The 276,484-nt window shown below is 63.1% G+C and overlaps 6 protein-coding genes across 18 annotated transcripts in view; 2 read left to right on the plus strand and 4 right to left on the minus strand.

The window, feature by feature from the left end:
• DBH (dopamine beta-hydroxylase) overlaps positions 1–6,962 on the plus strand; it is a 19,573-nt gene extending 12,611 nt beyond the window's left edge. The window contains exons 7-12 of one of the 2 annotated variants that reach the window (XM_032307834.1): positions 136–279; positions 668–706; positions 1,315–1,374; positions 4,816–4,943; positions 5,348–5,507; positions 6,389–6,962. In XM_032307834.1, coding sequence (XP_032163725.1) covers positions 136–279; positions 668–706; positions 1,315–1,374; positions 4,816–4,943; positions 5,348–5,507; positions 6,389–6,520 — 663 coding nt within the window. In that variant the 3' untranslated portion in view covers positions 6,521–6,962. The remainder of the gene's footprint in view (positions 1–135; positions 280–667; positions 707–1,314; positions 1,375–4,815; positions 4,944–5,347; positions 5,508–6,388) is intronic. The other variant, XM_032307835.1, reaches the window with a different exon arrangement.
• A 5,280-nt stretch (positions 6,963–12,242) lies between these two features.
• SARDH (sarcosine dehydrogenase) lies at positions 12,243–72,932 on the minus strand. Of its 4 annotated transcripts, none has more exons than XM_032307828.1 (22): positions 72,815–72,932; positions 72,100–72,150; positions 69,690–70,035; positions 68,347–68,525; positions 66,852–67,031; positions 66,207–66,330; positions 65,930–66,030; positions 58,833–58,937; positions 57,623–57,752; positions 54,998–55,084; positions 54,670–54,760; positions 51,491–51,632; positions 48,278–48,361; positions 46,026–46,139; positions 40,140–40,278; positions 38,602–38,715; positions 33,069–33,216; positions 29,206–29,299; positions 17,299–17,461; positions 16,656–16,824; positions 14,917–15,052; positions 12,243–13,573 (listed from the first exon to the last, which is right to left on the minus strand). In XM_032307828.1, the coding sequence occupies exons 3-22, from the start codon at positions 70,006–70,008 to the stop codon at positions 13,448–13,450; spliced, it is 2,745 nt and encodes a 914-aa protein (XP_032163719.1). In that variant the 5' UTR covers positions 70,009–70,035; positions 72,100–72,150; positions 72,815–72,932; the 3' UTR covers positions 12,243–13,447. The 4 variants fall into 4 exon arrangements, with proteins under 4 accessions (XP_032163719.1, XP_032163720.1, XP_032163721.1 ...); XM_032307829.1 differs by lacking the exon at positions 72,815–72,932 and adding an exon at positions 72,542–72,766; XM_032307830.1 differs by lacking the exon at positions 72,815–72,932 and adding an exon at positions 72,335–72,501.
• Positions 72,933–79,377: 6,445 nt separating this feature from the next.
• Positions 79,378–231,386, minus strand: VAV2 (vav guanine nucleotide exchange factor 2). Of its 8 annotated transcripts, none has more exons than XM_032307820.1 (30): positions 230,903–231,386; positions 200,266–200,382; positions 148,557–148,615; positions 137,534–137,602; positions 122,164–122,266; positions 120,508–120,522; positions 119,335–119,433; positions 117,673–117,741; positions 116,562–116,662; positions 110,007–110,106; positions 108,984–109,079; positions 108,311–108,379; positions 106,550–106,636; positions 104,608–104,693; positions 103,832–103,964; positions 102,832–102,846; positions 101,756–101,865; positions 100,743–100,844; positions 100,238–100,326; positions 97,819–97,835; positions 97,002–97,023; positions 95,922–96,049; positions 94,671–94,745; positions 93,507–93,559; positions 92,198–92,314; positions 90,932–91,019; positions 89,826–89,949; positions 88,916–89,002; positions 87,863–88,017; positions 79,378–83,778 (listed from the first exon to the last, which is right to left on the minus strand). In XM_032307820.1, the coding sequence occupies exons 1-30, from the start codon at positions 231,104–231,106 to the stop codon at positions 83,731–83,733; spliced, it is 2,637 nt and encodes an 878-aa protein (XP_032163711.1). In that variant the 5' UTR covers positions 231,107–231,386; the 3' UTR covers positions 79,378–83,730. The 8 variants fall into 8 exon arrangements, with proteins under 8 accessions (XP_032163711.1, XP_032163707.1, XP_032163708.1 ...); XM_032307816.1 differs by lacking the exons at positions 120,508–120,522; positions 230,903–231,386 and adding exons at positions 215,949–216,223; positions 217,814–218,091; XM_032307817.1 differs by lacking the exons at positions 88,916–89,002; positions 230,903–231,386 and adding exons at positions 215,949–216,223; positions 217,814–218,090.
• An 11,684-nt stretch (positions 231,387–243,070) lies between these two features.
• On the plus strand, positions 243,071–245,323 carry BRD3OS (BRD3 opposite strand). Its single transcript, XM_032307881.1, has 2 exons — positions 243,071–243,128; positions 244,024–245,323. Exon 2 carries the CDS (start codon positions 244,594–244,596, stop codon positions 244,846–244,848), a length of 255 nt encoding a protein of 84 aa, XP_032163772.1. The 5' UTR covers positions 243,071–243,128; positions 244,024–244,593; the 3' UTR covers positions 244,849–245,323.
• A 4,376-nt stretch (positions 245,324–249,699) lies between these two features.
• Positions 249,700–267,874, minus strand: BRD3 (bromodomain containing 3). 2 transcript variants are annotated; one of them, XM_032307833.1, is made up of 11 exons: positions 267,576–267,874; positions 266,786–266,923; positions 265,959–266,052; positions 264,958–265,172; positions 262,749–263,120; positions 259,878–260,006; positions 257,585–257,776; positions 256,457–256,686; positions 253,125–253,417; positions 252,118–252,246; positions 249,700–250,508 (listed from the first exon to the last, which is right to left on the minus strand). In XM_032307833.1, exons 1-11 carry the CDS (start codon positions 267,786–267,788, stop codon positions 250,393–250,395), a joined length of 2,121 nt encoding a protein of 706 aa, XP_032163724.1. In that variant the 5' UTR covers positions 267,789–267,874; the 3' UTR covers positions 249,700–250,392. The 2 variants fall into 2 exon arrangements, with proteins under 2 accessions (XP_032163724.1, XP_032163723.1); XM_032307832.1 differs by having other exon boundaries at positions 265,959–266,106.
• On the minus strand, positions 267,786–268,634 carry LOC116570592 (wiskott-Aldrich syndrome protein homolog 1-like). Its single transcript, XM_032307882.1, has 2 exons — positions 268,049–268,634; positions 267,786–267,900 (listed from the first exon to the last, which is right to left on the minus strand). The coding sequence occupies exons 1-2, from the start codon at positions 268,402–268,404 to the stop codon at positions 267,813–267,815; spliced, it is 444 nt and encodes a 147-aa protein (XP_032163773.1). The 5' UTR covers positions 268,405–268,634; the 3' UTR covers positions 267,786–267,812.
• Between the last annotated feature and the right edge of the window lie 7,850 nt (positions 268,635–276,484).

A 276,484-nucleotide genomic window follows, 5' to 3' on the forward strand; every position in this document is an offset into this window, starting at 1 on the left:
TCCAGAGGGACCCTGGCCGTCCAGGGAGAAAGACGTCGTGCCCTGTGGGCTACGGTCGACGCCCGGAGCCCGTGGGAGGGCTGGGGCCAGGGCGCCCTGCGAGCCGGGCCCTAACCCTGCCGCCCCACCCCGCAGGCCCTCCCGCCCTCAGGCATCCGCATCTTTGCCTCTCAGCTCCACACACACCTCACCGGGAGAAAGGTGGTCACCGTGCTGGCCCGGAACGGCCAAGAGACGGAGATCGTGAACCGGGATGACCACTACAGCCCTCACTTCCAGGTAGGGGCTGCTCGGGGTCTGGTGGGGGGGCTGGCAACTTCCCTCTTCCGTGGCCATAGGAACACCCCGGTAGCGGGTTCCCTCTCCTGGGTCAGGCCCCAACACCCCAGAGCACACAGCAGCCAGCCCTTCCCTTCTGGGGATTCGGTCAGGGGAGGGCTCTGACGGTAGGTCCTGGCGTGCGGCTGGCTGCAGATTCGAGGGCACGCGGGCAGCCCGATGGTAAAGTCTGTCCTGGGTAGCTACCTTCCTGCTCTCATCCTTTCGGGCCGGAGGCCGCGCTTAGCCAGTCTTCCTTCCCCCCGAGGGGCTGGGAGCACCGTCCCAGAGAGCCGGGGAGGACAGGGGGCTGGGAGCCGGGTCTGAAGTCTCCCCTTTGCCCACCCAGGAGATACGCATGTTGAAGAAGGTCGTGTCTGTGCGCCCGGTGAGTGCCCAGTCAGGAATGGTGAGGCTGGGAGGGCTGGGAGCGCCCCCCAGAGGAGAGACAGAGGGGTGGGGGCCGGCAGAGGCCTTAGGAAGGTTTTCTAGACCCGCATCCGTGCAGGGCAGGGGCCGGGCTCAGCCCACAGTGAGACTCGCCAGGACATCACAGGGAGGCCCCAGAGGGGCCCAGAGGAGGCAGCACCCAGGGTGACCTGCGTCCCCCTGCCCGACCAGCTGGCCACAGACCCTAAGAGGTGCAAAGAGAGACAAGGGCATGGGGGTGACTGGTGGGGCCCCGGATCGTGCAGAAGAACGCCAGGTCAGGTACGAGGTGGCCCAACTTCACCCACGGGCTGTGAAACAGCCAACCAGTCTGCACTGCTGCGATCAGGAGCGCGGAAGCCAACAGATAGTCAGTCCCTGGGGACACCCACATTTTGACCCGCACATGTGGGGGCCCAGAGAATACCACAGGGTTCCTTAGTAATAGGCTGATGACCACGTCACCTGACATAGGCAATAGCTCGGTCAAACGTGGGACAGGCCCCGTGCACCTATTACCCCCAGGTAGGCAGGTGTTGACGAACCTCTATTGGCTTGGTTCCCCAGGGGGACGTGCTCATCACTTCCTGTACCTACAACACAGGGGACAGGGACGAGGCCACTGTGGTGAGTCACCTGACTTTTCCCTGCTGCTTGCTCACGGAACGCGTGAGGCCTAGGGTGGGGGTGGGGTCCCATTCAGGGCTTTCTGTGATTTCATGAGGACAAGTCTAAGTCCTCTCCTCGAGCACCAGTGGTCGGGGGCAGGGGTGACCTCCCCCACTCACTCAGTAAACCGGTGGTTCTCAGGACGTGGTCCCTGGCCAGTGGCGCAGCTTTTCCCGGGGAACTTGGTGGAAACACAAACTCACAGGCTCCACTCCAGACCTCGAGTCAGAATGGGGGTGGGGACACGTGGCCATCTGGGGTTGAAGGAGCTCCCCAAGGGACCCTGACACCTGGCGGAGTTGGAGAGCTGCTGCTGTAAATGTGTCCGCCCTGTGTGCAGAGGCTGGGACGAGGGACACACGGTCGATCCCTGTCCTCGGGGAGCTCCACCCACTGGGGGAGCGGGGGTGGGCAGGTGACAGGCAGAGTTAGAATAAACACCGCTGGGGCCCCGGCCAGGGGGGAAGGGGAAAGGTGGTCTGGGGGTGCGGGGGGAAGGTGACTGAGTGCCCGGGCAGAGGGAAAGCTGCAGGAAGGCCCCCAGGACCCAGAATGATCCTCAGACCTCCGACACCAAGCCCGCACACTGTGGATGGTGAAAGTGAGCAGTGAGCGGGCTGTGCAAACTCCGGTCTTCACACCATTCCCCACCCCCCCACCCTTGGGGCTCCTGGCAAAGACCAGACCGTGCAGCTGACTCTGCTCGGCAGGGGTGCGAACAGAGTGCATTTGGGCTGTGCTGTGGGTAGCCCAGGAGGAGGGTCCATCCGGGAGACACTGTGTCCCCCAAGGCTAGCTGTGCGGGCAGGTGGCTGCAGGCCGTCAGCCGCCGGCGCGCCCCGGATCGGGAAAGGTCGTGCTGGTGGTGCCGACGCGTGGCCTGCAGACACCGGCCTGGGCTGGCCCGCAGAGTGAGGCCTGCTAACACACGCTTGCCAGTCACCTTGTTCATGCCCGGGACCCCCCAGTTATCCTGTGAAACAGGAGGCTCCCGGTGGAACAGACCTGGGCTACGGTCCCCGGGAATCTGGTTGACCCCATGGTGGCCGCTTTTGGCTTTCATTCAGTGGTTTTTCCAATGGCTTCTCAAGATATAACCCACACACCCAGTAATTCACCCGTTTCGAGTGTGCAGCTCAGTGGCGTTTTCGTCTGTGCGCACGTGTGCCACCATCCACACGGTCACGTTCAGAACAGAACAGGCTGTCTTTCCAAAACAAACCGGGCCCCTTTGCCGCCACCACCCCCCAGCCCCCGGCAAGCACTGCCCCTCCCCTGTCTCTGTGGGTCTGCCCCTCCTGGGCCTTCCGCGGCAGGAGTCCTAGGATCTGTGCTCTCTCGGGATGGGCGTCTTGCCCTCAGCGTCTGTCACCAGGGTTCACCCGGGTTGTCATGAGAACTTCCCACCTTTCCACGGCCGAGTGACGTCCCTGTGTCTGGACGGACCACGGTCGTGGACCCATTCTCCAGGGACGAACATTCCAATTGTTCCACCCCAGGCTTCAAGGTACGAGTCTCTGTGATTTCACAGGTGACAGGAGGCTCAGAGAGGGAAGACGCTTCCCAGAGGTCACACAGCCGGTAACGGGCAGAGCAGGGACTTAATGCAGGGCCGTGTGCCTGCAGGCTCTTGCCACACTGATCCTCCCTCCCTGGGCATAAACTCGGGGAGCAGGACAGCTTTGCAGGGGCACAGCCCTGACCTAAACCCCGTGCCCCTTCTTCTATCTCAAGAGGGGTCCGTCCATAGGACAGGTGTTGAAGCGCAGCGCTTCCTCCACACGCTGGGGCTTAGTCTAACGGCTCACCCCCTCCAAGCTCAGGGACCCTCGAAGCCTTGCCAGGACCCTGTGAGGCAGGTGCCCTTGGGACGCAGTGAGATGGAACCACCAAGGGCCCTCGACTAGCAGGGGGCAGGGCTGGTCCAGGTGCCAAGGGCTCTGAGCTCTCGTGCCAAGGCTCCTGGCAGGATGGTGCGTCCCCCACTCTGTAGGTGAGCCCACTGAGGCCGAGGGCGGGAGCGGGGGACTTGCCTGAGCAGTGAGGGGGACCCTCAGGCACAGACGCCCCCACACTGCTTCTGCGAGGGCCCTGCTCCCTGCTCACCCTCCCCCACAACCACCTCCTCGAGGGAAGCTGGTGGCCCGTCCCAGGATGTTCAGGCCCCATGAGCACCCCGATGTCCCCCAACTGCCCCAGCTGCCACACAGCCTCCTCCAGGGGCCCCTGTGTCATTGGTGGGACCAAGGAGGGGGACGCGGGCTTCCCACAGTGTGACCACCCTCGCACCTGGAGGACGGAGGTTTTGTGATGTGCTTTCCACGCGGAGGTGGGGAGGGAGGGACGGTGCCTTCCCCGGCTCAGGACTCTGTCTTGAGCGCGGAGGTGGGGAGCTGTGGGAGTCTGCAGGGTCGGAGGAGAGAGGTGACCCCCCCACCGGCGGCCGGGCAGTACGGTGTGTGGGGCTCTGGCACCCTAGGAAACCAGAGGATGGTACAGGGACACCAATCCGCAGGGGCCCCGCAGATTTCCCGTCTAGACGGCCAACCTCCAGCAGCGTCTACAAGGACCGGGGCTGCGGCTGGGCTCCTCGCGGTCTTTCTTTCCGCTGCCAGGGAGCGGATGCTGCTCTCCCCTCGGAAGGTGCCGGCAGCGCGACAGGCAGCTGGGAGCCCGGGACGTGGCACTGGGCGGGGCAGGAGGCACTCCGTTGACTTGCCGGGGTCCCGGTGCGGCGTGTTCCTCGCCGCTCGCCATCCGCTCCTCCCGCGGCTTGTATCCCACTCCTGCCGGCACTCGGCTCCAGGAACAGGGACCAGGCCAGGGGCTTGGAGCCCAAGGTGGCGGGGAATCCCCACTCTGCCCCGTCCCGCACGACAAAGCTGAAGGGTTGCCCTGGGAGGCTGCGGTGTGGTCCTCTAGCCACCATCCCCACTCCCGGAGCCCCTCCTCCCCTTAGAGCCGAGTTCTGGAAATGTCTGGCGGACAGTGCTGTGTCCGCGGTGTGAGGGGAGGCCTTCCCTGCCGTCCCTGCCTCCGGGCTCCCACCAGATGCCGAGGGGACCCCTCTTCGGCCAAAGTGGAGAGGCTCTGTCCACTCAGGCCTTGCCCCTTAGCTTCCCCGGGACTCCGTTTCTGTATCCATAAATGGGCACACTCGTTCCCCGCTCTCCTCGCCCTGTGGTCGTTCTCTGGCTCACACGTGTGGCCCCGGAGATGCAGCTGCCGGCTGACTGGTTCAGGGTCTGACTTTCCCGTCGAGGGAGGCGGACCCCCGAGCGGACAGCGTTCTGCTCACTGAGAACCCGCCAAACCCTCGCGCTCACAGCACGGTCCGCGGAGGAGCGCGGGGTGCGCGCCTGAAGCGCGGGTCCTGACGGGCGCCCTCCCCTCCCGCAGGGCGGCTTCGGGATCCTGGAGGAGATGTGCGTCAACTACGTGCACTACTACCCCCGCACGCAGCTGGAGCTCTGCAAGAGCGCGGTGGACGCCGGCTTCCTGCAGAAGTATTTCCACACCGTGAACAGGTGCTGGTCCCCGGGTGGGTCCCCGGGCAGGCGCGGCGGAGGAAGCCCAACACAGGCAGGGCTGGCCCCGGGGGAGGTGAGGAATCCAGGCTAGGGGCTGGGAGCAGGAGGAACAGACAGGTGGCAGCGGCGCCTCCACGTCCCTCCCAGGGGCCGCGGTGATGTCGCTAGTCCATCCCCAGACCCTTTTCCTGCTGGGCTTGGACTTGGCCCGAGAAGCCCCCTTCGGCCCAATTCTGGAGCAGCTGTTCCCAGCCCTTCCGAGGCGAGCTGGGAGAGGAAGCCCTATTAGCCATCACCAGCCCGAGTGGCAGAGCCTGGAGAGCTGGCGGGGTGGGAACGTGACACCCCCGGCCACCCCCACTGCTCGCCCCCAGCCTGGACTGTGTCCCCTGCCCCACCAGGTTCAATGCGGAGGAAGTGTGCACCTGCCCTCAGGCCTCTGTCCCCGAGCAGTTCGCTTCCGTTCCCTGGAACTCCTTCAGTCGAGACATGCTCAAGGCCGTGTACGGCTTCGCCCCCATCTCCGTGCACTGCAACAAGTCCACGGCCGTCCGCTTCCCGGTACGCAAGCCCCGCGGGGGGCTGGCCCCTCTGCACCCCGGGCCCCACCGCGGACCCCAGCGTGGAGTGACAGGCTCTGCTCCAAGGAGGGCTCCTGCAAAACAGCTGGAGAGATCTGGGGGTGGCAGACGGGGCCCCAGACAGACAGACGGCCTGCAGAGGGGAGGACTGATGGCACCGCCAGGCAGGGTGGCTACCGTCCCCTGGGCGACAGCACATCACGGCACTCCGGTCGGTGGTGTGAGTGGGACGCCAGCAACGCCCCCAGAGCCTAAAAATAAAGTGCAGGGGGAGGGGCAGGTGAGAAGCCAAACAGTCTGAAGCTGCAGGCTGGCTTGTCTCCTTATCTGGGACCCACTGGGATTCGGAGGCTCGTTTATTCCCGAACGAGCAAAGCCCCAGAGAGCGGCTGGTGGAGGCCAAGCTGTGCTGAGCAGGGTGGGGAAGGGTCTTTGTGCCTGCGGGTCCGGGAGGCAGATTTCCTGCAGGCATCTGGAAGCCGGATTAACTGCCGAATCGAACATTCCCGGCACCAAGGGCAGGGCTGATGCTGGCTGGTGGCCAGGACGCAGTGTGGACACCCGGTGCGGCAGCCTTGTTGGGGAGGAGGGTCTACAAACAGCCTGCACCCGGGGGCTCCGACTGCGTCACCTGGGGGCGCCTGAAGTAAGGGACGGCCAGGGAGTCAGGGGGCTGGTGGGATAGGGGTTCCGGGTCAGGACCCCCAAGTAGCAACCCAAGAGTGGGAGGGTGAGTTCAGTTTGGGACAAGATGAATTTGAGGACAAGAACCCAAGAGGTCACGGGGGAGAGCGGCTTGGAAGGGCGTGCCCCGGCCTCATCCCTCTAGCCTCAGTTTACCACCTGGTTCTTTCTTTGCAGGGTGAGTGGGATCTGCAGCCTCTGCCCAAGATCACCTCCAAGCTAGAAGAGCCCACCCCTCGGTGTCCAGCCAGCCGGGGTCAGAGCCCCACCAGCCCCACTGTGGTCAGCATTGGTGGGAGCAAAGGCTGAGCGGGGGGCTGCCTCTCACTTCCCCTTCCATGCTGCGGCTGTAGGCTCCCGCCAGCTCTGTGCACCCCCATTCTCTGGAGACCCCTGTTGGAACAGCTCTGCGTGCCCAGGGTGGATGGGCTGGGCTGAGCCCCAGCCTGAGACCATGGGCCATTCTAGCATTTGCCCCACAAGGACCCCCTGCATGACCGAGAGGGTCCCATGAGAGTTCCCTCTTGACCTACCCGGGACTGGGGTGACCATCACCTTCCTCACACCCACCTTGGAGGTCTAGAGCACGGTGTGCCCTCCCAACCCCCACCCGCAAAAACCCTGACTGTTGCACGGGGAGGGGAGCCATGCCTGGCCGTCGGGCGGACCCCCAGCCCGGCCCCCACATCCCCCTGCTGATGGCGGTCTGTGTTGGTGTGCTGTGGGTCCACGTGCTGCTTAAACGTTTCCCTGCAGAGTGGCTCGTGTGTCGCAGTGGGCGTCTTCTCTGTCGCGGGGGCAGGACAGCCACTTAGCTAGTTAGAGGTTTGCCTGGGGAGACTGCTCCCTTGCAGGGTAAATAGATGTTTTCGCCCACCTAAAGGGAAGCGCTAACAACTCTCGCCACCAGCGAAAGATGACTCGGCAAGGACCCAGACAGGGATCCGGGTGCCGGCTCCTTGGGGCAGTGGGATCATCAGTCTGGGCTGCTTTCCTGGCGGCGGAACAAGTGGGTAGACCCGGCTCCGGCCTCGGGCCTGCATGAGAAGTGCTGTGCCTCCGTCTTGCTACGACACCTACCTCCCTGGCCCTCGGCTTCCTCCTCTGTCCCAGGGGACCCGTGCCGGTGGCGTGCGCGAGGCTGTAAAGCTCCCCCGTGGGCCGGTGCTCCGGGCTGGCCGGCACAGGTGGCGCTGCCCCCGTGGGAGAAGGCCGAGTCGGAGCCGCCTTTCCACAGCGGGCGCTGTGCCCCGCGGCCGAGCTGGAGCAGGCCTCCTGCTTCCCGGGGCGCCCTCCACCTCCGCCCCCTCTGAGCTGCCTCCCATTTAAGGCCAAGTTTGGCTCCTTGATGGTTTCTGGAGGGAGTAACGGATGCGACTGTGTTCAGCCAGTTCAGCAAAAATGCCGCCCAGCCTCCGGGGGGGTGAGAGGCTGATGGATGGACCCCCCAGTCCCCTGCTCGGATAACGGCCGCTGAGCTGCTGCCTCTCCCGAGACTCAGTCCATCACAGATGCAGACAAACGGGCCCAGACGCGCTGCACTGCGTCGTGTAAATCACGGCTTCCCGCGCTGTAAGTCACGCGGCGTGATCGCGGTGAAATGCCGCCTGGGCGGAGGCTGGACCGCCGGCCGGCCCTCCATCTTCTTTATAGCTTCGGGTGACAGGTGCAGGAGAGGCCCCTCCCCACAAGCCCAGGCCTTGGGACTGTGGCCCGGAGCACATCCAGCCTCTGGCCTTCATCTGCAGGCCCGGCAGGACCCCTTGCCTCTGACCCGGGTGACTACCAGCCGGGACAAGGGTCCTGGTCGGCCCAGGGCTGTGGGAAAGGGTACCAGGGAGACCTGCGGGCTACGGTGGGCCAGCCGCACCCACTGAGCCCCTCCTGGCCACCATCACTTTGTTCCCAACCCCCCTCCAGCGACTCTCCAGGCTCTTCTGAACAGCTGGTGGGGGAGGGGGAGGGTCGTGCGGCCGTCTTCCCGTCCCTCTCTCGGCTGTGCGGCCCCGGGCAAGTTGCTTTCCCTCTCTGGGCCGGTCTCCCTTGCTGCCCTTTGAGAGGCAGGGGCTGCCAGGGCAGATGGGAGGGACCCGTCAGCAGTGAAGAGCTCTGAGTCCCAGGCTGAGGCGAGCTCACCCAGGGTCAGTGTTGGGAGGGGCTGGAGGTGGGGGCGGGGAGGCCTTCTCAGTCCTCAGGCTCCAACCAGAGAAGGTGGGTCTGCCTGGGCCAGCCCCAGTGTGCTGCCCGGTGGCCATCAGCCTCCTGTGCCCGTTCAAGCCTGATTTTCAGCGGATTCACATGCTGTGAAAGGAAACATTCAGGTTCTCGGGCACACCTGCCACATTCCCAACGCTCCATGGCTACATGTGGCCACGACCGCTCCAGCACCCAGCACAGACCCAGAGCACTGATTTCCTCATCATGGCAGTTCCACTGGGCGGTGCTGCCCTGGGGCTGCGTGGGGGTGGGAGGCGCACGTACCCGAGGGGCTGCCGTGGGCCAGCTCTGCACAGAGCAGCTGGAGCACTGCAGGGGCCAGGATGTTCCACGGGGGCATCTTGGCAGGGCCAGTCTCCACGGCTAAGGACTGTCCTTCACACTATGGAAGGTCTGGCCTCGGGGCCCCGCAGCACGCCCCATCCTGACCACTGGCCTCCGAATGCTGGGCGTGGACAGGCACCCAACACTCTGCTCCCTCCCTGCCGCCGGCTGTCAAAGGATGCCTTGGTCCGTCCCCCCCCCCCCCGCCCCGCCCACCCTTCCCATCTCGCAGATGGAGACACAGAGCCTCAGGGATCCAGGCCGGCTCCCGCCGTTTCCACGGCGGCGGAAGACGAAGCTTCTCTCGTTGCAGAATGGCCCCCTTCGTCCCCTCCCGCCCCAGTAACACGCGCGGGAAACCACGAACGGTCTCCCTGGGACACACAGCGTTCGCCCTGTTTCCCCCACAAACCCACCGGCCTCACGCACACACGCCACACTTCCCTGCACTTTCCGGAGGCTCCGGATGGAAGGCAGCCCGCGGGGTCCCAGGAGTCCCAGGCCCGAAACGCCTGCGTTTGTGGAACATTCCTATCAGGGACGTAGGGAGCCTTCAAGGGAAGATTCTAGACAGAATCCAGGAGGCCCTCGCTCCCTGCTTTGGAACTTCAGAGGGGCTGGGTTGTGCCCCACCCCTTGAGAACCCAGCTTAAGTGGGTCTAGAAGCTGCCCCCAGCGTACATTCTCATGAAAACCAGAGTTCTGGGCCCACAACGGACCCAGGACCGTCACAACGGCCCCCGAGGCGGCCCCACTGTCCTCTCGCCCTTCCGGCCCTGCGTCCCCCTGCGTCCCCCTCCGGTCTGACGCACTCATCCAGGCCCCGCCAGGGAGCAGGCCCTGTGGTGGGCTCTGGGGCTGGGTCCGGGGTGCCCTCGCTCACATTCCCGTAGGGGACACACACAGTCAACAGACACTTCGGAAGCAGACCGTACGCAGACGCAGTGAGCCGAGGGAGTGCGGGAGGGCGGGTGTTGGGGACATCGGGGACAGCCTGTCCAGAAAGGAGAAAGTGACGTAAGTTAAAATCCCAAAGGAGGTGAGAACCTGAGTCCCGTGGGTATCTGGGGAGCAACTTCTGGCCATAGAACAGCCGTGCAAAGGGCCTGAGGTGGGGAGCTGGGAGGAGGCTGGTGTGGCTGAGCTGAGTGGGCAGCGGCGGCAGGAGACGTGGGTGCCAGAGAGGCTGCAATGGGCAGCCAGCGGGCAGGGGAGGCCGGCGCAGTAACCAGGGGTGAGGTGTGGCTGTGGGGCCAGGGGGTGGCCGTGGGGGGGCAGCACGGGGTTGGGCTCCAGACGGACTCAGAGGAGGGTCGCGGGGACATCTTCACTGCCACATGGGGACTCCTCCCTGAGCTCAGCCCAAAGCGCAGAGGCTCACTCTGTCTCCCCACCCCCTATCCTGGGCCCCGGGGTGTCCGCCTCTCTTTGGGGACCTTTGCCCTCTGTTGTCCTGCCCAGCTAGGAGTGAGAGCTTTGTCCTGGGCTTTGCTCTGGCTCCTTCCTCATCTGGTGGGGCCCATCTGGTAGGGCAGCAGCAGAGGGACCCCTGGGTGCTGGCCCGTCGAAGGGGTGGTCACCCCCGGGCCGGTTGTGGTCACCCCCGGGCCGGTTGAAGCCCTGCCCCCTGGCCTGGCCTTCGGAGCCCTGGGTCAGAGAGGGGCTCCTGAGTTTGCTGGCATGAAGAGGGCTAGCACGTTCGCTGGGGAGCCTGGGGCTTCAGGCCTTTAATCTGGGGGGACAGGAGCGCACGGAGAACAAAGCGGAGAGAGAGCAGGAGGAACGGGGAGCAGCGCTGGGGGCCTGCGGGGCTCAGCCCGGGGAACCAGCCACGAGGCAGCGGCGGGCAGCCCTCCTGCCCCAGGGGGTGGAAGCAGCGGGCTGCCGCGCTGGATTGATGGTGCCCGGCGGTGGCGGGTGGCAGCCCCGCTCTGCTGAGCCCGTCATGGGCCCCAGCCTCGGCTCCCTCCTCAGGGCTCACAGGACACCCCAGCATCTCCTACCCGTGGGCCCGGGTGAGGGCTCAGAGGAGTGGGGCCTCACAGGGGGCCCAGGGCTCCCAGTGGTCTGCCGCTGAGATGGCCCAGCCACCCGCCTCTCCCCCAGTGACAGGGGTCGGAACGTGCTGGGGACCTCTGAGCAGAGGCAAAGCAGGGAGTGTGAGGACTCTGCCCCGCCCCCCTTTGCAAACAGGATGGCTGAGGCCCAGTGAGGAAGGACCGTGGCCTGGGGCACACGACAGGTCAGGCCCACCCCAGGACCTTAGCACGTGATGGGCTCACTGTCTACAATCATTTGGGTGTGTTTCCGGTGCCTCTCTTTCCCTAAAGCTTGCATTGTCCCCTCTGTCCACCGAGCCGGAGGGGGGGGGTGCCGTGCCAACTCCCAGCACGTGAGGCGTCCAGAAGCGGAGGGAGCGCTCTCCCTCTCCCCCCTACCGCCTGGGTGTTCTCCTGCCAGGCCCCTGGTCCTCCCTGGGGAGGCAGGCATCATCCCTCCCAGCAGGGTCCCTCCCCACTCAGCCCTGGAAGACCAGAGGGGGCCCGCCGGCCTCTCTGACGCCCAGGCCGGGACTGTGTGTGGGGATCTGGGACCCGAGCCGTCTCTGACAGGCCAGTGCAACCCGCCGGACAGGCAGGAACCAGCAAGACCGTCACGTCGGTGGGGGGCTTTCCACCTGCCCTGCGGAGGGGCACCGCCCACCCGCCCTGGGAGCTCCGGGACTGCTGAGGCCGGCACACAGGTGGAGTCCGAGGGCACGGGAGCCCCCGTCTCCTTGTCTTGACTCCCAGCCAAGCTCAGCCCTGTTTGCCCAGAATTCCTGACAGCTGCTCCTTGTCCGGCAGAACCTTCGAGAACAGGCGGGGCGACAGGTGTCTGGACGGGGAGTAGGAACGGGCCCCGGCGCACTCGGAGGTGCCGGCCGTCTGGCCCGTCCCTGAGCCGCGGAGGCAGTGAGCCTGGGGCCGCAGCCCGGCCTGGACCTTCCTGCCGCCAGCGGGGACGCAGCAGGAGAGCTCGGGGGGCTGCGCCGTGGCCTTGCCCACGTGTGACCAGTGCCCCTCCCGGAGAGATCAGGGTTATTTCTCCCCAGCGGGGAAGCAAACACGCCAGTTGTGAGGGCCCCGGGGCAGGGGTGGGTCAGGACCTGGTCTGGTCCCCGAAACCTCAGCCTTCCCCTGCCACCCCCAGGACGGGCGGTGTTGGGGGGAGACACGGACACCGGCCCAGTCCAGGGCTCTGTGGCCAAAGCAGGGGAAGCAGGCCAGGCCGTCGGAGAAGCTGTCTCCCCTCCTCTCCGTTTCTGGCTCCTCGGGGTCCACTCGGCTTCCCCAGAACCTCTCGGGCAGGAGCTGGGCCCGCCTGGGGGGGCTGGTTTGCCAGATGCTCGTTTGCCTGAAGCGTGTCAAAGCCAGAGGCCCAAGCTCCCCGGCCTGTGGTCTGCGGAGGCAGCCAAAAAGCTTTCCAAAGGCCATCTGAAACCCAGACATCTTCCCACGACTTCAACTTTATTAGCCTGACCGGTTCCAGGGGTGTGAGCCTCCGAGGGCCTGCCAGAGCCTGCCCACCCCCGTCAGCCGGCTTCTCCTGGCGTGCGTCCGCGGGAATCCTGTCCTCCTGTCCCCACGCACCGGTCGCCTTCTGCTCCCCAGGGGGTCAGGCTTGCCTGGGCAGGGCCGCACGGCGCCGCTTTGCTGGGGCTGCCCGGTGGCCATCGAAGTCCTGGGGTGTGATCCGGGAGACAGGGGGACGAGGCAGAGCAGGAGGGACCCGGGACCCAGGGACGGAAGGCAGAGAGGAGGGTCACGCCGGGAGTTCCGAAAGCCCAGAGAAGGACCGGGGGAGTCACTCAAGACCCTGTACGAGGTCCTCCCCCAGGACCACGGGACAAGAAAGTCAAGGACAGGAAGCTCACCGCGGTCATGAGGACCGAGGCCGCGTTCTGTCCGCACGCCCCTCCGTTACAGACCTACCGAACCACGTGCCCTTGGGGCACTCAAGGCGGGAGGCGGCCTTCCACACGGGTGAGGGGGGCACTGGGGGGAGACCCCTCCCACGCCCTGCTCCTGCTGGCCTCGGGCATGAGAGGGCTATGGCCAGAAAGCGTTCCCACGAGAGGAGCAGGTCAAGGCCGGCAGGGCTCGCTTTCCAGACTCCCTCCCGGCCCGCCTCCCCCCACCCCTGCCCACAGGCCCAACTGCACGGACCGAGCACCTGCCTCCCCCGCCGCGCCCACAGCGGGCGGTACTGGTCAGTCCTCACTCTGTCCCTAATTCCACATGCGCCTTGAAACCCCCCGGGGCTGCCCCGCAGGCAGGCTGGGGATGCGGGCGGACATCGGCCTCCCTGCTTCCTCCCCGGGCTTACCGAGCACTAACTCAGCATCTTCCCGGGACCTTGTAGGGGCCACACGGCCCGCGGCCTGAGCCCGAGACTGCGGGCTTGTTTTGGGGGAGGGGAAGGGTGGACTAGGGACCGTCCCTCGGTCAGTGACCACAGGACGGGCCCTCAGGGTCTTCCGTCCCCTCGGCTGGCATCCGATTGCGGGATTGGCCGGCCTGGACTAAGGGCAGGGAGGACCCATGGGCGGGTTCGGGTTTGGGTTCGGGTCCTGGGTCAGGGAGTCGGGCCCCGCGCGGAGGGTCGGCGAGGGACTCGGCCTCCCGCTCGGCAGAGGCTCCGTCCGTGCGGACGTCAGTAGATCCCCTTCACCCTCTTGTTGTCGGGGTCGAAGGGGGACTTGAGGTGAGCCCGGGCGGGGCAGGTCTCCCCCATCCGCTCCACAGCGTACTCCCCACTTTTCACAAAGTCCAGCGAGACCTAATGCAGGAGAGGAGGGGGTGGGGGTCCCTCGTCACCTGCTGGGTGGGGGGCTCACACCCACCTGAGGCAAATGCCTCTCTGTGCCACGGGCTCCCCTCCGGACCGAGGGCCCGTCCTGAGCGGGTAAGGCCCCCAGTGGGACTTGACCACGTGCGGCCCAGCAGAGCCGCGGTCTGGCAACCAGTGTGGTTTCTCCCTCGGGACACAGCACACCTCCTGCCCCAGAGGCCGCGGACCCCCGGGAACCTGGGCAACAGGAGACAGCCCGGTGTGCCGGGGCCCTGGGCACGCTGGCCTCGCTCAGGGGTCCTGTTCTCAGCACAGAGACGACACCCAGGGCCCGGCCACGGACAGGGCATCTGGGCCGCGCTCTGAGACGTAGACGACTCCTCTCTCAGCCGCGCGGGACAGGCAGTCCAGGGCCCAGGACCCCCAGGGGCCCAGGGTGGGAGCCGCTGCGTCCCACCCCCTCCCGAGGCCCCGCTCGTCCCTTGTGCCCCTGCCTGGACCGTCTGCTCGCACCCCGCCTCCTCCTCGCTGACCCTCTAGAGTCTCTGTTGGGGGTGGGGGGGAGCCGCAGCCCAGAGTTCTCCGAGAACGGCCATGGCTCAGGGGGGAAAGCTCAGCCCCAGCTGGATGGGCTTCCCAGCCCCGCAACCAGAGCCTTCCAGCGCCTGCACTTCCCAGCTGTCGCGGGGCTCGCGTGGGGCTCCAGCGACGCAAGCCGGTACGTCCATAAGGCTGTCGTGTCGTGACGGTGAGCGCCTCCCCCTCCTCTCTGGAGCCACACGGCCCAGCCCGTGCGGTGTGACCCTCTAGGGATCCCCTTGGGACCAGCTGGTCTGGCAAGAGCTTCCAGAACCCCCTTGGGCTCTGACCCCTCCTGGCTGTCAGTGGGGCCCTCCTCCACCCCTGCTGCCCCGCTAGCGTGGAGGGAGGCACGGGGTCACGTGGCAAACTGTGCCCATGCTTGCACACGTGTCTGTGCGTGCATACGTGTGCACATGTGTGCACGGATGCACGTGTCCCCCATGCCGAGAGCGCCTCTGGGATGAGGGGAGAGAGGACAGAAGGGGTCCCGGGAGGACGGTCAGGGTCCAGCGTCCACCCCAGGCTGTTGGTGCAGAGGGTACCAGCCCTGGGCCGAGCCTCTGTCTGACCCAGAGAAGCTGGAGCTCCCGAAGTCAGATTCTTTCAGACAGAAAACACAGAAACAGCCCTGACGCTGCCCGGAGACCCCCCAACCCACCCCCTCCCCCAGCTTGATGCAGGGGTACATGCGTCCCAGGGACGTCTGGTGAGGAACCCGGCTTCCCTTGGGGGTGAGGGGCTCGACTCACCGGCCCACCGCTGGGGTCCCGGATGTAGCCGTAAGCGATGGTCTTGTCAATGGCGAACCCAAAGTCAGCCCTCCGGATGTGGCCCACCACTTGGCCATTTCTCCAGATGGCCTCCAGGCCGAACATGGGCACCTTTCTGGAAGAAGCAAGACACAAGGCTGGGGCCCGAGAGTCCCCGGAGGGGGGACCTGTGCGGCCCAGACCCGGCGCCCCCAGCTCTGTGCCCGGGCTCCTGACCACAGGGAAAAGACCGCAGCCGGGCTCTGACGGCCGTGTCTGCAGACGGGCCGTGGTATTCCGGAAAGGCCCCCCTCGCCACTGATTTTCGCTGACTTCTGGGCAATTTAAAACCTTATGCCCCCGAGGCTTGCTGTCCTCTGCCCGGCGCTCTCTTCCCAGTACGACGCATCATCTAGCAAATGTCCTTTCCTTTAGTGCGCGTAAGGAATGAGCGCTGACCACACATTTTTGGGAATTCAGAACAGAAATCACAGAGATGACCCCGCAATCAGAGCCGCACCAGCGCCCGGAAGTCACCGGCCAGACTGGGCGCCTGGTTGGTGCTGTCCACCGAGAGCCGGACGGTGCCCGGGCCCGTGTCGGGGGAGCCAGGTTGGGACCCGATGCTGACATGGCCGTGGGTCCGCGCAGGCAAAGCCCAGTGGCCTCAGAGGCTGGAGGGAAAAGGCTGGGGCCGGCGGGGGTCCTGGCACTTCCCGACTCTCTCATCCAGCCAGTCCGGCAGAGCACGTGCCGTTGGCCGATGAGGAGACAGGCCCAGGGTCCCCGTGTGGCCCGGGGCCCAGAGCACAGGGGCAGCTCCTCACAACTCCTGACCATGTCCTTCGTCAGGACCGGACCTCCCTGGGCGCAGCTCTGGGTGGATTTTATGGCCGAGAACACCCGGGCAGGCCAGCCGGGCTATGGCAGGGGCGGTTCCAGAAGCTCCGAGCTCCGGGCGTCAGGCTGCCGGCACTTTCCAGAGACCAGAGGGTGGAGGGACTCTGCAGACCTCAGCCCCAGCTCCATCCCCTCACTGGAGACCCAGGTGGTGGACAAGCAGCCTGACGAGGGCCCAGGTGACCGGAGCCCGGGGAGAAGCAGCAGGACGATGACAAGCCACAGCTCCGCTCCCCCTCTGCCCCCCACCCCTCCTTGAAGCTCTTGACACATCTTTGGATGGCTCTAGAAGTCTGGGAGAAGCGGCTCCACCTGGGGCCTCCTGTCAGCAGCAAATCAACCAAGCCCGGCCTCCGGAGACCGTTGCTACCCAGATTCCCTTGGCGCCGTGGTGGGGCCAACACCAGCCCGGTGATGTCATGTCAGAGTCACCGAGCCCAAGTGGAATCTGGCGACAGGCGACAGTATGGGCCCAGCTCCCAAGGACAGAGCGGAGTCACCTGCTCAAAGCCACCCCTGGGTGGAGGGGGGCTGTGGGTCCCCACAGCGTGGGCTCTCCCTCCCGGGCCAAGTGACCCTGTCCCCTGGCACCCAAGGTCTCCATCTGGAAGTGGGGAGGGTCGTTTCACCCCAGCCCGCCACCACCTGCCATGTCCCGGGCAGCGGGAGGATGGAACCAGAACATGGCCGGAGGTCACCACGCAGTGACCGGGACTCTGGGACCTCGGCCTGGATCCACACCCACAGCGGTAGCTCTGTGGCCTTTCTCTTTCCAAAGCCCTGTCTGAGGAGGGTGTGTCCCCGCCATGTCCCCTGGGCACGGGACCGCAGATACTCACTCATCCACGGTCAGGCACAGCAGGCGTCGGCGGAGGCCCTCGGCCCGCTGCTTCTCCAGGGCCGCCCGCCCCAGGAAGGGCACGGCCGACTTGAGCTTGCAGGTGAAGGCCAAGCCTGCCTCCAGGGGACTGTCATCAGGGCGCAGGTCTGCGTGCCAGTGCCGGTAGCCTGTACGCGGGAGCCGGGGTCAGTGCCCTGCAGGGGCGGGGGGTGGGCTCCTCTGAAGGCCCCAGGGTTGGGGGGGAGGCATCTTCACCTGCACGAGCTGCCCTGGACGAGCCCTCAGCCTCTGCACCGTCAGCCAAGACGCTGGGGAGGGACGCGGGCAGCAGGTTTCCCAGGGACACCCAGGCACTGATGCCCAACCCAGCTGTGGCCCCGTCCCCACAAGCCCGGGCAAGCGTGTCTCCCGCTCGCCCTCCAAGTACAGGTGTCAGGGACCCCAGCACCATCCCCAGGCCCCGCGTGGGAGACCGCGTTCACGGGCAGCGCAGGAAGGGTGCAGGGGCGGGAGCCGTGGGCTGGGGAAGCAGGCATAAGTGGGAAACAGAGCAGGGCAGGAAAGAAGTGTGGGGGCATCAGTCCCGGGCCTGCAGCATGGCTCTGGGCGGCCCACCGGCACCGCGCGACCCTCGCACACACCTTTCTCAATGCTCAGGGAGTCGATGGCCCGGTACCCGGCGTTGACGAGGCCGTGCTTGGCACCCGCGGTCATCACAGCCTGGTAGACAGGCACGCAGGCTGGCCTGGGCACGTGCAACTCCCAGCCCAGCTCCCCGACGAAGGAGAGCCTCATGGCCCGCACCTGGGGGGACAGGGCACGGCTCAGACGACCCAGCTCAGGGCCCAGCTGCCACATACTGGTAGCCGGTCCTTACTGCCATCACTTCCGTTAGCTGGCCTGGGCAGAGGCTGTCCTGCTCCCGGGCATGGGGTCTCCAAGGACTGGGCTCCAGGCCCCGGCAACCTTTAAGGGGAAGAAGGGTGTCAAAGGAGGAAGCGGACACACAGTTCTCAGGCCTCAGCTCTTCTCAGTGGCTGTGCAAGTGTCCTGGGGAGGCCGTACCGAATGGCCAGAGTGCGCTGTCTCCCAGTTCTGGACTCTCGAAGCCCCACATCCGGGGGTCAGCAAGCTGTGCTCCCTCCGGCAGCTGTGGGAGAGGGTCCTTCCTGCCCCTTCCAGCTTCTGGGGGCTTCAGGGGTTCCTCGGCGTGTGGTCACGGCTCTCCACTCTCTGCGCCACAGGCCTTCTCCTCGTGTCTGCGTCTCCTCGACTTTCATCTCTGATCGGGACACTTGCCACTGGAGTCAGGACCTACCCTGACCCTCGATGATCCCATCTCAAGATTCTGACGTCAGCCCCATGGGCAAAGCCCGCAAGTTCCAACAAAGGCCGCCCTCACAGGGGCTGGGCGGGGCTCGAGACGCAGACATCACCACCATGGCCCGGCCGAGTCCCCCAGACTCCCTCTGGCCTCACTCTCCTCCCCCGTAAAGGGGGTCAGGAGCCAGGCTCTGTCGGTTTTAAGACGCTCCGAGGTGTGCTGGCGAGCCAGTCGCTGGGAGGCGGGTGCTACAGCTCGCGGCTCGCCGAGGCCGTACCCCGAGGTTTCAGAGGCATCAAGAGGGGAAGCAGCCTGGTGCCGAGTCTCCCTGCGAGTGCTCCCCAGTCTAGTCAGCGTCGGCCGGAGGCTGGGCTCTGACCAAAGACCCAGCCTCTGTCCCTGCAACACAGTCTTCGAGGGACCCAGCCAGAAGCACAAGCCAGTGCTCCTCAGCTTGCGGCAACCAGGCCGAGGGCTGGGAAGGAAGGCCCCTGCCCGGGACAGCCCCAGCCGCGCGGTGAGCGGAGTCTGCGGTGCAGACAGGCCTCGAAGGAGACCTGGGGCCGGGGGCACCGAGCAGGAGCGGACGTGTCGGAGGGCAGGACAGAGAGGCCTGCGGGGGCTTGGAAAGACCTTATCGCCAGGCAGACATTGTGAGAGCCGGGCCCCAGGGGTCTGCAAAGGACCACAGCCCCCACCCGCACAGAGATGATCGCGCTCTTCACACGGTGTCCCTGGGCCACGTTCTGCATGCACACTCCATCCCTGGCGCCCGTCTCGGCCCCCCACGGTGGCGGAGACCAAGGTGAACAACATCCGGGGAGGACATGAAAACAGGGCACCGTGCCCGGCTGAGCACACGCAGCTGTGCCGGAGCCGCTGGTCTCCGGGCACGTCCGGCCGGCGCACCTGGACGCCAGGCTTGCACCAGCATGGAGGCCACTGCCAGCTCGGGGCACAAGTCCCTGCCCAATGGCTGGTGCCCAGGGACTCGTCTCCACTCAGTGGGTTCGCTGGCATGTCATCTACACACCCGGCGACAGGTGTCTGCTTCCTGGCCTTCCCAGGAGAGTTCTTGAGCCCAGAGTGTCCCCACCGGTGAGGTCAGCCCCAGGACTGTCCTTGAAACGAAAGGGACATGGGAGCACAGGGAAGCAGAGGTCTCACGGGAGACGGAGGAGCTTATCCCACCACTGCCCTGAGCCCTAAGGCCCGCACAGCTCCGGCCGGATCCTGTCTACACAGGAGGGGGCAGAGGCCACTCTCCCCAACACAGACCCGGCTCCTTATAAATCTGACACTTTAATCATATTGCTGCTGAGGGGCTGGATTCTGAAAGCTTTTGAAACAGTGAACATTTGCTCTGAGTTGCCATTTCCCCAGGCCTCTCAAAAAAACTCAAAATTGACACAGAAAATGTACTGTTGACATTTCCCTGCTTCCCTAGTGCAAGCCGTGGGCCCCTGACAAAGACTGCCTTGTCAACGGGGTTCTAATTTTAGACAGCCCACGGAGGAGCTTGGGGCTCAAAGCCAATCTCATTTTGAAACAGGAGAAATCATTTTTAAAGCTCACCCATTAATGGCCCAGGATTGCAGGTTCATGTCAGACACACATGCTCCCAGTCAAGTGAGAGGGTCAGCACTCGGGCTCAGCTTGAATTCACCGGTGGGGAGGGATAGAGCCATCCGGGGCGCTTCCACACCTCCCAGGAGCCCCATGAGGCTGGGAGCTGGCTGGCCTGGCTCTGCACGGCACCCCTGTGCTTTGGTCCAGCACACAGTAGGTTCTAAAAAAAATACTTCCAGAATGACGGAGGAAAAGAGGGGCAGACAGACCTCTGCTTCTGGCAAAGCGAGGGAAAGAGTCTGGGGAATTCCAGTCTATGTTCACAAAATCACTCATCTCAAGACACCCTGCATATGTCTCCACTAAAGCCAGTGGAGTTGGGAGAGTCCTCTTTTCTTCTGAGCGGGGACGTGTAATAAAGGGGGAAAGCTGAGAATGAGGATATCCAGAACATCGGCTCTGGGTCAGCCGGACCCATGTGGGTCAACCTCTCCCCACCTCCGTGCCCCCATCTGATAGATGGAGGAGGCCGGTGCTTGAGATTATTGAGTTCATGGGAAGCAGGTGCCTGATACGTAGTCATCTGCAAGTAAAGATTGGGTTGGACTGACTTTAAAAGCAAGCCCCAAAGTGAGGCAAACCCCTTTGCAAAACAGAGCGCCTCTCTCTCATAGTAACCACAGACCCTGGCTGGAGTCACAAAATCATGGGCAGTCATGAGGAAGGGCCTTAAAGCAGGTTTTATTTAAATCCTTTTCTCACCCTAAAGATCCCCCAAGATACTGTTGGAATTAATAAACATACTCAGCTATGCTGCCCGATACAAATCAACACACAAAAATCAATGGCATTTTTCTACCTTAACAATGAACAATCCAAAAAGGAAATTTTTTCAAAATTCCATTTATAATAGCATCAAAAAGAATAAAATACTTAAAAATACACCTACCTATGGACGTGAAAGACTGCTATACTGAAGACTACAAAACTTGGCTGAAAGAAATGAAAGCCGATACAAGTAAATGGAAAGGCATCCCATGTTCATGGAATGGAAAACAATATCATTAAGATAGCAGTGCCACCCAAAGTGATGTACAGATTCAATGTATCCCTATCAAAATTCCAGGGGTACTTCTTGCAGAAATAGAAAAATCCATCCTAGCATTCACAGGGGATCTCAAGGGACCTCAAATAGCCAGATTAATCTTGAAGAGGAGTAAGGCTGTGGGCCTCTCAGTCCCTGATTTTGTAACTTACTGCCAAGATCCCATGATCTAAACAGTGTGGTACAGGCATAAAAGCAGACGAATAAACCAGTGGAACAGGAAAGAGAGCCCAGAAGTAAACCTTCGTGTACCTGGCCATGTGATCCTCTGCGAGGCTGCTGCGCCCACTCAACGGGAGAAGAGACAGTCTCTTCAACAAACGGTGTTGGGAAAACTGCATCTCCATATGCAAAAGAATGAAACTGGGCCCTGTCTTGCACCATATACAAATTTTAACTCGAACTGGATTGAAGACCCAGGTGTAAGTCCTAAAACTGTAAAACTCCCAGGAGAAGCCAGGGGGAAGCTTCGTGACATCGTACTTCTTGGATATGACATGAAAGGCACAGGCACAGGCAACAAAAAGCAAAATTAGTCCCATGGGACCACGTCTGTGCATCAAAGGAAACAGCCAACAGTGAAAAGACAACCTTCAGAGTGGGAGAAAATACTTACTTATCATAACCGAAAAGGGGTTAATATCAAGAATACATAAAGAACTCCTACAACTCAACACCAACAAAACAAATGACCTGGCTAAGAAATGAGAAAAGGGCTTGAACTGATGTTTCTCCGAAGATGATATACAGATGACTAATAAGTATAATGAAAGCCTGGTCATCACCACTAATCATTAGAGAAATGCAAACCAAGCCCACAAGGAGATATGCCCATTAGGACGACTACTGTAGAAAACCAAAAACAGGACAAAACGACAACAAACAAAAACAGAAAGTAACCAGTGTTGGCAGGGGCGTGGGTAAATTAGGCCCTGCTGAGGCAAGGAAGGAGATGCCGACACCTGCCACAGCACGGATAACCCTTGTGGACATGATGCTGAGTGAACGAAGCCGGACGCAGAGACAGATCCTAATCCAAATTCCACTTCCATGGAATTAAAAGAGTCAAAGTCACAGAGACAGAAAGGAGACGGCTGGCTCCCAGGAGCTGCGCGGAAGGAGTTTCTGTTCTGCAAGATGAAAAAGTTCCAGAAACCGTTTGCACGACAACGTGAGCACAGTTAACATGACCGGCCTGTATACTTAAAAAAGGTTAAGAGGGTAAAAACAGACGACCCTTTCCTCCATGGGTGGGCACCAAAGCCCAGAGGGACTGGGTGATTTGCACTTTCTTGATGTTTGGGACACCAGGGGCAAGGGAGAGGCCGCAGACGCTGCGGACGCAAGGAGGTGAGGGGCCAGCCTCGTACAGGAGCGGGAGGCACCGTGCTGGCCGCGAGTGGGGGCCTAGGGTTGAGTCCCCAGGGTTGCAGCCCCAGTGACTGACCTCCCTCTGAGTCTCTTCTGCAAGCCCTGCGTGATAACAGTGTGTCCTTCAGAGGCTCCTAGGTGCACTCAACCGAACCGTCCCCATAAAACCCCAGGCAGGGTGCTCACCGTCGGTGAGGCGCTGCTATGGGCCCGGATAAGGACCTGGGGGCTCAGGGGCATCAGCCACTCGCCCCAGGCCCACGGATGTCCTGGGTAATGTTTGCTCATCAGCTCCGGCACTGCGGTTCCTTCTGCAGCACAGACCCCCACGTGGCCGATTTCAGGCCCCTGGCAACCCCACGACCGCTCACGGGTCTTCCTGGAGATTCTACGACAGCTCTCCAGCCCGGACAAGCCCATCACAGCCGCTCCGAGGAAGCCACGACCAGGAAGCGGCCGCGCGAGGGCCCAGCCGGGGCTTCCAGCAGGAGCGCACGTGCGCGAAGCCAGGAGACACGCGCTCCCTGCCCTACACTGACTCACTCTCACTTCACTATTTTTGGGTGCTTGGATTTCAGTAAAATTTCGGGTGCTCGGGTGTTAGTAAGATGTGATTCAGGAGCTCGAGCTCGAGCTTGGGGCCTTGCTGCGCCCCCACCAGCTGTCCGTGGACATGAAGCCAGGCAGAGGCTGGGCCACTGCTGCACCGGGTCAGGTCAGAGGCCACACAGGTGCCCGGGGGCAGGGGAAGCCATGTGGCTCTGGAGAATGCCCTGGGCATGTCACCAGAACGAGCCTGCGGTGTACCTTTCTGGGTAAATATCCCAGGAGAGCTCAAGCACATACACCCACAGACACGGGCCGGCACGTCCAACCTTTCAGATCACATTAGCTCATGGCAGTTTCACAAGTTTCCAGGCGTTTGGTTGTGTAACAGCACCCCCGACACACCAGGCACATTCTCCAACTGAGAACTGAGGATCCGAGGGCCCCGGAGGCAGGAGACAGGCAGGGATCTGCGCCTGGGCTGTCCCTCTGCAGGGATCTGGGGCCCTGAACCCACAGGAACGGGATGGGGGGTAAGGCTGGCGACAGATTCAAGGATCTTTCAAAACCCCCTGGAGGCTCCCAAGACATCCTTGATTCTAATCACTTTGCACGAGCGGGACGGGCAGTTCCTCCCCGGAAGGCCCGCGCGCAGCGGTGGTAGAGAGAGGGAGGTAGTCACGGGAGTAAAGACGGCCGTGATGGTCGTCGTTGCTGGTGGGGCCGGTGGAGGTGGTGGTCGGGGTGGTGGGCGTGCCGGCGGGACTGTGACGGGGTGGGCGTGGGGGTGGGCGGGATGAGTGGAAACTGAGTTCACAGAACAGATACGAGGTGGAAGTTCAAGTAGCATGTGGAGAACATGACCCTCTCCAAGGATCTGAAACGCTCCACAGACTGCCCAACCCTCAGGGGTCCTCTTCCAGGCCCCGGGAGCGCCGAATCAGCCGCAGACCCTCCCGACTGCGGTCCGCAGCGGACGGCACCCCTCCCCAGGCAGCCGCCGCCGGAGCCGCAGGTTCTGAGGCACCAGTTGGAGCTATAGCTCGTGCCGGACAGACGGCAGTCTGCCCCACGCAGCAAGGCAGGGCGTCGGGTCGGAACACCCCGCGTCCCCTGCAGGGCGGCCCTCCACCCCGCAGGGACTTCTGGAATCTCCCAAGCCCAGAGCTGTCCAGTCTCACTCCAGCCACGCTTGGACCTGACACTTCTGCGGTGAGACATCCCTGTCCCCCAGGGGACACCGAGAACGGTGGCTGCGGTGTTGCTCCGCCGCACCCCTGGGACCTGCCCTTGGCCCCCGGGCTTTCCAGAGCCTCAACCATCTCCAAGCTCATACAACGCGACTTCAAGCTAAAACCCAGCTGGCAGAGGCAGGCGCAGGGAAGGCTCTGCGGGGAGACCGGAGCCTCCGACCGGCTGGGAAGCCTGTGCAGCTGGGGGAACGTTCCATCCCGAGCCCAGCCAGCCCTCCGGCACCGCAGCGAGCATGTCCCACCGTCAGGAGAAGACATCCAATTTCTTTCCGACCTGAAGTTAATTTTCAGAAGAAAATCACTTCCCCGCTGCGCCTCGAGACGAGCTCGCCGCCCTGCGTCCGCTGCTTTCCAGACGGGCCCCCTGTCCCGGGCCGAGGCGCCAGGAACACCACGTCTCCCCGGGCCCCCGCACAGGGAGAGCGCATCCCACCGGGAACCTTGCTGGCCTCGAGGCCGACCCGTGGGAGGCAAGGACATCGGGTCAGCGGCTGCCAAGGGAACCAGCTCCCTCCACCCTGTTCTCCTCTAGGAATGCGAGGCTCGTGCAAGCTTGGGGCCCAAGTGTTTTGGGGTGTTACTGCAAGACAAGGACGACGTTCGGTTGGGAATGCCACTCGGCGGGGGTCATCTGTTGGCCGTGAGTGTGGGTCACGGTGGGCAGGGCCCTGCTCACCCCCTCGGCCCGGGTGTGGTCTGGGCCCCAGCCTCCTCATTCGGTGCACTGTGACCCTGCCGGCTACACAGGCCGCATTCCTCTCCTGCATCTGGGTGGCTGGGATCCAGGGACCTTCCATCAACCTTGGCCGGGCCCCCACCTCTGGCCCCGGCGCCTCCGCACACGGAGGGATCCGGCGCCAGAACGTGCTGAAGCCGGTACAACGCATTATTCAGGAGAATACGAAATCCCCCCGGCTTCAGAGAGAGTTCAGCCCGTCTGGACAGACTCATGAGAGCTCAGAAGTGATTTTAGGTATCGTCTAGACTTTGTGCTGCCAGTGGGGGAACCGAGGCCAGGAGAGGCGGTCCCAGAAGGTCGCGGCAGGACGAGAAGCCAGGCCTGCAGGCCCCCAGCTCTGCTGAGCACTGGGGTGACTTTGTTCCTGACCCTTGGGTTCTGGGATGACCACGCTCCACCTCCATGCCTGGCTGGGAGGCCACCACGGGGCCTGGGACAGCCCAGGTCCCACAGCCTGGGGTCCTGCCTGGCGGACTTCCCCGCCCCTCTTACTGGCCAGTGAATGCCTGGCAAAGTCTTTATGTCCTAGGCTTGGCCTATCCTGGACCATCATGGGGTCTGGGCCACTTGGAGGTCAGCAGAACCCGTAATATCAACACTGAGGAAACTAAGCTTTTGCTCCATTCTGCCCACACCTCCTCGGCCCTCAGGAGAAGGCAGTACCAGGGGCAGGACTCTGGCACGTCTGGGCACCAACGTCCCACACCATCTGCTGCGTCCCCGATGCTCCTGCCCCGCGTGGCCCTCGTCTCTAACGTCTGGGCCCACCCTCAGCCCCTTAGGGCAGGACTGGGTCCTCCCGGTGGGCCACACAGGGCGAGCAGCAGTGACCTGACCTCCAGCGAGCAGCAGGGGGGACGAGGAGGTGTGCGACACCGCCAGGCACCGAGGCCGGGATCTGCACGAAGATGGTTTAGCTGGGCACCGTCCCCCGAAGGGCCCCGCGGCATGAGGACAGGGATGCAGGTGTGACCCCACAGGACAGTGAATCCGTGCGCTTGGAGACCAGCTGTTCTACGGAGTGAGGTGGCGTCGCCCGGGCCCAGGATTTTGGTTGGTTGGTCCCTTGCAGGGGTTTCTGGCCGGCCGGGGAGAGGAAGGAGTCTCCGCTGGCTACCCCGGGCATGTATTCCTCCAGTTCTGCCAAGGGGGCCAGGGTGCAGGGGGCTGGGGGACTCCCGTATGAGGGCAGAGCCCCTCCCCACTCAGCACAGGGACACCGGCTGCCCAGGCTTGCCAAGACTCCCTCCTGCGAACGCGGTCCCGGCCGCTGCAGGGCGGGCTGTGCTGCAGGGCCCGCCCTGCCCCCAGCCCGCCCCCGCTAGGCCGTGAGCCCGCCTGTTTGACCCCAGAGCTTCCGGGTCCAGCCTGGGGCCCGGCCCCAGGGGACTCCTAGCCAGCGTGTCCGGAATTAATTCTAGACCCCAAGGTGCAGGTAGGGGACCGGGGTGAGGGGTGGAGAGCGCGTTCGGCGCGGGGAATGCTGTTCAGGCTACAATGCCGGGCTCAGGGCCGAACCTGGATTGGCCCGATGTGAGCCGAGGGCGCTGGTCTCCCGCAGACGGGACCTGGCCTAGGAAGCTCTGTACCTTGGCACCCCTCGTTCCCCAGAAGGCCTGGGACGGCCCCGGGCATGGGGAGGAGGCAGAACATGCCAAAACATGGGCAAGAACACCGCGTGGAGTGACTGGAAGCCACGACCGGGCACCTGGGACGCCTGTTCCCGGGTCTCACTCCGGGTCTGAGCAATCTGCCTTGGGCCGGTCATCAGAGCCGCCAGAGGCCCGGCGCCCACGGGGAGCTCAGCACCGGGCGGGGCCCAGGACAAGGAATGCCCAACCGTGGCCGCGGCTCGAGGTGGGAGAGGGCCACGTGGGTTTTCAAAGTGGTTCTCGGAGGACATGTGAAGGAACCAGAAAACTGCTGCAACTGGGGCAGCTGGTGGGTCAGTCGGTGACGCGTCTGCCGTCGGCTCCGCTCACCAGCCCGGAGTCCCGGAACCGAGTCCCGCATCGGGCGCCCTGCTCCGCGGGGCGTCTGCGTCTCCCTCGCCCTCTGCCCCTCCCCCCGCTCCTGTTCTCTTACGCTTGCTCCAGGGAATAAACAAAATCTTAAAAAAACAAAAAACACAAAACCTCTTACAACCACCGTCGGGATAAAGCGGAGTGTGCAACCCATACGTGGGCGGTCCTGCTGCTGTCTTAGACCTCCTGGATGAGGCCGGGGAAAGAAGTTCCGTGAGGAACACGACGCCGCTAGCCCGGGCTCGGCTGGGGCCTGCAGAGGGACAGGCGCTTCCTTCTGCCTGCTCCCGGCCTACGAACGCTCCCCGTGTCCGCCGCGAAACACCGATGCCCACCCTCTCTCCAGCCGCGGCATCCCGTGCGCCGGCCCTCCCCGTGCGTGGGTCCTGCCCAAGCGCCTGCCGGTGAGCCAGCACGGGGCGGGAGGGGGAGGCTCAGAGAGGTCAAGGGTCGCCCCCAAAGGGCTCGTGCCAAACGTCAGCTCTGCCTCCAGGCCCTCTGCCCTCTTCTCCACCACACGGCACACTGTTGGTTGGAAAACGAACGTTTGTTCACAAAGGAGTAAAATACGTTTGACCAAGCCAGGAAGGCCTGTTCAGAGGAGACAGTGAGGAGAAGCAGCCCTGTGGGTGTCCTGCACCCCGACCGGCCATCCCCGGGCACCCTCCCCTCGGGTCTGGGCCTCCTGTTACCCCGGGTTGGGGTTCGTCCTGCAGCCTGGTCTCGCTTCCCCACGGTCCCAGATCTGACTCAGCCTGGCTCCCGGGCCCGGCTGGCCAAGGTGCAGACAGACAGACAGCCACGGGCTGGGCCTCGGGAGGTGGCCGGGGCTGCCAAGGGCCAGCCCCCGGGGCAGGAGGCAGCTGCAGCCCACTGGCCAGGAACCAGTCCCGGCCCTGGTGCCTCTCTTGGAGCGGCCTGGGCCGGGAAGGGACGTGCTCCTAGGTTCTCTCTCCCACTGCCCCTGAGCCAGGCAGGCCGAGCAGAGTGGACGCCAAGCCTCTCAGCTCCCCATCACGCTTCCGCAAGCCAGAACCCAGGCCCCACGGGGGCTCACGGCACAGCTGCAGTCAGAGCCTGCAGGACGCCAGCCAGGGCCTGGGGTCGCACTGGGCTGCTTTCTCGAAACACCCACCCTCTCTGGTCCTGGCAGGCAGCTCTGCACCAAAGAGGCAGGAAACAAGACGGAGACACCAGCACCCCCCAGCTTCCTGTCCCTGAGCTCACTCCTGAGACAGAAGGCAGGAACAGAGCCTGGTCAGTGCTCCCCAGCTCTGTAGGGCGGCCTCGGCCCCCACCCTCTCCAGCAGCCCCTCGCCAACACCAGTGCACGCCGCTTATTTGCTCACAGGACCCAAGCTGGGCCTGGAACCCCAGCCCCTCTGCGGGCCAGGATCCCACTCCTCACCGACATTCCTTGGTACTGTCCTCACCCGCCCCTGACAAACGCAGAGAAGTGGACGAGGAGAGGCGCCCCCAGCCCGGCTGTCCGCCCGCCCGCCCCCAGTGGGCACGTCCGTTTTACGGACACGTGGCGGCGTGCTTTCCTATCTGACAGCCGAGGGCCGAGGGCCGTCCACCACCCTCTCTGGGCTCGGTCTCCGGCATCGGAGCGGCTGCAGGGCCTCCGTGCGAGCCCCGGCCACGAGCGCCGCCAGCCTGACCGCCACGCGGGGCCATCCCAGACCAGCCCCTCCCCTCCAGCGAGCCTGCCCCCTGGGGACACTCCCTAATGTCTGGACACATTTTTGGTTGTCACAGCCGGGGGTGCTCCTGGCATTGAATCAGGGGAGGCCAGGCAAGGGCCGGACACCGTACAGCGCCCGGGACGGCCTCCAATGTAGAAGATCTTCCCAGAGGCCCACAAGGGTGAGGCTAAGAAACGCGGTCATGGAAACTTCCTGTCGTTGGAGAGACGATGCGGGCCCGCGTGTTCCGTGGGGAGTCAGATCGGAAACCGGCCACTGAACTTCCAACCAGGATGTGGACGCAAGCGACGGCTGACCTCGAGCTGACCCCAGCCTGGCCCCTGGTCTCCGAGGAAGCTTCCAGCCAGAGCCCGGTCCAAGGGAGCCTGACATCACCCACCATTCCAGAGCCTTGGGCCCCAGGACCTGGGCTCTCTGGGGCTGGGGCAGGGGTTGCGCCCCCCGTGCCTGGAGAGCTGCTCCCCACACCACAGTGCGGGGTGGGCAGGGGTAGGAGGACACTGGGGAAGGACAGGCGTCTCCTCGGGGGGAGAGCTCTGTTGTCCCCAGCCCTGTCGTTTCTGACGTGACAGAGAGAGGACACACCACCCTGACCCGAGAGGCCATGCCCTGTGCCTCCGAGGAGGGGCAGCCGTGTAGGTGGCAAGGCAGAGGTTGTGTTTCCTGGCAGGAGCCTGGGAGTGAGCCCACCGGCAGGCGCCAGGCACCGGGCAGAGCCCCGGGGGGGGCGGGGGGCGGGGGTCTGGCTTGGATCCATCACCCCTCTGAGCGCCGAACAGCTTGTGGGCAGGAATGTCTGGTCCCCATCTCACAGCGGGGAGCAGAGGCTTAGACCGGCTCCCACGTCTAAGCCCCAGGCACACGGCCACCGCCCACAGCCCAGGAGAAAGCAGCCAAGTGGTACCTACCAGGTGCCCGGCGGCTCTCACCAGCTTGTGGGTGGAAAACGGAAAAGCCTCGTTGCTCAGGTCTGCATCCAGCACCTCCTGCAGAATGGCCCGGCTGTGAGCAAGAACAAAGTTGGTTGATTCGTCAGTCAACAAACACTTGCTGAGCACTCCTGCGCGTGGGCCCTGGGCCAGGAAGATGCTGGGGATACTGCAGTGACCAGGTCGAGTCCCTGTGCTCGTTAGTAAGGCAGACGAATGACAGACAGGGTCTTCATAAAAGCACACCAAGATGAACACGAGCCAAAGATAGAGTCCGTTCAAAAAGCCAAGAACAGTGACGGGGGAGGTGAGCCCAGCCTGCGCGGGAAGCAGCTCGACACGCGCTCCTGGGGCAGCGACCCCGCCATCGAACGGCCACAGGAACGATGGGCAGGAGGCTGGTTTGTGAGCTCCCTGAGGGCGGAGGTTGCCCTCCTCACCTCCGCCACCTGCCACCACAGAGCCCCGCTCTCACACTTAACAGGGCACCTGAGACCTCGCTGGGCCCGGAGCCCTCAGTACCCAGGGAAACCCTCACTTCCTGGGCACCCTGCCCCCTGCCTCCCCCCGGGCCTTCGTTCACTCCTTGGTGCACCATCCAGGTCTGGACTCAGCTGTCACCTCCTCTAGGAAGCCCTCCCTGACTCCCTGAGTCTAGGTCTGTGAAGCTCGGACACATTTCCCAACAGGGCACCTCCTCCCACAGGGGTTGTAGCTGCCCCCTCCTCCCTGAAACCAGGCGCTCTGTGACAACGGAGCTCCTCTCCCAACGTGCCCGGCGCAGACAGGCACATGGTAAATAGAACTGATTGACAACAGCCCAGTTCTGCACCCTGGGGCGGGCTCCCCATTGGCAGGAGACAGCCCCGCAGGGGGGTAGCGGCGAGTGCTGGGGCTGCAGGGTAGCGCTGCTCGGAGGGCTCCCCACCCCAATGCCACCCCCACGGTGCTGGAGCTGCCCACCCACACCGGCCCGAGGTGCCCAGTGTGCTGCAGGCTGCCTGTGCTTATGTAACACACGCCCCCGGCACCCACGTGGTGCCACCCCCGGAAAGCCCGTCCCCAGGCTTCCAGGAGCACGTCCTCTCTGCAGCCCCAGGGACGGCCGGCGTCTTCCCAGCCTGTGTCCCTGCAGGAGCAGGAGGCTGGAGCTGCCGCCCGGGCTGAGGGCTTGAAGGAGCTCAGCGGCAGCGCTGGGGGCAGCTCGGGGCACCGATCTACGGACGGGGCGGGCACGCAGGTCTGCGGAAGGCAGGCTGGGGCCCAGGAGGCTGTCCCTCCCGCAGGCAGGCAGCGATGGCCAGAGACGCCGGTTCGAGTCCCAACCCCCCTCACTCGCCCTCACCCTCAGCCTGTCCTCCACGGGGACCGTGCGGCCTCCTCCCCGGGCCCTCGGGAGCATCAGTGAGCCACCGGGACAGGGACCATTCGCTTCTGCACGGTCTCCACCAGCCACACGTGGTCACTTGAGTTTAACTGAATCAAAATTAAATATTCAGTCTGGCCACACACGTCAAGGGCTGAGGGGCCACCAACGGCTTAGTGGCTACGGTCCTGGACCACCCAATTATGGAACATTCCAGAGAGTTCTTCCGGACAGCAGGTCACTCAGCACGGCCCGTGGTCGGGGGCTGACAACTCCAAAGGTCTAGCCCCACTGGTGGAGCCAGCAAAGCAGATACTCGTGCGGGAACGAGGCGCTCTTGGAGGAGGAGAAGATGCTCGGAGCAGGGAGCGGAGGAGCTACCGGGGAAGGACGCGGCTGTCACCGGTGTCCGCCTGGAGCTGCTTCTAATGAAGCAGAGGAGGCTGACCCGTCCCCCCGGGGCCCTGTCTTGATCTGGCTGCCCACACCCTCCCTCCCCTGCCTCCCCGCCTCCCCCACACTAAAAATAGCCCACTGCGGGCCGCGGGCTCAGCGGTAAGGGTGTGGAGGTTCCCTGGGGATGGGCCAGGACCCCCAGCCCTGCCCCCCACGGGGCCTCCAGTTTCCTCTCCTCCCTTCCCGGCTCCACATGCTCCGCCCCCGGCCATCCCGCAGCCCCCCTCGAGCCCTCTGGAAGCATCACGCTGCCAAACCCAGCGGTCAGTTCTGGTCCTCATCCCACGTGGACCCACGGGTCCCCTGGACACCGCTCGATGCTCCCTCCTCCGAGTCCCGGCTTCTCCGGCCCTTGCAGCTCCTCACGCAGCTGCTGGCCTCCTCCCCAGCCCGGCAGTGAGACCCTGTTGGAGCCCAGTCCCACCACTGCTCTGCTCAGTGCCCCCACTCAGAGAGAAAGCCACTGGACCTACAGGCTCTCAGCTCCTCTGCTCTCCGAGCGCACCTCCAACCACCGTGCTCCAGCCGGTCCCACTGCTTTTCCCTACATGCATGGGCACACCCCTGCCACAGGGCCTTTGCACCTGCTGTTTCCTCTGCCTAGAACCCCGCCCCTCCAGAGAGCTCCAAAGGCTGATCCCTCATTCCCTCCAGGGCTTTGCCCAAACGTTCCCTTGGCGGATGCTGGTCAAACACCGGACAGAAGCCAATCACCTTTAAAGTACGCGACCGGCTCAGATTCTATACATTTGTTCAGCAAGAAGGTCCTGCCTGTCCGCCAGGCGCCCCTGAGCAAGGCCCACATAAAAACAGCTACAACACAGCTTGGGAGGGGAGGTTGGCCCGCCCAGGACCCAGCCAGGGAGGCGCTGGCTCGGTCAGCCCTAAGGCACCCGGGAAAACGGACCCCGCGGCAGGGTCTGAGCGTGCAGTCCCCAACCCACGCTTCCCCTCGGGGGCCCGCTGTTCCCAGCACTTTAGGGAATACATCCTTCCTTTGACGTGGGCCTCCCCTGCACCTCTCTGTCCGGCGGGGTCCACCGCTCACGAGGCGTCTCTCCCGCACCTATGTGCACCTGGGCCGTGGGGTCAGTGATCGAACACCTGAGCCAGGTGCAGAGGGTCCTGTGACTCCTCAGGAAGGGCCAGTGCTCAGGGTCCGCAGCTGTCTGACAGCCTGGGGGAGCCCATGCCCGGCCGCCCTGAAACTTACTAGCTGCGCCACCCTGGGCAAAGAGCTCTACCTCTCTGTGCCTCTTTCTTCCCCCAAAAGGACGAGAACAATTAGAACCGCCTCCCAGGGCTGTTATCGGTGGCTTCAGGAGGGGTCAGTGCAGGGCTTGGCGAATCACAGGCGCGCTTGGTGGTGGTTAACACGATGGTTCTTTCCCACGGGTCCCCCGCCCCCGAGTCCCTTCCCGGAAGCCCAGCTGGGGGGATCCCTCCGGAGGGCACAGCTGCTCGGGTGCCCCTTTGCCCAGGCCCCCTCTGTGGCTCCACGCACAGCCCGCAGCTGAGGACGTCGCAGGCTCTGACGTCTCGTGGGTGGGCAGGCCGCTCGGCAACACCACGAAGGAATGACCGGGGTGCCCATCGGCGGTCCTCCTCACCGGAAGTGATGGCGCAGGCGTCTGGGCCTGGGGGCAGTAGCCTCCACGCCGTACTATTCCCAGCCCCGGCAGCAGGTGGACCCGGACTGGCTGTGCCCACTCCGAGATGGCATCCGTAACTCCCAGACTCCATCAAAGACCCACAGACACCCCCCAACACCCACACGGGCCCTTCTGCGACCCTGGAACCCCCAGATGCCGAGTCGCCGTATGGTTGAGTCTGACGATCCCATTAAGGGCTTCTCTGAGTTCTAGCACTTGAAGATCTAGCCAGCGTGGCATCTCTGGGCTCACCAGAGCGTCCAGGGAACCAGAATGTCCCGTTCTGGGCCCGCAGTGGTTCTGCCTGCACGACGCAGTCAGAGGGACCGGGGGCTGGGTCCCGGGGCTGGGCGCCCCCTGCTCCTCACCTGGCTGGGCCCTGGATGCTGATCAGACCCAGATCCTCGGAGCCGTCGATGAGCTGGCACCGGAACTTCTGGTCCTGCAGCACCGTGCGGATGTGAGCCCAGTTGTGCTGCGCCACGGCCCCGCCCACTGCCAGGTAGTAGCCGTCCCCTGGAAGAGAAGCACCGGCTCAGGACAGGACGGCAGGACGGGGCGACGCAGCGGGGCCTCTGGCCTGAGGACGTATTTACTCTTTTCTTAGCAGTGAACAGCACAAGGCAGAGCGCAGGGACCCTCTCCGGGGTCCCGGCTTCTCAGCGGGCGGGCGGGGACAGGGATGGGGGGGCCAGGGTGTAGGAGCTCCAAGGGCTGCACATGCCAAGGCAGCCCTCTCCTGGGACAGTCTGCGGCTTTCACCCACTTCTCAAAGGGCTCCCGATCCAGGAAAGGGGACACGCTCCCAACGCCAGCACGCCACAGGGAGGCTGCTCCGTCTGTGTGTCCATCTGTGCCGGGCAGCGTGGGGGGGGGTCCCTTTTCCTCTCTGGCTCTCATTTCTCTCCATACTCCCCTGGCCCCTGGTCTCCAGGTCCCCCCTTGGCCTTGGCAGGACTTGCTGGGGCCAGGCACTGGGCTGGGCTCTATAGGCAATATCCCCTTGATTCCCGGGAGGCCTGGGAGGCTGGGTCCATTAAGCTTCTGCCTCCGGCTCGGGTCATGATCCCAGGACCGTGGGATGGAGCCCCACGCCAGGCTCCCCGCTCAAAGGGGGTCTGCTTCCCCCTTTCGTTCTGCCCCGCTCGTGTTCTTTCTCTCTCTTAAATAAATAAATAAAATATTTTTAAAAAATATGTCCCCTTGATTCCCCCGAGGAGGCTGATGCTCACCACCACCCCAGAGTTTCAGAAAAGGAGACTGAGGTTCATGGAGGTCACATGATAGAAAATCAGACTCTGTCCAGTTCTGAGTCCACGGCCTGGGCCACACTGCCACCAGGGCAGGGGGTGAATGGAGGGCGTCCCGCCTCGGCCCAGCATCCTAGGAGAGCCACTGCCCTGGGGATCTGGGACCTGGGATAGCTGTGTGGCCTTGGGCCCATCACACAGCCTCTCTGAGCCTGTACACTCTCATCCGCAGGGCGGCGGCTCCTGGGGCGAGTGGGCTCCCGCTGGTCCCGCAACATCTCCAGGAAGAACCAGGGGAGGTGGGCCTGGGGGTGGTGGGGTCTCCATCATCTCCGCTTTCTCGGTAGCTCCCCTCGCGACGGCCTCTTTCCTTCCTTCCTCATTAATTCTAACAGGGCCCCTGCCACGGCGCAGTGGTGCCCGGGCAACCCCGGAGCTCCCGGCCGCTTCCACATCTGCACAGTGGGACGGGCCTGGAGCTGGCCTTGCGGACCAGGTGCACACAGCCACCGTGGGAGGGGCCGCAGGGAGAGGCCCAGAGCTGGCAGCCAGGCTGGGTCTGCCCTGGGAGGCATCCCCTTCTCGGGGTCCTGCGTGGCAGCTGCTTCTCTCGGCCCTGGACACTGTTGGCTCTGGGCATCGGCCCTCGCAGGCCCAGCGCCAGCCCCGGACCCAGCGTAACTAGCGGACACCATAGAGATGGCCAGGGGGCTTGGGAGGCCGGAGAATCCCCCCATGTGCTCTACTTTGGCCCTTCCCAGGGACTCCCCCACAGCTGTGAGGCACCCCCCACCATAGGGCCTCACTAGCACTAGCCAAGGAGGGTGCCGCTGGTGGCCACAGGCTGGAGATGAGGGGCGCGGCCTCTTGCCCTCTCCGGGAGCACCTGCCGGCATCCGGTGCTCGCATGCGAGGTTGCTAGGGCTGCACTGGGGGCCACCAACGGGAGCTTGGATCTGGGACCTCCCCCTCCAAGCCCACAGGGGCAGGAGCAGAAACAGGGGCTGCGGTCCCCCCCGCCCCCTCCCGCCCCGTCCAGGTGGGCCCTGGGACACTGCTGACCTTGGAGCTCCAGGTACCACGTGCTCTTCTGCTCCCCTAACCCGCTGCCCTCCAGATCCAACTCAGAGGCCTTCGCCTCCAGGAAGCCCTCCCTGAATACCAGAGCTGCGGTACTTCTTGGCAAAGGGCCGGGCCCCAGGTCACCCGCAGCCCTGCTGTCTCCTTCCTCCCCACGTCCCAAAGCCGCCTCCGAGCCTCTTCTCTCTGCGCCCATGGCTGTGGCTCTGCCCAGCCTGCAGCATCTCTGGCCTGGAGGGCTGCATCTGTCCCCTCCTGGCCCCAGTCCCCGATGCTACACCCCCACCCTCACTCCCACGCCCCTTAGGATGGTCCTAAAGCCTGTCAGAGCCTGCCCGGTGACCCCTTGGTTCTGATACGCTTGGCTCCACTCTTAGGCCAGGGCCTGTCCTCATCCAGGCCCCCTGCTCACTAGGGCCTCACAGGACCTCAGCCACTCATCTTCTCGGGCTCCGCTCCAACATCCCCCCGCTCCAGGAGGCCCATGTACCCCACCCAACCCTGCACCACCGCCCCCTCCCCACGGTGGCCTGCCCGGGGACCAGCGTCTGTCCCCAACCCACAATCTCCCTCCAGCCAGGACAATACCCAAAAGATGCACGCACCCTTGCGACCTTTGGACCACAGGGCTGGGCAGAAAGGGCTGCTCCTCACATCCCTGCCACCTACCCCTCTGGGGACACTTCGCAGGGACACTACCCCACGCCCAGGAGGACCCTGTCTTGGGAAACACACAGGTCTTGGCACCAGACAAAACTGGCCCAGGGGCGGTTTTGTGACTCGCTGGCTCCAATTCTTACTTGTCTGAGCCTGCTTTCTCATCTGCAAGATGGGCTGAGCCGCACGGGCCCCCACAGGACTGTTGAGAGCATCCAAGGATAAAAAAATCTACTGGTTAGGTTTGATCATGGTTCCTCTTTTCTCTTATAACTGATGAGCACAGAGGGAGACAGAAGCCAAAAAGACAAACCAGCCCCAAGGGCCCTCCCCAACCCGTCCCTGGGCTGGGGACTCTTAAAGGACATTGGAATTCTGACAATGTCCTCTGCCCCAGCCCCGACATACCCTGTGACTCTCTGAAGCCACCCGAGGCCCCTCCCAGAAGGATGAGAGTCACTAGGGCCGCCGGTGCCAGAGATGTGCCCGTAGGGGGACCTGGCATTTCCTGGGCACTGTCCCTCACCAAAGACCCGAAGCGCTGGTCCTGAGGCCACAGTCAGCACAGCTCAGGCCCTGCCCTCAAGCGGGCACGGCCAAGAGGGCAGTTGGCCAGCACAGAGTCCGGGGGCGCGGGCCCCAGCCGGGGAGCCAGGGGCTACAGACTTTATTTTCTATTTTTCGGTATTGTTGCCAAGCCTCCTGCGAGCACGTGTTCCGTCTGTGACGGGAAAGATCAGGCGAGCTCACGTTTGGGATTGACAGCCGCTTTGTACACAACCTTGATGGCATGCAAATCACCACATCTCCTTGACTTAACAGTGATCTGATGTAACAGCTATAATTACCCGCCCCCCCCATCTAAAACATGCATATTCATGGCAGGAACGGTACAGTTTTTAAGGCTGAAAATAAAACAAAGTCTGCACGCCACCCGTTTGCTCGTGTTTGGCCGTGTCCCCGGGCCTGTCAGCACGATGCAGAGCCTCCCGGGATGTGACGCAGGTGTCCTCGTGCCTTCCTTGCATGCACACTTCCACCGGCCGCTGAGCGCGGACCCTCCCGCCCGCCCTCCCTGGAGAACCCGGAGGCGCTGGAGTGCAGAAGCATCAGCGCCTTCTCCCTCCCCCGCTCCGGAGCCTGCCGTCCCCCAGCCCTGGCAAGGCAAGAGCTCCTCAAACTCTTGGGCCAGGAATCCCCCAGAATCACCCCAAAAGGCGCATCGTGGGTGCACCCTTAGACGGTGGCTCAGTTTACAACATCCTCTCACTACAGCTCCCCGTTGAGGGAACTAGCGAGGTCCCCGCGCCCCAGATGGTGAAACTGAGGCTTGGAGCAGAGGGACACAGTCAGGCCAGACGTCACCTCCTCCGGGAAGCCTTCCTCATCCTGGCTCCGCTCCTTCCCATAGCCTTCATACTCTTGCTCTTTGCCGTCCCAGTGTTCTAATGGTCCCCTGGCCCGTCGGCCCGTGAGGTGGTCTGTCCATACCATGAGCTCCCAGAGGCTCCAGCTGGCCTCCCTCTTCCCCTGCCTCTGCCCGAGGGTGACGCCTGTGTGAGCACCGGGGGAGGAAGGGGCTGAGCTCATGCACGAAGCACACCCGCTCTCACTGGGCGCACTGCATTCCTGATTTCTGCACCAGCACGGGCAGGAGGGAGGGTCCCCCACGCCCTACCTGCCCCCACCCCCCCGTAAGAGCACTCACCCAGGCTCACAGCCTCCAGCTGGCCAGTGCTACCCGGGGACATGCTCTATCCAGCAGCCACCCCAGAGGCCCGGGAGTCCCACCTGCCCTCAGCACCCCTGTCCCACCCCGAAGGACTCCATGGCTAGCGGCAAACTTGTCCCACCGCCCCTGCTCCCCACCAGAAACACAAACTCCATGCAGGCCAGAACATTCCTGGCTGGGTTCGTGGCTATGCTCTTGGTTCCTGGCTCGCGGTGAGCGCTCGGGAGCTAGCACTGAACTCCCGCACCTGCCCGACGCAAGCTCGCCTGCTCCTCGCTCTGCCTCTCTCTCCCAGTGCCCAGGCCGGAGCGTGCTTGCACACGCTGGGGACCTGACTGAGTCCCACGGAGAATGACCTGCCTTTGTCGGCCACACAGAGCCAGGCCTGGAGCCGAGGGGCTGCCGGCTTCTCTGAATGGGCCGAGCACTTCTAGCCTCCCAACCCTGGCCCTGGATGGCACAGTCACCCACACGGAAACTGCACAGTTGACGCCTTTCTCTGCTGCAAATCCAAATTCACCGAGGTGGCAACAGGGCTCCCGCCTGGAGGAGGGGCGCCCCACTCTCTGCGAACCTCAGCAGTCTCTCTTGTTCCCTGGCAGAGACCATGACGGGACTGGAGATGAGACAGCTCCAGCGGGAAGCAGGGGGTAAGGGCAGGGAAGCAGGTCTGGCTCAGGGCCACAGTCAGGGCTGCAGACAGGGAAGACAGGCACTGAGCTAACTGTCCCTGGGAGCATGCAAGCAAATGTGAAGGGACTGCAGAGGGCCACCCAGTAACAGCTTGAGGACTGAACTGCCTATCTTCCAACGACCTGCCCCAGCCTGAGTCGGGATTCAGCACAGATGAAAGTCGACCCCGCACAGAGGCTAGAGACAGAAAGGTGCTAACATCTCCAGGTGAGCCTTCCCCCCCGGCTCACTCTGTTCCGGCCAGACGCGCTGAGCACCCCCACGGCGTGGCTGCTCTGAAACACGGCGGTCTGGACAGGTTCAAAGACAGAACCACGGAGCCCTAGAGCTCAGCGTCGCTGCTGGAACAAAGCCGACGTTCAGCCCGAACCCAGACCTCTCGTCTCCGGAGCCCCACCCGCTGCACCACCGGGAACTGCAGCCTCCCCGCCCGCCCACCAGCAGCAGCCACGAACCCCAGCACGGCTCCGCCGGCGGGACACCGCTCACCTTCAAACGCAGGGGCCAGGGCGGAGGCCTGGGAGCTGGGGGCCAGGCGGCTGACGGTCAGGTCGCTCTCGGTGCCGCCCCTGTGGTTCAGCATGCAGGTGTACACCGTGGAGCCTGGGGGCGGGAGGAAGACCCAGGGTGGGCGAGCCGCTCAGCCGGGCAGCCTCTCGGCACACCGAGTCCACGTGACCGCGTGACAGGAGGCCCTCAGAAGGCCCCTCCGTGCGGTGACGCCGCCACGACCCAGCGGGCCAGAGAGGGAAGGGCAGGTCCCCCAGTGCTGCCATGCCCTGAGGAGGAAGGGTCCTGAGTGGAGGTTCTTTCTTCTCGAAATGCCTTGAGCCGGGACCTGGACGCCCCCCAGCCCACCCACCAACCATGCTGGAAGGTTCTCGGAGCAGGGGTGCTGTCTCACTCACTCCGGGGTGCCCAGCTGGCTGAGCTGAGGCTCCCACTGTGTTTTGAATAAATGACCAGACGGTCGGATGAATGAGAGGGGTGGGGGGAAAGTGGACGGAGGGCACTGGGCGGGACTTGGGGGCGGACAGCAGGGATCAGTAGGGGCTTTAGAGGCGGTAAGCAGGGGGTGCGTGTGTACGTGGGTAGGTGGCTTGGTTGGCTGGGGAAATGGTGTAATGGGCTGAATTGTGTCTCCCCAAAATGATATGTGGACGTCCCAACCCCGAGTACCCGTGAATGGGACCTTATTTGGAAACAGGGCTTTGCAGATGTAATCGCATTAAGATGGTCTTTAAGGTGGGCCCTGATTCATATGGTGGCGTCTTTATAGGAGGAAGACACAGTGAGATGCCTGTGTGACATCGAGGCAGAGACCGCAGGGACGCACCCACAGCCAAGGAACCCCAAGGACCATCGGCCCCACCAGGAGCTGGAGAGGCTGCTGACGGTCCTACCCATGGTCTCAGAGCAAGCACAGCCTTGCTGCCACCTTGATTGTGACCTTCTAGCCTCTGGATTGTAAGACAATATGGTTTGCTTATTTACAGCCACCAGTTTGGGTATTTCATTATAGCAGCCCCAGGACACTAATACAGAGGGCATGGGTTGAGTTTTTAGGTGGATAGACACGTGGGTGGAGTGTAGGTAACAGGAAAGGAGATGAAGATGCCAAGTATTACAGGAAAACATGGTTCCTTCTTTACTTGACACTCAAATTTTTCTGAGCATCCTGTATTTTCATTTCACTCTGGAAACCCTGTCTGGGGAGAGCACTCCTATGGCGGTGACAGGCTTAGGAGACATTTCCTGAAGGCCTGCTGCCTCGTATCCTTTCTGGAACAAAGTGAAGACGAAGGGGGGAGGGAGGAGGTGCTGGGGGCCTGAGGCCTGGGACTTGGCAATGAGGGCAGAGGGGTCTAGATGCAGGGGTGTGGGGCCAGCCTCAGGGGCAGAGCCATGAGCTAGAGGAGCCCAGAGGGGACAGGTTCAGCCAGCCAGCATAGGTGCCCAGAGCTCTGTCCTTGGAGCTCTTCCTGGCACTGGAGTGGGAAAGGAGCATGGTCCTTTGGAGGTCATACCCGGGGGTCGGTTGACATCAGCAGAGAACAGCCAGTCAGCAGCCTTCCTTGCATCCAAGCCCACCAGGTAGAACTTCCCGAAGTAGGACATGTTGAACACAGCAGCAGCCCCTCTGCAGGCCAGACACTCCTTCTTGATCTGTAAAGTTCCACGGAGGAGGGATGCTGTGAGAGCTCTGAGATGTGCCTCCTCTGGGGGGCATGGGCTCTTCGCAGGGGATTACAGCCCTCTGCTGTGCACCTGCTCTTAGGGCCCCCCCTTGCCCCTCCCAGCTGGAGCACACCATGACCATTCTTCTCAAGCACAGGGAACGCTCTCCAGGGTGGCTCATACGCCATCAAAAAGGCAGTACGTTCAAAAGGATTAAGATCACACACAGCATGTTCTTGGAACACAATGGAATTTCATTAGGAGTCAATAGTAGGGGGAAAATTGGAGAGATCACATATAAGTGACATTAACCCACACACTCCTGAATAACCAAAGGATCGAAGCAAACATTCCCGAGGAGTTGGAAAATACGTTGGGAAGGATGCCAGTGGAAATGCAGCACATAGAACTGGAGCGAATGAAGTCAGGGCCGTGCTCACAGAGACCTCACACCTGCAAATGCCTCCATGGAAAAGCAATCCCCAAATGGATGCCTCGGCTTCCCTCTTGGAGACACTGGAAAAAGAAGAGTGAAGGAAAGATGGACGGAAAGGAAAGAAGCAGGCTGAAGGGAAAACAATAAAGACTAGAATGGAATTAAGTGAAAAAGGGGAATAGGAAAGTTGAGAAAATCAGCAAAAGCAAAGTTGGTTCTTTGGAAGGATCAACAAAATGGACAGACCTTCAGTTAGACTCACAAAGAAAACAAGAGCAAGGACTCAAAGTACTAAATCAGGAATGAAAGAGGGGACATCACTACCCACCCTACAGCAATAAAAAGATTATAAGGGAAGACCACACGGACCTGTCCGAAACATGTGAGACAGGAAATGGACAAATTCCTAGAAAGACACAAGTAATGAACGCCGAAGAAGAAATGGATCTGAACAGATCCGTAACAAAAAGAGATTGGGTTAGTAACTTAAACTCCCTATAAAGATAATCCCTGGCCCAGATGGCTTCCTTGGTGAATTCTATCAAACATTCAAAGAAGAATTAACACCGAATAAAAAATACAAGAGTAGGAAATACTTCTTAATTTGTTCCACGAGGCCAGCATTACCCGAATGCCAAAGCTGGTCACAGATGCCCCTAAGAAAACGAAGCCAATATCCCTCATGAAAACCCTCAAGCAAATACTACTGAACCAACTCCAACAACATGTAAAAAGGAACACATACCACATTGAAGAGGGATTTCTCCCGGGAATGGGATGTCGGTTGGTCGTCCCCAGATGAAATGATGAAAGGGAACACAAAACAGAAACTATATGATCATCCCTATAAATGCTTAAAAAAAGTATTTGGTAGAATCCAACACCTTTCATCATAAAAATAGTCAATAACCCAGGAATAGGAAGGAACTTCCTCAGCCTGATTAAAAGCATGCACAAAAATTCTACAGCCGACATTATACTATATAACAGGAAAGGACTGAAAGTGTCCCTCCTAAGATCGGAAACAAGACAGCTGTTTGCTCCGCTACTTCCACTCAGCATCATACTGGAGTTTCTAGTCAGTACAGCAATGAGGCAAGAAAAAGGAACAGAAGGCTTCGAGCTTGGAAAAGAAGGAGCAAGACGATCTCTTGCAGGTGGCGTGACCCTGCGTACAGAAAATCCTAGGAACCCACAAAACAACTATTAAAACTAACAAAACAGTTCAAAACTAACAAACAAACAAAGAAAACTAACGAAATAGTTCAACAGAGCGGCAGGACACAAGGTCAGTGTACAACAGACAAATACAAACTCTTGCATTGTTCTTCATTTCACTAACAATCAAAAATGAAATTAAGAGAATGATTCCACTTACACCATCAAAAAGGACTCGTAGAGACTCGCAAATAAATTTAACAAAACAAGGGCAAAACTTACACTCGAAAAACTTGACAATATTTTTGAAAGAAACTAAGAAGCCCTAAATGAACTTTACAAAGTGAAGACTGGACTAGGGCTAAGACGGCAATGCCCGCCACTGATCCAGATTCCACAGGATCCCCACTACCGCCGCAGCCGGCTGCTGGGCAGAAACGGACAAACTGATCCGAAAATGCATACGGCAAGGCAAGGGGCCCAGAATACTTAAAACAATCTTGAGAAAGACGGGACTCGTGCTTCACGATTCAAGACTCGTTACAATACCGTCATCCAGCCGGAGGGCATTAACACAGGACACGCATCCCGGTCACTGGGATGGGACCGACGGTCCGGAAACAAGCCCTCACGGTTATGGTCCACTGATTTCCCACAGGGACGCCAGGGCCACGGCCGGGGGAAGCAGGGATCTTCAACACGCAGCGCCGACACAGCTGGACGGCCGCACGCGAGAAAGGAAGTCGGACCCTTCCTCGCAGCATACACAGACCTTAGTCACAGTGGGTCACGGACCTAAGAATCAGAGCTAAACCCATAAACTTCTTAGGAGAGAATATGTGGGTCCATCTTCGTGGCCTTGGAAAGGGCGTTAGGAAATGCCCTTCGGAAGCAGAAGCACAAGCGGAAAAAGGAACATCCCATCTGCTGGACTTGGCCAGAACTGAGACCTTCTGTGTGCTGCCAACGCCACCACCAAGGAAGGGAAGACGACCCACAGCGCGGGAGAGGATTCGTGCCCGGCATAAGTCTGGAGAGAGGCTGTACCTGAATATAACGAGAACTCTTCTGACTCAGTGAAAAGACCAACAACCTCATATAAAATGAGCAAGGTGTCTGCATAGACACCTCTCCAAAGCAGACGGAGGAATGGCCAGTGAGCACATGGGAAGAAGCTCCGCGTCATCAGTCGGTAGGAAATGCGACTCAGAACCCCGATGAGAGACTCTCCACTTCACACCCAGCAGGACGGCTAGGGTCAAAGAGAGTCGTAAGTGGTGGCGAGGCGGTGGAGAAGTCAGAACCCTCCGCCCCGCGGATGGGAACGAAACAGCGTAGCTGCTTTGGAAAACGGTTGGCAGGTCCTCAACACGTTAAGCGGCGAGTTCCCCCATGACTCAGCAATTGCCGGCATCCACCAACCCTGCTAGCGTGTACCCGTGAGAAATGAACACCGAGGTGCATGCGGACACCCGTCCATGCACGATCCGAGCGGCACTGTTCGCAGCAGCCGAAACGTGGACACAGCTCGAGTGTCCAGCCACACACCGTAGCATGTCCGTGGGATGGAAGAGTCCCAGAGCACAGAGCAAAGATGCCCGGATACACCCAAAAACGTGGATGGACCTGGAACATTCCGTGCTGGGTGAGAGAAGCCAGGCACGAAAGACCTTGCCCTAAAATGTCCCAGCGAGGTGAATCTGTAGGGACAGAAGGAGCTTAGTGGCTGCCTGTGGCTGGGCATGTGGTGGGGAGAGGGTGGGGGGCAGGGGTGCTGGCTAGCGGGCCGGGTTTGTTCTTCAGGTAGACAAAAGGGCTCTAACACCTGCTTGTGGGGACGGCTGCTCTGTCCTGCGAGGCCACTAACAAGCACGGGATTGTACGCCTGAAACGGACAGGTTGTACGGTACGGGATTCTATCTCGATAAAGCTGTTTTGTTTTGTTTTTAAAAAAGAGCCTGACTTGGGGCATCTGGGTGGCTCAGTGGGTTGAGCCTCTGCCTTCGGCTCAGGTCATGATCTCAGGGTCCTGGGATCGAGGCCCGCATCGGGCTCTCTGCTCAGCAGGGAGCCTGCTTCCTCCTCTCTCTCTCTGCCTGCCTCTCTGCCTACTTGTGATCTCTGTCTGCCAAATAAATAAAAAAATCTTTAAAAAGAAAAGAAAAGAGAAGAGCCCAATAGCCCTGCTGGCGGTCCGCAGGTGCCCCAGGCAGGTCCTCCTTGTGATCCTCGTGTTTTTCTCCTTGGTCTTCCGTCACCAAGCCCCTGGTTCTTTGCTCTGATCATGTCACCTAGCTGGCAAGCACAGGTGCCAACCTGATTCTGACGGCAGAAGGTAAAACTCTGGCAGCAAAGTTGCCCCCGACCGAGCACTCACTGTGCGTCAGGGACCCGTGACCCTCCCACCCCGCAGTCCACCCACCAACCCGGACGAGGAAACTGCCGCAAGCCTCCTCGCGCTAAGTGCCCTCCGAAGCCCGGGAAGGGGGCGAGGTCGGCGGGGGCCTCCGCAGCTGGAAGGCCGCAGACGTGCCCCGGGCCAGGTCCGTCTAGCGCTGCGCGTCTGGTCCGGCTCCGGGTCCGGGGGTACCGTGTGGGTGGATCGGACTGAGTGGGGAGGACATTACACCGGGGAAACCGGCCAAGGCCCCTTCAGGCTTCCCCGGGAGAGCTGGGTCCGCACCTGGTCTCGGCGCCGCTCCGGAGCCCCCACGCCTCCAGCCTCCGCAGACACCCCTCCCCTCTGGGTCGCTCCCGCGCCCGTCAGGTCAGGCGCTGCGGGAGCCTCGCTGACGCTGCGGGGCTGCAGAGCAAACCCAGACCAGACTCCGGGCTGAGTCTCGTCTCCCCGGGCTGGGGCGGTGCCAGCGCCCAGAACAAGTGTGTGTTTCAAGCTTTGGGACTGTTCAGGCGCATCTGCGGGGGCTGCATGAAGCCACCCAGCCAAGTTGGCATCCCCTCCGGGCTCCCACGTCCCCGAGGGCCAGACGTCCTGCCGGCCCTGGGCGGCGCGGGTGCTGAAGCGCCAGACGGGAGCCCCCCGCGCCCCGAGAGGCAGCACCGGGATTCTGGGAGCTTCCAGAGGCACGTGCCTCCGGCTTCCACTTCCCAGGCCCCTCCCCTGAGCCCTCACCAGGAGAACGAGCTTGGGGGAGGTCACGGGACCACCTGCAGGCTTTGTGAGGTTCAGTGCAAAATGGAATTGCGGACCCTGGTTCCAAAAGTTTGCACAGTTTTGAGATGGTGACGGCAGAGCGTTAATCGGGGGGCAGGGCCCCACTGAGCCGGGCCCCAGGTGACCTCGTAGGCCGCACACCCAGGAAGCTGGCTGGCCGCCTTCCGTCTGGGGCTGCCTCCCGGGCCACCCTGGGCCGGCACCTGCCAGGGGAGCCCTCGGCTCCATGCCCACATCAGGGGGCGGCCAAGGCCGTGCTCCTGCCCTGGAGAGCCACCAGGACAAAAGCTGGGCCCTGTTCTACTGGGCGACCCCTTTACCAAACGGCTGGGCCGCTCGGCAAGGAAGCTGGCATTGTTTTCTGTGGAAAGCACCCACAAAAACATCTCTGCGTGGGGCAGACGGGAGGTGGTCAGGCCCCAAGTCCTTGTCACCCCCCAGAGTTGGAGTCAGGCACTCAGGCCGGGGCAATGAGCGGTCAGGTTCGCCGTCTGACCAGACTCAGCTGCCCACTTCTGCAGCCGGGGGGGACCGTAAGCAGACCCCAGACCCTCTGCTTGTCCCCTGGAGGGGCCCGTCTGGTATCTGCACATCCTGGATCTACTCTGCGAGAGGGAGGGAACCCACCATGCTGGGCCTGGAGGAAGGAGCGAGTCACTCACAGGGTCTCACGCAAGCTTGCCTCAGAACAGCTCTAGGGCAGGGGGGTCTGAGCCTCAGAGAGGGGCAGCCCCTGGCCTGGGGCCACACAGCCAGCCCAGCCCCGCTGCCTGTAGCAATAATACTGTCCTCAGGTCTAACCACGGGCCGGGCCAAGCCTCGGTACAGAGCAGTGGGGCGCGGGGGGGGAGAGAAACATCACCAAATTCTCCTCCACACGGAGCCAGCCAAGCACAGGGTGGACAGGATGGAGCCCCCAGAGCCTCCAGCTGCACCAGGGATGGGGGTGGGGGCCTGGGCACTGACCACATCGTGGTGCGGCGGGAAGTCGAAGGTGTACTCGTCCCCGAGCAGGCGGCCGTAGGCGTGGTCTCTGTGCGCCCGGTTTCCGTAGGCCCCGTAGTAGTCGTACTGCAGAACCTGGGGGACGACACACGCGTCACCGTCTGCTCCTCCTGTGCACGCGCACGGGCACGCGCACGCACACACACATGCTCGGCTTGGCGGGCAGGGAGCTGGCTCCCACAGGGGCGGCGACGGCGCGGACGATCCGCTCCAGCCTCGCCGAGCCGCCTCTGCAGGGCTGTGCTGTGCGTGCGGGGCGGGGGAGGGGCAGGGCTCAGCCGTCCACGATCCCTCCCTCGGATGACGCCCTAATCGCCCTGGTGGGGGTCTGAGAGCCGGTGTCGGGAGAGAGCCGGGGCTGTGCGGGGTGGGGCCCGGGAGGACGGAGAGGAAGTTGGGTGCGGGCAGGGTGGGGAGAGACCAGGGCTGACAAGGAGGCAAGGGCCGGTCAGGGCCGCTGTCAGGGCTTTCAGGGCAAGACTACGGCAGCGGGATAAGGCCCCGGCACCAGCCCACTGAGGGTGACGGAGTTGAGGGTCCAACGCCATTGCTGTGGCCATCAAGACCACACCACCCTCCAAGGGCCTCAGGCTCCCAGGGATGGAGATCCTCTCTACAGATGGGAAATGGAGGCAGAGAGCTTCTAGCTTGACCTAGGTCACAAGCAAGGACCGGACAGGCCTGGCATACACCTGGAGGCAGGTGGGCCCCAGAAGCTGAGTCCTCCGCGGCCACTTGCCGTGGCCTGTCCTGCACCTGTCGGCAGCTCTGAGATGCCCACAGCCAAGAGGCCCCGCCCCACCCCTGCTGCTGCTGAGGGAGACGGTCAGGGTCAGCCGTCACCTGGCAGCGCGGCCAGCCCCGCCCAGCCTCCTTCCCCCAGCAAGAGCCGAGTGTGAGATTCTGACTGCGCTGGGCCACTCGGCCGCCCTGGGGCCCCCCTCAAGCCCTGGCATCTGGGGCGGGGCCTCTGCACAGTCATCTCTCTGCCCAGCAGGTGCAGTTCCCACCAGCCCCTGAGGCCCCAGAACGGGCATTCCAGGTCGCTGTAGCCTGGCCGGGCATCCGGGATCTGGGGGACATCTTGTCACCTCGTGCCCTGGACACCTAGGACGGCTCCCAGGTGAGAAGGCGCAGAGCCCACCCGTCCCCAGAGCAAGTGTCCCGGTCCCTGCTCCGCTGTCTTCTTCTCTCCTAGGGGACGGGGGCTTCCAGGGACAGGCCAGCTGGCATGCGGAGGGCTCTGCTCAAGGCACCCTGTCCTCGTGGCCCCAGCCTCTCAGCCTGCTGGGGACAGGCCTGTCCCCCAGCATCTTAGAGAGCCTGTCTCCTCTGTCCTCAGGTGTCTCAGGGTTTGCCTGTCCCTCCAGTGATTCAGACCTCAAGGGGAGCCCCGTGCTCCTGGGCAGAGGACAAGGGTCTCTACAGGCTGATGGGAGAAGGGGCCAGGACCGAGGAGCCTGAGAACAGTGACCTCTGGGCAGTTGCGAGCTCTGGTGTCTGCCTCGCTTGCCTCCGGATGCCCTGGGAGCGGCCTTGGGCCCTGAGTTACTATGGAGATGGGAGGAGGTTGCGCAGGAAGGGGACTGGGAAACAGAGCAGAGGGAGACGGATCTCGATTTGCACAAATCTGGATCAAATACTGTCCCTCTGGCTGGGCTGGAAGCATCACCACGCCTGCTCCAGCAGACCCCAGCCCCAAGCTTCACGGGTGGGCAGCGTGGCTTCTTTTCTGACGGCCCCGGGGCCCATGGGAGGCACGGTGTGGGGGGGGGGCTGGGGGGAGCCCCCAGGAGGGCACCAGAGGCCAGGAGGCTGTGAAATCCCAACTTACAAACTAGCGCGGAATGCCTAATTTGGGGCTAAGTCCTCCTACTAACATAAAACACCAGTTGCAGTTGCCAAAAATATATGAACAAAATTATGAGAAGACGCGCTAATTTCTCCTACACACGGGCGGGGGCTGCGCTGAGCACGGCCTCCTCACTGTGGCACACCAGCTTTCCCCGGGGCCCCGGGCTTCTCAGAGCCCCAGAAGGCCTGAGTGACAGCCCCGGGGCCATCAGCAGGGGAGGGACTAGGGGCGCAGCTACAGGGGCTCAGCCTTCGTGCACACAAGACCTCCCCACAGACCCCGCCTGGGCTGGCAGCCTCGCAGGTGGGGTGGGGGACAGGCGTGGAGGGGGGCCCCCCGGCCCAGGGGGTCTACTCACCGGAGCTGTGCCTTGGGGAGTAAACCAGCCCGGCCGCTCCCAGCCCTGTCGCTCCTGGAACACACAGCCTCGGGCGAGTAGCTCCTGGGTAGGGGTGGGGAAGAAGCACCCTTCAGGCCAGGCCAGACTACCCCCAGGCCGGGCAGCCAGTGACCCCCAGGGAGCAGAGGGCAAAGAGGTCTGGTGGTGGGACCCAGGACCCCATGCCTGCCCCAGAACCCCGCCCCAGCTCCCCCTGCCCCACTCCAAGAGTCCCAGCCTATTGAGAGACCTTCTGCTAGGGACAGAATTGCACCCCCAAGCTCCTATGTTGAAGCCCTAACTCGCAGTGGGGCTGCATTTGGAGACGGGGCCCATGAGGAGGGGAGGGAGTGAGGTCATGCGGGGGGGCCCTGGTCCCAGGAAGGGAGGGCCCGGCCGTGGTGCCCCTGCCCCGACAGGGCAGATGCAGCAAGACGGCAGCCCTGGGCAGCTAGGAAGACGGGCCGCAGCTGGAGCCGGGCAGCAGCACCGGGCTCTGGGCTCCCAGGCTCCAGAACGGGGAGTAGGGAGGTCTACGGGGTCAGCCACCCCGTCTGCGCTGTGCTGTTCCAACAGTGGGAAGAGGCCAGCAGTCTCCCTCCTAGGTCCCCCCCACCCCAAGAGAAGTGACAGCAGCAGCAGGTGGCAACCACCCAGCAGCGGACGTCGGTGACCGAGCACGGTGACCTCACAGTGACCCTGCAGCGGCGTCCGACACACGCCGCACACCCGCCGCACCGTGGGCGAGCCTCTGGCACGCGGGCCGGGAAAGGAAGGTCACGTGTCGCTCGGCTTCCCTCACATGCAATGCCCACCGCAGAGACAGAAAAACCCGGGGGTGGCTGTTCTAGGCGGGGCCGGGGGCGGGGAGAGTGGGGAAGCCCTGCGTCACGGGCACGCGGTCCCCTTTCCGTGGCGGTGACGGTCGCACAGTGTCGTGAATGTCCTTATCTCCTGAATCGTGTGCTTTAACGCGGTTGAAATGGCCAATTTTATGTGTCCTTCACCGCGAGACAAAAATGTAACAGCCTAAATTGGTTTCCTGGGCCGAGCTCACACGTGCCTGCGCGCAGGGACCGCCCCCGCGGCACGGAGCCGCTCTCAGACAGCAGGACCGTGTCCAAGAATCCGGCTCCGTTCCAATGCTGTCTGCCCCGGGACGGCATCCGAGTCCCGGGGGGGGGCATCCCTCACGGCTGCCCCCCACTCCGGGCTGTCACCTGTGCTCCAGACCGACCGGCCGTGGGTCAGGACCCCAACTTGGGCAGCACGGATTTGCTAAGCAGCTCACACGGCTCCGAGAGCTGTCTCCCCCCCTGGGTCGCCCGTGCACTGCAGGAGGCGAGAGCTCGGGGACAGCCAGATGCAAGCGGGACAAGCGGGACGTCAGGCCAAGTGTAGGGGAGGGTGTGGGGCTTCCGGCTCTGCCCGAATCTGCACGGGCTCCCCAGCCCAGACGCTCTCCGTGCCCCTCCCTTGGGGTGTTTAGGAAGGTGTCATTCCACAGCACGACTGATTGAAGCAGTGGCCGCTGGTGATTGAGTCCACCTGCCTCCCCCCTTCCTCCCCAGAGACCAGGGGTGGGACAGGAAGTTCCTGTCCCCTAATCACGGCGCTTCCAGCTGGGTTCCCTGGCAGGCAGTCTCCTTCCTTAGGTTGGGCCCAAAGCCACTATTAACATAACAAAAGGCATCTTTTTGGCTCTCAACACTTAGGAAATTCCAAGGGTTCGGACCTTCCCGCCAGACATGTTCCTTATTCTAAGTCACAGTGTCACACGGACACAATAAAGTCCTAGAGCGGCAGATTTCTTTGAAAATCAATTTGGGCTGGGGAACCGCCACTCTCACGTTTGGAAGGCGCCTGCGTCCCCCGGCGGCCCCGCCCAACAGGCTACGGCCCGGAGCCCCAGGCTGAGCAGCTCCAGAAGCCGGGGCTGGCAGGGGTCCCGAGGCTCTGGACCGGCCGCCTCTGCCAACTCCCGTGGGCAACCCAGACCCCGAGCAGGGAGGGAAGGGGCCGAGGTCACACTCCCAACCGGTGACACCCCAGAAATGTCCTCTTCGGACATCCAAGGGGGCAACAGCTGAGGACACAAAAGATCCCCTGCAGTGAGTGGGAGGCGTGTGCCTCGGGGGAGCGTCCCCTCCCCAGGAGGGAAACAGGGGGGCTGGGCTCTTCTCATACAACAACGTATGGCCAGGAGGTGTCGTGGGCAGGGCTGGCCCTGTGAGAAGGCGGAAGCGTCGCTGGGCACGCTGGGGGCGGGGGGGGGGGGGCGCTGGCTCCTGCGCGTGCCCTTTGGGCAAAGCTGTACACTCCTGAGCAGTCCTTATGAGACCCCCTGCTTCCACGGCCAGCCAAGCAAGCCCTGTGTTCGCTGGGGAGGCCGTGGAGCCCTCAGGATCCATGCAGGGTGAATAAAGGCCCGGGCAGCCTGGGGAGGGCCGGAGGCTGTGTGGGGTCCGAGACCGTTGCTGGTTCCCTAAGCTGAGCCAAAGGGCAGGGCAGCCTGGGAACCACTGATGTCTTTGGGCCTCTCCCCAGGAGGTGCAGGGGACACTGGGTCCCTCTGGGGTCCAGGCCCTGGAGCCCCAGATGAAGGAGGTTCCTTTACTCAGCTCCGGGAGGGGAGCCTGCCCTTCCTGCCGCCCCTTCCTGCCGCCCCTTCATCCACCCATTCAGCAGACGTCCCCTGAACAGTGGTATGAGTCAGGCTCTGGGCTCAGTGCTCGGGAACCAGAGACACGACGGCACAGCTCCCCAGCCCAGGGCCACAGAGAGGCAGAGCTTGCATAGGCTGGGGGCACAGGGCAGGTGCCTGGCTTGTGGGGGGGCCTGCGAGAGTGCACAGGGCCAAGCCCCAGGAAGGGCATCCGACGATGGGTTTTATCGTACAGGTAGAAGCTGGCCAGGGAGGAAAGGCAGCCGAAACACCCCCCTCCACTCCCCCCAAACCCCGAGCAGAAGCTCGTGTCCGTGGCACGCCCTCCTCCCACAGGGGACCCACTGACGCTGGCCTGCCACTCCGGGCCACCAGCAGCCAGCGAGGGCTCCAAGCACATTCTGCCAGGAAGACCCTGGGAATGACCGAGCCCCCATCGCCTCGGCAGCTGGGGCACAACACGCCCTCCGGTCACCCCAGTCCCCTGGGTGTCCTGCGGGTCACCGTGCTCGTCGGGGGGGCGGTACCTCGTGCAGGGGGTCGGTCCTCATGTTGCGTCCCGCCAGGGGCTCGTCGTGGGGGAAGACCACGGAGTAGTTCTTGGCGTAGGACTCGTGGCTGCGCTCCCGAATCCAGCGGCGGTGGTCGGCGAGCTGCGGATGGAAGCGCCTGGGGCGGAGGGAGAGGCCGTCACTGCGCGGAGCCCGGACGGAAGGGCTGGCCCACGACCCAGGACCCAGGACAAAGCTGGACCCTCACCCTCCACCCGAGTCCTCCCCGAGGCCTGGGCTCAGCAGGGGGTCCGGGCTCTGCTCTCCCGCGGGGCTGGTTGGGGGGGGCTCCTCGTGGCGACCCCCGCCCACCACACCAGCCTCCCTGTAGCCTTCCTGAGGCCACAGCAGCCGGAGCCTCCCAGCGGCGGGTCCATCTGGTCTCCGTGGACAGCCATGGCTGCCCCAGCCGACTGCACAGCCGCCGGCGCCCCTGTGTCCGGGGCCCCAGCCCCACCCCCGCACATACTCGCTCTCAGACCCCCCGCTCAGACCCGCCAGCCCGGCTGTCCCTCCCCCCACTGTCCACCTGCTGGCGTCTCATGCATCCCCCTAGGTCCTTGTCCGTGCTTCGTCCCCAGTGATCCCCGTCCCAGCCGGTCAGGGCTAACTGACGCTTACTCTGCACATAGTTCCAGAGAGCGACATCCTGCCTGGGGCAGGGGTGAAGCTACAGACGGGAGCCTACGACTGTGGATCCGATCACTAGGAATCCCGAGGATGCCCGGAGCTCCCTTCGGGCGCAGGACCAGGGCCGAGTGCCCTCTGCGGGAATGTCTGTGGAACCCCGTCACCCCGCAGCCCCTGGAGGGAGGGGCGGGGGAGGGAGCCACGAGCTGGGCCAAGGGTCTGGGGACGGTTCCTGGAGGAGAAGCGGTGTGCAGGGCGTGGGTCTGGGAATCCACAGCTGCCTTTGGAGGGGTGGAGATGGGGAGGCAGGAGGCTAGGAGGTCCGGCCTCCGCTGATGGCCACTCTCGTCAGACGTCCCCCCATCACTAGGAGCGGACGTGGTTCTCCTGGGATGGGGCTGCTGACCTTCCCAGCAGCTCTGAGGGTGTGAGTCCTGGACGAGAATGGGGACAGGCAGCTGGAGGGTCTGGGGAGAGCTGGATCTCCTTCTTCAGGCCTCGGGGCCATCAGAGGAAGCCGGACCCAGGGCAGGCCTGGGTGATCCCGACTGACAGATGTGACCCCTCCGGCAGGCGTCCCGCCGGCCAGCACCGCCAGCCCCTCCGCTCACATCTGTGCCCGTGTGCACATGGCCGGGACGAGAGTTCAAGTTCAGCCAGAGCACGACCAGGGACCGGCAGGGGAATGACCAGGCCTGCGTCCACACAGACCTGGCCACAGTGTTCGTCCCATGAGCAGGTGGCCGGGGCCTCTGGCCGGGGCCAGGGTCCAGCCACCCTCCTCACTCAGAGAAGGAATGACTCCTCCTCCTCCCACTCACTGGGACCCCAAGGACTTGTGCTAAAAATCACAGCCTACGCTCCAGACCCTGCCCAGGCCAGGCTCCGGGGGGGCACCGTGCCTACGAGACTCAGACGCACTCTGCTGAGGGTTGGGTCACTGCTCCCGTCTCACAGATGGGAAAGCCACCTGCCTGAGCCACGGGGGTGGCTGGACTAGTTCACTGCCCCCGCCTCTACCCACCAGGCCCGAGCTCTTAAGGTTCCCTCCCCGTGCCCTCTGCCTCCTAACCCGTGACCTCCAGGCCCCAGCCTGCGAGCCATAAGCCAGCCCACGAGACGCTCCTGCCAGGGAAGGCAGCCGACGGACGGAGGGAAGCCCAGACCCCCTCCTGCCCAGGCCGGGGCCTTGGCCAACCCAGACCTAAGGCTGCCTGCTGACTCCAGGACTGTGCACCCCCTCCCTGCTGGGCCTCCCTCAGCCCAAGACGGGTGCAGGCAGGCCAGCCTCGTCCTGCAGCTGTGGCCGCCGCGGCACCAGGAAGCTGCCCTCCCCCCAGGCCGGGGGTGAGCCCTGGCGGGTGGGTCCGTTCCAGGGCTGAAGCACTCGCCCGCCAGGGAGGTCAGAGCCTGGCCCAGCTCCGGCTTGCGCCCCGTGTGACCTGCAGACAGACGGCCGCCCCCAGGGGCGCCTCCTCTCGCTGTTTGCAGCAGGAGGGGCCTGGGCCGGCCCATCCCCACGGCCCCTCAAACTATCGTTTCTGGAACATTCCTCTCTTGGGAAAGCGTGGGCGCAGCCCCAGTCAGGCTCTGAGGCAGCCACAGTGCAGACTGCCGTGCCAGGCGCCACGGAGGGGGTGGCAGTCGGGGAATCTCAGTGTCTGTCTGTCTGCCTCTGTGCGGGCCAGATATCCCCCCCCACACACACGCCACAGCAGTGGGCGTTATGTCCTCATCAGGCCTGGAAGGGGCAGGGTTAGCAGAGCAGGGGCATGAGCTGAACCAGGCCCTATGGGCCGCCCGGGTCCCCCCAGGGAGGCTGTCTGCCAGGACCAGTGACGGTGGAGCGGGCTGGACTCCCACAGGCGTCCCTCCAAGCTGCTGCCTGCGGACCCCAGCCCTGTCCGCTGCCCCCACCTGCGGGCCGTGGCTCGGAGTGTCTCCCCCTGCACTGCCCGTCGGCAGAGGGTGGTGCAGACCAGGCTGCCCCAGCTCTGATGCCAGCTCCCCTCCACCTGGGCTCGGGTCCGTCTGGGCTTCCTTGCAGACGAGTTTCAGAGTGATCTACCGACCCAGACACATTCGCGGTTCCCAACACTGGCAGCACACAGCGTCATGACCCGAGGGTCGCGGAGAGCCCATGGCTCGGCCTGGGGTCAGACATTCCTATCACCCGATGGCATCTCGGCTCAGGACTGTCGGCCACCCAGCCTCCTCCTGTGGACCGACAGTAAGCAGCGCAGCCTCGCTTCCTGGGCCGCGTGTAGTCCCACCTGCTCCCCAGGCCTCAGTCTCCCCATCTGCAAAGTGGGATGACTCGATCCTGTTGCTGATCCTGGAGCTATCCGGAGGGTCAAGCAAGACGCTGGCACAAGAAATCCCAGGAACTATCAAGGGCCGTGGATCTGCCAACCCCAGGCCCCTGCTGGCACCTCTTCCAAGAAGCCCTCTGGATTTCAGGGAAGGCTCCTTTCTAAAGAGCCCTTGCCATGTACCCCACTCTACCGAATCCCGGGGCCACTCGCCTGATGTCGTAGCTGTACATGTCCTTCTCCGGGCGCCCATGGACGATCCAGTGGGCCAGCTCCCGCCCACAGCCGCCACCCAGCATCATTCCTGGCAGGGGTGGAGCCAGAGGTCTGCCGAGGCCCCGGAGCCCAGCAGCCGGCATCACCCCTCCCCTAGCCCTGGATCGCACACCTGCGGTGCTGTGCACCTGCTAATAGGACCTCGGCCCTCCCTGCCGGCCTCCTCAGCGGCACCCCCGGCCAGGATCCCCCTCCCCAACTCTGCCTGGTGGAGCTGGGGGAGGGGGGCAGGGGCGGGGCCCAAAGTGGCGGCCCTTGCACTCACCTGCACTGTTGAAACCACAGCCCAGGTAGAATCCCCGGAGTTCGGGTGCCTCCCCCATGAGGGGCTTATGGTCCGGCGTGAAGGACTCTGGAAGGAAGGGGGCATGATGCTGCCTCCGGGCCGTGTGCCTCCGGGCCAGGGTCTCCCGAGGGGGCAGCGGCCGGTGAGGTCTGCTGGTGCCTCTTCATCCAGGCCTCCCCCACCTCACAACTCAGCTCAATGCCGCTTCCTCCAGGGAGCCTCCCTGATGGCTCCTGCCACATTCCCAGGCTCCTCAGCATTTATGGCCAGAAGCACCCAGCTGGGCGGGGACTCCGCCTTGCAGAGTCCAGGTTTGTCTCACGAGGGTCACCACTCCCCTGCTGGTGAGGGGCCTTTCCCCAAGCCCCATCACAGGGCGAGGCTCTCCCTCCCTGTGCCACCTTCCTGCGGTGTCCCTGCTGCTCATCCTTGCCCACTGGACCAGGAGAAACGTGAGGGTGGGGCCGGGCTTCGCTCACCGCCGTGTCTCAAGGCCTGGCACAGGGCCCACCCCACAGCAGGTGCCTGATAAATGTTCGCTGAATGAAGGAACGATCCTAAATTCTTTGAGAGGGACGGGGGCTTCTGCTCCTGCCTGTTGCTGGCGGGTCACCTGGAGAGGCCAGGGCATGATGGCGAGGGGCCCTCGGACATCATCATGAAGAGCCGAGCTTTGCAGCCAGTCCTGGGTTCGAACCCTGCTTTACTCCTTCCTAGCCGTGTGACCTTGGGCCGGTCACTTCCCCTCTCTGAGGCTTAGTGTCGTCATCTGTAAAACTGGGAGCACAGCACTTCCTTCCAGGGCTGTGGGTCAGCCCATCTGCAAATACTTGTAGCCCACGTGTCTGCGCCCCAGGCTCGGCTCTGAACGAGACCAGTCCCAGCCCTCAGGGAGCTGACCAGACAGGGACGGACGCAGGAAATATACAAATAGGCAAAAGAGAATGTTTGGTAAGAAAACAGAGTGAGAGGAGAGGGTGCTGAGGGACTCCTGACTGCCCTTCCTGGCAGGTACCACGGTCACCAGGGGAGAGATGGGAGACCCTGGGAAGCGGGATCTCTCTAGCCCAGTCCCCTGCTAGTGAACCCTGGATGCCGGAGCGCCGCTCAGGGCTGTCCGGCCCCCGGCCCGAGTTCCTAACCTCTGTGCAGCTCTGCTCCCTGCGGGGGAAGCAGGCCTGAGCTGGGGGCGCGGCATCTGAGGCCACCCCCATCTGTGGGACCCGGGGGAAACCTCCAACCAGCCGGAGAGGGGATACCCCAGAGTGGGGAAACCCCAGAGGTCTGAAAGACAGAGTTGGGGTGGCTGAGGGAGGGTAGGGGGGTCAGAGAAGGCAGAGAGCATCAGGACGGGAGCTTCCCTGGGGGCCCGTGCGGCCACCCCTGCGAGCCCTTGGGCAGAGCGGGGATGCTTCCCGCCCGGGACCTTGGGAGGACAGGAAGGTGGGAGCAGCCTCATGGGGCAAGTCAGGGGGACGAGAGCCTCTTGACTGTTTGACAAATGACTCAAGCCTGTACTACATGAGGACGCAGGAAGACGGGACGTTTGGCTGCACAGACGGGGCCCCCACCTTGGCGGTGCCCTCCGGGACCTGGGATGGGAGATCTGCCTGCCCCCAGATTCCCCAGAGTCAAGGGGTTCTGGGACTTCCGAGTTCTGTTCTGGAAGCCAAAGGCCACTGACCGTGCTTGCGCTCCCTGGCAAGAGAGAGGCTGATTTCCGCCGTGACCCTCCCTCCCAGGCAGGAGACCAGACACAAGATGTCCTCACAGCACCTCGCCTTTGTGGGAGCAGTGACTGCCCGGGCTAATTCAGCACGATGCTCCCGGGTGACCCGCACTCCCGGGCTCGTCTTCAGGCCTGTGCTGCTCACTGCCAGCCCCTCGCAAGCCCGGGGAAGCCATGGGGGGGGGGGCGGGTAGGCAGTGATTCTTCGGCCCACGGCCCACGGCCCACGCCCGGTGGGTGCTTCTAACCTGCTCACCGAGGCTGGGCTTCCTGAGAGCTGAACAGATTAGAGCCGTGCGGATGCCAAGGGCATGGAGGGAGAGGACTGGACCCCTGCAGGCCGCGGCCCCGGCATCAGAACCCGCCCCTCTTCCGGCCCGGCCCGCCCCTTGGCTGTGGACAGCCCGCCCGTCCCCAGCCTCCGGCTCTCCCCTCCCCCACAGGGGACACACAGCAGTTTGCTGGCCCAGCCGTGCCCCGCACCTAGCAAGCGGTTCCCCTTCGTGCTCCTGCTGAGTAAGAGCTCCGCCACCCATTTCACAGAGGAGGACACTGAGGCACAGGGAACTGAGTCTCAGACACAAACTTTCCCCTTTGGACAGCACCATATCCTTCAGGGACTCTCTCCCCAGCCCTGACGTGGGCCGAGGCTGGCCCCACCCATTGTCTGCCTTGACTGACGATGAAAGAGCCCCCACGCGTGCCGGGGAGGAAGGGGGGCAGAATAGGGCCTGTTCTGCTGGAGCCACGACGAGGGTGGCGTGTGTCCCGCCTGCACGCGGCGGGGGCAGCCCGGGTCCGGGCCTGACATAGGCCAGACGCACTTCTCAGCCAGAAGGACCCTGGGATGCCCAGCTCCCAGCCTCCGCACTCACCAGGGCCGCAGACCGTGGACTTGACCCCCGTCTTCTCCAGCACAGGGACGCGGTTGACGGCCCCTTCAATGTGCGGGCTGAACACGTCCCAGTCCAGGTCGAAGAGGCCAAAGGCAAACTTGTCTGACACCTGGCGGGGCAGGCAGGGGTGCGGCCCTGTGACAGGGAGCTGAGCCCGGCCAGCCCGCCCCGCGTTAGCGGAGGGACAGGGCTGGGCTGTGCCCCTCAGGCTTCCTCCGCTGACGGCGCAGCAGGGCCTGTCCGCTCCCCTTCCCCGTGTTGGCCTAGGCCCCCCCGTTCTGCACTGGATTGTTGCCGTGGCCTCTCCCCGGCCACTGCTCACCTGGCCTCCCCACTTCCTTCCACCGTCTCCTGAGTCAGACCAGGCCCTCTCTTGCTCTCAAGCCCTCCCTGGATCTCCGTGGCTCTCTGTGCCCGACAAAGCCTCACAAGGCCCTGTCCATGTCCACCTCTGACGCACGGCCACACGGGCCTTCCTTCAGTTCTTCGAGATGGACCAGCCTGACCTGACCTGACCTTCACCCCCACCTGAGGCAGCTCCTCGCCCACCGGTTCTCTCTGCAGGTCTCTGCTCTGCCCTCAGCTCCCCGGGCAGCGGCAGGCGCGGGGGTTGCCCGGCCTGACCACAGTGTGAAGGGCCTCGCCCCGCACCACGCTTACTGGGCTTCTTCCTAACCTGCCGGCTCCGTTCAGCACACAGATCCCCACGGCTTCTAGTTTATTGTGGGTCTCCCCACCTAGACAGAAGCACCCCGGGATAGGGACTTTGATGTTGGTCTCGCCCTGTCCCCGGGAAGTAAGACAGCATCTGACCCGAAGCTGTCATTCAGTCATTCCGTTTCCGCATGAAGCCAGGAGTGAGGGTGGCCCGGGCATGTTCGGGGGAGCCGAGGGGGCCGCCGGGCCTCAGGCAGCCCCCCGAAGCCGCTGGGGGGAGCAGCCAGGGCTTTCAGGCTTCTGTCTTCCAAAGCCATCACTTTACATTTCTGCATGGTTCTTTGCATTTCTATCACTGTCACGAGGCCAGCCCTCTCCCTGCCCCAGCCCCGGGTCTGCCTGTGTGCCAGGTTCAGAGAAAAAGGAGGCAGAGGACCCGCCACGTCTCAGTGGAAGGCTGGCTTTCCTGGAAGAAGGCTTCTCCACGCTGAGACACGGCCCCGAATCACCCCTCAATCCCTCAGTGTCTCACCTCCTCCCAGAAGATGGGGTTGGTCTCATAGCCGCCCACAGACAGCGCGTCCCCTTGGAGGCGGAGGTAGACCGAGGCGTCGTGGTCGCGGACATTGGGCATGTTCTGGAAGGCAGAGCAGAGAGGCCTCGGGGTCAGCCAGGGCTGGGCGGTCCCAGGCCCGCAGTGGCCCATGGCATCTCCTCCTTATTGTAGGCCTCAGGGTAACTGTGGACAAACCGCTCCCCCCACTCAAATCTCTCCTTCCCTAGACCCCAGAAAACAGCAGCAAAGAAGCAAGAAGGAGAAGAAGGAAGGAGAGAAGGACAAGGTCTAAGTCACGAGTCCAGGGACCCGCGGAGGGACGAGAGCGCGCGGAGCTCTCCGGCAACACCGCGCGCCGAGCCGAGTAGGCACCCCTGCGCGGGCCCCGGGAAAATGCCAAGTGGGGCCCGTGCGCACCCTCCAGTCGCCTCCTATCTGCAGAGTCCTGGCTTGTGCCAACCCAGCTCCCTCTGCCGGGCCCGATGGGCAGAGTGCATGGTGTGTGTGGGTGTGAGTGTGTGTGCACATGAGTGTGAGAGCGTGTGCGTGTGTGCGCATGGATATGGGTGTATGTGTGGGAGTGAGAAAGAGTACGTGTGTGAACGGAAAGGCCAGGGTCTCTTCAAAGCAGTGAACCCAGGTCCCCTCCATCCCCACCCAGCACAGCCTGGAGCCTGGCCTGGGGACAGCCCTGAGCTCTGGGGAATGGGGTCCCCACAGGCTCTGGTCTCAGAGGTGTGAGGGATGGGTTCCCGTTCCCCTCTACAGCCGCCCAGGGACTCTATCGTGGAAACACAAAGTGGCCTGTGGAAGGTTCCAGATGCTGACATAGGGGCCCTCACCAAAGAGGACAGCTCAACCTCATCATCCCTTACAAGATGCCCTCCTGTCCTCCGTCTCCAAGCTTCCAGTCGGCCTGCAGAAACTCCCCCCTTAAAACCCACACCAGGAACTTCAGAGCGATGACAAGGTTGGGTCCATCAAACAAGGGGCCATGGAAAAGGAACAGATGAATAAAGAGGTCTCAAAGTGAGAGATGATTATCTAAATGAAAAATGCAACGGAAGGGTCGGATAAGACCATCTTCTAGATATGAGGCCAAAAAAAGACAAAGAAATTGCAATCAGGAAAGAGAAAAATAAGGAAATCACAAAGTCAGCCCTAAAGGTCCAACATCTACCTTATAGGGGTTCCAGAAAGACAAACAGAGGAAATGGATTAGAGGAACATCAGAGAAGCAATCCAGGACAACTTCTCAGATTAAACATCACAGATCTCCATATTAAAGGGCCCACCAAGCCCTGTGCATGGGCAGGCAGCACAGAGGCCATGCTGGGGTAGAAACATCAGAACTCCAGAGGAACAGATGCGTCCTGGAGAGTGGCACAGCATTCCTGGAGGCCAGAGGACCTGGAGCCAAGTCTTCAAAATTCTGACAGATAGCTTTAGATGGAGAATTCTAGGCCCAGTCAATCCATCAATCAAGTGTAAGGAAAGAATAAAGATTATTTCAGACATCGATGAACGCAGAAGTGTTTACCCGCCATCTGCCCCTTCTCAGTAAGCAACCAGAGCACAAGCCATGGATCCAAACAGAAGAGGAGAGAAGGCTCCAGGGTCACAGCTGAGCAGAGGCCACAAGGCAATCCTTCTAGAATGGAGATCAGAATAGCCAGAGGGTTCCTCCAGGGGAAGGGAATGGGACTCACAGACTGTATGTGATTTCCCTGATGTGCGGAGTGGTGCCGAACATATTTTTGAGAAGTAGTTGACAGTTGAAATGTTTAGGAGGACAATGGGACAGTTAGCATATAAATGCACATATCCTCAACAAAACACTAGCAAACTGAATCCAGCAACAGAAAAAAAGGATTATATCCCAGGCCTAATGAGATTTATCCCAGGAATGTAAGGTTGGCTTGACATCTGAAAACAAGTCTTTGTAATACACTGTATCAACTGAGTAGGATGAAAACCCATCATTTCAATAGATGGCGGAGAAAGCATTTCCAACACATCTCATCACAAAAACACCCAACAATCTAGAAATAGAAGGGAACTTCCTGACAAAGGGTATCTAAGAAACACCCACAGCTAAAACACACTTATTTTCAGCTCTTCCTCTAAGATTAGGCCAACAGAAGGATGTCTACTCTCAGCACTTTTACTCGTACTGGAATTTCTAGCCAATACAGCAATGAGGCAAGAAAAAGTATTAAAAGGCATCAAGCTTGGGAAAGAAGGAGTAAAACGATCTCTATTTGCAGGTGACACAATCCTGCATGTAGAAAATCCCAGGAACCCACCGAACAACTATTGCAACTAACAAAACAATTCACCAAAGTGGCAGGACACAAGGTCAATGTACAACAGACAAATAAAAACGATTGTTCTGTTCTTCATTTCATCAACATTGGGCAATCAAAAAATGAAATTAATAACTCCACTCACATCATCGAAAGGAATTTTTTTGAAGATTTTATTTATTTACTTGAGAGAGAGCGTGCACTCACATGAGCACAAGCAGGGGAAAAGGGAGAAATAGAATCCCTGGCGAGCAGAGAGCCTGATGCGGGGCCCGATCCCAGGACCCTGAGATCATGACCTGAGCTGAAGGCAGATGCTTAATGGACTGAGCCACCCAGAAGCACCCATCAAAAAGAATTTTCAAATCCTTACAAATAAATTTAACAAAACAAGTGTAAAACTTATACTCTGAAGACGTGGCAATATTTTTGAAAGAAACTAAGAAGCCCTAAATGAACTTTACAAAGTGAAGACTGGACTAGGGCTAAGACGGCAATGCCCTCCACTGATCCAGATTCCACAGGATCCCCACTACCGCCGCAGCCGGCTGCTGGGCAGAAACGGACAAACTGATCCGAAAATGCATACGGCAAGGCAAGGGGCCCAGAATACTTAAAACAATCTTGAGAAAGACGGGACTCGTGCTTCACGATTCCAGACTCGTTACAATACCGTCATCCAGACGGAGGGCATTAACACAGGACACGCATCCCGGTCACTGGGATGGGACCGACGGTCCGGAAACAAGCCCTCACGGTTATGGTCCACTGATTTCCCACAGGGACGCCAGGGCCACGGCCGGGGGAAGCAGGGATCTTCAACACGCAGCGCCGACACAGCTGGACGGCCGCACGCAAGAAAGGAAGTCGGACCCTTCCTCGCAGCATACACAGACCTTAGTCACAGTGGGTCACGGACCTAAGAATCAGAGCTAAACCCATAAACTTCTTAGGAGAGAATATGTGGGTCCATCTTCGTGGCCTTGGAAAGGGCGTTAGGAAATGCCCTTCGGAAGCAGAAGCACAAGTGGAAAAAGGAACATCCCATCTGCTGGACTTGGCCAGAACTGAGACCTTCTGTGTGCTGCCAACACCACCACCAAGGAAGGGAAGACGACCCACAGTGCGGGAGAGGATTCGTGCCCGGCATAAGTCTGGAGAGAGGCTGTACCTGAATATAACGAGAACTCCTCTGACTCAGTGAAAAGACCAACAACCTCATATAAAATGAGCAAGGTGTCTGCATAGACACCTCTCCAAAGCAGACGGAGGAATGGCCAGTGAGCACATGGGAAGAAGCTCCGCGTCATCAGTCGGTAGGAAATGCGACTCAGAACCCCGATGAGAGACTCTCCACTTCACACCCAGCAGGACGGCTAGGGTCAAAGAGAGTCGTAAGTGGTGGCGAGGCGGTGGAGAAGTCAGAACCCTCCGCCCCGCGGATGGGAATGTGAAACAGTGCACATGCTTTGAAAATGGTCTGACAGTTCCTCAAACAGTTAAACGTAATTACTGTATGATTCAGCGATTCCACTCCAGGATATCTGCCTGAGAAAGAGTGAAACACATCCACACAGAAATGTGAACATGAATGTTCACAGCAGCATTATGCAACGCAGAAACCACTCGAACGTCCAGCAACAGGTAAGTGGAAAAATGAAATGTGATCTACAGTAGAATATCATTTAGCCATTAAAAGGAATGAAATTCTGATAATGTATCCCATGGATGAACTTTGCAAATGTCAGACTGAGTGAAAGAAGTCAGACCCCAAAGGCCATATATGGTCCAATTTCATTGTATTAAATGTCCAGAACTGGAAAATCCGCAGAGACAGGAATCAGATCAGCGATCATCTGAGGCCGGCGGCGGGATGGGAAAAGGGAGTGGCGGCTAACGGGTACGGGTTTGGGGGACGGAGGCAACGCGGACAGAGGTCAGAGCGCAGGCAGACGCGGCGACGGTTACGTGGGAAGCTGAGCAACTGGGAAACAATGAGTAACTCCAGGAAACACAAACGTTGGATGCTATTTCTCAGGCGCTAATAATATTTCCACTGTCAGTATACGGCAAACCCTGACTACCTGATTTAACCAATAAGCAAACCACAATCATTTTAGAAACTGAGCGGAAGCGGGGAAAGAGCACATCCCCTGTAGCTCTCTGGCACCGAAGAACTGCCTCCTCTCCCGGACCACCTACCCTGGAGAGGGGCACATCCGATGTGACTCCTCTGTCCCATCTCTGAGGACACACAGAGACCAAAAGGGATACCTTGGCAGATGCCCCCCCCCAGTGTCCAGCGGTCCAGCGCCTCCGTAGATCTGGAATAAGAAAGTCTGCGCCGCGCGGTCGCTGGAAGGAGCGCGTAGAAGGTCTCGGTAACCGAGCGCTCCGGAAACAGAAACAGGGAGATCACTACCTCTGTTGTCACCACTACTCTAAAAACAAAACAAAACGAAAACTGGAGTTCCGGCGAGCAGGACAGTGGGGACACCTGGTGGCCGGGGAAGCCCACGACTGTCCTTCTAGCTCCTGGGGCCCCCCAGCACACTGAGCTGCCCTGGAGCGCCCAACGCGTCCTGCCCCCTCCACGCAGAAGCCCACCCTGCAGCTGTGACCCGGCCGCACTGGCGTCCCTTCCGCCCGACCGCACTCTGCTCCCTTTCATTGTTTCTCCTCTCCGCCGCTCCTTCCAAACCTTGCTGGCCACTTCCTCTGGGAAGGCTGCCCGATAGCTCCAGCATTCCCTAATCTCATTCTCTGGGGCACCGGCCGGCTGGACCACCCTGTACGCCGGGGTCCTGGCCATCGTCACCCTCACCCCAGCCACCACCCGAGGGCACCTGCTACAGCCAGGAGCCGCACTCAGCCCCTCTCCGACACGGGCTCCTCCCTCAGCCCCGTGCACTCAGTACCCTCATTGTCCATTTTGCAGAAAAGGAAACTGAGGCCCACCGACACTACGACTGGCCTGGCTGGGTCATGGAGGAGCTGGGACGCAGCCCCGAGCCTGAGCCTTCCTGTCACCCAGTGCCCGGGTACAGCAGTGTCTGCAAAAGCAGCCGCAGGCCAGCAGAATGAGGACCAGCCGAGAGCCCGGGACGCTCTGCAACTGTGGGGGACACACACACCAGGCCCGGAGAGGGAGGGCACCAGGTCACAGAGCAGTTGGCGCAGTGCTCGGCTCGGACCCAGCTCTGGGCCAGACCCTCAGAACTGGGGCTTCCTAGGACGCACAGCCCTGTGGCCACCCAAGAAGGATCCCTCCACAGGACACAGCCTGTCCCCAGCCCTCCGGAGCCCACTGTGGCCTGAGGGCGACCCCTGGCGGCCACCTGAGGTCTGTGCTGCAGCCCATTAACTCGCTCATGAACCCGGGAAGCCCTGTGTCAAGGGGGAGGGGCAGGAGCGTGTGGGGAGGCCGGCACCTGCCCCAGCCCCTCAACAGTGTGGTCCCAGTGCCGAGCCAGAAGCCGGGCTCATCCCGGCCAGGACGCTCGTTGCCGGGTCCCACCTCACCCTGTCCCCGTCCACCCCCTCGGCCCCCCTGAACTGCCTTCAGGTCCTGGGCTGCTGGGGTCCACACTCTGCTCCCTGGCCTTGGAGTCTCCGGAGCCCCCCACCAGCCTCCGCAGAGCCCCATCAGCCTGCTTGGGAATTGCTCCTTTACGGGTCTGTACCTGCCCCCCAGCTCAACCCCGACCAGAACTGGGTTCTAGAAGAGGGTCTGGGATGCACAGTCCATGCTGGCTGGTGGGTGGGAGGAAGGAGGGTTACATGGAACGGGGGTTAATGGTTCACAAGTGGGTGCGGGGGAGCGGGGGAGGGAGGGAGGAGGCACTGACAGGGTGGCCGCTGACAAGGTGACCGCTGACAGGGTGACCGCTGACAAGGTGACCGCTGACAAGGTGACCATTGACAAGGTGACCACTGACAAGGTGACCACTGACAGGGTGACCGCTGACAAGGTGACCACTGACAAGGTGACCGCTGACAAGGTGACCACTGACAAGGTGACCGCTGACAAGGTGACCGCTGACAGGGTGGCCGCTGACAAGGTGACCGCTGACAGGGTGACCGCTGACAAGGTGACCGCTGACAGGGTGACCGCTGACAAGGTGACCACTGACAAGGTGACCGCTGACAAGGTGACCATTGACAAGGTGACCACTGACAAGGTGACCACTGACAGGGTGACCGCTGACAAGGTGACCATTGACAAGGTGACCGCTGACAAGGTGACCGCTGACAAGGTGACCATTGACAAGGTGACCACTGACAAGGTGACCACTGACAAGGTGACCGCTGACAAGGTGACAGGAAGCTACCAGCCACACCACAGTGGGACAGTGGCGGGGGGGGGGTGAGAAGGGGAGAAGAGGAGAGAGGGCAGGGGTGCAGAGCGCTCTGTCTCCCTTGGCAGGGCCTCTCCAAGCCCCCAGGGAGGACCTGAGGGTCTTAAAACGGCGCCTCTGACACCGGCCCCCGGGGCGCATCACGGAGCGCGCAAACCCACGCGGGTCCCCTGAAGCAGCACCTGGAGCTCGGAACGTGCCCCCGCCCCAGACGGGCTGCACCACGCAGGACGTGCGGTTGGGCCTCCCTGAGGAGCCGTGCCCCGAATCAGCACCAGGAAGCTCCCTCATTCACCTCTGACCCCACCCCGAACACCCAGTGTGAGGTGCCCGTTCCACAGATGAGGTGACTGAGGCTCGGGGTGGAGCGGGGGCTCACAGGGGTCACGCCGCCTGCAAGCATACCTACCTGGATGCCCTCGATGCGCTCGGTGACCACGTAGGCGTGGTGCATGGCCACCAGCGGGACCTTGACTCCAGCCATGCGGCCCACGGCACCGGCCCACACGCCTGCAGGCGGGACAGGGTCAGGTCAGCTCTGCAGCACCAGGCAGGACTGCCAGCCCAGTGGGCAGGGGGAGCCTTTGCGGGCCTGTCTGTCCCCCCCAGGCCCCCATCCCGAGGCAGGCCAGGCTTCGGAGGCAGCCAGCATGGCCGCCCAGGAGCCAGGAGAGACCCCGGCCCACCTGCGCAGTTGACCACACAGGGCGTCTGGATGGAGCCGTGCTCCGTCTCCACAGCGGCCACGCGGCGCACCCCGAAGTCGTCCGTCCGCACGCGGATGCCACTCACTGGGCAGTTCTCAATCACCTGGCAGCGAGAGGGGCTGCTTCCAGAGCCCAGCAGGGCTCAGTGAGGGTGCCCACCGCCCCCAACGTCACCGGCTCCCCACCACCCAGACGGGACCTGGCCCCCTGCTCCTGCTGGGCCTGCGTCCTGCGACACCACTGAAGTGGGGTGACCCCAGCACCGGAAGCTAACCCCGCGCTCCCCGACTTGGAGGACGCGTCCCCAGACACACGAGGTCTTTCTCATAAAGTGACGTCCAGAAAGCAAGGCTGGCTTCGCTAACGGGCGTTTGCAGTCTAGTCTTCCAGACCGCGGAGCAGTGTGGCTGGGGTCTGCCTATAAAAATGCGTCTTCCTAAAAATTAGTTGGGGGCGGTAAAACTGAAACGTCCAACTTGTCCTCTCTGGTGTGTTCTACGACGATGTGCACGTCTGGATAAACAAGGAAAAGCACCGAAGAGGCCCCCAGAGGACACGCTGGTCTAGCAGAGCCCCGGGTCCTCCAGGCTGGGAGCAGCGGACGTAGGCGGGGGCCGGCAGTACCTGTGCCCCCCGAGCAGCAGCAGCCCTGCTGAGGGCGGTGCAGGTGCCCGCCGGGTCCATGGTTCCGTCCTGCGGCACGTACAGGGTCCCGTACAGGTCGTCCACGTTCATCAGCGGATACAGCGCCTTGGTCTCTGCCGGACTCAGCACGTGTGACTCCACGCCATAGGCCTTGCCCAGCTAGAGGGCCCGAGAGCAAAGGGACTCAGCCCTCAGGGTGCAGAACCCCCGCGGCCACTGTCCTCCCCGCCTGCGCCTCCCAGAGTCAGCTCCAACCTGCGGCCCCCAGCAAGCTGCCGCTGTCCCTTGGGCCATCTCCGCGCTAGGGTGGCGGGAGACTGAGGAGCATGAGGCCAGGCTCCGGGCCGTCCCACGGTCACCCAACTCGGACCCCAATGACTTCAAGTCCCCGGGGGTTGGCGCGAGCTAACCAGATGGCTGCCCCCCCGCAAGAGCTTCGAGCAGGCTCGGGCACACAGGGGCCTCCTCTATAAGCGAACACGAAGCACGCGCACGGGGACCCCTCGGGGACCGCACGGGGACTGCCCGGGCTGTGAACTTGAGGGCCGGGTCCTTCCTCCCCGGTCCGGCGGGGTCAGCAGGACCGGCCACGCCCTCACATCTGACTGGCCCAAGGGCAGCCAATCGCGTGGCCCCAGGCGCCGCGACCAGGACAGGCTCCGCCCAGCTGGAAGCCCGCGGAGCGGGTCAGATTCTCCGCTGAGAACCGAGCCTGAGAAGGGGCGGGGGCTTCTCGGCAGCGGGGGCCTTGGGCTCCAGGGCTGGGGCTGGGGGCCGGGGGCTTCCCTTCGAGGCCTCCGCCCCGGCCGGTCACCGAGCTGAGGGAGGAGGCGGCAGAATGGGGCCGGCTCCTAGGCGCAGAGACCCAGACCTGCCGGGGTGAAGCCCGCGGCCCCCGCCTCCACCTGCGGCCCCGCGGCTGGTTCTGCCCGCTGGGCCCCCAGCACAGATTCGGTCGGCGCCCCAGAAAGGACAGACTGCCGGAGCAGCCTGCCGCACCCACGTCCTGCGATTTGGCGTCCAGCCTGGCCGCTCTGGGTTGGCCAGCAGCACCCCAATCCAATCCAAGGGTCGTCCGCAGCAGGAGCCTCTCTGTCAGTCCCCCGCACAACCGCCCTCCCCAGGCCTGGGAGTGGGGCGGGGGCAGAAGTGTGGGCACTGCCTCCGGGGGGCAGGATTTCACGTGCATCTTGTCTCCCACGAGCAGGGCTCGGTGGTGGTAACAGCTCCAGGTGCTGGGCCCTCCCGGGTCTGGGGCTCACTGGCATCGGCTCCACAATATGGTCCCATTTTAAAGGCAAGAAGGCCGAGGCACAGCCACTTGTCCCAGATGGCCCAGCAACAAGGGCATCTGGCTGTGACGGTAACCCAGATCGGTCAGAGCTCCTTCCCCCAGCCCTGCTGCCGCAGTCCCCCAGGATGGGGAGCAACCATGCCACCAGCAGCCCCCCACCCCCGGTGGGGGCACACTCACCGACATGAGCCTCTTGTACTCATCCAGACGCTGCCGGTTGGATGCTACGAATAGGCCCCCGTTCTGGATCCAGCCCGTGTGCAGCCCCGTCTCCTCCTCCAGGTCACGGCTCACCACGCGCCTCGTGTGGGCCAGAAGCTCCACCTCCACGTCGCTGGGCCGCAGCTGCCACAGCAGGCCTTGCCGGGAAGGGACACCATGAGTCCCCGACAAGGTGATAGGCCTCCGCCTTCTGCCGGGCACGCTGGGGCTCCTGGAGATCAGGTAGAGGGCCTGGGTCTTTCCCTGCAGCCCATGGGGTACTCCGGGAAGCTGATGAGCCAGAAATCCCAGGGTCAAAGCTGATCTGGGAGTGGCCCTTCTGGCCCCTGGGCAGCTCACACAGGGGTAATAGCAGGGTCCCACTTAAGGAGCACTTGCTGTGTGCCAAGTCCAGGGCTGAGCCTGTCACAGGGTGACACGGGAGCCCCAAGGGGCAGGCAGGATGATTTTAGAGTGCAGTTCGATGGCACCCAACAGTCCTGTGCCCAAGACAATAGAGCAGGTAACGACGGGGCCGGGACCCCAAGCAGGACCCATGGAAGCCCACGCACACATCGTCCACCAGCAAAGTGGGGAGTGGGCGGCCAGAGCCAGGGCCGGTGTGACGGTGAGGGGAGAGGCCGGCCAGCCCAGCCGAGATGGGACAGCAGGAGGGCAGAAGCCGCAGTGTGCAGGCCGTGGCATGCCTGAACCTCTCCCCAGCTCCGCATTCAGCGCCCTCACGCCGGTAGCGCAGTATTAGCCAAGGCGGGAGTGCGCCCCCCGCCCCAGCCGAAACTGCAAACTTCACCCGGGCCCAGGGCTCAGGCCGAAGGCTGGCTGCCCCCGCGATCTGCATACAGTAGGTGCTTACTACATGCCCACTGGTTAGTTAGGAGGACGAGGACTATGCATGCTTGCCCATGGAGGGCACTGCTCCTTGCCCCACCCATGCTCTATGCCCCCCTGTGGACGCCCCTCACCCCAGGGGCCCCGTCTGGGGACGGCTTTCTGTTCCTGGCACAGACAGCTGCGGGGGCTCCCGGCTCCCGGCTCAGCTCGGCTCCCCCCCTCCTCACCATGGCTCTTCAGAGGCACGGGGAGCAAAGGGGGTCGCTCCCTCTGTGCCTTCAGATGACCCCGCATCGCTTCTCTGTGTCCCTCCTCCTCCTGCGCAGCTGCGTCCAACAAGCCTCGGGTCGTCACCCCGGAACTGTCCCCTCACCGAGTCCGGTCCCTCCTGGCTCAGACCTGCCCTGCCGTGTGCCAGACCTGCCCTGGCACCACCACCCGCCCCAGCCCCCGCCTGCCCCAGCCCCTACCTGCCGTGTGCCAGGTGGTCCCGGAGGTCAGCCTCTCCCGCTCCAGCAGCACCGCCCCGCTCACACCCAGCTTGGCCAGGTGGTACAGGGTCTGGCAGCCCAGGCTGCCCCCACCGATGACCACCACGTTGGCTGTGCTGGGCAGGGGGCGGCTTGGGCCCTGGGCCACCACCGTGGGGCCCTGGGCCTCTTTCAGGGTCCGCTGGTACGGCACGCTCTTCTCAGTGGTGGGGCCGGCTCGGCTGCTCAGCGCACGCGGCCCCAGGGCCCGGCGAGAGCAGGTGGTGGCCACACACAGGGCTCTGCTCAGCGAGGCCATGGGGACCAGGCTCAGCACCACAGAGAGCTGGGGGAGAGAGTCAGGGCTGGCTGGGGCACCAAGGGGCATAGTGGGGGTTGCACCAGGTGAGACCCGGGGGACCACCCCCATACCCTCCTTCCTCCGCCACCTCGCCGAGGCCCCGATCGCATCTGCACCCCAGCGCGGGTGTACTGAGGGCCCGGAGGCATCATCGGCTCTGGGCGGATGCATGGCGACCATGGTGGGATGCCGGAAGGTCCCTGCCCACCCCTGGAGCTGGGCCCATGGGCGGACCCCAGGCAACCAGAGGCTCCTCACCCCCCTCCCCTGGTCTGGGAATGAACATTCTGGCTCCCCCCAACCCAGCCCCCACTTCCCACCATGGGAGCCACTCCCAGGGATGCAGGCCTGAGGGAGCAATGTGTCGTTGAGGCTGGACAGGGGGTGGGGGGGCTGAAGGACTGAGCCCCATGAGGCCTTTGTAGGAACTATGATCTGGCAGCTGGGGACAGAGACCTGCTTGTCTTCAGGCCCCAAAACAAGCACTGTGTCAGGACCCCTTGCTGGCTAACCCTGCCACCTGCCGGTCTGGAGCGGCCTGCCTCTGCCCCGTCACTCCCTGTCCTCCAGGGGCGGACCCGGACAGTGAATGGGCCTATGACAGGAGGTGCGCACTGGACGGCTGTAGGGGGCACAGGGGAGGCGGAGGGAAGGGACGAGATCCTGCCTGGGGAAGCAGGGTCACCCGCAGGGGAGGCCGGCGAGGAGGGCAGGGCACCTGAGAGCTGAGGACAAGAAGCTCAGGTCTTAGGGGGACCCCGGACCTGGAGAAATGACCGCCAGAGTGGGAGGGGGAGAGGGGCCTGGAGAGGGAGGGAGTCCTGAGAGCCCCTGGGGCTCAGAACACTTCCCCGGGGTGCCTTCCTGAGCGCCTGGCCACATGGGTTTACGTTTAAGGAAGAACCGTGGCACAGCCCTGCGCTGGACAGACAGACAGGCGGGGGCTGGGGGAAGGTGGCAGCCCCCAGGGGGCATTGCCTGGACACAGACCATGGAGGAGGGGAAGCTATGTGCGTGGGTAACCCCTTCCCTGCCCCTCCCCCGCCCACCACCTCCTCCATGTCTCCCAGTGGCCTTCAGGGCTCACCTGGAATGCCCCCTCCTTCAGGCAGCCCCACCAAGCCAGAAAAGTCTCATAATTACAAGACTGTGACAGGAAGCCCACCTCCAAAGGAACAAAGGTGCCAGAGAGATGTCTCCCTGGGGGTGTGTCCTGTCCAACCTGGGGAGGAAAGGACACTCGGAGGGGCCTCCTGGGCCCACTTCTGGGGGCAGCACGACACGTGAGTGGGACTTAGTCATGGACTCACCTGCATCAATAGTAACGACTGATACTAATTAACCTGAGTCGACCTCTGTTTGCAAGAGTGTCCCACAAAAGATGCCCTAATGAGGGGCGCCTGGGTGGCTCAGTGGGTTAAGCCTCTGCCTTTGGCTCAGGTCACGTTCCCAGGGTCCTGGGATCGAGTCCCGCATCGGGCTCTCTGCTCAGCAGGGAGTCTGCTTCCTCTCTTTCTGCCTGCCTCTCTGCCTACTTGTGATCTCTCTCTGTCAAATGAATAAATAAAATCTTAAAAAAAAAATGCCCTAATGAGCATTGCTGTGACACTGTCCCCATTTTACACAGCAGGAGACCAAGGTACAGGAAGGCCCTCCAAGGTGACCGAGGTCCCAAGGCCACTCTGTGGCCCAGCTGGGTATCAAGTCCGGCCCCTTGCACAGCCCAAGTCTGCAGGGGCCTGGTTTGGGGCAGGGGAGGTGGGGGGAGCTGCAGACTCATCGGTGGGGATGCGGGTGAGGGGCCCAGTGCCCAGGCTGGTCAGGGCTGCCCACACCCTACCCAACAGGAACCCCTCCCAGGGGAGTGAGGGCAGAGGAGGGGCAGAGGGCTGCGACATATGAGGCTTCGCGGAGCAGGTGTGGTGGCGACGGAGCATCTCAGTCCCTCCGCCACCTTTGCCCCACGGTCCGACAGTCCACCTGCCCTTCTGCCCGCAGAGGTGCCCTGGGCCCAGGTTGGCGCACCCCTGGGCCTGTCTCTGTCCTTACCTTTTGTTCTGGAAGTTCTCTAATGCTCCAGGAGCCCCCGAGAGTGGTGCCCTGCGTGTGGAAAGTCAGCGTTCCGTGGCTGCGGGCACAGTCAAGGCTGGGCACCTGACCCCGGGAGCCCCCACCCCCCGCACTGCCCCGAGCTCCTGCTCCGCCTCAGGCCCGGCCTCCTTCCTCCCTTCAAACTTGCTGGGGCCGCTGGTCCCGGAAGTGGCCACCTGCCCCCTCCACGCACCCTGGCCAGGCCGGCTGTCCCAGCTGGGGGCCGACTGGGGGTGCCCCCCACGCCAGAAGCAGCTGCTCCAACATCAACCCGCTCTCCGGCCCCTCCACCTCTCCCGCCGGGTCCGCAGCGTGTTCCCTGCGGCACCAGCGGTGAGGGCGCAGGGCAGCCGGGGGCTGGGGGCAGGGGCCTGGGCCGGGGCCTGAGCCACAACTTCACCTGGGCGGTGAAGTCCGAGCCGGAGTCCTCCTCCTCAAGGGCTGCGGGGTGGGGGAGGCTGATGGAGAGAAGAGCGGGCCCAGCCTCCGCCGGGTGCAGGAGGGCAGGAGTGGCGCCAGGCCCCCGCCACGCACACGGGGACCGAGCTCGTGCCCACCCAGCCAGATGGTCACTGCAGCGGGGGGCAGAGAGAAGTCCCGGCCAGCTCCGGGGCTGTCCCAACCCCGCCCGCCGCGGGGGAGGAACCGGGCCGCTCCCCCCGAAGGGGCGTACCTCCGGCCGCCACGGCTGCCCTGGGCCCGCGAGGCCTCCCTGTGTCCCACCCAGGGGCTGCGGGCTGCCCTCCCCGCTTTCCTTCTCCGCGGCGGCCTGGCCGGAACCGCCGGCCCCTGGCCCCGCCCCTTGCCCCGCCCCCTCGCTCACCACCCTCCCCCTCCGCCCCCTGTCACCGCCCCCCGCCCCCGCCGGACGCGCCGCCCACCGCCTCTGGCTTCTCCCTGGCCAGGGCAGCAACCCCGCGGGGCCGCAGAGCCTGGCTGTGGACGGGGTGGTGGGGCGGGTGACCTCACTCCCTTATCTCTAAAACAGGGTTGCAGGTTCGCCGCCGGTGCCCCACGCACCCTGCTTGCCTCTGCCTGTCTGTGACCCCGGTGCCCCGACCTGAGCTGGGTAAGCCACAGGCTTGTGCCAGGCCCCAGCGTATCCAGCGGGCTCCTCGGGAGGGGATGCAGGGCTCCGGCCAGCGCCAGCCCGACCAGCTGCAGCTTGTTCCCTGGCCGCGCAGGGGTGCTCACGGCCCTCGGAGGCAAGCCGGGAAGTGCGGGTGTCTGCCTCCCGCCCTCCAGGGCTGCTGGCCCCCTCCATCGGTCCCAGCCTCTGGTCTGCCCACGGCAGGGCGCCCTGCTCCCCAGGGCAGGAATGCCTGCCTCCATCTGACTGCTGGGGAGCACTGGGTCCAGAGAGGGAGCCAGCTTGCCTCCGGCCACACAGCAAGCCGTGGGGGTCAAGGGCATTCTGTCTACTATGCCCAGAGGAGACACCCAGAGGCAATCCAGGAGCAGGACGACTTACACCTCTGGGTGTGCGAAGAGTCAGGACGGGCGTTGGTATAAAAGTGGGCCTCCTCTTCCCACGGATCAAAGGAAGAATCAGGCTAGCAAAAGAGCAATGTTGGTGTTGGCTACTAAGAGAGGGGAACCGGGAGCAACACATTGTAATTAATACCGATGAGACAAATAGTCGTGTTCTTTTTTTGTGTTCTTTATTTCATTTTCTTAACTGTCCAACTACCTGTCTTGCTGCCAGTTTCTCTGTCCTCTATATTTACTGAGCACCTACTATATGCAAATCACGGCTGGAAGACCCAGAGACAACTAAGGCCCTTGAGGGGCTCCGGGTTCAGGAAGAAGACAGATTCAGGGCGGTGGGAGGGGCAGTTAGCCACGAGGCCGGCTGGCACGGGCCGCTCCCCGGAAGCTGCCCCTCCTTCCAGCATGTTGGGGGAGGTGGCCGGGCTCTGGCCTGGCCAGGTGCTGCTACGATTCTCAGTCCCCGTCATGTGGACAGAGACTGTCACTCACCCCCTGAGGAAGGCTGCCCCAGCAGCGTGAGGCCTCCCTGGCACCGTGCACAGGCTCAGGGCACAGAGAACAGCCTGGTCACTCCACAGAGGGGGGTCCTGGCCAGTAGCGTGGGGCCAGGCTGCGCTCGCTCGATGAGGGGAAGGACAGGTCGGAGAGGGTGACAAAGGAGCATAGCTGCATCCCCGTCAGAGCCCTCGACGGGAGGAGCACGGGCAAGGCACACAGGGGTCCCTACAGCCCCAGGGCAGCGGCCGAGGCAGCCCAGACCTCTCCTGGCCCCGCACGCAAAGAGGAACAGCTGGTGCGGAATGGTGCCAACCCAGGCAAGCGGCAGAGTCGCCCTGGACTTCGGACGGGGGCGGTGGCTGGAAGGGCGGGCGGCTGCGGGTCAGCGCTGTCGGAGATGGGATCGATCAGGTCCCTGCTCGGACCTGGGAGGGGGGATGGGCCACCTCGTCTCCCCTGGGCACTGGAGGGCACAGGCTCCAGCCAGGGACACCGAGGCAGGGTCCTGCTGCCAACCTGCCGTAGCAGCGCTTGGGCAGGTCTCCTGCGGCCGAGCCTTGGTCTCCCCATCTGGGAAACGGACTATACTCCCTCCAGTGTCAGTTTTAGGAAGTTTTGTCATTTACTTATTGTGCATTATCTTCCACTTCCGGCGCACTTTAAAGAAAACCATGGAGCCAAGGGAAGTCCCAGTGGCCTGGAGGGTGAGGGGTTACCTCTGGTCCAGCAGCCCTCCTCCTGTCCCTGGGCCTCCCCGGTGGCAGGCTGTCCCCTGCCCAGGGCCTGCAAGCACCTGGGCCAGGCGCCTCCTTCCCCAGGGCGGCCCTCTCCACAGGCCTCAGCCCCCGCCCCGGCCCCTGCTGCTGGCCAGGCTTCCAGGACAGAGGGAGGCAGCTGAAGGCTGCCCTCGGGCTGGGCAGACATCCAGGCTGGAACAGGGGGGTGGGCTGGGGGAGGAGGGTCCCCTGAGGAGCTCTGTGCGGGGTCCCGCAAAAGAGGGACAGTAAATACCAACAGCACTTGGTTGACGTAGGACCCAGGGGGAGGCAGTGGCCGGCCTTGCCCCCAGGACCTCTGCGAGGTGCCCTGAGTGCCCTATGGGGGGAGGGGAGCAAGCAGAGCATTTTACACGTGTCCGCTCAGAGGAAAGAAATGACTGCCGCCGAACACGGCCAAGCGGGGGCAGACCCAGACAACTCGGGGAGCAGGGAAGTTTCCAGAACGACTCTGACAACTGGAATTACACTTCCAAGATTTTATTTCTCCAGTAAAGACCCTCAAAAACACATCAACTACCCCCATGCTTTCATGAAGACAGATGTTTCATCATCCGGGGCTCAGTGGTGGTCCCTCTCCAGGGGCAGGGGGCCCCTGTCCCCTGCCCACACACTCAGGGCTGTGGCCACCTGGAAGCAGGTGTCCCCAGGAATGGAGGCTCGAGTGTCCCTCCACCCCTGGGACACTCACGGTGGGGGTGGGCAGCCTCCCGCAGGGCCCTGGGCCCCCACTCCACCCTGCGACTGGCTCCACAAGTTATCTGTGCGAGCACCGGCCGGGCCGCTGGAGCTGGTGCTCCCCGCTGCTCAGCTCGTGCCGGGCCCGGCCGGGGGTCAGCACCCGCAGCTTCAGGCACGACTGCCCAGCGGGGAGACAGGACGCAGCCTCAGAGAATCTTCCTGCCGAGGGTGTTGGGAGGCCAGGACGGGGAAACGGTGGCCACGGGCACGAGACCCCCACTACCACCACTCGGACCCCCGACCCCGCCCGCCAAACCCTCCAGGCTCTCACACTGGCCGCTCTGAGGGCAGGAGGCCTCCACACACCACCCCATGATTCAGGCCGTGCTTACCACTTCTTATGAGTTACCCTGGAGATGTCCTCTAAAAATCCAGGTTTGCAAGAAAAACTGGGACACACAGGCCGGTCTGGGCCCACACCTAGCCAGGGGCACTTAGATGGGCCTGTTCTGTCCAGTTGGTCACTGTCCCTCCCCTGCCACTTCGCCCTTTCACACCCCCTGCTGGCCTCCCCGAGTTTTGCTTTTTTCTTTTTCTTTTTTTTTTTTTTTTATTTTGTAAACTTCTTCTTCTTCTTCTTCTTTTTTTTCTTTTTTTTTTTTTAGGATTTATTTATTTGACAGACAGAGATCACAAGTAGGCAGAGAGGCAGCAGAGAGAGAGGAGGAAGCAGGCTCCCCGCTGAGCAGAGAGCCCGATGCGGGACTCGATCCCAGGACCCTGAGACCATGACCTGAGCCAAAGGCAGAGGCTTAACCCACTGAGCCACCCAGGCGCCCCCTGGAGTTTTGCTTTTTCAACCCCTGACCCAAACCTCCTGGCATCGCCCCAGGTAGAGGCAGCTTCCTCTCCCGCTCTGAGGGGAACGGAGCACCCCGTAGCCGGAACCCAACCCAACCGAGGAAATGTGGGTCTTGCAGTGAACAGAGAGCGAGAGGCCTGTGCAGAGATGTCCTGGGCCTGGATCTGAAAGTTCTCTGGGTGCCTAGGTGGGGGAGCCGCTCACGGTGGGTGGGGGGCTTGGTCACCCCGAGGCGGGCAGTCAACCCTCCAGGACACTGAGCCCCTGGTGGTCACATGTGAGTACGACACCCCGGAGACCCGGAGACCCGGAGCTGGGACGCGGCCGCAGGATGGGGTCCTGCCCAGGGAGCGGACACGCACACGGGCAGGCTGGAAGGTGGCCCCCGCCGGGACCGACAGCCTGGGCTCAGTCCGGCTCTCACACTGCTGTCCCGGAACACGCCCTGGCAGGAGCTCCCTTCCTGATGGCTCGTGGCTTCGTCCTGGTTTCCGGGAACAGCGTGGGACGTGTCCATTTCTCCCTAGAATTCTGCCATTTTTTCTCTTATGTACTTTAAGGCGATGCTGTGACGTCTGGTAAGCTCAGGAGTGTCGTAGCTTCGCATTTGATTGTCCCTTTTTGTCATGAAGTACGGACCCTCTTCATCCAGTGGGGGTGCTGCTCCGTGTCTAACCCTCGGCTCTCGAGGTGGGGCGTCGGCTGGGGTCTCTGGTGTAAACATTCCCACCAGGGTCAGTGTCAAGCCGCCGGCCAGGAATCACCGTCTGGAGCGGGAAAGCAGCACACGGGACCGGCTCTCGCGAGCCGGAGTTCCCACAGAAGAACGCTTTCTGCCCCAAAGTGCTTTATGTCTGAAACCGACACTGGTCTCCGCCTTCTCGGACGCCTGCCTGGTGCGTCCTGCCCCACGGCTCTGCTTTCAGCATTTCTGTGACATGATGTCTCAGGGGTGTCCAGGACACCCCTACTTCGGAGTGTGACACGAAGCTGCGACCTTCCCCAACAGGCGGCAACAGCTTCCCCCAGGAGCTGGCGGAGCCGAGTGTGGGACCCACAAACTAGAGGCTCTCACCAGGCCCGGCTGCCTGTCCCGACCCTGGGAGCAGGATCTGTCGCTTCTGTGCTGAGCCTGCCGAGGTCGCTAACCAGGGAGGGAAACAGGTGCACGCACACAGCACGTGGGGTAAGGGTTAGGGTTTACAGGTTGTGTCCGAAGAGACTTCTCCTAAGGAACGAAATATGCCAGACCAAGAAGTCACCAGGGTAGTTGAAGTAGAAACCTCTGTTCTCCCCCAAGTGTGCAGTTTTGCCCCCATACATGGCACAGGTAGAGCTCGCTTATGTGAGTGGGCGGGGAATTACTCAGGGTGCTTTTCAGGTTCCAAATAGGCTCGGATAGAGGAGTCTGGAAGCTCATTGTCCTTTCCCCATGAATCCAGATCATTCATCTGTCCTAAGACACGCCTCAAGGGGGTCTGGCCACCGGTCTTTGCCCCGCAGACCCCTCACGGTCCTGGGTCCTCATCGGCAAGGCTGCCGTTCACCTGCCCGCCTCCCCCACTCTCTCATCCTTCTAGGGTCGTCGGACCCAAGATAAAGACTACACTTCCAGCCTTCGCTGCAGCCAACGGGAGCTGGGGAGTGAGGCTCCCGGGTGTCCTTCAGAAGAGACGGTCACGCGCCTCCTGCCGGCTGGAATGTGGGTTCAGAGCTTAGGGCCGAAGCCCCACCTTGGACCATGAGGTGAACTTGTGAGGCCACACCCAGGGGACCAAAAACCCCCCCAGAAAGACCCCTGACACGGTTAACCAGGGTCACTCCCCAGACTATTAGGTGAGCAAGAAATAACCATCTCTTGTCTGATCACCCACGGCCAGATCGCCTCCCTAACAGACCGAGGCTTGCATCGATCAGTGAGGGGCTGCCGAGCACTGTGGCTGGGGGTCCTACTGGGCCGTCTGATTACAGCTCCCACAGCACAGTGAGAGTCCGGACGTGGAAGGGTTATCCAGAGAGAATCCAGGTGAGCAAAACTCCCACAGAGATGCCATGGGCACACGTCTAGGGCAAGTAAAAGATCAAAACTAAATCGTTAGGGGATATAAACACCAGCAGCCATGACTGGAGAACAGCAGTCCCGAGGTGAACTCACGAATGTCAAACCTTATCACGGGACCTCCCCACCGCCATCCCGCCTCCAACGGTGGGGACGAGTCACGGGCAGACAGCGCCATCGGAACGAGAGCTGCAATTTCAAAACCCTGTAATTTGTGCCCATTTAATACATTGGTAATTTTCTACTTGGAAAAATTACATTTTAAATAGATAATCTGAACATGCTTAACGGAGAGCTAAAACTATTGTTCCAGGAATCAACGCTTTGTTTCGGCCGGAAAGAAGGCAGTCCTGCCTCCAGCCCTCGGCTCCTGTAATCCAAGCGGTCAAGGTCTCCGCCTTCAAGTCAAGCTCAGTTTCAGTAGCATCCTGCAGGTTGTGTTATCAAGTATCTTTATCCTTCTAAATTGAGGGATAAATTGGAAATATTTTATCATTTTCTTTTTGGTTATTAATGATTTAGAAGTAGATTCCTTAATTTGCCAACATACGGACATTTCTTGTGTATCGTTTACTACTGATTCTTCTTCTTCTTTTTTTAAGTAGGCTCATGCCCAGCGTGGAGCCCAACGTGAGGCTTGAGCCTGAGATCAAGAGTCGGACGCTTAGCCGCCCAGGACCCCCTTTGTGACTGATTTCTAACCTCACTCCTCATGGTGAGACTCACTTAGGATTTGAAATCCATTGAGATCTGCTTCCTGGGCCAGTATGAGGTAAACCGTCACGGAGAGGGTGTGTACGCTGCAAGAAGCCAGTGTTCTGTACACACAATCGCTAATTATGTTATTCTACTCTCTATTCTTACCTTTGTTTGTTTGTTTCAATGTCTGTTTGACTTTGTTTTAGTTACAGAGAGGAGAGAAAGTTGTATGAAAACTTCCCATCTGTGATGGTTGGTTCGTCTGGTTCTTTTTGCTCTCCTGTCAATTCTGCTTTATGTATTTTGGGGTTATATTATGAAGAGCATAGTAGTTTAAAACTGTGATGTTTTCTAATCAATGAGAACTCTATCATTAACATAGTCAGCCTTTTAAAACTAGTGACAACTTTTGTTTGTTTTGCTCTAAAATCTATTTGCTATGACATTAAGTTTTAAATTGTCTACATTAGTTATTTTTTTTAATCTTTGAAGCCCAGGGTTAATCATTGTGTTAACTTGTCCTAGGGTATGGTACGCCTGAACATTTTTATTTCTGAAAGTTAACAAACCAATCGAAATCTTTGTCCCTTTCCGTGATTTTTATTTTATCCATGTGTGTTAATTTCCCTTTCATGATGGGGGTGTTCCTCGAGATGCCCAGCTTCGCACAAGAACCCTGTTTTGGCTCCTGGTCTCCAAGGTTCTGGAGCCAATGCCTTGAGTGTTGGAATCCCTGGCGTCAACCCCAGAGGGCCTGAGATCCCAGCAGCCGCTTGGTGTTGGCTCCAAATATCTGCTCTGGCTTCGTGTCTGTCCTTTCCGAGACAGGTCACCTTGTTCCAAGCTCAGCCTCTTCTCCTCTTGTGTTTTGTATGGTGTTCCCACGTTTGTAGTGCAGGATTGGAGAGAAGTGCCTGCCTCACCTCAGGAACTGGGTGGTTCCCGTGTCTTGTCCAGGGAACTTTCCTAAAGCTCCACACGGCAACCTCTGCAGTGGCCCCACTGAGGGAAGTCCACTCTGTCGGAATTAAGGGGCCTGATGCCTTGGTTCCCAGAGAGCCCCACACGCATCAGGCCCTCTGACCAGAAGTGTGCGGCTCTGAGACGCTTTCCCACATTCTGGGGTAACCTCAGGCTCCTCGTCCCTCCTGGCCTCCAACCCCCATCCACACACAGGCCCTTGAGGAGGCCTGGGCTTTCCCGCCCTTCCTGGGTCTGGACCCCACAGCAAGTGCCGTTGAGGTTCTCCCTTAAAGCTCCCCACCCCCCAGCACCCCTCAGTCCACCCACACTTCCCTCCAGGCACCGTGGCTCTCTGCTTCTTGGCCTGGGGCTCTTTCTGACTTGCTCGGCCCTGCTCAGGGCAGCTGGGGACCACTGGCCCAGGGGCTGCTGAGCGAGCATCTGGGCCCATCCATCTCCAGCGTGGGCATGAGAACTCAGCACAGGAGCTGGCTTTCAAGGGAGGTGGTGTTGGGACAACCAGGCCTCTCGGGGCCTTGTGCCTGAGAAATTTGCTCAGAGAGGGGGCTGCTCCAGAAAAGGCAGGCTCCCCCACCTGGTTCTCAGGGACCTTAGAGTGAGCCTGCACTCTGGAGCACTGGGTCCAGGAGAACAGGACTGGGGTGGGACGCAGCACTCGCTGGGTCACCTCAAACACCTGCACTTGCCTCCCTGTTTTGCAACAAAACCTGACACTTGCTGAGCACCAGCTGTGCACCAGGCTCCGGGTCTCAGTTGGTTCTCCAAACCCTGGTGTAGGTCCCAGGGCTGGTCTCCCACCCGATCAGTACTCTCCTGTCCCCTCAGTAACAGTGAGAAGGTGTGGCCACGTGTCCAGCTTAAGTCCTGCAGTCCCCAGCTTCTGCCACAGCCAGGAGTGGCCATATGCCCCAGCTCCAGGTAAGGAGCTAACTGTGCTAACCTCTGCCTCTGCCCACAGCCTTGACGGCAGGAGCTCCAGCAGCCATTTTGGACCATGAGGCCATAGCAAGGATAGCGGTACATGCTGAAGAGGGGAGGAGCCTCCGTTGGGTGGGTGGGGGCACCAAGCCATCCCTGGTCTACCTTATCTGGACAAAAGAGAAGTCAATCTCAGCCCGACTGTTCTGATTTTCTCTGTCATAGGCCACAGACCCAGACTCCAGAGAGAATATTATTTTTTATCTCCAACATATACAGAGAAAGAAACAGGCTCAGGAGCTGAAGGACATGACTGAGCGGCAGGGCTAGGGTTGAATCCCACCCAAATGGGAAGACAGAGGCACTGCCCTAGGCCTGTGTCTGACCCAGGCCAGTGTACCCTGGGCTGACCGCGTGTAGGTGTGGCTGTTTCTGCTGGACACAGAAGGTTCCAGCCATGCCTGCAGAAAAGAAGTTAGGTTTATTTGCAATAAAAACTGTGGTCTGAAAAAACCTAGTGGCAAATGTACAGTTTGTCTTCCATTTGGGTCGTCACCAGCTGTGGGACCCCCGGATCCCTGACCCGCATGCATCAGGCTCCTAAGTGTTCACAGCTCATCTCAGGCCCCAGGTCCAAAGCCCCTCCGGAGGGCCTCCCAGCCCCTGCTGAAACCACCCGCTTCCCAGCCTGCCCCCAGCCCACCAGCCCTGCCTCACACAGTGTAAAGCCCAACCAACCAGATACAGGTCACAAAGCAAACAAAAACCGAACAAAACATTCGCAAAACCCAGGGTTCCGACGTCTGTCTCCTCTGTGTCCTTCGTTGTCGTGATGACTTGTTTCACGATGACCTCAAATACACATCGTTTTCTTGCTATTATAAAATATCTGCCTTATTACTCAGACGTACACGGAGCTTCGGATGAAATAATTACAAACTGTTCTCTTCCCTTAAATACAAACATGTCAAACCAAAAACAAACAACAAGAACAAAACCTCTTCGACAACAGTAAACACGAAAGGGGCTGGCTGGCTCCCCCCACCCCGACCCCAGGCTCATGGCTGGGCCGGCCGAGCCCAGGGCTGTGCGCAAAGTGCTGGGTGCACCTGATGACGGGGCTGGGGCCTGCTCTCTCCGAGCCCGGCTCCGTGCTTCCCTCCCCTTGGCCTTCTGCCCCCGGACGCGATCTGTTCACCTGCCGGCGGCCTTCTCTCTTGCCCTTGCTGCTAACTGTCCCCCCACCGCTCCCACCTCCTCCCCATCCTGGGACATGGGGCCCAGGAGCCGAGCCTGGAGGCCACACGGCTGACTTCTAAGCCCAGGAGTGCAGAGTGGCAACAGCTCCCGCCGCAGCAGGAGCTAGCCCTCCCCACGCCCGGCCCTGCCCGCACAGGGCAGGGCAGCCCACCAAGGGACAGGGGACGCGTGCAGCCAGGTTTCTCCAGCGGCTGTGGCACGGAGCCCGCAGGGAGACAGCGTCCCTAGGTCTCGTGCAACATCCAGCAGAGGTAAAGGATCTGGACAAAACAGCCAGAGCTCAGAGGCCAGGAGGAGTCAGGAGGGGGAGTTCAGGGGAAGGCCTCCCCCAAGAGCCCTTACCATAGGCCCAGTTCGTGGGCTGCCGGAGGAAGACTTGCCAAGGGCTCGAACTAACATCCTGTGCAAAAGCTGGGGAGACCCTCAGGAACCACAATGCAGGCCACCGAAGACCCAGAAGGGCCGCCTGCCGGGGCGCACTGGGGGGCCTCCTCTTGGAGGGGAATGTGAGCAGCAGGGCCCGAGTGGGGGGAAACTCATTTTCTTCTCCCCCGTATCAGGACTTACAAAAGGCGTATCCACCTGGCGGCAGGACAGGACAGACACACTCCTGGGACTCAGGGCAAAGAGCAGTACCGTTGACTGGGAGCAGGGGTGGCGACTTCGTCATTCGCTAAGGCTCCCTCCGGAGGGGGGACCCGCCCTGGGTACTCTCTGCACACCCCGAGTGCAGAGTGCCGGGAGGGGGTCAAGGGGCCCGCACAGTCCCCCTAGCAATGCTCTCTTCTCCTACGCCCGAGCACGGCTGGGGCTGAGCTGGGGCCGGGCAGGGGCTGTAGCAAACGGCTTGGCTCTGGTCCCTTCTGACTCTCTAGGCCCAAAGCTTCCCCCCGGAAGCAGCAGGAAGGAGGCAGGCTGAGCGTCACAGCTGAGCAGGAGGGGCTGGGGGAGGTCCCCTCTGCCGTCCCAGGCCTCCCTGGGCCGGCACCTACTGTTCAAACCTAGGCTGCCGAATGCCGTCGCAACAGGACAGGGGCAAGAAGAGCTCTGGCCTCAGCTGTCATCCAGAGCCCGGCTCAGAATGCCACTGGTGCTCCCTCTCCTTAGCGCTCTGGTGGTGGCAGCCACGGCAGGGCTGGCCCGACTCGCCTCTATGTACAAGTAGCGTACCCAGGACAGGCCCCTGATGGCAGGTGGACAGCAGGCCGGTTCCCATTTAGGATTCTGAACACCCTCCCCATCCCTACGAACTAGGACTGGAAGGCTGGTGGGCATGTCCCCTCTGCGTCACAGGGCTAGAGACAGACTTCAGAGCTGGACTCTCACGAGAAAACCCACGAGTCCAATCCATGCTGTCGCCGTCACTGGACGCCCTCCTCCTCTACGTACGTCGAAGGAAACCAGCCAATCTGAAAAAGATGGCAAGATCACATGAGAGTATGTGTGCGCCCGGGGTGTTGGGAGAGGGCCGGCGGGGGCTCGTGGAAATGGGGGAACCTGCAAAGGGCTGGCGTTCTAAGCCGAGAAGCCTGGTGGAGCTGCGGCCCAGGGGTAGGGGTGACCCCAAATGCACCAGCCCCGAGCAGTTTAAGGTGACCAGAAAAAAATTCAGTCCTCCCTAGAGGAAAGTTACATCATCCCAAGTCTCAGTGGTGTTTTCTACACAAGCTCATCATTCAGTCAGGACGGAGTGACAGGAACTAAGAGAAAACACAGCTGACAGCAACCAGTCCACAGGTCGTTCTGGGATAGGAGTCATCAGTCAGGAAATGTAAGTAACGGTGGCACCCATGTTCCAGAAAGCCCAGGATATAGCATAAAAACATACCAGAGAACTAAAACCAGAAACCACAGAGCAACAGAAATCCTAAAGTGGAAAATAGGACTGAAATTTGGAACCCAGTAGGGTTTAGTGACAGATTAGACAGAGAGGAAGGAAGTATCGGTGAACCGGAAGATGGGCCGGTGGAAAGCAGCTAGACGGGAAATAAGGGAACGGGTGGAAAACACGCCAGAGAAGGTCAACAGCGTCTGGGCGAGATGAAAGGACGTGGCACCCGTGGGAATACAGCCCTGAGGGAGAAACGGGAACACAGAGCAGGTACACGGCTGGGAGAAACGTCCACAACTGACCAAGGACATCAAGCCAGAGTTAAAAACCTCAACAAATGTCAACAAATGTCAGAGTGAATACAGAGAAAACAACACCCCGGCACGTTATAGTAAAACTGATAAATACCAAACCTCTTTTTTTTTTTTTTTTAAATATAACCCCCCACTGGGGAGTAATAGCAAAATTTCCTGCAGAAAAGCAATACTGAGAAGTTGGCTGGCTCTTGGGGCACCTGGGTGGCTCAGTCCATTAAGCATCAAACTCTTAATTTTGCCTTGGGTCATGATCTCAGGGTCGTGGCATCGAGCCCCGAGTCGGGCTCTGTGCTAGGCGTGGAGCCTGCTTGAAAGTCTGTCTGTCTGTCTCTCTCTCTCTCTCTCCCTCCCTGCCCTTAAAAAAAAAGTTGGCTGGCTCTTTACAGAAATGATGGAACCGGGGACAATGGAATGATATTACCAAACTGCTAAAAGAAAATGCTGTTAGCCTCAAATTTATCCCCTAAAGAGTACTATTTGAAAATGAGCTCGACATGATTCCTCACGAAAAGGAAGCAGGTCCCCCTGGAGGGATGACCAACCCCCCAGGGATGACCAAGAGAAGGGAAGGCTGTTCCCTTACAGTCGGATGCCACCTAAAAAGTGTTAAAGAAACAATGGCTGGAAAAATCAACCATATTACGAACAACTAATGAGACAAAATTCACCAATGAATGATAAGAATAAAACTCATAGGTGAAAGTTAGATGCGGAACAGGATATTTAATAGTTTCTAAGTATTAATTACCCTGGAAGTTACTAATTAATTACAGTAACTTCACAGTGGAGGAACTTGGCAGACTATCACCTTAACCAAATGATCAAAATTAATGTCACAATAATAGGACAAACTGACGTCATATGCCTCTGGATAAGACACTACAGTACTGAAAAGGATAGAACATATGTACTGTGTTCCTACTGGAAATACATAATAATCAACCTAATCACAAAGAAATATCAAACCTGGGGCACCTGGGTGGCTCAGTGGGTTAAGCCGCTGCCTTCGGCTCAGGTCATGATCTCAGGGTCTTGGGATCGAGTCCCGCATGGGGCTCTCTGCTCAGCAGGGAGCCTGCTTTCCTTCCTCTCTCTCTGCCTGCCTCTCTGTATACTTGTGATCTCTCTCTGTCAAATAAATAAATAAAGTCTTTAAAAAAAAAAAAGAAATATCAAACCTAAATGGAGGAAAACTCTACAAAAATGACTGGCCTGTACTCTTCAAAAACGTCAAAGTCATGGAAGACCAAAAAAGGCTGAGGATTGTTGTAGAACAAAGAGAGTTGAGGGCCACATTCATTTAGGGTGGACGTGACACAGTTGGGACACTTGCTGACATCTGAATATGGACCGTGGATTAGATAATCATATTCTGTCAAAGGGGAATGTCTTTGATCATAGGACAATGAAGTATTTCGGGGCTGTGGGGAAAGGGTAGGACTTCTGCAATTTACTACTGAACGGTTAGGAGAAACGTAGCAGAGAGGGAGGGAAGACACAAAGATAAAGCAAATGTGCAAACCACTCTTAACTGCTAAATCTGGGCGTGTGGAGCTCTTTGTGCTACAGCAGCTTCTCTTTACGCTTAAAATTGTGTCAACATACGTTACAAACATTTCATAATGAGAACATAAAAAGAAGAAAATGAAATAAAGAGGAGTTCAGCTCCAACAAAAACTAAGAATTTATTAGTAGCAGATTCACACTCAAACAACAACAACAACATACCTAGAAGAGGGAATTTCAGGCAGCAGGAACATGGTTTTGGATGGAAATACAAGAAAGCAGGAAGGAATGGGGGAGCCCTGGGGAAGGTAAATATGTAGTAACTCTAAGCAAACGCTAACTGCTTAAAACAAAAATAATGTCTCACGGGGCTGAGATATACGAAGAATTAAGATACATGACAACAGCTGCACGAAAGTTGGGAGGAACACAAGTACAGTCAAAAGTTGTACAGTCTCTGTGTCACCTGGGAAGTAGTAAATGTACTAATTTAAAATGGCTCTCCGAAGTCAGAGTGCACACTCTAATCCCAAGAGTAACTACCTAAATAATAGGAAAAGAATGTGTGACTCATAGACCCGCCAAGGGGCCAGGAAGTAGAACAGCAAACCAAACCAAACAAAAAACTGACTAATTCATAAGTAGGCAAGAAAAGAGGAGAAAGAAGAAATGGATGTGACAAATAGAAAATAAACAGAAAGATGACGGCTTTAACTCTCAGCAGCTCAGTAATTACATTAAGTATAAACGGGCTACATGCCCATTAAAAGGCAGAGACCGTGAGATCAGACTAGCTCTCAAATTCTGTTTTAAGGTAACATTTTATCTTACATCTACCTTAAACATAAGAATACAAAAAAGCTGGAAGTAACACAAGAGACACTGAGGTCTGCCACACACAGCACTAACTTCCCCCACAAAAGTCGGCTTGTTCTAATAGCATAGTAGCCTTTAAAGCAAGAAGAACTGCCACAGCCAAAAAGAAACACTTCAAAACAGGGTCAAAGCAACAGGACTATCTACACCAGCAGGCTCTAAACCAGCAGTTCTGAGTCACCTGGGAAACTGGAAACCAAGGGCCACTTTGACAGCCAGTGGTTCAGCCCTTCAGGTCAGCTGCCTAAGACTCGGTGGCCTCACACTGCTGAAGGGCTATGGGGTGGAAAACGGATCTGACCCCAGGCCTCCAGAGGGCAGCCAACATGCTAGGAGGAGGCAGACGGGATCCCGTCACCTGGCAACAGAATGGTGGGGGCCAAGGCAGGTGGACCTTCCACAGCCCAGTGTGCCTGCCTGCGGGCAGCGCGGCCCCAGGGAGAGCTGCACATTCCCAACTCTGCCTCATGTGGGGCTCCAGTGCCGAGCTGGGTGAGTGCTGACAGAGCCAGGTCGAAGCCAGGGCATCCAGACAGGGCTCAGCAATAGGGAGCTATGGCGTGTTGCAGGGTCACAGGGTGGACAGGGAACAGAGAGTCCTCAGGAAGAGCAGGGCAGGTGGGAACACGGTGTGCCCCTCCCATCTCCCCAGGGTGCAAGCGAGGCCAGTGAGTTTTCCTGGGCCCCGCTCGCATCCCGCGGTCTCTCGGCGGCACCGGGGGCTTGGTACGCATGAGTGACGTGAGCACTGCGTGTGACGCACTCCCCCTGCCGTGGCCACAGAAGACCCTGGGACGGGACTGAGCACAGATACGGTGTCAGATGGGTCTGGGTCCAGCTCCAACGGGGACAGCCCGGGTCTGCGGCTCAGAGGCTGTGGGCACAGTGCTGGGGCAGGAGCGCGGGGATGCCCGCCTGCCCGAACCCGCCCCGGGCTGAGCCAGGCCACTCTGCCCCACTCACCCGTCCGTTGGCCTCGCCTTTCCACCAGCCCTGGTCTCCGCCGATGCGGCTATAGATCTTCACCACGTCGCCCTCCCGCAGCGAGAGCTCCCGCATGTCCCGGGCAGCGAAGTTGTACCTGGCCACGGCCGTGCCGATGACACGGGGTGTGAACACTGTTGGGGGAGATGAGCAGGGTCACACAGCGGGCGGCCTGGTGCCTGGCCCTCTGCCCACAAAAAGGTTCTGATGGCACAGACTGCTTTCCAGTTCCACCCAGACCGACAGGCAACGGCCTCTCGGAGCCTCCCGTGACGGCACCCGGGGCAGGTGCCGGCCACAGTGGGGGCCGTCGCAGCCCAGTACGATCACGGGATCGGAGCAGAGGCTCGTGTTCTGACCACGACAACTCTCGCAGGGCCTCCCCCTGCACTCCTGCTGCACGGGTGTCACCCGGCCAGCGGTCAGCCGAGTGACCGCTGCCCAGCTCCCAGCCTGAGCTCTGATGGAGCCCCTGAAGCCGGACCCCAGGGTCCCGGGGCCCGACTTCCAGATCCCCAAACCAAACTGGACACCTCGCTAGAGCAGCTCAGTGGGGGACCCAGGAGTCCTGTGAGCAGGGGACGACGTCTCTGACGGAAGGGACGCACACAGCGGCTGGGGAGAGGCTCTGACTCGGGCAGCGGAGGGCCGAGCCGTCGGGGCTGACTGGGACCCCGCCCCCCTGCCTCCAGGGCCCGCCCAGGGAAGCCCGCCCGATCTGCGCCCGCCTTCACCCCGAAGGTGGCCGGCCAGCTACTTGCCACTACCGGAGGCAGAGCTCTCCCAAGTGGGGAGGGACAGCGGCTGCCAAGCTGGGGAGTGGCCGTGGGGGGGCGCGAGCCTGAGAGGGGAGGGCGCGAGGGGGGCGTGCCCAGCCTGACCGTGACCGCCGCCCTGCCCCCGGGGCCAGCCCTTCCCTTCCCTGGCCCTGCCCCTCGGCCCCGCCCCGGGCCGGCTGCGGGCAGCTGCGGGCGGGGGCTGCGGGCCGGCAGGCGGCGGGCCGGCCCCCCGCGCCCCGAGCACCAGCGGTACCTGACCAGAAAGGAGCGGAGGAGCCCTGAGAAGCAAAGCTGAGGCCCTGAGGACTGAGAAAAGAAAAGTTGTAGGAGGCGCAGGAAGCTGCAAAGAGGCGAGAAAGGCCGTGAGAGCCGGTGCGCCCCGGTGCGAGCAGGCGGGGGCGGGGGCGGGGCGGGGCGGGGCGTGAGCAGGCGGGGGCGGGGCGCGGGGCGGGGCAGCCTGACGGCCTGGGAGCAGCCCCTCCCTCCGCCTCTCTGGGCCTGTTCCCTGGAGCATCTGGACCTCCTCCCGGCGGGTGGGCGGCCTCCAGGGTCTCAGAAACGACTCCTCCAAGGAGCCGGCCCAGCGCACACCGGTGCTTGCTGGAGGTCACGGTTCCTCTCCTGCCCTGCTCTGCCCCACCGCTGGGGCGGGGGGCTGGTGCGGCGGACAGTCATGGGCTGGACTTCCGACACTCTGGGCTCGCCCTGCCTCTAGCTCCAGGTGGGTCTGGAGCGAGGTGTGCTCCTGTCCTGGGAGGTGAGCCTGGCCCGCGGACCAGCTCCGGCTCCCTCACGGTGAGGGCCTCGGGGGGCTGGGGTGCACAGGGAGGGACCGAAGGACAGACGGGACCTGCCCCGCTCTCTGCCTGTGTTGACTCTGCGCACGGGTGCCAAGCCCCGGAGCCCGGAGCGGCCGCCAAGAGCCCACACTCCCCACCCGTCCTGTGGACCAACCGGGACACCCCGGCTCAGGAGAGTCCCTGGGATGGGCTGGGGGGCCTGAGCCACTGCTCCCAGGGTGGGGAATGGGCAGGGGCTCCTGGCGTCAGTCCCCCAGAAAGCGTTCCTCAAGCTCAGGGATGTAGTGAAAGCCAGGGCCGTGGGAAAAGGGCGAACCGGTCGCGTCCGGGTGAACGCTGGCGTGCCAGGAGTGCGGGCATTACCTGGGGACCGGCTGGAGGCCCTGGAGACCGCGCGCTCCTTGGACTTATAGGGGTACTTGAGCGTGGTGTCCAGCTGCTTGAAGCTCTCCTTCAGCGAGTGGCACTGATAGTACTCCACCAGCTCCTGCGGGACACATGTGCTCACTGCTGCTGTCACCGCCTCCGGGAAGTCCTCCCAGTCCTCCGGGAAGTCCTGGCTTCCCTCTCCTGCCTCAGTTTCACTTGGTACTCGTCCTCTCTGCCCAGCACCCAGCCAGGGTGGGTGGTCTGTATCTCAAAGACCACCGAGCCGGCGTTTCTTTCCAGCTGCCGCTCAAGGAAAGTCAGGGGTGATGGCCAGGACCAGTACTCAGAGGCTCGGTGCCGCTCTCTGATGGAGAAGCCTGAAACCCCACGCGTCCGACAGCAGGGAAGGGTTCCCAGAAAGAACAGCAGGTGCAGGTGACCGAAGGCCGTGTGGCTACCAGCCCGGGGAGGAGAGGGTTGTGCCAACGGCAAAGTCTATCGCCTTGAAAAGCAGGCCGACAGCTCAGTATGGCCAACGGTTTTGTTCGAAAGCCTGGCAAAAACCATACCTAAGCTACTCTTCAAGGTCAGGAGGACTCACCCTGGAAGGTTCACACTGGGTTTGGGGGGTGGGAGACCATGGAAACGTTTTACTTGGTGCTTTTCTGCGGCCTCAGCGGGCCGCCTAAGGGCTTGGGGGCTCGAGTCGGATCCTCTCGGTCCACGGGGTGCTCGCAGTTTAGAAAACGCACAATAGATCTCGCTTTAAAATCACATTAAGGTGGCCTGTGCCTGCCTTCTGGCTGGAGAAGGGGGCGGTGGGGGCGCAGGCTGGGCCCTCCCCTCACTGTGCACCCCAGGGAAGCCAGGAGTCCTGACGCGGGGACCGTCCCGAGGCCCGAAACTGTCCCAAGGAGCCTCCAGACTCATTTCCCTGGTCTTCCCCAGCGACGCAGAAGCCCCTCGGGCCCTGGTGCTCCGTGAGGGCGGCCTGTTGGGAGCACAGTACAGGAAGCCGCTCCTCCTTGCTCTGGTGTGGAGGGACCCGGGCCCTCCCCTCACCCCGAGGACCAGGCCATGGGAGCCACAGGACCACATACCAAGAGGTTTTCAAACTTCTTCGCTTCCGTGATGTGGACCCAGCTGTCCTTCTCCACCACCTTGATGTGCTTCACCTCGTCGTGGAACCTGGTAAAGGGTCCGGGCCGCCGAGTCACCACCCGGGCCACGCCCCCGCCCGCCAGGGCTGCCCCCGCCACCCTCACCTCCTGGGCTGGCGTCCTCCGTCCAAACGTGACCTTCAGAAAAGCCTCCTCATGCCCCTCCTCCCCTAATAGCACGCTAGCCCTCGCCGCGGCTACCAAAGCCAGACAGACCTCGCCGGGGAAGGAAACACGCCAGCACCCACTGAGACTCTAGACGCGGAAATCCTCAGTAAGCCCCGGCGAACTGACTCTCTGCCCTGTGCACGCCTACATAAACCCAGTATTAAGAAGGAGTCTAGGGGCGCCTGGGTGGCTCAGTGGGTTGAGCCTCTGCCTTCGGCTCAGGTCATGATCTCAGGGTCCTGGGATCAAGCCCCGCATCGGGCTCTCTGCTCAGCAGGGAGCCTGCTCCCCCCACCCTCTCTCTGCCTGTCTCTGTGCCTACTTGTGATCTCTGTCTGTCAAATAAATAAATAAAATCTTAAAAAAAAAATCTACCACAATGATTTAAAAAAAAAAAAAGAAGCATCCAGCGGGCCACTCCGCAAGGCTGGTTTAACAACTGGAAATCCACTAATAGAACCAACAACGGGCAAATATTCCCATGCCGGCTGGCCAGCGGCCCCTCCTGGGAGGGGGTTATGGCTGATCACCCAGTTTCTCCGGGACTTAAAGTCAGCAGGGGCAGGGGGTGCTCACCCCACCCCCAGCTCCTGGACGGCTCTCTGCCCCACAAGGCAGCCCTGCAGGCCAGGCTCCCAGCAGGTGCCGCATGAACTCCTATCAGGTGAGGGACGGCTCTGCCACACTTCGTGGCTGGGTGCCAGCCTGCTGCCCGCACCACGGACTGGCCCCGCAGCCCACACTCCGCTGCCATGTCCCTAAGCTCTCAGGAAATCCCTGCCCCACTCTGGCACTGCACTTGGCTGGGCTCTGCAACCTAGAAAGCCACGGCACCAGGCCCACCGAGGCTTCGGGCAGGGTGGTCACACGTGTCCCGGGCCTGCGACCCTGTGCAGACCCACTGGCACGCTTTCATCTCCAAAGTGTCCTGCTTCAGGCAACGAAGTCCACGGCCACCCCAAGCCCATGGGGGCATGGGCTCGTGGTCCAGAGTGCCCCCAGGGAAGGGGTCTCCCTGCCCCCCGGGCCACCACGTACTTGATGCTGATGGCGAAGCGCTCCGCCTCGGCCGGCCGTTCCCTGATCAGGTAGGTCCCGCTGGCGTGCGACTTGAGCAGGTTGTCCGTCTGCTGCCTCTCCATGTTGCCCGCAAACCTAGCAGGGGGACGAGGCCAGGTGTTAACAGGGCGCCTCCTGGAAGACACCCAGGCCTCTGCGACACGCTGACCTGCACCGGGAGCCATGGGGGGAGGAGGAAGCTGAGCCCCTGAAGGGGGGTGCACACAGTGTGATACCATCCTGGAGAGGAATGAGGTCCCCGACCTCAGCCCGGCCCTGGGGGGTTTTCTACAGAAGCCGATCTGCGAGCGAATCTGGAAAAGCCGGTCCTAACGACACACACGGGTGTGGGGCTCTGACTTCCGCTGCTACATGCAGGAGTCCACGCTCTTCTCCGTTACCGGGTCGGACAGACTGACGGACTGCCGCCTCACTGACGGGCAGCCCAGCCCAGACACAGTCAGGCGAGCGCCACCGCCCCCTCCCAAACAAACCCCTCCACGGGCACCACCGCCGGGCCGACTGGGGACTCGGAGCACAACACGCAGCTGGGCTGGAACCCGCACCGGGAGGCGAACTTGTCTGTCACTCTCTCCCATGCGCGTCACAGGCCAGTCCTGTCCCTCGACCCCAGACAGGAGTGCGGGGCGCACGGCACCAGGGGGATGGAACTGCAGCATGTTGGGCTTGGAGGGGGCGGCCAGGCGCAGGGGTGGAGAAGGCCGGGACCCCGAGGGTGCGGCTGTCACACCCCTGGGCATGGGGTGAGCCCCCAGATGGAAACCCCGAGGCCAGACACCCCCGGGGAAGGGGTTAACCACACCTGAGCTGCCCGTGGCTCCGTGGCCATGCAGAGCACGGAGCACAGGCAGTCATGACCACCTAGGCCGGTCCCTGGTCCAAGACCGTGGGGGACAGGCGGGCGGAGCCGTAAAAACCGGCCCCCCGAGCTGACCTGTTCTGTGACTCGCCCCCAGAACGCCACCCGTCAGGCTCTCGTTAACCAACCGCTCAGGTTCCCATCGAGCTGCCCCACGCAGACGTGCGTGATTTCACGTTTGGCCCCACTTTCCTATATTTTCTATGATGAAGCTCACGTACAAAATAATGGGGGGGCTTCACTCTCCCACGATAACCCAATGACCTGTTTCCACGATGGGGAAAACCTGCCTCCCGAGGGCCCCGGTCATAGGGCCAGCCAAGGCTCAGCCCTCCCCGGACACAAGCATGGGGCAGCTGGGGCCCCCACTCCGACTGCTCGCAGGCTCACGGGACCACCCCCACTCACCAGGGGTAGGCGCTATAGTCGATGTCGCGGGATGGTGGCCGGCTGACGGGCGGCTGCGGGAGACAACGTTCAGGTTAACGTCCCCCGGGGGGGCTGCCCCGAGTGGGGCCGGGGCGGGCACGTCATGACCGAGGACCTGACCCTCGGGCCCGGCACGGGCTGCCGTGGTGTCTGTGCACTTAGCCCCAGAGCCCTGGCGATCCCGGGGGTTTGATGGACTCTGTAGCGACCAAAGGCTAGGGCACGGGTCCCCGCAGAGACGGGAGCATGAACTATGAACTACAGCGACAGTTCTGTGCCACAGACGGGTTCACGGCCCCGGGGGCCGGTGTCCTCTTGTGGGCAGCGGCCTGTCCTCCAGGGGGCGGGCCACACGCTGGCCCAGCAGCCTTGAGACCCCACACCGTGCCCTCATAAGCCAGAGCCCCCAACCCTGGTCTTCCCTCACTGTGCCACAGGCCAGGCAAGGCCTCGTGGACTGCCTGGCCCCTCCCACCCCATGCACCATGTGGGGAAACTGAGGCCCAGGGCAGGGACCACCTGCTCTGTGGTCCAGTCCCCTTGACACGGGCAGACGGGGCCAGAGGCTGGCGGGGCCTAGAGGGTGTCCCAGGGCTCCCGTGGTGTCCCCTACCCCCTCCTGCTCCCTCTGGAGACATCTCCCTCTGGCACTTTTAAATGCCCTTTTTAGAGGGCGGTGGGGTGATTCCGTGATTCGCGACTGACGGCTTGACGCCTTTTGTAACAGGAAGATTCGCTCCACACTACTCAGACGAAAGGCCTTTTTTCCAAACATGCTGAAGCTTAGCTCTGAATCCTAATGTCTGGGGGCGCTCTCCCCTGTAAGTTTCCCCTTTCTGTAAGGCCTGAAGACTGAGTCCCTAAAATTTGAAGAAAGGCAACATTTTTGGTCTTCTGACCATTACAACTGCTGCAGAAACGCCCAATTTTGTGTTTCTAAAACCATCAAAAATGCAGCACCCAACTAGCTGAGCCCTTCAGGCTGACGGCAGCCCCTGCCCCTCGGCCCCCACAGTCCCCAGCTCTGGGGCCAGCTCACGACGGCCACCTGGCAAGGATGTGCTGAACAAGCCCAGATAGCCCCGGGGGACCCCTCGGCCTCCCGGCCACGTGCTGCAGAAGCTTCTGTGGGGAAGTGCTCACCCTTCCGTCCACGGGGCAGGGCTTCACGGATGAGCTAGGGAAGTAGCCCGACTTCCTGGTTTGCACCAGCCGACCCTGGAAGGAGACAGCCGATGGGGGCCAGGCCAGGCCAGCGGGAGCGCGTCGGGCGGGCACAGCCGTGCGGCTCAGCTCACTCTAAGGACGGGGTGAGGGCAGGTCCTAAGACGCGCACGTGCCGGCAGCACCCCCGCTGCGGCCTCAGCTGCCCTCCTGACCGCCGGGCCGGAAGGCTGGGGGCGTCCCCACTTCACAGAGGAGAACACGGAGGCCCAGAGAAGTCGTTGAGAGACGCTCGGAGCCGGGGCTAGAGCCCCACCCCCGCTGCCCTCCAGGCCTCGCAGGGACAGCTTCTCGACCGGGAGGGGTGCGCCCATGGGGGCAGGGTCGGGTAGAGGCCGGGGAGGGTCTGCAGGGGCGGGGCTCGGCCTCTGCTCCCCACACCCCTTCCCACGTCCTCCCGGCAGCTCCGCTTCGGCCTCCCCCGTGCACGCCGGCAAAACCTCTCTGCAAGGCCACCCAGGACCGAAAGCTCTGGGGACGTGTGAGCCGGGTGCCGCCACGGGGGTCAGAGGGGGACACTTAGGACCGCAGACCCTCCTCCCTCCTGCGCCTTCTGAGCACCCAGTCACGCGACGGCGTGCTCGAGTACAACAAACTCATCAGGAAGCGGGTAGTGACAAAGGACTGTCACGAAGCAAGTGACCGAAGTCACAGCCACGGCAACACCAACAAATATTCACTCGAAGCAGGTCTCCGTCCCCCGGGTCGGCCAGGCTGGGCTGAGCGCCCCGAGCTCCCGTGGCACCACGCGGACCCCCGTGGGTCTCGGGGGCCGGGGAGGTGGCGCAGGAGGGCTCTGCCTCTGAGGGCCTGTTCACAGAACAGGGTCGTGGCTCCGAGCTGTCACCAACCCAGACACGACCTGTGTCCATGGCTGTCTCGGCTCCCCCACGTGGCACCTCCTGGGGGGAAGGCGGTGGGTCTCGGTCCCGGGGGCTCCCCCCGCCCCACCCCGGGGCCAGCATGAGGCCTGACCGCCCCGTCGCCGCAGGAGACCCACGGCAGGGGATGCTACGCTCCGCCCCCCGTGAAAGCAGACACCCCGAGGAACACAGGGCTGGGGACCCCCGGACTCCTGCCCGGGAGGGAACGCAGGTCTTGCCAACAGCCCGCCTCCCTCCCCCGCGCGTGGCCTCCTCCCCAGCCCTGCCCTGGGGCCCCGGGACCCACCTCCCACCACTGAGACTCAGGGTCGCCTCTCAGCAGCTCGATCACGTCGCCCGTCTGGAAGGTCAGCACCGGCTTCCCCGGGGGAGCCGGGTTGCCGTGGTAATTCTGCACGGCCACCATCTTGGGACCTGCGGGCACAGGGCGGCATGGGGCCTGCGTTTGGTGACTCAGTCCTGGCGGCAGCCTGCCCGCCACTGACCTCGGCCCCGGAGGGCTCCTGGGTGAGGGACCCTACGTTCTTCCCGTGAGACTCCAGGTCCCCTTGGTAACTGTCGTAAGGAAACCGTGGGACTAACGGATTCAGGGCCTGTTACGGCGGCGGCCACTTACTTCAAGTGGCACCTGCTGTGCTTCCCCAGCCCCCGTCCCAATCTGCAACTGAGTCAGTGTGTGGAGCAAGACACGGGGTGCCCCTGAAGGCAGAGACGGGGGGCCAGAGCGAGCGAGGCCCAGGGGCTGGCTAAGGCCACCCACAGCTGGCTGGGGTGGCTCCGGGGCTGAAATGGGGGTCCTGGCTGGGCACTCCTGGCCCGAGTCCTGCTCTGACCCTGCCGGCCGCGTGTGGGCCCGTCTGCAGGCCGGTCCCGACACGGGCATCCCCCGGCCACAGCGTGGCTCTGTGGCTCTGGTTTTGCTTCCTGACGTTCGGGCCACGGGCCCGGCTTAGGCTGCGGCTCGGTCCGTGATGCCTTCCACCCTCGACAGCCAGAAGCCACGCTCCAGGCACATGGTGCAAAGCAGGGGCACGAGGATGTGGGGAGACGAGCAAAGGGACAGCAGCGGCCTCTCTGCGGCCCACCCTGCTGGGGGGGGGTCTGACTGAAGCCCCTCCCAGAACGACCTGCAGTGGGGGCTCTGACTGAAGTCCCCCCCAGAAGGATCCTGACCCTCCCCATGCTGGGCAGTCATCAGACAGCACGACGGCCCCCGGGGACGTGGCCGCAGAGAGAGCACGCTCCCTGGGAGCCTGGAGCCCAGAAGGCCGGCTGAGGCTGGGAGGTCACAGTGGCCCAGGCCCGAACCCCAGAGTGACCGTGGACCTGGACGGCAGCTGAGAGGGGCCGAGTCCCACAGACTCACCAGGTCCTGCTCCGGAGGCGTCCTGTGAGGGTAAGGACAGACCACAGTGATCAGGGAGGGCTGCCCCGGCATGGACACCCCCTGTCCGCCCCCTGCCCCCACCCCCCGAGAAAGAAAGGTCGCGGCAGGAACAGGGGGAGGAGAGGGACCCATCGCAGACTCCCACGGGCAGCTGTGACACGGCCTCACTCTGGGACAGCCCCTCCCCCATTCTTACCTCCACCCTCCACCCTGGTGCCCCTCTGTTGTCCTGGGACATGTATCCATTACCATGAACTCCCACCTCCTCCAAGAAGGCTGCCCTGACTACGCCAGCCCTGGGAGGTGTCCATGCTCTGAGCCTGGGGCTTGTCCTCTGTCTGGGACATGTCCTGCTGCCTGCACGCGAATGCTAGCTCCTCCCTCCTCCCTGAGGGCATGTTCGTACCACACGCCAGCCTCCGCAAACACCCCGTAAGTGCTGGTTACTTTGACTGAACCCCCAGTGGGGACGTCTGCCCTACGTCAGCCCTCAGAGGGCTCTCGGCCCCATCAGGGTGGGGGCTGGTGGGTGGACGGCTGTCACAGAGCTGGGTACCCACAAGCCCACAAGCGAACAGGTGGGCAGCCGGGCCAAGGGCCTCCTGTGACAGGGGGACCCACTTCTACTGAGGGCCGTGAAGGAAACCGAAGGCCCCAGGTGAGCACCAGAGGCCCGCGTGCCAGCAAGGGCGGCCGCGGGCCTGGAGAGATCAGGAACAATGGAGTGTCTCTGGCTCGGGGACGCAGGGCTGCGCGGGGTCAGAGTGGCGGGAAGGGAGCCATGCGGAGGACTCACCAGGTCTGCAGGGGAACCTGAAAAGGAAGCATGTGAGGCGTCACCAGCAAGGCCCCGAGCTGGGGGGCCCCACCCACAGGCGCCCGGCCGGCGACCAGGAGCGTCTCTCCTTTCTGCCGGCACGTTCGGGGCACGGGCTGTCGGGGCTCCCGGGGAACACAGACGGGCAAACGGGCTTCCTGCCTGGGCCGCCTCCGCTCGGATGGTGGCAGGTGCCAGAAATCCCCAGGGGGAGGTGGGCTCAAAGGCCAGCCTGCCACGCCTGATGAGGGACACCTGCACCAGGTAGGTGACGAGAGGCGTCAGGACACACACCACCCGTCTGCCAGCTCCCGGACACGGATGTCCCCAAGGTTCTTCCTGCCTGCCTTGGGGTGCCCCCGGGGAGGAAGAGGCACCGGCTTGGCCCAGCCATCCAACCAGCGGGGCCGCCGCTGCACCTCCGGACAAAGCAAGGACCCCAATGGCTAACGCGCGTGGCTCATGTGACCATAACACCATGCGACACGGTGGCAGACGGCTTTCGACAGACGGTTTCTGACAGCCCCTACGGCCCCGGGGGCACTGGGTGGAGAGGGGCACGCTACGGAGGGCAGCAGCAAGGTTCCGGGGAGAGGCTGTCTGGGGGGGCAGCACCGTTCTGGGACAGCCCGGCTCTGGCGGCAACGGTTAAAGCCGACTTGCTGTGGGTCACAGGCACGGCCCGGAGCCCGAGCCCAGCTGCGGAACTTTCTAGAACAAAACCAGGTGCCCACCGCGGTCTTTTGATGACGTGGGAGGATGCCCAAGAAAACTTCAGCTTAAAAAAGATACGAAATTGCCCCTAAGTGTAGGCGCGACGAAAAACACGCGAGCGTGAGAACAGACTGGGTGGGGGAGGGGCGCGCCGGAGACCGGCGGTCCCGGCTGGTGGGGGCTGCGTGGACGATCGGCTCCTTCGCTCTTCTCTATGTGTCCCCAACTCTCTGTGGGAAATGAGTGTTTTTAATCCTCAGGAGACGAAAAACCCAAAAGGTTCATTCCGCAACAGAAAACTTGAAATACATCACAACGCCACATTTGGTTATTTTCTTATAAGTCTGGGGGTGCTGTTTATTGTCTCCTTTATTCAATTTCTTCTCTTTTTGTCCCCAAATTTTCGGTAAGTAATTATGTTACCTTTAGGATGACGGGAAAAAAGCCAAAAAGGAACCGTCCCGCCGCCGTGTGAGGGAACGCGGCCACCAGAGGGCAGTATCGGCGGGCAAAGCGGAAAAGCCGCATTCGTGCCCACGGGCTCTGGCCGGGGTTTCCAGCCCAGAGGAGGTCCCTGGCGCAGAGGGGGCTGCGTCAGGCCAGCGGCCGCAGGAGGGGGTCTGCCTGACCTGTCGGACCCCCCTCCCAGGCGGGGCGCCGGGCCAGGGGTCACAGTAAACGAAGAAGGGACAGAATCGTCTCTTCTGCGGGCGGCGTGTGGGGCCGAGCGGGCCGGACTCTCGTCCATCTGCCTGCAGGCAGCTGACCCTGTCTCCGAGGGCAGCTTCCCCGAGCATGGACACAGGGCAATGGACTGTCTCAGGGGCCTGTGGGAGGATCGGGGGTGCCCACGTGAACTGTGGGGGGCAGAGCTGACCCTCGGCAGGTACCCCGGTTCCCAGGCTCACGCCGCAGTGTCCCCAATTGATCCAGCCAGCCCTGCCTGGGGCGGCTTCGAAACCTTCAGAACATCTCGGGCTTTCTGGCTGCCCGTCCAGCTGTTGCAGGCCGCGCGCTCCCCCAGAGGCCTGCCCCCCAGAGGAGCCCGGGCAGCCTGGACGTCAGTCGGGCAGGCTCAGGTCGCCTCCCCTCCCCGAGCCTCAGCTTTCCCCCGACACGCGGGCACGAACAGCACAGGAGCCGTGTAGGTGCCATGTGTGCGTGTGTGCGTGTGTGCGTGCCACGTGGGCACACTGACGTGGCCGTAGCCGTGGCTCAGCAAGGCCAGACCCGTCTGAGTGCAGGAGAACCAGGGGTAAGGAACAGTCATGACTGGCATCGCTCTGTGATCAGAAACCACGCAACTGCCATGCCCGTTCCATGCCCGTCTGGGGTGGAGGCTCTACACGTTTAAAACCGGAACGGGGCCGGGTGCAAGAGGCAGAGAGAAGCACGGGAGCCCCCGGTGAGGAGGGAGCGCTGCGGCACGGAACGCCCACTGGCGGGACCCCCTGGTGTGGGTGAGCTGGGGCAGGTGTCCTCCCCTCTGCGGGCCCTGGTCTTTCTCACCGGGCCCCTGCCCTGTGGGGTGTCGGCGGTGGGACAGGAGAATGCCCAAAGAAGGCCAGGCAGGAGCAAAGCACAGGGGCAGCTGTGAACCGGGGGACCCACAGCTCGGGGTGGGTCACGGGCGCCGTGTCAGCCCGGGGCTCATGTGCGGGGGGCCAGGAGGGGAAATACTCACTGATCTTACAGGGGGGCGTCACTTCCAGACACTCCTTATGTGCCCCGACCCCACACCTGGTGCACAGGTAGCCCTGGTAAAAGGTGCCCCTATGGGGGGGGGGAGACAAGAGCACGACTCTGAGCCAAGGGCGTGGCCCAAAGACCACCAGGCCCACCTCACCATCTGCCCCACGGATCGCCCAACCCTCGAAGCCCTGGTCCCGAGACCCTTGCCCTCCTGGGGGCCCGGTGCCGGCTCCCCTCCGGGACCTCTGCTGGCCTTGCCAGGCTGCTGTGCACAGCAGGACGGGGGCACCGCGGGGACAGCCCCTCCTTTCCCAGCTGGATCCAAACACCCAAGGGCCCGGATGGTCAGACACTGAAGGGACCCTCCCCAGCCCCTCTGGGCCCAGCACAGGGCTGGCCTGGGGGGCGGAGGGGCAGGGCCAGGGGGACACAGAGCAGACACAGCACCGGCTCCCTGAGGGCGGGCAGGTAGGGGCCGGGCCAGAGGGCCGCCTCACCTGAGGAACATTCTACAGGCTTTGCAGTTGGTGGTCTTGTCAAACGTGTACATCTGGAAGCTGTGGTGGTTGGCATTGGCTTTGTCTGGCTTGATGTTGGACCTGACCGGAGGGAAAGAGGCCCGGACGCCCTGAGCGACACGGAGCTGGGGCGGACCTGGGGGCCAGCCAGGCTCAGGAGCAGGCCGGGCTGGACGTCAGGAGGCCAGGCCTCAGGCTGGACCTGCCCCGACAGCCCGGGCAGAACGAGGGTCTGGGTGGGGGCTCCCGGGCGTGCGGCGCGGGCACGTGCTCCTTCGGGGAGGACGGTGAGGGTTTCTGGTAGACGGGTCGCTACTCAGCCACGTGCCCTTAGGGATCTCACCGTGCGCAAGCCTGAGATGTAAAATCTGAACAGGCTTAGCTCAGGGGTGAGCCAGGAGGCTTTAGGGGGCATGCGCGGCTGCCGGGTGTTCCTCCCCTCCGAACACGCCCGCGGCCAGACGGCGCGAGAGCTGGATGCACGGGAGGTGACAAAGACAGGCCAGACGGAGACGCAGAACCCGAGCGTGCTTCTCAGGGAGGGGAGCACTCCTGCCTGGGGGCCCCCGGCCTGCCTGACCCTAGGACCCACTCTGGCCTCAGCGGCCGGTGTGTCTGGGGACCCCAACGATCCCTTCTCTGTTGGATGTACGGGAGCTCCTTCTAGATTTCGTGGGAAGAGCCCTGTGCCTGCACAAAACGGTGGCCGTCCCGCCGCCTGTAAGGCGTGGGGGACGTGGGTCACCCGGCGTCCACCGGTGCCGCAGCCACCCCTGCCCCTCACTTCCTAGCTGGCCGGCCGTGCCAGGCTCCGCCTCGGGGCCGCAGGGGTCCCAGGGGAGGGGCGCCGGCCCGGGCAGATTGAAAAGCAGCGAAGGTGCTACCGAGGTGAGCCCGGGTCTCGGGGTGACACGACCCGTCTCGGTCCCGGGCGTCTGAAACCGGCCCGGCCCGCGGGGGTGCCAGGGCGGCCACGTCGCTCGCGCACTCACATGGCCATCTCGAACTGCTCCATCCACTTCCGCTTCATGTCCTCCGTCTTGCAGAAGAACTGGAAGCCCTGCTTTCCTTGCAGGTGAGTGAGGTAGAAGCCGTAGGACCACTGCGGGAGAAGGGGCAGGCTCGCGGCTGGCCTGCGGGCGCGCGGACGCACGCGCACCTGTGTACCGGGCCCTCGGCCCGCCCTGAAGTGCACACGCGTGTACGGGACACTCGTGCCCGCGCACGCACATGCAGGTGTTTAGTGCGCATACCAGGTACTCTGCCTATGAGTGCACGCGTGTGTGCATGTGTGTGTACCAGGCACTTGTGCACACCCAGGCGTGCACACATGTGTGCCGGGCACTCGTGCCCGCGCCTGCCCATATGTGAGCGTGTGCGTGTACACACGTGTGCACACACCCTCTAACGAGATGTTGCGGATGCCGCTCCCACCCGCTCCAAGCTGTGCCCTCCGCTGAACTCTCTGTGGGCTCAGCAGGCCGGTCTGCGGGTCCCCAGGGAGCCTGTGCTCAGAGCCGCGCCGGCCCTTCCGCCACCTCCCGCCACCTCGGTGCACCCGCTTTCAGCTCCCAACTGGGAGCCTGAGACACTCCCTGCTCTGAAGGGAAACGACCCCGAAACCAGGGCTGGGAGCGCCTGCGCCGGAGCCGGCCGTGGCTCCCTGGACCGCCCGCCAGGCCCGGCCGCCTCCAGAGGCGTTCGAAGGGGCCTGGGAAGAAGAGCCTGGAAAGTCTGAGCCGCTGGTGTTGGAGAAGATGGAGGAGACCAGAAGGAGGGAGGAGACGGGAGGGGGACGGGGGTGGGGGTCGGGGAGGGGAGGGGAGAGGGGAGAAGGGAGGGGAGAAGGCGGAGGGGCCAGACGGCCCTCCTGTCTACCCCCAGCGATGGCAGGAACGCAGGGCCGCGTCCTGATGAGGGCACAGGGCGCAGGACGAGGGAAGGAGAAAGCCGGGACCTGGCCCTGCGCGGGCCCAGCCGGGGTCCCCACGGCCGTTCAGGCCCGGAAAGGAAGGGCTGGCGGGGCCCTGAGCGGGTGAAGGCCGAGGAGGAGGACCCAGGCGCTTACCATTTTCCCGTGAGACTAGGAGGCATGAGGAGAGAGAGGACAAGGGAGACGCGTCATTAAGTCTCAGCCTGGCCCAGCGTCAGGGGCCACAGCCCAGGACCCGCCACCGCCAGGGGCAAAGGCTCCGCCTCCCCGAGGAGAGGGGCCCGGGGCCGAGACCCAGGAGGGACTGTGCCTGTGGCCCCAAGCCTCAGGAGGGGTTCTGGACGTCCGAATGTCTGAACTGTCCATCAGGAGGGTGGGGCTGAGTGGGTCGCCCCCGACAGCCCTTCCAGGTGGAACCTGCATTCTGTGTTGCGAGCTCTGAGGTCCAGAGTTGGGATTTTTAGCACACTGGCTCCTGGCCCCCAGATCTAGCAAGGGATGTGCACAGCAGGTGCTCAAGCCCTGGGGCACAGTGGCCTCTGCCGAAGCAGGACTAAACCAGAGGGGGAGGCAGCCGCACCCAGCATCCCTGGTCCCACCTCCCAGAGTCAGGGCGGCACTCTGCAGCACCTGCGTGTGGCCTCCCCCACCCCAGGCCCTGGCACCGCCCCCAGCAGTCACAGCCCCGCCCCCACCCCAAGAGCCACTGCCCGCCCATTCCTAGCAGCCATGGCCCCGCCCCCAACAGCCTTGGACACCCCCCCCCACCAGGCTGGACATGGAGCGGACACCCCACAGTCAGCCCCAAGCCCCCACCCAAAGAAGGCTGCTTCCGGCAGGGGCCAATGTGGGCTGCGTCAGACGGCCCCAGTGTAAACTCTGGCTCTCCGGAGCCACCCTGCAGCCCCTCCCCCATCCCATGACGCCCACCCCAGGCCGGAGTCAAAGACACAGCACAGAGCCGGGTGCTGTCGACAGAAGGCACAGTGACGAGAGGGTGACAGAAGGAAGGCGGCCCCTTCACTGCGCAGAGCCCCCAAGTCGGGGTCAGTGCTGACCTCCACTCCGGCTGACCCTGCTCTCGCAGCCGCCCCGCGACAGCTCCCTCGGCCCCAGCAGGCGCCCCAGGGCCCACCTTCTTGACGTCCTTGTTGTTCATGGGGTCATCGGTCATCTTGTGGAAGAGCAGCTCGATGACCTCCTTCAGCTCGTAGCTGTAGCCTCTCCTCTTGCAGACGATGACCACCTTGTCGAACAGGAACAAGTACCTGGCCCAGCGGGGCGGCCAGCGGGGTGGCCAGGCGGCCGTCAGCGCGCCCAGTGGCCGGTGCTCTGAGGCCCCGGGACAGCCTGCGACGGGCGGCGGGCGGGCTGTTCCCGCCCCCAGCCTGGCTCAGCTGCCTCCTCTGAGCCCCCAGCAGGTCTCAGCCGCTCCCTACACCTCCTCCAGGAAGCCCCCCTTGGCTTCCCACCCCCATGGCTCAAGGTTCATATGGGCTCCTCAGGCCTCCATGCTCCATCCCCCCAGTGCATGGGAGCCCCAGAGGGACAGGCCCCCTACCTCCCGTGGCCCCTGCCACAGCCCCAGGCCTTGCGCAGAGCAGGTGCACGTGAAGGGCTCTGGACAAGCGGGCAGTGCCTCGCAGGCGCACGGCCGCTCTGCCTCTGGCCGCCCCGGGGGAGCCTGGGAGCTCACCGGCCAGGGCTCTGGCTGCCCTCTAGCCCAGCCCAGGGCCACGGACGAGGCAGCCGCTGGCGGACGTGGTGGGGATGGTGTCGAGGAGCAGGAAGGAAGCGCGTGAGGCGGAAGCACACGGGGCCGGGCGGACAGGCGGCTCTCTCCGCGGGAAAGGCTGCTCCCAGGCCGCTGGGGAGCGGGGCCCGACTGCAGCCCGGGGCCAGCCCGCTCACCTGTCTTGCTTGGTGTGGTTCACGATGGAGCGGACCTTCAGCTCCCCGTCGATCTTCGGCCTCCCGTACTCCTCCAGCTTCACTTGCTGGAAAGAAAGGGCCCGGCGGTCAGCCCCAGCGCCCCAGTGGGGTCCCACCTGCCCCGCACCTCCGCAGAGAGGAGGGGTGGCAGCCCAGGGCCCCTCCAGGTGCGCTGCCTGTGGACGCAGATGACAGAACCGGGTGACGCGAGCCGGCGGTTGCTGGCTGGGGTGCAGGTCGGGGCGGGAGAGGCCGGTGGGGACGGGGGACGGGCCCTGCCCCAGCCGTGCTGCGGGAACAAGGAGCGATTGACGGCCTGGGTCATGGCAACAGGCCGCCCTTGTGTGGAGCCCAGAGCCGGGCCCCAGTAAGAAGGGCCAGACGCCCAACCCTGGGAAGCCAAGCTGAGGAGAACAAACGGGGCCTATCAGAGGGAGGGCGGCTTCCAGTCCAAACCCCCTCTGGTCGGCCGGGATGCCCGACTGGCTTGTCTCTCCCCTCTGCTCTGACTCAGAGAAGGCACGTCTTGACGCATGCCCTGCATGGCTTGCAAAGAAACCGCCTGTCGGGACAGGAAAGGGAAGAAGGGAATGTTCCAGCACACTGACGGGGAGGGCCGTGGTGCCATGACGGACGGTTCTCAGCGGATGTCTGGGTTTTCTGAATTTTGCAGGAGCCGCCGGGCCGAGGCTGAGAGCAGCACAGCTCCGGGGTCACACACGGTGGGGTGAGCCCCGTGCCCATCTGTCTGCCTCCGGGCCCCTGCTCCGTCTCCTCTGCCTGCCCAAGGTGGGCTCGGCAGACACCCGCGGGCTGAGCATGCACCCTGCCCCCAGGACCGGTCCGCACCTGCTCGCCGCCACTGTGTTCTTTTTGTTATTTAAAGAACACGATGACTCACTGACTCACATCTTAGAAACTTCAAGAACACCACGACTTGCGTCGTGTACCCCTTAGAAAGCATCAAGGATCCCCAGGGAAAACATGGCAGCCCCGGACCCCGCGGGGGCTAAGGCCACAGCCAGGGTGCTGGGCACCTCTATCCTTCCCTCCTTTACACGTGGGCATTTCTAGCTCTTCCTAAAAAGACAGAACACTGGGATCACATCATAATGCTGTTTGCCCAAGCTTCCGTGTCGATGTGCCCCGGACAGACTCACCCAGACTCTGCCAGTTCAGGGGGCCAGGCAGGGAAAGGGTCGGGGGCAAACCCAGCGGGCTCCGCCGGGTGACTCTGTACTCAGGCGATGCTCGGGGAGGTCTGGGATCCCCGAGGGTGGGGTGCACACACAGGGGTGCTCAGTCCCTGCAGGGCACGGCACAAACGCCACAACAGAGCGCGGCCCGGCCGCAGAGGTCAGCGGTGTCGGGGTGCGGAAAGCCGACACACCCGGCAGACCTGAGACCTTGCCGCAGGCTGGCAGAGAAGCAAGAGTCTGCTTTCTGGGACGACCCAGCTCCTCTTCCTGGCAGGCCAGAGTGGCTCACCCGATGCCCCAAGGCTGAGCTTCTGATGAACCAGGCTGGGGAGAGGTCGTGGGAGGCCTCAGCCCTGACTACTGAAGGGAGGGGGAGGGGAGGAGCCGAGGGCCGCTCGGGGACAGGGCAGCCTAACCTGCCCCACTGTCCCTCCTGGGCACAGCGGAGCTCCGGGCGGGCAAGGAGCCTCAGGGTCCCCCAGCAGCCACAACCTTGTGTCCTGAGTCCAGGCCAGGGAGGGCGGGGGGTCAGCACTTCCTCCTCCAGCACCTGCCCCTCGGCGAGAGGCCACCTCTGTGCGTGGCTGCGCCTGCTTCCCCGACCGGGACGGAGAGCGTAGGGTCCCCGCCGGCTTATTTAATACGGAGATCGTGGAAGTTACTTCTGAAACGTGCTGTGGGGCCCTAATTAGCCTCCACTCTGGAGAATCGGCCACACTTACCAGGTTTTCTATGGAACTCTGGAACTCGCTGATTTTCTTCAGGGTCTCCTTGTCCCGCTTCACTTCGTTTATGTACATCGCTAAGTCCTGAAAGCAACGGAGGCGGGGGGGGGGGGGTTAGCGGGCCGACCCCCAGCCCCAGCCCCACGGTCGGGGCACTGCCACCAGCCACCGCAGCGGCAGGCCTTCGAACCCCACCTGACACACCGGCAAACTAAGACCGGGAACCGACCCACAGGCTGCGTGTCCAGGGGTGAGAGCCAAGCCCCCGCCTCCCGGAACGGCTTCCCTCTGCCCGGCCGCTCGACCCCCCAGCTTGGACTAGAAGAAAACAGCACCTCGACCTGAGCAGCTTCTCGGCTCGGGGGGGGAACGGGCACCTGGCAGGCCCCGAACTCCCACGGAGCCGCGCAGACCTGGGTGACCCCGCGGTCCAGCTCTGGCCGTCCACGCGCCGCTGCCCTCCCGCCGGCCACCAGGGGGCGGTGCCCGCAGCAACCCAGGCGGCCAGCACCAGCCTGGGGGCTACGGGACCCAAGCCCTTACGGAGAATCCAGCCGGAGGCACTGACCCCCCAGCAGGGCAAGCTGCCTCGGGCGGAATCCCTGAGCCGGGCGGGGGTGGGAGCCAGTTCTAGCCTTGCCTCAGCACCTCCTGCCGTTCCTACAAGGAGCGCCGGTGAGGCAGCCTGAGGCAGAAACGTTCCCAGGTGGGCCTGGCTCGACAGCAATGCCAGGGTTAGGTTAGGGGATAGGGTCGAAGCCACAGAGGGAGGTGGACCCCTGCCCTCTGGAAGGAGCTCACCCAAGAGGGTACAGAGGTCAGCATTCCCCCTGGGAGGTGCCGGGGACATGGTCGTCCCCCTGCCCAGCAGCAGCACGGAGGGGACCTACCCTTGCTGGGCACTGTGCTTGGCTGGGGACACAGGTGACCATGATCAGGGAGCAAAGAGCACAGAGGGGCGATGGCATTGTCCTGGCACAGCCACCCCCAAGGCGGGGACACACCTCCTGGGAAAGGTCACCTTGCAAAGACCGAGAGTGTGCAGGACACGGCCAGGTGACAGGGAGGAGGTCCAGCCCGAGCCCACAGAGACAGAAGAGGGAGGGGCACATACAGGAGTGTGGGGGTGGCCGAGCCTCCCTGGGATTGAGGGCATGCATGGCAAACACAGCTGCACAGCCAGGCACGTGGGAAGCCTTAGTCCGACTCGGCGGCAGTGGGGGAGCCACAGAAGGCTTTAGAGCAAGACGGGGGGGGCACCCATGGAGCTCTCTTTCCAGGGACTTATCTGCACAGTGGCTGGCAATGACACAGTGGGGCGGGGACAGGAGGTGGCGTGGCGGGGTGAGGAGGGCATTTCAGATGCAAGAGCCATAGGCCGGGGCAGTGGGCAGCACGGGGCCAGACGGCCCAGACTGAGTCCAGTGCCTGGGACCAGGCAAGAGCCGTGGTGGGCGGTCAGGACAGCAGGAGGAAGGGGCGCCCGGGGAAGTCGCCACAGGTCGGGGAGGTCAGGGACCTAGACGCGTGGGGCGAGTGCCTGAAGCCCCCACAGCCCACCTTCTCTGCCCTGGGGCAGCTCCCACCCCTACCTGCCCCCCCCGCCCCCGCCGCCCCTCTCCTGTTGTCTTCCCAGGAAAAGCGTAATCTGTGGTTACAGAACGAGGCTTGTCAGCGAGTCCCGTTCCGGTCAAAGCACCACACTCGGTAGGTGAAGCCCCACGCTGGCCTGGACCCTCCCTGCCTCAGTTTACCCACCTGCATGGCTTCCAGCGCTTCTTTGAGCTGCTGCCTCTCGGGCCGATCGGCGGAATGGCTCAGAAGTTCCTGCAGGGGCGAGAGAGATGTCCAGGACGTGACGCAGACACGCTGCCCTCCGTCCTTGACCCCCCCACCTTCCAGGCACAGGGTGTGGCTCAGAGCCAGGCCCTCAGGGTCACGTCCTCACCCACCGGCCCCGGATTCCAGTTCAGCAGCCCAACCCAGCACAGACAGCAAGCCCTCACCCAGGGGACACACTGCTTCGCGAGGGGGTGTCCCCAGACCTGCTGGGGAACGGGGAGCCCTTTAAAGCAGCATGAAGCCAGGCTCTGGGCTAACGGTGGCGGATGAACCCACGGCAGACACGACTGTCGCTCCCCCAGGCCTGTCTGGCCGTTTCCACCGTGGCTACCAGGAGGCTCAGAACTAGGTGAAGTGACCCCCACCAGGCCACTCTCACTCCTGATCTGGGGACACGTTTCTGTCTCAAGTTTTCGGCTCGCTCACGGATTTCCATCCCAATTTCCCTTTGTCCGTTTCCGGTGAAGCCCCGTCCTGACAGATGCCACCCAGGCCGTGAGGACGGATGTGCTGACTCCTCTCTCACGCCGGCCCAAGACGGCCCGTCCCCGCCGCGGCAGGCGGCCCCGGAGCTCGCGCACGGCCTCACCTTCAGGAGGAGGTGGTATTTGAGGACCCTCTGCATGGGGACCACCAGCAGGTCTTGAAGCTTAAACTTCCCGTCCTGGACCTTCAGCGTGCATTCCTGGCAACAGGAGAGCAGCAGGGGATGAAGACGCCGGCCCGGGCTGCTGGACCCCAACGCTCCCGTCCCGCAGCGGAGGCGGTGGGCAGGGGCGGACCTCAGCCCTGACCTGGGGCCCAGGTGTCCGGTCCCTCCCTGGCCCAGCTCCCCAAACGGGAAGCGTGTCCTGCAGGCCCTTCCCAAAGCAGGTGCACACACATGGACGGGCTCCCCCGAGGGCGGGCAGGGTCCCACGGCCACTCTGTAGCCCAGGTGTCTGCAGCGGGCACCTGAGGGCTCTCGGATTCAGAGCCAGCCCCGGCCAGCCTCGGCATCCTCAAGGAAGCCCTCTCACACGAGGCAGGGCCACCCCCAGGAACCAAGGACTCTGCAGTGACTTCCCAGACACACAGGCATCACGCGTCTCCAGGGCACATGTCCCCCAGCATTGCGAGAGCAAAGGGTCCCTGCACCAAGATTCACCCTGGAAAGGTTGACCGGCTGGACGGGACACAGGCATTGCCGCCTTGGGGAGCAGCTCAGCTGCCCCCGGCAAGGGGGATGAGGAGAGGGGTCCCGGAGAGGGGCCCACATGGGCGCTTGGACAAGCGTCAGAGATTGGCCCTGAGCCTGGGGTGGGGACAGTGTTGGGAGGGAGGTTCCTGGGCTCCCAGCAAACATCCGTCTCCTGCGGTCCCCAGGGGTCTGCATTGGCCGGGCTCGGGGGTCAGTCATTGCCTCTTGCTGCACTGGATCTGGCCCCAGGGGTCTGCCTCGGCTGCACGCAGGGAACTCGGGCCTGGGACGGTGACCTGCACCTGCGTCCCCGCCACAAGTGCACAGGGAGAAAAACCCCCGAGAAAAGCATCTCCAGAGACTGTCCCGTCGCTGCCCCAGCCATGGGCGAGGCAGGGGCGGTGAGCGGGGCAGCAGCCGGGACGCCCTCACCTCGACCTTCTGCCGGACGTCCTCCCGGCCGGCGAGGAGCTGGTTCAGCGTGTTCTGCGCGTGCTCCATGTGGCTGCAGTAGTCCCCGTAGATCAGCAGCCTGGAACAGCGAGCGAGCGCACGGGCGCAGCTTAACGAGCCGCTGCGGCTGCGGGCCACGCGGAGGCCCCCGCGGAGGACGCGGCACGTGTGCGGCGAACGGGTGTCCCCCGTGACGGCTCCTCACATCAACCCGCTTCGTGGCTCTGCTCTTTCCACGTAGCTGCCCTCTCTGCTCCCGAAACAGTGCCAGGCAGAAGAGCTGCCGAGACGCTGGGAACGAGGGGCTCCCCCGCACCCAAGGAGGTCCCCCTCAGGACTGGGTTTGGGATGGGCTCCTCACCGCCACCCCATGCTGCCCCTGGGAAGGCCGAAGCCGGCCAGGAGAGAAGCCCCTGCCTCCCCAGAGCTGGGGGACCCCTGGAAGGTTCCGACTCCTGCCGGCAGGCTCTGAGCACTGAGGCGCATCCTGGCTCTGCGCCTGCCTGGGGTGGTGGTCCCCGGGCTGACATTTCAGGGTGTGGGGACCCGGGGGTCAGTCCCTGTGGCTTCCATGTGACACCGACGCTCTCCGCCCGAGTCCCAGGACCTCTTCTCTCGGGACATGGTGACGTCAGCCCCGAACGCTGCACGGCGGGGGTTGGACAAGGCCGCGCAGGCCCGGGGTGCAGGGAGCAGCCTCAGGCCACTCTCTCCTGCCCCCGACACCCTCGGACACCATGGCTGACCCCCCTGCAGACTTCACAGACCGAGCCCTTGGCACCAGGAGCCCAGCACTCTCCAGGCCTTGGGTCACTGGCCTGACACTCCGGCTGGGACGATCCTGTCGCACGACTAGAGTCGGCCCGGGAGGACCACGCGGTGACAACAAGCACGACGGCCACAGCTAGCGCCTCTGGGAGCGGCTCGTGCCCGGTGTGTCACACACACCATCCTGAGCTCTTCACCCATTTATAAAGGGAGGGGCCGTCAGCACCATTCTTCAGGTGGGGAAACTGAGGCCCCGGTGACCTTGCTGAGAGTCACCCGCTGATAACAGGCGAGGGCCTGGCTGCCAATGCAGCTTCTTCGGGAGGCTGGGCCCCGTCCAAGGCCTCCGGTGACACCCCTGCCAGGGAGGCGGTGGGAGAGAAAACATCCAGAGGCCACTCCCGGCCTGGCTCTGGGAGCTGGGGACGGTCTCTGGGACGAGTCCAGATGGGCTCAGGCCGCTTCTCTGTCTGCTGTGGACACTGCCTCCTGGGGGGCAAACTCGGAGCGTGTTTCCAACCCAGCGAGCCCGTGACTTCAGAGCGGCCCCAAGGTGGGCGCAGACGGCTTGTGGTGGAGCCCCTCCCGGCTCCCGCCCACATCCGGGCCACACTGGACCTGTGTGCCATGAGGCTCCCCGGCATCGAGAGGTTGAGATTCCAGGACTCCAGCGGGGGGCGGCCCCGGCCCCGGGCCTCACACCGAAGCCCACCTTCCCTTCCGCGGTCAAGCAGAAGGTGCCACGGCCGCACCCTGCCACACTCCAGCCAGGCACGCTTTGCATGAGAACCTGAGCCCCGGTTTCCGCTTAAACGAGCCTGTTATTCAACTGAAATCGGAGTATAAAAGCTGATTAAATCTCATCGTGTCTGGGAGCATCTGGGAGGCTGGAGACTCCAGGGTTCCCGTCAGTTGCTCTGAATGAGCAGACCTGGCGACGGCCCTGCTGCGCCCATGGAGGGAAGTCTGTGCGGCTTCTCCTAAGCACGGGGCCCGCGGCGCTGGAGCCGGCCCAGGCAGCCTCAGGGGCCCCCCTCCACGTCAGCACACCCTGGCTCATCTCGGCCCCAGGTCTGTGGCGAAGACGGTGGATGGAGTGGCCCCCCGCTGTCCTCACAGCGCACCCCGGAGCCCCACACTGTACTTGCAACCTTCTCCGGCGAGCACACTTCTACTCAGCCCTCAAAACCCTGCCCCATCGTTTCTAGCCCTGCAGCCTTTCCCCTCCCAACTGTGTCCCTGGGTCTAGCGAAGAGAGACAGAAAAGCAAGGAGATGGGTTGGGGGCCTCTGGGCACAGGCCTGTGCTAAGTCGAGTCAGAGGCAGCAGCGGGCCGTCCCCCTCTCCACGCGGCTCTGAGCTCCGCAGACGGGTCCATCTGTCCCCATATCCCGGCATCCAGCCTGGAGGCCTGGCGGGCTCAGGGGCCCGACACGTGGCTGAGTGGCTACGGCCACACCCCACCTGCCTGACCACGGGCAGTGCAGCCATGGTGGTTCCCGGCAAGCAGGGGGGCCCAGCGGGGAAGAGAGCAGAAGGAGGTGGGACCAGGGCGCACACTCGCACCCCAGCTCAGCCCGGCCTCCCAAAACTTACTCAACAGTGTCCCTGAGGCTCTGAGACGTGACATGACTTCTAAGGTCGCTCCCAGCAAGGGAGCATCAAGGCCAGACCCCTATGTGCATCCACGGGTCCCCCAGACCAGTCTTCTGGTCCCCACATGCTGGAGACCCGGGCCACCCCAGTACTGAGCTCTCGTTCACCTCCGCCAACCCCGTGGGTGGCCTGAGATGGAGACGGGCTGCATGAGGGCTGGGCGGGGGCACAGGACAAGGGACACCGGGGGCCACCAGCAGCTGGCAGAGGCACGAACCCTCCTTCCCTAGAGCTCCAGAGGACGCGCCACCCTGCCCACACGTGTATTTTGGCCCCAGAACTGAGAGGGGCCATTTCTGTCGGGACCGTCAGGCGTCTCACCGCCATCCACAGCACACGCTCCGGGCCCTGCCGCGGGCCACACAGGGAAGCAGCTAACGTAGTGAGACTCGCGGGCCTCAAGTCTAAGCACAGCATCTTGTGCTGTTGAGAAAAATTACCCAGCTTTTGGAATTAAAGCAACACACACATGCACGGGGCTTCGTTCACGGTTCGAGGTCTCAGAGCGAGCGCTGTATGGCCCGCGTTCCTGCACCCCCGGCCCCGCCGGCTCGGCGCACCGGCATCTTGTTCCGTCCTCTGAACGCACGGTGTCAGCCTCCGGGCCCCTCACTCGTGCACCGGCGAGTGACCCGACCCTGCTGTGTGTCCGCATGACGGTGTCGTGAAACTTCCTGAACACGCAACTCGGATCCCACTCCGGGGGCAGACGTGAGTGTGCGGGGCGGCGGGGGAGACCCGCCCGTCTCCTGACTGGATCCCCTGCTCCTTGTCACGAACTCCAAACTCCCACGGTGCCAACGGACCGGGCCAGAGCGGGTCCCGGACACAGGAGGCGCTCCCGGGTACGCACCAGACACGGGACGGAGCCGGGACCCCGGCCGAGTCGCCGCCGCTGCTCCAATCCCCGACTTCCGCATCCGGGCAAGGCCTGGAAGGAGGGGGCCAGAGCCCCCCGGGGCAGAGGGCCTCACGGGGCTCGAGGAGCTTGGACACGGGGGCTCTCCCCGGCAAGCGCTGACGGGGTCACCCAGCTTCCCTGACACCCTGGCCCGTGGGCGAAAGACAACCAGCGTCCGTGTCACCCGCCCTCCGCGGCCGAGAGCACACAGCACAGAGCGCCGGGCTGTGGCAAAGCCTTCCTCTCAAGGCTCCTGGGACCTGGGCGGGTGGGGACTTGCCTTCCGTCTTATCCTGACGCCTGCTCTTCTTGGAAGCACTTGTGCAAGGCTCCAGGGAGTTCCACCTAAGAGCTACATCCCACCTTCCCGCTGGGCCACAAAGTGGCTGTGGAGGGTCCCCTGGGTAGTCCTTTGACCTGACCCACCGACCCAGCTTGGCCAACCCCAGCCACAGATGAAAACCACGTGGCTCTCTGTTACATTCACATCTGCAAAATGCAAACCTTCCCTCCGTGAGGGCTTGTCCCCTCAGGCCATGGCTAAGAGGAACATCTGCTTTGTCTGAGAACAAGGGCTATACTGACTGCATTAATGGAAGTATTAGCTCCAAAAAGAGGGAGGTGATTATCTTCTGCCACTCGGTTCTGGTCATACCACACTTGGATGCTACTGCCCTTGATCTGCGATGAGCTGCCGGGTCCTGTCCTGAGAATTCCTCAGTGGCTTCCTCCTACCCTCATAAAGAAAAATCTAAGTCCCTACCTTGGCCTTCCCGTCTCCTACAGAAGCCTCGGGTCACACCTTGGATAACCTCCTCTTGGCCACTTCCGCGTCTGCGCCTCTGGTCTCCGCCAGTTCCTGCTCCGGCCTCACCGCGGGGCCCTCGCGGCGGCTTCTGCTCCCCGCACCTCGCGGTTCCTTGTCTCTCAGCCTGGCCCTCAGCGCCCCACTCCTCTCCCCACTCCCGTCCTCCCGCTTCCTCTGTCCGTGAACTTGATTCTCATTGTCCCTCCCTGCCCGGTGAGAGCTGAGGCTGTTCTGTTCCGCACACAACAGGCGCTCTATAAATGCTTGTGGGCTCGGTGTATACATGAGCCTCAGGACCGTAGACTCAGAGATTAGGAGGCAAAGGGGCAGAAAAGACGGATGTGGGGACAGACTACAGGGACAGGGCATGGGAACTCCAACAGGACGCAGCCAGGCCCCTCCCCAAATGGGCCCCGACTTAAGCCCGGCCCCCGAGGCCTGCCGGGTAGAAATGACAGTCCTCCCCACTGGAGCAAAGCCCAAGAGCCAGGGGAGGCCCAAAGCTGTGCGCAGAGGCTGGTGGCCTTGTTAAGGGCGGGCCCGGCACGTGGAGGATCCCAGGGAAGGGCAGGTTGTCCGTCTGTCCCCCGGCCACCCAACCCCTCACTGCTGCCCCGGGGGCAGGTCCACAGGCCTAAGAGGCAGCCCTGCGTGGTCCGTGGCCTCCCCCCGCTCTGGGCAGAGGAGACAGGTGCAGTGGGCCTGCCTCCGGGGCGAGGCGCGTCTGACGGCTCCAGCCTGAGTTGACCCCCCCCACGGGCTTGCAGCCAGGTGGGAGGAAAACATTGCTGTGGCAGGGGGCGGGGAAGAGAGCCGGCCTGCCCCCTGCCCCTGGGGCCGCCAGCGGACTCACATCTGCCCCCTGTGCTCCGGCACTGCCTGCTCCCTCACACCTGCCGGGGACCCAGCCCATGGCCCCCAGAAAGTGGGCTCAGGGGTCCTTGCCTGGTCACGGCATATGCAGGAGAAGCCCCTCAGGCAGGCGCTCGCAGGAGAAGGCATCTGGAATCCAGCCCGGGGACGGGCTGCCTGGCCTGGACGCGCGTGAGCGGAGCCGACGGTCACCTGACGGTCCCCCCACTGACGACAAGGTGGACCAGGCTCCCAACCGGCCGCCGCGGGGCCTCCCCCCAGACCCCGCAGAGCGGAGCCAGCACCGGCATTCTTAACGAGCCCCCAGCTGGCTTTGGTGAGCAGCCGGGCACAAGATAGAACCTTCCGGCGCCTTCTTCTGGATTCCAGAACCCCAGTCCTCGCCCACTAGGCTCCCACAGGACATGTTGGAGCACCGAAGGTGGCTCTATACCCCTCCGTCCGTCGGGGTTACACACAGAGAGCCTTAAAGCAAACAACCAAATAGCTTCATGGAGGCCTCTGACAGCAACGTCTTTCTTCTTTAAAAAGGATCCCGCGTTGGCTTCTAATGAGTGGTCACCCTCCGTTGACAACGCTTGTCAAGGGGCCCGGGCAGTCGGCGGAGCCGCGATCAGGGGCGCGACTCCTGCGGGCAGACCTCTGGCCGTAGGCAGCCCGGCGGCGTCTGCGCGTCTGGACGCGGCCGGACCAGCTGGACGCCATGGGGAGGAGAGAGGCCGCCTGACACGCAGGTGTATGTCCCCTCAGGCTTCGCGGACATTTGCCCGATGCCACAGAGACGTGGAGGACACCGGGGCACTATGGAAGGACCCAGGACTGCCCTCCTTGGAGCCAGGAGTGCCGTCTCCCCACACTGGGGACTGGGGCTGGGTTATGTCAGGGCAGCTGAGCAGCTGTGCCTCCAGCTGCCACTGAGAGCCCCCCAGCCCATCCACCTGGCCTGGGCCCCTGCCTGCCCAGCCATCGAAGCCCTCAGTGGACACATAGCCACGTCTGCGGCACAGACATGACCCTCGCAACACCACATGGCACAGATGCCATCCTCATCCCTAGGAAATCAAGGTCCCGTGACATACGCAGGCAAGGAAGCAGGGAAGTGACCTCGAGCCCAGGAGCCCAGACCCCCAGAAGCACCGTACTCAGCCCTGCGGGGACAGGTTTGGCTTCTGCCTTCAAGCGGCGGCCACCCGGGGCTGGAGCCGGAGGGGTGACGCCCAGGTGCCGGATGCCTGGGGTCAGGTGCCCCGTGCTGGGGAGAAGATCCCCAGGCAGAGGCAGAGGGAGCTGGTGGAGCCCTCAGGAGGCCTCCGGGGGACATTCCTCCAGGCTGTGATGGCAGGTGGGCAGCTCTCTCGGTCTACAAGTGAGGACGCGGGTTTGCAGGGCCACAGCCACGGGCCTTGGGAACGTCACCACGAGACTTGCACCTGAGAAAACCCCAACCGGCCAGCTCTGCCCCGCCCCTAGCGCAGGACCTGTGGCCCCGCAGACGGGGAGGGGCAGGCAAGGTGGGCCTGCCACTCACCTTTCCTTGAAATCGAGGAAGACCTTGGCCAGCGTGCTGCCCCCCGCCATCATGGACACGTCAATGGCCCGCAGGAAGCTGTGATGTACCTTGATCAGGTCCTGGGAAGAACCAGCAACCGTGCGTGAACGGGTGCACCAGGCCGGGAAAGCCACGCGCTCCCGAGTCGCTCCCTCCTGGTGCAATTACAGACACGCGTGGGAGGGGCCGGCGCCGGCACGTGTCCCCGCGCAAACACCAGGGTCTCATCCCACTTTATGCCGGGCACATGAAGGGACCTGCACGGCCTGTCCGGACACAGACAGCAGCCTTGTCACCCTCCTGCTGGGTGCAGCTGCATGGGGCGCTCTGCCCTGGTCTGGGGCTCCAGGGCAGACTCTCTCCATGGGGACACGTTTGTCCCCATTTCAGAGCGGCTGGACAACCGGCAGGCAGCCCTCCAGGGCTCCCACAGCCCCCAGTCTGGCTCCCCACAGCCCCCAGTCCGGCTCCCACTCTGCCCATGGCCATTTGTGCTGGTGAACACACGGGACAGCACAGACTCCGTGTAGGGGACACAGAGCACTAGAGCCCCCGAGTCCGGCTCAGCCTCCCCTGGGAGACCAGCACCAGCCCCTCGAGCTCGCAAGGGGCCACGGGAGGTCGGTAGGAGCCGCCACACCCGCTGGGCACTCCTGGAGGAAGCCCACCCGCGTGTAGCTTCTGGAGCCTTCCGCCGACCCCTCCCCGCTCTGCTGGCCGCATCAGGGTGAGCCTCCTCACGGGGCATCACCTTCCCGCGTCCGTGTGCACGTGTGCCAAGGGGTGAAGTGCTCTCCTCAGAGGGCCAGAGGGGACCCGTCACTCTCCAGCTGCCGACAAAAAGCTCAAACCCCTTCCAGGGCACCTGCATCTGAGTGACACTCCCCAGCACAGACAGCAGGCTGGAGAAGCTTCCAGAAACCTCCTGTCTCCTGAGGCCAAAACCCTCAGAGGGAAGGGTGGCTACTCCCTTCCTCTCTGTCAGTCCGAACAGCATCCCGGAGCACCAGCCAACCAGGTCCCCGGCAGGGACGCCCCTCCCCAGGACCACGGGGACAGTCACGGGGAGCCTGCCGCCTGGAGCCCTTACCTCCAGGTTGATGAAGATGGCGGTCACGTCTGCCGGGCTCAGCACCTGCCTCAGGGGCGTCATGTAGTTCTGGAACAGGAAAGCCCCCACCGTCAGCCCTCTTGGAGGGTACCAGCCCCCTTCGAGGCCACAGTTGCCAGTAGGGGAGAGAGGCTCTGACGACCTCCCCAAGACGCAGGGGCAGGGGTTCTCCGTGGGGCGGTAAGGCAGGCCCAGAGCACCCCCGGGGCTCAGTGCCACTGGCGGACCCCTGCTCTCTAGGGAGACGCGGGCTTCTTGCTGCGGGTTAAGAACGGCACGGGAGAGCGCAGGGCTGGGACCACGGAGCCAAGCGCCCACACCCACCGCACCGGCAAAGCCCCGTCGTATCCCACGGGCTGGACGTCAACCCACTGCCACCCGGGCTGGTGCCGATACAACTGTTTGAGACGTTTCAGGAAACTGAGGCCAGAGAGGTGAGCCCAGCAGGGCCTCACTTCTCGCCCGGCACTCAGATCCCTGAGCGCGGCCCTAAACCTGCCATCCAAAGAGGTGCCGCCGACCCCAGAAGCCCCACCGTGGCAGGGAGGGGTCCCTCCAGAGTCCTTCAGGCCTGGCCTCCAAGGAGACATGCGCGTGGCAAACAGTCAACTCGTGCCCCAGAGGCCTGGCCGGCCAGGACCTGCCACCCTCTCCCCACAGGACGTTGGCCCCTCACACTCTCCTTGGTCACGCTGGAACAGCAGGTGGGCGGCCGCTGCGTGCGGCCAGTGACTCGGTGTTCTCGCCTGTGACGTGGGGGCTGGGACTGGCGGAGGAGGGGACTCCCCAGGGACAGGCGGGTGGAAAGCAAGCGGCGGGGAGGGGGCTGGTATGTTTGCAGAAAGGCCAGTGGCGGGGCAGGCACCCGGGGCTGGCTGAGGCAGGAGCCGGGGAAATGTCATTCTGAGGCCTGGGCAGGACCGGGGGCCAAGGGGACCCTAGGCCCCCGGCAAGAAGCTCCACAGTCATGGCTGCACGTGGCCCTACACTTCAAGCAAGAAGAGCCAGGGAGATTCCACCTTAAAGACAATGACGGATTTTCAGCCAGGAAGCACCAGCAGTCGGCACCAAGGAAATGTCCCTGAGCCGGTGTCGATGGGAAGCCAGAGGGGGTGGGGCAGGAGAAGGCCCCTCCGGGGTCCTCGAGGCGCTCAGGAGGCCAGCAGGGAGAGAGGACCGACCGGTCACTCAGGGGAGCACAGGGTCTGCCGTGGAGGCTCCACAGGCTGACGTCATGGGGCGTGTGTCCCAGTGGCAGGACGCTCACAGCCACCAATTTACAGAGTGGGAAGCTAAGGGCAGAGAATGCCTTAGGGGAGAAGGTATACACAAAGCGCTTAACCTAGCGCCCAGCCTGCAGGACAGAGTATACAACAGGAGCTTAGCCCGGCGCAGTCAGGAGCGGAAGTCGTGACGAGGCCCAGCTCGGCAGGAAGGAGCTGCAGGGACAAGCTCAGGACAGTCCCAGGCCAAGCTGAGGTCCAAGGGCTGGGACGTGGGACTGGGGCCAAGGGACACAGCCCACGAGGACACTGGCCAGCCGGAGCCCACGGCCTGTGTGAGCAGCAGAGGGCAGGGGGTGCCTGGTGACAGCCGTGCCCCAGGGACCAGTGGCACCGGGAGGGGCGGGGCCACACCCACCTTCTCGATGTCCTCCAGGGTCCGGTAGTACTTGGCCTCGGTCTCCTGAATCTCCAGCAAGCAGCAGTTCCTCTTGTCATCCTCAGACATGCCCATTTTCTACAGGAAGGACACAAGGCATGAGCCAGGCCTGGCCGTGCGTCACCGGGAGTGACCCGGGGGGCCGAGATAGGAGACGGAAGGGGCCCAAACCCTCCCTCCCCGTTTCTGCAGATGAGGAGACTGAGGCACGGGGGGTGCGTGTGTGGCATGAACCTGAGCGACATGAACTAGCATGAGTGGCATGAACTAGTGACAGCTTGGAGAATGACACGGAACCTTCTAGAATCCGCGCTCCCGCTGCCCTGCTCTGAATTGTACCAGACCAGCGTGGGGCCCTCAGGAGTCAGCCCCTCCAGCATAGACAACAGGTGTGGCATACTTAAAGCACCTACTATGTGCTCAGGGAAAGGCTCTGACCCGCTCCCCGGGGACCCGTGTCTGCTTACTCAGAGCCAACCTGTTACTGCAGGGCTGGGCTTTCCCAGGGTCCTCTGGCCCCCACCTTGGGTCCTGAGGGGCCAATTCAATGGCAGGGGTCACCAGGGACACACTTCTGTGACAGGGCCTGCCCGCCATCTCTGGGGGAAACGTGGCCAGAGGCAGGATTGGCCAGGAACCTGTGTGGCCATGGGGATGGGGCAAGAAGCTGCCAGCGGGGCCACTGTTAGAGGCGCTCTGGATTTCCAGACCCTCTCCTTGTGTCCTTTGGGCTGAGTGAACTAAGTGGGTCCCTAAGTGAGGCTGGGCCACACGCCACGCCACGCGGATAGCTATCTGCCCTAACCCCATCCTCCTCCCCTAAGAAAGGCCCCAGGAGTTTGCTGTGCCCGAGGGCTCCAAAGAAACATGCCGAATGGGGCCCATCACCCAGGGGGGCCCAGATCAGGCTGGAGGCTCCCCAGGGCTCCTTCCCACGCCCCAGTGCTCTGGGCACTACTCTGCTGCCCTCAGGGCTTCAGGGGGTGTTGGGGGCCCACGATCCCCCTAAAGCCAAGTGTAAAAACATGGGTCTGACAGCATCTCACTGAGGACAGGGTCCCAGGCTTTTCCCAAGAGATCCGAGACCTCTCTGGGAGGCGGAGGAAGACGCGCTGGCAGAAGTGACCGGGCCTCCCTCCCTCTGCCGCTTACCTGCATGTATCTGATCTGAAAGCGTGGGGGGAGCAATCACAGACAGAACCAGTTAGCAGCGTCAGCTCGTCACCCGGGCTGTGCTCCGGAGCACCCGCCCGCCTTTCCCCCACAGCCCCAGGATCCCGTCACAGCCCTCTGCCCACCAGCCCGAGCAACAGCCTGGCTGCGTGGGGAGGGACGGTGCCTGGCCCTTCTTCGCGTGTGGGCTCTGAGAGCGGCACCTGCTGTCCTCCGGCTTTATCGTCCTTTGCAAAGGTCTCTGTCTACCTTCTGCCTAGCCTGTTCAGAATGCTCCGGACATGACCAGGGAAGAAGTAAAAGCCCCCTGCATTATCTCGGAGGACGGGCAGGAGGCAGAGGCCCACCCCGCCAGACGGCCAGGACAGCGTGAGCAGCAGCACGGAGCGCGGTCGGGACACGGGGCGGAGCTGGGCGGGAGGGATGCCAGCCTGTCTCCCCGCAGCCCCCACAGGTCCTGCGAACAGCCGGGGTCCTGCGTGCTCCAGGGGCTTCAGGACCAGGGACAGCAGCAGGCTCTGGGGACAGGGCCCCCCACCCCCAGGGCCAGGGTCTCTGCAGGGCAGTCACAGAGGGGGGCTCTCTGGGCAGAGCAGAGGATCTCCGTCTGTGGGGCAACGGCTTGGCCTTCCAGCCCTGTAACTGGCCCCCTGGACCGGCTCAGGGGCACGGCTGCCCCACTACGAGGCTGCCTGGGGGAAGGGCAGCATTGGCCCTGGGCAGACCTGGGGTCACAGAGAGAACCCTGGGAATGGCAGGGACCCCTCAGACCCTTCAGGAGCATGACGAGAAACCCTTTCCGCTCCGAAGAGCAGAGTTAGGGGGCTGTGAACCCCACTGTCACGTTTCCCTGTGCCTCTCCTGGTGTGATGCTGGTGGAGGGCAGGTGCCACCAGGGAGGGACGGGCCTCTCCGGAAGGCCTCGCTGGGGAGCTGTCGCCTCAGCTTTGTCTCTCCGCCCCCCGCTGGATACTCCCGCACCGAGGGAAAACACTGCAATTTGCTTCTTGAGAAACTCCTCCCATTTCCTCAGGGAGAGCCAACAGCATCACAAGCCTCCACAGTCGGCAAGCAGCGTGTGGACCATCGCCCAGGAGCCTGGGGGCGGGGGGTCAAGGCCTGTCCCCCCCTCCCCTCTCGCCCAGGGCCCCAACCTCGCCATCCCAGCTCGACGGGGCCCTACCCTCCGCGCAGCAGCTGCCAGCAATAAGCCCGCCCGGCAGCAAACTGGTGTCCGAGAGATGATTAGCCAACGTCGGCTCAGAAATAAATATCCTCGCCGCATGGAAGACGCACAGCTGGCTAACTGCGCCAATGGCCGTCTCCTTGCTTCCGCACAAAGGAGTGAAGCAATGCTCGCTCCGGGCCGCTGAGCAGCTATTTTCAGACCCCCCGGGCAGGAGGGACTTGGGATCCAGCACACACGCCGGAGAATCCCCAGATAGCAGGGTCCACCTGGCTCCTCGGAACGCCCCGTAGAGGGAGGCCTTGGCCCGAGGACAGGGAGGAAGCCCATGGGGGCCGGGAAGGGCTGGGGTGCGGCCTCAGGAGCTCCCTCTGCCCTGGAGAGCCCCCCGCCCCCTGGAGACCCAGGGCTCCCAGAGCGGGGCCCTGCTGCGGGTGAGGGGCGCTTACCATGGGCTGCCGCACCTCCACCTTGATAATGTCCTCGTAGATGTCGTCCCCCTCGTCCTCACACGGGACGCAGTCGTAGATGTCCTCCCCGAGGTCATGCTCGCTGCGCGGGAGGGAAGCAGGTCAGGCGCACCGAAGGGAGGGTCCAGCCAGGTCTGCGCGGGGATGCGGCCCAGGGGGCCTCCCAGGGGACAGCTGGGTCAGGACTGGCGCGAGCCCCTCCCACTGGGTCTCCATCTTCTGGTCCGCAGCATGGGGTGGCGCACCTGCCTCCCAGGGCTTCTCTGTGTTTAGACCGGGCAGCATGGACAGCCTCCCCTCATGCCCTGCCTGCCCTGCTTCTAGGACCTACGGTGACCACAGCCCCACGTCTCCACCCTTTAGCGAATGCTGGGGACTCACGCCGCCCCTCCCATGACCGGGAGCCCCGGGAGCTCTCGGCCCACCCCAGGCACCCCCAGCGCCTGCAGCGGGGGTGTGCGGGTCAAGGGGCAGAGCTCACACACCGACACCTTCCCTACCCGCTGGTAAGGAGCAAAGTGAGTAGTGAGGGTCAGAGAGCTTATGATGCGGCTTCGAGCACAGTGTAAGGAAATCACCACTCACTCTATGCTCCAACCTTGTTTCGCCCCTGACCACGCTGATTCTACTTCAACCAGCTGTCCCCTCAGCCCAGCCAGAATTGGAGCCTAGGACGCCTCCTCCAGGAGGCCCTCGGGGATCCCCAGCCCAGGCTGTGATCCAGGACCCACTCCCCTCAGTCTTCCCATACAAAGCGCATCCTTCTTGCTGGATCTGCCATTGTTTTCTAAGCGTCTGTGGATGAGCCTGTCTCTTCCCTGGACAAAACCCAACTCCTTAACCCCTTCTGAGCACCGTTCCCGATGGACAGCAGGTGCCCGGCAAACATTTCGCGTCAGCACAGGAGCCAATCCAGCCACATGCAGCGAGGCCACCAGGCCTTGGGCCCCACGCGGACAAGCTCTGCAGTCCGGCGTGCGGTCCCTCCTCAGGGCAGGTCGTCCTCGGGGGCCAGCCTGCCCTGGGAGCCCGTGCCAGCCCCGCATGGGCTGGGACACATCTCAGAGCCCAGGCTCAAAGCAGCACCCGGCAAAGCTGATTTCCAGAAGACACAGAGATTCGGCTGAGCACCTCCCCTTCCCACAGTACCGGGCAGCCAGAATTCAGGGCCGGGGGCAGCAGGGGACAGAGAGGGCAGAAGGGCTCCCCAGCAGCTCTGATGAATGGGTTTCTGGCCTTGCCCCAAACCCGGCTTGTCATCGGACGGGCTGGGAGGGTGGGGGGCGGGGTAGAGATCGCTCCAGATCTACTTGAGATAGGGGGGGAGAGTCTGTACTCAGGAAAGGGCTCTGCAGTCAGCCAGAGGGGTCTCCCCAAAGCCCCGGTGCCTCCCATGAGACCAAGCATGACTGAGCGGACACATGTGGGCTTCCCTCTGCGGGGAGGGGGGCTCGCACGGCGGGTCAGGGAGCCAATTCCGACTTGATGAGACCCCCACAGGCAGCCGACGACCTGGGAAGGAGAGGGGGCAGGGAAAGGTCGCACCGCGCTAGCCCAGCACACGGACGCGGTGACCACCACACGGACGCCGTAACCAGCACGCGGACATGGGAACCAGCACGGAGACGCGGTAACCAGCACGCGGACTCAATAACCATCGCCACCGCTGGGCCCTTCTGCGCTAACACACCTGTCAGGAACCTGGAAAACACTTCTCCTTTCTCACCTCCCCACCCCCGGAGGCGGAGAGCACCGCAGCGCAGGGCAGTGCCCCAGTGGGGACAGGGCCCTGCTCGGACCCAGCAGGAACCCACCGTTTCAGAGGCCCTCCCCCTGGGTGGGTCACTCGCGTTGACACAAGTCACCTCCCCTGCCTCTCCAGAGCCTGTCCCCAGAGGAAACGGCTCCGGAAGCCCAGCCCGCCACATTAGCGGGTGTCCAGGCAAGTGTTGGCGAGGGTTCTGTCTGGCTGGGGGGGTGGGGGTGGGGGGTGATGAGCCACCCCCGATTTCGATCGTGCAGCAGAGCGAGCCTGCTGACAAAGCCACTGTCGAGAATTCTGACAGCGTGGAACCGAGGGGAGAAAGGGACGCTTCTGGGCTGCTAAATTAGACACCTCGAAGGCAGCTGAGGCCACGGACAGCGTCTGGAGACCGACATCGGCTTTGCTCTGGCGGGCGGGGAAAAGATGTAGAGGGCCCGTGACCGTTCCTAAGAGCTGATGAAACGAATGAAAATCACTCAAAGGAGGCCTGGAGAGGGGCCTCAAGGTCACCCGGTGCAGGCACGGCCAACCGCCCGCACGGGGCCCCTCCTCCACCCACGTCGCCGCGCTCATGTTCTGCATGTCCCCGATGGCCAGACGCTGAGGACTTTCCCGCGTACTTCTGGACATTGGTGCATCGCCCTTTGTGCAAGGCCTGCTGGAGACTTCCCTCCATTTCTAAATGCTAGCTGCCTTCTTCTTATTGAGAAAGAAACAGAACTCTTACGTGTTCTCCACACGAGTTTCATGTCAGGTATGTTTCATGAATTTCTTTTCCCAGTTTCTGGCTTTGTCTACTGGTTTTCTGAGTGGTGTCTTTTTAAAAAATATTCATTTTTAATTAAAAAAAAAAAAAAGCAGGGCGCCTGGGTGGCTCAGTGGGTTAAGTCTCTGCCTTCGGCTCAGGTCATGGTCTCAGGGTCCTGGGATCGAGCCCCGTGTTGGGCTCTCTGCTCAGCAGGGAGCCTGCTTCCTTCTCTCTCTCTCTGCCTGCCTCTCTGCCTACTTGTGATCTCTGTCTGTCAAAATAAAAAAATAAAATCATTTTAAAAAAAAAAAGCTTAACTTAGCACACCTTTCTCCTATGGTATCCCGACTGTCCTGTGTCCCATCTAAGAAATCGCTGTGTCTTCTCTAAGAAGGCTTTGTTTTCCAGGATTCCAAGGTTGGTCTGTTTCTCCTTCTAAGAGCTATGTAATTTTAGTGTTCATGTTCAGACCTCTGATCCGTCTCAAGATGTCCGTGCATGGTGTGGGGTAGAGACTGAGGTCCGTTTCTCTTTGGGGACATTCCGGAGTTTCAGGACAATTGGCTGAAAGCTTTTTTCTTCTCACTGGATCACTTAGATCCCCTTGACCAAAACCACAGCCCACGCAAGTGTGGGTGGGTCTATTCTGGAATTCTATAATCTTATTCCGTCAACCTATTCACCTATGCCTGTGACAATAGCAATTTGTTTTGATCACTTTTTTTTTTTTTTTAAAGATTTTTATTTATTTATTTGTCAGAGAGAGAGAGCGAGAGCGAGCGCGAGCACAGACAGACAGAGCAGCAGGCAGAGTCAGAGGGAGAAGCAGGCTCCCTGCGGAGCAAGGAGCCCGATGTGGGACTCGATCCCAGGACGCTGGGATCATGACCTGAGCCAAAGGCAGCTGCTTAACCTGCTGAGCCACCCAGGCGTCCCGATCACTTTTTTTTTAATAGAAAGTTCCCAAACCAGGTGCTTTAAGTCCCTACTTTGTTCTTTTATGAAATTGTTTATGACCATCCTAAGGTCCTTTGTATTTCTCTAGAAACTTTACAATAATCTTGTCAACAACAACAACAACAACAACAACAAAAAAGCCCGCTGGGAGACCAGGCGCCTTAACACTATCCTCTCCCAGTCCATGAACATAGTATATACACCACCATTTTCAAGTCTTCTTTCATTTCTCTCAATATTTTGCTGTTTTATCACAGAGTTTGGGGAATTTAGGTAGTCTGGGCCCACCATGTTGGTCCACTGTCTCTCTCTTCTCCTTCTGGGGTTCCAGTTCCACGTATGTTGGACCCCTGGCATGGCCCCACATGTCTGAGGCTCTGCTGGCATTTTCTTGTCTCTGTTCCTTCAGGTGTCTTCCTTCCGTTGAACAAGCCTTCTTGACCTCCCTCCTCTACTGTCAGCATCTTCTATTAAAGCAGATCCGTGGCTGTTCAGCTCAGCTACCGTGGGCTTCAGTTTTAGCGTCTTCATGTGGCTCTCTTCGTCGCGTCCCCTTCTGTGCTGAGGCTCCCCATCTGTTCATTCACTCTGTGCACACTTTCCTCGAAGTCCCTGACCGTGTTAATAAAAGCTGCGGACTGTAACATCGGGCTCATCCCCAGGCTGGTTCCTATTGACTTTTTTTTTTTTTCTCTAAATATGACATTTTTTCTGTTTCGTGGCAAGTCTGATGACTTTGGACTGAACATCAGACGTGACAAACGATCCATCACGGAGATTCCGTTATTTCTACCTAATACGTGTTCTAACAAGCCGTCAATTTGGTTGGACTCAAACGTCAAACTCCGTCTTTCCAGCAGGGAGCAGCAACTGGAATGCTGCTGAATTTAGGTTTTCGGATGCCAGACTTCCCATCCCCCTCTGGAAGCCTCAGGGTCTTTCTTGTGTGTATGACGTTGAATGGCCAGCCAGGGATTTTGGTGGATTATTAGATCTGGGGGCTCTGAGGTCCCTCCTACCCTCCCAGGTCCCTCCCTCCCGGCATTTCCTTCCTAACTTTCTGGCTGCCCTCCCGGCCTCAGTGTCTTCCCTGACACCGTAACCGGCAGGAGTGCAGCTCTCTACCTGGACTGGGGAGCACCCTCAGGCAAAGGCCACAGACTCTAATCCCGCACACAGTGAGCACTCCTTGAAGAACCTGGGGTTCCTGCCTGTGAAAGTGACACGATGCCGTCCCTCCCCTCTCCCTGTACTCACAGGAGCCATGACCACACAGACTCGGAGCCTGGGATACACCCAAGGCAATTACCCCAACACATGTCCACGACCACGCTCTCAGCCTGTTTCCTTCCTCAAAATCAATAAAGACAAGGACCCTTCATTCGTAGGGGATCCCTCTTCACGCACCCCTCCCTCTTCCGACTCACTCAGGGCTGTAGCTGTAAACAGCAAGAAACACGAGATGAATAGCTGCGTTCTGGTGTCTTAACTTGCAACCGAAAAATCTAAAAAGCGCAGCCACCATTCCTTCCCTCTGCTCTGCAAGATGTCTGTTACCCAAAGCCCGCTGAAGACCAGAGAAGCGAATGGTCAGTCACCTGCCTCTAATGGCCACAGTTTCCCTTCCTCTGGGGTCCTCATCCTACGGCCGTAGACCACTCGTACCCCCGTGCTTTCTACGCTCATCCTACTCTCACATATGAAAACACTCTGCAAACGTTCTCTAAGTCAAGCCAATGAGCCCTAAGACATACACGTTCTTGGTATTATTGGAAACGGTAAAATGGCGTCCACTTTGTGCCCGGCCAGAAGAGGGGGAATAAAAGCAGCAGCAAAGAAGTGGGTTTCTTCTTCACTCAGACAAAATTATGGGGCTGCCTGGCTGGCTCCGTTGGAAGACCATAAGGCTCTTGACCTCAGGGTCGTGGGTTCGAGCCCCATGTTGCACATAGAGGCTACTTAAAGAGATAAACTTCAAAAGATATTATGAAGGTAAATCAAACACATTTGCTTAGCTCGGCAACTAAGATAAAACAAAACACCCATCGCATCTGGTTGGTTAAATCGATACCTCTCCTCGGACGGACTCTGTGCCAGCAACTGGATGACGGCACCTCACCATCCAGGGGGGGAGACGGACAGGGTAGCGGTTACGCCTGAAATACAGGTGCTTCTGGAATACCGTGGGGTCATTGGCGCGGGTAACAAGCTCTGCTTCCCAGTACTTCTGACGTCTGGCCAACGTGGGCGTGGGTATCCCACTGTCACTTGGCTTTTCAGCAAAGTCCTCGTCTCCAAAAGTGAGTTTCCTGAACAGGGTAGGGGACACCCGATGCGTCTCAGGCATCTCTCAGAACAGATTAGTCTATGCCAAGACCAGCTGGGCCCAGTGCCCCTGACAGCCACGGCTGCTGGACGGGAGGAAAAAGAAATGACAGATGTGGCTGGGGAGGGGAGTGTGAGTCCCACGAGCGTCAGAGCGTCCCAAGTGCCGCGCACTGACCAGGAGGGAGTGCCGTCTGCACCAGGATCCTGGCCTCTGGCCTGCTGGGTGTCCGGCTACAACCCGGCACCCGGAACTGGGGCACAGGGTCCCATAGCGGGGAGGGCCTCCCACCAGGGCCTGGCACACTTGACCCCACCCTAGCCCCATGTCTCACATTCCTACAAAATCCAAAAATACCTTCCGAATCGGCAGAGGCCAATGCCATCTGTTCTGTGTCGTTTTTGTGTCACACAGTCCTGATTACAGCCTGATTCTTTGCCAATCAGTCCCTGGGGCTGACAGAGACTCACGTCGGGGACACTTTAACGTATCAGAGGCTACAGGTCACAAAAATCCTCGAGGTCCGTGCCCCACGGAAGCTGTGCGCGTCCCGGCCCTTGGCAACACCAGACGACAGCTGGCGGGTCCCCACCTCCTCGGGCCAGTCGGGAGCATACCAGGTCACCGGGGGCAGGAGCAGGACTCACCAGTCTGCCCACCTCGAGGGGAGGCCGCCGGGCAAGTATAAGATGAATCCTGGGCTCTGCCAGTCTCTGGCTGCGTCACTCTAGGTAGGAGGACCCCAGCCTCAGTTTCCCCATCTGTGAAGTAGGAATAACCTCACCCCCCAGGCGAGGTGGTCGGAAGGATCAGCCTTAATGAAAGTGACCGGCACAGGCCCGGTATACAGTAGGCGCTCAGTAAGGGGCGGCGGCCTGTTACCCTCGGTGGGGAGGAGGGGGGAGTTCGGGGGGACGACAGCCCAGGGACCTGCGCTCAGTAAATACACGGACACCGTCCAGGTTTCGAAAGACCAGGAGGCCAGGTCTCAGCGCTGACGGGGCCTTCGCGGGCCTCAGAGACGGCCTTTCCCTGTCCCAGGGACAGTGCGCACGGGGCGGGTTCGGGGGGACAGCCTGGATCAGATCAGAAAGGGCAGGTGGGCCCAGGGCCGGGGCCAGACCCCCGCTCCAGGGAGACCCTCGGGTTCCCCTCTCGCAGGGACACGGACCGCGGGTGGCCCTGGCCTCCCCGCCCCACCCCTGCTCACCCCTCCCGGCCCCCACCCTCCCCCCTTCTCCTCTCCCCCTGCCCAGGCTCATCTTTCCCTTCCTGCGTTTTCTAACAGGCAGCCTCCCTAACAGATGCTAAATCCCAGCCATTATTTCCGTCCTCACAATGGCCCGCTGCCCCCACAGCGAGGGCAGAAACCCGCCTCCCCTCACGCCCCAGACCCCAGGGCCCGACCTGCCTGCCCGATTCTGTTACAGAGTCAGCTGCTCCGAGAGGGCCCACCCGCCCAGGAAAATCAAAGAAAGGCAAACAGACCGTCTGCTTTCGGCCTCCGGCGAGCCTGTGCGTTTACCGTGGACATAAAACACTGCTGGTGACAGGCGCGGATGTGCGTTCTGGCCCCGGGCTGTCTGACGCTGCGAAGCCAGACGCCGAACCACCATTCACTTGCTACTCAGAAACCAAACCAGACATTTCCTGACCTCGGTCCATGCCGAGCAGCAGGGAGGGGGGCTCCAGGGAGCCAGGAGAAGCCGGCTATGGGCTCGGTGGACGCACATAGGGACAGACACATGGACACACCTCGGCAGACCCTCACCCCAACCTGTGAGGGAGGCGCTGCTCTTCCTACAGCAGAGCCCAGAGAGGGCAAGACAGGAGCCCGAGGTCACCAAGCCGTGTAGGAACACACCAAGTCGAGACCACGGCTGCCGTCTGGGAGTGTCCCGGAGGGAGCCCGGTTTGCCTGGCCCCGTGCTCCCCACCAAAGCGCTCTCTTTTCCCAGGACACTTTCTAAGCAGTACAAGCAGTACAACCCCACCACCCCGGGCTGGGTCATACGGGTAAGACCCTGAGGAATGTCCTGGGCCACAGCAGCAGATGGCCCAGGGGTTCAGTCCCTGCATTGTCATGTAGCGTCTGCTGTGTGACCACAGGCCAGTCACCTACCCTCTCTGAGCCTTAATTTCTTCAAATGCAGAATGGGGACAGGACCAGCAGCTTCGCAGTGTTGTGAAGGCCGTGAGGACGGGGACCGCGACTCAGGTCCGCAGAAAGGAAAATCCCAAGGCTCAGGCCCTCCCCACGACCACCGGGCACAGAGTGCCCACGCGCAGGGCTCAGGTCAAGCTGCCTGCCCTTAAGGGGGAACTCAGCTCCGGGGCTGGGGGACAAACGCAGGAAGGCATGGTGACACGGTGACAAAGATAGTCCCGGTGTGCTTTTGAATCTTCTGGGGAAGAAGCACTTCATTTGGCCTCGTAGGGCCAGGGTGCCTCCCTGGAGAAGGTGACCTCCAGGCTGGCTTTTGTAGGACGCAGGTCTGTAAGCCGTTACCGCAGGTTCCACGCACGTGACCCAACCTTTCATGGAGAAACGTGGGATGTTATATGTGCTCATGTTTTATTTATTTTATTTATTTATTTTTTTATTTTATTTATTTTATTTGACAGAGAGAGATCACAAGTAGGCAGAGAGGCAGGCAGAGAGAGAGGAGGAAGCAGGCTCCCTGCCGAGCAGAGAGCCCGATGCGGGGCTCGATCCCAGGACCCTGCGATCATGACCTGAGCTGAAGGCAGTGGCCTAACCCACTGAGCCACCCAGGCGCCCATGTGCTCATGTTTTAAATAGTTTTTTTTTTTTTTACAATTTTTATTCATTTATTTGAGAGATGGAGTGTGCAAGAGAGAGGCACGAGTGGGAGGGGCAGAGAGAGAGGAGGAGGCCGACTCCCCGCTGGGCAGGGAGCCCGACGCAGGACTCGATCCCAGGACCCCGGGATCATGACCCGAGCCGAAGGCAGAGGCTTCACGGACTGAGCCCCCAGGCGCCCCCCAGCCCCAGGCCACGGAGTCAGGCATGCCCTGAGCGCAAGGGCAGCAAGGTTAAACAGGCCCGTCTTGGCCCCGTCCTTCCACACGTCCGCGAAGCGAGCATGGAGAAGGTGATTCAGAGACGCCCTTACCAGACACGACAGAAAGCTCTCCTGGCCACGCCCAGCTGCTCCCGCTTCCTTCCGGGACCGACGAACGGCCCGTCTTGGAACCGTCCCTTCCACCCGCCCCCACCCCCACCCCCGCAGGGACTGTTAAATCAGGCCACAGAATCGCTGTGACCGCCTCGGTCCCGAGAGGACCCGGGTCTAACGAGGCAGGAAGAAGAAAATTCACCGAGGTCTGGGCCCTACTGGCGGGTGGCAGGCACCAGAGTACACAGCAGGGCAGAGCGGCAGGGGGGCATCTGCTCCGCGCTCGATCCTCGGGGCCCCTTGTGCCGGCTCGCACACACAGAACAAGCAGACCGGGGCGGGGGCACAGAGCAGGGCTTCAAGGTCACCCAAGCCCTAGGCCAGCCGGGGCAGCTCAGGCCCGTGCGCCAAGGGGCCGAGTCGTTCCAGAAGGGCAGAGTGAGGGGAGCAGGGCACTGGGCGGCCCGTCCCGCCGGCTGTGGCCAGCTGTCTCCGCACCCAGAACGAGAGGACGGCCCTACGAGCCTGGTTACCGGGCAGGGTTTGGACGGGCGGCCTTCCCCCCAGCCTGTCCTGTCGCCAGCTCTGGAAGGGCCGCCGGTCTAGACCGCAGGGGCAGGAGGGAGGGGCCAGGGCTCGAGGGCTGCGTGCCCCGCCCCCGGGCTGCACAAACAGACACGGTGACTTTGAGGGCAGGACGGCCAGCCCTGAACTTCTGAGTAACCCACAGAGACACAGCTGAGACCCAGACCCTCCCAGACCCTGGCCCAAAATAAGGCAGGACGCAGCCCGGCAGGGTGAGGGAAGGTTTCCTAAATCCCACTTTGGCAAGTCCTATGCTCCCTCCAAGTGCCCTGCAGCAACACCTCCCCCAGGAAGCCCTCCCAGTCCCTGGGCTGACCTGGTGGATGCCAGCTCCCTCCCGCCCCAGACAGCTTCTGGATGAGGACAGCGGGTCCGCGGGCGCGTCACACAGACCCATTCAAACCGCAGTTCTGCCCTTTCGCAGCAGAGTGCGGGTGCCTCGCCTCTCGGAGCCAGTCCCGGGTCCACAGGGGAGGTCCGGGACGCATCTGCAGGGCTCCACGTGGGAACAGACCCGGATGCTGGCGTCACGCCTTCCACTCAGCCAGGCCCCACGGCCGGGGGCGCCTCCCAGAGCTCACACGAGGATGGAGAGACTGTCCGCAGGGCTTGGGGCCCCTGGGCTGCCAAGGACACCTGGCCGGGGACCACATATGTCTGGCCGGCTGTCGGCACCCCCTGTTGGTCGTACGAACGGACACCTGAACAGCCAGATGAGAGGCAGCCCAGCCGCATGGAAGGTGGCCTTGCCGAAAGAGGACTGTGGCGGGGGTCACCGCCTCAGCAGCCCAGAGCCAGGGCCCTGAGTTCTGGGAGGCCCTCGAGCAGGGACACCACAGAGAAAGGGGACACCTGCGCAGCGCCCAGGACTCCCCAGACCCCCCCGCCCCCTCCACCAGCCTCCTCCCGCCATGGGCCTGGGGACAGCAGCCTCCCAGGCTGGCCCAGGGCAGCGTCCACCAGTGCCTCTGCCCTGGGGCGGGGGGTGTTTCCTTCAACCTCCGTCAGGCTGTGGGGCCGCTGGGGTCCTCCCCACAGGCTGGGAGGGGCGGCCCACCCCACAGGCCGCGGGCTGCTCTGTTTTCAGCTGTTCCTGCATCGTCTGATTCCAAACTTGTCCCTGTGGAAGAGCCATCCTTTGGGGCGAACAGCCGATGTCCCCAAACCGGCACCTTCCGACCCAACATGAACGCTCCCACGCGTGCAGGTGTCTGTGAGACGCTGAACTTTTACACCAGCAGCTCGAACGCCTGTGAACTCGGGACAGTTTTCAAACACGCTTTCGGTGCAGTGGGGAGAGGCAGACGGGCAAGGTCGGCGGTGGGGAGGGTGGTGGGGGCGGGGCGGGCTGCCCTCGGATGAGGGTCCCCATCAGGCGCAGCGACTGGTCCCACTCCCTGCAGGTAGGGGGAACGGGCAGCAGGCTGGTCCCCGCCCCCGCCAGGAAAACCCCTGCTGCGCGGCGACGGCCTCGCGCCCTTGAAGGAGCCTCGGCGCGGGGCGCTCCTACACATCACGCATCTTAAAAAATTATCCCGACGCTGCTAACATGACACGTTTAAAGCTGCGAAGTCATTTTACAATTCAGCAAAGCGCGCAGCTATACATTTAGAGACAAATTATATCTCCCGCCGTGCCACAATCACATTTGTTTAAGCCTGAAAATCACTCCGACTCCCAGGGAAGTGACGGGAGGGCTGAGCCACGGGCTCCCCGATCCTAACGCCGTGGAGCCTTCACGCTCGAAGGGACCCACACTCCGTCAGCTGCCGCGTTCCCTTCAGACGTGGGGAAACTGAGGCCCTACGGAGGACGTGACACACCCCGAGCAAGACAGAACGTCGCCTTTGCTGCTACTCTGGGTCCAGTAAGCAGACGCTCGCCAGCACGGCCCGAGTGAGTGGCGTTGTGTCACCGGGGGACTGAGGGCCCTTGAAAGGATGGGAATGTCACGGAGCAAAACCAGAGCCCGGGTCGCAAGCCCCAGCTCCGGGGCCCGTACTGCAGGGAAGCAGCCCAAGGCGACGTGCCCGTGATCTCTCTGAGCTCCTGCCGCAGGGAGCTCCCGGTAACCCTCCTAGACACGAGCCCCCACGAGTCGGGGCACCGCTGCCTCCCCGTGCAGCTGAGGGACCAGGCACCCCCCACACGGTTCCACCCCTCATAGCCTGACATCCAGCACCGTGGGCTTTGGCACCCCGTCCCTGACCCCCGCACCCCAGCATCCCCAAGCAGGGCTGCTGAGCAGAGCTGGGGTGACTATGACCCACCCAAGCCCCCTGGCCTCCTGTGGGGCAAGAAACCCTTCCATCCCTTCCTAGCTCCGAACACAGAAGGGGTGTAGCTTCCAAATCCCCAAGCGGCCGTGTTAGACGCCGGGAGAAGACCCCAAGACCACAGCCCCCCCGCCCCCCCCGCGGCAGCAGAAGCCAGCAGAGGGGGCTGGGAAGAGAGAGCTGCGGCTTCTCCTCCTGCTCCACGGTCAGGGACGGCGCCCCGGGAGCTTGAAATGGACCATTTAAGCAGCAATATTTCGTGTTAATTTTTTCAACCAGCTGCTCTATTATTTGATTATACATTATTCAGTGATCTCCAACGTGAGCTTAGAGCAGTGGAGAACAAAACGTTAGTCCAGCATCGCCCACTCAAACGTGGGGAGGGCCCCGCACGCGCTCCTGGAACCATGTTCTGGATCCCAGGCCTGTGCCGCCCACACGGGGGCCACCAGTCACAAGTGGCTGTGAGCTCACAGGCGTGGCCCAGTGGACGGGGCTGTGCCGTTGGCATCAGGGACGCACCACACTGGGCTCTGTGCCACAGGGGAGAAGGCACGTTACCGCACCAGTGATCGGAAACGCGGGCTTCCACGCTGAGTTCCTACCGATTCTGGATAGACAGGAAAATAAAAATACGTTCTTACATTTAATTTCACCTATTTCTGTTTCTACTAGAAACCCTACAAGCGCACCCGTGGCTCTCCCGAAAGGCGCTGCCACGGCCGTTTGGGAACTGGGGGGAAAAGCCACACTTTCAGTGAAACGGGTGAACAAGAAACACCACCTTCACCTGCTGAGGCCCCGTGTGCGCCCACTGGGCGCCGAGGCCCCACGGTGTCCCTGGCGGTCTTCCTGAAGCCGAACCTGATGCCTACGGGGGACACGTAGGGAAACGGAGGCACAGAGGTGGGTAACTTGTCAAAGACCACGTAAGGAGGAGGTGACAGAGCCCAGGCCACGTCCGACGGGACGGGCGTTTTGCTGCTTCAGACATAAGACGTGGTGGCAGCAGGATGGACGGAGCGCCCTGCGCGGCCGACACACCTGCTCTGAGGGGCCCTTCTCAGAAGGGGGTTTCCACTGTGCAGTGGTGTTCCATAGGCTGCGGACACTGGGGGACACTGGGGACAGCAAAGGCTCTAGACAACCCCAGTAAGAACGACCCCTCTAAGGGGTATTCCAAAAGGGCACCAGGGGAGACCCACATGACCCCAACCTCCTGGGGTCCTAGGGAACAGGGGTGGGTCTCATCCCCGTTTCCAGCTCCTGACCCCGAGCTGACACACAGGAAAGGCTTCGTGTCCCGCTGGTCACTGTACAGATATGTGATCGACTCAGGGAAAGCGTCCAGGGTGCCACCCACACGTGGCGGTCCCTCGCCGGAGCCCCAGAACCACACCAGCTTCCCTGCGCTGGGGGGGGGGGACAATGTCCAACCCCCTCAAATGGCTGCGTGTCTGAGGTCTGGGCAACCGGCAGGGCCCTCGGGAGCACAAGGTGACCATCGCTTCGGACCCCTGGCCGCGCACTCAAGGCACAGAAGCAGCCGGCCGCGCCTGGGGGGCCCCGCGCGCTCCCCGCCAACGCCGGGCGTCGGATCCGAGCCGGGGCCCCCGTCCAGCCTCGGAGACCCGCAGCCGCCTCCTCTGCCCGCAGGGTCGGCAAAGACATGGCAGGTCTGCGTGCGTCTTGTCAACTGCCATAACGGACCCATCGCAATCCCGAGCCCACGGGGACAGGCGAGGAAATCGTGCTTCTCGGTGAAAGGGGAAAGGGTAGGAAAGCACGAGAATTCATGAAGCCGGCACCGCCGGGGCCAAACCGCGAGTTAAAGACTCAAATTCATCCTCATTTCCCGTAATCTAGGATTTGCGTCGGCAAGAACCACAGTCACGGGAACTCCTTGGCGAAGGAGACGCACTCTTCGGGTCACAGAAAACGCTACTAGCTCGCGCCCCCTGCCTGGACTCTCCGTGGGAGCGGAGTCAGTCCCGCATCTCCGGGGTCTGCTTCCGGGGGTCGGTCCCGTGGCTAACAGGCACCCCAGGGCCACCCCGGGACTCGGGGCCCAGGAACACGACACCGCCAGAGTGGGGCAGGGGTCCCCGCATGGCCGTGGAGGGGAGACTCCCTGGCCGGTTGGAGGACGGATTTCTCACTTGGTCTGGGCTGCCCGAGGCCAGCATGACCCTGTCCTTCCAGTGGGCCTCCGAGCTCCGTTTCCCCACCCTTTATGAGGTTGGGGGAGCAGCCTCTCATTCAGGCCCGCTCCCCAAGAGGCCCCTTTCTCGACAGCCATGTCCCTCTCTGATTCCTGGGGCTGGTTGGGGCAAACAGGCAGGGGTGCTCCAGGATTCGGACACAACTCAAGAGGACCCCGGCCCCCACGTGTCTCCCTCAGGGCACTCTCTGGACGTCGCACCTGCACGGGTGCCCTGAGGAGCCCCACACGTCACAGCGGGGTCATCTCAGGGCCCTGGGGCCAGCCCGGTGTCAGGAAGGTGGACCGCAGGCAGCCGCTTCCACCGGATGGCAAGGTGCCTGATTCACAGACTCCCCCGAGACTGGGCCGCCAGCTCGGTGCTGACATGTTGGGTTTTGGCTAACTCAGACCGCTGACATAGACGGGATCCTGCCCCACACCCCGGAGGCAGCCCCGGCCGGAGGGCAGGCATTAAGCACAGAGAACACTCCGGGCTGACGGGCCGGACGCCAGCTCTTCCTGGGTCTTGCTCCAGGCTGTGCTGCAGGATGAGGGGGACAAGCACGGTAAGTCCTCCGGAAGGTCTGGAACAAGGCCACGTCTGCTGTCAAACGGGAACGGCGCGTCTGGTTGGCAGGAAGCTGGGAAGGGCAGGGGCCAGCCGGGTCAGGAGCCCCCGGGCACCGCCCCACACCCGGACAGGCCCATCACTTCACGAGCCTTCTCGCCCGCAGAAAATGGGGGTGTCCCCGCCTCCTCCACCACGGCCCCTCCTCCCGGAAGCTGCCCGGGGCCCTTCTCTGAGCCGCAGGACCCCACCCCCGGCCACAGCGGACCCCCAGAGCCAGACGACCTCTTCAAGAGCCACGGCCCCAGGCTTCTCCTCGGTTCCTGGGGGCTCCGGGACCGTGAGGCAGAACAGCCGGGAGGGTGGCTGGGCGTGAGCTGCAGAGCACAGCACACGGCGACATGAGTGTGGGGTCCTGGGGACGGGGGATGCCCCCCATGGCCTCAGGTGGCCGGGTCTCAGCTCCTCGCCCACCCCTGCTGGGCCACGAGACACCCCTGAACCCACACACGGCCTCTGCTTGTAGCCTGAGCCCCAGAGGTCTCTGCTTCTGGAAACACCAGCTCTCCCCACCCCCAGCAGACGCTGGGGAACCTTCCAGAACACGGAGGGAGGCGTGAAGTGAAGAAGCACTCGTCCGCCTGAGCTCTCATGGAGCCGGGGGCATCCGTGCCACCACCAGCCGCGTGGAAGACAGCAGGACGGCTCTGCCCGGAGGGGACCGCGACGCCCCCGTCCCCGACCCCGTCCCCGTCCCCGCTCCGTCCCGCGGGTTCCTTACTCCGCCAGCTCCTCCAGGCTGCGGTACACGTCATCGTCATTCTCCGCCGTCTCCTCCGAGGGGAAGGGCCTGTGGAGACAGGAGAGGGCGGTGAGCAGGTCTGCGCGCCCCGATCGGGCACCCAGCTTGAGCGCACCACGGCCTTGCTGGCCCGTGAGGGAACCGGGCTGGGGACAGCAGGAAGCTTTCGCGCTGGGACTCTCCTGCCTCTGCACGTCGCGGGGATTCCTGGAACAGGGTGGCTCCCAGGACACCCCATGGTTTGCCCGGGCCGGGGGGGCTGCTAGCTCCACGCACCACAGGACAGGACACAGGAGGGCACCCTGGCAGGGACCACGGAACTCCAGGCGACCCACCCTCCACCCCCGAGGGCCGCGGCCGAGTGCGCGGTGCGGGAGGCCGCCCACGTGCCGAGCCCACGCCGGGGCTTCTGAGAAGGCTGGCGCTCCCCAGCCGTCCTGCCCACCAGCGCACTGGGGCCGTCTCGGGTCGGAGCACATCCTGAAAAGCGCTGGGACGTTCTCTCAGCGGCTGCCTTCCCAAAGGACCTGTCTCCCCTCTGGAAAGGGAGCCATGGGGGGAAGCGGCCCCAGACGGAGCCTGGCCAGTCCAGCAGTGTCCACTGGATGCCCGCACGGATGTTCCCTAGCTCCTGGGTCGTCCCCACAGGTAAGCCGTCCCCTGAGGCCACACCAGGGCCCCCAGCCCCTGTCACAGTCCCCTCCCGCAGCCTCGTGCCCCAGGAGCGGTCGCTTCACCTCCCGTCCTCTCTCCCAGGCCACCTCCTCTCCGGCCCATGAACCGACATCCAACCCCTCCTCCCGACAAGGGTGACGGTGACCTCGGCACTTTGGAGACCTAAGGCTGACGTCACACGTGGTGAACTCCTGCAGAGGGACAAGCGCAGCAGAGGGACTTCCTGGGGGTGGGGGGGGGCAGGCCGGGGGCGGGGGGCAGCTCAGAATCCAGCGGAACCGAGTCCGCTCCTCGTAGCCTAACACCCTCGTTCAGGGCCACGAGCCCCTTGAGATAGAGCCGCAAACCCCGTGCGCGTCCGCCACGGCCAACGACAGACGACCACGAGGGGGGCCCGAGCAGGAGAGGGAGGGGCCGCCCCCCAGATGAGACAGGGACACACAGGGTGGGGGTGGCCTTGCCCCCGTCTCGTGCCCCCATCCCCTCTGCCCCACGTCCCCAAGACCCAGCCTCCGTCAAGATTCCGCTCACTCCCACCTCATGGCGGAAGAAGACCTGACCAGGTTCTCAGCCTGGGTCCACGTCCGCCCAGGGCGGAGCCTGGCACTGAAGGCAGGGACAGACAGAGGGACAGACGGACAAAGGGGTGGATGACGGATGGCTGTCCGGAAGGAGGTGCATGGGACAGCGGTGGATCTGTGGGTCAACGGACACATGAAGGAGATGGGGGGTGGACGGAAGAGCGGCCAGGAGGTCAGGGGGCGGACGGATGTCACAGTCGCAAGCCGTCATCCACAAACGGCCTGAATCAGGTACGGGAAAGCACCTTCAGGAGGGGCGCCGAACCCAGCGGAGGTATTTGAATGTCCCCTGCGTTGTGACTTTACAACTCTGACCCTGGTTTGGCACCGGGGACGGCGGTTTGCACAAGGGCACCGCACAGGGCTCCGTCCGCTCTGTCTTGAGGCCCGAGGGGTCGCACTGCAGCAAGGACTGGCTCCGTCCTCCGGCCCCAGGACCTCCAGCGAGCCCCTCAGCTTCGGGGCCTCAGTCTCCTCCTCTCCGAAAGGGCGACAGCAGTCCCCACTCCTGCTGGACCTTCCCCAGTCCTGCTGGACACTGAGCATCCCGGCTTCACGGAGCAGTAGAGTCTACAGGACCAGCCCACGCTCCGCCGTGTGCACCACCTGCCACGGCGGCCGCTCGTGCCCACAGGAGGCCGCCCGCCAGCCGGGCTCCGGAAGCAGGGGGTCTGCTGGGAGGCGCCAGGACACGGGCTGTCCGTCAGCGCCGCAGAACCCGGTCCGTCCGGCCCAGTCCCAAGGAGGGAGAGGACAGGTGAGAGCCACAGCGAGAAGGGCAGCGTGGGGACGTGCAGTGACGTGTGGCAGAAACGGTCGCTTGGCTACTAGAAGCCCGCTGCCCGTGGTGAGAGGCACCGCCTCGGGCTTCTGGCGCGCTGGCCCTGCACGTCCCCGGACATGCCCAAAGCACCAGGAAACCTTTTGCAAAAGCGCCACGGTGACTCGTGCCCTGTTTCTGACTCATCTGCCTGGCACGGGGCCATCCCCACCGCTGGGAGCCGAGCTCCAGGCCGCAGACAGCACAGCTGACCTCGGGCCGCAGCCTGTTAACGACAGTCCCCGCCCCGGGCCGCACCCCCAACGTCACCACCGCACCAGGACAGCACGCAGCTCCGTGGGCAAGCAGAACGACCTCACCGCCCTTCTGCACACGGGTGCGTCCTGCCGCACGTCCTTCCTGCTCTGTCTCTGAAACGAGCCAACCCTGTCGCACGGCTGCCCTGATCCACTTCTCTGGTGACGTCTGCTGAGGAGGCGGTTACTGCTTCGTCTCCACGCCCGCAGCCATTGTCACTCTCCCGAGGGTGGGGCAGGAGTCGCCAGGTCTCTGGACCCAGGATGTGTGGACGTGCTCACTGCCCCCAACAACGAATGCTCTGGGGACAGGGCACCCGTGGAGGAGGAGCCACAGTCCCTGCAGGGCCTCCCTCCCATCCCTGCTGACCGGCGGGGGTCTCTGAACCCCAAGACCCCCACTGCCGGCGGGTCTCCATGGCAGCAGCTGCAGGAAGACAGGGCTTGGGCTCGTGGGGACACTGACCGGCGTCTGGGAAGGGCAGCATCACAGCCCCACACACCAGGCATGCTGGAGGGGACCCCCCCATCTGGCCCCTGTCCCGGAGCCCACTGCCCAGCCACACAGCCCATGCTAAGGTCCTGGGGCCGCCGATGACCAAGTACCACGAATCAGGTGGCTTAAACTGGCAGAAATTCACGCTCTCAGTGCAAGAGGCCAGAAGTCCTAACCAAAGTACGGGCAGGGCCACGCAAGGCTCTAGGGAGGTGGGCCCTCTGCCCGTCCCGGCTCCTGGGACCCCAGCAGTGTCCCTGGGCTGTGGCCGCGTGCCTCCAGCCTCGCTTCCGTGGCCCCACTGCCCCCCTCAGCCTGGGTCGCTCCTCCCTGTGTCGTCTTACATTAAGGCCCCGGGAGCCCCATTCACAGGTCCGGGGTGTATGTTCCTAAAGCCACGGTCAGCCCACACCCGCTCGCCCCGGGCTCGCCTTCGAAGGCATCCTCAGGCCCCACCAGAGAACCACCTCGCGGAGCTGCTCCGGTCCTGCGCCCTCACCGAGGGCTCTGACCATCAGAAACCGGGGGCCTCCCTTTCAGAGGCCGGGAGGCAGGCGCGGGGCTGAGGCACCGGCTGAAGGTCGTACCAGCAGCCCAGACTTGAGCGCCGCCGGCCGGCCCCTCACCCTGGGCCGCTGGGGCTTGGGTCGCGTTCCCCACTCACCCCGCCCTGCCCCGGTCCTGCTACGACGCACTCAGCCATCAGTGACCCGGGTCCTGTGTCCATCTCCCCACCTACGGGCAGAAGCCGTCTGGGCCTCAGTTTCCCCACACGTAGGAGAAGGGACGAAGGGCCGAGCGAAGGGTCTGAAGTCCAGCCCAGGGCCCTCGTGAGTCTGCAAGGGTCACGGCGAACGCGGCAGGTCCAGCCCCCCCGTCTCCTGTCCCACCGCCTGGCGCAGGCAGGTCCCCGCCCAGTAGGCCACTCGTGCTCCCGGGGCTTTCGTCAGGCAGCGATTCTCCCGTCTGGGCACCGGGGACATCTGCCAGCGAGGACAGGCCAGTGTGGGCACCGGTGACAGCTCCCTGTCATGATTCTGAATTCCGGCACGGAGCGGCCCCAGGAAGGCCCGGGGGGGCTGGGGAGATGCTCGTGAGCCACAGATCGGGGCAGATGCTTGCGCTTGGATGCCCGCTGTCCTCTGACATCTTCCCCGAGCACCTCCAACAGAGCGGTGACCCCGGGCTCCCTGAGGCGGGGGCACCACGGAGCTCGCCCACAGGCAGAGCCCACAGGTCCTCCATCAATCGGGAAGCGGGAAACGCACGCACTTCAGCCCACTCAGCCCTCCAGGTGGGCTCCGGCAGACCCCGCTGGCAGGAGAGGAAACCGGGGCACGGAGAGACGCCCCCTCCCCTACCGTGCGTCGGGGCCTGTGCTGAGAACTTCACGGAGCTTCTCTGAGGCTTCTCAGCAGCCGGGGAGGGAGCTGCAGCTGTGACCCTCCTTCTCCAAAGAGGCCACAGACGCTCTTTGGAAAGAAACTGACCCAGCGTCCCACCACCACGCAGGTCGGCGGGGTCACGCCTCCGTCCGCCCCCTCCCCAGCGTGGAACCCAGCTGGGTGCCCGGGCTGCACCGGGGAGCAGACGGGGCCTCCCGTTCCCACTGCCAGACCTTGACCGGGCCAGAGGCCGTGAGCTTCCCCGCGCCACACGGAGACCCACCACCTCACACCGGTGTGAAACAGGCCGAGGGGGGACGGATGGTGGACAGGAGGGTGGACGGAAAGACGGAGAAGCGGATGGATGGACAGATCGACAGATGTGTGGACAGACAGGTGGGCGGCAGGTAGGGGCAGGACAGACACACGGACAGATGGAAACACAAGCAGGAAGATGACGGACGCAGGGACGGGGGGACCGAAGGGAAAAGGGAAGCAGAGACAGGTGGGCGGGTGGGTGAGAACAAGGAGGTAAGCGTGGAGATGACAGACCGACGGACAGACAGGGGGACAGATGGGTGGGTGGGTGGAGAGCGGACCGGCTGCACCGGCAGGGGCTGGGGGGCCGGAAGGGGAGCCCGCGGGAGTGGGCGGGGAGGGAACACGGAGGCCGTGCGAGCAGCCAGGTGAGCGTCCTCTGTGCGCAGGTGCAGGCGCGCGCCCACCTGACCCCCGACACGCGGGGGCGGACAGGGACAGGCAGCCACACTCCTGCCGGGCAGACCCCTGCTCCCTCTGACCCACTCCAGCACGACTCAGCTCCCCGCTGCCCCTGCACAAAACGGCCCCGTTAACGCATTTTCAACCAATACGGGTCTCTCCAGCTCCGGGGGCGGAGACGAGCGCGGGCGAGCGGGGCTCAGCGGCGGGGAAGGATGAGAGCCCCCCCCGTCTGTGTGCAGACAGACGGACTCGCTGGACGTCAGCTGGACACCTGTGCCGGGCGCTCCCCCTGCCAGGCCTCATTCACGGACAGCGGCTGCGGCTCACCTGCAGGGGACACTCGGGTATCCCGGGGAAGGACACTGTAGGCCCTGGACAGCGGGAAAGGTTCAGAGCCTCGGGTCCCCACTCGGGAGCTCTGTCTTGGTGGTCAGCATGGACAGGACACGGCCATGGTGCCCCCCAGGTCAGTGTGTGGTTCTCCCCTCCTCCCGGGAGTGGGTCACGGTCACAAGTGGGGGCGGGAGCCTGAATGGAGCCACAGGACGTCCCTTCCCAGGAGGCGCGTGCCAGAAGCAGGAGGAGCAGGGGTCCTGCTGTCAGAGGAATGGAGAAGGCCCCCGCGGTGCTGGTGCCACCTGTCCCCTACCCTGGGGGCCCCTCCTGCTTGGATGCAAGGTCTGTGTCCACACACCTGCCAGGCCAGGGTCGGAAAGGACCAGCCAAGCAGAGACACACCGACATGAGAGCCCCTCACTCCGGGCCGGGCCCACACAACACAGGCCCCTTCACTCCGCCTAGCAGCCCCCCCGCCCCCCAGCAACAGCCCTGTCACCAGCCCAGCAGCCACCGGCTCTCAGATCTTTAAACCAGAAGGTCCCTCCCTTCCCCCTGCGCTCGACCTCTCCCCCAACACTTCCCAGGCAGGATGGCCACACCCCACCTCCAGCACAAGGAGGGCCATCCCTTCTAGAACCTTCACAGGAGCCCCCGGGGGAGGGTGTGGAACACTGTGGGCACCCACTGTGCCAGCGGGCATGAGGTCGGCGTTCAGATTCAGCCGCTGGCACACGGGCGTACAAGCTGTCAGGGTGCGGAAGCGGGCGTGCGAGGAAAGTGATGCAGCAACCACGCCAGCCACAGCCACGCGCACCAGCGGACACGGCTGGCTCTGCCCACGCCTGGAGGCCCAAGCAGGGGCCGCGGCAGACGTGGGGAGAGCCAACAGCCGAGGCGGTGGGAGTGAGGGGACAGCCAGGCCGGGGCTCTGCGCGGACACGGCCGCCATCACCCGAGCCGACACCTGACCGGGCAGCCACCCGCTGGACAGAGCCGCCCTGTGTGGCCAGGACACGCTGGGAACGGCCAGACACAAACGTGACACCCAACGGCCCACGGGTGGCCTCGTCCGAGCCCCTCCCAGAAGGAATCTCAAGTCTCCCAGGGACACTGGCAGCCCACGAGGCCGACCCCATCGTCATCAGGGAAGGAAGAGGGACATGTGCTCGTCCGACGACACGTGGCCAGTCACCAGGTGGGACAATTAAAACCATCTTGCTGGCAGAATGAGCTAAAAAGCACACGAAAACAGCCACTTTCCGCCCAAACCACTCACACACAGTCCAGTCCCCTGTATGAACCCGGGGGCACCCGATGGGAAAGGGACGTGGGCAGGAGGGGCCCGCGGGGGGAGCCGGGAGCTGGGAGAGCCGCGGCTGGCGTCGCAGACACAGGACGCCTCGAGGAGCGGCCGGGGCTTCAGGGCAGGACGGGACCTTGACTTGGGGACGGCCCCGTGAGGCTCGAGGGAAATCGCGCTCCCTCCCCAGAAACGCAGGGAGCAGCGGATCCCCCGCTCCCACGATACCCCGTCAGGCAGCAAGGGTGACCTCCTGCCAAGGTGGCTTTGCCTCTGGCTTCACCCACAAGAGCATCTGGGCCGAGTCTCACTCCCTGTCCCCCGGCGCCCAGAAGACCCAGGAGCGGGTCCTCCACAGCCCGGGACAAGACGGGGGATGTTTCTCTTCAGTTCCAGATGCTTTCCTGGGCTCAGATTTGGATCGGGTGCGTCTGACATCCTGAACGTTCACTTCAAACTGAAGAAGAACATTCCCTCTGCTGGGGGGGGTGTCCCGTCACTCCCACCCCTGCCCCCACCCTGCAGCCTGCCCGCAGCCCCACCCACCTCAAATGGGGCTGGGGTCTCTCAGACTGGAGGAAAAGACCACATCTGAGGACCCCCAGGCACCCCAACAGCAGAGTTTTGGGGCAACAACAGCAAGCAGGAGGCAGCAGGCGGGGGCGCCCCCGCGGCCAGTCACAGCAGTCACTGCCCTGCTCTGAGCCACCCTCCGGGAGACAGTCACCCAGGCGTGGCGAGTGTCCCCACCTCCGTGCAGCCGTCGTCCGTGCCGTGGACACCAGGATGGGACCCAGCCTCCGGCGCCCGGGCGCGTCCAGAACACTGGGCTCTGCGGGCTTGTGTGGGTAGAAAATTATCCAAATGTCAGAAGGCAGCCCAAAGGCCTGAGCTCAGGTTTGCAAACAGACGCGAAGGTTCACCACAGCGCGATTCCCCATGGCCAACGGGTGCCAGCGGCCCAGCGTCCACCTGACGGGTGGAAACCCACACAGCGGGTCTCTATCCCGCGCCACAGCCCGGAAGAATCCGGAAAACACGTCACCGCGGGAAGAGAGCAGGTCGCGAGAGGCCGTGCAGTGGGCGATGACGTTTACACAAAATGACGCCATCGGGCCCATCCACAAAGCTGAGTGCCCGACCCCCGGGGAGGCACAGGGGAGGGGCGTCGGTGCTTATGAGGGACGCAGTTTCCTTCCGGGTGTGAGAATGTTCTGGAATCAGACAGATTATGGGCACACAACACGGAGAAGGTGCTAAATGCCGCGGAACCATACGCGCTAAGAGGGTTACTGTTATGTCCCGTGAGGTTTTTCTTCACGGGGTAAAAAGGACAGCGGCCCAGGATGGGGGAGCCGTGACCTGGCAAAGACCTGGTGTCCCCCCACCCCCGCCACACCAGGACCCTTGTGAAGCCGCCCGTGTCCACCGTCACCGCGGCCCCGCGCCACACGGCTTGCTGTCCGGCGGCTTTGGAGGTCAGCCGTCTGGAACGGAGCCTCACGGGCTCAAGTCGAGGTGTCAGCGGGGGGGGGGTCCTTTCTGGAAGCTCCGGGGAGAATCCGCTCCCACCTTCGCCGGCTCTGAGACACGGCGTTCCTCGGCTGTGGTCCCGTCACCGCGACCACCACCAGGCCTCCCGGCTCTGCTCTGACCCTCCCGCCTCCTGCTTCTACTGACGGTGACACCTGCAACGACTTAGGTACCCCTGCGGGATCCCCTTCCCTGTCCCTCCAGCTCCAGGACCCAGGAGGGGGCTGCAGCTTTGGGGGCCCCTCTCTGCCCACCACCCCGGCCCACCGTGGGCATCCGCAGAGCGTCAGGGGCTCACAGCGACCTTACGCAGCAGGGGAACCTTCCCGGCCTACAGAAGACGGGACACAGGCCCCAAGAGCATTCCTGCCCGAGGCCACCGGGTGAGCCAGCGCCTGACAGAGGAACCTTCCTGGGCTGAGGGCTCCTTGGCCTCCCTTGCCCCCAGGAGAGGCCCGCCCTTGGCCCCCTCCCCTGCCGCTGCCGTTCAGCGTTGCGATGACCCCGGATGGGACGTCCCCCCACTCGGGAGGGCCAGGTCTGGCTGTGACAAGGACCCACAGTCACCCCGACACATGGGGCTGGAGGACATCCAGGCAGTGAACCACCCCCGCCCTGGACCCAACCTCACGTCTGACCCTCCAGCCGGCACCAGGGGGCGGGGGGGCTCGGATTAAGTCCCCTGTTCATCGGCCTCTGAGAAGTATAATTAGGGCTTTTGTGGAAAATCAGCTCATTAGGCAAAGCACAAAGGCTGTAAAAATGATCATTTTACTCAAGGAGCACGCTGGGCTCCCGTCCAGCCAGGAAAGAAACCAGGAAGACTCTCTTCGGGGCCACAGGCTTGGCTGGCGGGTTCTCAAGAGAGGAAAGGGTTTGGCCGCACGGAAACCTCTGGTGAGGAAAGTCGTGGAGAAAAGCTCTTACACGAGGAGCTACGTAGTGTCCTCAAGGCCGGTGGTTTCCAGAACGCCCCGCTGGCTGGGGAGCTTGCCGCGTGGCGGGGGGACGGGGGGGCCGCCCCACTGCGCTGCCCTCCCCTGAGCTCACGGCGCGGAAGCTCCTGTCCCCGGGGCGGGGGCTGTGAAGGGAAAGGACCCCAGGAGAGCTGTGGACCAGGGCTCGGGTGAAGAACGGAAAGTGCAGGGGGAGGCGCGGCGGGGCTGCCCCACACAGGGAGCCCCGCCCCGCCGCGCCCCGCCTGGGGCTGCAGACACCTCCCTCCTTCCCCTCGCGGCCTCCTCCTCCCCACCCCCTGCTCTGAAGGATGACCTCGGCCTGGGACTGTGGGGTCTGGAACCACAGCAGGCCCGCGTGTCCAGGGCAAAGCTGGGGGTGGGGGAGGCGGTCATCGGCCCCAAGAACGCGCAGACACGCGGCTCCCCGGGCCAGGCCCCCCTCCGGGGACGTGGAAACGGAGCAGAGATGATGCTCCGGCCTCCCGGGAAGGAGCAAAGAACGCACTAGCTTCTGTTGCACGAGCTTCACCCCTGCCCACACGGACGCGCGGACACACGGACACACAGACACGCGGACAGGCGAGGCTGCGCTGAGCCGGCAGGAGGTACACCCGGCAGCAAGCCAGCGGGCAGACGGACCGCGGGTCGTTTCGGGAGGAAACCGAGACTGCGCGCGGTCTCGGCTCCGGAAGTAACGCACGGTTCCTAGTGAACGTTTCCAACCGTCCCTACTACAGACCTCACGAAAGCTTGGCAGGGCCCGGGAGGGGGCAGACGGGGGCCCCGAGGTGCCAGTGATGTCCCCGGGTTAAGCCGCCTGGTGGGTGCGGGACTTGACCCTGGAAACATCCTCCTGTGCGTGTTCAGCACACAGTCTAGCGACGGTTTCAGACGGCCTCTCCTGCCTCCGAGGCTAGAATCAGCGAACAGACGTCCCCAGTTCAAAGCAATCTCTAAGTCCTCGGAGAAGGCAACAGACTTCCCGGATGGGGGCTTGGGGGGGCCGGTCCGTCACCCTCGTGCCTGTCCCAGTGACTCTCTGGACCTGGGCAAACAGCCCGCCCAGGGGGCAGCTCGGCTGACCTGGCTGCGCCCACCACCACAGTCCTGGGACCCCCAACCCCAGGCATGCGGTGTCCCCCACAGACAACACCAGGGGGTGACCCCTGCCATCACAGAGACCCTCGCGATGTGGCCCGCACCGGGCGTCACCCCGCCGGCTCCACCCTAGGGCAGGGCTATTTCGGTCCTCCCAACCCTGCTGGCCCACGTGCCCCGGGGACATCGAGGAAGGGCAGGCCCTCCGCTGTGCCCACCCAATCTGGAACGTGGTCCCCATTTAGATGTCTCCCTGACCCCGTGCCTGTGGGTCGGAACGGGCGTCATCTGCTCTCATGGAGGCTGCCCTGCCCTGTCCCTGTTGCCTACGGCCCGGCCCGGTGTTGGAGACCGGACGGACCGCAGGGGTCGCGGTATCCTGAGGCTGAGCTTGAAGACCAAGGGGCCTGGACGTGGGGGCGGGAAGTCCTGCCGAGGGACGCGTGGCCCCCAGACAGGCCAGGCCCGCTGCTCGGCCGCCACGCCGCAGCCTTCGGGGTGTGGTGTGTGGGAAGGACACTTAGATAAGCAATGATCTGTGAAACCATTAATTCGCTGACCTAACTACCAAGATCGAAAGAGATCCTGCGGCAGTCAGTGGACACACGTGCAGGATCTCCCCAGCGGGAACCGGAGGAGCCCCTTCCTCCCTGCCCCTTCCTCCCCACCCCTCCCGGCCGCGGCCAACAGGCAATGCGACACCACGTTGAAAATTCACGAGAAAGACACCGGGCAGAGGACCTCGGCTGCGGACGCGAACCACGGGGGCCGGCCCGGGTGGCCCGGGGCTGGCAGGGATGACAAGGGGGCGTCACTTGGCCGCGCGGCGAGCTCACCTGATTCCTTTGTTCTGAGCCACATGGTGCAGGGAGAGTCTGGACACCGCAGAGATGACCTGGGGAGACCAGAAAGACGCTCTGTGATTCCACAAGAAACCAGACAGTCATCCCTACACGGGAAGGCAGGCGTGTGTGTTCCCAGCTGTCCCCCAAGCAATTTCACTTCGTAAACACACACACTCGGCGGAGCCCCTGCGGGCGGGGGCCGGGCAGCTCTCTGGCCTGTGTCGTCCGCGCGCTGAGGGTGGCTGGGCTTCCCCCTCCCCGCTCCCCACACCAGCCGTGAGCCGCTCCTGGGCTGCGCTGACCAAGGGCTCACCCCACGCCCCTGCTCTGGAAGCCGCCAGATGCTCACAGCAGGTGCTGACCCGGCTCACAGAGGCCACACAGAGGCCCAGAGAAGTGCCGTGCCCCAGGCTCCCCAGCAGGGTCGACACAAACACCAACCGTGGTGCTCCTTCCTCGTGAGCCCTCCTCTCCGTGTGACCACGGACACCAGTGCCCAGCTCCCTCCGAGGGTCAGGCGAAGGCAAACCAAGAGCTCCAGGTGCATGAGGGGACCCGAGCGGCATCTCCAGACCGACGGGCCCGCCCGGCGAAAGTTCTGACGTGCTGGGCAATGAGCGGCAGCAACTCCTTCTCCGGCTGCCCCGACCCTCCCGTCCTGTCCTGCGACCCAGGGCCCACCTGTCTCCCGGCCTCAAGGGCCCCAAGACAGAGACTCCACGGGTCCTTGCGACAACAGGCAGCAGGCAGGGAAGAGGTTCCTCGGGCAATTACGGGTAAACTGAGGCAGGGAACGGGAGGCCACGGCCCCAGAGCACAAAGTCATAAAGCAGAACCCACACGAAGCCGCTGGTGGTTCGCTGCGGGATTTCCGGGGCCCCCGCCGCACCAGACGCCCCACCCCAAGGAAGGAGGAGCAAGGCTGGACCTGGAGACCTCCCCGAGTCAGGGTGCGCGAGCCTGTCTGTGTGTGTGCAGGGGTGCGTGTGTAAGAGTGCGTGCAGGAGTGTGTGCACCGCACGCTGCGGGTGTAGCCCGTGTGCGTCCGGGGACAGGAACGTGAACACGGCCCGTGAGGACCACCGTGAGTCCACAGACACCCGCTGCCGGCGGCTGGCTACCGCGGGACCCCAGCTCACGGGCCTCCAAACCCTCACACGCTACAAGGCCGGGCCAGCCTGGCACGTTCGGGACACTGGGAAACTGAGGCAAGGTCTCTGGCCTAAAGCTCGCCGCTGAGATGCGTTCCACAGGCTCCCTTCTAGGCTGCTCTCCCTCTAGCCGCAATTATTTTAGAGGGAGGGGAAGACCCAAGCCACGGTGAAGGCCCTTTCTTGGCCGGCGACAGGCCCGCCTGGGCCAAGGCGTCCAGTGTTGTGGTCGGTCCTCCGGTACCTGGTCACACGCTGGGGGCCGGGGCCTGGCAGTCAGGAATCCACGGAACGGCAGGGTCCCTGTGGCTTCCCAAACGGGACTCTGGGGGCTCGCGGCGCAGATGGCCCGGCCGAGGCCCCGAGCTCACGTGCGACCCAGGGCCTGTCCCAAGCAGCAAGCAAGCTGGCCCTGCTCCTTCTCTTGGCGGTCGCGAGCTCTGTGCGTTTAGGGTGAACAGCCATTCGAGCGCCGTTGCTGCTTGTGACACAAGTGAGCATCGTCGGGGCCTGGAGGCTTTGGGCACACACGCCTCGCCCTCCCGCGCCCCCTCAGCCGATGGCCTTCACCACCTGCCTGATCGTCCCCGGCCAGCCAGACATAGGCCAGGCTCCTGCCAGCGGAGCCCCCCGGCCGCCCCAGCCATCAGTCAGCACGGGCGCGGGGACGAAGCCTGTACCTGCCCTGGAACACGGTGCTTCCTACATAGGCGAGCCCCAGGCTGAGGGGAGATGCCGCAGAGGAGCATCCCGAAGCCAGGGCACGGGTCCCAGTGCGTCCACACGCTGCGCTGCGGTCCACACACACGGATGCGCACAGCAGTCTCGGCCCCACACGCGCACTCTGCTCCGGGTTCCCATCCAGCCAGAGGCAGCTCCTTATGTGGGGTTCCACGCGGCCCTCTCTGTCGGAGGGGACTGTCCCTGGGTGCATCCAGGCCAAGGTCCCTGGCTGGTGTGTGTGCAGGAAGGGGAGTGCTCCGGCAGGACCACCCACCCCCATGGAACCCTGCTGCGGTGACCGAAGGCAGGGGCAGCTGGGAGCAGGTGTGGGGGCCCCTGTCGTGGGGTCAGACGTGGGGTGGCAGCAGTCCCACATGGGAAGACGGTGTAGGGCGCACCTCCCTGCAGGGCAAGCGAGGTCCCGTGTGGCTCCCACGGCACCCCTGGCCAGGCGGCCCCATCCCAGGACGGAGGGGCCGGGCCATGACCAAACACCTCCCAGCCCACAGCCCCTCCAGCTCTTCTGAGAGCATAAATGTCAAACGATGACATTTTACCAACTTTTATCTGCACTTCCCGCCTGCATCCCATTACCGAACGGAATGAAAACGCATGTAGTGTCTCCCTCGTCCCCACGTACTCCAGGCTCCAGCCTTTGGGCTCAGCGATCCACCAACCACGTCGCCGGAACGTGCGCATGGGGCAGGGCAGGGGGTGACGGCAGAAAGACGTGTCCACGGAGGGCCAGTCCCACGCGGAGGAGCCCCACGCACCCCCAGTGACGGCGCAAGGAGCGGAGGTGACAGCCAGGAGGTGCAGGGTGTGCACGCCGGTGGGCATCTCTGCTCTGTGCCTACCCAGCATGGCCTGCTCTGACCCCGCGCTCTCCACCGGGTTGGCATCAGGGCGCACAGACTCCCCAAAACCAGCAGCCGATCGGCTTCCCCGCTCTCGCTGGCGGAGTTTCAGAACGCAGCCCCCAGACCCACCCCCCGGAAGGCTCTGGAGAGAAAGACAGCGGGCCTGGAATCTGCTCATCTTGAAGGCCCCGCGGGGCCCAGCTGTAGAGCCTGGGTCAGAAATGCAACAGCACAGACTCGGTCAAAGTGTTTCAAGGGGCAAGGAGGGTGCCCCGGAAGTCAGCCTCGGGCCAGTCTGCAAAGCACAGAGTCACTGAAGGGGGACGTGTGTGGAACGGACAGACAAGCCGGGTGGGCAGCAGAGACTTCTGGAGAAAGGACACGTGGTCTGGACCCCAGGAAGCTAACGGGGGACCCAGGACCGAGCAGGACCAGTGCAGACCGAGCCGAGCCAAGAGTTCAGATCGGGGCTCCCAGGACCTCTGCCACGGGGGGCCCAGTGTCTCCCCTCATGAGGCTCATCGTGCTGGACCCCGCAGGTCCCCGAGCCAGGGCAGCACTCCACACTAAGCCTGAAGCTTCAGCTTATCGTCCTGCCCAGGCATGGAGAGGTGGGTGGGCAGCCCACAGGGCATGTCCCCGAGGGGCCACCAGCAAATCCTTCCAGGAAGGGCAGAGGGAACCACCCGCTCTCCCGGCCAGACGGAGAAAGCCGCTGCTGCTCTAGGGGCATGAAGAGACGCTCAGCTTCTGCGTTGGGATGCGCGGCACATTTTAGTTCCAGAGCTGTTCCCGCAGCAACTTGCGGGCGCCAACCAAGCCGGCAGCAGCCTGACCGCCCGCCACCAGCGTCCAGGAACAGAGAGGCAAGCGCACCCACACGAGGGCACCTGAGCCGCCCGCTGAACTGATGCTGTAGGAGGAGATCCACTCACATAAAATACACTCATGATCCCTTAAGTGAAAGAAACAGGTTACGAAACGTGTACAATCGATAGAGTCTAGTTTTTAAAATTCTATACTGCCGGGGGACCGGGGTGGTTCAGGCGGTGAAGCGTCTGCCTTCAGCTCAGGTCATGATCCTGGGGTCCCGGGATCAAGCCCTGCATCTGGGCTCCCTGTTCTGTAGAAGAGTCTGCTTCTCCCTCTGCTTCCCCGCCCACCCTCTGGCTCGTGTTCTCTCTCGCTTGCACACTCTCTCTCTCAAATAAATTTTTAAAATTTAAGATTATAAACTGCTTAAAAGGGCCAGGCAGAAATGAAGAAAATGTAGGCAGTGACTGGGTGTCTTTGTGCAGTCTGCCTCCTGCTCTCCCTTGGCTGTTATATGACAATTTCCTACAACGTAGAGTAGGAACAAATGTTATTTTTGAAAAACAAAGTCTGCGGGCGGCCATCCCACTGCCACCCCCAGGGGCAGACCCTCCCTCCAACCTCCTGTCACTAAAATAAGCTATTCAAGCCAGAAGGCTCGGACTCCGGGCCCTGTGGTGGGAACACAGGATAGGTGTACTCCGTCACACCATGGCCATCACACACTGGCCATAAGACACCACCCTCCCACGCCCACCCAGAGCGCACAGCGGCGAGCCCCCATTCAGGCCGCAGCCAGCACGACGCCAGTCAGGTCCCTCACGTTTGTGGAACCGAGGGGCGCTCGACACAGGACCCAGGACCCCCTAGAGACGTATCAGCACGTGAAGCTGCATCTTTGAACTTTAGGTTCCAAGTACCTGCCCCACGGACGTCACCTGGAAAATGCCGATGTGGCTGGATGGCTGGACGGACGGACGGACGGAGGGATGAACGGATGAACAGACAGAAGCAAAGGAGAATGGATAGTGGACAGACGGACGGGTGGGAGAGAGGACAGACGGACGAACGGACGGATGGACAGATGGGAGGGGGCTGGATGCATGAAAGACGGACGGGCGGGGGATGAGAAGACGGACAGTGGACGGCCGGACGGGTGGACGGAGGTGCCGGTGGACGGACGGGTGCACGCGTGCGTGTGGGTGAGCAGGTGCGTGTGCGGGCCCCTGGACGGGCGCGGGAGGAACGGATGGGCGGGCAGGCGGACAGGGAGACGGACAGACGACGGAAGGAGAGGCGGATGAATGGGTGCGCGGGGGGACGGCGCGAGAGGACGTGGTGGGTGAGCACACAGACGGCAGAGGGACACGCAGAATCCGCAGCAAAGGTTCCAAAGAGAACCTGCCTCGGGAGCACCAGGCGGCTCGGCCCGTTAAGTACCGACCCTCGACTGCGGCTCAGGTCAGGGTCCCAGGGTCATGAGATGGGGCCCCGTACCCAGCACGGAGTCTGCGTGACAGTCTCTCTCTCCCTTCCTCTCCCTCTGCCCCTCCCCTCCCCCCCAAATAAATACATTTTTAGAAAAGAGAGAGAAAGAACCTGCCTCCCAACCCCCACCTCTCAACCGTCAGGACATGAGCCGGCGTTTGGGCGCTGACCGTTGGGTGCTCAGTCGAACACGACAGACGCTGCTCCTGTGCGCTACGCCCCCCACCGACTCCCACTGTCAGATGCAGACTGGGACTGGGTTAGAACGAGGACCTTGTCCCGGTCGCCCAGCCATCAGCGGCCCACTGAGGAACTACACCCAGATCTGCACCACCCAGACCTGCGTTTCTACCTCGCGCCCCACCCCCAGGGGCCCACATCGGGCACAGAACCACACCCCCCTTCCAGGCCTGGCTGGACCACAGCTTCCAGCCTCTCCTGCAGCATCTGAGGCCCAGCCCGTGGGACATCAAGTGGGTCACTTGAAACCTCCCGCTCCTGGGTAGCCTCGAAACACCCATGTTAGAGGTGGTGAAGCCACCATCAGCCGGGGCCCCTGAAGGTCTTCCAGGGGCAGAGGCGTACACGCGCACACACGCGCGTACACGCACACGCGCACACATGCCCTCTGCCCACCTAAAGGTTCGCCGTCTCCCAGGTGAGCCAACACCGCACTGCACCTCTCCCCTGCAACTCACAACACGAACCAAGGTTCTGTGTGTGTGTCTTGCTTTAAAGCCTTTACTATCCTGAACATGAACGACCGACGCCCTCCAGGAGATGAGCTCGTTATGCGCAAACGGTATTTCCTCCACGTGAACCATCAGTGCCCCTCAGGACGAAAGCTTCCCTGCGAGCGCGCCATGCAAAAGGCGGGTTGGAGGCGCTGACAAATGTCTCTGCGAAGAAACAAGGACACACGGGCAGTACGGACGGCTCGCGCGGGAACCACGGTAAAGGGACCGTGTTCGTCCTAGCATGCAGCTGGCACGGACCCCGGGAAGGCCCACGGTCCCCGATGGAGAGGCACGGGCAGGAATGATCCAGAAGAACAAAGAGGGACACGAGCCGGCCTTTAAGAGGGGCTGCTTGGTGCTGGCGATGAGGTTCGCAGTCGCAGGCCGGCGCCGGGGCCCTCCGACCCCGCCGGCTCGCAGACGCTGTGCGGATCGAGGGCTCCCGGCACCCCCTCTCGCTGCCACTAGGAGTCAATGAGCAGGAGTCGCACGCTCCGGGCTCAGGCCACAGACCCTCCTTATCAGCCACCAGCACACGTCTGGAAACACAAACACACACGCACTCACGCGTGCGCACGGCTCCGTGGGGCCACATGGCAAGATTATGAACCTCATTTAAACACGTTGCCCGGGAAACCCCCCTATCTGCCTGGGAGATCTACAGCGAACACAGCCGCACGCTTCGAAGCAAATCATCGTCAACGGCTTCCCGCGGCTCAGCCCCGCACTGCCCTTCTGTCTTCTCCTTTGTTCACGTCGAGAGCAAGGTCAGAAAAGCCTCCGCGCCGGCGCCTCCAGAACGAGCGGCCGCCGAGGTGGGATTCATCACGCCAGGCGAGCCGTCACTGCCCCGTGTTCGAGGCCCGCCCCGGGGAGGCGCCGCGGATCAGAAGCGAGTGGGAAACACGGCCACTTGTCAGCCGCCGCACTCTGCGCCAGGCGGTGGCAGCACACGGGCACCTGGCAGGTGGAACTCCTCTTCGGGGGCTTGGGGGAGGGCAGGACGGCCAAGGGTCCAGAAGAAAACTGCCACGCGCAGGGGCAGGCAACGCGCGGCAGCTCGGGCAGGGCGGGGGGGGCGCGGAAAGAGGGTTGGAGCAAAAGTGATGTCGGAGGAAAGAGAAAAGATATATATATATTTTTTAAGATTTTATTTATTTATTTATTTATTTTCCCATTTGACAGACAGAGATCACAAGTAGGCAGAGAGGCTGGCGGGGGGTGGTGGGAAGCAGGCTCCCCGCTGAGCAGAGAGCCCGATGCGGGGCTCGATCCCAGGACCCTGAGATCATGACCCGAGCCAAAGGCAGAGGCTCAACCCACTGAGCCCCCCAGGCGCCCAGTATATATATATATCCTGGAAAGGAGAGCCTGCAGACTCTTGGGCACTGGCCCTTTCCTTTCCTGAGCTTGAATCCCGGCTTCCAGGTGATCTGAAATGAAGCCCAAATCTAGCTGCACGTCCTCGGTCTCAGCGCGGGCAGATCAAGACCTCACAAGCACGCGGGGCAGGCCCTCCTGAGGCTCGGGGACCGGCAACCTGCATCCTCACGCCTTGTACTCTGCCGGTGCCGAAGGACGTAATACAGACGGGGGGGGGGGGGGGGGGAGGGGGATGGGTCTGAACTGAACTCACCTATTACATGCCCCCTTGTGCCGGGCACGATCCAGGAGCCACCGTGGTTAAGCTGCAGTCACGAGTAAACCACAGAGAGCCGCAAACCAGGGCAAAATGGCAGGGATGAGGGGTCAAGCACTAAGACTGCCACTGACTATTTGAGCCACTTTTCTCTAGGCCTCAGTTTCCCGATCTGTGGACTAAGGGAACCACACCACGTGCTGCCCCCATCCCTTGCTGGGCTCACTGCAGGCATCACTCATCGATCACAGGAGCCCTGTGATGCCACAGAAAGCCTCTGAAACGCTCTCTGTGCTCCGAGCCAGCGCTGCCTGTCGGAGATCTGGCAGGCAAGGAGAGACCTGAGTCCACCCCAAGAAACACCTAGACCCGGCCGTCTCAAGAGTCCCTCTGGGCGCTACCTACTGTCCCTGATGGGAAACATCAGGTCAAAGGCTCCGTGGTCACTGGGCGCGGAGAGGCATGAACCTCAGCTGTTCCGGACCAGGAAGGTCTGCAGGAATCCGTCGGGGAAACTTAAAGTCCTCAGTGGAAGAAACTTAACGACCACCAAGCCCAGATTCTCACTTGATGGGTGGGAAAGCTAAACCCGGCGAGGAAGTTGTCCGCGGTCTACGAGGGCTGCCCAGGGACTCCAGGCAGAGCCTGCCTGGAGACGGAGCTGCCCCCTGGCACTCAGGGCTTTGCTCTCGCTGGCAGACCTCCGTTAGCCGCGGCGGCCGTGTGTGGAGCCCTCTCCCAGGGGCATTTCATTTCAGTCCCTCAAACCCCCACGAGACACTCCTGCTGTTCCTCCCGTTTTAAGCCCGAGAACTGAGGCCTGGGGACGCGCAGCAGACCAGCAGGGACCTGAGACAGATTCGGCTCATGCCTCCGGCTCTGGGGCCCCAGCTCTCTCTGCCCCCACCCTGCCCCAGATGGGGCAGCTCTGGACGGAGGTCGGCAGCGGCGGGCAGGGTCAGGTGGGGCCAGCAAGCCCGCGCAGCCACAACGGGAGCTCTGGGGAGCCGGCGGGGTGGGCTGGCGGCGGGCCACTCACCGGCTGTGAATGCACACCCCCTCGTGCCCCGGCACGCCCTGCAGCTGTGGGAGAGCAGAGACCCGCCCCCCCCCACCGCCAGACAGGTAAACGGGGTGAAGGCATGTCATAGAGAAGCCACAAGCAGCAACACATCTCCCCTCAGATCCTGGCGAAGCCACGAAACCAGAACCCCGTCTGCTACGCAGTGGCATGAACCACGGCCCAAGGTACAAGAATCCCCACGGCCCGGCCGCCCTGCCCCAGATCTCAGATGCCAACGGCATTCCAGACACCACAGGGCAGAGCAGGAAGGAGCCCTGGTCGCACGTGGAAACCTCACCCTGTCTGCAAGGCTCTGGCTCCAAGTTTCCCTTCCCTCTTCCCTGCAGCAGAGTCGGCGAACCAAGGGTCACAAAGCAAGCATCTACACAGCCCGCTCCTCCAGAGGGCCCCCTGCCCCGTCAGCCCAGGCCAGCCTCTGCTTGTTAGCACCAACCATGTCCCACCCGGCACACGTGCCCACGATGGCATGGGGTCAGGACCGCATCCCCACTTCCCAGAGGAAACCAAAGCCCAGACAGTCAGGGGACCTCACGGGTCATGACACAACCAGAGGCAGCCCCAGGACTGAAGCTGGCGTTGGATCGGCCCTGTCTAAGCACGGTCTGCAGTCCCACGAGGAGGGAAAGCCCTCCCGCCTTACGTTCAAAGAGTTGCCAGAAACGAGGAATGGACTCTGGTTTTCCCTCACTGTCCCGAGTGCCTAGAACCAGTCCTAGGGACACCCGGAGCTGGGAAGTGGCCGTCCTCCATGTGCGATCCCAAGGGACACCAACCTGCAGCCCACAAAGGCTGGGATCCGCACGCCCTGGGCACTCACAGTGTTTGCCACCCACCTGCCAATCCCGAGTCTCGGCCCAGGAGCAGAGCTCGGGGCACAACATCCACCCAAACCCCCTTGAACGAGCTGACGCTAGCGTAAGCCCGAGTCCTGACCGCGAGCCTGAGTCCTAACCGCGGGCCTGGCACTGGGTCCAGAAGGAACCCTCTCACTAACTCACTCAATCCTCCACCACCCAAGGAAGTCTGTGTCCCCGCGCCCCTTGTCAAAGGAGAGAACAGAGGATCAAAGCGGTCACAGTGGCAGAGACGGTCAAGACCCTGGATGGCCTGATTTGCACTCACGGCTCTTAAAAAGGAAGTCCCCAGAAGAACAGCCGGGCCTGCCGCGGGAGCCTCGTCCTGGAACCCCTCCCGTAACGTTTCCGGCTCAGCCACTGGACTCGGGGCCTCGCCCTCGGTCCAGCCCAGCTTACTGACGGGGGAGACGCGACGGCGGCCGTTAGCTGGAGCGCGGCGGCGCCTTTCAGAGCTCCCTCGCTGCCTCCCTGATTAATGGCCACTTTAACGGGCAGCGGAACAAAAACCGTGTTTCTTACACCACGGCTATAATTTCTCAGCGTGCACACTGACGTCTAAAGCGGTGACTTAGTGACCGGTCATTAAGAGCAAGTACGCAGCGCACGGAGCAAGTACGCAGCGCACGGCTCGCTCTCGCCAGCCCCTCGCTCTGGGGCCGCAGCGCCCGGGCAGCCCCCCGCAAGTACCTTCTCCCCAGCTGACTGCAAGGGAGGGCTCCTGGGTGTCTGGACATCCCCAGCAGAGCCCCAGGCGGGGGGCACCTCCACTGGCCTCCAAAGGAGGGGGAGCGGGCTCAGGCTGAATCAGGGCCAGGGTCAGCACAGCCGCAGCCCACCACCTGCGTGAGGAACCCCTCAGGCAGCCACCGCGCGACAGGACAAGCCACAAATCCAAGCATTTTCAGTCGTGAAAGGCCTGTGGGTGAGCGTTTCTGGAAAGACGGGACACGGCTGAGGATCAGAGTCTTCTAGAGCCTGACAGTCGTGGGGCGCTGCCGTCCCCAGCCACGGAAGAGAAGGGGAGGGCAGCTCGGTCTGTGTCCTCCCCCGTGAAGCCCCACGCGGTGCGGAGACCCCACGAGTCCACGCCTCGTGGCCTCACCACCTTGTTGTCATCCCGGCCCTCCTGGGGCCCTCCTGGGGCCGCCGCATCTCCGTGGCTGCCACAGACAGCACTCAACCTCTGCTGTGGACTGGACGTCTGCGCCCCCCGACTCCTGTGTTCGAGCCCTCACCCCGGTGCAGGGGAATCAGGAGGTGGGTGTTTGGGGGATCAGGACATGCGGTGGGGCCCCGAGAGCAAGATCAGTGCCGCTTTGGAAGAGACACAGAGGGATGGTCTCTCTCTGCCCATGAGTTCGCAGCGAGAAGGCCGCCACTCACAAACCAGGGAGAGGGCCTCACGGACCCCAACCCTCCGGGCACCCGGTCGGACATCCAGGCTCCAGACACGTGAGAAATCACGTCTGCTGTTGCTGCGTCTGGTCTGCGGGACGTTTGTTACGCAGCAGCCGCTGCTGACCGACACAGCCTCACAGAACCAGCCCCTGCCCCCCTGCCCACCATCAGCCCCGCTAGGACCCCCGGGAAGCCACACCTCAGGAGACTCCCGCTGCCTGGAGCAGGAGCCCCTGCCTGGGCCAAGGCCCCGGAGGTGGGGGCCGGTGGGGGGCGGACCTAAGCTGGCAGCTGGCCGCTGGGTGTGCGGCCCTCTCCTTCCTCCCTTCGCATGGTGGGAATTCAGCCTCCGACGCCTGCAGGAGGGAGCGGGGTGGGGGGGTCTCCCCAACCCAGGAGTCGGCTGCATGCCCGCCCCATCTCAGGGCAGCCTTCCAGAGGGTGCGGAGCCCAGTCTGACGTCACCAAACCTGGCTCCGCGTCCCGCTGCAGACAGCCCCCTGGCCCTGGGCCCTGCCCTGTACGGTGGCGATGAGCGCCCCCAGCAAGGGGGTCTCACCTCCCCACCTGTGAGCTCAGTAACGCTGGGTGAGCAGCTAGGTCCCAAGGACTGGGGACGAGAGGCCAGAGTTGGCTCCCGGAGCACCGTGTGCTCATTGCTCTAGGGCAAAGGGCAGACGAGCCAAGGGGCGGAGGGCCTGACTGAGCGGGGGCGTCAGGGAAGGCTCCCTGGAGGAGGTGTCCCTCGACCTGAGGGATGAACAGGAGGTCAGCTGGGTGAGGGCCAGTGTGTCGGAGAGGCGGTGCACACATACTGGCTCAGCATAAATGAGGGCAGCCGTCCCACAACACGGCCTGGGGGTGCCCCAGGGCCCTGCCTTGGCTCTCAGAGCGAGCTCTCCTTTCTGAAGCCGCATCGGCCCCAAACCCCACTGCCCTGGGTCTGGACGTCCAACTGGTGCGACACTAGCCCTCACCAGGAAAAAGCTGAAAGCGGTTTTTTCCTCCTGTGCGCCGTTTCCAGAAAAGATGGAAAACAGCTGCAGACAAGGCTCCAGACTGCTTCTGAGAAAGGGGGTTCGTCCTGACTCCAGCTTCACCCTGGCCCGTCAAGGGACTGCACGCACCCGTCATCTCGTGGGTTTCCGATCTAAGGGCAGAGTTCAGAGGTCCCTTTGCGCAGAGCAGATTCTCTGCGAGCACGGGAGAAAGGTGCGGAAGAAGCAGGCCGCCCGAGGCAGAGAAGGCCGAGTGATGGGGCCGGGGGCGGGGACGGCCAGGTGCAGAGCCCCTGCGGCCTACACGGCCAGGCTGTGGCCCCTTCCCGCACCCGGCGGGGCACCAGGGTCGTGGCAGGGGAAGCACAGGGCGGCCTTCTCCAGCCCAGCAGGAATCTCGTCCTTAAAACCGTCAAAGGGGAGGGCTGCCAACTGCCACAGCCCGAGGAGCCCCAGGGGACACGATGATGCGAGGTAACGTAGGGACCTGACGAGATCCTGGCACAGGGATCCCCCTCGTCACCAAGCTGGAGAGGGCCAGCAGCCCGACCGGGCCCACGGCCCAGAGTGACCGAGCCCGGCTCTGAACCGGGCCACCAGCTCGTCCCATCCACGGCGCAGCTGGGAAAATCACTTCCATCCAAGCAGTGCCAGGACACGGGGCTCCAGGACACGGGCTCCGGAGCACGGTGGGACGGAGGCTTCTGCAGGCCCGGCGTGGGCTGCCTGCAGCTGGGCGTGTGCTGGGTCTCCCGGTACCTGCGAGGCCCCTCCCAAGGGGCCCGGAACCTGCCAGCAGGACCCCCCAGCTCAGTGGCTCCGGGAAACACAGCCGGGGGACACGGTTCTGCGCACCAGGCTCTGTGGGTTCCCGCTGCAGCTCGAGTCTCTAGGCGCTCCTGAAATTCTCCTTCAACGGTTTTCCCCGGAGGTGCTGGTGGAGGTGCTGGCGGCGGGTGGAGGGGAGGGACCTCAGGACCCCGAGCTGGGAGCAGGAGCGGCGGAGAAAGCCGGAGAGAGACCACAGCCAGGGGAGCCCCGGCCTCCTCACACGGCCGCTCTAGGATGCGCGCATGGGGCAGGGGGCAGATGTGGCCGGGCTGGGATTGCACGGGACCCCCTGAGGGGCCCGGATCTCACCCTGGCGGTCACGAGGGAGGCGCAGGGTGGACGCAGCGTGGAAGAGAGAGGCAGAGCAAGGCCGGCCTCGGGCCCCGCCGCGAGCACGCAGTCATCCTGCACCCCACACCAGCCCACGAGTCCGGGCTCCCCAAGGGCAAGCACCCTGTCCACTCTGCCTTCAGAGATCCCAAGGGCAGCCCTGTCGTGCCTTGCACAAAGGACAGGTCATCTGACCACACTGGTGTGATGGCCAACGAGGTCCGTGCCACGCCTGAGGGTCCCCAAAACTCATGCCCGCCCCAAGACCTCAGGTGGTGGCCTGATTCGGAGAAAGGATCACTGCAGACACGGTGACTTAAGACAGCGGCCACCCAAAAACGAGGGTCCCACGTCGGGGGGCGCAGTCAGTCAAGCCCCGGACTCTTGACTAAGATCGTGATCTCGGTCAAGAGATCGACCCCGAGTGGGCTTCAAGCTCAGCCCCGAGTCTGCTCGTCCCTCTCCCTCAGCTCCATGCCCCCCAACTCCCTCTGTTTCTCTCAAATAAATCCAATCTTTAAAAAAAAGAATGTCCCAAAGTGACACTCGGGGACCCTGGGACACCCCCCGCACCCACAGCAGAGGGCAGTCTGACCGAGGCAGGGCTCCCACAGAGGTGACAGTCACGGTCCAGACAGACAGACAGACAGACAGTCAGGTCGGCTCTGCCCGCGAACTCGAGTAAGGTGGCACAGCACATCGCGGCCACCGGAACAGCCATTCAGCTTTTCCCAGAGGTCCCTGGCCCCGGGTCCGAGCCGCACCTCCACATCCGGTCCGTGCTGGGCCTGGCCTCACAGTAACGCCCGTCGCCGGGAACATCTCCCTCGGCAGCATCCCTGCGCCCCCTCCCCTCCGCTCACGGCGGATCCTTCCCCGAGTCGCAGGGCAGGACAGCCCCAAGCCTGCTAACACCGGGACGCTGGCACACGACGCTCCTCCGGCAGACGGACCCTTTGTCGCCGGCTCAGTTCACGCTGCCCTCGTGATCGGAAACGAGTCCTGGTGACGGGTAATGCCACTCGGCGCACAGCCAACGGCCGGCAGGACCAGAGACGTCCCGCGGGGAGACGGTGTGCCCCTCCCAGGGGCGCAGCGCAGGCAGAGGCCAACGGGCGTGAGCGACGGGAACTGGGAGAGGGAGCGGCAGCGGCAGCTCGGGGGAGCACAGAGCCGGCTGTGGACCGGCTGCAGGAGCTCAGGCACCTACGAATTCACAGGAACGTACCGGAACAATGCGGCGACACCAGCGACCCGCGCAGCGGACGCCTGCCACCCCCAGACAAGGCGGGCGGGCGGGCGGGCAGGAGGCGGGCTGGCGGGCAGGAGGCGAGCTGGGCCTCCGTCGGAGCGGTCCACCAGGGCCCGGGCTGCAGCTGGGGAGTGAGCACCCCGTCGCCTGGAGGTATGTAATACATGGGTGCTAGCGTCGTACAAGTGATCAGACGAGTCGACTTCCCAGGTCGTGCTCCTGCGAAGGTCAAGGGCACCCAAACCCTCACTGGAGGCCAGCGGACCACCGACAGCGGGGTCTAAACCGATTCTGGCGGTTGCTGTGGACGAGGCCAGAGAGAAGTCAAAACGAACGCCGTCACCAGTGACCGCACACGCGCACGCACACGCGCACGCGCGGGACAGCGCCAGCAGGGGAGCTCAGAGAGCACAAGGCCGCATAAGCAGGTTACACGTCCCCTCCGTGCACCTGCCCTACGCTCCCTCGGTCAGCAGCACCCTCCCCTGCCCCCTGCCCAGCCCCAGCTTCCTGCAAGGTGCCCCTCGAAGCTCACTAATCAGGTCCCTTCTGCCCTCCCTGGAGCCCCCGACCGCCCCTGCCGCATCCCCCAACCCCCTCCCTGCACTCCGGACTGACTCGCACAGCCACCACCCTGCAGGGTGCAGTGGGAACCCAGGCCTGGACAGATGCTGGCCACATCTGTCTCGCCCCCAGCTGCTTACCTGGGCGGGGGGCGCGGGGGGGTTATTGACAACTCACCGAGCTGACGCGTACAACAAACAGGATGCTTCAAAACAAGTTTATGTTAAAAAAAAAAAAAAATCTTCTAGCTTCAAGTCTAGAGACTCTGCAGACATTGAATCGTCTTTATGACTTGGATAAACGCAGCTCCGGGCCTCCGATGAACGGACGGCCAGGGAGGGGACGGAACTGCCCACGGGCTGGGCGGCCGGGTCGCTCAGGGCCGCCCGGGGGGGACCTGCCAGCAGGGGCGCCTCACCTCCCCGTCCCAGTGCAGCCGAAGGAGCATGAGGGCGACCGCACGGGGCAGGACGTGGACCGCAGCGCGTCCCCACACTTGCAGGGACCCCCTTCTTCCAGAAGGGGCCTCGTCCACCTCAGGCTCACCGACTGCCCGAGGTGCCCAGGGTGACGGGCAGAGGCTGGGAAGCCACAGCCATCCGCACGCACCACGGAAATCTCTTCTGAGCCTGGGAGCCCGTCCAGCTGGGGGCGGCCCAGCGCGGGGGAAGGCATGTCGGCCCAGCCCGTCCTGCAGCCGCGGGAGTATCTGCACCGCCTAACCCCTGCTTCTCCCTGCTTCTCCCCTGCCATTTCAAGGGCTGATGTTCAGGCCTCCCCGTCCGCAGGCGCAGGTCGCTCAGAGCTCTTCGATTCCCCCAAACAAGTCTGGATCCAGGGCACCGGCTCCCAGCGACTCCCGCCAGCCCACCGTGAGCTCCACGGGAGTCCCGCAAAGTCGTGCAGCACAAGGAGCGTGGGAGGACCTCTCCCCGTGCCCGCAGGCGCCGTGCCCGGGTCACTCATCCCAAGGGTGCAGGTCGGATGTGACCCAGGATGGCATGGCCCTTGAGCGACATGCGACCTTTCCCCGTGTCTCCCCCCGGCCCCCACAGCCATCTGACTTCTGAGAAACGAGCGGCCTTCATGAGCCCTCACCCCGTGATGCTTGGGAGCCCCAAGGTGCCAGCAAGCATGGGCCGCCCGCTGCTCCGACCTCCTGCGGCAGAGGGACCCGGCATGAGGCTCTGATCTGTAGCTTTCCTCCAGCCTCCAATGAGCTGCCCTGAATGTCTAGTCACCTTCCAAAGAGACTCTGTACCTTGGGCAACTCACTCCATGTCCGTACACCCGCCAGCCAAGGCAGTGCTGAGACCGGCCTCACCCAGACAGCAGATCCACAAGTGCCCGATCACTCCCCGCAGAGCTGCCCAGCTAACAGGGCCGCGTGGGCCTGGGACCCTGGTCTGCACCCTGCTTTCCTGCTGCCTGGCTTGGAGGCTCCCCTCTTCCAGGCTGGGCTCTCAGAGCCCAGGGGAGGCAGCAGGCCTCCGGCCCACGCTTGACCCAGCGGGAGATGCCAGGTCGGCTGGATGAACAGACAAGCGGGTGTTGTGCCAGGATTCCTGTGAGGCCCAGGACCCTCGGCACAGGCTCCCAGGTGAGGGGCCAGCAGAGGGGCCCCGTCACCCACGGCCAGCAGCCGGGCGGCCATCCGTCTTCCGTCCCCATGTCCCAGCACCAACCTTGACCAGAAGGGGAATCTCGAGGAAAGCACACAGGCTGGGGCTTCCTGCTAACCAACCCCCCTTCCATCCGGGCCTTCCATGGAGAGGGCACTGGCTGGTCCCCCTTAGCGTGGCCGGTTCAGATTCAGACAGGCCGCGCAGTGACCTTGCTAGAAAGCAGACGATCCAGGACTCAGACCCTGGTCTGTCTGAGCTCTGGCCAGGGCCCAGCCTGCGCCCGACTGTGGCCGAGAGGCAGCCCCAGACGGGAAGACCCCGTGTCCCCCTCCCCTCTGTGACTGGGCCCGGTGTTGGGGTCTGCAAGGACCGAGGGGCCGGTGGGTACAGACAAGGAAACCAGACACCGTGGGAAGCCAGGAAGAGCCAGCTGGGCTCCTAGAGGAGATGCAGGCACGGTACATCCCCCTTGGAAAAGTTCATCCTCTGTGGGCCACGCGCTGGTCTAGATCCCGGTGGATCCATGAGCAGCTCTTGGGCACCCGGAGATGAATTCGCCAAGCTACAGAGCCTGCTTTCATGCAAACAGCCCAGGAAATCTGCTGGCGTCTGGAGCCACCTGCCTTGGGGCAACACAGAGGCGAGGTCAGGTTTCCAAAAGTGCAGAGACCGGTTTAGGGGCTGGCCTGGCCCTGCAGACCCCAAGAGGACAGGATGTCATGTGGAGGATGGGCTCTGGTGGGGACTGGGGGGGCACCCAGGCGGGTGCTGAGGACCCTGGGACCCGTCCCTCTCTTACCCAGCGCCCGGAGGTGGGGGGCTCGGGCCCACTCAGAAGAGAGCCAGCGGGTAACCTCCCGGCAGGGGCCGAGGACCGCAGACCCGGCTCTGAGTCACACCCTCCTCTGCGGTGGGGAGGGAAGAATGGGAGCCGGGTAGGGCCCATCTGCCAGGCCCGTTCTTCTGGAAGTGACCTCTCCGCCCCACAGAGCCCTCCGGGATTCCCTGCAGAAGCTAATTGCCTGGGAGCTTAAATAACGCGGCCCAGGGCCAGCGTGGGGCGGGATAGCCCCCACAGGTGCCCTGAATGGGGAACAAAGCAGGCCTCAGCTGCTCGGCGCCCACCCACCCACCGTTCCCAGGAAGGGGTGCCCGGAAGGAAACCAGGATTACAGACATGGGACATCTGGACCCAGGTGGGTCCTAGAAACACCTACAGCAAGTGCCAATCAGCAGCCCCTGCACCACCAGACCTCACTGCCAGCCTCAAACACACACACGGGCCTCCTGGGCTTCCCGGGAGCCCACATCCCTCTGTGTGACGCCCTCAGGGCCTCCTGCGGGAGGAGCACGGGAGGCGGCCCAACCTCATCCCCCGACCAAGTTCCCAAGAGACCCGGGGAGGGCCCTTCCCCGAAAGATGAGGCCGGAGGTCATCCCAGGTGTGAGGGCGACAGAGCACCCAAGCCACCCCGGGGGCCCCGCTCCCCACCCAGGCCCCGGACACAGGCCGGAGGGGTAGGCTACCATCTGACCAGCCTCCTGCCACCTGGTTCTGCCTGGAGCAAAGCCCCGGGACCCTCAGAAGCAGAGAATGAACAACGCCCACTGTGCACCGATTATTCTATTATTGATGATTCAGATAAGGAAAGTCCTGGAAACTCAGCCCCAGAGGGAGCACGGCCACACCTGGGCTCAGGTCCCACTGTGCTGCCGGCAGGCCAATCGCCCTCTCTGTGCACCTGGGCTTCCCCTGAGACGGAAGGAACACATCCTGGGGTCCCCGTTGGCAGGTCCCGGGGGAGGCCCCGGTCGGCAGGTCCCGGGGGAGGCCCTGGACGTCCGAGCGGGGTCCTCGCGCCCCCACAACACCCCGGACGTCCAAGCAGGGTCCTCGCCGGAGCCCCGCGTCCTTCCTCCGGGAGAGAGAAACAGAGCTGTCGCTTCTGCTTCTGCGGGGAGGGCGGGGACTCGAGCGTGTGCGCCTACAATTAATCTCGCTAACGGCGGCCTCTCCGGATCTGGAAACCAGATGTTAAGTATCTCGACACCGGCTGATGGGACGTGCCCTTCGGAACGCATCAATTAGCTCATGATACTAACTGGGGTAAAATCCAGGTTTGCTCAGCGCTGACACTTTGGAGGCCGCTGGTCTCCTCTTGCTGCGGCGAGCGTGGGACCCGAGGTGTGAACGCGGGGGAAGTCTGCCCGTGTCACAGAGGGTCCCGGTGGTATCTGTGGAGGCTGCCCTCCCTTCCACGGGTGCCCCTGACCCTTGCCCGGCGCCCCCCCAGGCCTGCCGGGAAGAGGCACAGCGCGTCCCTGGCCTTTGTTGCGGAGCCGGTGCGCTGCAAGGAGCGGCAGCTCTCCGTGAGGACGCGTGACAAGACAGTCACCTTCCACCGCGCTGAAGGGCGCTCATGTCGTCACCCAGCACTGTCGTCACCCAGGAGGAACCAGACCCGGACAGTAGCTACGTGGGGAAAGCAGATAACTCGGTGCTACTGAAACAGCGAGAGAAGGACCTTGGCACAGAACCGGGCTCGACTCCGAATACAGCCCAGGCAATGAGAGCCCGGGAGCCGGTGCAGGCTGGGGTAGAAGGTCGGTGGGGAAGGGGACCATCGCCAGCATCCGACGCAGGGCCGTCCGAGGAGGGGCCACCAGCACCATGCAGGGGTCGGGCCTGATAGCCACGGTCCCCGGGAGAAATCCCACCTCCAACCTACCCCCGTGAGGTCGGGCAGGGGACCGGGACTCTGGGCTCGAGGGGGAGCAGTCATCGCCCATGCTCTGCCCTCAGTTTGGGCAGTGAAGGCCCAAGGAGCCCAGGGCTCAGACCAGAGGCTGGAAAAGCCTGGAGCGGGTGCCCTGGGACCCCCGGAAGGGTCACCTCCCCCCGCCGGGCCTCAGTGATTCATCCAGAAAATACAAAAAACCACAACCCCCAGCCATCGGCCTCCATCCGACATTTCGTTTGGAAAAATGTTGGTTTCTTCTTTCTCCTCCGCCCCCATTAAACCTCACCAGGCTCTGCAAACGCGACGGCGCTTATTAACGCTTCCAGAGTTAATATTGATACAAGGCTGGGGACCCTGCGGCCTCCGCCCAAGAACTCGGCCTGCAATATTTAGTATCGCCATGAATAATCCATGACCCGGAGGGGCTGCTCCGGGGACGACCCCGCGAATCATCCCTGCCGCGGTGGGGGGAGCGGGCTCCGGCGGAGGCACGGCCGTGCACACACGGAGCTCCGGGCGCAGGCCGAGGTTCTGGGGGATCAAGTGGGGCGTGAGCCCAGGCCGGGAGCCCAGGCAACGGCTCCTTTCATGAAGCCAGGCAGGCCCGGGCTCGCAGCTAGCCCGCACAGCCACACGGGGCGCGCTCTGCCTCGGTCTCCCCATCTGTATAGTAAAGGGGCCACTGGCGCCCGCCTCACCGCATCTCAAGGAGTACTGCAAGCAACCAGCCAGCAGGCTGAACACACACTGGTTTCCCAGCCCCCGATCCGCTTTCAGCCCTTCGAGAAAAGCAGAGGGAAAAAAACCCAAGAGCAGGCAGTGACAGGAGCCCAACCGTCCCTACCTGTGGTGAGAACACTGGCCATCACTGCCCCCGGGGCCCCTCTCCTTCTTCCGTGGGAGATGAGTTGCAGACAGGCACATGGCTGCCTGGGTGAAGACCCCACCTCCTGTCCGCACCGTGGCGGGACGTGGGATGGGTGCCGCAGTCTGGACAGCTCGTAAGAAGGCGCAGCTCTGAGGCAGGCCCCCTGCTCTTTCAGCTAAAACCCCGCCTCTCCCTTCTTCCCTGATGCGCGGAACAGAATGCAGATGCAACTGCAGAGGCTGAGCAGCCATCCTGTGCCATGAGGTGGGGCCCCACGCAGGGCACGGGGCAGCAGAGCAAGGGGTGCCGGGAGCCTGGGCTTCTGTGCTAGCGAGGGACAGCGTCTGGCCTGTTCAGCCACTTTCACAGGGTCTCCTGTTTCAGCAGCCTCACCCTTCCTGCCACCAGCCACTCATCCTCTCCAGCCAGCAAGGACGGGCCATCTTTAATACACAATATGCAAAAATGCTCAGATCTAATATCCATTTGGGTGTTTTCTGGTCTAAAGAGAGTAAGTTCATTTGCAGGATGAGGGACCCCCAGCCGGACCAAAGCCATCCTTCCAAGGGGTATCCCGGGACGGCCAGCCGCCTCCTGGGAGGTGTGGACTCACCCGACCCCCTTCCCGAGGCTTCCCCAGGGGTCACTGTGCCCACGAGCTCAGTCTAGGAGACCCAGAGAAGCAAACGAGACGACTCGTCCTATCATCAACGGGGAACATTGCAGACGTAGTGTCTATCCCGCACACCAGGCCTGGGCCTCTTAGGGACCAGGAACCACAGCAGAAGCACAACAAAGAGGCAGGGGGAGGCACATGTGGTCGGAAGAAGGGGAGCCACGGTCGGAGCTGGCCTTTCCCCAAACTCGGTGCCGGGGGGCAGCAGCCGGGGAACAAAGGGCGGACAGGCAAGCAGCGGCCCAGAGGATCCGGGGGTGGTGCTGAGGGGGAAAAGGACGGAGAACAGGGATAAGGGGGGAGGACGCAGGGGTGCAGGGGTGCAGGGGAGGGAAGGACGGCGGGAAAAAGACCGGAGATCCTACGGGAGGGCCCAGCTAGGGGCCTGCCCAGGTAGGAGGGGAGAGGCTGTCCCGGGGCGCGTCTGCGGGCCGTGCAGTTGGGTTCGAGGCCATCTGGCTCCGGAACAGAGGCAAGTGGTCCGAGAGCTGGGGAGTGTCCTCAGAACACAAACAAGCCTCTGTTTATTTTGGAAACACGGAGGAAGCTGGGGCCGGGAGGAGAGACAGACACCCTGTGGAGAAGGCTCTCAGGGCAGTCCGTAAACACACACTCCGGGAGGATTAAGTCACTTGCCCAAGGTCACTCGGGGAGTTGGCCCTGGGGTCCCTGAAAGTCAGCCTGGGACTCCCCCCAGTTCCCAGTGATTCTCGCCACCTGACGCGGGGCCAGGCCAAAGGGCAGTGGACGTCAGTCCCAGGTCTCCAGCCCTGAATTAGACATCAGGGCCGAGGGCAGTGGCCTTAGGGACAGAAGACAGGAACCCAGGACCATGGAACAGCCCGGACCGAGGAGAGAAAGGCTCGGTGGGGCCCTCTCAGTGGGGCCACCTCGGTGGGGCCACACAGGGCCAGGGCTCCGAGGCCACGGGGATGCAGACACCGGGGCCGGGCTCAGCTTCGGCCCTTGAGAAACACGTCTAGGCTCTTCTAAGGAGGAAAGGAAAGATGTGCAGCCCTGCCCAGCTGGTCGGTGGCCTCATGTCCCGTGGCCGTGCAGCCCAGCCCGGGCGGTGACCCACACAGCTGCCCAGGCTGCGCCGTCCTGACATGTAGGGCAGCAACTGCAATAGGGACCGTGGCCGTGGCAGTTCCTGTAGCAACGGCGGTGGTCACAGCGGCAGCGGGAGAAACAGTGGCGGCCGGAATGACTGTGGCGGCGGGAGCGGGAGCAGCAGTGGCCGCGGACTAGCTGCAGGGGAAGCAGTGGCAGGAGACGGTGGTGGCACTAAGAGGAGCCGCGGCGGCAGCAGTGGTAGCAATCCGGGTAGGAACCCTGGCGGCGGTGGCACAAGCAGCAGCGGGAAAGGGAAGATGCCTTCGACCTGCCCCACCGCACTGTCTGGCCAGGGAAGGTCACCGGCCCGGGGCCCGGGGTCCGACAGGCGAGTCCACTATCCTGGCGCCGGCCCTCACAGAGCGCCCCCAGGCCCCGGTGACGGGCAGGGATGTGCAGGCCGGGGCAGGGCGAGGGCCACAGGCCACCAGGGAGTCGATGCCAGGACTCCTGCCCAACACGCCTGGCAGGGCTCCAGGGGGCCTCGGCCGGGACGGCACCGGTGTGGCTTCCAGCATCCATCCCAGGCCCCTTGAACTCCACTGCCCGCCGGAATTCTGGGAAGCTGGACAGCCAGAGACCACGGAGGTCTTGCCAAATCACCCATTTCACCCCACTGGATGGGGAGCTGCAGCTGTTAGAGTTTACAACCCCCCAGGGGACACAACGGACTTCAAAGGCAAAGGTGACCTGGCCCGAGGGGACGCTGCTGACATAGCTCCAGGTCCAGCCAGGCCTGGACCCATGGAGGACAGCAAAGCGGCCAGGAGGAGGCTACAGGACTGAGATGCCCTGCCCAGGCAGGAACGGCTTTACGCCCTCTGAGCCCAGAGTAGAGGCCCCCCAACGCGCTGGGGCCTCCCTGGGCAGCTGTTCCCCAAGCAGTCAGTGGAAAAATCCGTTCAGCCAAAGACTGTCCAGGACGGCAGCCCACAGAGGCCTCCGTCTGTCCAGCAAGGTGAGAAGGACAATCCACCTGAGGCCAGCCAAGCTCAAAAGCGGGGAGAGAGTGCGGGGAAGGCCACAGCCCTGGCAGGGTGCGGCCAGGACGGGGGAAAGAGAGCCACACGTACCCACTGCCTCCGAGCAGACTCCGAAGCCCGGGGCCTCTCGCCGGAACACAGCTGCCTCTGGAGGCCCCAGCCCCCGGCCCCCAGGGAGAGAAGGAGTTCACGGTCTGGGGCCCCCGAGGAAGACCCACACCGACCCCCTCCGGGCCTGCACAAGGGCTGGCATTGCCACGGCTCTGAGCACGGCCCGCACAGCGGCCGCACCGGCCCCCAGGCAGGGTATCGAAGGTTCCATGGTCAGAACCAAAGAACAGCGCCGGTCTTACAGGTCAGACAGCGGAGGTGGGGGGCACGGGGATCAGGGAAGGAGGGGCGGGGGCCACGCTCTGGAGATGGAGGGGGGTGTCGCGAGAGAGGAGGGGGCACCAAAGAGAAGTAGCAACGGTGTGAAACCATCGGGGAAGGGAGGGGACAGGTGCTGAGCTCCGGGAGCAAAAACCAGAGTCAGGAAGTCAGGAGCTGGGATGGCAAGCGCGTCCCGAGTGCCACAGACGTGACCGAAGGAGACCGAAGACACAGTACAAAGCACAGCCCCGGGGGCGGGGGCTGCTGGCGGTGGTCGGGCTGGCCGCCGGGGGACGGGGGGACGCCAGATTCAAGGGCATCACCTCCGCCGGGTGTGCCACGGACCTCCCTGAGCCTCGCCTTCCTTATCTGTCAAGTGGGACAGAAATGGGCACCGGCCGAGGCCGTAGGAGGACCAAGAAGGGGACACACGGAGAACACGCACGGGGCCTCGCACAAGGGAGCAAGCAAGCCTCTGAACCTGCCATGCTTCTCACGTGCAGACACAGCCGTGCCCGTGGGACCGTCACACGCCGGGATTCAAGGAGCACGAGAAGCAAGCAGACTCGTCTGAGCTGAGACTCCCATTCCTGCCCCTGCCCTGGCTCCGGCCACTCTGTGCAGGGCTCCCCGCAGCGTCCAGGGGCCACGGTTCCGGGAGCGGCTCCCTGTGCTGAAGGGACAGGCTGGGAACACAGATGCCACGTCCAGGTAAAGAGGGAAGCGTGCATCTGCCCAGACGCGTGAAAAAGAGAGACCGGACAGAGAGCCGCGCAGAGAAGACGTGTGAACGCAGGGCTAGGACGGCCATCGGGACCCAGGGCCCCGAGGCGTGAGGAAGCGAACTCGCGCGGGGTCAGGCACAGGGTCTGCGCTGTGCTGTCCCGGCACCCGGGCACCCTGCCGTCCTTCTGCACCCCCACTCAGACAGAGCTCCCCGCTGGGCCCTGTGTCCCCCCTGCCACCCCATCATGATCATCCACGGCTCTCCACCGCAGCGCTGCACTGTGTGGCCATGTCGGCCTGGTCCCCAGGACCCCGCATCCCAGCCAGAAAACCCATGAGACAGAGCTGCCCCCCTACACCTGCACGTCAGGAGCTGTCTGTCCCTCCAAAGTAGCCCCTGGAAACAGCGAGGGCCACCACGTCCTGGCCAGTGTTGGGGGAGGCCACGCACCACTGGGGAGAGAGACCAGCCCACCTCGGCCTCAGCCCGTGCAGGGCCTGCGGCTCACGGGGGTCACACCATGGACTTGGTTTGGAAAAGAAAGAGATACTTGGCACGGACCCACTCGGTGTTGCTGGGGGTCTGCTCTCCCCTGTTGGGGTTGTTGCTGAAAAACAGCCTTGGAGGGGGCTCCTGATGGGGGCGTCCTGGGGAGGGACAGGGTGCAGGTGCGCACAGCGGTCCCCTGAACCCCGCACAAATTCCCCTCTCGGGTCCCCGGCCAAGCCCGTGGAGGGGCCCAGAGGCCACAGCGAGGTGAAGCCCCCCGGATGAACAGGGCAGGTTAGGAGAAATGCATTTCACTGATTGTGAACAGAAAAGAGTAATTTTATAGTAACTTGTTCTTTTTATAAAGATTATTTAAAGATGTAAATAGATAAAACATTTCAGTAAACATTTGACCATTTCATCGTCTTATAAAATCACATTGGCCAAGAAATGCAAAATCCCCTCATGGGGAGAAGGGCAAGCCGGCTTGCATGTGGCATTTCTTCCCAACCCGGCAGACCGTGGACCCCACGTCACAAGGTGTGCCTGGAGCCCGTGGCTACTGGGGCACCTGGTGCCTGGATTGTAATGGGGGGTCCCCACCACACACAGCTTTGTCCTTCTAGGGACCGGAACAACGAATCCTTTTCCCAGGTGCTCGAAGAGCCTGCAAAAGCAGAAAATAATCCCAAAGCTTCCCTTTCAAAACCTCAACCTCTCTGATACCCCAATAAAAAAGGACGACTTGTGCCACAGCTTCCAAGTCCCTGTCCTCCAGGGTCCCATGAAATTCAAACCAGGAAGCACCTTGGGTCACTCCCGACAGTGGCCGGTGAGCAGGTGCACGAGGCCCACCCGGGGGGCCGCACAGGCGCCTACAGGAACCCACAGCCTGGACGCGTGGAGCACGGGTCCGGCCCAGCCTCATGGGGGTGGGGCACACGTGCTCCCACGGGGGTCCCCTAATTCCTCGGGGGACCCCAATCTCTGCGGCCCGTCATCTATAAGCCACCTCGTGTTCCGACCGTGGCCGGGGTGGGTGTGTGCTCAACCAGCTCCACGCCTGCCTCCCTCACCGACGCTTCGGTGCCCACGGAGGAGGCCACGGTCATCATCATTGCAGACGACGACACAGAGGCAGGGTCCCTCAGGCCACACACCTGCCATCCAGGCTCCCCCCACTCAGGGGACCATCAGCTGGCGAGTCTGCAGCCGAGGTCCTCGGTCTGATCTCCCAGACCTCCTCAGTATGTCCCCTACTGTCCCTGGGCCTCGGGGCCACTGCTGAGTCAGTCCTCTGGACAGACTCGTGAAGCCCACTTCCCCGATGAACCCCCTGGACGCTGAGCTGCAGAAACAGGACACTCTGGGCCTCGGGGTCTTAAAAACGTACACACTGAGAGACATAAAGACATTTCCCACAGCCACAGGGTAAGTGACAGTCCCCCTGGGGTAAGCAGGCTCCGCCCACCTTCCGGGGACCGACCTCAGCTTAGCCGGTCAGTGAGCGGCTCGGGGCAGGCCTGGCTCGGCTCCTGGGGCGTGCACACCGCAAACCCATCCTTTCTTCCACCAAGGCCCGGAACGCAGAACACCGGGGAGTCAGGCGATGGCTGCCCGGCTGGACTGCGGGGCCCGGCCCGCGTGTGGGTCTGGACCCTGCGTCACTTACAGAACGTCGGTGCCATACTCAGGCCCATGGAACCAACCATCCGACTCCCAAAGCTGGGGAAGGAGCCTTCCTCCCGGGAGTCCCTGAAGACCCCCTCAGGGGGGCCACCACATAGAGGGCTGAAGTCCCCGCGGCCCGGGTGACCAGGAAGCAGGGTCGGCCCAGCGGGTCCAGCAAAGCCGAGACTAACTGGGTCACCAGGCGGCTCGCTCCAGCCTCGCCAGACCCGCAGAGCCCCTCGGAGCAGATTTACAGGGTCGGAGAAAACTCGCTGGCACCGGCTGATTTACAGACTCCGGGGGAGAGGCTGACATTTCCTAGATCCCGCCGCCGTCCTCATAAATCAGTTCCCGTCTCGGCGTTCTCCATTCTCTGCCGATCGGGCCGTGCCAGCCTTTGTGAACAAATGCCAAGCCTAATGAGTTTCAGAACCACCCGGCGGAGAGTAACAAAGGGAAGGACCGTCTCCCAGCCGCCCCAGTCCCGGGCTTGGGGTGATCCCAGGCGCACATGAAGCGGTGGGTGGGTCCTGGGGGGATGCCTCCCTCCCGCCCCTCGCCCCTCGCTGCTCACCAGACAGCCGGGGGAGAATGGAGGCCGGAGAGAGGGGCCCGGGGCCCCCTGGCCCTCCCGTGGGCAGAGAGGACGGGGAGCCCGGCCTGACAGTGTGACAAGGCAGAAGAAACCCCCTCCCTGATGCCCCCAGACCAGACGAGGACCCCCAGGGCCCGTCCCAGCCCCCCCCCCATCCCTGACACCTTCTCGGCACCGGAGCTCCCCGAGGGCAGGGCGGTGTCCCACCTAAGGCAGGACAGAAGAGACGAGTCCGTGGGATGAGGTTATGAGCCAACACGGCAACCCGGAGAGGCGGACGCACTGGAGGCTTCGTCCCTTTTCCCTCCCCTCCATGGCCTGTGGCCTCGTGGCCCCGTGGCCTATGCCACCTCTGACACCGGGTCACAGGAGGGTGGGACGCCCAGCAGCGGTGTCTGCGGAACAGGACGCCTGGACAGGGAGACGGCAGGAATGACGAACAACAAGACGGCCCCAGTCAGCCCACTCACAGAGAGCCTGACAGAACCCAGGACGGGAGAGCCCCCCCAGCGCATGCAGCAGGGAACCGTGACAATGGGAAAGTGGGGCCCGGGGGGACCTCCACGGAGCCCCAGGCCACGTCCTCTCGGAAGGAGCCGGGGCCAAGAACGCTGGCTTCCTCCTTCCCATCCGCTGTCGGGAGCACGAAACCCAAGACTGCACAGTCGGGGGGAGCCGTGAGGGCCTCTGGGCCTGTCCCGTGTCCCCGCTGCCCCTCCCAGGCCGCCACTGCCCTGACACAGTTACTTTCCTCTTCCAGTATCGCCGGACAGCCACATCAAACCGTGTGCACGGAGAAGGGTGCACGAATCTGTGAACGGCTGAGTCGCACTTTCTTCCAGAGGCCGCGAGATTTGGTGCGTGGGCACCGTGCCCTTGGTGTCACAGAGAAGCACCTGCCAGCGCGTCCCCAGAGACGAGCCACAGGGGAATGGATGTGGGGGTCAGCATGGGCACAGAACTCCCACCCCCCAAGTATGATGCCAGAAACCAAGGGGACGCCACAGTGGCTGTCACCTCCCCCAGACGGAAAGCCAGATTCCCCAAACGGCAAATCCGTGGAGGCTGGGCGAGCTGTGCACCCAGACCAACGTCTTCCTGGAAAATTCTGGAACCTCTGCCCTTGATGGCCCAAGAAGGCTCAAGGAAGAGGGGGCTTCAGGTCAACTCTGAGCCCTGAAGGGGGTCATGGGGAGGGCCCCCCAGACACCCTTTCCAGCCCTAGGTCCCTCTGAGGCGAATTCGTCTACAAATGAGGTGTGGGGAGCCCCCGCCCAAAAGCAGGAGCGTGCCCACCCCCCGGGCTGGCTTTGTGCCTCCTGTGGCTCCAGGGGACCAGGTGGGCCCTTGTCACCAGTATTGTGACGATGCGTCCTCTGCCGGGATCCCAGGACGAGCACCCTTTCCACTAGAGGGAGGGAGGGGCCCTCCAGGAATAAAGGCGGATTCTGGGAGCTGGTCCACACCTCAGGCTCAAAACTGAACTGGGAGTCAGAACACCACGGCGTCGGCCCCGGTCCGGGCACCCCCAGGGATCTGTGGTGAACAGGAAGCACAGGGAAAGCCACAGCTGTCGGATTAGTCCACCAAAGTGCCTCCTGCGGGAGGCCGGGGGTGCGCCGGCGCTGGGCAGGGCTCGTCTTCTGCAGGGCAGGGGTGGGGGGGAGTGGCTGCCTCTGCAGAGCTCCGGGCCTGAAAGTTACTCACGACACGGGCCCTGCACCCTAGAGCCCACCAGCGGGTTCAAAACCCAGTTCCTCCGCGGCTGAGCTGTGCGACTGACAGACGCGTCGAGCAGCCGGCAACCTCCGGGCCTGTGTCCTTACCTGCAGCGTGGGTCAGAATGCCCAGCTGTCACAGCCACCGGACACCGTGCCCACGTACAACCCAGCGTATTTCTACGTCCTTGACACGGGTGAGGGTTGGGACACAGCCAGACAACGGCACGGCGAGCCTGGAGCGGAGGCCGGGGCCTGGCGCCCCTCACCGCCCCCACCCCGTTCGCGGCCACGCATTTCTGGAAACGCTGTCTCGCCAGGGGACCTGCCTCAACAAGCTACACGCAGAAAATGTGTACAACGGCGCCTGCCAGGAGCTGGGCTGCGTCCTGTGCCCCTTACAGACCGGGGCGCTGACAGGGCAGAGGACAAGAAGGCCTGCAGGGGGACACACGGGGCCCTGGGCCGGAGGAGCACTCGGAGCAGACCTCCCCCTCGATTCCAGAGCTGCACCTGCGGACCCTGCTTCTACTCATCGCTAAGGCCTCTTCTGCCCTGGACATGCGTTAACTTTAAACTCCTCGTGCACAGCAACACGAACGAGCTGAGAAACTCCCTCCCTGCTAAACTCAGCTGCCTTAGGGCAGGGACAGCTGGTGGCCTCCCATCTCCACCCTCGCCTTGTGCGTCAGTGGGTGCACGCGCCCGCACTGCCAGGGACAGCCCAACATGAAAGACCACACTTCCCAGGCTCCCTTGCAACCATGTGAGGCCATGTGATGACCACCGGGCCAATGAGGAGGACTCAAGCCGTGAGTGACTTTTCTGCAAAGTCTGCATGAGTCAGCTTCCCCCTCCCCTTCCTCCATACTGCCCGGAATACAGAAGAGATGGCTGGCGCTCCTGCAGCCATTCTGGACCATGACCCTGCACATGGAAACCAGTGATGGGAGGCAGAGAAGAAAGATGGGAGGCGCCTGGATCCCCAAAAACCTGTCACACCTGCCCAGCTGTCTACTTCCAAACATCCTCACAGAACAAAGTCAATCCTCGGGGGTTCAGGCTGCTGTTGTGTCGGGTTTGGTTAGAAGCAGCCGAGTCCATTCCAGCTGGTGCAGGCTATAGACCTCCATGGATGGTTCCATAGAAGACACAGGACCGACAGCACTGTGGCATGAGCTCCCTAATTTAACCCCAACTGACCCACCCCCTTTCCAGATGAGGGACCGAGGTCCGGTGAGTCACGCGGCCAAAGTTACAAGAAATGGGGGAAGCACATGGAAACTGACGAGAGCACCCACACCCACACGAGGGCTGGAGAAGTCTAACCAGGTCCTGCAAAGAGCAAGGCCATCCTGAGACATCCGACACCCACATGTAAGCCCGGGTCACTGTCCCAGTGGGACCCCGGCAGAGACGAAGCCACAGCTGGGCGGGTCACGGTCCCAGGGCTGTTAGAATCGGAAGCAGCCACAGCAGAGCCACATCCCAGGAGCACAGGGTCCATCTCCACAGTCTTGGCTGTTTGACAAATACATTCACACATTCGCTGGGTCACCGGAGGTACGTCGCTTATAAAGAAAAGCAACAAACCCAGTGTGCCTCACTGACAAACGTGTCCTAGCGCCCTGCTCCAGAGCGGCAGTGCCCCCAGAACCTTCTGGAATGAGGGCAAGGCTGCGTCTGCGCCGCCTCATCCAGGTTCCCCGGCCCCCGGGGCCACTGAGCAGCAGACTGTGGCTGGGCCACTGAGAAGCGCATGGTCTCCTGAGCCGGTTTTTCACAGATTTACTGGTGCGACCAACACGCACCAAACACCATGTACTTAAAGTGTTAAATCTGATCGGTTTTGACACAGTCATCCACCCGTGAAACTGCCACACGATCCAGGCAAGGAGCCTCCCCCGCCGCTCGCGTGCCTCGCCCGGGTTCGCTCTGCCCCGGGCGCTCCCAAGCTGCATCCTCTGTGACTCCCCAGGCATCGAGCAGGGACGCTGTCTTCTCCAGATCTGGGAGCCCTTCCAGCTGCTTCTGAGCCTGAGGAGGGGCCGGTGAGAGCCCTGAGCGGCCGTCCATCAGCCACAAGCCCTGGGGACGGTCTGGAACTGGCCCCTGGCCTGCGGAGTGGGGGCCTGAGCCCCTCTCCTGCGGGGCTGCTGGGAAATGCACCCACCCGTGGGAACAACCCCGCACACGCCGGAGGAATCACCGAGGCCTCCTGGAAACAACTCCTCAAAGCCCTGTCACATCCTCCATGTACTCTGGCCCTGGACCAACGCTCGACATGACCTCAGCAGACACCACGGGCCGCTCCGCCGGCCTGGGTCCATGTTCCCGACCCTGTGCGGACCGCCGTGTTCACTGGGAAGGTGCCCACAGCACTGGGGGAGCCCCCACAGTGCCTGCAAACAGTCCTCACCAGCGGGACGCGGTCCCGGCAGGGGTCCTCTGAGACCCCAGGCTCTGAATGCTCGGCCCATCCACAGGTCATCCCCGTGGAGCTGTTTCACGTGCGCCGGCAATCGGAGAGCAGGCCACAGGAGCTTCTGGAAGGCGCCGGCCAGCCCATGGGGGCACTGACACGGCGTCCGCTGCCTCGTGGCCCTGACGCTCCAACTGGAGCTTCACTGCCCGCACGAGACACATGAGTCAATAAAAGGGTCTGCTCGCGCTTCCCGCTGGTAGAGAGAGCGTGCCAGCCCCCCGGGGCCCGGCCCCTCCTCCTGGTTCTGCCAGGAGCCGTGGCTCTGTTTAATGAGCCCAGAGAGAGAATGGATTAAACCAGTTGTGCTTCGGAGAGAAGCAGGCCCCCGAAGGGCGCCCTGTGCGTGTGGGGCGGACAGGAGCGATGCGCGAGGCCGTCCTCCAGAAACTCCTCCCAGTCACGCCTCACTCACTCATTCCGACAAAGCTCTACGGGCCGGAGACGACATGCCAGGTCTGCTCTGGGTCTTGAGATCGGAGGCGGAGAAGAGACACGGCTCTGCTCTCGTGGGGTCCGTGTGCTCTGGGGACAGTGACACACGTCAATGAACAGAATGGTTACCGCGTTCTGCAGGGAACACGGCAGAGGACACGGAGCGGGTATGGGAAGCAGCGGTCAGAACAAGGCAAGTGGGGTGGTGAGGACCTGAAGGAGGGGAGGGTCAGGCCGTGCAGCCGTGTGGGGAAAGTGCAGTCCAGGCAGAGCCACCGGGAAGTGCAAAGGTCCTGGGGTAACAGTGCCGTCCAGGCAGAGCAACCAGGGAGTGCAAAGGTCCTGGGGTAACAGTAGCCTGGCTTCCTGGAGGACCTGCGAAGGGTCGGCAGAGCCAGGCGGGGTGGACGATGCAGGGCAAGGTGGGCAGAGGGACAGCACAGTCCCCCAGGCTGTGATGCTCGTCGTGGGGACGCTGGCCGTTCCCTGGAGTATGAGAGGACCCGAGGGAGGGTTGGCGGGTTTGAGCAGAGCGGTGAGGGGGGGGCAATCAGACTTGCATCCGGAACAGGTTGGAGAACAGGGACATGGTGGGAAGAGGCACAGCAGCAAACAGAACAGACAGACGGGGGTGGGCGACGGCAGTGGGGGGAGACGGCGCTGAAGTGACCCAGGTACGACCCTGACCCGGTCGCCGGCAGGAGAGGCTGGCAGGCGTTGGTCTGGATACAGTCCGGGGTTCCTCAGCCTCGCCAGCAGACTCTGGGACGGATGGTCCACGTCTTGGGGCTGTCCCCTGCTCTCTACTCACCAGACACCAGGAGCAGCCCCACGCCCCGGCTGCGGCCGTCAAGAACGCCGCTCGATGCCGCAGCTGGCCCCGCAGAGAGCCACCCACGCAGACCCAACCAAGAGCGGAGCCACCGGGAAAGCAGCCTCTGGGAGGGACGGAGGCCGGCGGAGAGGCCGGGATCCTGCGACACCACTCGGGCCGGTCAGAGGCCCATCAGGCTTTTAATGCACAGTGCAGAGAGGAAGTGCTGGGCGAGGGAGCGGAGGAGAAAACCAGGCGAGGCTGGGGCTCTGGGGCCCTGGGGAAGAAGAGCGAGCACACGGTGCTCTAGGGTTAGAAGGACAGGGCAGGGAGCTGACCAAGGATTCAGTGCTGTGGGGGCCACAGAAGGGGCCCACGCTGGTGGCACGGTGGGGACAGAGGCCTGCATGAAATGGATTGGGCAGAGGACCCAGAGCTGCAGGGACAGCCACAAGCCCACCCACATCTGACCCAAAGCAGCCCCCGGACCCCTTGTTCACGGCCCCGCAGCGCACACTGGGCCCGCACAGTGGTTCCCTGCCAGCACCCTCTCCCGCCTAGCAGAACCCCATCTCTGCACCCCATCTCCGTCTGCTTCCTCCCCTATCCGCCCGGCCGCGGATGTCACCCCGCCCCACCCCCAGCTCCTACAGCCGGTCCAGGGACCCCCACCAGCTCCCCAGCCCAACCCTGCTCGCTGGCTATGGGCAAGGATGCCCAGAGCCCAGTGGCTACTCGAAACACTAAGCGACCCTTCCTGACCAGATGCATTTTCCTCCCATAACCACCCCTCACCCCTTCAGGATCCCTCCTGCCCCCAGGCGCCCCCAGCAGAGCCCCGAGAGTCTGGATAGTACCTGGCCCCGAGATGCTCCGATTCTGGACCTGGGACACAGAGACCACGTCCACGAGCCACGGTGGTCCCTGGGTGGTCACAGAGATGTGGTGGCCAAGACTGTCATTTGGAGGGGGTCACGGCAGACCGTGGGGGAGCAGGGGGCGAGGGAGAAACAGGAGACAGAGCCCCTGGGAAAGAAGAACAGAGACAGGACACCAGAGTGCCTGGCAGGCTCGACCCAGGGGGGCCCGGGGAAAATGGAGCCTCCCTCAGAAAGCCGTCCTCCTGGGGCCCCCACGCTGCCCAGACACTCCCCCCACCAAGGAGCAGGGCTGGCCACTAGGCTGTCGCTTCACCATAGCCTCGAAACACAAAGCTGCAGCCAACGAGGACAGCTCGGGCTCCGTGCGCCAGACCCGAAACCCCAGGAGGTGGCCGGGCTGTCCTCCGGGCAGAGGCCACACGCCCGATAAGTTCGACACAGAATCGCTACCGAGCCCCACAACGCCACGTGAGGTCTGTGCCCCCGACACGCGCACCCTCGCACACAAGTGCACAACCACGGCCGTCAGCAGGGACGCGGGCAGAGTGGCCACGGCCCATCCGCAAGAGCATCTCATCCGGCCGCGAGGAGGGACGAGGTACCGACCCACGGGGCCACGTGGATGCACCCTGAGGTCACCGAGGGAGAGAAGCCAGTCGCCACGGGCCGTGGGATTCCATCTCCAGGCAGTTTCCGGAACAGGCGAGTCCCGAGGGCCCCAGAGCGCCTACAGCTTGCTGGGGGCTGGGCAGGAGGCGGGGGGGGGGGGGGGCTGCTACGGGCCGGGGCTTCCTTTAGGGCTGATGGGAATCTTCTGATTCTGACGGCGCAACCCTGGGAACTTCCTTCAAGCCGCGGAGCCGCACCTTCCAGGCGGTGAAGCCCGTGAGCCCGTAAGCCCGTGAGCCCACGAGCCCCGCGAGCCCACGGCTACCGTCTTCTCCGTGGCACCCCCAGAAAAGGGGAGGGGCCGGCCCTCAGGGCTGGATCTCCGTCGCCGGGGCCCTGTTCCCCAGTCCACAAAGCACACAAATGGGTCTGGGGCTCTGGAAGGGAGCGCGACACCTGTGCCCCCCACCCCCACCAAGCAGCACCCGGTCCTCCGCGGCCGAGGGCCTGCTCGCAGGCGGGAAGGGGCCGGCGGCAAGGACGCAGGCAGGAGCTGTGTTTGTGACCCTGACAGACACCGAGTGTTTCTGTAAACGGCGGCAAGGCAGGCTCAGCAGCCCCCGAACAGCCTCCGTGGTCTCTGCTGCACCAGGACGGGCCCGGAGCAGGCCACAGGGGCTCCACGGCGTCGAACCCTGCCTCCCGCTCCTTGGGCTGGGGTCATTCCCGGACTCCCTGCTCCCTGCGGCTCCCGCCACCCCAGCCCGATCTTTTCAAGGGGACTCAGCACGTTCTGGGGTCCCACAGGCTCCGACGGCCAGCGTCCGGCCGCATTTCTCCCAAGCATGACTTACCACGAGAACTTCCTTCTGAAGGCGACGCACGATGCGGGGGCCCCGCCCTCTTCGCAGAGCCCCCTGAGAACACGAGGCTTGGACGAGCCCCTCGTCCCTGCAGAGAAGCCCACGGCCAGCATCAAGGACCCAAGACTCACGGGCGTAACCCAGCGCACCCACGTGCACAGATACGCACAACACAACACACGTGTGCAGACACACGGCACGCACACGCGCGCACCTGGACTGCACACGCGACACACGCGGGAACACATACAACACGCGCGCCCTTCCTTCCCTTCCCGAGGGCGGCAGGGAGACGGGCCCAGGCCTCAGTCTCGCCCACACGGGAGGCACCGCGGCTGGGTCTGGTCCCCACGCGCCTCTCCCTCCTGACCGGAGCTGGGGCTGGGTGCCGGCTTGCTCAGAGAAGGCAGAATAAAGAACAAGACGAATCCCCCGCCCAGCCATCCCTGGGCTGACCGCTAGCAGACGGGGACTCACTCGGAAAGGTCTCTCCTGGGGAGACAGCCCTCCTTGCTGAGAGGGAGGGGGCGGCGCTGACAAAGGCCGGCTGGGCCAAGCCGGGACAGAGCACCTGCCGCTGGTCCAGAGCCCAGTCCTGGGAAACCGTCGACTGCCGGCGGGGAGTTTGGTGCTTTGAGACGCAGGGCGAGTGGGGAGCGGGAGTCTCAGCAGCAGGTGCAGAGGGAGGCAGCAGGGGTGGAGAGGGAAGGGCAGGGCATCGAGGACAGGACGGGAGGGACAGGGCAGATGCTGAGGGATGGGCCTCCAAGGGGAAGCCCACCTCTCCCGTGCAGCTGGCTTTCCCGGGCCAACGGCCACTTTGTTCCCCTGCAAAGCACGCCCCGGAGGCCTCCAGTCTTGCTAAAGCGTTCAGTCAGTGCCTCCCTCCTGTGTGCAGGTGCCGGGGCAGGCCAGGTACCGACGAGAGGGGTCCGATGTTGGTGTCCGATGTCCTGCGTGCCCGGAGCCGGCGGCTCCGCCTCTCTGAGCCCTAGCGTCCTGCTCCGCCGAGTGTGAGGCTACAGGGGGCCCCACACAAAGACGCCCCACGCTTCGGAGCTGGGGTACAGTAAGCGCTCAGCAGAGTATGGATAAGAAGGACAAGTTGTGACCCTCCTGGGGCCTGAAAGCCCCACAGTCCCCAGCCGGGCTTTCCTCCTCGACGGCACACAAGTGTCTTCAACAAAGCCAAGTAGCCCGCACGCCGGTCCTCCCTGCCCGGGGCCGGCGAGGGGCCAGCCCGCATGCTCATTCCGTTCTCTGCACTCTGCGCCTCTCCTCCTCCACCCCTGCCTGTCCTCCCCTTGGAGACGCCCACGTTCCTTCCCCGTTCCTGATCAGAAGCCGTTCTCCAGAGAGGATCCAGCAAACTCCTCAGCACAGAGAAGTAAGTGATAAAGCCTAACAGGCTACCTACATCAATAGGAACGTTAGAGTCAAAGGAATGACTCCCTAATGGTGGAATGTCAACTTGAATATTTTTTATGACATATCAGAGAACTGAAAAGTTACCATGAGAAAAAAGGAAAACTCTTTTTTTTTTTTCTGCAAGAGGCCTTTTTATGTTCACAAGAGCTAGACCTATTATCCAGCCAGTTGCAAAGGCAAAATCTCCAAAGTGTCCTCAGCTACTCACAAACAAAATAGTGGCCCCACTGAAAGTGTATACAGCGTACCAAGGGGCCACAGCTGTTGCAAATGCACCAGACCTAACTCTGAGCCCAGGCCCTCGAGGTTCACTTACCCACTAAGCCCCCCAGGCAGATGCCACCCTCCCTTGTAGATGAGGAGACCAAAGCTTAGAAGGGGAGCGTTCTGCCCAGCCATCAGGCATCTGTTAAAGAATGGAGCTGTTCTGCCCTCCCCCGACCCCAAACAGAACCCTAAAGACCCCAAAGGGAGAATCCTGGAGACAGAAAGGGCTGGTCGAACCCCACGCCGGTTTGTCCACGGAGGCTGGGACGGAGCACCATCCACGGACCCCGACCACAGCCCAGGGGGCTCCTAGTCCACGATCCCAGCGCCCACAGAGTCCGTGTCTAGTGGGGCCGCTCCCCGGCTCACAGATATGACCTCGCTGTGTCCTCCCGCAGTGGGAGGGGCGCGGTGCGGGGCTCTGGGGTCCCTCCCTGCAGCTCCGCCTGGCGACCTCCCCCCGCCCAGGGCATCCTGACACCTTCACCTGGGGCGGAGTTAGGTTTGAACACGCGACTCTGGGGGTGACACCCACCCAGCCCAACGGCAGACACTGAACCCATGAGACAGAAGGCCCCCCCAGCCCTGGATCCCAGCCAGCTGCCCGCCCGCCGCCGGCCCTCCCTGCCTGAGCACCCAGGCCTGGCCCAGCGCCACCCCCGACTGCGCCTGGTGCTCCTTTCCCCAACCTCCTCCCGAGGGCGTCAGCGACCGACCGCCCATTTCCCCGCTTCGCTGCCTCCGCCTTCCAAAGTGATTGAGATTCTAACACCATTAAATGTGATTTCATTTGCTTTTCCTAATGATAGGCCCACGGTATTAGGACATCTCCTTTTCCACTTGAAAGACATCTCAGGGTGATTTTCACCAGTTAAATTAATAGGGAAACCATTAGAAACTTACAGAGGAATCGGTGCCTCCAGCTCAACTCTAAACTCTTACACGGAGGAGGAAAGTGGTCCTCGCTGGGGCAGAGAGACAGAACGGGGCAGAGGCCCACGCGTCCACGTCTCAGTCCCGCGTTCTCCGGAGCCTCTATTTGCCCATCACACCCACGCCCAGCCGCGGCCCCCGGCTGCCTGTCACCGGGATGCATCTAGAAATCCGGGCTGCGGCACCTGTGGGGAGGCACCTCCAAGCACTCGCTGGCTGGGACGCTGCGCCCTCCACACACACGCGTCTCGCTCGCATCTCGGGTCCCCACGGGGCTGAGGTCGTGTCCACTCCCGTTTCGTAGATGACGGAGGCCGCAAGGCTACGCAGCACAACCGAGGTCCCCCAAGCCCGGGCCTGTCTGACGCCAGCCCGTCCTCAGCCCCGGGACGCACGGCCGCCCCACGGTCACAGTCGTGTCCTCCGGTCCTCACCCACACTTGACTTCCCTCCGACCCCCGTCGCCGGCCGGCCTGCAGCTCCCGTGGTTTGCGGCTGCACCGCCCACCGCAGCCTCCTCGCCGCCTCGCTTGCTGCCACGTCTCCGCGTTTCCGGTGCTGGAGGATAAAACCACCGCGGTGCCGGCTCCGGAAGCTTCCACGGAAGGAGCACCATGGCCACGCTTCCCCTGAGTTCTCACTGCCAACCTGCGCAGCAGGTCCTCGTGAGGACCGGAGGGCCCGGCCCGGCTGGGGTGAGCCAGGGGACCCGAGGGCACTGTGGAGCTGCCTCCTGCGACCTGTCCCAAAGCCACACAGCCCTGGGCGGGGGCTTCGCGGAAACCGGGCACCCGGACTCCCAGCCCAGGGCCTCCCTGTCCCCAGTGGCCGGGAGGGCTGACCGGTGGCACTGCCTTTCTAACCCCAGGTCAGACAGGGCCTCTCACTGAGGAGAGGCGCCAGGACACTGGATTTTTCCTGAACGTTCCTCCCGTCTCGGGAGGGAGAAAGGGCACTTAGCCATTTTTGCCACCAGCTAAAATATTTCAGTCTCAGATCAAGAAGGAATGCAAGCCGGAAACAGCACACGGCTCCGCGCCAGACGGATTTGGTCTGTCCCAAGGAAGCAGGACAAACAGGGCGCTCTTGGCAACCCCGGGCAGGAGGGGAAAGGCCCGGCCCCTCCTTTGTGTTGAGCCCAGAACCAGCTCCTGCCAGCTTCAGACCCCAGTGTGGGCCTGCCCTCGGCCCAGGCGAGGTGCTCACACGTGTGCACCCCACCACGGGCCAGGGGCCAGGCTCCCCTAACTGCACGAGGGCCCCCGAGATTCAAAAGCAGCAGCGCACACCGTGAGGAGATCTTGCATCAGAGGCCCAGCTGACAGCCTCATCCGGTCGTCCTGAAAGGTTGTCCTTGGGGCCTCCCCTCATTCAGGGCCTGGGCTCCCAGGGCCAGGAGAGAAAGGCCAGGCCCTGCCTTGGACCCCCCAGAGAGCCAGGAGGCAGGCCTGTGTCCCCCTCGGCACAAGGGCTCAGCCTGAGACTGCTAAGGCCCACCCTTCCAGGCGCAGCCCTCCTGCCTCGGGGACTGTTCCTCCCCACGTGCCTGCCCTCTGAGCGCCCTAGCTGGCCCTCCCCAGACCCCAGGACACAGGGGTTGGCCTGGGGCTGGGGCTGCGGTCACCCTGAGCTCCCTCTGCTGTCTCACTCACCTGCCAACCTGCCACAGTGCCCAGTGAGGACCGGCCGTGCCCTCCACACTGATGGGAGCCCCACCTGGGGGGCCTGAGGGTCACGGTCCCCGTGGGCTCCAAGTACCCTGCACATGCCCGAACGGAACACCCCCAACTCCGAGCTTCCTGGCTGGTCAGCCGCGGGGCACTGGCACCAAGTACGGATCAGAAACTCTAACTGGAGATGTAACTCATAATTAGACTTTCATTAATTAAAAATGGGAAAACTAATTACTTAATAAATGCCACTGGCTTCATTTGCATCAAATCTGAAAACGTATTTTCCTAAGAGGAGAGAATATTCACAAAGGTCCCCAGAGGGCAAAGCCAGGCACATGGACTCAGCAGGTCCCCCGATGACCTTGGCCCTCAGCCTCCAAACTCTACCCCCCGGCCACCCCCCAGACAGCCCCCCACATAGGAGCAGAGGCTGGGGGTCTGTCCCTCTCAGCACTCTGTCCCCGGCATCTGGCCTGGCTGGGCACTCCCCCGTAGGTGGCTGTGGAAGGCGGGGAGGGGGTGGCTCTGGATGTCCAGGAGGAGAGCTGAGTCTCGCTCTACGGTCGCTGGCCTCTGGGTGCCAAGCCCAGACACAGTGGGACCCATCTCCTGACCGCTGCATCCTCCGGCCAGACCAAAGGAATGACGGCTGCAGCCGGGCTCCAGCCTGAGCTTGGCCCCTCTGCCGTGACATGGAGCGCACACGGTGCCTCCGGTCTAGACAGACCCAAGAGTGCCCGCCTTCCCTGCCCCGACCTGCGACCTACACTGCACGGAGTGTGAGACCTGGATCAAAGGTGTCCACACCTTCCGTGCCACGCACAGCAGGCAGCCAGGGGCCACTGTGGCAGTGCCACCGAGGCTGCAGTCACAGCCACTTCACTCCCAGGAGGGCCCCACAATGGCCACCATGTTTGCAAGGCTGTGCTGAGTCCGGTACGTCCACACAGCCTAGGCCAGAGGCACACCTTCCCGGGACAGCCGGGGACGGTCCCAGTGCTGGCTGGACCAACGTGAGGGGCTGGCCTTGACCTCCCGCACCGGGCCTTCTCGTCTGCGGACTCAGCCGAGCCCACCCGTGTTCACACTCTCCTTCTACGTCCGCTGAGCCGCCCATCACCACGATGACCGGCCGTTCCCGGGAAGCGGCCTTCGTATCCGGCACCAGGGACCCCTGCTGCATCTGGGGGCAGCCCCTCGGCATCCCGGAGGCCACCCCGGGGAGCGGGCTCCAACTTCAAAGCCGGCCCCACCGCGTTCCCACGAGCTCCTCCTGCTCTACCTGGTTCCGTGCAGAGGCCGGGAGGAAGCCTCAGGCCCGAGCACGAACAGCAATCAGCCGCTGATTAACACGGATCTCCACAGAGCCCGTCCGCCGAGGCGCTCGTGCTTCATGGAAATTCAGCCACGAGCAAGCACTGGACATGAGGGTCGTTCCAATGACGTCTGCAGGTAGCAGTCGCGGTGATGCTCCTAGTACTGGTGGTCAGAGGGGCCGGGAGACGGTGTGCCTCTCTGGTCTCAACCAGACAGCACACAGGGACAGAGGGGGCTCCAGCTGCCGCGAGCCCTGGAATCCCGGGGCTCCTGGTCCATCTGGGGCTGGTGAGGGGCCTGGGCACCCTGAGGTCTCAGCTCACTCTGCAGCTGCTGGAACCTTCTCCTCCGACTCCTCTGTTTCTGGGAGGCACAGGGCAGCCCCCACCTCCCCTACCTGGCTCAACTAAGGGAAAAGCATGCCCACCAGGTCATCTCTGTTTCCTTGGCTCTGGCAAAACTGTGACCCCAGAACTGTCTTCCCAGCCAGGGTCCCACACTTTGGGAAGGGGCCTGACGCCCCCACGGGAAAGCAGACGTGCCCTGTGGACCAAGTGCCCCACACGGGGAAGGTGCTGGGGCTGGGTGACTTTTAAGGATGGGGACCTTGGCCGGTGAAGCGGGGCCTGGACGGGCTCTTCTCAGACTGACAAGCAGACGTGGCCACTCGGCAGACACTTCTGTTCCCTTCCTGTTTGTCTTCAAAACAAACCACTGCCCTCCCTGGAACAGATGCTCCCACGACTCACTACAAAAGGGGCCAAGACCGCCCAGAGGACAGTCTTTTCCAGAAACAGAGCTGGGAAATCTGGACGTCCGCATGTGAAGAACGGGACAGTCGGACACTGACCTCCACCGCAAACAAAAAATTAGCCGGACATGGATCAAAGACCCGCATGTAAGACCTGAAACCGTAAGGCTCTTGGAAGTAAATGCAGGAGGGGCTCCTGGGGGGCTCGATCATTAAGCTTCTACCTTCGGCTCAGGTTGTGATCCCGGGGTCCCGGGATGAAGCCCCACATCAGGCTCCCTGTTCGGCGGGGAGGCTGCCTCTCCCTCTGCCTCTGCTGCTCCCCCTGCTTATGTGCTCGCTGTTAAATATATAAACAAAAAATAAATAAATAAACCAAAAAAAAATATATATATATATATAATCTTTTTTTAAAAAGAAGTAAATGTGGGAGAAAAACTTCCTGACACTGGATTCAGAAATGATTCATTGGGCAAGGCACCAAAAACGGAGGCAACAGAAGAAAAAACAGCTACACTTGACTTCAAAACCTGTCTTTCATGCATCCAAGAACACTTCTTGGGAGAGTGGAAAGCAAGCCACGGCATGGGACAGAGTGCCTGTGAATCACGTGCCTCTCAGGGGTTCATAGCCTGAATATATAAAGAGCTTGTACCACTCAACAACAAGGAATGGATTAGAACATGGGCGAAGGCCTTGAACAGACATCTCCCCAAAGATGACATGAGAAGGTACCCAACATCTCGAACCATGAGGAGAATGCAAGTCAAAACCACAGTGAGATCCGACCTCACGCCCTCCGGGGTGGCTGTATCTCGTATCTCTCACTCTCTCTCTCTCTCACTCACACACTAACCAGTGCTGGCGAGAATGTGCAGAACTTGGAGCCCTCGTGCCCTGCTGGGAATGAGAAACGGTGCAGCCGCTGTGGAAAGTATTAGAGCCATTCTTCAAAACACGCACAACCAGCACGGGATGGGCCGGTCCCCTTCTGGGCAGGCGCCCGAAACAAATGACAGCAGGAACCCAAACAGCGACTCGCACACCCGCGTCCCCAGCAGCACCGGCCGCAGCAGCCGGAAGGGAGAGATGGCCCAAATGTCCATCCACAGGGGACAGGCAAGCGGCACGTGGCGAAGCCGCACGAGGGCCTACGACCCGACCTTTAAGAAGGACGGGACGGACACTGACAGGCGCCACCGCGTGGGTGAACTCGGACACGGGATGCTGAGGGGAGGATGCCGGACGCAAAAGGCCACGTGGACGGGATCCCTGCCTCCGGAAGAGGCAAACGCACAGAGACAGAGAACAGATGGGTGGTTGCCGGGGGCCGGGGCACGAGACAGGAGAGACGGTTCCCTCCTGGGGCAACGAAACAGTTCTGAACAAGACGGCAGTGGCGGGCCCACCGCGCCGTGAATATGCAGAACGCCTCTGGACTGAACCCAAAAATGGCTAAAATGATCCATTTTATGTTCTACCCATTTTATCACAACAATTTCTTTTAAAAAATTAAAGTCTGGGCACCTGGGTGGCTCAGTCACCGAAGTGTCGCCTTCAGCTCAGGTCACCATTCCGGAGTCCTGGGATGAGCTCCGCGTCAGGCTCCCAGCACGGCCGGGAGGCTGCTTGCCCCTCCCCCCGCCCCGTGCAGGTGAGTGCACACAGCACAAGCTCTCTCTCTCTCCCAAATAAATGAATAAAATCTTTAAGAAAAAGAACAGGTTTTTAAAAATAAGGAAAAGAAGAAAGTCAAAAAGGACCACCCAGGATACACAGCCGCGGGCTCCAGCCCAAACTCCCTGATCCCTGAATGGGGCAGGGGGGTGGACAGCCCAAACGATGCAGCCTTCTGGGGGGCGGGTAGGAGGGGGTAAAGCTTTTGGAACCGCCATGGGGCCTCTCCCCGACGCGGTCCTGGCCGCCCTCCTTGTGATTCAGAGGAGACGCCCCGCCCCCACCATCTCAGACCCGACCCCGCTGCTGGTGCCTGGTCGCTGGGGGTGGCCGACCCCTCCTTGCCTTTGCAACAAGGAGCATTGCCCGGGAAGGGCCTCCCAGGGTGCCAAGAAAGGATACCTTGTCGCAATTAATTATTCACATTTTGCTACTTTTTCTCTCTCCCCTTAGCCCTGCTCTGCATTTTTTGCTGCAAACATCAGCCTGTCAGGCTTCAACAGAAACAATGTCTTGGAGCCCTGGGGAGAAACAATTAGCCAATTAATATTTAATTAACTGCGGACAGACAAAAAAGGCACGCATGAGTCACCCCAGGCTGGGCTGAGAAAGCGCTAACTCTTGGCCGCTCGGGTGGGGCTGCTGGCAAAGCCAGACACAGAGGGAGGAGGACTCGGACAGGGACAACAGGCGCGTCCAGGATGACCCCCACCAAGGGATCATCTGGGCGACCGTGTGCTCACAGATGGGGAAACTGAGGCCCAGATGTGCGGCCTGGGCGCGTCCTCCCGGCCCACCTCCTCCACCCCAGCCTCTCTGTCAGGTGTGACGGAGTCCGGCGTCCCCACGTCCTCTCTGCCCGGAAATGAATCGTGAGCAAGAAGGAGGTTAAAAGGTCCCCGTGGCTCCTCAGCCGAGGCCCCTCTCGGAGAACTCTCGGGCCAGGTGTGGGCGCCACCTCCTCCCCGGGACCCTGCCCAGCGGTTTGGAGGCACCATCACAAGGGCGCAAAGGCCCCGGGCCTCACGCACAAGGGCTGCCCACCCCACACCGGGGGCCCTGGGGGCAGACGCAGGCCGCCCAGCGCGGCTCTGCACACCTGTTCGTTGTCAGGACTCGGCACAGAAACCGAAACGTAGCCCCGACTCCCTCCGCCACCGCGGAGGCGGGGTCAGCCAACAGCTGGGGTCTGGAAGCAAAGAAAACCACTCCCAGCCGAGTTAGGAGACAGCAGGTCAGCGTGTGCACAGATGTGTGCACACGTGTGCATGTGTTACACGTGTGTGTGCGCAGATGTGCGTGCGTGCATCTGGCTGTCCGGGTCCCCGGAAAGCAGGTGGGCTCCTGGCGGCGGGAAGGGACGGTCCGCAGACAGGAGGAGGCACGGTTTGGAGCAGGAAACCGGCACCACCAGCCCCGCACTGGGCCCTGCTCGGCCTGGGGCTGCTCCTCCCGCATGGCGGCCACGTCTGAACAGAGAGTATGCGGCGGACTCGGTGTCCGGAGCGCCTGGTCGAAGACACACAAGTAGTCGCCGCAGGGTCACTGTCTGTGAGTCCTCAGACAAGCCTCGAGGGAGCGCCCAGGGCTCTGCACCCCGCAGGGGAGTGAACACACACCGGAGGAGCCGGGCGAGCACGCGGCAGTGCAGGGCCAGACAGAAGGGGTGTCCGATCGATGTCCTGAGGCTGCCTGCCCCTCCTCCCCCGACCAGACAGCACCCCAGGGACTCGCTCATCGATGCAGACGCTAAACAGAGAAATCGATGATGGGGCTGACGCAGCACAAGCTGGACGGGGTGAGGCTGGTGCTGGGCCACAGGAACCACCGGCACACCCTGCCCCCCGCCAAGGCCACCAGCCACCTGCTCAGCGGGGCAGGGGACGAGGGCACCACCCTGAGAGCAGCGGGTTCCAAAACCAGCGCGCACGGCCGCACCTGCCAGGCCCTCCTCCACACTCCTCAAAGGGACAGCCGGGCTACAAACCCATTTTACAGATGGGGAGACTATGGTCCCAAGAGGTGAGGTGACTTCTGAGTCCCGCTAAGTGCCCTCTGGGCACCACTCCGTCTGGAGCTCTGAAAGCCGTCTCAATGGCTCCGTCCCCACCTGGCTTCTAGAAGCATTCGTGCTGCCAAGAAGCCCTAGGACAGTGGTGAGCAGGATTGGTGGGAGAGGCAGAGGGGCAACAACAGGAACACAGGGAGGTCTGGCAGAGCAAGCCGGCTCCGTCTCGTGGGCCCACTCCCCAGCAGACCGCTGGGGTGCTGAGGTCTGTGCTGATGGGCTCAGTGGGAAGACACTTGCCCCAAGCACGAGGGGAAGGGCCCCTGTGTCCTACAGACAGAAGGGGGTACGGGGTGGGGCCACAGGTCCAGGCTCTGGACCCAGCCAGGGCAGTAGGAGGGCCGGCAATGCTGGCAGACGTGCCCCTGCTTCCCATGCCCAGGACATCATCCCGGCATCCCACAGCTGCAACCAGGCCTGCCACAAACCGCCCCCACCAAAGCCCCAGTCCTGGCGAGGGCGGCCTGGGCTGTTACGGACCACTCGTTTCAAACTACATTTTTAGCCTCTTTGGAATCCTTAGAGCAAAACGCCAGGCAAATGCACCATGGAAAGCAGGTAAGAGCAGGCTCACTCTGACTCAGCAGACCCTGCCCTCCCGGCCTCCTGAGAGGCCCAAAGTGGTTTGAAATCCCCTGCAGGACGGAACTGGCGGCACCTGTTCTGACCTTCGTGTGGGAAGACACGCAGTCGCTGCCCGGCGTCAGCGCTTCCTTGCTTTGGTCCTCTTGTGGCCTCTCCCGCAGCAGGACAGCCCAAGGGCCTCCACTCGGCCCCGCCGGCCTCCACGCCGGCCTCGAGCCCAGCTTCCCGACGCCCCCTGCAGGCGGCAGAACCCCTCAGGGCTGACCACGGCCTCTCCCCGCGTAAGGCCTCCAGGTGAGGCGTCCCTGGAGAAAAGGAGGGGGAGCCAGAATCCGCCAGCAGGACCCCCACAGCCCCCGACCGCACCATCACTGTGGGGCTCGCGTACCTTCCTACATCATGAGGTCCCTGAGGGCTCGGGGAGCCAGCAGGCAGCCCCGCCCCTGCCAGCGACAGGAGCAGAAGGACGAGAGGGGACGCGGGCAGAAAGCGGGGACGGGGCCGCCCGCGTCACACCCTGACTACGCAGCGGCCCGTGGGCCCAGCCCAGCCTTGCCGACGGCCAGCTCTCACCACGGCTCCAGTTTCTGAGCCTAGAAAATGTCTCTGTGAACCATAAATCGGAGAATTAGGCACACTTGTCGGAGGGCGTGCAGACCTTCCTCGAGGGCCATCCGTTCTGCCCAAACGGAGGCTAGAGTGAGCCCCACTGACCGGGGCACCTGCGGGTCCCAGGCAGGTAGGGAGGCATGGGCTGGGCTGGGGCAGCGCCCACTGGGCACTATGGGGCGCCCTGTGGGGGGAGGGCCTGGAGGGCCACCAGATGCCCAGGCCCCCCAGGCCCCGGCAAGGCAGCTGACCCACTGAGGGCTCCAGGGTATCCTGACCAGAGGCTTCCCGGGCTCCTCCTAGAAGAACCACGTACCCACACAAAGGCAGACCGGCCGGCGCCCCACGTGCAGAGTGCGATTCTAGACACCTGGGGGACGTCGGTAACCCAAGTCCCCACGGCCAGGAGGTGGACGGCGACAGGCACGCCGAGAAAGGTGCCTGTCGTACTTCGTGGTGGTGCCGCGCTCCAGGGAGCCGGCAGCGAGGGGCACGCCACCTCCCAACAGTGAGATCGGAACAGAGACCCCACAGCGGGGAGGGAGGCGGCCCTGCAGCCACGGGAGAACGTGCCGGGCGGGGGGCGGAGGGTAGCTGCAGGCGAGCCCAGAAAAGCGAGTGAGTGCGGCAGGAGCGGGCAGCGGGCCAGGAAGGGCCATTCCCTGTGGGTTGGGGTCAGCATCCTGCTGTGAGGGGCGGTGAGGACGCCCCACGTTGATGCACATGGGAAGATCACGTGAGCCGACCTCAGGGCCCAGCGCTCTCCAGGGACCAAAATACCAGAAAAAAATCACAGAAACTCTGCGGTCTCACCAGGATCTTCTCTCCAAAATTCCCAACCACCTTGCAAGCCAGGGCCATGGCGTGCCCTGGAAGACCCAGACGAAGCGGGTCCCCTCCGCAGCCCTTCCCACGCCCGCTCCCACGCTGGGCCCCGTGCGTCCAACAGAGGGCACGAAGGGACAAGAGGAAGAGTCCACCTGCAGCAGACTTTCCTACCGGCAGGCCCCGCGGCTCATGCGCCCCACGCGCACCGCCCAAACTTAATCCCTTTACCGAGAGAAATACCGGGGGAGCCAGTTCTCCTGTCCTCCCGCTCCTGGGGGATGGAGCCTGCTGGGGGCCGAGCGGGAAGAGGAAGAAACCAGTGCCACCTCGACCGGGCCCCGCGCTGCCCGTCCCCGCTGAGACCTCACACGCCACACGAGGGGCCACAGTCTTCATCTCATCCCTGCAGAAAGGAAAGCTCGAGGAGCCCAAGCCTTCGCAAAATGGACCCCCACCCAGGTCTAGAGGACAGGAAGTCCCTCTCTCTCTGGCCGCCCACCCCCACCACCTGGCTCTAACAGAACCCACACAAGAGAAGGCTCCAGAAGGCAAGCACCTGGCCAGCTTCCCCTGGTGAGCGGGCTAGTTCCTTCATGGCTGGCCGCACCCAGGGCTCCCGCAGCCCTCGAGGGTCTCCAGGGGTCCACCTGTCCGCCGCCCCCACCAAGGCCTCTGCACGGGGTTTCGCCAGGGAGTAGAGAATCCGGCCTGCCCCTCCCAGCACTGCTCCCGGGTCAAGTACACACCTTCTGAAGCTTCGTGGGCCCCAGACGCCAGCTCCCTCTGTACCTGCCCTGCTCGGCCCACTCTGCCCCCACGGAGAGGCCAAAGGAGACGCCCAAGGGCCTGGGGCCGGGCCAGTCTGTACACAGGCGGCGGGAACCCGCCCCAGCTCTCCAGAGCGGGGAGGGGGCTTAGTCTGTCCCATGACACAAGCCGTGCTCGCTCTCAGTGCACGGGATCCTCCCGCAACGAAATCGCAGAGAAGGTCCAGTGTCATGGCTGAGAAGTGGGCCCGGCCCGGCATCTCCTGGGGAAATTCTAGGATTTCCACTCTGTCCGTTCTTCTGCAGGTGATGGCACAGGAGCTAATCTGGGCCTCCCCTTGGAGGGCCAAGACCATGTCTCTCCCTTTCATCTCTACCATCGTGAGTGCTTCACAAATGCGCAGTATATTAAGTGCTAATGGCTTGGGGGGGGGGGGTAGATGGTGCGCGGCTGGGCGGGCGGGTGTGTGCACGGGTGTGCAAATGGCTGGGTGGGTGGACAGAGGAATGAATGAATGCACCAATGCCTTCTCTCCCCAAGGAATGACTCAGCAACACTGGAGAAGGGAAGCTGAAAAGCAGCTGCTTGGAAACAGCTTGTCCGGACAAGGACAGGGTCTGCCTTCCTGCTGGCGGGGACTCAGCACTCCGGGGCCAGCGGTGGGGGTCCGGGGCAGGGCAGAGCGGGCAGTCGCGTCTGACAGTCTGACGTGAGTGACGGCGCCCAGGCCCACCTGGAAGAGTCAGGCTGAGCCGGTGGAGCTCCTGGAGGGCTCCTCAGAAGGCTAAGCCGGGCCCATGGGAAACTCCAGAAACATCCCTGAAGAGACACACAGAACCTACACTCCGCTTCTGTGCCCAGACGGAGCTATGCACGGGGACCTCCCTGCCAGGCCCCCTCAGAAGATAACACCCGAATAAAGACAGACGCGCTCCTTCTCACCAGCCCGCCAGCAGCCTGCCCTCCCGCCCGGCGCCCCACGCAGTGCCACCCTCCAGGGGAGGGAGAGTCCCTGAGCCTCTGGGTACCAAGCCACGGGCGCTGAGGCTCTGCCGGGATTGTGGTTTTTCCCAGGGCATTCCATCCCGGGACATCAGGAGGGACTGGCCGAGCAAACAGACTTGGGGCAGTGGGCGCCTACGGGGGCAGCGCAGCCCTGCACCCCAAGCCTCTGCCGGTCCCCAGCTCGGAAAGGCTAACCACAGGTTTACCTCAATGAGAAACACGTGGGGCAGGACGAGCTAATGGGGAGACGCTTAGCCAGATGGACGGGCAGGACGGGGCCGCCACGCAGCCAACCGGCGGTCAAGGGACCCAGGAGAGGGAAGGGAAGAACACAGGAGCCCCCGGGGCGTGCGCGGCTGAGCCGAGCTCCGGAAACACAGCCCCGCTTCCTGCTCGGCAGAGCTGGGGGGCGGGAGTCTCACCACCATCTCACAAGTGGGATTTGGAGAAACTGAGTCAGCCCCTTGGGCACCGAGGCTTGCCGGACTCAAACCCAGCCCCCGGGCGTCCGCAGTCCGTGTGCTCAGCCCTCGGGCTCTGTCTTCCAAAGATGCGGACTTAACGAGTAAAATAACAGAGGACAAAAATCAGAGGACACAGGTCTACAACGGTCTAGTTCTGTTTCAGCCAAACCTGGGGTGGGGACAGTGACAAACGCTCGGCATTTCAGGAGCCCGTACTGAGGGCTGGACGCCTCGCCACCTCCCACCGGGCAAATGGAGGTCAGAGGCACCGGGTCACCTGCCAAGTCACCCAGCCGGTGAGCAGGGCCAGAATGTCAATCAGTCTGACTCGAGGGTCACAATGTGGAGAGCAGAGGGGCGGTGGGGGAGCTCTCCCCTAGCCCTGCCCCGCCCAGAGCCAAGGGGCCTCGGTGCACGGCATGAACCGAGGCCCGCCCGCACACAGCGCCCAGGTCCGAGGCGTCACAGCACCTCCATTCCTGGCAACGCCCCGCCGCAACTGCAAATGGAGACAGATGACAAATGAAGAGCCCGCTCCCGGTTTCCACCGCAGAGGCCGCGGCATGGCAAAGCAGCACCAATGTCCATCACTGTGTGATGTGGGCAGACCGGGGGCCAGCGCCAGCCGCAGCCCCGACGCAGCCCCTCTGCGTGCAGCTGGGACACCGCCCTGGAGCCAAGCAGCCTCCCTGAACCCCTGAGGAGCACGAGCCCACCCCCCACCGCTGCACACCGCACGGCCACACGGTCGGTGGGTCGTGTGACGGGAGTCTGAGCTACGTGAATGGGCATCTGTCTTACACCGTCGCACTCAGCTGTAGCACATCAAAACCAAAATGCAATTATAGACTGTCTCCCCCGCCCCCCGCCGGCCGAGAAAGGAGCCTGGCCAGGGTGTATCCTGCCTTGTCCTCCACACGGTTATCGCAAACAGCAGCTCTGTGCGTGAGTATATGCCACGTACGTGTGTGTGAGCGTGAGTATATGCCACATACGTGTGTGTGTGCGTGAGTATATGCCACGTACGTGTGTGTGTGCGTGAGTATATGCCACGTACGTGTGTGTGTGCGTGAGTATATGCCACGTACGTGTGTGTGTGCGTGAGTATATGCCACGTACGTGTGTGTGTGCGTGAGTATATGCCACGTACGTGTGTGTGTGCGTGAGTATATGCCACGTACGTGTGTGTGTGCGTGAGTATATGTCACGTACGTGTGTGTGAGCGTGAGTATATGCCACGTACGTGTGTGTGTGCGTGAGTATATGCCACGTACGTGTGTGTGCGTGAGTATATGCCACGTACGTGTGTGTGAGCGTGAGTATATGCCACGTACGTGTGTGTGAGCGTGAGTATATGCTACGTACGTGTGTGTGCGCACTCCTGGCTGCTACGTACGTGTGTGTGCGCACTCCTGGCTGCTACGTACGTGTGTGTGCACTCCTGGCTGCTACGTACGTGTGTGTGCACTCCCGGCTGCTACGTACGTGTGTGTGCACTCCCGGCTGCTCCGTACGTGTGTGCGCGCTCCCGGCCAGGGCACTGCCGTGCACAAGGAGGAAGAACGCGAGAGCGGCTCCAGTCCCTTTGAAAGCAACCCCGGGGAACTGAGAAGCCCACTGACGGGACAGGACGCCAGCAAGACCCAGCCCAAGCTCGGTGCTCCCGCCCCAGCACACGTGCCCGGGGGCACAGGGAGGCAGGCGGCCGGGAACCCCAGACTGGGACATCGCAGCAGCAGGGACTCGAGTGAGCCCTTCTGGGGGAACGGAAACCGCTCAGAAGGGGCGATCGCACAGGGATGGGTTCTTGTGGGGGTCTGTGAATCTCCTGTCTAGCAACTTCCAGAACGCGGGGAGGGACCGTCAGGCCAGGTGGCTTATGGGAAAGTCCAGGCTACTGCCGGTGACCGCAGCGCCTCAAGGAAAGGGTCCTCTCGGAGCCCGCTGCGCAGCACTCGCAGCGGCAGATCCAGAAGCCCCCCCTCCTTTCATAAATGATGCATTCACAGCACATTTCCTCAAACACCCAGTCCCCGATAAGGCTTCTCAGACAAATTAAGCAATAAATATCTTCTGATGTTTCCCATCAGCAGGTGGAAACGGCTCCTCGGGCAGTCCGGGAAGCGGCGGTCTGGCTGAGCCTGTGCCAGCAGCCCGGTGTGGGGGGAGGGGGCAGGACGTGGTGTGGGGGGGGGGCACACAGAGAACAGGGACCCCCAGATCGCAGGCAGCACAGAACCAGTTCTTCCCTCCCGCCCCCAGCCTCCACACAGCGGGAGATATCACGGCCCCCATCCCAGCCACGTCCAAGGAGTGGCCTGGGACCACACGTGACATCTCACGTGGCTGTGAAGGCAGGCTTGCCACGAAGCCAGCTCACAAAGGAGCTGAAACCCCCGTCCCCCGCCAGCCCGCAGACTTTGCGGCTGCCCCGCCTGGGGTCGTCCCTTGCCTGGACCCAGCAGAGCTTCTGGGTTGTCTGCCACGGACCCGGGGGAACCTGGGGCTTCGGTCATCAGCGACCCCCCCACCGCCCAACACACGCTTGCAGCCAGAGACCGCTCCGCTTGCTTCTGGTATAACCACCATGGACCCTGTCACACGCACCCCGATAATCACAGCACCTTCCGCATCTCGGCCCCCTCGCAGGAGCCGGGCGCCCCGTCAAGACCCGGAGATCCCGGGCAGCAAGTGCCCCGTCTCCACCCACATCCACGCCCGGCTCGCCCTCCAGCCCCCTGGATTCTCGATGCCTGATCTCACCTTGGGGGTCCTGCTACCCTCCGCCCCCCACGCGCCCTCCTGTCTGTAACGCGTCCCCGCCTGCGGGTGCAGGGCACGGCCGTGCTGGAGGGGCCAGGCCTGTCCCGTCCGGCCCCCCTGCACTGAGCCAGTGCTCGGCCCCTCCGCCCGGACCCTGGAGGAGAGAGCGCTCACCTTCCCAAAGTCCCGGACGTCGAAGAGGTCAAAGGGGTCAAACAGCTCGCTGTTTCGCAGCCCAAATTTGTCGTGGCAGACTTTCAGGAACGTGCGGATGTTCTTCAGGCACAGGAACTAGAGAACAGAAGACAAGACTGAGCCTGTCGGGTCTACGAGAAGAGCCGTCACCGCGGCGAGCTCTGGCTTCCGGGAGCGGCAGAGACGCGCACTCGGGCCCGGGGCAGCCTCGCCCCCGCCGGCCCGAGGGTCCAGACGTCATCAGTGCCCCCGGCTCACCTCGGCCACTCATGATCCTTTGTCCCATACCCTGCCCAGAGGATCCAGCTTGGACGATGGGGACCGGAAATATGCTGGTTTGAGTCGGCAAAAACAGAGCACGATCACACACGCACACACACTCACCACCTACCCCGGCCCAGACCTGCCCCCGTGGAAGCCGTCCGTCCGCGGCGCCCCCCAGGAACGGCACACACCCGTCTCGGCGGGAGGCGAGGGGACGCACCGGGGCCAGAGCCCCACAGCCACAGTCGGGGCGTCTCCTCCACCCGGCAGCCCCGCCTCTGAGCTCCCACCCGCACTGCGCTTGGTGGAGCCGCTGGGCTTGGGGGCTGAACGGGAAGGCCGGCCGCAGCCCCGTGGGGAAGGAGCTGGTAAAGAAGGCAGGGGGGCAGCGGGCCAGGCGGCCTGGAGAGCAGGATTCGGAGGGGCCCAGCCCCAGAATCGAATCCTGTCCACTGATCCCCACCGCAAGACCAGTGACAGCAGCTTCGGCTCCTGATGGCGGCCCTCCAACCGCATGTCTCGCTGGGCCACGGTGAGCGCTTGGACGGCCCAGCAGTCCAGCTGGCGAGGGCGTCCCCGAGGCAAGGACAGCGGCAGGCGTGGCCCGGGGTCCCGGAACTGCAGACGCTTGTCCTCCCCGGCAGCCATTCCCTAAGGGCCGAGGGCTGGACAGCAAAACTGGAGCGCGTGCCGCCCACCGGAAATGCAGATGCAGGGACAGACGGACACGAAGGGCAGCATACATCCCACACTACGGCGGGCCCGGCCTAAACCGCGTGGCCCTCACCCCCGCCGTGCACCCCCCACGGGCCGTGCCCACCCCCCACCCGGGCTGGCCGCTCCTTCCGCCCCGGCCGCGGCTGGTCCCGGTCACGGCCAGCACGGGCTCACTGGCCTTGTGCGCGTACGGTGTTCTCTGAACACGCGAGAGCAAACCGCAGGCGTGACCCCGTCTCCCCCAAACATCCGAGGCTCCGAAGAACAAGGACCCACTTCCACAATGAGAGCCCCCGGGTCGGCGAATCCACACGGACCCCACCCGTCCTCGTCCCCAGATGTACTTCCCCACGTCCCCTCAACAAAGGCAACCGCGATGTCCTGACAGCAAAGGACATTCCGGCCCCAGGCCCAGTGATGCTTCTTGTCATGTCTCTTTCACGTCCGTGAGCCTGCACAATTTTCCAGAAGGATGGATGCATTCCAAGCACCTGCTGCCCAGCAGGGCAGCCACGAGACCCACGTGCCCACTGAGCACTTGAGATGAGGCTAGTCGGACCGAAACGGCACATTGTCGATTTTGTTCTGGTTAATGTCTGTTGAGCGGCTATGGCTGCCGGTTTGGGCCTCAGACGGTCCTGAGTCTTGTCCTCCGGGACCTGAAGCTTCTGGATCGCACGGACACAAAAGGACAGACGGGAGGAGCCCACGCACACGAGGCCAAGCTCACTGAGACGGGCAGCACGGTGGTGCCGGCGGGGTGGCCGGGCACGTCTCCTGGGGACAGTGTCAGTTTGGGACGAGGAACAAGTTCTAGAAGTCAGAGCGATGATCGTGACCAACACCGTGAAGGTGCCCAACGCGGCTCAACTGTACACATAATAAGATGCTTAAACTGGGGGCGCCTGGGGGGCTCAGTGGGTGAAGCCGCTGCCTTCGGCTCAGGTCATGGTCTCAGGGTCTTGGGATCGAGCCCCGCATCGGGCTCTCTGCTCAGCGGGGAGCCTGCTTCCCCCTCTCTCTCTGCCTGCCTCTCTGCCTGCTTGTGATCTGTCTGTCAAATAAATAAATAAAATCTTAAAAAAAAAAAAAAAAGATGCTTAAACTGATAAATTTGGGGGCTCTGGGTGGCACTGTCAGCTAAGCGGCTGACTCCTGACATGGACTCAGGTCATGGTCTCCGGGTCGGGGGATCGGGCCCCAGCAGGCTCCACGCTCGGCGGGAATCTACCCGCGTGACATTTTCCCTCTCACCTCCCCCTGTCCCCCCCAACAGAAAGGTACATCTTGTGTATCCTGACTATACGGCAACAAAACAAAACTTTTTTAAAAAGGGAGACAGAGAAGGAGACCCCACAGGACGGCCACGTGCTGGTGGGGGCAGCGACCCGGGGGCGCTCCGTGCACCGAGCAAGGCCAGCGAGGGCCGGCAAACCGCCAGGCGCAGGGAGGAGCCCAGAGAGCCCAGCCTCCATCCCAGCCAGGCGTCCAGCCTCCAGAACCGGGAGGATACATGTCCTCGGCTTCACGGCCCCCGGTCGGTGGGCCAGCCACGGGCCGCCCCAGCCCCCACCCCCGGGTCCCGGCCAGTCTCAGACCTTCCCTCCGGCCCAGCAGCCTCAGTCCGGCTCCAGCTTCCACGAAGTGTCCACACTGTGCCGTCCCCGGACTCCCATTTTTAGAGTTAATTACACGGCTCCAAACCATAATCGCAGCCGGCGAGGCCAGGCTTCCTCCCGGGGCTCAGGACGGGCGGCACCCCTTGCCCCGAAGGCCCAGCGTCTGTCTGCCTGGCCTCTCCCCGTGACAGCCGCGTGGGCCCCATTGTTCCAGGACCCGGCCCCACGCAGCTCGCGGCCCACAGAAGGCTGTCCCTGGGGAAACTGAGGGACACAGACGGGTTCAGGCCCCCGGGAGAGGGATGCAGCGGCACCGGGCCCCACAGCAAAGCGAGAGGAGGTGGCCTCACTCCCGGGGAGCGTCTGTGCCCCCGGCCGGCTCTGCTGCTCTCTGCCACGGATGCCTTTACTCCCCACCCTCCCATCATTCACCCCATTTCTCAGGAGGGGAAACTGAGACTCCCTAGCAGGAGGTAGAGCCCAGATTGGATCCACATCTGCTGTGAAGCAGCAAAGGTCCTTGGAGAGGACGGGCGTCCGTGCATTCCAACGCACTCCTCCTGTCCACTGCGCTCAGCACCGGGGTCCCTCTCGCGGCCGGCCTGCTCCAAAGGATGAGATGCATGGTCCCCCCGCCCCACCGCACCGGTGTACGGTTAGGGGAGTGGCCGGACACGGAGAGGCGCAGGGCGTGGAGGGGCCGGCCCTGTGTCCGGACTCCTGGCCCCTTCTCCGCTTTCCCTCAGCGGGGGCAGCGGGCCTGCTGTTTCTGCAGCTCGGGTCCGCTCCTCTGGCCGCGGCCTCTCCCTCCCCACCACCCCTGGACGCAGGAGGACATGTGGCCGAGGCCCGGCCCATCGCAGCAGGGCCGGCTGCAGACTCCGGGAGAGAGACTCCCGAGGGCCAGACGGGGAGAGGACACCCCGGGCACATCCCAGGCACAGGCTGAGTGGCCGCAGGCAAGGAAAGGTCCGGACGGTGGCCAGTGCCAGGACGGAAGCTGCCCATCCTTGTCCTGTGACCAGACAAGGTCCGGCTGGGGGCCGCGTCCCTGTGGCCACAGGCGCGAGCACCCTTCTCCTTGCTCGGCCCTCCAGGCCCTCTCTGAGACGCGGCCACCATTCCGCCGGCATCTGGAGACGGACGCTCAGCCCCAGAAGCCAGCGAAGTGGCCACAATAAGTGTCTGTCCCCAGAAACTGGCCCCTGACGAGCCACCAGCAGCCCAGAGCTGAGTCGGCCCCCACTGTGTTTGTTCAGGGCACCACCCCCCGTCCCCCCAGCCCACGGGGCGGGCCGCCCGTGCAGCGGACTCCTGACCCCCTCCGTCCCGCCCACTCAGCAGGCTGAAATCAGATTAGCGAGAACACACGGGCTCCGGGCCCGGCCGCACCCCCACGAGTCTGTCATTCACCCCCAAAAAGCCCACCCCAGCGCGGAGATCCCGGACGTGGGAGGCAGAGCCGGCCCTGAGAGCCCAGATCCCACGTCTGAGCCACGAGGCCTCAGAGCCCCCCTGGGGACCGGCTTCCTGGCCCCACAACGGCCACAACTCTTTGGTGGCCCCGAAACCGACTTACGATCAGGGAGACACTGCCTGCTCTACGGGGGGACGTGCAGGAGACCTGGAGGGCCTGGTGTCCAGGCAGGCTTAGACCTCCGTGGCCACTCGCGGGCGAGCTGGAGCGGGGCGTCGGACACCCAGGCCCCCAGAACTCACATCCACCCGCTTCTGCCACCCGCGCCCAGGGCCGTGGCTCTGCTCTGTCCCCTCAGGGGCTGCTCATGTTCTCCAGCACAGAGAGGCAGGTGCGAAAGGGGAAACTGAGGCCTGGCAAGGCAAAATCCTGGGTCAGCAGGCTTCCACTGGGGATGTGCGGTCTGAACGAAGCATCAACGGAGGTAATGGGGTAACAAGGGGCCGGTGCTCCTGCGTGGCCGGCGGCAGGCAGGCGTGGACTAGCGCACGATCCCACCCAGTGCCTGCAGTGGCCCCGGGAGGCGTGGAACGGGACAGACCAAGTGAGGCTCGGAGAACTCGCAAGGAGAAGGGAGACCTCTTAGGGTGCCCCTCACCTCCTCTTAGAGGGGAAGTCTCATGGCCGCCTTGCCAGCTGGGTCAGGAGGCCGGGGGTCTGCTGTGCCCCACAGCAAAGCCCGGCGGAGGGGGACCCCGAGGGAAAGCCCCAGGTTAGGCTCCCTGGATGCCCCCGACCTTCCCCTGGCCCCTGCAAACTGCCACCAATGTGAAAAGCCACTTCCCGGGCCTGTGGCTGGCATCCCCGGGCCTCCCAGTCCTGGGATCCCGGCTCCACCTGGGGCGGGGCAGGGGCTCAGCTGCAGACCGGTGTCTGGTGGGGACAGGCCTGGTCTGGCGACTCTAGAGCCACACCGCCTGTCCTCTCCGTGCAGGGCTCTCCACTTGTAAAATGCGGAAAGAAAACCCCACCCCGAATTCCTGAACGCGGGGCTCTTCCCTCGAGGGAACTGCTTTAGGCAGTGCTAGCTGACCCGGGCCACCTCCCTCAGGACCTCCAGAAATCCCTGATCCCGGAGCTTCCCTGCCCCGTAACGCCCTGGGACAGTGGGGGCAGGGGACGGGGTCCTGGGATGGGCACTTGAGGCCAATGTCTCTGCAGGCCACGGTCAGCTAGAAAGCTGGGGAGCGCCCACACCCCAGGAGGACCTGGGCCCTTCGTCCACACCCCTGCTAGCCTCTCGCCATCAGCCTCACGCCTCAACGCTGCTGCCCAGACGCAGGCGGAAAGACGGAGGCCGGCCCAAGGCCTCCAGGAGATGGTGTCTGAGGCTCGCTGCTCACCGCCAACCCAGCCAGCCACAGGGGAATGTACGGGACCCTGCCCGTGCCCCCTGCTCAAGAGAGACCCACGGACACCACAGTCCCCACGGGAGCTGGGGGAGATGGGGTGTATCCGCTTCCCACCTCCCAGCCACCCACAGAGCAGGACTGCCTCTGACCACCTCTGCCTTTCTGGGGGGGGTGGCGTCCTCCGTATTCAAATTTCCACGGACACCGTGGAGTATCTCCAAAATGTCTCCTTGAGCAACAAAGAGCTGCATTTCCCCGTGATAAACCAAATGCTGTTCCCGCTGGAGTGACCCTGGCCGCCCGGGGCCGCGCCCCGATCAGACGCGGTGACTGGCAGCTGACATGCCTTTGATCAATAAAAAATGGGAAATGAATTAACTTCTTGTTTTATTTATACCACGCTCAATCCAAAAGCCTTTTAAAATGGCCTCATTATTATTTAACAGATGCGGCGTGCTGGAATGGATCTCTCCAACTTGGGGCCCTGGGGGTAAATAAACAGGTGGCCCGGAGGTGACAGGCTAGCCAGACACCCCGTGGACGGAAAGGGAGACCGTCTGCTCCCCCCGGGTCCCAAACACCTGGGATGACAGAGGACCTCGGTATCTCGTGACTGAGACAAAGAGGGCTTGTCTGGGAGGCACGCCTCGGTGCCCCGAGGGTGACCCTCCAAACGGTCCCCGAATTCCCCCAAGCCACCAGGACCCAAGAAGGCTCTAGAGGCACCGGGGGACTCCACGAGCCAACGTCCCTACTTGCGGAGGCTTCACTTCCTGGAGCTTCTCTTCCAGACAGGAGCCGGCGGGGGAACCCGGGGTCGGCACATCCTTCCCCGCACTTACCAGTGGCCCCCATGGGCCCCTCTGCACTGCCCTGGTCCACCGGAGGCCAGCCTCGCCCCAGTCAAGGGCAGGTTGCATCCAGCATGGTGGCACGGTGCCCACAACGTGCCAGTGGGTGGCCCAACCCACAGCCACTAGGCTGTGTCACCGAACAAAGTGACCAAAAGGACGCAAGGTTGCAATGTCTCTCACGTCCCCATGTGGCACAGGCGTCCAGCATCTTAAGTCTCTCAAGCTCAGACGTGCTGGGACATCACTGGGTGGCATTTCCACTCTGTCCAGCGATGAACAGCCCCGGGGTCTGCGCCGGGCCCTGCAGGTTCACTGTCTGGCTCACTTCTCAACATGGTCCCCGAGCTGTCACATGTCCCCATTTTACGATGGAAACACAGCACAAGGACTGCCCACCTCAACAGGTGGCCAGGGGAGGGTCCAGGCCTAACCCACGTGGTCTGGTCCAGCCCCGGGTTGGGGGTTTTCACTCCTGGCTTCTGTCCAGGCCGATTCCTACACACACCTGGCTTTGGGGACCTCTGGCTCCCAGCAAGCTCCAGCACAAACCAAGTCCCCAAAGCTCAGTGCACCGGGCTCCCCACCAACCGCCAGGCCGGTCGGTTGGTCTGTCTGTCTGCAGCCCCTGAGCCGTGGGCAGCGGGTTCCGATCAGTGAGGAAGTCGAGCTTTCCAGCGGGAGGGGGCATGTGACGGCAAGCAAAGCCGGGCTGTGCCGCGCCACGGATGGCTGCAGACGGTTACCCGCTCTCTGACCTGAAGGTACTTCCTCGTCGGTGCTTGGGAGAAGCTCACCAAGGAAAGTAATCCTGGAAAAGTACCAGCTTGGAAGCCCGAGCAGAGCAGGTAGGCAGCTGATACCCATTCAATCCGCTCAGCAGACACTTAAGAGGCGCCTGCTGTATCCCGGGCCCTGGCCTGGGGTCCCAGACTCAAGGACACGAACAGGGCCGCAGCGGGGACCCCTGGAAAACCACAGCTGTCCGAGGGGAGTATCTGGGATTTCCACCCGCTACCTGGATGGGAATTTCTCCCAGCAGTCCTCAAAAGACCGGCCGCTCCGCCCAACGGCCTGTGGGAGTCGGAGGGATGAGGCAGAGCCCGCGTTACCCAGACTTCAAGGCCAAGGTCACACCAAAGGTTTTCTACAAAGCTCGTCTCCCCTGCAGCCCGGCCCAGACCACTAACAGCCGCTCGGAGCCTCGGGTGACATCGCCCAGAGTCCGGCCGCCCGTTTCCCACCTCCCCGCTCCGCCCAGAGGAGCGGCCTCGGAGGTCAACCGCAGCGGGGGCTCCTCCCTCCGGCGCAACGTGGGCCGACGGGCTCCGGAGCCGTCCGAGCAGAACACGTCCGGCTATTTTCGATTTCCTGTTGCTGCTGAAATTAAACCCAAATGTGTCCCCGAACGGGCAGCAACACCGGACCACGGCGCTCGCGTCCGATCCCGAATCTCATTACGGCCCGAGCCCGCCGGGCCGCGAACGTGGACGGTAAACAACACGGAAGCTGGAGGGAGCTTCCGCCGCGAGAGGCCGCGAGGAGCCTCTTCCGTGCTCCCAACCAAGGGCAGACGGGGAGGGGGAGCCGCCCCCTCCCCTGCAGGAGGCCCCTCGCCAGCCGCCTGTGCAGCCGAGTCCCTGGGGGCAGGGGTAGGGGACGAGGGGGAGCCCCTGGGGGGAGTCAGCGCGGAGAGCGAGGGGCTCTGAGGGACTCCCTTATTGGGAAAGACCCCTCCCAGCGGGTCCCCAGTTAGCAGGTCCCCAGGAGCCCAGCCTGGACACAGGGACCACCACTTCACCTCTCTGCGCCTTGGTTTCCCTCCGTCAGATGGGGTGGTACCCCCGGCAGCCAGCACCAGGGCAAGCCACGTGCCCGGACCCGGGAACACACTCAGACCTCAAGCTGACATGAACACGATCAGGGAAGCACAGACGTGGTCCCATTTTACAGATGAGAAGGCTGAGGCTTGGGGAAGTTACCTACCAAGTGTAGGCAGATTGAAAGATGACTCCCAAAAAGACACGTCTGTGTGCTGGCCTCTAAAATCCGCAAATGTGATCTTACCCGGAAAACGGCTCTAAGCAGATGTGATTAAGGATCGCACGGGGAGATCATCCTGGGTAGGGGTGGCCCTAAAGCCCACGGCAAGGGTCCCTTATAGGAGCCGCAGCGGAGTCAAAGGAAGAAGAGAGGCCGTGTGAGGACAGAGCAGGGACAGGAGGGACACTGCCCCGAGCCAAGGACACCTGGGCCCCCAGGAGCTGGGCGAGGCCGGGAGGACCCTCCCCGAGGCCTCGGGAGGGAGCACGGCCCAGACGACCGCTGGACCTCAGAGCTCCGGGCTCCGCAGCGGGCCGAGTGTCGTTGCGGACCCCAGTGTGGTCGTTTACCATGGCAACCCCAGGTCGCTGGGCAGGCTGAGGCAGCCCTCACACCCTGAACTGCTCCTCCATGACCTCACCACGACAGGCGTGGCCCCCACAGGCCCTCAGCAAAGATCTGCGGGACAGACGGAGAGACGGACGGAGGGTCGGAGGGATGACGTGGGTTTCGATGGGACACGAAGGCAAGAGCTCTGTCTCCCACAGGTGCCCCCACGACCCCCACTCCGGTGGGACACCGGCAACCCACCGCCGGCACATGGGCCCCCAGCTTTGACTCAGGGCTCTGGTGGGATGTGCCTCCTCCTTCTGAACATCAAGGTGCCTGGTCCAGCTCCTGAACCCCTGATCGGGGTGTGGGGCTCAAGCAAACCCAGCCAGCTTTCAGGCAGAGAGACTGGGGCTCAGATCTGAGCCTTCCCCCCGCCACACCCTCCAGGGACGCCTGCCCCCAGGACCCTAGCTCCAGATTAAGGGCACGCCTAAGGCCTCCAAATCCCCATCCAGTGGCTGCATCCATGTTGCTACAGGAGGGTGCCCAGTTCGAGCACCCCAAAATCAGGGGACCAAAGCAGGCCTGTGGCGCCCCAGCCCCAAGTGTCCATTCCCCTCTCCCCCACGCTCTGTGAAAGTCACTCTCTCACCCAGGGGCTGCAGCCCAGCCGGGGGCAGCCGAGACCCCCTCCCCCTCACCCACCGCCGTCTCCCGCGAGCAGACTCCCACGTGTGGCAACCCCGTGCCTCACAGTCGGCCCTTCAAGGTCCCATCACCAAGGGACACAAGACATCATCCTCCGCCTGCCAGCAGGGCAGCCGAGAGCGTCCCTCAGAGCAGCACACAGTGCTCACGGGGAACTCTCAGGCGGACCCTCACCACCGCAGGAAGGGTCAGGTGTCCTGCTCAGTTGCCGCCCCACAGCTCCCGGGGGTTCCTGAGAGGACCTGGGATCCCCGGGGACTGCCACTTCCCCCACACGCAAAACTGACATCCACCCGTCCATCTGCCCGGCCGTCCACCCGTCCCCACGCGCACAGTCGAGGCTGCCGAGTCAACTCTGTCGCTGTGGGGACCGGGGAGGGGGGGGGACCACCCAGCCAGCCAGCAAGGCCCCACCAGGGGCAGCGTCCACACAGCACCCAAACTGGGGAGAGGTCTTTCAGGGGCTGCCTCTCGCTCTGCAGGGGCCATGAGGCCTCGCAAGAACCCCCCCTCCCCAGATGTTAGCCAGGACCCCAAGTGCCCGGAGCGGGAGCAGCAGGGCGGGCCACAGAGGCGGCTGAACTTACCGCCCCCCCATCGACCGCACAGCGACGGTGAGTGGGACGTACTCCACGTGGGGGGCACGAGGGGGCGTGCGCGCGTGTGCACCTGTGCGTGAGCCGAGCTGGTCTGCAGGTGGACAAGGAAACATGGTCTGAAGTCAAAGCAGGTGGAGGGTAAGACGAGCACACGTTCCTCCTGTGTTTAAACGCTCTTGGGAGACCGCGGTCTGTAAGCCACAAGCGCCAGCGGAGCGCGGTGAGAAGAGAGAAGGCGCCGCTGGAGAACCCAGGAGGCTCCGCCAGCCCCGGGGCAGGGGCCAGGGACCCTCCCAGGCTCGGTCCGCAGGGAAGGCGCCAGCTCCCCGGTGGCGGGGGGGGCGGTTCGTGGAGACTCTGCTTCTCTGAACAACCATCGTGCTCTCAGCCTGTCGGGAGCCCTGGTCCCTTCGGGGCTTCACGCAATCGAATCTCACCCATGCCCCAAATACCCACGTGTCATCCCCAGGCAGGAGGGACCCCACAGGGAGCCACCTCTCCATGAAGAAGCCAGGGAGAGGGTCCGATTCCCGATGCCAACACTGGTGCCCCCCGACTCCCCAGCCTCCCTCGAGCGAGGGACGCCCTTTACATGTGAAACCTCAGCTGTGCCTTCTGAAGTCACTTCTCTCCCGACTTCTGTTCCCACCTTGACTGCTGCCACCCACAGGCTCCCCCCCAGCTCCAAGGGACCGGCCATGACCTCAGGCAGGAGCTGTAGCCGCTGCTCTCCATCTGGGGAAAATGCACGCGGGAACTCTCCCGAATCAGGACCTCGTCTCTCCTGCCCCATCATGGCCATCCTGGCAGCCAGTGGGGACAGAAAGACACCGGACACACACTTTCTTTTGACGCACAGCTCGCTGGGGACCCTGGATAAGTCTCTGCGCCCCTCAAAGCCTTGGTTTCCCCATTTGGAGAGCCGGACTGCAGTCCCCGGGGCTCGGGGACAGAGACCTCCAGGAGAGGGGGAGGGAGAGATCCTGCAGCTTCGACACGGGTTTGGACGAGACGCCCACGCCCACCCCGCCTAGAGGGCGACTACTGACCACACGGACACACGTGTGGGCAAGCACCCCTGTGCAGAGCGGGGCCGCAGCGTCCCCTGGAAATACCGACCACGGTATTACCAGGCGACCCGGCCACTCCGCGTCCGGTGTTCCCCCACAGCAGCGAAAGCAGCTCAGAGACGACAGCACGGCCGTGCTCACCGCAGCGAGACGTGGGGCAGCCCACCCGTCCACGGACGTGGACAAATGAAGCGTGGTCCGGCCACAGCGGCCTGTTACTCAGCCTTAAAGGGAAGGAAATCCTGAGCCCTGCCCCGACGTGGACAGGCCTGCAGGACGCGACGCTGAGCAGAAACAGACCCGAGAGGACGCGGCGTTGCAGGACCGGCTCCCAGGAGGCCCCGGAAAAGTCAGATTCACGGGAACAGAGAGGGCGGTGGACGCGGGGGCTGGAGGGAGGGGCGCGGGGTTGGCGGAGCGGGTGCGCACCCCAGCTCTGCGAGAGGAACACATTCTGGAGGCGGATGGGGGGGCCGTGCCCTTAAAAACGCCTAAGACGGCAAACCTGCAGCTCTTTATTTCACCACGACAAAAACAAGATGGCTAAACAAGATGGCTTGGGGCGCCTGGGTGGCTCAGTGGGTTAAGCCGCTGCCTTCAGCTCAGGTCATGATCTCAGGGTCCTGGGATCGAGTCCCGCATCAGGCTCTCTGCTCAGCGGGGAGCCTGCTTCCCTCTGTCTCTCTCTGCCTGCCTCTCTGCCTACTCGTGATCCCTCTCTGTCAAATAAATAAATAAATAAAATCTTTTAAAAAAAAAAAAAACGGGTTGGCTCGCCAGGACCCACCCCGCGGCCCTGCCACGTGGGTCACTGACAAATCTGGAGCCCCGACCAATCCCTCCCTGTCCCCGGCCCCACAGGAGGGTCTCCGCTGTCTCAGGAGCAGCAAAACCAGCCTCCGACGGAGACGGGGGACCTGGGGGCCTCAAAGTCCCCACGACACGGGCCTGCCCGGGGTGGGAGTCCGGGAACCGCCCTAAATGGTCTCTTCCTTCCATTTTTCCAACCATCGGGCATGATGTCTAGGATTCCTTCAAGAGCTACCTCCCCTCTGGGCTGGCTTTGGGACACACGCGTCTTGTGAACGCATTACTACCAGCCGGGAGGCCGGCGCAGACTTCCCTTCTCTTCCCCACCGGAAAAGCTGCACTTTCTGCAAATTCCAGCCGCGCCAGCCCCAGGGCAGAGCCCCGAGGGGGCACAGGGAGCAGGGAGCAGGGGCTCCATTGTCTGCCAGGAGCAGCTGGGCTCTCTCCCCTGAACCGGGGTCAGGAATGTTCGCAGCTGCAGACTCACCCTCCGCCCCCGGTCGGGCGGGAGCCAAGCAGGGGAGGGAGGCTGCGGGGGAGGCCTGGGGGGCAGGGGCGGGCACGCCCCCAGCTGTCCCCACTCGGGAAAGCTGAGCCCGGGCTGGCCTTTCGGCGGCTGGCGGCCAAGCTCCCGCCGCGCCCCATCCCCCCCGACGCGCTCCGGGGGCCCGGCGAGGACAGGCAGCGGACGTGGCGGTCACCTGCCCACGGCACCCAGGAGCCTCTTGGGGCTGGGATAACCAGCACCAACCGCCCCACCCAGCGGGGAAACTGAGGCCCCCCAAGCAGGGCCGGCTGACTGCAGCGGAAGGGAAGGTGCCTGGGACGGCACTCCGGGGGCAAAGCTTGGCTCTTGGTCTTTTCCCCCAAAATAGGAACGGTTTCTCCTGGGTAAGGGGGAAGTCTGGAGTAAAATAGAAGCCCACATGAGCTCCAGCCCTATAGCACCACGGACCACGTGAGGCCTTTCTGCCGTCCACGCTCTCGACCCTGTATTTTTACTGTTACACAGCGGGACGGCTGGGAACAGCGCACAGCTCTGGGCCCTGGCCCTTGCTCGCGGGCTGCGTGGACCCCGCGCCGGGCGTCTGGGACTCTCCCCGGGCCAGGGCCGCACACTCCAGCGACGCCCAGCCGCTGGGCCTTGGGGACGTTCCCACAGTTTCACCATCACGGTCACACGACAGCAAATGACTCTGCCCTGCACGGGCCCTTCCTGCAAGCGAGCCCAAGGCTCCGAGTCTGCTACGGGGGGCTTCCTGGTGGAGCCCCCGCCCCGGACGGTCGTCACCGCACAGCCTGGGCAGCGACGGCCTCCTAGCGAGAGCAGTCGGGCGGACGGGCACCCCGAGAAGCCCCCAGCACGGTCCCCCTCCGTCCTGTGTTCACTCACGTCTCCCTCACCCCATGTCCTCATGCCAACGGCCGTCAGGCCCCGCGCAGAGCCAGGCACAAGGGTGCCCCAAAGGCACGTACCCCAAGCCCACCCCCATGGGAAGAGACAGTTCGAGCTGGGCTCCTGGGCTGGGCCTGCGAGGTGCCGCCCACCCGGGTGTTATTTTTGAGAGCAGGGGGGCGGCCGAGGGAAGTGAGAGTGCAGCGGAGCGGCGCGGGGTGGGGAGGGCTGCGCAGCCAGCTGCAGAGCCACAGGGTGGCCCGGGGCGGCCCAGAGCACGGGGACCCAGAGGCAAGCCCCGGCAGTCAGAAGCTGATGGAGACACACAGGGCAGAGAAGGCAAGATGCAGGCAGACACTGGCTTGTGGGGTCTCAAGCCACAGGACGCCTGGGGCCCCTGGACGCCGACTGGGAGGGACTGTGCCCTGATGCCTTCGAGGTGGCAGGGCCCGGCCGACACCGGAGGCCCGTCCTTCCCGGGAAATGTCGCTCACGGCTGCAGGGTCACAGGGAAGAATCATAAACCCAGCCGCCCCAGGGAGACAGGGTCTGCTCCCACACACCCTGTTGCTGGAGCTCGGGGACGTCAGAGCTGCCCCTCCCAGGCCCAGAAAGTTCTGGCCTGTGGGGGATTTCATCATCCGGCCACTAAAACGCTAACCACGAGAGACTGAGCCATCCTTCCCCGCCTCCCCGGGTCCCTGGAGAGGCCTCCACCGCTGAGCCAAGGCTGGTGGCCCAGGGGCTCGGGGCGGGCAGCCACTCACCCGGGAGGCTGGCTCAGGGAGCTTCACCCCGAATCCTGTCTCCCGAGTACTGGCACCGCCAACTGCTTCCTCGAGCCAGGAAACCAAGCAGGGACCGGAGAGGAAAGGGGAAGCTGAGTGCCTTCGCTCTCCTCCTCTCGAGGCGGCGGCGGACACCAACAGTCACAGAACAGGGAGGTGCCCCTCGGTCAGGGCGAGGCGCTTTCCTCTCTCCAGACTGCTTACTCCGTGGGACCTTCTGCCAGCCCAGGCCCGTGGCGCTTTGTCACCCGACTACAACACCCTCCGTTCAGTAAAGGAGTCCAGGGCCAGGAAGAAGGCATCTCGGGTCAGAGAGACGGGGTCCAGATCCAGGTCCAGATTCAGGGTCCCGGACTCTGAAAAAGGGGTCCTGGACCCAGAGAGGAGCGTCAGATCCAGGGAGGGAGGCTAGTGGCGGCTCCCTCATGGCTGCGCTGAGCCAAGCCCCGACCTTGCCAGGCCAGAGCGTGAAAAGCCCCCAGGGCCAATACCAGCTGAGAGCGGGGAGCAGCAGGCAGGGGAGGTCATGGGGGGTGCTTGAGCCCAGCCACCCCGGAGGAGCCCAAGAAGGGGGAAGCAGCAGGTGCTCGGAGAAGGGGGCAGTCACGCGGCTGGGCACCCCGGGGCCGTTCCCAGGCTGACCGCAGACGCTTGCTCCAGGAAAGGCACGTAAGCAGAGGGTCCCGCTCCATCGCCCACGCCCCGGCAGGCATCACCGATCCACACGGCCGCTGAGCAGCCGCATGCAGGGACCCTCCCTGACCTTCCCAGGGCCGCTCTTCAGGCAGGCCGGGCCCAGGACCAAGTCTGGAACCCTCCACAGCAGCACAGGAGAAATGGGGGGCTCTCGTGGACAGTCCAGCTCCCCCCGGTGAGAGCCTGGGTGGAGGAAGACGGGTCTGGGGCCCCACAGTCTGGAACGCCCTCTCCGCTCTGGCCAGACCTCAGACTACCTAGGATGGGAGGCACCAAGACAGCGAGTGCCCCAGCCCCGTCCCCAGGCCCCACACTCAGGACACCGAGACCACAGTCACTGCTCGGGGGAGGGAGAGGGCGGGAGGGGGGTCTACACGGGAGCAGAGGCTCCAAAACTCACGGGTGGGCACAGAGAGAGCACTGAAGAGCAAGGAACCGACCAGGGCCCAGGGGCTGGGCGCAGAGCGGCTCTGTCCCCCACACTCACCACCCCGCCGGGGTGCCTGGGCGGCCCGGGGGGGCCGCAGGCTGGGGGGCCGCAGGCTGGGGTGGCCGGGGACGCCCGCCCAGGCTCCACCTCTCATCTCTCCAGGCACTGGCAGGAGAGGTCTCGGCCCCGACCCTGCCAGGCTCCCGGGAACCAGAAACCCCACCATCTCAGGGATGATTTTACCAACAAGGAGGAAACTGAGAGGCCGGTCTGGGATGAGTGCCGCTGGGTCCGTTAATTCCTTGAACCGTTTTCTAGAAATCGTGGTTTCTGATTTTCCGGGGGGTCTCCACTTCCATTCCTGGTTTACTAAAGACGCCCTGCCGGCCTCAAGGTCACGGCGCAGGCTGGACCCGCCGGCCAGGTGCTCCCCGTGCTTCCCGGCACATGAGGTCCTTCCTGGCGGGTTCACACGCGGCGAGCCGAGCGGACCCCAGGGTCTGACGCACCTGTCCCTGTGAGGCCCCGAGGCCCACGCTGATTTCATAGCGGTCGGGACACGGTGAAAGTCTCCACCTCGGCACACGTGAAATCGCGGAAAGCCTCAGGGGGCAGGCGTGGCAGTGACAAATCAGGCTCCCGGGCGGAGAGGAGGGTGACGGCCCCAGCTCCGCGGGGACGCCCGCGACACCAGCCATGCACACAGCGTCCTCCAGGCCGCAAACAGACCAGCGAACCTTCAGTCTGTACCCACGTGTGTCTCTGGTCCCATCCACACCAGGGCCTGCGGAAAGCACAAACCACACGGGGACAGGCCATGACCCTCCAGGGTCCTGGAGCAGAAGGCAGAGCCCAGATACCCCTCAAGGGACACGGCACACAATCACGGTCCCTTTCTCCTCCCCGATAGGCACCGCCTCCAACACAGGCCCTGGTGGCTCTCAGAAGCGGAGGACAGGGTAAGGAGCATCTCGGGTCTCTGACACCAACGCACTGTCCACCAAGGGTGCCCCGATAGGCACCGCCTCCAACACAGGCCCTGGTGGCTCTCAGAAGCGGAGGACAGGGTAAGGGGCATCTCGGGTCTCTGACACCAACGCACTGTCCACCAAGGGTGCCCCGTGCTCTGTCTCGGGGTCCGCCCCACCCGAGCTCGGGCCTTGAGAACGAGACACCGGGCAGCTGGCTCACGTGCGGCCCCCGGGGTCACGGCAAACAGTCCTGGCTGAGACTGACGAGGCCGGCGAGTTACCCTCCCCGGAATCCGCTGCAGCGTTGTTTCCTGATTAAAGCCTTACTGAATCGATAGCAATAAAGCGGTCTCAGAGAGATCGATCGAAGCAGAGCCCTTTTTAAGAAAAACCACTCTTTCCACAAGCAAAAATCACTTAAAAATAACCCACGCGACTATTTTGGGTTTTGCGGCAGTCTCGCTGGGTCTTCGCAAAGGCCGTCGTGTCACCTGGAGATGAATCAGGCCGGGGACCCGCACTTCCCCGGGGAGCCGGATTCTGCCGCGCCGGCCGCGCGCTTCTGAGAAATGAGGACACCTGTTCACAACCCGAATAAACCGTGCGCTTACGGAGGCAAAACCCTTAGTGATCGAGAAGGTCGTGCTCAGGGAGAGTCTGGAATGGAGCCCCATGCTAGGGGGAGGCGTCTGTCGCCCTGGCCGGGGGCCCTGGCCCCTCAGAGGCCTGCAGAGTTTGTCCCACCGAGGCCAGGGCCAGCCCCTCAACCCCCAGTCCAGCCTGGACACTGACAGGGTCAGCCACACAGAGACCGGAAAAAAAGCAGGAAATCCAGAGCCAGACGGAGAACAACGGGGCGGGGCTGAAACGTACCCCAACCCCCGGGCAGGGCAGATTCCAGACAGACCGCTGGGGGAGCCGGGCCTTCCCGGGCCGCTGGCCAACAGCAGACCTTGAGCCCCGGGGGCGAATCTAGACAAGCCCCACCAGCTCCCCCACTGTCCGAGCCCGACATCAGGGCACCCTCCTCATCACCCCGCATGGGGGCCGCCGCCCGCCAGGCCCCTGCCTCCCCCAGCAGCCCAGAGCCCGGAGCTTCTCTCCCTTCTCCAGGCGCGGGCCTGAACAGTTTTCCTGCTGGGGTGACCACATCCGTGTCCTCCCCAGCCTCAGGCTCCCGGACTGCCGACTGTGGCCTCCCGTCCTGTCCCAGAGCTGCGGCCAAGCAGAACCTTCTGGAGCCAAGCCCAGGACGTCATGCTCTCTCTGGCCCCCTTGTGCACCCCGGGTGAAGCCTCCTGCCCACCCACTGTCCTGCCTGCAGCCTGGAAGGCCGTGGCTCCGAGCTCCTCCAACCTCCCCCAGAGCTGACCGCGGCTCCCCTTGGCGGCCCCCAGACTCACTCGCCCTGAGGGCCAATGGATCACAGGCAACAGGTGCTCGTAAATGTTCCCTGTGAGCTGGAAAGTCCCGGTGAGCTGCGGGGCCCGTAGGAAAAGCCCCAGGAAAAGGCCTGGGAAGAGGAGGCCCGACAGGCAGCCGGGCAGGAAGCCGCCACCCCCAGAATCCGGTTGCCGGGAAGACCACGACCCCTCCCAGAGAGGCCTGGAGCCCCATTACATCCCAAAGGGACCCGTATGGAAACCAGTGCCCGTGGGTCCCCAAAGCTCCCGTCACAGGAAGCAGCAGTGTCCAAACCACAGGAGGGGACCGACCCCCAGGCTCCCAGGCCTCTGGGGACCTTGCCTGCTCACACAGCAGCACGTTTCACAGGTGAGCCCACTGGGGTGCGGGCGGGGGTAGGGGAGGGGTCACTGAGAAGCGTGTCCAGGGGCGCATGTGGCCACGTCAGCGGTGGGGCAGGTCCAAGCCCGGGCCTAGCCTGGTTCCCGATGCCGCCACGATGGCCCTTCTTCCGCTGAAGGAGGAATCACAGCCAGGGCAGCCCGTGGATAAGGGTCCCCTAGGCCCACGCAGGCTGCAAAGACACGGGCTTCTCCCCTGAGCCCGGCCACACGGAGCCACGCACACCAGCAGCTGCCCTTGGACCCAGCAGGGTAGGGACAAAGGCTCCCGCACCCTGTCGCCGGCACGGGGTCCTCAGGGCCAAGCGCCCCTCCATGCGCGGGGGCAGGGGGTGGGCACGGCTGGGTCCCGAGCCCCACGCAGCGGACGGACCGCTGCCCCGACTCTCCTGCCAGCCACAGCTCTGCTGCCTTGCAGCCTGGCTGGCGAACAGATGTTCCATTGAAGCAGCTAAATTACCACAAAATACACCCAGAGAGACGGCAGGCCGATTTCTCCCAAGGTTTATTTGCATGAGGAGGTAGTGGTACGCGAACATTCTATCTTCTCTTTTTTTGAGAAACAAAAAAAAAATTCACTACACACACGAGTTAAGAGAAAAAAAGACACCGGTTTGCGGCACAGGAGCTGCCGAGGGAGGGTGTCGACGGCTCCCACCCCTCCCACAACTCAGGAGCCCCAGGGCGCCACGTGGGATAGGGTGCCGGGCCGCAGGTGGGCGGGTGGCCACGGGTCTGAGTCCCGCGTCCATCCCCTACCTGCGAACTTGGACCAGCTCCCGCGCTCCCTGAGCCTCAGCCCCCAAGGCTCTCCACCGGCTGCCGATGGCCTCCGCTCTCCGGGCCGGCCTCCGCCGGGGCCAGGTCTGTGAACACCAACCACCTCAGTCCTGCGACTGACTACCATCACCCACGCATCACGGGCAGCCTGGGAGCGGCTCAGACCCGGCGCAGCACAGCAGGTGACACGTCACGCCCAAGGAACGCCGGCTGGATCCCCGGCCCACCACCCAGAGGCAGGCCGGGTCCCGGCGCTGGCCTGCACGTCCCCGGGGCCACCGCAGGGCAAAGCAACAGAAAGGCTGAGTACCAGAGCTGCTCCGCTGGGTGCCCAGGCCGGGGCTTGTCCCACCCTGCAGGACACAAGCTCCACCAGCCGGAGGCTCAGGCAGGAGGGAGGGCGTGGGACGGGGACCCGGGGACCCCCGTGCTGGTCCACAGTGTGGTCCCTGGCATGACCAGCACCAGAGCAGGGGGCGGCCAGGGCTCCCCACAAGGAGACAGGGTGGGCAGAGCTCCACAGGCAAAGCCCGGAGCCCTCCGCCACCGTAAGAGCATGGATGCCAGCCCCAAAACGGGAGGCGGAGGGCACCACCCAGACTTGTCTGGACTGCGGACAGGCACAGAGACGGGACCTCTGGCCGGACAGCCAGCACAGACAGCAGACCGCACCTGGCCTCCCGACCCCAGCGTCCCCTCGGAATCGTCCACACTCGCACCTAATTCCAGAAACGAGCCCCAGAAATGCGGCTGGGCTTCCGAACCCCCTGTGGGGCCGGAGCAGGTGCGCACCCGCCGCCTGTGGACGGCGGGGTTCACAGCCTGGACTCGCCGGCTCCGGCAGTCACTCCCAGACACGGCGTCGGGCCGCCGTGGCCCCCGTGGGGGAGACCGGCAGGAACCCCGGGCCGGCGGAAGACCCACGGGGGGGGCGGCAGGGAGGCTGCGGGAGCGCGGCCGTGGACGTGGGGAAACCGGCTCTCCCAGAGACACGGAGAACATCCACATCCCGACTGAACGCCGAGGCCTCCTCCGCATGGCTCCCGGACATCACCGCGGCCCCGGGACGGCTGCTCTCCTGCCTCTGCCGGGTGGCGGCAGGCACGCGACGCGCGAGCCAGAGCGCAGACGCCCGCAGCAGGCGCGGGCCGGCTTCCCGCGACAGAGGACACGCGCGCAGACCCCCACCGCCTCCTGACACCCGGGTCGCGGGACCCCTTCTCGTTCGAGGGGCGACTCCGGATGCCCCACGAGCCCTGCTCCCATCCACCCGCGGTGGCACCGAGAAAGGACAGTCCCACGCTACGGAGGGACAAGCGACGCCCGATGCCTCGCGGGCTCCTGGACCCATCTGTCTCGGCCCGAGCTCTCCCGGCCACCCTGTTTCAGAGCCCGGAGCAGAGGCAGCGGTTCCCGGACTCCTCACTCCTGGAGGGGGAAGGCACCTCGGGGCACGCCGGCCCCGGTGCCCTGCGTCCTGGAGCAGCGCGTACCCAGGGGTGCACCCACCCAAGAAGGGGCCCGAGAAACGGGCCACGTGGGAGGCCACACGGGGCTGACTCACCCTCCAGACCCAGCAGGGCCTTTCAGGGGCCCAAAGGTGTGCGAGCTCAAAGACGATACTCAAACGGATGCTATTAGTATTCTGACCTTGAGGCCAGCCCGGTCATAAATGCAGGACTTTTAACGTCTCTTGAGGAAGGAGGAGGCCACGGGCAAAGGCGTGCAGGGCCCTTGAGAGTCACACGGTGGCCCTGCGGGTCCCCACCACGGCCAGCACAGGCTCCCAGGGCACGTCCCCAGGGTGTGCACTCACCTGCCACGGACTCCTCCCAGCCCCACAAGGAGATGCTACTTTTCTGGGTCAAAGATACATAACGAAATCTAGGGTCAGCGACTCTGTTCCTTCGCCGTGATGTGCCACCAGTGCCACGATCTGGATCCAGAGCCTTGTGGCCCCAAACACAAGGCCACACCGTGAGCAGCCAGTCCGGTGCCCTCTCCCCGGCCCAGCTTCCACCTGTGCCCGACACGCGCGAGCAGGGAATCACGCCAGCCTCCCCGGCCCTCGCGCTCTCGGGTCTGGCTTCCCTCCCCAGCACGAAGTCTCTGAGGCTCAGCCACACTGTTTGCCTTTGCCTGTTCATCCACTGAGAAGGATGCCAGTTTTCATACCCATCCTACAGAGGGGGAAACTGAGACTCCACAACAGTGCAGCGCGAGGGCCCACCGTGGTCAGCAGGGAAGCCAGGACCCCAGCCCCGAGCCCTCGCCACCCCAACTGCACCCGGACACCTCGAGGGAGGGGGAGCCCGGCCCCCTGTGCAGCCAGGAGCACGGAGGCCCGGGGGAGCAGCCATGGGGCAGGCCCCCAGGAGCCTGGTCACACCCCACTGCCCGGCCGCAAGCCTGCTTCCTTTGAGCTCTGGGCTAAAAACAAATGAAACCGAATGGTTCAGAGTCAGTTCCCATGCGAAGCCCGTCATCCACGGAGGGAAACAGCTCGATCGCAGTGGTCTCCTCCCGCCCTGAAAGGACCGACCGTTCGCTCCTGTCCCCGCAGCCAGATGAGCCGGGGGCCGGGAGGTGGAGCCCACCCCCCATCCCGGGCGTGGAGGGGCAAATTAAGAGTGGGAGGAGCTGAGGGCAAGGCGGGGAGGGAGGGTGTCAGGATGTGGCTGCCATGAGCACGGGGACCAGAACCTTCTGCCACCCCAGGGGCCTGACACGGGATGTGAACAGACGAAAGCTTCCTGAGGTGTCCTGTGTGCCCGGGACATGTGGTGACGCCCCCAGGAACCAGACACCCACTTACAGTTAAAAGCTGGGATGGTTCCTGCTCCAGCCGTGACCACTGTCACCAGGGCACCTCCCCATTCCTGGGGCAACACGGAGGCCTCCCGGCACACAGCCGCCACCCCCAGGGGCCAACGCTCACAGAAGCCATGCCACAGACCACAGCCGGCCCCCACGGGGAAGCCAAGCCAGAGAGGCCAGACGGGGGCTTCGGAGCTCTGGCATGAGAAAGGCCAGGGCCGGTGGGGCCCTGCGCCTCTGAACTGGGGGGACCCTGGCAGGTGGCTTCGCCCGTGCACCTCTGCAGAGGCCCCCCTCCTGGGGCCACGGGGCTACACCACCGACCCCTGGCAACATCCTGTGTCTAGGACGCAGCTATGATAATCAAGTGAACGTCGGTGCAACGTGTGTCCCCAGGAAAGGAAGGGGTGCTCAGGGAGGAAACCAGGCAGAAGCAGGGCTGGGGCACGGGGGGCAGCACAGGAGCAAGCAGACGCCCGGAACCCCAACAGCCCACCTATACAGGGGCTCCCAGGGACGCCCTCTGGCATCCGCCCGCCCACCGCCCACCTTCCACGTGTCAGGGACACACCTGTCAGGCGGGACCTGGCACGCTTCGGGGCAGACAGCAGGAGACCGGCAGGCGCCCCTACCCGCACAGACGGCAGCGTGGGATGGGGGGACAGGGGGCGGACCCCCCCACACTCCTGTAAAGACCTGGAGGCTGAAGAGCCCAGCGGACAAACGGGAGGACAGGCGGCGGCCCCCGCATGGGACCACGGACGCGGCTCCTGTGAGGCCCGAAGCCCAAAACACGGCAAACCAACAGAAGCGTTTCCAGGCTCAAGGTGAAGGTGACGCGGGGCAGACACGCAGGGGTGTTGAAGCCCTTCTGTGACCTCTACAGAGACGGGCACATGAAGCCCACGGAACAGGGAGGTGCCCCCGCCCCGGAGTCCCGGGACAGTTCAAGCCCAGCCCCGCCGCCCTCGGCGGTCACGCGTTTGTTGTTCCTGTTTATCTTCTGGATTCAGAAACCGAAACAGTGGGAACAGCTACAGGCTGAGAGCCCAGAGGCTCGGGGCTCCTCTGACTGCCCCCAGGCTCTCCCTGGCCTGAGCAGGGCAGGCCTTGTCGGGGCAGGGGACAGAGGCTCATCCCACGCAGCTGGGGGCGGGGGTCCCGAGCCCCGCGGCGCAGGCGGTGGGCAGCAGCTGGAGCGTCCGCTCCGGGCACCAGGCCTCCCGCCGGTACGTCGAGGTCCCCGTCACCTCCCCAGGAAGCCTCCACTGGCAGGCTTGCTCGATTCCTCCGCGTCGGGAAGCACCATGTTGTTTCTCCAGGACCCCCCCAGACAGTCAGGGACACAAAGTCGGGGGTCTCTGCCGCTCTCGCCCAACGCCCACGGGCGGGTGAGAGTGAACGTGCCAGTGACACAGAGTTCCCTCCCAGCGACGGGCAGCAGGAGAAGCGGACGGCTGCGGGTTGGCAAGAGGCCTCAACCTCCACGTGGCCGTGGGACCTCAGGCAGCCGCCTCGGCCTCTCCGTGAAGTGCCCAACCCGGTGTCACACTGAGTGTCCTGAGACGCGGGGGCGTGCTGGCCTGGGCAGCCAGGGACCCAAGCCTCCCAGAACAGGGCACAGCCGGCAGCTATGATCTAGAAGACCTGGGGGGCCTGTCTCTGTAGCAACCACCCATCTCCACCCTTCAGTTACCCAAAGGCATCCAGTTTCCAAGGCTGTCTCAAGGGCCACCTCCTCCATGAAGCCCTCCACAGTCTCTTCCCTCCAGGATCCAAGCATCTGTCTCTGATAAGAACTATCACAGCCCCCAGAGATGGGACAGCAAATCACGCGTCTGTCCCCACCTCCTGCCCCGTCCAGCACTGGAGCTCCTGGGACGGAACCAGCAGAGAAAGGGGCTGAGACCCTTCCAGCAGGCACCCAAGGTCGCCGGCAGACGGAGGGGCAGGGCTGCCATCCGGTCCTGGGCCCCGTCTCCTTGACCAAGGATCCTCCATCTGTCTGGGCGTCACCCCGCCACCACCTAGCCCGGGGCTGGAGGGTAAGTGAGGTGCGGGAGGGCTCGGAGGCAGGGCAGGGGGGAGGGTCCAATCCAGGCGCTGGCCGCCCACCCTCTCTTAACCTCCGTGAGGCTCTGCTGCAGCTGGGCAGCCAGAGGCGAGGTGGGGCCCACTGGCCAGGGAAGGAGGCTGGGCCAGCCAGCAGGACCACGCCGGCCACCTGGGCCTGGGGAGGGAGACTTATGGGGCCAGATGTGAGGCAGGGACAGTGCCGGGCCCACATTTTCCCATCAAATCCTCCCAGCAGCCTGCAAGGTGGCCACGGGCATCCCCTGTGCAGACGAGGAGACCAGGGCTCAGCCAGGCCCACGACCCTGTGCCACAAAGACCCCCACCGCAGCCCAGGGGCCGATGGCAGTGGACCCCCCCACTGCCCCTCCAGAGGCCAGCAAATGTCCATGCCGTTCCAGACACTGGGGGACTCAGCCCCGGTGGCCCCTGCTGCCTCTCCTGCGAGATGGGGCTGAGGACCGAGCCCCACCACAAGCCCTCCGCGGAGGAGATGAGGTCCCGGCCCCCAGCGCTTAGCCCAGCTTCTGGCGCAGGTGGAGAGAGCTTTATCCTTGCCAAGGACGTCCGAGGGCCCTGGATACAAGTGGAGATGTGACAGCAGACTCTGGGAGGCGGGGACCAGGGACCAGGGCTCCTTCAGAGGCCCCAGGACAGGCCCTGAGCCCCGCAGGCAAGCCCACCCCCCGTTTTGTACAGGCCACCAGCTAAGGAAGGTTTCTACATTTTTAAACAGTCAAAGGAAAAAAATCAAAAGAATATATTTCGTGACACATGAAAATGATAGGAAATTCAAGTTTCATTCTCCGTAAAGTCTGCTGGCCCCCGCCACACTTCCTCGTCTCCAGATCGGCCCGGCTGCCTTCACACCAGGAGGGCAGAGCTGAATGGTTACGACAGAGCCTGTCTGGCCCACGAGGCCCAGATATTTACCGTCTGGTCCTCGACACAAGACCAGTGCCGGCCTCTGCTCCGGGAGCGGGGCGCTGGTGGTCAGCCGGGGCGCCGCAGGAGACAGGCCCTGTCAAGGGGCAGTCAGGACGGAGGCCCACCCGGCAAAGCGGCCAGACTCGGGTCTGGGTCTCTGCCTGAACCAGGGCCTGCCACCCCGGCCCCGCAAGCGCTGTGTGTCCCAGATAGCCCACGCCTAGAAGCCACGAAGCCGGGGACACGGACGTGGCCTGGACACGAGGCCAGGAGGAAGAGGCTGGAGGATGTGATGCTGCCGACTGCCCAGAGCAGGACCCACGGCAATTCTGGGAAAGATGACAGAGTCCCTCTCCAGAGTGGGGACACCCCTGGCCACCCTAACCTTGTGCAAGAAAGAGCTTGAATGAATGAGGCACGGGGTGGGGGCTCCCCATGGCTACACAGGCTCATCAGGCCCCCAGCAAGGCTGCTGCACACATGACCCCGGGCTCAGCGGAGCCCCCATTCTCTGCACAGGGACACCACGTCCAGGGCCCAGATGGCCTCCCCACCAAATGCAGAGCACGCTTCCAGGCTCCAGCCCAGCCCAGCGACACCAAAGCCACAAACAATCCACCAACCACCACGGCCAGGCGGTGCCCTCCCATGACGTGGGCCACTGATGCCCATGGGCTCTGCCTGACGAACCCACACACAAGCTTCAGGACCCCCCACACACAGCCCGGGGTCCTTCGCAGCCGGTCAGACCAGCGCCAAAGATGGGACCCCGGCGCAGTGGCCTCGGCCACCAGCCCAGGCCCCGGGTAGCCCACTCAGAGCCTTAATCCCTGCCACGTGCGAAAGCCACGGTCAGGGAAGTCCACATTTCTCCACTTTCACCCCAAGAAGCCTTTCCGAGCGCTTTTCATGGCCGACCTCCCATACGACACCGCAGTGCCACAGAGGTACCGTGCGTCTGTTTTATACTCTGTGTACATCTGAGCTCTGTACGTAAAAATAACATGATTTCCTCACCCCCAAAGACTTGATTTCCGCCACACTGGAGGCCATATCACCCTGCTGAGAAGGCAAGGGTTCGTTAAATCGTGTTATTAAAATTAACATCGTGCATTTCTTTTTACCTTTTTAACCGGGTCACCAGAGATTTTGAAATATGGAAGGAATTCATGTGTTTCTATTTGGCAGCCGTGATACAGACAGAAAACAAAGAGAAACGTGCACACAGCACACCCATCTACACCTGCGCGCGCGCGCACGCACACACACACACACACACACACACACACAGCACCAGCTCCCACCGCGCAGGCCGCGGGGAGCAGGGACAGCCCGCAGCGCTGTGCACACCGGCACCCAGATCTTGGCTTCTAAACACCCCCCCGCCACGAGGGAACCAGAGCTCCTCCGAGAAAGGGCTGACTCCCGAGCTGGGACAGGGAACAATGCCAAAAGACGTCTTGCTCCAGAAAGTGGCTGAGAACACGGGGCGCCTGGATGGCTCAGTCGGTGAAGCACCCGACTCCTGAGTTCAGCTCAGGTCGTGAAATCGGGGTCGTAAGATTGAGCCCAGAGCCGGGCTCTGTGCCCAGCAAGGAAGTCCGCTGGTCTCCCTGGGCTGCTCCTCCTCCTCTCTCCCACCCTCTCTCAAATAAATAAAATCTAGGAAAAAAGAGGAGAAGAAAGAAAGAGGGAAATAAAAAAGGAAAAAGGAAGGGATGGAGGGACAAAGAACTGCTGGGAACACCTTAAATGCCTAAAATGCACCTTAAAACGCAGAGCAGCTGCCTCGAAGCAGTTCCCGGGTCAAACGTGGGCGTGGAAATAACGGAGAGTAGCGGATGATAAGCCGCCGAATAAAACAGGAAATCGTAACGCCGACTGGCAGGAAGAGAGGACGAGGAAACACCGGAGGCGCGACAGAGCGACGGCACGGAGTGGACAGGCAGACACCGCCTGGGACAAGGCTGCACGTGCCACCTGCAGGCCGGGAGCCGGAGCCGAGGCACCGTCGCTGGTCCCCCCCACGCAGGCGCACACCCGACACGGGGTGTGGACCCAGCGGTGGGACGCTCTGCCACAAAGCGTGCCTGGAACCCGCAGGGTGTCGGGGTCACGGGCACCGAGGGAAGGCTGCGGAGCTGCCCCGGACCGACGGGCTGAGGAGGACCGCAGACAGCACCCCTCCGGTTCCCCTTCTGCTGAACCAGCATTTCCGGGGCACACATGAGTGGGTCACGCCTGAGACGGGGCTGAGAGGCTGAGCTGCGCTCACCGAGAGCAAGGCCCTTGTTTTGCGGGTGACGCACTGACATGTTCGGCGTGGGGGCCCCAAATTTCCCCCTCACCTCCACTGGGGCGAGCCACGTGGAGCTCTTCTGGAAGTCTAAGATATTTTCCAAAATTTGGAAAAGGACAAGAGGCTTCCTGTTTCCACAGAAGCGAGGGTTCCTCGGTGCTGCGCTCTGCCCTGGTGTCGCACGGCTCGGCCTCAGGGCCCAGGCCCCGGCAGCCTGCCCTCAGGAGCCCCGAACGCCTGCGGGCCGCCTGCAGGCCACTTCTGCAGCCGCGGGCATCTGGGCGACACTGCCGCACTCTCGCTCTTCCGGAAGCGTCCTGAGAGCAGGACCCCGGCCACGCGGCCCCAGCCTCTCGCCAAGCACAAAGCCTGCCTCGGAAGCCCCGAGATGACATCCTAGAGGAAGGCTCGCCCCAGTCCCCCTCCAGGCGGGGCTTTGCAGAGGAGGCAGCAAGACTGTGGCCCCCACGTGCTGGCTGGAGTAAAAGCACCCGAAGTACAGGGTTAGCGACCTACCCCTGGCGCACGGGGGGCCGCAGCCAGGCTCGCCACACCGAGAGCCAAGAGAGTGCAATCAGAGGAGGCTTCCTGGAGGAGGGGCCTCTAGACCAGCTCCTCCAGGAAGAACCAGGCCCAGAGCGGGGGAGTTCTACCAGCAAGGGCACAGCTCATCATGGATGCTGACGGCAAAGGTACGGAAGAGGGCAACAGGCCTGAGGCAGGGTTGGGGGGCGTGGGCAGAGGAGCTATCCTGGGGGGAACCCGGGTGCCAGGCTTCCCAATCTGTTCTCCGGGGAGGAGGCCTGCCGGGGCGCTGTGGGCAAGAGGCCGGGCGGGTGGTGCCCTCCGGGTTCAGACCGAGGACACAGCGCAGGGGCTCTCTGCTGGCGTCAGCAACCTCAGGACGTCCACGGCCAAAGGCGCTCCAGACACACAGGATCTCTCGTTAGGATCAGCGATTGCGGCCATACCTAATTATCTTAATTAAACCCAAGGTGGCTTCCAGGCATTTTGGAATAAAAAAAAAAAATTAAAGCGCAGCCTGCCGGCTCCAGGAGGGCACGGCAGAGGGGCCTCCCGGCGCTCTGCACGAACACCCCCAGCCTCCGGTTCTGCACACAGCAGATGCCCCGTAAGTGCACACGCTCTTCTGCTCCTCTGGGGCCAATAACCCAGCTGAGTTCAGCTCAGAGGGAGGGACATTCCCAACGCCATCCTCTGAAAACAGGATGTCACCAGGAGAAGCCGGCACGGGCTTCTGGAATAAGGGGACAACATGGAGGCCTCCGGGCTGGACGGGCGTATGGCTCTCCAGGACCACGGAGGCCGGAAGGCCCTGCAGACCCGACTCGCCACAGAACACAGGCACCCACCGTGCACCCCATCCTCCCCGTGGAAGCAGACATGCGGCAGGAGCCACAGAATGAAAGTCAGCCAGACGGCTCGACGAAAGCTTGCGGAATCGAATTCGCTCTGGCAGTCCTACAAGGGAGACTTAAGCTCGTGGCCTGGTTTCCCCTCTTCCGACCTGTGTGACCTGAGGCCACCGGATCTGAGCGTCAGCGGCCTCATCTACGGAACAGGAGCGGCGCGGCCTCCCCAGGACCCTCCCCAGTGAGAGAGGGAAGCCCGCACTGTCCTTGGGATCCGAGCATCGGGGACCAACAGGACATGTTTCGTCCCCCGCTCTAGGGATGGCAAGCTCCCTGAATCACAGAGACCGGCCACACCGAGAGGCCCCCGGGCTGTTCTCCCAAACGGGCACGGCCAGACCTGCCAAAGAGAATGATTTCCTTAACTGTGAATATACAGACGGAGCCAAGGCGTAGACCCAACGAATACAGGTTCTCACGGCGACAGAAAAACAAAGATGGGGTGACCCACCCCACCCCTACAAGATGACCGGTGGGCTGAGGTCAGGGAGACCAGCCCTCAGCCTCAGCCAAGACAGTGGTCCCTGCCAGTGTCCGAGGACCCACCTAGAATCACTAACGTCAGCTCTGCGCCGCACTGAGGACGGTTCCACCTTAACCTCAGGGAACCCTCAGCAGGCAGCATTAAGGCACTTACTACTGCTGTTCCCATTAAACAGATGGGGAAACTGATGCCCCAAAGGTGGTCAACTAACTACCTAGAAGGTGACTTCAGCGAGCACATGTCCACGAAGACACACAGACGCTCGCCCGTCTGCTTCTCCCCAGCACCGAGTCCCCCTTGATACCCTTCACCCAGGCTGTGACACGGTGTGGGGGGGGGGGCTCAAAGGGACTGTGCTGCTGTCAGGGCTGCTGCCCCCTCGACGGCTCTAGGGACCCCAGGATGTCTCTGTACTTCCAGCACAGCAGCTGAGCCAAGCCACCTGCACAGCCAGGGTGCCCCCACTTCCCACGCCCTGCCCAAACCCCAGCTGGGAAAGGGCAGCCCCGGGACCTAGAGGCCAGCCAGGTCCAGCCTCCGTTGTGTGGACCTGCCCACCCCAGGCTGTGTCCCTTAGCCCCAGCCTCTGTGCCAGCCAGCCAGGAAGCCCGCCAGGAGCCAGCAAGCCTGGGCAGCCCCTGCCGTTGACAGCCAAAGGCAGACACTCCCACCCGTGGCCGGCTCTGCCCTCTGCAATCCTTCCTTGTCTGTTTCTCCGGCCCAGCCCCGTCCCCACCCCCAGCAGAGGACAGAGGGGAGGAAGAGACTGAAGGACTGACAGACTGATGAAAGCACCATGCAGCAGGACGTCTGGCCCGGGGAACTCCAGGTTCCTTGGCATGAGAGAACCTAAGGACAGCGCTGGTGTCGGGGGAGCCCTGAGACCGCACCCCTGCACGCAGAGGCTCCCTCAATAGGCCGCCTGCCTCCGGGGTCCTGGGTTGTTACTGCTGAGTGGGACAGCAGCCCCCTACCCTCTCAGGGCTCCTCTTTGTCAGCAGCCACCCCCCTCCCCCCGGAGGAGGGGATGCCCTCATCTCCTTGGAAACGCAGTCCCAGCCAAAGGGCAGAGGCCGTGCAGCCCAGCCTGGAAAAGCCGTGACTCACTCCATCCCCCGTTCTCCCTAGTGGGTTTTCCGATGTCACACAGGAATCGCTGTTGTCCACGCGGACTTGCTGTGGGCCCCAGAGGAAGGGGCTACAGGGCTAAGAGGAAGGTCGATCCTGGACAGGGCTGGCCCCCCCTTGGGCGCCCAGGACCCCTTCACATGGAGCTGGGCGGAGCGAGCTGTGTGACTGGGGAAGGGCCGGCCGGAGGTTCATTCTGCTCAAGTCTTCGCCAAGTTCCCTTTAAGGGGGCAGCCAAGCAGCTCCTGCCGGCTGCGCAGACATTTTCCTGCCCGCCGGCTGCCACACGCCTCGGCCACGACAAAGGCCACACTTGACGGTGCTGCGGAAGCCAGGGGGCTGCTGCCGCTGGCAGCAAGCGGCCGGGCCCTATCCAAGGGGAGGCGGTCAGCCAAGCCCTCCCGCTCCCTCGGCCCTCGGGCGACGGCTCCGCGCCCCGCCGGCTCCCCGGGCCGCGCCTGGAGGGTTCCCCACGGTCCCGCCACCAGGCCACCAAGCCGGGGGACACGAGGCCCGACGAGGCCCCCCGGTGTGGCTGGCTCCCCTGGGGGCGGGAGGGACGGGAGAGGGGGCGGCGGCGGCGGGTCCCCCCTCACCCGGGCGCCGCAGACCCGCCCGGGCCGCTTCCCGGCGGTGCCCACGGGCGGCGGCGGCGCGCCCCGGGCCGGGGGGACTTTGGTCAACTTCGCGCCTCCTAGGGCGCGCCCCCCCCCGTCCCCGCGACCGCCGCGCGCCCCGACCCTCACCTGGGACATCTGCGGCCGGAAGTTGATGTCCTTGAGGTCGATGGAGCCGGGGGAGAGGTTGTGCAGCAGCTGGCAGAGCAGGACGCCGTCGCGCAGCGCCTGCGCCAGGTCGAACACCACGGCCGAGGGCCACACGACCCGGTGGTTGGGCGGCAGGACCTTGCAGTCGATGAGCCAGCGGCCGCACTGTCGCCACTGCTCCATGGCGCCCGCGGCGGCCGCTCCGCCCGTCCCGCTCAGGGCAGCGCTCGGGCCGAAGTGCGGCGGCCGCGGGGCATCCCGCCCGCGCGCGCGGGGCTCGGGGGCCGGGGCGGGGCTTCGCGCGGGCGGCCCGGGGTCCCCGCTGCGCCGCCGCGCGTCCCTCCTCTTCCTCCGGCTCCGGCTCCTCGCGGGCCGCCGCTCCCGCCCACGTGCGGCCGCGGGGTGGGCGCCGCGCAGCAGCACGCGGGACCCCCTCACACGCGCGGGCGCCCCCGGGCCCCGGGCCGGGCTCCACGCCGCCCGCCGCCGCAGCGCCCCGCCACCCGCCCCTCCGGGCGCCGCATGCTGCGCTCCGGGCGCCCCGCGGCCGCCGCCGCTCCTGCCCCGCCCGAGACAAAGGGCCGCTGGGTCGCTCGCTCGGCGCGTCCGGGGCCTGGGCCGCCCTCGCCGCCGCCGCTTTGTTCGCCCCGCCCGCGGGCTCCGCGCTCTGCGCCCGGCGCTCGGACTCCGCGGCTCGGCGGCTCCGGGGTTGCGGGGGCGCGGGGGGCGCGGGGGCGCGGCCAGGGGCGGGGCGGGGCGGGGGCGGGGCCGGCGCGCGGGCCTGGCGCCGCCCCCACCCCCACTTCCTGCCCCGCCGCCCGCCAAAGTTGCGGAGGGCGGGGGCTGCGGCGCCGCCCCGGGCCGCCCACTCCGTCCGCGGGGCGCAGGGACTTTCGGGGAGCGCTGCGCCCGGGGCGAGCGACCTCGCGGGGGGAGGGAGGGCCGGGTCTCGGTCGCTGCGTTGGCCCTGCGTTCCGCCCGCCAGCGATCGGGCGCTGGCCCCTGTCGCGCTGGGCCCCTCCGCAGGGCCCTTCGGAAAGGACAGATCCAGGAGGGGGCACCGACTGGGCCGAGGGCCCCCGCGTCCCCTCCGTCCATCAAGCCGTCCCGGAGGGATAACTCTAGGCACACACGGGCGGGGGTGCGCCCAGAACCCCCATCCCATCCTCTGCTCTGGCAAAGGACCCGAAAGCAGCCCCCCGGACCCACCCCAGACCCCGGACCTCCGCACGAAGGCCGGGATTCCCCTCCTTTGTGACCCAGAAGCCCGGCCATTTGCAGCTGCCCAGAGGGCAAATCCTGGCGTGTCCGAGATGGAATATGTGAGATTAGTGAGAGAGAGGGCTGGTCAGGAGGCCAGAGCTGCCTGGGCCCTGGGTCCTGGCCGGCCACTGGCTGACCGCAGGGTCCACTGACCCCGCCCTGAACTCCTTCCTGAGCCGCGCCCTGGGGTGGGGGCCGTGTTTTCAGCAACTGGCCTCCCCGGCGACAGGGGCACGCTTCAAGGACATGAAGAGCCAATCTGGCAATGAAGTGATGTGGACCCTGGCTCAGCGCGGGACCTGTGGGCTCCCATTAGGGGTGTGCTGGGCCACCGCGGGGGAGACACAGCCCCCCTCTGAGACTCTAGGCCACGCTGGGGTTGGGGGGAGGCCACCCACCTGGACAATAGTGGTTGAGTTCTGGACCTGTGGCCGCCTGGGCGCCTAGCCCCTCCTCTGCTGGATGCCACCCCCACCTCCTTGTGAGCACAGTGAGGATCCCCCAGGCCTTCTGCAGAGCTCAAACCTGCCCCTTCCCCAACTGAGGAGGAAGCCTGGGTTGCGGGGGGGGGGGGGGGGGGGGGGCAGTCCAGGGTCCAGCCCACAGAGAGAAGCAGGAGAGGAGCTGGACTCCCGGATACCCCCAGGTCCTGGGAGGAGTGGTCACAGCCAGAGCCAAACCAGGCCGAGTGGTCAGGGAGCTCCAAGCCACGGTGCAGGTGTCGTTCCTTTGAGGAAGCCACGAAGGAAGGAACCTGCCTCCGCGGGGTGCACTGAGCCTGCGTGGCCTGAGGCAGGAGCAGGTAATTCCCCCCAGCATCACCCCAAGAAATTGAACCATGGGACATAGTGGGAACCCCAGCCCCTCCCGCCCCTCTCCGAGAGCCTTGCAGGCACCTTCCCCTTACACCGCCCCCTCCCCCTGCAGAGCCCGGAGCCCGGAACTCCCCAGAATTGTCTGTGAGGGTCAACGGCACCTCGCAGGGCCTGGGGCGGAATGGGGCACCCGCAGCCCTCCATCTGGGGTGCCCTATTCAGGGCGCCCCCTTAATGGCTGTGTCTCTCTCCCACAGGTTAAGTGCCTCAGCAGAAAAGGGTCTCTGTCCTCACTGCCCTTCATGACCTTTCTGGCTGGGCAGAGACCCAAGATCGGAGCCCAGACGTTGGCTCAGGCTGACCCCGCGGACAGTCGCCTGCTGCCCCCTGGTGGGCGCAGAGGGCACTGTCGCCCCCTGCCTGCCCCGCTGGTCGGGGAAGCTGGGGTTTAGCCTTGAGCATGGTCACCTCCGGAGACTCGGACCTGGTTGCCGTGCGGTCCTGAGCTGGTCCCTGTCTCAGCATTCCCGGTTTCCCATCTGGACTGGGGACGCGTGTATCTCACAGCGTCCTTGCTCTTAACAGGGATGGATGGATGGATGAATGGATGGACGGAAACTTGGTGGAGACTGTCTCCCCGTCTTGGTGTGGGTGCGATGAGCAGGTCCAGACTGTGCCGACTCGAAGCACGGATCAGAAAGAGGGGACCCTGGTCCAGAGAACGCTACAGCCATCCTCATGCCCCGGGACCCAGAGCTGTTGGCCAGGACTGCCTGTGGCACCCTCCAGAGGGCGGGGGGCGGGGAGCACAGCTCCCATCACAGCCTGTGGACATGGTGCCCTGGAGACGTGCTCACGGACAAGGAGATGGTGCCCTTGGGGCTGCACCTCAGCGTGGCCTGCCTGTAGCACGGCCAGTGATGGCTTCAGTGGGAAGGAGAAGCTCCGGGCAGCCCACAGGAGAGGCGGGGAGCCGGTCCCGGTCCAGAGGGCAGGGAATGCCGATACAGCCACGTACCGCAAAGTAGAAGAGGAGGCTCAGAGCCCCTGTCCCGCCTCACCCACACCGTTGCCCCCTTCCATCCATCCTTGGCCGACAGCAGGGACCCAGGGGACTTGGGTGAGACCCTGTCACTCTCCTGGCCAAAGAGGTGAAAGTGAACTCCTTCCCTAGAAAATCCCCCATGGTGTGCCCCTCCCTGGACGGCTTCACTTCCCGCATGAAGGAAGGGGGCAGCCCCACCCGGCGCGCTCCTACCTCAGGCCTTTCCACGGGCCGCGTCTCCGCCTGGGACCCTCGCCCACAGAGCTCACACCCGCACATCCTCTGCGACCCTCTCCGCCATCCTGACTCGCTGAGCCTCATGCAGAGCTCTAGTCAGTGAGCCCTGGGGCCCCAGGGACCCTTCTGCCCTGTCCCCAGTTCACACCCCGCACAGCAGACTGGGCTCCGCCCGCGGTAGGAGCTCAGAAAGCACTCGCCGAACGAAACACCAAATGAATGAAGCGACAGTTTGGCAGAGCACGGTTTTTATAAGCCCCACAGCTTCTCTCCCGGAAGTCACAGACGTGCACTCAGTGGATGCCAAGGTTTAGAAACCAGGCTGTGCCATCCGTGCTCGGCCGCCTGTTCTAGCAAGGTCTATGAGGATCTTTAACATCAGCACGTGCGTGTGTGACAGCATGCGACGGGTGTAGCCCACTCAGCCGGTTTGGCCCTGACCACACTGGTGATCGTAGCAGATGCCCTGTGTCCTGAGGGCCACGTGGCCAGCTCGGTCCCAGCACCAGGCCTCCCCTGCGCCTGGCGCCTGCTGCTGGGAGGGGTTTCCACTCCGGACTGTCTGCCGTTCCTCAGCCGACTGATTTGGGCGGGTGGGTGAGGAGGGAAGGTGCTGCGGTGTCTGCAACACCCAGACCCTGAGTCCACCATGGATGGCAGGCCTTGAAGACACACACACACACACACACACACACACACACAGCCCATTGCAGAAACGGGGCGGTGGTCTGGCAAGAGCATCCAGATGACCGGAAAGTAGCTGCTGGGAGACACCTTGTATCCCGGCTGAAGTGGGGGGAGCGGGTAGGAGGCACCTCTCAGGAGCCTGGTGGCTGTCGAGTCTCTGGGCATCCCGGAGAGGAGGCCTGTGGAGGCTGAGCTGAGCTGAGCCGGGCTTCCGGCTCCTGGGGCTCTCCCGGGACAGTAAGTCGTGCAGGGAAGGGCGGCCCAGCTGCGGTCGGTGGGGGGGGGACACCCCGCGAGCCCAGCAGGCTCTGCACGGAGGCACCTCCGCCCTAGCAGGGAGGCCCTTCGGACCAGACCTGCCCTGGAGGTGAAGTCACAGGACTTGCCGGGCTTGAATCCCCGTCTGAACAGGGACTCTGTCTCCTGTGGTGCCTCTAGCCAAGGGCTTTCCTTTCCCTTCTGGTTGATTCCATGGGTCCAGGTGGCAGTGCAGGGGGAGTCTACCCTCACGAAGCCGCCGGACTCCCACAGAGGCGTCCTCCTCGGCTGGAGCTCGGAAGGGGAACAGCGCGTCTTCCTACGCTGCACACGGGGTGTGCCGGGCCCTGGAAGGGGCGGGGGGCGCTCTGCCCGTCCGGACAGCCGAGAGCTTTCCCTTCCGCACAGGCCTCCTCGGAGAGCCACACGCAGCCCAACCGGGGCGCTCTCAGCCTGACTGCCGGCCAGCGCCCGGAGCTGCCGCAGGGTCCCCATGCTTCTCCTCAACAGGACCAAGGCTCAGGGGGCCTATTCCGTGAGGCGGGGTCCCGGACACATGCAAGACTTGTTCTGCAAAGGCCTCCACAGAAGCTGGGGGCCGCCTACCTGCTCTCAGCCATGCACCCGCCCCTGCTTCCCTCCCTGCACCCTGCCGGCCCTCTCTCCGAGCCCCACTCATCCTGCCCCTCCTCCCCCCACCCCTCCACCCCCCACCCCTCCACCCCCCACCCCTCCACCCCCCACCCCCATCCCTCCAAAGTCCTTTTTCCAGGGGGTTGTGTCCCTGGGGGAAGGGGAAGGGGATGTTCTGACTCTCCCCAGCGCGACTGGGGGAGGGACTAGTTCTTGTGGCCGAAACCCCATGAACACACAGTTTGCAAATTCCATTTGTGGTTACATCATGCAAATTCAGCTGTCACCATTTCCTGGGAAAGTATAGGTGTAGAAAAAGACCATCTGGCCTGCCGTGGACCCCGATTACGCCCCGCTGGGTTGTTGGGTGTGGGTTTTCTCACGTTACGTTGAAAAAGGCACAACACGGACTTGACGCGGCTTGTGGTTTCAACGATCACAATTAAGTGCAAGGCCATGGATTGGACCCCGGACCGATTGCCAGATGGCCCACCTGAGACTGGTCTAAGGACATTGCTGGGGGTCCTCCCAAGAGGGGCTGTGAGCTCTGGGGGACAAGCTGCTGCTCCAGGCTCTCAGGAAGGAGGAAGTGTCGCCAGGACTTCCACCATTTGTAGGCATGAAACCAAGAAGTAGGGATTTGGGGGAGATTCTGGATTTCTGCGGAGCCCTCATCGGGGCACTCATGGCCACCTGCAGGAAGGACGGAGGTGGACCCCCAGGCCGTGGCGGGGAAGATGCGGGCCCCGTGCAGCTGGGTTATGGGACCTGAGGGCTGACCGGGGTGCCTGCTGCCACCGAACGTGCTTCTCCGCAGGCTCAGCTGTGACACTCTGGCACAGTCTGCTGCCAATACTGCCGTTCATGCTGCCCTTGGACCTGGGCCCCTCTGACCCTCCCGCAGCCCTACCCCTCTCGGGAAACTAAGACAGCAAGGGGAGGGGCCTGCTAGACACCCCCGTAGGCCACAGCACAAGTGTTCTGAATCTAGAACAGTCCCCATAAGGCGCCCCGTACCCGTTAGCTGTCATCCCCAATGGACCGCCTGGCCCAGACCCGGACGGTTTTTATCAACGGAACCACGATGTGCCACCCTCGGACCTGGCTTCTCTGGGTCGGCAGGATGCCAAGGTTCCCAGAGCTGTGGCCGGGGTGGGGGAGCCCTTCACACCTCCCTACACTGTACGTGGAATCCATGTTAATAATGTGTTGTATTTAAGCCAACATGTCTGAAATATTACCACTTCGGCATGGAATCAACCTAAAAACATGTGAAGGCGATGTTTTACATTCCCGTTTCCCTGCCAGAGTCTTCCAGCGGGGAAAAGGTGGGGGAGGGATCTCTGGTGTAACTAACTGACACTCTGGACAAGAGGAGATCATCCTGGATTAACCTGGACCGAAATCTGGTGGCAAGCGTCCTTACTAGAGACACACAGGAGGGAGAGGCCATGTGAAGGCTGAGGCCACCGTCCGGGTGATATGGCCACGGCCATGGCCATGGAAGATGGAGCAAACTGGGGACCACGGAAGCGTGGAACAGACTCTTTCCCCCAGAGTTTCTAGACGGAGTGAGGTCCTGCCAGCAGCTGGGTTTCCTCCTGGTCACGTGGGGGAAATCTATTTTTTTTTTAAAGATTTTATTTATTTATTTGACAGACAGAGATCACAGGTGGGCAGAGAGGCAGGCAGAGAGAGAGAGGAAGCAGGATCCTCACTGAGCAGAGAGCCCGATGTGGGGCTTGATCCCAGGACCCTGAGACCACGACCTGAGCCGAAGGCAGAGGCTTTAACCCATGGAGCCGCCCAGGCGTCCCATTTTTAAAAAAAAGATTTTATTTACTTATTTGACAGAGAGAGACAGTGAGAGAGAAAACACGAGCAGGGGGAGAGGCAGAGGGAGAAGCAGGCTTGCCACTCGGCAGGGAGCCCGATGCGGGGCTCGATCCCAGGACCCTGGGATCATGACTTGAGCCAAAGGCAGACACCTAAGCTCTGAGCCAGGCGCCCCACGTGTGGGAAAGCTTGAGCCTCAAACCCAGTATGAGTGCAACTGGTTGAAAGATATTGACTAGAAATTCATGAAGTCATACTGCTATTTAAAAAAAACCCCAAACCCTGCTTTTTAAAAATTCCCTGTGGAGGCTGGTAGCGCATCACCCCCATTCTTCTGAAAACTGCCAGGTAAAGGGAAAGAAGCAAAGAAAAGGCATTTATTCGGCATTTCCCACATGAACCATATTTCAAGACAGCCAAACAGTTGAGGAAGAAAGCTCGTTCCTGTGGAAGAATTCCAGAAGTAAAGTTAGACTCAGAGAATCGACGATTTCCAGCCTTAATGATCGGTGGTGGCAGGTTACCATGATCCTGCGCGCGAGGGATGGGGAAATCTGGGAGGGGCAGCCCAGGCTGCCGAGACCCCAAGCGCCTGGTCCATCTTAATCCTGAAAGACAGGAGCACCCGGGAGGCTCGTTGGTTAAGCGTCCAACTGTTGATCTCAGCCCAGGTCTTGTTCTCGGGGTCGGCCAAATCCAGAACCCGGATTCGCCTACAGAACATGGGACCCGGCTTCTTCCACAGTTACAGGGCAAGGAGGCAACCGCCGCAGCGAAGGCGTTCTGGAGGAGGAGAGACGTTGAGGGACATGCAGCCGAACGAATTCAGCCAAATGTTCAGATCCTGTTTCCAACAGATTAAAGCGTTATGGCATCCTCGGATCACCTGGGAGCTCTACGACCATGGAGCAAGCGTCCGGGAGCCATGAGTGACCGCCACCGGAGAGGTGACCTGCCGCGGCGGCGACAGATGAAAGCACCGGCGTGTTTGTAGGTGGGAGAACGAGACTTCGGGCCTCAGCTGGTGTCCGCTTCCTCACCCTCTATAATTAGCTTCCTTCGAAAAACCTTCTCTGAGATATGACACGCGGGGCTGTGCCCACAGCCAGTGTGCGGCTTAGGGCAGCGTTATAGTAGAAGACCGTAAGTAACCGGCCCCGAGTCACAAGACAGCGCTTGGAGGCGACCCCGTGGTCCTCAGCCTTTGCCCCGTGCCCTCCTCTCCCTCCCCCTACAAGCTGGCATCTGCGAGGCTCACTCACTTTTTTTTTTTTTTTGTACTTTTACCATCGAAATATGCAACCCGAAAGGCTATAATTAGTGCCTCTTTCTGAATGTTGCATAAGTGGAATCATTTAGTAGAGTGTTTTAGGGTGTGGGCTGGCTTCTTTGCCCTCCGTGGTTACGCTCATTTGCGGGTCCACATGGACTACAGCTCATTCATGGTCAGGGTTGCGTGGTACGGGACTCCTCAGAGTCTAAGGAGTGTTTCCCTCTGTCTGAGAGCAGGACGCCGGTCCGCTTCTAGTTTTAAGCTCTGAAGGCTCAGGGCTGCTGTGTGCAAACTTCCCGGTGGGCACAGATGCCCGCGGCTTCCCTGGGTGGGATCCCGGGAGCGGAACGGCTGGATGGCAGTTCCTGGACCCCAGATTGTGTCAGTGCGCACAGGCAGGGCGGGCCACTCGCAGCGTCCACGCTGCTGGCGTCGCCGGCACGTGAATGGGTCAATCTCATTTGCTCTTAGACATTCCTGTGGATATGGTGGTCTCACACTGTGATCTTCATTTGGATTTTTTTCTTTTTCTTTTCTTTTTTTTTTTAAGATTTTAAGTCATCTCTCCACCCAATGTGGGGCTCGAACTCACAACCCCGAGATCAGGAGCCGCACACGCCACTGACTGAGCCAGTCGGGCACCCCTTAGTTTGGGTTTTCTTGATTATTATAATTTTTTTTAAAGATTTTACTTATTTATTTGACAGAGAGAGATCACAAGCAGATGGAGAGGCAGGCAGAGAGGGAGACAGAGGGAAGCAGGCTCTCCGCTGAGCAGAGAGCCCGACGTGGGACTCGATCCCAGGACCCCGAGACCATGACCCGAGCCGAAGGCAGCGGCCTAACCCACTGAGCCACCCAGGCGCCCCACTGATGATTATTATTTTTAGACTGCTGACTCATCTTCTCTTCTTAAATTGCAGGAGCTCGTTCCATATCCCGGACGTGAGACGTGCCCCAGCGGGAGGGACGGACGTGCGGCTCAGCCCACTCCACCAACCTCCACCACCAGCGCTGATCTGTGTAGTGCCACTGCGGGTGGGGAGGTGCTCATCCGCCGACAGCCAAGCTCAGTGCTGGACCCTCCTTATGATGCCGTCACACAGGGCCAGCCAGCCAAGCGGTGACAGGCTTCCCACACTGGACCGGTCTACCGTGGAGGGGACAGGCGTTCCATCCGTCTCGCTGGAGTAGATACTGAGTCTCGATGTGGATTGGCTTTTCCTGCCCTTCATTCTGCTGCCAGCACAACTGTCCATATCCATGGAGCTGGGCAGGCCATCATGTTTCCCACACAATAGCGCTCCTGAGCTCATTCCTGAACAGAAGAAGGCCAAATAGTGGGCTCGTGCTCATGGGACTCACTGGTCGTAGCTGCACCCCATCCCCCAGAAGTGCCCGCCTTCTACTGAGCGGGGTGGCGCACCGAGGACACGGTTAGAGCACCACTTGGGAGCAACGCCATGGAAGTTTGAGGTCCTCGTTCACAGATTCAGGTGTGTGCTTTGAACCGGAGACAGACACAAGGTGCTGTCCCCCCACGGCCACATGGCTGGTCTCCAGGACCCAAAGGGCACAAAGGGCAGCAGAGCTCCTCTGACCTCTAATAAGGCTTCACAGTGTTTTCTTCTTTTTTTAAGATTTTATTTATTTGACAGAGATCACAAGTAGGCAGAGAGGCAGGCAGAGAGAGGAGGAAGCAGGCTCCCTGCTGAGCAGAGAGCCCGATGCGGGGCTCGATCCCAGGACCCTGAGACCATGACGTGAGCTGAAGGCAGCGGCTTAACCCACGGAGTCCCCCAGGTGCCCCAGCAGTTCAGCATTTCTGCTGCCCAAAGTAGAAGCTAATAGAAAGCTACCACAAAATAAGTAAGAGCGTCAAAGGTTCATGCCCTCTGGGAATGAAGGTATAAGTCACCCAGTAGTTAAAGAAACCTCGCCTAGCTGAGATGCTGCTGAGGGCGGAGCGGTCTTGGACAAAGCCGGTGCAGCAGCAAGCATGTGACAGCTCCCCATGCTTCTCTCCCCTCCCGCTAACCGGCTCATGCCCCTTATTATTTTCAGGACCTATTGTTAGAAGTGAACTTTGCAACTGTTTCAGGGAGGATATTCAGAGGGAAGGAGACCCTAACCGGAAAGGTCTGTTGGGATGTTGCATCTCCTCCACATGGGCAGGGGGCCCGACTGTCTCACTCTAGTATGAAAGAGAGTGGCATCATCGTAGGCTCTTAGTAGAGCTAGGTTTTGGGGTTTTGCTTCTGTTGTATGGAGTTCCACTATGCATAGAATGTGTGTACCGCAGCTGAAGGAACAAAGGGCGGGACCACACCCGTCTGGAAGTTTTGGCTGTCACCTGCAGCCCCTGCAGCCTTTATGTTAAACGTGATCCAAACATCCTTTCCACTCTGCTTTGTGATGCTCCGACCAGGACTCTGCAAACCTCATCTCCCCCTTTGCCAGCGTCTTCCCGGTAAGCTCTGGGAGACAGACTGGGAACGGGAGGAGGGGGGCAAGTGTGCTCCTTCCTCCCGGCTTCCTCTGGGCTTCTTGCCAGCGTGCACGCCCCCAGCAAAGATTCTTCATGGGTTTGTTTTGTTTTTCCTGAAGCAGCTGCTGCATCCAGTCTTGGGTTTTCCCAACAAGCACAAAATCCACTTTACCATGTTTCCTGCACTCGGAGGCAGCAGCTGGCTGGCGTCCCTTCGCTGGGTCTGCGTCCGCGCTGCTCCGGCTGTCAGCGCAGACCCCAGCTCAAGCTGCTGGTGCTCCCCCCCAGAAGCCTGCGCTTCAGCTCCGAGCTCCCAAGCTCTCCTGGAGTCTCCCTACTTCTTTCCGGAACAGGACCCCGCCTGGCTCCTGGAGCTTTGAGGCTCCAGCTGCTGCCGGCAGTTGGAGCTTACGGGACCCTCCAGACGCTCCCTCGTTGACCACTCTGTGCCTCCCAACGACCCCTTCTGTTAGGGCCTCCCCGGGCCGCTCACTGGGGGGACTTGTGTCGTCCACCTGGGCCGTCGTCCCTGATCAGCGACACACAGACTGCCAACCTCCTCTCAGCTCTGTGACCGTCCTTTTCACCTGTTTATTTTTTAATTCCAGTTCGTTAACGTTTCTTCCACTTTTAAAATAAACGTTTAATTCCGGAAAGTTTGCGCGTGACCGAGCGGCTGCCAACAGCGGGGAGTTTCCGCGCCCCGGTGCGCGCCGCCGGGTGCCCTCGCCCGCGTTCCGAGCTCCCGCCGCAGCCGCCCACGCGCTCTTGATTTCCATCCCGGCCCGGCCCGGCCCTCGCCATCGTGTCCTGAGTCCCTCCTCGGCCCATGAGGAACCGAGACACACGTCTCTTCGTGATGACAAGCGGCCTCTTTCCCGCGGCCACTCTTCCCCGCCGCGCGTGGGCCGGCCTTCCCGGGGTCCGACTCCCGCACCCGCGCGGACGCGGCTCGGGTGTTTGCGGGACGTCGGCGCCCGTGCGGGCCGCGCTGGCCGGGGCGGGCGCAGACCTGCGGGGGCGGGGGCGGGGGGCTCCGGCGGGCGCGAGGGGCGGGGCGGGCAGGGGCAGCGCGAGGGGCAGCGCCCGTGGACCCGCTTCCCGACCGTCTTCCGCGTCGGCGGCTCAGCCGGCGAGGGCAGCGCGGAGGCCCCGGGAGGGCGCTATTGGCGAGCCTGGAGCGCGCGGCGCCCTCGGGGGCAGCGGGGGGCGGGGCCCGGGACGGAATTCCGAGCGCCCGAAGGGACGAACGCGACTGTCCATCTGCACTTTCGGCAGAAGCTCTCGGGCGGACTCGGTGATTGATCGCGGCCCGCGACGCCAGTGCGCGCCCCCCGCGCCCCCGACACCCCCGCCCGTCGGCCCCTCCCCCACCATCGTGTTCCGAGGCCTGCGGGTTCCTGGGAGCGCGGAAGGGGGGAGCAGAAGCTGCAGCGCGGCCGAGGCCGCCCGCGGGAGGGCGAAACCGCGGTCGGGGCCGGGACGGGGACTGGGACGCGGCCGCTCCGGCGCCCTGGGATCGTGTCGCCGGCCTGCCCCGGCTCGGCGCTCGGCTGCGCATGCCTGCGCCGCTGCCATGGAAACGCGGCCCGCGCCCCGCCCCGCCCCCGGCCCGCGCCCCGCCCGGCCGCCGGCGCATCCCCGAGGCCCCCCGAGGCCCCTCCGCGCGGGTGACTGGGCGCCGGCCTGCGGCTGGGGGCGGGTGGCGGGCGCGGAGGCGATGGGGGCGACGGAGATGAGGGGGCGCGTGACGGAGGAGAGGGCGGTGGGGGGCGGCGGCGGTGAGGGGCGCGGGCGGGAGGCCCTGGAGCGCGGGAGGCGGCGGCGGCGGGGGAGTGGGTCTGCGACGCGGGTCGCGGGGACTGGGGCGCGAGGCGATGGGCGCAGGTGGCGATGGGAGACGTGGGCAGGGGGACAGGGAGAGCGCGGGCGCGAGGCAGCCGTAGGTGGGGGACCCAGAGGTGCCCTGACGGGCTCCTGGGCCCAGGCCCGGCGACTTGGGGAGAACCTGCGGCAGCCACCGGCGGCTGCGTGACCAGAGCACGGGGCGTGCAGAAATCCTGCAGCCTGGGAAAGCACGGGGGGCGGGCGGTTAGTGGATGCTTCGTGCTTGGTTTCCGCATCATTTCCTGTCCATTCCCCCTGTCCGCCCAGGGGCCTCCGGCTGCCTGAAGCAGAAAGGGCCCTGGTGACCGGGTGAGTCCCGAGCCCCCTTCAGCAGCCTGAGCAAACCCCCTCTCGGGCCGGGGGCTTGCTGGGTGGGTCCCGAAACCTGCGCCCGCTCGGGTTCTTGGGACTTCATTTCCCCATCTCGACACTGGCGCGCCCACAGACGGCTCTGCCAGGACCCCCGTTCGTTCATAAAGGCACTGGGAGGGGTCACAGGTCTGCCTCTTAAACGCAGGCTCACAGTCTGGGTCGCGGGACAGCAGGTGAGGTCGTGCCAGGTGCCAGTAGCTTGGCTGGAGGCTGTGATCCCGGAAGAGCTGAGACCCGGCGCTGCAAAGCCTCCCCTCGCTGCTGGGCCGTCTCCCCGCACCTGACAGCGTGTTCATTTCTTTGTAGCAACAGCCGGGCGAGAGCTGAGGACGCAGGACTGAACGGACGCCGGCTCCATCAGAGTGGCCCTGTGGTGCCGGAAGCCGACAGAGGCTTGGATCTGGGCGCCCAGTTATGGAGACAGAGGTCAACATCTGTCCAGCTGTGCGATGTCCTCGCATGCAGGACACCAGATACATTGGTTCCAGTTGAGTGGGCCGGGCCGTGGTTTCGGAATCGCAGTCCACGCCCGGCCAGGGGTCCCCAGGTGGGAATCTCGCCCCTGGCAGACGCAGGTCTGATAAAGCAGGGGCCAGGGCGCCACTGCACTGCTCACAGGTCCTTGGGTGTCTCCACGGCGCCCCAGGCTCCTCCCCAGTTCCCTCGCAATGCCGCACTCCTGAAGGTGTTGCCTACACCTGGCCTGAGTCCGTGGTTTTCACCACTGAGTTAAATAAGGGGTCCTCAGCCCCAGCAGCTCACAAGGCAGCTGATGAGTGCACACAGTGTAAAGCAGTGTGCGGCTGTCCACGCCGGCGACTGGCTCGGAGAGGCCTGGCGTGCAGGCACCCGGGAGTGAGGAGCTGCCGACCAGTGATGAGCAGCCGTGTGCCGCTGGCAGAGAAAGCTCTGTCCGAAAGCTACGCCCGGCTGCGATACCGGGACACGTCCTTGCTTATCTGGCAGCAGCAGCAGCAGCAGCTGGAATCGGGGCCCCCCGGGACCTACCTGAGCAGGAGCCGTAGCATGTGGTACTCACAGTACGGAAATGAGGCCATCCTGGTGCGGGACAGACACAAGCTCGGAGTCTCTCGGGACACAGGCCGATCCAAGTTCTGTACCATCATGTAGTACTGTGGGATACCCTGGGCCTGGGCGCCGAGCTGGGCGGAGATCAGGCCATGCTGCACTCAGCGAGTGGCCTTGTGGTCCCCAGGTCTTACTGGGAGATTCTGGACCGTGAACAAGGAGACCCACCTGTGCTTCCAGGACCCAAGAATGCTCGCAGGGGCTCCTGAGGCCTCTCCACATACCACGCGAGCGGCGGACCTGGCTCCCGGGCTCGGTGGCAGCCCTGCCAGCACTGGGGACAAGGCCTGGGTGGGGACACAGCTAGATGTGGCTCTTATGTTTCCAAGAGGCCCAAGCAAGAGGGACAACCCTGGCTCCAGACCTTTTCAGAATTTTCTAGGTCGTCTCCAGGATTGCCTTCTGCCTGATAAAGAACAGGACAGACCTAAAATAGATGAAAGAACCAGCGTCAGGTATGGCCAAGCGTGGCGTGCGGGGCCAGGTGGGAGTAAGGGGCCAGTAGCAGCCTGGCAGCAGGGCCTTCGAAGACGAAAACAGGAATTGTGTGCGATGCACTGCAGTAGCTTCTAGAAGCTTCTACACCAACTTCTACATACTTGGGGGCGAGCATACGAGGGCATCCAAAAAACAATACGGAAACCGAGATGTATTTTCAAGTTTCACATCAGCTGCTTCCTGTGGGATCTCGCGGCCCCGTGCACAGAGGCGGCGGACAGTCAGCCCTGCGGCGGCCCCACGTGGACCATTTGGCATTGGCAATGGACGTGCCTTCGGCCGTAAGGGACGTCTGCGCGGTTCTGCAAATGTGGGGATGTCTTTTGTTAAAGCCGATTTTTCTAAATAAATAAGCTTTGGGGGATTCTTTCCTTCTTCACTCTCCTCTGTTTGTTCATAATACCTTAAGTCGGCTTTAGGTTAGGTCTTTACAACAACAGGAGAATCTCGCGATTGCTACAAACCCTGTTACAGAAATCCATGAACACGAGCGTCCCCGCAGGCAGCGTGAGCAGCTCTGCACGTGCCGTCCTGCAGGGTTCTGAAGGCACCGCCGGCACGGCGCGTCTCGTCCTGCGGGTTTCTTCTTGCCCAGCTGTCCAGACGGACATCTACGTCATGCTTTGAATGTCTGACTGGCAGCACTCCCGTGAGCCCACAAGACGCTCCTGTGGCCGCCCTGCACACGGTGTGTCCCGAGCTTCGTCGGACCTGGTTCTTTTTGTGGGTGTGCAAGTTCCTTAGCAAGCCTCCTGGAAGCGAAACTGCTGGGTCAGAGCTCGCTCCCCGAATGTCCAGCCAGAGGCCTGGTCTTAGCCATGGACCCTAGGCTTGCCTGCTGAGTGGGTCGGGAGGTTTGAAGTCACGTTTCCCGAGTCTCCTCCTGGTGTTGCCCCATCTCCACCGAGTAAGACCTGCCTGCGCCCGGCCGCCCTGACACTGGGATTACCCAGGAGACCGTTCGCGCGACGTGCTTGCAGTTCAGCAAGTTCTGCTCGGGCAGAAAGCAAAGTGCAGACTCATGGGGAGTGCCGCTGCCGCTGGTGCGCTCCTCGGATCACCCTGAGCACAGGTGCTGGTTACTCCGACCCCAGGCATGGAGAGCACCTGGGAAGACAGCACTGGCCACGGCCGGTGTCTGCACAGATCAGGGTGTGCAGGGGACCGACATGCGGCGGCCGCCCATAGGACAGCAGGCGCTAAGCTGCTTGGAGCATAGGAAGCCACCATCTGGTGGAGGGAAGCCCCGGTGGCTGGCTTCCCCGGCTGGGGCTGGGGCCACAGAGGTGGACACAGTCCAGTCCCCGTCCTTGGGGAGGTCAGCCTGGATGAAAGGGGGGTGAGTCCGGACAAGGATGGCACATGCTAAGAGGATGCTGGAAGGGGCCTGCTGGCAGTCAGGGGGTGGGAGGGAGGGTGCTGTCGAGACAGGCGCTAACAGCCACGACTGCTCAAACAGCAGCATCAGGGCACCCATCCGCCGTCCATTCCTTGCAGAAGCCTCTCTGCCGGGCTCTACGGAGTGCTGGAAAACCCCAACAGACAGGCGACTGTGCCGCAGGACAGCGTCTGCTGCCTGCCTCCGGCAACCCGCCCTGGAACCAGCCCCCACGCAGCCGGAGCGCCGGGGGAGGCATCTGCGCAGAGAGGAGGGAAGCGAGTGAGACGCAATGTGACCGAGGCTGTGCTTCTACAAAGACGGCTGCTTGTTCTAGAGACCAGTCAGCGGAAGAGAAAGGCTACGGTGATGTCCCCCAAAGCCTGGTGCCCTCCTGCCCAGGCTGAGGAGCTGGGCTGCTTCGGCAGCTGGACGTTCCAGGGTGCGAGCCGCGAGGAGCCCGAGGGCAGCGGGCGGACTTCGCGGCACCTCCACACGCGCATCCGCGAGGCTGGGAGCCACCAGAAAGCACAAGCAAAGGCACACACAGGCACCTTTTTTTTTTTTTTTTCGGTTTTATTATGAAAACAAAACAAATGCCCCAGGAGAAGGGTCCATGATTACCAGAAACATCAAAGAGTACTTTCTACCATTTTTATTCTGTTGTGTTGAGGCCAGCATTGCAATAAACGAGCTAAAACTACTTACATTGGACTCAATTTTCAGTAACTGACATTTACAGGAATATACTAGAAACGGCACTAAAAAGTAAGAAAAGTTACCGTAAACTTGCATGCACATCATACAGAAAAGTAACATTTTAAATATAAAAAAGAAAAATTTCTGGAAGCGTGATGTCAGTATTGAGGGACAGGCTACACTTGGGGGGAACGCATCCTTCTCCGGGGGATGTTTTCCCCAGAGAGCTGTCACAGACATGATGTTGCTTAAGAACAAAAAGAGAAACGAAAAGATAACATATCTTACAGTTTGTACGCAAGATGACACCGCCCATCGCAAGCAGGGGTCCCTGTCCCCTGGGCCTCCGGGGCTCCCATGAGACCAGCCTGCTAACCACACGGTTCCTTCTCCCTCGGGAAGAGGCCGTGAAAGCCGCCCTTGGGTTCTCCGTGCCTCAAGAGCCTGGCCTGTCCGACTGCGGTCCCCCCAGCACAGAGACGTGGAGATGGCAAACGCCCACAGGCTGACCTCGAGGGGACTGAGGACATTCACCTGAACTCGGAAGAGACATCGGCTTTGAAGTGTACAGAAAGCCCTAAGAAACCAGCACCATCGAATTACACTGCTCCGACAGCCGGCAGCCCTCTGCGCCATGGTGGCCGGCGGCCTCACTAGGGGCAGGGGAGAGGGGCAGAGTTGTTCTGGAACCCAGGTCTCCTGCAGAGCCAGCGGACAGTGAAGTGATCTGAAATGCTTCCACTGTGCCTGGCTCCCGCAGGTGACCGCCCCCACGACACCCGCAGCCGGACAGGTGCTCCCCAGGAGCCCCCCACACACGGCCCGGCACCCCCTGCTTGGGGAGGCATGCTTGCTGCCTGTGGCCAGCGAGAGCCTGCTTAGAGACCGTCCATCGTGTCATGTATTAAAGTCCTAGTTTAAATATTCTGTTACAGATCTGCTTAGAAAAACATCTTTGAAACACAAGGGTAACTCTAAAAAATGGCAAGTTGAAAAATCCACATATATTTTTATTATAAACAAAACTTAATGAAAAGTTTAACAAACTGGCTCAAAACTCACCAAGCGTCAGAATCACCAGCAGATAAGAAACATGGTAACCCGCCACCCACCGACCGCCTCATCAGTTCCATGACCGGCAAGGGCGCCTGTGACCGTTAAGGGCCGGGGGAACCTGGTTTCATTTTAAGAATTTGTAAAGACTGAGCCCCCTACTGGGCTACCAATGACCAGTTCCCCCCGTCCACCTGGAAACTCACCACCAGACCCAAGGCCAGCTCTGCCCCCAGCACCCACCTCCAGGAAGTCCTCCCAGGAAGGTCTGGGAGAAAGCCCTGTCTCAGTCATTTCTGTGCTAATGGAAAACGCTTGAGCAGGGAGCCTAGAGTGGTCTTCCGGGAGCAAAGCCTCCTGTGGCTGAGGGAGGGCCAGAGGCTCCTCCTGCCCCTGGGGAGAGTCTGGCCAGGCCACTGCTCCTGCCCTCGGGGCTGGGAGGTGAGGGGCGCCCCATGGGTGGGGGGGACTGGCCGGCGGGCCCCCAGCACTCGCGGCCGGAGCCACAGTGCTCTGAGTTCAGGCGGGCAATGTGGGCTGTCCCTGTACCCAAAGGCCGCAGGGCAGCCTCTGGAAAAAAACAAAACCAAAACATAACCTTCTGTTAAACTCTGTATATTATTATTATTATTTTTTTACAATAGAAAGTTAAAAATCAAGACTTAGATTTACTATACATTTTTTTCTTTCAGATTACAAAGTTTATATTATATAACTGGGGTTCCCTAAATTGATTTCTTTTAAAACAGTCCTAGAGAGACCAGAAGTGAGTACAAAAGAACCGGACACACAGAACGAAGACTGAGCATGTGCTGCGGCTGGAAGTTGTCTGTGCCTGTGCGTCCCGACCCCGCGCGCTCGCAGACAGAGGCGGGCCGTGGGGCCGGCGGGGAGGGCGAGCGCACAGGCGCGACGGAGCACCGGCACAGGTGGCGGGACGCCAGCACCTGGAGGTCACAGTCCGCCATCCGGGCAGGGTCTGGGCTCTCCTTCCAACCACATAAAAGGCCTGCGTGTGCGTGTCTGCTTTTTTTTTTTTTTAATGCATTTCTTTTGCAGTTTTGTTTTTCTTTTTTTAAAAAAAACGACCAATGATGTTAATAAATAAAGTGTTCCTATATACACGAAACCGGGGAAAGGTCTCCAGAGTGTGCGGCACCGGCAGCTCACGGGTTGGGGACACACATGGGGCTGGACTTTCGTAGAAAATTGAACCTTACAAAAAAAGTCTCCTTTTGTTTTTTGTTTTTTTTTTAAATCTTTTCTTTTTTTTTCTTTTTTTTCCTTTTTTTTTTAAGTTGAGGTAAAAGTTTCAGTGTATGGAAAGCTGCGTGTGGCACAGGCGGCCCCCGTGTTCCCTCCCGGGAGCTCCTGACGCCCCTCCCTCTGCGCCCTCCTGCCTCTCCCCAACCCTCCCCTGCAGAAGCCCGGACTGGAGCCCACGGGCCCCGCCCCCACACCTTCGGCTCCCCCGCAGCAAGAGGCAAGCCTGGCTGGCAGCAGGGCTGAGCACGGGGAGTCCAAGGGCAGAGACAACACCCATTCGCAAAGCTGACAGCCTTCAGTATGATACCATCTCAGAGAAACTTCCAACAATTCTTTCTGGAGCTACAGACCAGGTCGGCCTAAGAAAGGGGTTTTTGCAAGAAACTTCAGATCCCATCGACATGGTTTTCTATGGTCATCAGGTCAGCGTTGCGAGTTGCCATCTCCAAGCAACTGATCTCAGTTACGAAGAAAGGACTTTACGCGGTCTCACCCCTGCTCATAAAGCCTCACAGACACACGAGAAAGATCTTTGACCTATTAAAGCAAAAACTGGAAGATACCATAACACTGAGTTAAAAAGAAAACCTGCACACCGTGGAACGAAAGTAGTATATTAACCAGAGAAGGGAACACTGCAGAGTTTCGGCGTGTGCGACGTCGCTGGTTCTGTTCTGCTCCGAGGGCAGAGCTCATTCCGAGTCGCTGCTGTCCGAGCTGGATCCGCTGGAACTGCTGCTCCCGGACCCGGAGGAGCTGCTGCTGCTGAGCCGGGACGGCCCTCCCGAGGGCGCGGAGCCCGCTTTCTCTGGGGGAGACGCGGCAGGTGAGAGGCGCGCCCCCACGCACCCCTGCGCTCGCCCACCAAGCTCTTCCAGAGCACCCCCGGCTTCACACCGACATGTCACGAGCCTCGGCCCCCCCGGTTCCACACCCAGTCGCTCCGCCAGCATTAAAGCGAGGTTCGGTGGGATGCACGCCTGCATTCATGAGGGTACCGGACGGTAAAGAAATGCGTCTGGCCTTTGTCCGGGCTCCAGGCACAGCGCCCCGAGAATACCTGGCATCCCCAGAGTGAGCGGAATGTCTGCTTATTTACAAGGAGCCCCTGTGGCTCACACCTGAGTTTAGGCTCAGGAGAGACTCGGGATGGCGGGTCACCAGGAAAGCCGCGGGACCGGGGCTGGGAGCTGCGGGCAGAGAGGCTGCGGGAGAGGAGCACCAGGACACTCTGGATGCTGAGCTTCTGGGCTCAGGGGCACGCGGACGTGCGGGGAGGGGGCATGCCCAGAGAGGGGAGGGAAGCTGTGCGCCCCCCCATGCCTCTCCCTGTGCGTCTGCCACTTGCTGCTGCGGACAAGGCCGTATGCGGCAAGTACAGGCCGCCAGGTCTGAGCAGAGGGTCATGGGAGCCCCCGTGCACAGCCTGCTGGTCAGTGTAAGGCAGGCCCTGGACTTGCAGCTGGCGTCTGGGAGAAAGGTGGTCTTGTCCGGGTGAGCCTCCCACCTGTGGGCTCTGGGCTAACCCTAAGCCAACAGCGTCCGAAAGGAACTGAGTCACTGGATCCCACCTGGATTGGGACTGCAGAGCCGGCGCGAGCAAAAGCCCACACAGCTGGTGCGGAAGCGCGGGTCAGCATGGCACAGAGGCCCACAAACTATCAAATACACCAGAGTCGAGAAAACACGAAAGCAGTCCACCACGAGGAACCGATGCGGTGTGGGGGGAGCTCGGCAGTTTGAAGACGGCGCCTACTCTGCCCTTCCCAGGGGAGACCAGAGGGCCCCTCCCTGCTTGGAGCAGGCAGGGCCGCAGCATCCAGCCACCCCGTGGCCGTGGACCCTGACGCTCACTACCTGGGGCTGGGAAAACGGGATCTTCCCTTTCTCGTGGCTCCAGAGGAAGGAGAGAAGCAGGGAAATCACCTGCTCACCTAGAGTAAGAGCCCTCGTCCACAAAGCACAGGGCCTGGGGGCAGGGAGTTGGAACGTCTCTCCCGCCTGCGGACAGCCAGAAAGCCTGACGCCAGGGTCAGGACCCCAGTCCCTCTCAAGCCACGGGGTCCACCCGCAAAGACCACAGCTAGGCCCTTCCAGAAAGTCCTCTGCGGGGGTGCTGGGCAGCTCTGGCAGGGGGAGCTCTCCCACACGCCGCCATGGGCTCAACCTCCCTGCAGGAGGGAGACCCAAAGGACCTGCGGTTTCAGGGTGTCAAGAGCGTCATCTAAGGGCATGCGGCCGCCCAGCTGAAGCCCCAGACTGAAGGCTGGGTCTGCGGCCCATGCCCCGCCCCCTGCCAGCCCATGCCCCGCCCCCTGCCACGCCCTAACCCCACCCACCGTCACGCCCGCCCCGCCCCGCCCCGCCCCTCGGAGCCCAGGGAAGCCGGGCCAGCAGCGCCGCCCGCAGACAGGTACCTTTCTTGGCCGGCTTCTTGTTGTTGCTCAGCTGCCCGCTCACGTCCTGCAGCCGCTTCTCTAACTCCTTCTTCTTTTCCTGAGCTAACTCCTCCTTCGACTTGGCTGCCTGCTTCTTCCCGCTCGTGGCTGCAGAGGAGCACAGAGCTGAGCCGGCCGGCGGCCACCCCAGGAGCTCAGCAGGGCGGCCTCGGGGGCCACCAGCCCTCCCGGGTGCTCACTGGGCCCCCGCAGGGCTGCCGCCCGAGCTCGCACGTGCAAAACTCGCAGGTGTCTCCTCTCGCAGGGATGCGGCTCTCCCTCGGCCTCAGCAGGGAGGCCACCACCTCTCAGTCCCAGGGGAACTTACCAAGGGTCAGCGCAGCTGACTGCGGGGGGCCCGGGACATCCAGGAGGAAGCAACTGACCCCTCCGAGGAGGCGAGGAAGCCCACTGAGAGGGCCACACGCAGGCCTAGGTGCACCCTGGCTGTTTCCTGGGGCCACTGTCCAGCTCTCCTGCAGCTGGGGGCTGCCTCCGGCCTGCCCTTCTCAATCCCCAGGACCCACTGCCCCAGGCAGCACCTGGTCCCCACCCAGTGAAGTCACTGACTTCCAGGACAAGCCTGGGCCAGTGCCGATGTCTGTCCTGGGAGGTCTCTGGACCCTCAACTCCAGGCAAAGAGGAACTGTTCTGCCCTGGCAGTGGTTCATCAAGAGGTCACCTGCAAGCCCTGGTCCCAAACGTAGCCTCAGGAAGGCTCATGGCGAAGGCTGGGCTGGGGGCTGACCCAGGGCTCCTGCCTGTCCTCAGGCTGGCCAAGGCACGTGAGCACCGCCTGCCTGCCCAAGAGCAGGGAAGAAGGGCCTGGCTGAACACAGACAGGTGTCTCTGGGGCACATGAATGGGCAAGGGCAGGGACCCGCCCCATGGCCTGGCTTTCCCCCCAGGCCTGCAGGAGAGGGGAGGAGGGGAAGCAGGGGAGAGGGTAGGGACAGCGAGCACGGTGTTCTGTCCCCACGACTTACAGAATGGCTTCCTTTGCTTTTTCTGTAAACAAGACTTGACGTATCTCTCTAGCTCCCGCAAAGTGGTGGGTTTCAGAGTCTCAAAGTCAATCTCGATCTCGTCGGGATTGGAGTCCCTGAGCGAGGGCTCCCGGGACTGGATGATGTGCACCACCCGGCCCAGCTTCTCCCCGGGCAACCGGTTGATGTCCAGGCTGAGCTGGCGTTTCTCGTCGTAGCTCATGGGCAGGCCCTCTTCCTCCTCCTCCGAGTCGTAGGAGGCTGATGCCTGCTTGCCGCCCTTCTTCGGCTGCCTGTGGCACAAGGCAAAGAACACCATGACACAGAGCCCCTGACCCTGTCCCCCCAACCCCTGTAGAGTCCCTACCTCTGCCCCCCCCAGCCCCCGTGGAGCTGCCAGTCCATGTCCCCCCAGCCCCTGTGGAGCCTGCCCCTCGTTCCTGTTCTGCCTCGCCTTCCACCTCTCCAGAACGAGGCTCTTTTACCGAGAGGCGAGCCCTAAGTAGTGCCCCACGCAGAGAAGCCAGCTGGACTGTCTGAGGGCTGCATATGTGTCTGCAGGGACACAGAAGACCCTATTTCAGAGGTCAGAGCAGAAGCTGCTCCCCACTTGGGGGTCTTTAAGCCTCAGCCAGGAAAGACTGTAGTGGTCAGCTCCCCTCAGCACTCCACAGGCATCTCGGATACAGCAGGTCAAAAACTGATCTCCATACTCAAATAATCCAAAAGGAGGCAGCAAAGGGGGACACAGGAATAAAGCCTACAGGGAAGACAAATAACGGAACGGCAGACGGAAATGCAATTTCCATAAGTCATTACATTAAATATAAATGGCCTAAACACACCAACTAAAAGACATAGTCGGATTGGATAACAAGTAAGAGCTGACTCACATGAGGTCCACCAACCCTATGTTAAACACAATGACAGAAGATTCAAGTAAAAGCAATGGGTGTGGGGACTGTACCACACAAACACTAACGGAAAGAAAGCTGCAGCGGCCGTGTTGAGAAAGTGGAGACTATGCAAACAGGAACAGTGTCAGGAAGCAGAGGAACACGGCATATGAGAAAAGGATCGAATGACTGAGAAGACACGAGAGCCCTCAACCTGTATAAACCTAAAAACCAAGCTTTAGAGTGTCTGAAGCAAAACTGAGAACTGAAGGGCAGTGGAAACATCCACAGTTTCCGCTGAGGACCCGGCGACTCTCTCCCAGTGACTGGTAAAGCCCGTCAGCAAGAAGAGAGAAGGCCCCAGCCACGCCATCCTCCGAATTAAGCTAACTGACACGTTTCTGGTTTGTTTTTCCCCTGACATTTCGGTTAACATTCTCAACCCAAGAGCACGAAAACACATGTGCAAGTCCACACGGAACATTCCCCAGTTCCCAGCCATAAAATAAATCTTAATAAAAGTACTGTGATCACACAAGGTATGTTTTCTGACCCTACCAGAATTAAGCCAGGAACCAATAACGGAACCATGTCCAGAAAAAAAATCTCCAGATACTTGGAAATTAAACAACCACTTCTAAGCAACCCGTGGTCCAAGAGGAAGGCTGAAGGGAAATTAGAAAATATTTTGAACTAGATGAAATCACACATATCAAATTTGTGGAGTACACCTAAAGTAGTGTGCAGACAGAAATAAATAGTACTAAACGCTTACGTTAGAAAAGAAGGTCTCAAATCAATAATCTAAGTTTCTATGTTAAAAAAGCAAATTAAGTCCAAAACAAGCAACAGGAAGTAATAAAAATAAGGCCATGGACAAAAAGAAGTGAAAGCAGATAAAACCCAATGTCATCAAATGCTGGTTGTTTTAACAACCAATAAAACTCCTCCATTCTCTCCAGATTCACCCCGAAAAAAGACAGACTCCCCAAAAAGGACACATCACTAGAGGCCCTGCCGATGTTAGACAGCAAGGGTACACGGCACACAAACCACTGTCCCAAAATTCCACAGTCCGGGGGAAACGGAGCAATGTCTCGAAAGCACAAATCCCCAAAACTCACTCAGGATGAAACTGAAAAACCTCACTAGTCCTGTATCTACCAGAATAACTGAATTCATCATTAAAAACCTTCTCACGATGAACACTCCAGGCCCAGAAGCTTTCACTGGGGAATGCTCCTTCCTAGTCAAGAATTAACACCATCTCTATAAACTGACCCAGGAAATAGGGGAGAACACATCCCAGCTCATGTTCAAGGCCAGCGTTACCCGGACCCCAAGTCCAGGCAGACGTCACAAGAAAACCTGATTCCTGCCTCCGCCGGGAAAGGGAAGGGAGGACCAAGCACCCCCAGCCCCTGCTGATGCCGCGGACCACCCAGCAGCCAAGGCCCGAAGCCCCGGTTCCCCACGCCCTGCCCTCCTGCTTCCGGGCCCCGAGGACTGTCCTCCCCGCCTCTCCCTCCACGGCCACCCTGGCCGCTCTGGCCTGCAGAACCAGAAAACCTCCCAAGGCTGTGCCTCCTCCCTTTCCCGCATCCCACCGCATTCCCCACGCGGACCAGGATCTGACCGCTTCCAGCTCAAACACCCCACGACCTCCCTTCACCTGCTCGGGGGGTAAAACGAGAGGCCTCCACAGAGCGGGCCAACGTCAGCAGCCGCTCCCAAGCCCTGTTCCCAAACCAGGCTCCACTCCTCAGTGGAGCCGACTTTGTCCCAGTTCCCACTAATTCCCACAACACTGCTGGCGTCCATGGCTCTGTCCCCGCTGTTCCTGTCTCTTGGAACCCTATCCCGACTGCTGCCCGGCTCCCTCCAGCACAGCTGTCCCCCTGCTCTGGGAAGCCCTTCTTCGACCGGGCAGGAGCGGCGCGCCGGCCCGAGCAGCCGCCCCCATGCTCATCTCCCTGCCGTCCCGTCCGTGGCAGGCCGTCCTCACGGCGGGGCCCGGCGCAGAAGAAGACAGGACAAACGGCGGGCGGACCCGGACGTAGAGCCCGTGGTACCGGGCAATGCCCCTAGAACGCCTTGGCCCAAAGCAGGAAGACGGCCCCAAGGGCTTGAGATGCCGACGTCTGTGGCAGAGAGTGCGACCACGGCAGTGCCCCAGCCCGAGAGGCCAGCCCCACGGAGAGCTGTGGGGTACCTCCAGAGCTCAGTCCTGCCACCAGAGGCCTCATTTTGTCCCAGAAGCTGGGAGAGACAAGGACAGCCCAGCCCCCAGCCCACTTTTCCACGCATCAGCCCAGTCTCTGGGTCACCAGGATTTGCAGCCAAGGCGGAGAGGCCCAAACCCAGGACCGCCCCAGCACACAAGCACCGAGGACAGGTGACACTGGGCTTGCGGGGCCTGAAGGCGCCTCAGCCCACCTGCTGGCCGCGGCCGTGCTGCTGGCCTTCTTGGCAGGCGCCTTCTTCGGCTGGGCCGGCTTGGCCGGTGGGGCCGCCTTGGCCTTCTTCTCGTCCTCGGACTTGGCCTTGTGCCTCTCCTTGTCCTTGTCCTTCCTCTTCTTCTCCTTCTCCCTCTTCTCCTTCCTCCTCTTGGGCTTGTTCACGGGCGCCTGCGACAGGGCGGCCAGCTGCTCGTGCACAGCCTTCAGCTGGAAAATAGCACGTGGCTGAGCAGGGCTCCCTGGGGGCTGGCCCAAGGGGGCTTTGGGGTGCCCTCGAAGCCACCTCAAACACGTGGGGAGGCTGAGCCGGGAGCACGGGGCCACGCGCTGCTGCCGAAAGCCGGACGGGGCCAGGAGCAGAGGCACCGGGGCCCCCTCTGCCCTCACTACTCCAGCCAGAGCTGAGAGCTCCCGGGCCTCACCGTCCTCGCCGGAAACGTGGCGCGTGGGTGGCCGAGGGGCCGACCCATGAGCCTGGTGGCACACTCAGGCCAGCACAGGGGCACAGTCGCTTTTTCTCCCCGCTTAGGATTCTTCTGACCAAGACAACCCCACGCGGAGGTTTATGCGTCTGCACAAAGGTTTTCGACGGCTCCATTTAGAAGCCACCGCCACGTCACGTGGCAGACACACCAGGTTAAACAACCCAGGCCGGCAGCTAACGTGTACCCCGTGCCAGCGCCTCCCTGGCCGTGTGCTAAGCGCGCCACGCACTTCCCATCTCTGCGACCCCTGAGCGGGCCGTGAGGGGCTCCCGAGAGCTGCATCATCTCCCAGGGCAGGAAACGGCGTCACAGGCCCTGGGCTGCCGGGCAGCTATGCCCAGGACCACCCTCCCCGCGGTGCCCCCTCTAAGGGGGCTCAGCCCCTGGTCAAACACCAGTGCCCCGCCCCCCCGCTGGTGACCGCGGCCGCTCCTGTTCTCTCCTCCCCGTCGGAGGCCAGCGTGGGGGCCAGCGTGGGGGCCAGCGTGGGGCCGCCTCCGAGCCGGCGCCCACTAGACAGGACGTGGCGGCTGAGGTCAGCCCCCCATGCTGGCCCGCCCCGCCCTGCAGCGCGGCTCGGCCCTCGAGCGGACCGGCCCCGGCCCCGCCCCGGCGCTCACCTGCTCCTGCAGCTCGGCCAGCCGCGTGGCCCGCTCCTCCTCCGAGTCGGAGCTGCCCGAGTCCGAGGAGCTCTCCTCACTGCTGCGGCTGCTCTCCGCGCCTTTGCTCAGCACGGGGGCCGCGGGGGCGGGCAGCGCCGGCGCCTCCACAGGCTCGTCAGGCATCTTGGCAAACCGCATCTCAAACACGTCCTGGGGGGGGAAGCAGGGGCCGCCTGAGGTCCTGGACGCCCACGGGGCAGCGCCGGGGGTGGGGGACCCAGACCTTAGCATCCATGAGTGGCTCTCGGAGCAGCACCCGCCCCACCTTGCTCTCCTGCTCTCCCTCCTCGTCCCTGTGCAGACGCTGAGTGCGGTCCAGGGCCAGGGGCCACGGGGCCACCAGCCACAGACGCAGCCTTCTAGGAACTGGTCCGCGAGCCCTCTTTATTAAGGACACAAGCCTCCTGCAGGAGATCTGCGTGTCCTCTGGGCCTCGGGGTCAGAGACCCTACAGGCTGCCGCCCACTGCAAAGCAGCCAGAGTGCCTCTGTGTCATCTGGGACCTTTATGGGGCCCCTGGCTGCCGGGTACGGAGGCCAGTGGACGTTCTCTCCCACACCTCGCCCAGGGCTTTACCACAGCATCACCTCTTGTTCCAAGTTAGGCCCAGAAGTTGGCTCCAGAGGCAAGAGTCCTGTCCCGTCAAAGCTGGCTTCGGAAAGCCCCAGCTCACACAGAGCAGGACCCAGGCCCACAGGGGCACCTCCCAGCCAAGGTCCCCTCTCCTGGAGGCCCAGGTTCATTTCAGATGGGGGTGCGCAGCCACGTGGGGGCTCCCTCCCCGCTGAGCTCCCGTTCACACTTGTGAGATGTCAGCCCCCGGTCCCGGACTCTCCTCCTGGGGTGAAGACACCCCCAGAGGCAGAGATGCGCACGGCGGTCTGGTCTGCCCTTGGCCCACGGCTGGAGAAGCACTGACAGCAGAGGCTACCCCGTGCGGGGCTCCGACCCCAGAGCTGGACGGCCATGACTGCTCAGTGCACTGGGAATCGTGACTCACAGCCTCTGTGGTCAAAGTGCTGAGAGCCAACCCACGGGAACAGAGCCAGAGCCGCTGGCCGCCACACGCTGCCGGCACCCTGATCGGCACCAGCGCCGCCCGCTTCCTCCTTGAGCTACAGCAGGCTCGGGAGAGGCACTGAGCCAACGCGGAGCCCAACTGGGCAAAGCCCTCTTGCTCCCAGACACGGTGGGGCGTGGTCTAGCGTAAAATCACAACTCCTGCCAGCTTCGGCCATACCGGGACCCCTGGGCCTGTCGCGCCAGACTCCGCAGGGGGAGCCGGTCCGCAGAGGGTGCAGCCCGCGTCAGCAGAGCCTGGGAAAGGCCCGCAGGACACGGGGGGACCCAGCGGCATGCAAGCGTTTCTCCCTCCTCCCTCCTCCGGGCACTGGGCGGACCCGTGAGCCGCCTCACCGGGTCTTCAAAAGGGTTCCCAGCAGAAGACCAGGACATCTCACACAACAAACAGCCTGCATTCCGGGGAAAAAAACTGCTGGAAGCGTATAGAGATCCACAATTTTTACTCTTTCTTCCAAAATTAAATCCCCCAATTATGTAACATTTAAACTTTTGGTGCTGCTGGGGGACCAGGGTGGTCCAGTCGGTGAAGGGGCCCACGCTTGGCTTCAGCCCAGGTCATGACCTCCGGGGGGATCGAGCCCCCTGTCGTACCGCGTGCTCAGCGGCTGCTTGGGGTTCTCTCCCCTCCCTTCCCGTTCCTCAACTTGTGCTCACTCTCTCTCCAGGACTGACAAAAGTATCTTTACTATTTCAATGCCGCTCTTAATAAAGGCAACAACACACATCACGAAGGGAGCACAGTGACCCGCACAGGGACAGGTGGGCAGCACCCAGACTTCGGCAGAAGGTCACGGGACCCGGCCTCTGGCAGCCTCACTGGGAGGCGGGTGACAAAGACCCCCTCACACAGAGGCCGAAGCCGCGGGAAGAGGGACACCCGCCTTCTTGGCCTCCGTGCTCCCTGCGGGAACGTGGGCCTGCCGCTCCTGGAGGGCAGAGGCTGGCCTGTCTGCCCGTGTGCCCGGGAAGCAGGCCTGGGGCCTGGCCAGCGCCGGGCACTACTCAGGAGAAAGGCTGTTGTGCGGGGAAGGCTCTCCCACGGCCTTCCGGGCCCCGTGTTCTCCGGGAGGCCTGCGTCTTTCCTGGGCGCCTGTCCCGGGATGCTGGTCACCCCCCGACCCCTGCGCTGTGCCCAGAAGGCCCCTCCACCTGACAGCACCTCGGTTACCTGGAGCTTCCTGGCCATGGCCACCACCTCGTGGTCCGGGGGGTTGTACTTGTAACAGTTGGAGAACATCAACCGGACGTCGGCAGCGAAGCCCTGAGCATCGGGGTACTCGCGGCTGTCCATCTTCTTCTGTAACACACGGCCGACGGGGGTGAGGCGCGGCCCGGCACCGCAGGGAGACCCACCGCACGGCCAGCCTCGCGCCACGTCCCCCGGAGCCCAGAGGCAAGTGTGGGAGCGGGACTTGAGGGTCGGAAGGGACGCTCCGGGACCCCCAGAACCCTGGCTTCTGTAGCCACCACGTAGGCTCTCCTCGCCCTGCCTGCTGCGTGCGCTGCTAACTTTCCACACGGCGAAGGCCCTGACGGGAGGAGCTCCAGAGGGACGAGGAGCTTCTTCTGCCAGCGCCGGGGCAGGGGCTGGGTTTGGACTCCCCAGTTCACAGGTCGAGACACTGACTTCATCTCTGTAAGAGCTCAGGCGTTGTTGGCCAGCCTGCCCCTCGCAGCCCAGCAGGATGAGGTGGGCTTGGCGGTGGTGAGAATGGCCGCACTCCCGGGGAGGACAGAAGCACGACCCCGGACGGTCACTGCGAGGTAGCACTTACAACGAGCTCTCAGTCAGGACAAGTGGAGGGGAGCTGCTCGGTGAGGCAGTGAGCTCCCTGTGTCTGCACGGGTTCAAGCAGAAGCTGTCTGTCAGGGACATCCTGCCGGCGAGGGGCCCCCTGTTCTCCTGGGGACTGTGTGCCGTGGGAGCCTGACTGCTTGTCTCCCCTGCACCTCAGGGACACTATCGTGGATGTGGGGGTGGAGTACAGCCTGACACCAGGGCCTGCAGCCTCTCTTGTGCCTTGGGAACGCACCCCTGCCGATCACAGGGCGTCGGACAGCTCCCAGGCTGCATGGCTCCGGCCCTCAGCACAGCCTCCCTACCCTGGGGAGGCCCGGCTCAGGAAGACAAACAGGCACACAAGACCCTCTCAACCTCTGCCAGAGTTTCAGGCTCTGGTCCCAACGTGATCGCTGGTTGCTCTCCCGGGGGGGATGGGGGGGCAAGGGCCCAGGGCTGGGAACACACGGGCTAAGGTGCTTGAGGGGCCCAAGGACAGGCGGGCAGTTGTGTGTCTTTCCTCACTGCTTCCCAGATGACGGTGTTTCCAAACAGGAGCACCAGAGCAAACTGCCTGCGTGCAAGCAGCACTCCCCCCAGGTCCCCCAGCAGGACACAGGCTCGGCCCACGGGGACACCGGCACACCAGGGCCGCCCACGCCCCCCTACAGTCTGCCACTCCCTGGCTGTGGGGCGTGGACAAGTCACTGGCCTCTCTGACGGGCAGCAGGGGCAGGACTGTTCACAGTGCCCTCGTCTGGGTGACGGGAGCTCTGCCGTCTCAGCTGGAGGCTCGGAGAGTCAACGAGGAAGGATCTGGGACCCGGCACAGGCTCCTCTGGCCACACCCGTGGGCCCTCACTCCCTCCGGCCTCAGCTTCCCCATCTCCAAACAGCAGGGGTCTGTGCGGACGACAGGCCCCGCCCCGGTAACCCCCACCCCAAGTCCCGGCCAGGACACGTGTGGGGAGCCCCTATCTGGGGCCGAGGGGGCCAGGCACTCGCTGCCAGCCCAGAGCCGGGAGCCCGCAGACCCGGAGCAGGGAGAGCTCGGCCCCGGACACGCACCTGGGAGCCCCATTCCTGCTGCCCCAGAGTCACGACCAGCCAGGAGAGCCGCCTCGGCTGAGAGCAAATCCAGACCACAGCCAGGAGTCCCCCCGGAGAGCCCCCCCGGAGAGCCCTGCTCCGGCCTCCGCCTCTCTGGAGGCTTCGCACTTGCTCTCAGCCGGCGCCAACTCACGGGGACGAGGCACCGTCCAAAGGAAAGGACGTTATGAGGCTCCCGGCGGGGCAGGACGGAAGGTCTCGGTCCCCGGCGCAGTTCGCCAGGCACCAGCGCCCCACACAGCCAGGTCTGCCCTCCCGAAACCCCCAAGAGCCATGGGCGAAGGCTCCCAGAAGGAGCCTCTGCCTCAGGCTGGCATCACGGGGAAACCAGGCAGAAGGCCAGAGAGCAGCCGTTCAAGGGCCAGACCCTCTTGATGGAAAGAGGAAGAGCCTCCTTCTGGGAGCACCTTCCCGGGCCACACAGGCAGCTCCCAGAGGAGGCGGGCTACTGTCCCCAGTGGCCAGAGACCAACGCCAGCTCCGAATGCCCCCCAAAGGAGGGCAGGTGGACTGGGACCCCAGCCGGTCGGGGGGTCAGGAGCCCCACCTATGTGTGCCCAGCTTTTAGTCTGCTGCCGCCCAGGCTCTCCGCCCTCACGGCCCAGCATGAGCCCACTCTGCCTTACACAACCAGCCGGACCCAGAACAAAATCCACTATAAAGCCCAGGGAGAGGGGCACCTGGGTGGCTCAGTGGGTTGAGCCACTGCCTTTGGCTAAGGTCATGATCTCAGGGTCTGAGGATCGAGCCCCACATCGGGCTCTCTGCTCAGCAGGGAGCCTGCTCCCCCCCCCCCCCCCACCTACCTCTCTGCCTACTTGTGATCTCTTTTTGTCAAATAAATAACTAAAATCTCAAAAAAAAAAAAAAAAAAAGGGAGGCCAGGCTCTGGGCCTCAAGTCCGCTACCTCCCCCACTCCAGGGCCCCCTCTCTGGCTGGGGCAGCAGAGGGGGCGGGTCACCGGAAAGCCCGTCCTTGCGGACAGTATGGAATCCACCCACCGAGACAGGACACGGGCTTCCGCGGGGCAGAGGGTGGCAAAGCCCCAGGTTCCGTGAGGGCGGGTAGGATGCACGCACCTTCGTCCCAGCCCCGTCTGGACCCGTGCACCCGCCCTGCTGAGCGCCCCGGTGGGCCCTGTGCAGTACCTTGACGGTGCTGAGGTCCATCGGGTGCTTGACGATGTCGTGGTAGTCGTGCAGCTCCAGGGCCTCGGCGTCCACCGGCTTGTAGAAGGGCCAGGCGTAGGCCGCGTGCTTCTTGGACAGCATCTCCTTGAGGATGCTGTCGCAGTGCCGCAGGTGTTCCGACAGCTTGCCCCTCTTGCCCGCGTGCTGCGGCACCTCGCCGTCCTCCAGGTCCTTCTTGGGCGGCTTGATGGGGCGGCCCCCACTCTCCCGCCGTGCCACCACCTTGGCCTGCTTGGGGTCTGACAGCGGCGGGGGCGACTCGCTCCGGCTGGCGGTGATGGCGGACGTCGTGGGCGTCGTGGTGTCTGCTTTCCGCTTCACGCCCTTTTTCTGCGACGGCGACACGACTGTGAGCCCGGGACGGAGCAGGGGGCCCGGGAGCGCGGATGCTCGCAGCCAGAGCTCCCAGAGCCCCAGCCGCCGGGCCAAGCCTCACTCGGCCCCGGGCGGCACCCTGCACTCCATGGGACGCCGAGGCTCAGAGGGGCCGCATCTCAGGCCCAAGGTCACACAGCTGGTGGTGGGAAGGCTAGACTCAGAACCCAACCCCCGCCCCAGAGCCGCCCCTCCAGGGTCCCCTCCACTCGCCCCCAGGGCTCCAAGAGCACGCCTGAGCGGCGTGACGGGGGGCATGCAAGTCACCTGCCCGAACCCCGGGCCGTGCGGGGGTTCCAGAGACAACAGGACCGAGGTGGACCTGGCACTGGGATCGTCCCCGAGCGGGACTCCGGCTAAGGGACGGCAGGGACAGACGGAAATCCCTGCTTAGAAAGGCCAGTGGGAAAGGCCAGAGGCCTCCAAGCTGGAGCACCAAGGGCAGCTGCCGTGCCGCAGGCCGAGGCCGGGAGCGGGGCCAGCATGCGGGGCAGGGCTGGGGCTGGGCAGCAGCAGTGGGTTTGGGACCAAGGACTCCCGGGAGCTGACTGGGCAGGTCTGGTCTTGAACCCCAAAAGCAGTGGGAGCCACAGAGAGCTGCTGTCCGTAACAGGAGGGAATGTTAAAAGGTCCACAGGCCTTCTGTGGGTGCAGGGCAGACACTAGCACGGGCTGTGCCCTGGGCACGAGGGTCCCTTCAGGCACCGCAGCCGGGGCCGCGCGCGTCATGGCGTGCCCCACAGCCAGGGCGTCCCCGAGACCAGCTCAGCCAGCTTCCCGCCTCTCAGACTGGCAGAGGGGCCCCTCAGAGCCACAACACCCAGGCTGACGGCCTGACAGCGACCTGCTCTCTGGGGCGCCACCGCGGTCTCTGCCCCAGCAACGCCGCCGCCCCCAGGCTGGCAGGGGCACGGGCTGGCTATCCACAAACACGTGTGGGCACCCACAGGACACCAAGCGTGCGCCACAGAGGCCCGGGGGAGCTCACCCGGCCACGGCAAACAGGACATGCTCCAAAAACAGCTGGGCACGGTGTCAGGCGGCCTGGCCAGGCGCCGCCCGCAGGTGCAGGCAGTGCAGGCCGCGGGGGAGGGAAAGCGGCGGCGGGGCGTTACCTTGGGGGGGGCCACTTAACCCCCCCGGCGCCTGCTTCCTCATCTGTAAGATGGGGGAACTACTGTCTGCCCCACAGGGCCGCTGTGAGGGGCAAACGGAAGACACACATCAGCGCCCGGCCCGGGGCCTGCCCTGGATCTCACAAGGAGCATGGGCTCCGAGCCCGGACCCGGCCAGGACAGTCCCTCCATGAAAGCTGCCGGCCAGACCGGGGAGGCAGACGGGCTGGAGCTCATACTACCGGGACGCACGGGGCAGGCCGCGCGGCTGCTGGCTCCTCACCATGCACCTGGGCCACTGCCCTAAGTCCGCGTGTGAGCCGGGGGCTCCGGGACCCGTCCACCCTCCTCTCCCACACCTTCCCACAGTGACCATGCGCTGCAAAGGCCCGGGCTTCAGGGCCAGAGAAACGGGGGTTCAGCACAGCCCGCCCTCACCAGCTGTGTGACCTGCAGCTCCCTGAGCCTCCGTCTCCCCATCCGCGGCAGGGGCGACGGCCCGACCTCGGGCACAGAGAGAACCACTCCAGAGCCACGTGTACCAAACACCCACTAAGGAGGGGGTGCCCAGGGACAGGTGGCAGATGGCTCCCCCGCCCACCCCACACCTGCCCGAATCCAGGAACCCCGGCCTGGCCGTCGGACGGCCAGCTGACCTTGTCCCCAGGGACACTCACCTTGACTACAGGCGGTGTGGGAGGGACCACGGGGATGATGGGCGCCGAGGGAGGAGGCGGGGCAGCGGCCGGGGGAACGGGGACCGACGTGATGTTTGCAGTGATGGTTGGCACTGGGGTGGCAGCGATGACAGGCGTCTGGGAGACAGCGGGGGGGACACTCTGGAAGGGGGTTGCTGGGGAGACAGAGGACACAGCCGCCACTTGCTGCGTACCTAGAAGAGAGGGAAAGGACGTTGAACATGCTCGGCTCTAGCTACTAGCTAGCTTCCAAAAGCTTCTTGGACCAGACCCTCCAGCCAGAGCACACCAGTCCAGGGAGTCCCCCCTCCTGAGACCCCGCACCATGGCTGCCCCCACAGAACTCCACAGACGCTCACCCAGACCAAAGTCTGAATGAGGACACCTGCAGCAGGTGCACACCGGGAAGAAGAGCCAGGCCTGGGCCCGAGAAACCTGGCCTTGACTCAGACCCCACCAGTAACCAGCTGGATGTCCCGGCAGACCTACTTAACCACCCACAGTCCCATCTGCAAAGCAGGATGGCTGGCACTGGTGGGGACCCACCCCGGCCTCCAAGGGCTGGGGTGCCTGGCCAGTCTCTCCATCGGGGCACGCCTCTGTTCCCCGTTCCTGGACCAGGTAAGACCCCCAGGGCTCCTAGTGCTAATTCTCATCCCGCACCCCCAGCCCTCCCCAAAAGGTGACACAGCCCCTCTCCCGTCCCAGAGCATACAACACCTGCTAGAAAGGCAACGTCCTGGGGGAACAATGGGCCCTCGTGTCCAGACTTCTGGAAGAGGTGGCCTCAGCATGGGGGCAGGGCAAGACCAGTGTCCCCAGCAGAGCAGGCTCAAAGGCAGATGCCAGCCGTATCGCCCCAACTTCACAGACGGGGACACTGGAGCTCAGAGGGGCCGAGGGACTTGCACAAGAAATGCTGTTGTCACACCTCAGGGAGGGGGGTCAGGACAGAACGATGGCATCGTCCACACCATTACCTGCACTCTGGGTTCCTGCAGCCGGTTTCCGGCCTTTGCCCTTCGGAGCAGGGGGTAATAATTCAACTTCCTCCTGGGGCATCTGGGCCACTTTCTGCAGAAAAATTTTCTCTAAGGCTTGGGCCATTAGCACTATGTCATCTGTGGGCTGAAGACACAGGGAGAGCCAAGGTCACTTGTTGGGCAAGGGGCCACGTGCTTGTAAAGACATCACTGGTGTGGCTCAAGAAAACATTTATTCAAAAATCCCTTCAGAGGTGTGGTAGGGCAGGCGGTGGGGGAGGCGAAAGGAGCAGATTTCACTGTGGAGACTCTTGAAAGAATCCAGAAAACCAAGAAGAACCAGAACCACCCTCCAGCTGACCCCGTGCGGAAAACAGAACCTTCCGCTCAGTTCAACTCAACCCGTCCGTGCTGTGTCCATCACAATCGAGAACAACGCAAGCCCCACCAAGGCAGGACCGTGTGGGTCTCCCTCAGCGACTCTCCTCCCCGAAAGCCATCGTGGCCACGTGCTCTCTGGTCGTGCAGTGGCCTGGCCACGTGGGGCGGCTGCACGCGGATATCACGGCGCCGTGAGCGTCCCGACAGCTGGGGTTTTGAGGTCGGAGGGCATGAACAGTTTAAGGGTTTGGTCTGTAAGCTCCCCCGCAAAAACGCCGGTCCCTTGGGGGGAGGAGGGCATGGGCAGCACTTGAGACCCCCGAGTGGTGACTGTGGCCCGGGGGTGGCATGGCCCCCTCCGCCGTCTGAGAGCTGCTCCGGAGCCGGGCCCCGCCCCGCGCACACCCCCCCCAGCCAGCAGTGGGGAGCCCGAGCCTTCTCACCTTGTTATAAATGTAACAATTTGTAAACATGGTGTTGAAGTCCTGCATACACTCACTCGCGCTCCAGTAGTAATTATTCTCTAGTCTCTTCTTAATAGTCCCCATGTCCATCGGGTTTTTTATGATTTTATGATAATCCTGGGAAAGAGATGTTCAGAGGGACATCAGCAGACTCTGCGGCACGGGGTTCGCCAGGGTCCGGTCAGCTGAGGGCCGGTATGGGTTCTGGGGCAAGTGCCCGACCCATGTGCACCCCCTGCCACACCTGTCGCCCAACAGCTTCCACCCAGACAGGTGGTTCTCAGAGACGTTTGGAACCGGGCAGCCGGGGCAGGAGCGGCTCGGCACTGTGAAGGGGCTGAGACCCCTCCAGACTCCAAATCCAGGGCCTGCTGGTGACCGGTGCGCCAAGCTGGGCCCAGAACCCAGGCCACCAACGAGCAGCCTAGGGATTCCCTGAACAATGCTCGGGGTTTTCTCTATTTGGGTCCAAAGAAGAAACCCATCAGATGACCTGGCCTCCCCCCGAAAGGGGGCCACTACCCGCACTGAGTACCTGACGGCAGGGGCAGGGGGGCAGAGGCAGGGTTCTACAGGAGGGTACACGGGAACAGCAGGGAGGCACGGGCTCCCCCACTCCCTACACTTAGGGACCACCACACCCTGAGCAGCCCCTTCGCTCCTCTGTCACCATGGGCCCTGCACTGTGCCTGGCCCCAGAGGCAGTCCTTCTGGGAGGGGGACGACAGGGGCAGGGATGCCGGTGGGTGGGGGAGGGGAGGGCACTCACGGGCAGGTTCAGCTTGATTGCATCCACGGGCTGGTAGAAGGGCCAGGCGAACTGGTGTTTCCAGAGCGTCTTCACCACCACATTCTGCATATACTGCAGCTGGTTGGTCTTGCGGCCGGGCTTGGCGGGGTTGGAGACCTCCGGCGGGGGTGGGTTGACCGGGCCTGGGGCCGCCGAGATCCCCGTGGGGGCGACTGTCGTCGTGGTGGACATCCTCCGCGGCGCGCTCACTGGCCGTCACAGCAGCGGCTCGGGGAGGCCCTGGCTTCCACTGTGCTCCTTTTGGAGGCCTGACATCCCATTTCTGGGCCCGAGCGGGCAGCACCTACGGGGAGGGGGTTGGCAGAGACAGGCCGGTCACCCAGGCCCCATCGCCTCGCCCGGCCTCGCGGGCTCCCGAGCACGCCCGAGTGGTCACGGTGAGGCCGGCTCCCATCACTCGTGCCACTCGCCGTGCTCAGCCCGCCCCTCACCTGTCACAGACCCACAGTCCAGTCACTGCTCTCAGGCCGGGGCAGAGACGTGATGTGGACACGGGCTGCCTGGGCAGTGGGGGGACAACGCAAGGGCGGGAAGGTGGCGGTCCAGGCACACAGCCAGCAGTGGGAGGCGGTGCCCGGGATGTGGCCTCTCCTGGCTCCCTGCCCACCAACGGCCTGCCGGCTGGGGGCGGACTCGGACTGTTCTTGATCGTGGCAATTTTGGGGGAATGATTCACACGTAGAGAGCGCTCCGGCATCGACCCCACAGAGCTAAGCCAGCCAGGCAGAGCGTTCGCGAAGCCCTGCACAGCGTGCGGACCCGGGCCCTTCGGGGCGAGTTCCGACATCACCACGAGAACCAGAGCTGGTTTGTGACGGCAGGCAGAGTGTGACACGCTCAGCCCCAGGGAGAGGGGCGGGCGGGAGGAGGTGCACCTCACGAGTGGGGGGGCTGCGCCCTGCCCCGACCAGCTTTCAGGACTGCTGGCCGGGCTGGGAAGGAAGACAACCGGCGGCGCCCCAGAACCAACAGGCCGGTCCCGACACCAGAAGCCCCGCTGTTTCCTGGATGGAAGCCGCTGGCCTCATCTTAGCTGCAGGGCCCAGAGCAGACTGGGGCTCACACGCGGAAGGGGAACACCAGGCCACGCTGGTGCGCCCTGCCACGCTTTGGGTCCCCGTGTCCGTGTCATGACATCCGGACAGGCCGGGGCTGAGCGGCACCCACCACGCCAGGGGCCCGATGGGCCCGGGGGCGCGAGCAGCACCCTTCCTACGACTCGAAGAAGCGGCTCCGTCCCGTGAGCCCGTTAACACCCTGCCGGTCGCTCGCCACCTGCCACGCGGGCGTGTACACCCGGTGATCGGCACCTGCTACAAAGCACTCCCGCCAGAGTGAAAGGGTTCACCAGGACAGCAGGTGCATCTTGCCCACCAAGGAGGCCTGCTCTGCTTCAAGGGACACCCTGGAGCCCCCGCGAGGTGCCACGCCCCTCATCCTGCGGAAGCCACGCCCCTCCCCTCCTTGTCCGTCCAGCCCCAGGGAGCACGGCGCCTGCGGCCCCCGCCAGCTGTGGCGCTCTGCCCCGTGCTAAGGGCAGCGAGGGTGGGTCTTCGCTACCAGGAAGCGTGGGAGCCTGGAGCAAATCTGGGTCATCCCTCGTGCCCGCTGGCCCGCCCCGGCCCCCGCCCCCGCAGGTCAGCAAGTGCAAACCTGGCCTGAGCACCAGCACCACCTGCGGGGCTCTCCCCTGGGGCCTGCCCTCCCTACGTGTCCAGCAGGAACACAGAAAGCCAAGGAACACTTAGAGTGCAGCCAGGGCCTAAACAAACACGGTGTTGGAGGGGGGTCACGGGCCAAGGTACGGGCCGGCCTCCTCCAAGTACGAGGTCAGACAGGCATGCTCAGTGCAGGGACAGGCTCGGGTGGCCACCAGGACTTGAGGCTGCCTCAGGGCCTGCCTCCTCCAACTCCGGCCACAAATGGGAGCACCTCCACCAACCCCGCTGTGAGGTATGTGCCCAGGGCAGCACAGCAGCTGCCAGACCCTGAGCCAGGCGCCTGGAGGGGCCTCCTGGACTCTGCCGCACACCAGACCTACCCACACCTCCCCCCCCACACTGCCCAGCACGTCCAGGGGCTCCCAGACCCCACTGCTGGAGCTCCAAGCAGAGTGCCCGGCGTTGGCACGTGCTCCCTGGAGGCACAGGCACAGGAGTCCTTCCACAGTGGCCCGAAGGGAAGTCTGGCTCCGGCCTGACATCACCCTCCCCAGCGGAGTCCGTGAGGCCCAGAGGGGACATGTGCAGAACGGGCCAAGCACCCTCCAGCACCCGCGTGCCCACACTCTGCGGGCCTGTGCGCGGCGAGGAGCCCACGCTCTCCCTGCAAACTCTCCACTGACACAGGGCAGGACACCCTCCATGCTCAGACTCCTGCAACCCCCTGAGGATGGCCGCACAGCTCGTGGTGTCCCTTGGGGTGGCGGTGTCCAGTCCTCTGCCTCTCACAGCGCCCAGCAGCCCAGGTACCAGCTCCACGGCGGGAAGGAAGGGCAGCCAGAGTGTAAGAGGTTGGGGGCTCCCTGGCCACCCCTGGGAGTGGGGGTGCCAGGACCCACCTCTCAGGAGGAGACCAGCAAGGGGACAGTCACAGAGCTGGGGCCAGATACCCCCCGAGCCTGACCCCGGCGAGGGAGGACTCAGCAAGGCTCCCTGGGGCAGAAAATGGCACAGGTCACCCTGTCCCTCTAGGGCATCAGGCAGGGTGAGTGAGTGGGCATGTCGGGCGGGAGCACGCACACCATCACGATTCAAGGAGGGGCCAGGCCTGGGGGTCAGTCCCTTCTGCCCCAAGGACAGCAGGAGGGCAGGTCCCCGTGAGCAGAGCAACAGCGTAAGCCTGGCTTTGCCCTTTTTCCCCTGGGCGCTTCTCCAGACTGGACACGGGCCTTGTAGGGGCCTGCAGGCACCAAGCCCACCGCCACGCACACCGGCGCGCGAGGACAGGGCTCTCCCCTCCAAGTGCTTTTCTGAAGACGCACATCGTGTTCGGAACAGGCTTCTTTCGCAACAGGAAGAGAAAGTTACTCCTACTTTGAAAGTTAAAGTTACTTTGAAAGCAAAGTTACTCCTACTTTGAAAACCAGCTGAAGCACGAATCAGACCTGCCCGACCGTGCACTTGCCCAAGGGCTTCTGCTTCTCTTCCTCCAGGGTCTGGGGACTCCGCCTGAGGGTCTGGGGATGGCTGAGCGGCCCAGTGTGCTCCCTGAAGGGGAAATCCTAGGACCACCATGAGCCCGAACCAGGGAGTTACAGTCAGCAGCGCTGCCCGCCGCAGGGGTCCAGTTGGCCAAGGCCGGATGGCCTGGACAGAGCCCACCCGTCAGTGCAAAGCACAGAGACAAGACGGGAACAAGGCAGGCCAGCCACGGCTCCTGGCCCGGCGGCACGTGGATTCACACGGCTGCCCCCCCGCCTCCCTTGTCCGGGTCGGCTCAGGGCTGCACTCTGAGACCGGGAAGCGAATGCAGTTCCAGAAAGAAATCAGAACTTGAAGAGACCACTAGCCAGCCCTCCCACAGGGTCAGCTATGAACTGAAAGTCAGGGACAGAGTGCAAAGCGACATGGGGTTCAAAACAGTGTGAGGTACAGCTGCGTGGAATCATGCGACACCGGTCTCAGGGGTCCACTCGTCCCCCCAGATGCCCAGAGCGCCCCAGGATCCTTTAGTGTCCTCAGGAACAGCCTCTCCCTGCAGCGTGTCCAGCACCCACGTGATCGCCCCAACATCCTTGGCCCAGCCCTCTCTGCTGCCCGCCGGGGTCAGGCTGGAGGTCAGGCTGGAGGGAGCAGACAATGGCAAAAACAAGAAGTATGTTGAGTGGTTGGTCACGGCCACGAGCCCGTCACCCGCGCTGGTGCTGAGACGCTCGTGCGACCTGAGGTCAGAGTGACCGGGCCCACTCACATGACAACGCCAAGGCTCCTCCCGCCTTGGGGTACTTCCTGAGCCCACACAGGCGCTGGGGGACACAAGCCACGGTGCCGGGGAGGGAGGGCAGGGAGCCGAAGGGAGACGGTTCCGCTGTCCCCACACCAACCTCAAGGACACCCGGCAAGGAGCGCCGTACAGAGGGCGGCCGGGAGCACCCCAGGGCCTGCCACAGGAGGGTTCTGAACTCAGCTCCCCCTCACTGCTCACCTCCGGCACGGCTGTCACCCACCGAGTGCTCCCAGCCCAACCCCAAGGACAGAGATGCGGGGGCCGCGGCCCTGCAGCCCCAAGCATGGACAGGCCGGGGAGCCGGGTGACACCGGGTGACACCGGCTGTAAGGGAAGGAGCTGTCCTGGTTCCCAAGTCACCTAGGGAGGGGACACGGCATAGCCACGGGTCTGGGACCAGAGCCTGAGGGTCTCTCTAAGCCCACGTGCAGGCGCCGGGGGTCACACATGGGACAGGTACTTCACGCAGGCTCACCTCCGATACCTCAGCCCTCCGCCTCGCCTCCGTGTCCCAGCGGAGCAGGATCTGCCCCTCAATGTCCTCCCAAGTGCACGTGAAGGCCGGCCATGCGGGGCCGCGGCCCGCCCGAGAGGCAGACAGGCTCCTGCCGCGCCCGCCGCGCCCGCCTACGTCTCCAGGTGGGCACTAGCCCCCCTTCAGCCCACCAGGCTTGGGTCCTGTGCGGGAACATGGGACCCCTACCCCGCCCCTTGGCCATGGCAGGCTGGGGAGAAACACCGGGGCAGAAGCCTGGCCCCACTGACGGGCCAGCTGCACCGGCTGGAGACAGGCATGAGGACAGACAGAAAGCTGCCACAGGGGCCAGCGCGGCCTGCTCCTGCGTCTACTGGCAAGGACGTCCAGAACCTACTCTCTGAGGGAGCCCCCCAAATCATGAGGAAAATTAAAGCATTCTGGGGCCCCAAAAGGGTCTGGCCCCTCTTGTGGTCCAACCCTGTTGTGGCTGGGTGGGGGACACCAAGACGGGGGTCACAGAAGGAAGAGAAAAAGCCCAGCCGGGACCCCATTTTCTGGGGCTCCCCCATCAGCCTACGGCAACACGTAGTACGTGCTGGTCACAGAAGGGACAACCGAGGCCCAGGGCTCTCGAGCTAACGGGGGGCAAGGCCAGCTCAGAGCTTCACACCACGCATGGCCTCTTGGGCAACCAAGGCCCCCAGGGACAGCCCTGTCACTGCAGACAGCCTGAGAGCCCCAGGGACACCTGACCTCGCCTCAGCTCCAGCACCCGCCCAGCTCAGCACATAAGCGGGAACGCGCCACCCCCACGCCTGCCTGTGGCCGAGCCCGGGCGGGACGGGCCGGCGTCTGACCTGCTGCCCTCCTCTCCGGGGAGCCAGGCGTGTCCGGACTGAGAGTGTCCGATATCAGAACCAAGGGAGCCCGTCGTTCTGGGGGTGGGGGCGTCTCTCGCACACACACCCCACCCCCAGAGCCTGGGATAACGTCCCAAACCAAACATCCTATTCCGCAAGGAAACACAGGAATTTTCACGCTAAGGATAAATAAAGATCACACCCTTTTCTCTGCGGCCAAGGGTCAGGTCCTGCAGCAGAAGATTTAGGGGGAAAGCACCATCCCCGGAGTCTCCAGCGTCCGAAGTGGAGCCGATGGTGGCCCCGTGAGAGGATGGTGACCCGGCCCCGGCCCAGCCTGGGACCCCAGCACACCTCACAGGGCGACAGGCCCGGGCTGCTCCAGGGGGTCCGGCAACCACGGGTGGGCAAGGGCCAGTGGGCAGCAGCAGGCCCCCGACCCCAGCGGCTCAGGCAGTCTGCAGAGACGCCCGCGGGGAAGGGAAACGGAGGGACACCAGCGGCCACTGTGTCGGAGCCGAGCTTAACGCCCCAGGTGACAGTGGTGCTGCGGTTCCTGTTTTCCAGAGCCCTCATGCTTTAGAGACAGGGACGCAAAGTCTTCCGAAGAAGACATGTCCCGAGCTCGAGTCCCGACAGTGGGGGTGGGGCCCGAAAAGGAGCCGCGGTCTGGAGGAGACAGGACGGAGCGGAGACCGAGCACGCTGGGGGCCGCGCACAGGCCCTCTGCTTGCGTCTGCACCAAAAGCTCCCACGGCCTCAGAAGGAAGAGGGTGAGCCCCGCTTTCCCTTGGGCGTTCGAGGGCCCTACATCCCCTATGCCGTCACAGCAGCGGTGAGATCCGGGAAACACAACCTTACTCCCCACTCACGCGGGTGGGAAGAGGACCCCGTGCCTGGGCCGGCCAAGTGCAGGGGCCAGAGAGACCTCAGCACCTGGAGACCAGACACGGATAAAACCTGGGAGCAGCAAAGTCTGCCCTGCGCCCCCGGCTGCCCCCAGGGGAGCGGGTGCGGGTCACGTCTTCGGGGGTCCACACATTGGAGCAAAAACGTACGGCTCCAGTTCGCTGATGTCAGAGCCCACCGGCCCGCCTAACGCCAGCTGGCTGGAAGCCGTTCTTCTAGCACATGGGCCTAAAGGTCTGGAGGCCCCGTACCGCGGGAGCCGGGAATTTCACCGTGAAGCCTCCCGGTGGCCAGGGAGCCTCCAGCCTGTGAGCTCGGGACTGTCAAGAGCACAGCGCCCGGCACGCACCCGCCGGCTGCCGCTTCACTCCAGAAAGCTATTTACGGCAGACAACACCCCCCTGGGGCGGGCAGCCCTCCCGGTCAGGGTCACGGAGCCGGGACTCCCAACGCGGCCACAGCCGGCAGGGAAGCGACACTCCTTCCAGGGACGGCCAGGAAGCCCTCGCCCAGTGCCCGCTCTGGGCGAGGCACCGCCGGGCAGAGATGGAGCCCAGTTTCTCAGTGGGGAAGACTGAGGCTCAGACAACCTGCCCCACTTCCTGGGGGGACACCCGCCAAGCCAGGATGGCAACACGTGCAAACCGGGTGAAGGTCAAAGTGCAGACAAGCCGCCTTTGACACAAGAGGATCTGAAACTGCCCAGAGCGGAAACTCAGGCAAACCACAGAAACCCTCAAACACAAGTGAAAGCTGGAGATCCAGAGTCCTGGCGAGACCCGGAGGAGGGTTTCTGAGGTGGGCAGCTGGCAGGAGGGCAGGGGACACTGCCTGGCCAAGCCAGCCACCGGGGCCACACACGCCCCACGGTGAGGGGCTGTGTCGTACGCTGGGGGGTGGTGGGAGGCAGCCCCCTGGCCCTGAAGGCTGCGGGCCACCTCCCCACCCCATCCCAAGGGCCTGGACTCAGCCTCTGGGACTCCCTCCTCCATGGGGAACTAGAAACCTGGAGAAAATGCCAACGTCCACCCGGAGGTCCGCTCCGCCCACGGGGAACTCAGGAAAGACCTTATCCAGGGTCCCTGGACAAATGAGCACTGGGGGCCTCTGCCCAGTCGCCACTTCAGAAACACCCCCATGACGGGGCAGCAGACGCAGCAGCCCTCCCCAGCACGGACAGGACATCCTGCCCCTGGCCCACAGGCAGCACCCACAGGCAGCACCCAAGGCGGGCAGAGCTGGATGCTCCCGGCCGGCTGAGACCAAGGCCAGATGCACCTCCAGCCCCCCGCGGGGGAGGGGGTGAGGCTGGGAGGGCGCAGGGCTGACATGGCTGGGGGGCATTTCCAGGCTGGCCTGGCCCAGAGCGAGGAGCCCTTATTTGGGCCTGGGTCAGGGAGACCCAGCTCTCAAAGGGAGCGTCGAGGGGCCGTGGGGAAGGGACAGGACGGGGCAAGGCTGCACAATCCAGGGGGACCTGGACTGCAGAAGGGCAGGCATCAGGGGAGGTCCTCAGGAGGCTCCTAGGGTGGGGGGCACCTTCAGGGCATCTGGAAGGAGACTACGGCTCGTCCTGGCCGGCGCTGCCACGGAGAGGGGTGATCGGAGGTAGGAGGGGGTCCCCAGTCAGGGCTGGGGAGGGGGACCTGGGGCAGGGCCCGCCTTGTCCCGCTCAGATCCACCGCCCCCCCCAGCACTGACGGCGCTCCTCAAAAACTCAGCCTCCTGAGATGGGTGCAGGTGGGCTCACTCTCTCTCTCTGTGCCCCTGGGGGCGGCTGTGCCCGGGCAGGGCTCCCCCACTGCCACACTCCAGTCCCGGACTCCTTGCAGCACCCCCACTGCCTGGCACGGCATCCGTGGGGGTCACGTAAGCTCCATCTTCCGGGTGGGGACAGAGGCTCAGAGGCTCCGGGGCACAACCTCGCCCAGCCAGAAAGAGGCAGGGGTGGGCTGTGAACAAGGCACCCCACACCAGACTCCCCGCCTCCGCCTCCCAGAACTGTCCTACCCACCCAGCGGACTGCAGGCTGCGCACTGCCCCAGAGTGGGGGCACCTCCGCCCCCAGGCAGCCGGGTGAGCCTCCACGGGGCTCATGCTGACCAGCGGGCGCCCTGGGGCTGGCCGTCCAGGTCGCGGGAAACACGATCCGTGAGGCCAGGGTCGGCTTCTGTGACAGACAGAGCCAATTGCGTCCTCCTGTGGGGCCAGGGGAGGGGACCCCCGGGGAGCGGACGGGCAGGCTGGACCCACCGCCCGCCTGGCCCATCTGGCCCGCCACACCCAGACCAGGCAGAGAGCAGTGCGGCCCCAGCCGGGGCCCTGAGCCTGAGAGGTCTAGGTCACACCAGCTGCCCAGCCAGTCCCACCCAACGTGCGGGCCGTCCACCGGGTCTCTGGTTCCCAGGTCACAGGGCCCCAGGTCCAGCCTGCGGATGGTCTCCTGCGCCCCTGTATCCTCTGGGCTCCACACACACACCACCTGCGGGGCCCGGGCCCCCAGCCCACCTCATGCGCCCTCGAGCCTGTGTTTGCTAACATCATAGCCCTCTCCGACCCGCCGGCCCTCCGTGGGGAAGCCAAACTCTGAAGGCTCCATGCTTGCCCGAACACCTACCCCAACTCAGACCTGAGACCCCAGTGCAGAAGACGCCTCCAGCCCTGCCAAGCAG

This window comes from Mustela erminea, chromosome 12 (assembly GCF_009829155.1).
Source record: "Mustela erminea isolate mMusErm1 chromosome 12, mMusErm1.Pri, whole genome shotgun sequence".
NCBI classification, from domain to species: domain Eukaryota; kingdom Metazoa; phylum Chordata; class Mammalia; order Carnivora; family Mustelidae; genus Mustela; species Mustela erminea.

Excerpts from the sequence above, each read along its gene's own strand:
- VAV2 (XM_032307816.1), bottom strand. The coding sequence starts at position 218,027 with ATGGGGCTCCAGGCCTCTCTGGGAGGGGTCGTGGTCTTCCCGGCAACC. Across the intron at positions 109,080-110,006 it reads ACGTCCGGCAGAAGGTCGAG|GAATGCACGCTGAAGGTCCA; the intron begins GTGAGGGCGTCC and ends TCCTGTTGCCAG. Across the intron at positions 88,018-88,915 it reads CTCCGCTCCTTTCTGGTCAG|TGTTCACACCCCGTGTCATC; the intron begins GTACCGCTGGTG and ends CTCCCCCAACAG.
- LOC116570592 (XM_032307882.1), bottom strand. The coding sequence starts at position 268,404 with ATGTCGGAACTCGCCCCGAAGGGCCCGGGTCCGCACGCTGTGCAGGGC. Across the intron at positions 267,901-268,048 it reads GGACTGTGGGTCTGTGACAG|GTGCTGCCCGCTCGGGCCCA; the intron begins GTGAGGGGCGGG and ends CCCTCCCCGTAG.
- BRD3OS (XM_032307881.1), top strand. The coding sequence starts at position 244,594 with ATGAGCAGCCGTGTGCCGCTGGCAGAGAAAGCTCTGTCCGAAAGCTAC.
- SARDH (XM_032307828.1), bottom strand. The coding sequence starts at position 70,008 with ATGGCCTCGCTGAGCAGAGCCCTGTGTGTGGCCACCACCTGCTCTCGC. Across the intron at positions 58,938-65,929 it reads AGCGCATCGAGGGCATCCAG|AACATGCCCAATGTCCGCGA; the intron begins GTAGGTATGCTT and ends TCTGCCTTCCAG. Across the intron at positions 40,279-46,025 it reads TCCCGCCGCACCACGATGTG|ATCAAGAAGGAGTGTCTGGC; the intron begins GTCAGTGCCCAG and ends GGAACTTTACAG.
- BRD3 (XM_032307832.1), bottom strand. The coding sequence starts at position 267,788 with ATGTCCACCACGACGACAGTCGCCCCCACGGGGATCTCGGCGGCCCCA. Across the intron at positions 260,007-262,748 it reads TGGACCTCAGCACCGTCAAG|AAGAAGATGGACAGCCGCGA; the intron begins GTACTGCACAGG and ends CGTGTGTTACAG. Across the intron at positions 256,687-257,584 it reads TGGCCGAGCTGCAGGAGCAG|CTGAAGGCTGTGCACGAGCA; the intron begins GTGAGCGCCGGG and ends GCTATTTTCCAG.